This window comes from Gilbertella persicaria (genome assembly GCF_025201335.1).
Source record: "Gilbertella persicaria strain CBS 190.32 chromosome Unknown B0P05scaffold_42, whole genome shotgun sequence".
In the NCBI taxonomy this organism is placed as follows: domain Eukaryota; kingdom Fungi; phylum Mucoromycota; class Mucoromycetes; order Mucorales; family Choanephoraceae; genus Gilbertella; species Gilbertella persicaria.
Genome location: NW_026252003.1, coordinates 1 through 230,118, shown reverse-complemented (window position 1 = coordinate 230,118; position 230,118 = coordinate 1). Strand labels below are relative to the sequence as shown.

The following is a 230,118-nucleotide window of genomic DNA, read 5'->3' as shown; positions in this document are numbered from 1 at the left end:
CACCGTTGTAGATAGTACTTAGAAAGAAGCACACCAAAACACCAGAGCAAACAAACTTGGAAAAAAAAAAGGAAAAAAACAAGAGGCGTGTATACCCCCCTTCCATTTTATGCGCATATTACAATTTTCAGATTCAGACAAGTGACGAAACATGTACGATATTATCTCCGAATGAAATTTCTGGCAGGTGAAAGGTTGCGAAATAGTGTGTACTTAGTATACCTTTGAGTTGTCTCTGTCTTCCCTTTTCTTTTTTTGCTGTGTATCTGTTACACATATCCTTCAATTTTTTATATAATTATCATCTATCCTATCACTTTATTTTTTTCTTTGGATTTTGTCTCAAGCATTACTCGAGAATTAGAAAAAGTAAGATAACTCAATATTACATTATCAATTATATCATATACTTATATCAATAAAGCTTTTACTATATTACCAACAAAATATAACAAACTAGTTAAATTCTATCTCAAGTCCATTAATTTTATTTAAGACTGTTTTTGCCAATAACTAAAGATGAATAGACAATGCGCAAGCGCAAGATCTAGTCAACCACAAGCACTGACTGTAAAACAAGAAAAAGACAACTATTACTTACATTAAAGACACCAGACAAAACCTTCTTCAGTCCAAAAAAAGAAAAGAAAAACAAGAGAAACAAACACTAAGCTTGAGGAATGCCTGGAAATCAAACCAACATTGAGCATGACAGTAAGACAAAAAGAAAAAAAGCCCTAAGGCTTTGGCTAATCAACACCACAATGCTTGTAGAGTATACACAAGAGAGGGCTTTTTATAGCTTCTTTGGAAACGATAAAACACGAACTAAACGAACAGCATAAACGGAGAAAAACACCTAATCTATCTGTAAATACAACACAAAGACAACAAAAAAGAAAAGTACAAGTTAGAAGGAGAGGGGAGACACTAGTAAAAAAAAACACAGCACGAACATATTGTGGATTTGATTAGGATGATCAAGCCTAACTAAATCCTCTTCTTGCTTCAATAAGAGCTGATCAGACCCTTAAACAGACAAGGCTGAAAAAAGCAGACGGCATTGCGAAGATCTGTTGAGTCCTTCAATAGATACCTTGAAACGCTTGAAAGAACCAGAACCAAAGGGAGACAGTCTTGCACCAGTAACACACCATGATGACCAACCTTGGAGACACCTTAGACACCACCATAAGTAGAGTATACCTAGGGATCTTGAGCTTGCTAACCATAACAGGGTAGAACCAGGGAGAGAGTCAGTCTTGGACCAGTAACAGACCTTGATGACCAGCCTTGCAAACACCTAAACAAAAGGACTTTAGTGTATTATACTTTTAACACCATTGGAAGATACTTACTAGATATCCACTGAGCCATGAGAGCCATTCTTGATTGACCTTGAGACTTGCTGAGTAACCTTGGAGACACCTGAGAGAAAGCCTTGTCGATAGAGAAAGACCAGTTTCAGCCTAGAAAGTGACACCATGCCTTCTTTTTCCCCTTTGTGTATACAAGTACCCCGAAGTACAAGTATTTGCAGTAGTTTGAAGATAGCTCGTCTTCTATCTTTGTATGTATGAATGCTACTGCGCATTCTTTTTTTCCCTTTGTATGTACAAGTACCCCGAAGTACAAGTATTTGCAGTAGTTTGAACAAGCTGACCAGACTTGAACAAATAGATTTCTTTTTCTGAACAAGAGCTAATCACTCTCTTGAACAGAGTATCAGGCAACGCTAAACCCAATCTTGAGACAAAAGATGGCTAGTCTTCTGTCTTTGTATGCATGAATGCTACTATAGAAGGCGGACACTACGCATTCTTTTTTCCCTTTGTGTATACAAGTACCCCGGAGTACAAGTATCTATGTATTGAGAATCAGTAAACCCAAAAACCTGATCTCTGCAGCCAATTAGTACGTACGTGTATAAACAATCGCTATTGTCCCAGCTTTTGGTTACACAGGTCTTAGCACAACGTCATATCTAAACAGCGCCAAAAAAGCAAAACACTGAACAGATACAGCTACACGGCTGGAAGGTAGCACTCTTTTAGCTCCATAGGTTAGCTAGACAAGAGTTTGGTTACCCTGAGCAATATGGTCTTTATTTTGACAACAATGTAAAAATAAAAGACAAGGGTTTGAAAAAGAAAAAATTTTTTCTGCAAATAAAAATACCATATTCGAAGTTCGGTGGCTTAGCCAATCAATCTGTTGCCTTGGCCACTTTAAGAGATTGGCCACTTTAAGAGATGCATGAACAAATGGCCTTTGTGTTATTTTCTTATTAGATGCATTATAAAGTTGCTTGTTGTACACCAAATGATAGCAAGAAACTTAGGGTTATGCATGCATAGGTAAGCAGATTGAGCCTTCTAACAGGTATAAAGTTGCATATATGGATAGATAGAATCTATAAGAAAAATATAAAGGTGTTAAAAGTGATGAAAAAAAAAAAAGACTTGTCTTGTGAAGCTCTTCACCAAAGCTCAATCAATAAGGCCAATAGTTGCTTTGCTTTTAAACAGCAGTTTTTTTTGGCTGTAGATAAAAGAGGACAAGGGTTGCTTTGGAATTAATAGAGCGATTATTGATTCGTAGACAATGTTTTCTCACATCAGTGACGACCAAAAGACATGTTTACATGACTAGAAGAGAAAACCAATTCTAAACTATCATGTCTTATAAAAGGCTTGTAGTCTTAGCAGCAAAAGCCAAGATTTGCCTGTAGTTCCTCACACAAGCAATATATATATTCTAACAGCCCATAATAAGGAAATGCTTTTCTAGCATCAATAAATATACTACAAGAGAAAGTATAGTTTTGTTTATTTTATTTTATTTTACTTTAGATTCTCTCAGCTCTTTAACAATCTTCACTTTCAAAGGAAACATGCTTGATAGTAAACAATCGAATCAAAGCAAAGAAGTATGCATCTAACAGCTTTATGACAGGGCTATTTTATGATACTGCTTATCTTTGATATCGCACTATAGGACATATAGGCTTAAGGCTAAACACGCACATACACACACACACACACATACACACATACACACATACACACATACGCACATACGCACATACGCACATACACACATACACACACACGCTTCAGCTACTAGCAAGTATTTGGATAAAGGTTGTAACAGCCTCCACTCGAACACAAGACACACTTACCTATCCCTATACTAGCACTTGTGTATTCAGAGACCAAAGCTTAGAAACTCTCTGTAAACAATCAACAATCCTCACTCTACTGATATTCTGATTTCTGCTCGATAACCTCATCAGCTTGCTCAGATCCACTATATGGCTGTGTTGTGAATATCAAAGCTTCTTCTTTTTTTTTGGGTAGTGGCTCCTGATTTGCACCAATACAACCCTCTCGTTTTAGTCTCTGTATCTCTTGTTGTAAGCAGTAGTGGGCTTTCTTGCTTTACAATCAGGACTCATCTTTGATTAGATCTTGTCACGCTGTCTTTAACACACTATAACACCACGCTTCGAGTTTGTGTACTTGAAGTCTAGTGGCTAGAGTTTTCGTCTTCTTGTTCTTATTCTTATTCTTTCTACCAACTTGATCAGACAGTCATTACAAGTACTAATAAAGAGAAAAAAAAAAGCAATCTGCAGAGCAGAGAGCAACAATTTGTACGTAAGAAAAAGAAAAGAAGAGCGGGATTTAAAATACCTGATCTCCTTTTTACATGCCATTCATTGTTCATCGTGTCGTAAGCTGCCTTTTCGATCTCAAGACTACCAATTATCGTAGCATGCCTTTCTCTTCTATGCCATGCGTAACAAATGGCGCAAAAAAAAGAGCTCATTTGATATTTGATATATACTAAAATGAATCTCTTTTCAACCAATTACAGTGTGCAACAAACTTTGAATGCAGATCTGAAGACAGTGCTCAAATTAAGTCGACTTTCTTAGGTTAGTAAACTGGCTTTCTTTTCATCAAAAGTATCTATACATGGATTTATCTGATTCCGGTTGTATCAGACCTACATTGGGGTTATTCTAAGAAATTCTTGATCGAGTTTGTTTTTCATCTTCACGAACTTCCGTGGATCCCACATCGGTCAAAAAATGAAATTCACCCAAAAGCCAAACCAATGGTAACATTTGATTTCTGGGTTGTTTTGATGATCTGGTTGTCGAGCAATGATCCATCAAAGATTGACATGGTTAAGCTGTGTTTTGAGCGTTTTTGCTCTAAATATCATATAGAATGTGTTGGAGATGAACTTTCAAAAGACATCTTGAGCTATCTGAGTGCTATCAAAGCATATAAAAGTAAGAATATAGGTACTTTATAATATGAATGTGGGAGCAAGTGGACATAGGACATACAGGATGGTTATATGTGGAGATTGAAATAGAATGATTCCAGTTCTTCCTCCCACCGCATAAAGACGCAGCTTTATGGCTTTGGTGTAGTGACAAAAGCTGCAGAACTTTGTTTTTTGAGCCTTTCTGTATAAAGAACACGATAAACTTGCTGCTAAAGTAATGAGTAAACAGGCAAAAATGTTTATAGGGTTTTTTCATCTATATCTCCTCAACTCTATGGTATAGTTAGCAAACAAGTACATTCATTGCGAACTAGAGCCTTTGGCACACATTTTGAGTGTCTATGCTTGTTGGCAGCTTCATTTTTGTCTTGTAGCGTCAATAAGAAGCTCCAAGTAGCTGTCAGCTCGATAATCTTCGTGAGTAGTACCCTTTGGATCAGAGTGATTTTCGGCCATTTAAAGCATTTATATGAGCATAAACAGGCTCTATGCTACCTTTATATGTCTATGAAAAAAAACAGGATTTGTATGGATTGTTATCATTTATGTTGTTGAGGCATTTCTCGTCCTGGAGACTTTGTCAAGCAAGTAATCAAAGTGATATTGAATTATTTCTTTGAATAGAATATACTATGGAGAGCACACTTGATCCACCTATATCAAAGAAAGAGAATGTTTGCTTATAGAAAAATGTTAAAGTGCTAACGAATGAATTTGGCTCATAGTTTTATGGCTCGTTTTTTTCTCTCTCTTGTACATCGGCGTACATTTACTGCAGCCTTTGTTGCTTTTTTTTTTTTTTTTTTTTTTTTTTTTTTTTTTTTTTTGTATTCCGTTTCGTGTATAAGCAACAGCTGTTAGCTCCTAAGTAGATTGGCCTTGTTTTTATTTCATATTCTCAAAAAAAGAAAAAAAATCACTTTGACATTTCTTTATGCTCCAAGAAAAGACGTAATGATATTTCTGCATTATAACAGTTTGATCAGTTTACAACAACCAAGAAGCAAATGTATAAAAACAGCAGTTGGTCATTATTTCTTATGAATGATTGTGGATTCTTGATTTACAAATAAGCAAGCACTGTCTATCTTGTCTTCTTTGCGAATGTATTTATGCCTTTTTGTAGTCAATTGATCATTTTGCATAAAAAGTCTGTTTTTATATAAAGCTCTGTCTACTTAATTTACAGTGTCTATTGGTCTACACAAAATAATCTTATAGCAGGAGCATAAGTCTCTAGTCTAAGAATGTACTCAATCCAAATGAAAAAAAGTAGCTCATGAAATACGATTGATGCCCAAAAAAAAAAAAAAAATACTCTTTTGTCTCATGTATTGTAGCATTTGGATGTTTCTGACTGTATGTTATTATTATTCTTGCTATTATTATCGGAAAAAGTGATCACAAAAAAATAAGAAAGGCAACACTTGTTATGATATAAGACATAAATCGTGGACTAGTGCTAGCTTGATTCTTTCAAAAATGAATTTTATAGTCTTTTATCTCTAATTACGCCGGCAACGTATGGTGATGTCTTGAATTTATAGCAACTATTGATTATGTTGATTGAGATTTATTGAAAATGTTTACAAGACAATTATTTCTAGTACGCTGTGAACTGTGAAGAGGTTTATTAACTTGTTGCATTAAGAGACTTTGTTCAGTAAAGTAACAATAGTAGTTTTGTGGTATTAGTTATGCTTTTGATATCAAATATCAGTTGATATACAGTAGACAGTAGACAGTAGACAGTAGACAGTAGACAGTAAACAGTAAGCAGTAAAGAGAGCAAATTCGTATATAGCGCAAGCAACTTTGTGGTAGAATTCAGAGGATAAGCCTTATCGCTAAAGCTTAGTTCTGTTGGCTCTTTCCTCACAACAAACCTATCAGTGTTGACAAAGGGAAGCACAGGTAATGTTTGTGAACCCTTCTACCAATAATCCCTACAGGTCTACTATGTATCCTTCAAGACAATGCATAGTGCGTTTCCCTCTTTCGGTACTTTGCCTATCAGGAGTAGACGTTCGCGGAAGTTGGCCAACAACAGATACCCTTGTTTTACGCGATTCAATAAGCGGCATCAGTCTTCCTTCTACCAGCCAGTTACTCACAGAGATAAAATCAGAGAGAAGGTTCTTGTCAATAAGGATGTTCTTTTTTTTCTTTTTTTTCTTTTTTGCTTGTGTGTTCTTGTAGAGTACCCAGAAGACAGATAGACAAAAGAGAATCAGATGAATCAAGTATTGAAATGTATGCTAAATAGTCTCAGCCTTTTGATTTGTAAAGAAGAGACACCATAGTATTGCTTGGCTTGAAGAGAGGTGGAGACAGAGACTAACAATATTAGCTACATAAATTTAATGCTACATAATACCTTTTTTTTGTTTTGCATTTAAGTCTTGAGAATGAAAAATAAGATGAAAGAAAGACCAAAAAAAAAAAAGATTTTTTTCTAAACTCGCTTTTTATCATTTGCACTTGCTTTGTTCCCATGCTTTAGAGATGAGATCTTTTTGTTTATATTGGCTTCATTATGATGGCATAAACAACTTTGTTGATTTGGGTAACTTTCAAAGATCAATTTGCTCACAAGTATGTAAAAACTATACAAGTCTATATGCTTATTGACAATGTATTATGGCACACAGACAAGATAGAATCTATCATTTATCACTATCTGAAAATATCGTTCTAAAGAGAACATAACGGATACTTTGTTCTTACTTGTATCACAAAGTAAATCGTTTGTTTACATTATGTTGATTACTAAACTGATAGTCGAAAGTAACGCCTAGGACCAGTCTATGATCTGTTTACATCAATGAATACGAGCTTTGTTACAAAAGAAAGTTTTTAGGGAAAAGCTACTAATTGTCACACGGGTTCGATATGATTTTTCCATGCAATAAGCGCATGGATTTATGGTAATACTTTTCAAGCTCATGCTAAACGTAAAAGAGAGACGAAAAGAGATATTTAATCATCAAAAATCAATAATAATCAATTATGATTTGTGTGAGAAATAAGCCTCCTTTTTGTGCTCTTTTCATTGTTGGCGTTATTTTTATCTTCACATGAAAGAAAAAAGCGGAGAATGATTATAGTTTAAATTCCTCTGTCCCAGAATGAATTCTGTATCAATTGATATCATAGACGAGTTTTATTATTATTATTATTATTATTATTATTATTATTATCAAACATAAAGAGAGAAACATTTAGTTCAATCATAGATGATCAGCTCATGTTATAGAAGAGAAAGGAGAGAAAAAGGGATATTTTTACGTTTAAAAAACTGAAAAGTGCAGTGTCAATTTTTTTTTTTTGTAGTTGGATTTTATTTACAATATTATTGATTAGTCACACATCGCAGAGAGGTGGGACGTCAAAAAACAGGAGTAAAGAAAGATGAAGTAAAGATCATACAATGATCAGGGCTATTTTAGCAAGGAGTGATTTTTTGTAGCTAAGGCTACCTGGTAAATTGTATCTGAAATGATACAAGAATGTTCAAAAGCAACCTGGTTAAGAATCAGGTTCCAATAGGATTTCCAGATATTCCATTGAGCTATCGCAACGATGGATACAAGCTTGGAGCGGTTTGTAATGGCAGGCGGAAAGGCTTGAAGAGTGAGGACCTTGTGGAGGGAGGACGGAGTAAAGTATACCAGAGGGTAGTAGCAGTTCAGTATTTCCAACCAAATACTCCACTTGGTAGAGCAGTGGGCTATGAAATGATCATACGATTCCGGTTGTGATTTGCACAGCCGACAGACAGGAGTAGAGACAGTATCAATCTTGAAAAGTTCGGACGCAGTGGGCAGTTTCTTGTGAAGCACACGATACCACAGTGTTCTAGCCTGAGGGAGCATTGGAGTCCTCCAAAACAGAGAGAGCGAAGTACGAGAAGCCTTTATTCGGGATTTAGCTTTGACTTCATAAGGATGCAGGCAGAAATCCTTAGAAGTGAAAGAGCGCCACAATCTTGTGTCAGTTAATTGCTTGGTCAAAGCATCATAGACAGATACAGTAGATGGTGTCACATCTTGTGTAATATATTGCCACAGGAAAGATTGAAGTTTTACTGTTCGTCTGCGAAGAACGTCTATAAAGAGCTGATGGCACAATCCTGGTAATGTCCCATATTCATGGCGAACCTTCAGGCGTAACCGGTTACTCTGTTCGTCAAAGAGGAAGAAGAGAGATGCTGGTACTTTTGAATGTCGATGAAGCCAGTGGTTCTGAGGTACCTCTTGAAACATGTTAATTAGCGGAAAGTAAAGCAAGTTGGCTAGGGGCACATTATCAAGTTTGAAGTTGATACCAAAGTGATCAAAGGCAGCATAAATACCATTGACAACTGAAGTGGGATGACAAAGATCATGGCGGCGAAGAGTTCTAGAGAAAAAGGGTAGCAATGTATTGTCAGCATCCGGAGACATGATGCCAAAGTGTTCTGTCATAAGCACTCGGAGCTGAGTAGGTAGATTAGACGAACTAAACAGAGTAAAGACCCATCTCATCTGCAGCACCAAGTATTGTGTGATAGGGTTGAGAGCTCCTACACCACCTTGATCCTTAGGGAGACATAACTGGTCAAAAGAAATATAAGGAAACTTCTTTTGCCACACGTAGGCATAGATAATCGAACGAAGTTCATTCAGAAATCGCTTGGTAGGCGCAAACAGCCGAAAGCAGTACCAAATTTTGGATAAAATCAAAGTGTTGGCAACGGTAGCTCTTCCTTGAAGCGAGAGGTAACGCTGAGAGTAACCATGAACCCGTGTACGCACTTGTTCCAATAACGTATTCTGGACACGATTCCGTTGAGAATTTGTGTATGGCATATAAAAGCCAAGGTATCGAAAAGCAGAAGGGGAATAATGGTGGTAGTATGTTTCGATATCGTGACTCAAAAGCAAAGATTCCCAAGATTCTGACTTGACTCCACTCAGTGAGAAAGCTTCCGTCTTGTGCTTGTTAAATCTTGCATTTGATACAGCACTATACTTAGTCAAGTGATGTTGGAGACGCATAAAATCAGTGGCATCCTTCACAAACACACAGATATCATCAGCATATGCGATGCACTTGATCTGTTGAGATGTAGTGCTCATTGTCGGGACATAACCTTGATATGTAGGGTCTTGCTGGATTGAAAGGATCAGCGGTTCCAAAGCGATGTTGAACAATAAAGGGGACAAAGGATCGCCCTGCCTTAACCCACGTTGCTGATGTACTGGACCCGTAAAGGATCCGTTGACATTGATTGCTATTGAGTTATCAAAGAACAAATTATAGATACTTTGTATAAATAAGGTAGGGAAACCTAGGGACACAAGAGCTTGTTGAAGATATGTTGGTAATACTCAATCATAGGCTTTCTCCTGGTCGAGAAGCAAACCTACACCTTGATGATGTTCATATCTTGCTTGTTGTAGAACCAAGTGGACGTACATCCCATTTTCGCCAATAAAACGTCCTTGGATAAAGCCCTTTTGAAGCGGGTTGATAATTCGATTCATTATAGGAGCTAGACGTTGGGTAATGAGCCTTGTAAAAATTTTACCATCACAGTTGATCAATGAAATTGGTCTCCAATTTTTAATTCTGACAAATCACCTTTCTTGGGTAGCAAGCGCACTCTGATTTCCTTCCATGACTGAGGGAAAATTCCTTTTGTCATGGCATCATTGTATACCTGGAGTATCAGGGGCTTCAAACAAGGAAAACCAAACAAGAGTTGAAGGTATATATACCCTAGTCCATCACTACCTGGGCTACTTTGTTTTGGGCTACGCTTTGTCATTCTGACAATATCCTCCCAATCAAATTCCATTTGGAGCAGATTTGCTTCATCCTGATTAACTTTACTTGGAAAGTGAATATTACCTAAATACTCTTGTATTTGATTCATAGGTACTGCATCAATCGCATATAGGTCTTTATAAAACCGTTGTACAATATTCTGCATTGTCGATTTGGTGGTATGTACAATTGTTGGTGTTTCAGAATTGCTATCCTTGAAGCCAGACATATATTGTTGGACTGTTCGACTCTGATGTATTTTTTTCAAGTACCCAGCTGTTGTGAACATATAGAATCTATATGCATATGATGATCTGACATTAAATAAGTCTTCATTTACATACTAAAATACATCATAATCAATTTACATCAGAAATAGGCATAAAAGAACCTCTTGTACTAAATAAGACAATGTATCTTTTAATAGATCAAGACGTATAACCGAAATCCATAATTTACATTATTTAATTAATTTAAAGTAGTCTATGATAATAGAGACTCAGTCATTTGCATGAACTCTACTACTACTTACTCCGACATCTCTTCATATATAAATACCTAGAGAATGAAGAGCTAGAAAAAGGGATAGATATTTTTGGATAATAAACCTATACAAGTTCTAATCGACTTCTTTGTTTTTATCTTCTCTCTTACATCACAACACCAGCATTGCACTCACCATTCTCTTGCCAGCGAAGACCAGCCTTTAGAATAGCTATTTCAGCCAGCTCTTGTTGTAGTATCTGTAGCTCATTGTCAATAGGTGGAATTACCAAGCGCTGAACGTCTGGAGGAGGCTTTGTGCGTAGTAAACGATTGCGTTTCTTTTCTAAAGCACGAATTCTCTTAGTACGCCAATCAACGTAATCCACTGAATATCCTCTAATGATTGACTTGGCTTTGTGTTTTACTTCATCCCATTTTTCTTGGGGCGATATATTCTCATCAAATCCCTGAACCAAATGTTGTATATTCCTCTCTAATGTATTTTGTAGCTTAGGGTGGGAAGCATACACTGGATTGGCACGCCATAGTCCATGATCAAACTGGGATTGGCCCAAGAGTAAGGATGTGTGTAATATGGAATGGTCTGACCATTTCGCTCCTAATATGGTAATAGATGATTCTGATGCGCATTGGTACAAAATTTTACCCAAGTATATATAGTCTATGACAGTCATCACTAATTCACTTGAGACGGTGCGTTGAAAGGTGGGAACTTCGTGAAGGCCATTGATGGCCAAAGCATTTTGAAAATTTGCTTGCAAGAGAGCTAACCATTGCGTTGATGTTGAAGACGAATCATAATGGCGGCTGAGGACTGAGTAATTAAAATCTCCTGAAATAATCAGTCTGTCAAAAGAGATAACTGATCGAAAATCATGGAGCATTTGTGTTAGATTGCTAAAGAATGTTCGACGTTTTGTAGCAAGGCCTGCCGGTGCATAGACGTTCAGAACAAAGAAAGGTTCATAGAAATAATGTGGATGTTCAACCATGCATAGTTGAAATCGATCGGATGTAAAGGATGAGGAAGTGTCGATGATAGAGATGTTGTAATCGGTAGAGAAGGAGAGTATGCCCACATGACTGGTCCAATGGGACTGTGTAGGTTGAAAGAGGATGTTGAGGTTATCTATAGTTGAAGGAGTGGAAGCATGAGTTTCTTGAAAGCACAATATAGAGAAATTCTGCATTCGAAGGTATCGTATACAGTGGTTACATTAAGTGTCCCATAAAACTCATTTATAAGCATAAATTAATATATTTTCGTCGTATTGACCTTGTGTTAGTATCAGAAAAAGCGCATTTTTTTGCTGGCTACTTCAATTTCTCTATTTAGTAAGAGATACCACTTTTGGACAACTTAGGTAAAAAAATGACGTAGCGTTTTCAAGAAAATTTCCTGCAAAACTTGAATACCTTATTTTCTTCGGCGAATAAGCATTCTCAATCGTGCGTTTTCCACATTCTTCGGCAAATCCTAGCACAACCTACCCAACTACATATAGATACGGCAAGCTTCTCAGAAAAAAATTCTCTTTTCTTCATTCTATATACATACCTTTTCTCCTTATTATCATGCCTTACAGCCTCCCATACGATAAACGAAACAATGTCAAATCTGCACTTTTATCTGGCAAATCGATTCGTCAGGTCTCAAAACTAACAGTTGTTGCCAAATCAACAGTTTCTCGTATTAGAAAAGAGTTGCCAGAAATGAAAACTTGCACTGGTACCGGTAGACCATCAAGAGTAGGTCATCTTACGGCTTGTTTGCTACGAATAAAAATCCGAACTGGAGCATTGAAGAATGTCAAAGAAGTCCAAACTTGATTGTCTGGACAGGGTATTGCTTTGACGTATAGTGGAACAGTCTCTCTGATGAAAAGGGTAGGATTATACTCAAAGCTTAAGTAGAAGAAATTTTTTTTGAGAGTTTCTTAGCTTTCGAAGAGATACAAATGGGCCTTAACATATCGTAACTGGTCCGCAAATGAGTGGAAGAGTGTCGTTTTTACCGACGAGACGAAGATCAATCTTTGGGGATCAGATGGTGCAACATACACTTGGTTACAGCAAGGGTTTAAAGCGAGGCCCCATAACTACAAGCTATTGCTCAAGCATGGAGGTGGCTCTCTGATGATGTGGGGGTGCATGACATCTTCCGGAGTAGGATATGCCTCTCGAGTGCTTCAAAAGACAATGGATACCGATTGCTATTTGGAGATTCTAGGGTCGTCATACCTAGATACATTGGAGTATTATAGTATGGATCCACAAAAAACTATCTTTCAACAAGACAACGACCCAAAACACAAAGCAAAGGCTACCATTTCTTGGCTTAAAGCCCACAAAGCCCACTTTATTGCTGACTGGCCACCTAACAGGCCCGACTTGAACCCAATAGAACATCTTTGGAAACAGTTAAAGTGCAGGCTAGCCGGATATGATACAAAACCAAAAAATCTGGACGAATTGTGGTCAAGGGTCGAAAAAGAATGGTACAAATTTCGCAAGTGACATGGAGGTATACTATAGCAGCATGCCTCAACGTATAGAAGCAGTCATCAAAGCAAAGGGCGGTTATACAAAATTTTGAGCATTTCAAATAAAGAATAAATTTTGGTGAAACACAAATTTTCTCTCTTTTGAAATTGAAGCACTGTTATTGGATGCATTTAGGAGTAATTAGCAGTGCGATTATTATTGTCAATGTCTAGTTAATCTATGTGCCAAGTTTCAGAAGGATCAACGGAGTTTTTGTAGAGAAGGGTAAAAAAACAGGTTTTATGGGACACTTAATGTAACCACTGTATACTAGCCGTATCCCTTCTCTTCTGATTGGTTCTAAAGCGTACCTTAGTAGCTTTGAAAAAATCCTGGGAGCTGTATTTAGACCGAAATTTAAAGCTCAATAAGTGTACGTTGTTCCTTGGTTTTGAAATGCCAGATAAGGTCTGGAGGTTGGATGAATGGGAACTACTGTGTATGCATCCTTTAAGTCGAGTTTTACGATGAAATCTCCTTTTTCGATTAACTCTCTCAGCGCTTGTACCCCTTCCATCTTGAAGTGCTGAACCTGAATGAATTGACTTAATTTCTTGCAATCGAGAATTGGACATCTCTTTGTTGGTTCTTGAATTGTGAAGAACTTTGACAGGAATTGGTTTGAAAATGCTGGATTCTTGCATTTCTCTATAATTCCTGCTGTCAAATTTTTTTCCACTGCTAGTTTCGTCTCCTGTTGCTCCACTTGGTTGACTGGATGTTGCACTGTTCTCCATGGAACTGGGTTGGTGATAAACTGAATTTTGTATCCTTCTTCTACTATGTGTAAGGGCCAAGGATGAGAAGTAATCTTTTTCCAATTTTTCAAGAAATTTGTAATACGGCCACCTGGTAAGAAACCATCCTCTGGTATCGTATAGTTTACCTGTGTCGTGTTGACTAACTGGGGTGTTGGCGTCAGAGGTACTTGTGTTGGTACTAAATGTGTTGAAGTTGTTGTTTGGGATAAGGTGGTTTCCGGTGTTGTTAGTGATGATATTGTTAGTGGTGTGGTAGCTGGTGATGTTGGTGTAGTGAATGATGGTTCGGCTCTCTGATTGGTTAAGTCCATGTGATTCAACAGTGTTACTTTTATTGCTGGCTTGTTGTATTGTCGGTATAGTTGTTTGTGGAAGGCTGATTGGTTGTTGAGGTTCCGAATGTTCCACGACCTCGTCCTCTGGGCTGAAAATTTCCATGTTGGTATCTGTTAAAAGGTCTCGATCCTCTTCCATAGCCTCTGTTACTGTATCCTCTTCCTCTGTTATTGTAGGTGTTGTTGTTTGCAGCGCTTGAAAGTACTCTTTGTGCAAATCGTGCTTCATGGAGTTCTTTGACAAATTCAGTGTCAAAGATGTTGGATTTTCTAGCATCCTCTTCTTGTTCCAAATGTCTAAGACTTGCAGGTAGTCTAAGCGCTTTGGCACTAAGCTCTTTTGCTTCGTGATCCAAGTCTCTTGCATGGGAAAATCCAAAGACTGCTGCACGTTCTGCTTGGGACATAGCATCCATGAAGATTTGCTTTGTTCCTTCGTCAGCAAAGATATATTTCTCTTTGATAGACTCCAAAAGTTCATAGATCTCAGTCGATGTTCTTGCTTGGACTCGTGCTTCATCTGCATGTCTACTGGTTGCTGTGACGACTTGGTGGGAGTCGACTTTCCACCTCTTGAGGTCGTTGGTGAACTCCTTGTTGATTTGTGGAGTACTGGTCCATTCGCCGTGATTATACTTAGGGATGCATCTCTTAAAACGTTTGATATCGTCTTTGAGATCAGAGGTTGGTGTCTCGTCCAAAATCTCTCTGATCCTTTCTGGGAGGTCTTTTCCTCTGTAACTGTTTTCCCTTTGTTCATCTTTTTGTTTTTCAAATTCTTTGATAATATTAGCAACGTCTTCCCTTGTCAAGAGGGGTGTGGTTTCTCGTTCCATGTTGTTGAATTCATCATTATTGATATCACTCATAGTTTGTTCCACGACGCGCGGCTTTGAAAGATATAGGGAAGAAAGGGATTTTATTGGTTATTATTATATTTATAAAAAATAAAGCGTGGCTATGAGAGCATTTATCACATTAGGAGCTGAAGCGGAGGAAACTGAGATTATTGTAGGTACGACCAATAATAAAATTTTTTATTTGAGCAAATAGAAATTTTTATTGAGCAATAGATATTTTTTTTAACAATAATGGGTAAGCAAATGGGTAAGCTTGGTAAGCAGAATGGGTAAGCAAATGGGTAAGCTGGGTAAGCAAAATGGGTAAGCTGGGTAAGCTGGGAAAGTGATGATGGTTACACTACTTTTTTTTTGGTGTTTTTTGGTGTTTTTTTTTTTGATTGAGTTTTGTGGTATATTCTATATACTAACTATAAATCGAGCAAAAATAATTTTAAATCCTTAGGCTGCAATACTTAACCAGCACTGTCAGCAAGATATTCATATATTTCAGACAGGCTGTTAATTTGACCTTAGCAGTCATAGTAAAAAAAATCTCTCTTAATGAATTCAGACTCCACGAAAAGTATTAATTACTTGATTCGTGATAGAATAGTGGACTCCTTCTTCTGTTTTGAATACTCAATAAAGAACCTAACGTTGTCTCATCGACTTGCAAGTTTTTATTGTTATTATTATTCACTAACCTATAGTCCACAAGTTTTTCCCTATTTCTTTCTTTTTTAATTGATTTAGTTGTAATTCGTCTTCAATTCTATTTCATTTCATTTCATTTCATTCTGCGTTCCATGTCAATGTCGTTGGAAACACAAAATTCAATGCCCCAACTGGTTGCTATAATCGACACATGTTTTGTTTGCTCAGAAACCCACAGCACTGTACAAAAATTACAGGATCATCTTTTGAACCACCAAATCAAAGCGAAAAAACGACCAAAAAATGTTAAACGACCAAAGGATAGCAGTGTTTGCATTGTACAGAGCGACGATGATCATCAGCAGATTGAAAAACACTTTGGCGGCTCTTCATGCTTTGAACATTTCAAGGAGTTGAAACAATTAGAGAATCATTTTCGTAAACATCATTCTGAATGCATGCCTCAACTACCAACGCAACAAACAAATGAAACTGAAGAGTCACAGCCAGAAGTAGATAGTGATGACGAATCTCAAGCATACGGAAAACGAAGTGCGTCGGAAAGTTTAAGCTTGGATTCGAAAGCAGAATTAATGAACCCATCATGTCTCTCTTTTGTTCTTCCATCCGCCGATGATCGTCTCGTTATTGATTGTTTTGATGTCTCAGCTGCATTTTATAACTTTCAGCAGTCAATTTTGACTCACAAATGGAAACTCTCTCTTGAGGATCATATTCATTGTGCCATGGCTTCAACTTCAATCTTACTCTTAGCACCCAATCGATACCCAGCTGACTTATTACCATTTTTTGACGAGCAACAAATTAACTCAACAATTGGTCATATTGAATTAAAGTATGATTTGAAGAAGCCAACAATGGACGTTGATTTGGTAACGAAAGCGGTAAAGATATTGCAAGATGTGATCTCGAGAACGATATCAAGGGAAACAGCTGAGATTAACTTGTTGACATTAGAAGCTGGTGAAAAAGAGCACAAATTTCTCAAAGCGATTGCGGCGTTGGTGAAGAAATTGCCTAGAGTATCAATTCAAGAAGAAGTAAAGGAATTGGAGCTTTGTTCCCGTTTTGTTGATCCCTTTTTATGCGAGTTATTCGACGATCCAGATGCTGGAACTTTTTTCAGGTGGACAAATGAATTGACAGTTGAATCAAAAAAGAACCAAAGTTCGTTAAACTGGAGACCAGACATCGCCATAACAAGACTACAGGGTTTTAGGTGGAGGTACAATCTTGGTTTTGGTGAGGCGAAGCCAGCTCAGCCAGATTCCAACCACTTTGCGATTTGTAAAGATCTTTTACGTGTGGGTGTTTTCTGTAAAAACTCAATTGATTCACAGAACATGGATGGTGTGATGGGGTTACAAATTGTTGGAAGAACCATAACATAAAACGTTATGGTTTTACCTGCCACTGGCATCTACGGAATGTATGAATTAGGGGAAATTCAAGTACCCAGTTCCGTAGCCGATATCCCAAAGCTCTTAATGGATATGGCTACGGTTTCATACATTCTTGATGTCTTTGGCAGGGTATGCGTTCCTGCAGTCACTCCCATCACTACAAAACAAACGCCAGCAACCATTAGTGATGAGATTTTGACCCAAATTTTCTCAAGTACTCAAAGTAGAAAACGCCCCTGTCACTTGAAACATCACTATAATTAGTATAGAAATAAATATGTACGATACCATTTTTTTTCTATAAATAGTCTTTTGTATTTTTTAAAGTGTCATTAAGTAAAAACTTACCACTTTTGGTAGTTCTTCATCATCAAAGAAAAATTAATTGCTGAATGGATCAATGGAAAAAAATTATTAGCAGTAGAAAAAAAAACCAAAGGAGTTTTTTATTTATTTATTATCTTATTTATAACCTTTCCATGTTGCGACATTTTGGAAATTGTCTTTGGGAATGTCGAATCCAACATCTACAGTTTTTTGCTGTAACTGTTTTTGCTGCTTCTTCAATTCTATCAGCAATCATTTCGTTCTTTCCAAGTGGAGTTTTGCGAACTACTAACTTGATTTTTGCCCAGCATTCTTCAATAGGATTCAGCATTGGTGAATAGGGGGGTAAAAGTAAAGCATAATGTCCACTATCCCTTATTGCTTTTAGGACTTCTGGTGTTCTGTGAATGGAGGCGTTGTCCATCACTATGTACATATTCTTTAATCCAATCTTGTTCAAAACAGAAATGATCTCTTCTACAAACAACACAAAGTGTGACGAATTAGTTCCATGAGGCAAGGCTCTTTTTGTACCAAGGGGAGTTTTTTGTTTCTTTCTACTTGATTTTGGAACTTGTTGCGAAAGAGCAATCAAGCCATAGGCTGACATTCAACCCAGGATACTCAGATTAGTTCCTTCTGCTTCTACATCCACTTCTGCAGGCTCACCTTTCTTAGACCACGCCACAGGACGTACCATGTTTTTCTTGAACCCATTTTCATTCACGAAAATGCATCTTTTTTTGTAAAAGTTCTCTTCATTCATTACATCGATATCTGTCGTAACGAAAAGAAGATTCAAGCCAACTCCAAAACCAAGGCGGTCACGTGACATCTCGAAGGTACAAGAAGGTTCTGGAAAGTAAAATGCTAGAAGGTTCTAGACAGCAAGTCACTTGATTACTAATCTCCGATTAGTAATCATGGTTCCGGAACTTTCCACAACTTTCTTATTTTCTTTATAGAATTATCCATAGTACTTAGTAGAAAAGTATAAATATAAGTTATCATCGTTATTCAATAAAGGAATCAATTAATTATCTCTTTACTCTTAATTAGTATTACTTAATACTATTAGTTGTTATAATATCAAGACGACATATCTTCAATAAATTGTCTACGTTGTTCAAGCGTATCATCAGAATTTCTATTTACAGACCTTGCTTGTGTACGAGTCAAAGTAAACTCAAGCTTTTCAGTAATGTGACGATATACAGTGGACTCGTTAATTGTTAAGCCTTGAAAAGTCTCACAAAGGGATTCTGTAGCATCTTTCACAATACATGTTGGATGCTTTTCAATAAATGCATGTAAATATTGTGAATGTTCCTCTGTCAATTTCACGGTATTTCCTTTACGTTTAACTTCAGAGGCTGGTTTGTAACCAGGTAAGATTGTTCCACCATTTTTTTTCCATTGATCTTTGAACTTATAAGCAGCTTTTAATCCAATGCCAGCTGTTGTGAACATATAGAATCTATATGCATATGATGATCTGACACTAAATAAGTCTTCATTTACATACTAAAATATATCATAATCAATTTACATCAGAAATAGACATAAAAGAACCTCTTGTACTAAATAAGACAATGTATCTTTTAATAGATCAAGACGTATAACCGAAGTCCATAATTTACATTATTTAATTAATTTAAAGTAGTCTATGATAATAGAGACTCAGTCATTTGCATGAACTCTACTACTACTTACTCCGACATCTCTTCATATATAAATACCTAGAGAATGAAGAGCTAGATATAGAAGATATATATTTTTGGATAATAAACCTATACAAGTTCTAATCGACTTCTTTGTTTTTATCTTCTCTCTTACATCACAACATTTTTTTCGATTAATTGCTTGGTTGTTTATCATGGTCAATACTCCTATAAACTCAAATAACTCAACTGGTTCTTCTGGTCAATCCTTCATGGATGGGTCTTCTCCTTTATCCGCTCCTAGCTTGGTCAACAATCAAGATAGTCAGATGGATGAGCAGCTAGAGTTTGATCTCGATAATCTGGTCACGTCTGGCATAGACGGTACTTCTGCTGTGCAAGAGCGTGGAATGATTGAAGATAACTTGACGTTGCTACGTAGTCAAATGGTGGAGGCTCTGCGTGCTTTTGGTGTTGCAAGATCTGCGGGTGATACTGAAGGCACTGACAAGGCTCTCAAGAACATAGAACAAATCAAGTCAAGCATCAAATGCATTGATGAGTACAGATCTATGTTGGGAAACATTGAAGGCACACCTTGGGTCAATCACTCTGATGTCAAGGTAAATGCTACCTCAAGATTGACAGGCGGACTATCACTAAGCCGAAGAGACCTACCCAAGTACCAGTTACTATCAAACTCGCACAAACCTTTCCCAGGAGAAGAAGCCTTTGAATCTGATGAGCATTTTCTGCGAACTTTTGAAAATGTAGTCTATTCATCATCACAAGACATAGAAACGGTCTGGAAGCGATATATCCTGCTCTGCTTACCATATGGCGACGATGCGTGGGCGCAAACCAACCTCAAGAATTGTAACTCATGGTCTGAAGCTCGGCAAGCATTCAAGAAACACTTTGGGTCCAAGTTCAAGGCCAGGGAATACAATACACAGGTGTTCACTATGACTATGCGTACCAATGAATCCATTGGAGGTTATACTAATAGGTTTATGCAAACAGTGTATAATGCTGGTATCCCCAAGGATGATCCTCGTGTGGCAGACAGATTTTTGGCTTCTCTTACAGCACCGGTACAGGCTCTCACTCGTCTTGCATGTATGAATGTACTGGGCAAGCAAGAGGAGGAAAATAACTCGTGGACGGTGGAAAACATTGCTGATATTGCTCGGGATATACTAGGTGATGATGTGGTCAACTATGGCTCCACTACTGCTATGTTCTCTGGTGGTGCTGGCTCTTCTCTGTCTTCGTCTACTAGTGGCTCAAGGGATAGTGAAAGAAGAAGTCGTCTTCAGAAGAAGAAGCAAATAGAAAGAAGCACACCGTACAGCAAGACTAATAAGACCTACTTTTGCAAGATGCACGGCTCCAATCCCACCCATGGCACTGAGAATTGTTATACCATTAACAAAAACAAGAACAAGGGAAAAGAGAAGGCGCAAGAAATCTTCGGAAAATCCAAGGATAATCCCTGTCGGTCTTGTGGTGAACAGTGGAGACCGGGTCACCGTTGCACAAGAAATCATATCCTTGCCCTGGCGTCGAGTTCAATGAGCGAACGCACAGAGGACAAGCAAAAAGAAAAGACGGATGATGACATCGAAGAGATGATCACAGACGATTGCTTTGACTGTAAGTACACAAACGAGATCAAAGCGAAAGATGCTTTACATAAAGACACTTTTGACTTATTGACACCTATCATTATAGAAAACCACAAGATGATGGCAAAGGTTGATACCGGAAGCACACATACTTTTATAAAGTTAGACTCGCTTAGAGCTAAATTAAATATAAGCAAAATAAACAAAAATATTAGTGGTTTCTTTAATTGCTTGTCTAAAGACAATAAAATTTCTCGTATTGGTATTACAGATCCTTTGACTATAAAATATACAAATGGAATTTCATTCAGACACCAATTGGAAGTCATAGATTTTAATGATAGCTTTGACTTTGACATTCTTCTTGGTACGGACATTATGGGTAAATTGGGTATTGCACTTACAGGTGTTGCATACAATTTAGAAAATGATAGTGCTGATCCAAATGATAAAGACTCTATCTTTTCTAATGCAAACATCGTAACAACTGATACACCTGAACCTGATAATTCACCTGCTGGATCTACTGAGGAGGTTGCACAGTTTATGGCTTCCATCCAAGATGCTATTGATGAAAATCAAAAGATACCAGTAGAGTCATTTTGTCCTATTCCAGAATCCATTATCAAGTTGCCCACACCTGAAGGAGCAACCGCTTATCGTCGTCAGTACAGCATCCCGCATACATTGAGGCCTGTCCTAGATGAACAGATAAATGAATGGCTTAGAACAAAAACAATAGAGAAGTGTGGTGTCAATACTTCTTTTAATAGCCCGGTGTTACTTGTACCTAAAAAGAACAAACAGGGTGAAATTGTCAGCCATCGAGCTTGTTTGGATGTTAGACTTTTAAATAAGATCTTACCACCAACATATAACTTTGAAGTGCCACTGGTGAGAAACATTTTTGAAAACTTAAGAGGCAAGAAGATTTTCTCAACTCTTGATCTCTCTAATGCATATCATCGCTTTAAAATCCATCCTCCAGATGCGCATAAATTAACATTTTCTCATAAGGACAGCAATACTGCTTCATCAAGGGATGCTTTGGACTAAAGAGCCTAACTTCTCAATTCTGTAAGGTTATGGCCATTTTGTTTGAGGGTATGGATTGCGTTCAATCTTTTGTTGATGATTGTATCGTGGCCAGTGAAACACCCGAGCAACATGCCAAAGATGTCAAAATGGTGATAGACAGATTGATACAAGCCAAATTGATTTTGAATCCAAAGAAATGTGTTTGGTTTCAGCAGTCAGTTAGGATGCTTGGATTTGTGGTCAATGCAGATGGGATTATGGTTGATAAAGCCAAACTCACTAACGTTGAATCATGGCCAGTACCAAAGACAGCGAAACACATTCAACAGTTCATGGGGTTAATCAATTATTTTAGAGAATTTGTACCGATGATCTCTACTGTTGCTGAGCCTTTGACTAGATTGAGCCATGCAAAGAACGTAGAAGAGCTGTGGTCTGATGAGCAAACTAAGAGCTTTAATGCCTTGAAAGCCATCTTACACTCAAATATGCTTTTGCATTATCCTGATTTCACCAAAGAATTCTTTGTTGCCTCTGATGCTTCTCAGTATGGTATATCCGCTGTATTATTTCAGAGAGATGATAAGGGTAGAGACAAATATATTAGTTTTGTGTCCAATGCTCTATCACCCTCACAACGCAGATGGAGTGCTACTCATCGTGAGTTATATGGTGTTCTGATGGCTTTTCGTCGCTTCCATCAATATATTTGGGGACGCAGATTTACATTGCACACAGATCACAAAGCATTGATTTATATGCATACTCAACGAGATTGCAACAATATGATGTTGAATTGGTAGAAGAAATTCTGACTTATGACTTTGACGCTGTGCATATTCCTGGTATCCTTCTTAAACTGCCAGATTTGTTGAGTCGTTTGTATTCCCCTCTCGATAATTTCGATGGTAATCACAAACTGGTGGAGGGTAGCACTGACAGTCAAAAACGAAATGAACAAGCTGCCAGAATAAAACGAGTGACTATTCGTAGGAAGAAATATAGCAGAGACAAAAACCTGCATGTTCTTACCACACAACTTGTTGAGCAGACTAAGAAATCATTAGATTACTTCACACCGCCTGAGACTGAAAGAGAAAAGCTCTTGCGTGATGTGCACACTTTTGGACACTTTGGCAGTCATGCTATTGTTCGTGAACTGCACTCTCAAGGACTTCATTGGACAAATATGTATCAAGAAGCCAAGGAATTAGTAAGCTCATGTACTGAGTGCCAGAAGCATAACATTTCTAAAAGAGGTTACCATCCTTTGACAAGCATTGTTGCATTGCGACCATTTGATCATGTATCTGTTGACTCGTTAGGTCCTCTACCTGTCACTGGAACTGGAAATACTGAAATCTTGGTCTTGACTGACATCTGTTCGAAATACATCGTCGTCAGAGCGCTCAAGAATCAACAATCAGATACCATTGCCAATACACTTATGCAGATCTTTGGAGACTATGGATTTCCTCGTATTCTACAATCCGACAATGGCAGAGCATACCATAACTTGTTACTTGAAACTATTTCAAAAAAGCTCGGCATTGATCGCAGATACTCCACTCCCTATCATCCTAGAGGAAATGGAAGTGCTGAAGCTAGTGTAAAAATTGTTGAAAACACACTGAGAAAGATGTGTCAATCGAATAGTAAAGACTGGGATTATTACTTACCAGTAGTCCAGCTTTCTATCAACAACGCTATCAAGAATAAGACGTTGAGTTCACCCTTCTCATTGATGTTTGCACGCAAAGTTGGCTTACCTAAAAACTATGAAGAAAAGAACAAATATCCACTTCCTAGAGATATGATGACGCGCGATGATCTTGAGCAGCGCATTGATCACATGGAGAAGATTGTCTTTCCCGCTATCTTTGAAAGAACTCAAAAGATAAATGAGGAGCACACAAAGAGGTTTGATACGAAGAATATGCTTGTCGATATTGAACCCGGAACATATGTTATGGTAAGACTGCAAAAGAGACCGAGTAAACTGTCTCCATTATATGAAGGCCCCTATACTGTTGTAAGAAGAAACAAAGGTGGCTCATATGAATTAAAAGACGAGCAAAATGAATTATTGCATCGCAACTACGCACCTTCGGAGTTGAAAATCGTGACAATCGATGAATCAGCTATTGAGGACGAATACTTTGTAGTAGAAGATATTCGTGATCACAGAGGTCCACCAGGTAACAGACAGTTCTTTGTTAAATGGGCTGGATTCGGAGAGAAGGCCAACACTTGGGAACCTGCCTCCAGTTTCACTGACCCAACCATTATTGATCGTTACTGGACTAAAATTGAAAAGATCAAACAACTAGAGCAAGAAAGAACAAATGCCAAAATTAAGGACATATCTGCATCTATAAAAAATAATAAGAGTGTAAATAAGAAGACAGAAATAAGCAAGAGGGCTCTTCCTACCAGACAAAGTAGAGAAGAAGCATCTGTTGTAACAAGAGCTAGTAAAAGACTAAGAAAATAACTTGTGAAATGATAAGAGAAGAAAGATAAAATTTCCTTACGATTAGAAAACATATCACGCTAGACTCTGTACACAATTGCATTACATATGTTACAGTCAACTTGTAAATGCTGACATAAATGATAATTATGCGCATGAATTGATATGTTCACCTTTTAAAGAGCCGACTACAACTATCAAAGATAGATTGACTCTGGTGGAGGGTAATGTTGTGAACATATAGAATCTATATGCATATGATGATCTGACACTAAATAAGTCTTCATTTACATACTAAAATATATCATAATCAATTTACATCAGAAATAGACATAAAAGAACCTCTTGTACTAAATAAGACAATGTATCTTTTAATAGATCAAGACGTATAACCGAAGTCCATAATTTACATTATTTAATTAATTTAAAGTAGTCTATGATAATAGAGACTCAGTCATTTGCATGAACTCTACTACTACTTACTCCGACATCTCTTCATATATAAATACCTAGAGAATGAAGAGCTAGATATAGGAAGAGATATATTTTTGGATAATAAACCTATACAAGTTCTAATCGACTTTTTTGTTTTTATCTTCTCTCTTACATCACAACACCAGCTTCCTTTGCAGCTTTGGAAACCTTTAAATTTTTGTTTTGCAACAGAGAAATAAATTGAGCAACATCTTTTGGTTTATACTTAGTTGGTGTCCAAATCATACTAGGTAGAGGCGTTGCCTCTAAATCAATTTCTTCCATACCCACTGCTGTATTAAAATGACTATCATCTTCATCCTCGGACGAAGACTCATCCTCTGGAATACCTTCCATCTGGTACAACGACTTAATAGCCGCTCCATCTTGTTTTGGCTGGTATTCAGGTTCTTCGTCACAAGCGAACTCGCCAGAGGGTAGATAATGGTAGAATCTGGTTGTGGTGTACATTGCAAGTAATAATAAATAGGTTAATTTTATAAAAAGTATAAGAATGTGCAGAGTATTTATATCATTAAGAAAACACCTCAGCCAAAATGCCAAGACTCGTTACACCAGATTTGGAAAAGCTCTCAGGAAATGTATGCGACTCTAACTCTTGAGATATTTATTTCTGTATTAACCCACTGGTTTACAGTAATTCTACTGTTGGTTTTTTTTTCTACTGCTAATAATTTTTTTCTATTGATCTCAAGAAACTCTATTGTTAAAAAAAAATATCTATTGCACAGTAAAAATTTCTATTGCACAGTAAAAATTTCTATTGCTCAAATAAAATTTTCTATTGGTTAAGAAAAATTTCTCTATTTTTATTTTCCAAAAATTCTATTTTCAAACGCAATTCACTGTATCGAGACATCTATCCCAATAAGTTTCAACATGTCGTACCCATCCCTTACAGTCTTCTGTAGTGACTGTAGCGATGGCCTCAGCGATACGTGAAGTAAGAGTATCTGCTTTATCAAGAGGATTTCTACGTATATGTTTTTTGATTTTGTGCTTTTTTTATTGACACAAGCTCCATTTCTTCAGTGAGATCATTCACAGCTTCCTCCATTTCCACCTCTTGAGCTTGCTTCATTCCATCATAATCGAGAATCATTTCTATTGCACCATACTCCATGGCAACTATTTCTAATTCTATGTCATCGTCACTATCTTCAGACATATAATTATCGGCAGTAGGTTAGTAATGTATGAAATCCATGGTTTATGACGAGATTAATGAACTTTCAGTGAAACTAATCTAACTCAGGAACTAATTACGTCTAAAATAAAAAATGAGTAGGTCCGAAAGTGAAGTGGGTTAGTCTGAAATTGGAAGTGTAAAATGTCTGAAATTTAATTTGATTTCGTCCAATAAAAATTTGAGAACGTCCTAAATTTATTTGAAAAGGTCCGAAAACCAAGTAAAAATACTGTAGCCTCTGCTCTTATAATTCCTAGACTCATGGTTCTTCCCGATAACGATACGTTACACTCCAGGGCGGAGTCCACTAACCAGCCAAATCCAACCACCAAACCAACCTTTGCTGCTATTGCTAAGCGAGCCATACCTTTGTCTCGTCGACCGACTACCCAGCACTCTCTTATGAATCCAGTAGCCACTGTAGCAACCGCAGTATCCACCAATAAACCGACTGAAATTCAAACAAGAATTTGGCGCCATTCCTTGGCACCTAATGCTTACTTTTTGGACATCTCAAAGATTTCTCATCTCACCGATGCTCAACATTTTGACCAGATACTTAAAACGTCCTTTAGTCCCGACGATTTTTATGGAATCAAAGCGCTCGGCAGCCGTAATAACGGTCGTTATATTGAAATTAATCCTGTTCCTGAGATCGAGAAACAATTTTGTCAGAACGGCATTGTTTACGAAGAAGCCAATATTAGGCTCTTACCATGTAAGGCATTGGAAGGTGAGGGCAAAGTGATACAATTAAATTTGTCCGACATTCCCTTTTTGCCCAAAGACGATATACTCAGCGGACTCACCCAAACTTTACAACATTACGGCACGGTTCTAGACGTCGGTCTTAAATATGATGCAACATGGCGAGTGTTCATGGGTGCCGGATATGCATTGATTCAACAGACTCCTGAAAAGAGTTACCCACAGTTATCTCATACTTTAACATGGGAAGAGGGAGGCTATTTTTGCCATGCTACGTTCCCCGACATGCCCACTTGGTGCAGATACTGTCATGCTGAAGGACACACGAAATATGCTTGTCCTAAAGCTCTCGCTAGTATTACGTGTTACTCTTGCGATTGTGATGTTTGGGTTGTGAATGAAGATATAATAGAAGATAGAAAGAAAACAAAGAAATACAGTGAGACTGTTCAGTACTTCTTTATTACAAAAATAAATTGATTGTTGTCTAAAATGTATCTTTTCCAGGTTGTCTTTTATACTACCTGATTTATTGACTAATTATGATTACTGATTATTGATTACTTAACACCTTGACAGCGTGTGCCTGGGAATTGATTATGTAAATTTTCCTTTAATTCTCCTTGTTACCTAAAAGGTATAATCATGGTTTCCTTATTTGTAAATATACATATTATCCCAGTTATCGTTATTTACTGTCATTATACAATGCTTACCTTATATTTATGATGTATAGTGCTATAAGTGATTATTCATTTATATGATGAAAGATTATTTATTATATTTTGTATTGAAAGTGCTCAGATCACCACAATTGCTTTTGCCAGTTGTTGTTGGAACTTTGGATTATTGGCGTAGCCCGGATTCCCCCTGAAGAGTCCAGGTCCCATTTTAGACGGCCCGAAATTGAAGCTACTACTAATTAAAGCGTGGTCAGAGTATGCTGAATCCAGGTAAGAGACGTCGGATTCGGTCACTAGTGTTGTATACACAGCATTATTCATCCCTTCTTACACTAGTTATGCCTTAAAAGAGCAAGTATTAATATCATGTATAAATATATCTTTCAATCACAGTTTTATCCGCAGCTTCGATGGATGTCTTCCATCTTAGTTTAAACATGTTAAAGATCAGACCATCACATAATCACAAATTGACATCTGCATCAATACCAATGGTAGACGAGGTCTGTGCCCTGATCATGTACCCAGTTCTTGTGTACCTTAATCCATTCAACCGATTAGCTAGTGTATACACACTCAGTCCCAAATCAAGGATAATCAATTATCATACAAACAGTATAAATACAATACAAAATATAACCTTTAATAAAGCAGACTTCTTTTGGCCGTTTTGGTTCTAATCGACTTATTGATTTGACCATTTTATTAGTGATTATATCACACGAAATCAAATTAAATTTCAGACATTTTACACTTCCAATTTCAGACTAACCCACTTCACTTTCGGACCTACTCATTTTTTATTTTAGACGTAATTAGTTCCTGAGTTAGATTAGTTTCACTGAAAGTTCATTAATCTCGTCATAAACCATGGATTTCATACATTACTAACCTACTGCCGATAATTATATGTCTGAAGATAGTGACGATGACATAGAATTAGAAATAGTTGCCATGGAGTATGGTGCAATAGAAATGATTCTCGATTATGATGGAATGAAGCAAGCTCAAGAGGTGGAAATGGAGGAAGCTGTGAATGATCTCACTGAAGAAATGGAGCTTGTGTCAATAAAAAAAGCACAAAATCAAAAAACATATACGTAGAAATCCTCTTGATAAAGCAGATACTCTTACTTCACGTATCGCTGAGGCCATCGCTACAGTCACTACAGAAGACTGTAAGGGATGGGTACGACATGTTGAAACTTATTGGGATAGATGTCTCGATACAGTGAATTGCGTTTGAAAATAGAATTTTTGGAAAATAAAAATAGAGAAATTTTTCTTAACCAATAGAAAATTTTATTTGAGCAATAGAAATTTTTACTGTGCAATAGAAATTTTTACTGTGCAATAGATATTTTTTTTTAACAATAGAGTTTCTTGAGATCAATAGAAAAAAATTATTAGCAGTAGAAAAAAAAACCAACAGTAGAATTACTGTAAACCAGTGGGTTAATACAGAAATAAATATCTCAAGAGTTAGAGTCGCATACATTTCCTGAGAGCTTTTCCAAATCTGGTGTAACGAGTCTTGGCATTTTGGCTGAGGTGTTTTCTTAATGATATAAATACTCTGCACATTCTTATACTTTTTATAAAATTAACCTATTTATTATTACTTGCAATGTACACCACAACCAGATTCTACCATTATCTACCCTCTGGCGAGTTCGCTTGTGACGAAGAACCTGAATACCAGCCAAAACAAGATGGAGCGGCTATTAAGTCGTTGTACCAGATGGAAGGTATTCCAGAGGATGAGTCTTCGTCCGAGGATGAAGATGATAGTCATTTTAATACAGCAGTGGGTATGGAAGAAATTGATTTAGAGGCAACGCCTCTACCTAGTATGATTTGGACACCAACTAAGTATAAACCAAAAGATGTTGCTCAATTTATTTCTCTGTTGCAAAACAAAAATTTAAAGGTTTCCAAAGCTGCAAAGGAAGCTGGCATTGGATTAAAAGCTGCTTATAAGTTCAAAGATCAATGGAAAAAAAATGGTGGAACAATCTTACCTGGTTACAAACCAGCCTCTGAAGTTAAACGTAAAGGAAATACCGTGAAATTGACAGAGGAACATTCACAATATTTACATGCATTTATTGAAAAGCATCCAACATGTATTGTGAAAGATGCTACAGAATCCCTTTGTGAGACTTTTCAAGGCTTAACAATTAACGAGTCCACTGTATATCGTCACATTACTGAAAAGCTTGAGTTTACTTTGACTCGTACACAAGCAAGGTCTGTAAATAGAAATTCTGATGATACGCTTGAACAACGTAGACAATTTATTGAAGATATGTCGTCTTGATATTATAACAACTAATAGTATTAAGTAATACTAATTAAGAGTAAAGAGATAATTAATTGATTCCTTTATTGAATAACGATGATAACTTATATTTATACTTTTCTACTAAGTACTATGGATAATTCTATAAAGAAAATAAGAAAGTTGTGGAAAGTTCCGGAACCATGATTACTAATCGGAGATTAGTAATCAAGTGACTTGCTGTCTAGAACCTTCTAGCATTTTACTTTCCAGAACCTTCTTGTACCTTCGAGATGTCACGTGACCGCCTTGGTTTTGGAGTTGGCTTGAATCTTCTTTTCGTTACGACAGATATCGATGTAATGAATGAAGAGAACTTTTACAAAAAAAGATGCATTTTCGTGAATGAAAATGGGTTCAAGAAAAACATGGTACGTCCTGTGGCGTGGTCTAAGAAAGGTGAGCCTGCAGAAGTGGATGTAGAAGCAGAAGGAACTAATCTGAGTATCCTGGGTTGAATGTCAGCCTATGGCTTGATTGCTCTTTCGCAACAAGTTCCAAAATCAAGTAGAAAGAAACAAAAAACTCCCCTTGGTACAAAAAGAGCCTTGCCTCATGGAACTAATTCGTCACACTTTGTGTTGTTTGTAGAAGAGATCATTTCTGTTTTGAACAAGATTGGATTAAAGAATATGTACATAGTGATGGACAACGCCTCCATTCACAGAACACCAGAAGTCCTAAAAGCAATAAGGGATAGTGGACATTATGCTTTACTTTTACCCCCCTATTCACCAATGCTGAATCCTATTGAAGAATGCTGGGCAAAAATCAAGTTAGTAGTTCGCAAAACTCCACTTGGAAAGAACGAAATGATTGCTGATAGAATTGAAGAAGCAGCAAAAACAGTTACAGCAAAAAACTGTAGATGTTGGATTCGACATTCCCAAAGACAATTTCCAAAATGTCGCAACATGGAAAGGTTATAAATAAGATAATAAATAAATAAAAAACTCCTTTGGTTTTTTTTTCTACTGCTAATAATTTTTTTCCATTGATCCATTCAGCAATTAATTTTTCTTTGATGATGAAGAACTACCAAAAGTGGTAAGTTTTTACTTAATGACACTTTAAAAAATACAAAAGACTATTTATAGAAAAAAAATGGTATCGTACATATTTATTTCTATACTAATTATAGTGATGTTTCAAGTGACAGGGGCGTTTTCTACTTTGAGTACTTGAGAAAATTTGGGTCAAAATCTCATCACTAATGGTTGCTGGCGTTTGTTTTGTAGTGATGGGAGTGACTGCAGGAACGCATACCCTGCCAAAGACATCAAGAATGTATGAAACCGTAGCCATATCCATTAAGAGCTTTGGGATATCGGCTACGGAACTGGGTACTTGAATTTCCCCTAATTCATACATTCCGTAGATGCCAGTGGCAGGTAAAACCATAACGTTTTATGTTATGGTTCTTCCAACAATTTGTAACCCCATCACACCATCCATGTTCTGTGAATCAATTGAGTTTTTACAGAAAACACCCACACGTAAAAGATCTTTACAAATCGCAAAGTGGTTGGAATCTGGCTGAGCTGGCTTCGCCTCACCAAAACCAAGATTGTACCTCCACCTAAAACCCTGTAGTCTTGTTATGGCGATGTCTGGTCTCCAGTTTAACGAACTTTGGTTCTTTTTTGATTCAACTGTCAATTCATTTGTCCACCTGAAAAAAGTTCCAGCATCTGGATCGTCGAATAACTCGCATAAAAAGGGATCAACAAAACGGGAACAAAGCTCCAATTCCTTTACTTCTTCTTGAATTGATACTCTAGGCAATTTCTTCACCAACGCCGCAATCGCTTTGAGAAATTTGTGCTCTTTTTCACCAGCTTCTAATGTCAACAAGTTAATCTCAGCTGTTTCCCTTGATATCGTTCTCGAGATCACATCTTGCAATATCTTTACCGCTTTCGTTACCAAATCAACGTCCATTGTTGGCTTCTTCAAATCATACTTTAATTCAATATGACCAATTGTTGAGTTAATTTGTTGCTCGTCAAAAAATGGTAATAAGTCAGCTGGGTATCGATTGGGTGCTAAGAGTAAGATTGAAGTTGAAGCCATGGCACAATGAATATGATCCTCAAGAGAGAGTTTCCATTTGTGAGTCAAAATTGACTGCTGAAAGTTATAAAATGCAGCTGAGACATCAAAACAATCAATAACGAGACGATCATCGGCGGATGGAAGAACAAAAGAGAGACATGATGGGTTCATTAATTCTGCTTTCGAATCCAAGCTTAAACTTTCCGACGCACTTCGTTTTCCGTATGCTTGAGATTCGTCATCACTATCTACTTCTGGCTGTGACTCTTCAGTTTCATTTGTTTGTTGCGTTGGTAGTTGAGGCATGCATTCAGAATGATGTTTACGAAAATGATTCTCTAATTGTTTCAACTCCTTGAAATGTTCAAAGCATGAAGAGCCGCCAAAGTGTTTTTCAATCTGCTGATGATCATCGTCGCTCTGTACAATGCAAACACTGCTATCCTTTGGTCGTTTAACATTTTTTGGTCGTTTTTTCGCTTTGATTTGGTGGTTCAAAAGATGATCCTGTAATTTTTGTACAGTGCTGTGGGTTTCTGAGCAAACAAAACATGTGTCGATTATAGCAACCAGTTGGGGCATTGAATTTTGTGTTTCCAACGACATTGACATGGAACGCAGAATGAAATGAAATGAAATGAAATAGAATTGAAGACGAATTACAACTAAATCAATTAAAAAAGAAAGAAATAGGGAAAAACTTGTGGACTATAGGTTAGTGAATAATAATAACAATAAAAACTTGCAAGTCGATGAGACAACGTTAGGTTCTTTATTGAGTATTCAAAACAGAAGAAGGAGTCCACTATTCTATCACGAATCAAGTAATTAATACTTTTCGTGGAGTCTGAATTCATTAAGAGAGATTTTTTTTACTATGACTGCTAAGGTCAAATTAACAGCCTGTCTGAAATATATGAATATCTTGCTGACAGTGCTGGTTAAGTATTGCAGCCTAAGGATTTAAAATTATTTTTGCTCGATTTATAGTTAGTATATAGAATATACCACAAAACTCAATCAAAAAAAAAAACACCAAAAAACACCAAAAAAAAAGTAGTGTAACCATCATCACTTTCCCAGCTTACCCAGCTTACCCATTTTGCTTACCCAGCTTACCCATTTGCTTACCCATTCTGCTTACCAAGCTTACCCATTTGCTTACCCAGCTTACCCATTTGCTTACCCATTTTGCTTACCCAGCTGTGATATTTTGATAATAGAGCTATATAATAAGATGATAGAGAGACAAAGGTAGATACTTTGAGACTGTTCTATACAATTTTATTGTTGTTCTTTTTGATTATAAATTATTCTAGCATATTTATACATGAAGAGATGTCGGAGTAAGTAGTAGTAGAGTTCATGCAAATGACTGAGTCTCTATTATCATAGACTACTTTAAATTAATTAAATAATATAAATTATGGATTTCGGTTATAAGTCTTGATCTATTAAAAGATACATTGTCTTATTCAGTACAAGAGGTTCTTTTATGTCTATTTCTGGTGTAAATTGATTATGATATATTTTAGTATGTAATTGAAGACTTATTTAATGTCAGATCATCACAAAGGTCCTTGGGATTCCTCGTGGGATCAGCCCTTCCATGCTATGAACATTCGCACTTTTCATCATCAAGGTTCGCTCCAACCCTTCCGGTATCTTGGATTCTATTTGCCTTATAACACTAAACAACGGAAGGTAGTCGAGGATAACCTACTGCTCAAAGTTCAACAGCAATGTATTATATACTCACAACGACAGCTCTCTATTCTTAGCCGCGTCACGATACTGAATATCCTTATACTATCCAAAGTATGGTACACTCTACGGCTTTTGCGACCTACTGCACGATTCTTCTCTGAACTTAAAAAGATAATGTATCAGTTCATCTGGCAAAAGAAGTCTCCCAAGTTGAAACGCGACATCATGTTCCTGCCACATACCTTTGGCGGCCTCAAAGTCCTTGATCCAAGACTCCAACATCGAATACTTCAGAAACGCTGGTTGAACTATATCATTGACCCTATTAGCTACCGCTCTTTCGTTCTACCGTATATGTTTCAACACCTCTCTTTGTTTCAAAATTCCTCAGAATACCCGCTGCTACCACTACTTACTCCATACTACCGTAAGAGCCGGGTTTACGACAAAAATTTGTCCATTTGGAAGGTCATTTTCGCTACAATGGATTATTTTATGATTGACTCCAGTGAACCCCTCCATAGCCCGATACCTTTGGCCACTTTTTTTTTTTTAATGATTTTATTTGCCGCACGTATTAGTGGTCTCGAGAGGGACCCACTAAAAGAGGTGCTCGACAATTATTTATTATAAGAGGATTAAAAGAAACAAAAAGGGTACTACAATTTCAAAAAACAAAGAAATCAAGAAAAAAAAAGAGCAGCTACTGCGAGAAAAGACCTCTCAAGATGAAAGGTCATTTTCAGCAGCTATACGCTTAATTTGATAGCGAGCGCTGTGAAGAACAGAGAGATAATGGAATGGTTGGTTCTGCATGGTATGGGCCCAATGGGCCTTCCAGATCTCAGAGAGACCGATCAAGGTTACCATGGCTACTGAAAGAGGACAGTTGGTTTGAGACCGAATCCGAGAAAAATTGAAGGATGCAAGTGCATCAGAGACTAGATCCAGAGAGGTGCCTGGCCATAGAAATTCCCTGATCAAGGCATCCCAGAACGGAAATTTTTGGGGGCAGCGAAAGAAGAAATGGTACACAGTCTCCTGATCACCACACAAAATGCAGGCAGCAGTAGGGAAGCGAGCAGGAAAAATCTTGGATAGAAATAAGCGAGTGGGAATCTTGCGAGTCAGAAATTGATACATCACATTTCTCTGCAATGTTGTGATAGGTATACACCAAAAGTACTTCCAAGCAGCAGAAGAAACTTCTTGCCGGGCAATGATATCAGACAAGTCAGCTTGCGTGATGACCTTACGGAAAGTATAGCCACCATTCTTGAGGGCAATGAAGTTTTCATTGTCAAAAGGCAGTTTCAACATACGCACAAAAGAAAAGAAACCAAGAGACCGCTGGATTGCAGGAATATGCACAGGATTGTATAAGTCTAATGAAGTACGAATAAGGCATTGACCAAAGAATGGCTCCAGTTGACAATGAATTTGATTCACTGCTTGAATATATTTTCTGACACTACGACGGATATCCAGGGGAAAGGAAGAAACTGGTATTGGTGCCAAATAGTGACCCTGTGGATGGTACTCATATAGATAGGAAACTGCTACTGTGCGTAGCTTGAGAGGCAAATCAAAGGTGTCAGATGGCAAAACAATCGAGCGTAATGGCAGTAGAAGGCATTCGATAGGGTTTGGCATGTATGAGTATTGTTTCCTAGGAATAGCATCCATTGTCTGGCAGCACATTGTGACAGTGTTACTTGCCAATTGCCTGAGTTGGCCTGGGCGAGAACGAGGAAAGAGCAGACCCAAGAGCAGATGTTCAGTCTGAAGCAAAGCACGGGTATGTGCTGCTAGAAAGTCTTGTATTAGAGAACGTTCAGCTTGAGGACACAAAAAAGGATGAAGCCAATGGTAATACAGTAATTTCTGCTGAGAAAACAAGTCAAGAATGCCAAGGCCACCATGCCACTTTGGTGCAGTCATCGTTTGCCAACTAATGCGAGGAAAGATTTGCCGGTTGACAAAAGAAGTAATGACAGTTCGAATGGTATTAAGGATTGCTTGAGTGGTAGGGATTACCCGCAAAATATACCAGCATTTAGACAATAAAAGCGAACTGACAACTGTAGCTCTACCAACAACAGAAAGATTGCGTGAGGCATGAATATCCGCCAGTTGAGTCAATGATCGAGTGAGGGACGAAAAAAAGTGAGCGCGCTGGTCCAAGGATTGGATAAGGGGAAAACCTAAATAGATAATGGGTTCAGCATCTGTACGGCACCATATCTTGGGAATGTCAATGGCTTGTAGAGTAGTCAGCCATTTATCATCTAGATTGTGGCCAGAGAGAGAGATTGCTCGCACTTTATGGTAGTTAATCTTGGCATTGGATGCTTTACTGTAGGCCTGCAAGTGAAACTGCATTCTGCGAAGGTCACGGATATTATGAAGAAAAACTAAAGTGTCATCAGCATAACTAAGCAATTTGATAGCAGGTAAGGTGATAGCTTGACTAAAATCATTATGCTTGAAGCGATAGCCAGAAAATTGAGTGTCATTCAATATCGACTGGAGAAGTGGCTCTAAGGCAAAATTGTATAAAATACAAGAGAGTGGGTCACCTTGTTTGAGGCCTCGGCGCTTTGGAACCAACTGCTTAGAGAGCCAACCATTGATGTTGATACAAATGGAATTATCTCTAAACAAGGTAATAGTGCTGGCAACCAGGGTCTTTGGAAAACCAAAGTGTAACAACACTTGCTTGAGATAGTCAAGGTTGACACGATCATAGGCCTTTTCTTGGTCTAAAAGAATGCCAAGATCTTTGTCTGGTCGGCGATAGTTTGTTGCTGCATTTTCCATGATCATTTGGGTGAGCAATCCATGTTCAGCAATATACAGTGGTTACATTAAGTGTCCCATAAAACCTGTTTTTTTACCCTTCTCTACAAAAACTCCGTTGATCCTTCTGAAACTTGGCACATAGATTAACTAGACATTGACAATAATAATCGCACTGCTAATTACTCCTAAATGCATCCAATAACAGTGCTTCAATTTCAAAAGAGAGAAAATTTGTGTTTCACCAAAATTTATTCTTTATTTGAAATGCTCAAAATTTTGTATAACCGCCCTTTGCTTTGATGACTGCTTCTATACGTTGAGGCATGCTGCTATAGTATACCTCCATGTCACTTGCGAAATTTGTACCATTCTTTTTCGACCCTTGACCACAATTCGTCCAGATTTTTTGGTTTTGTATCATATCCGGCTAGCCTGCACTTTAACTGTTTCCAAAGATGCTCTATTGGGTTCAAGTCGGGACTGTTAGGTGGCCAGTCAGCAGTAAAGTTGACTTTGTGGGCTTTGAGCCAAGAAATGGTAGCCTTTGCTTTGTGTTTTGGGTCGTTGTCTTGTTGAAAGATAGTTTTTTGTGGATCCATACTATAATACTCCAATGTATCTAGGTATGACGACCCTAGAATCTCCAAATAGCAATCGGTATCCATTGTCTTTTGAAGCACTCGAGAGGCATATCCTACTCCGGAAGATGTCATGCACCCCCACATCATCAGAGAGCCACCTCCATGCTTGAGCAATAGCTTGTAGTTATGGGGCCTCGCTTTAAACCCTTGCTGTAACCAAGTGTATGTTGCACCATCTGATCCCCAAAGATTGATCTTCGTCTCGTCGGTAAAAACGACACTCTTCCACTCATTTGCGGACCAGTTACGATATGTTAAGGCCCATTTGTATCTCTTCGAAAGCTAAGAAACTCTCAAAAAAATTTCTTCTACTTAAGCTTTGAGTATAATCCTACCCTTTTCATCAGAGAGACTGTTCCACTATACGTCAAAGCAATACCCTGTCCAGACAATCAAGTTTGGACTTCTTTGACATTCTTCAATGCTCCAGTTCGGATTTTTATTCGTAGCAAACAAGCCATAAGATGACCTACTCTTGATGGTCTACCGGTACCAGTGCAAGTTTTCATTTCTGGCAACTCTTTTCTAATACGAGAAACTGTTGATTTGGCAATACCTGTTAGTTTTGAGACCTGACAAATCGATTTGCCAGATAAAAGTGCAGATTTGACATTGTTTCGTTTATCGTATGGGAGGCTGTAAGGCATGATAATAAGGAGAAAAGGTATGTATATAGAATGAAGAAAAGAGAATTTTTTTCTGAGAAGCTTGCCGTATCTATATGTAGTTGGGTAGGTTGTGCTAGGATTTGCCGAAGAATGTGGAAAACGCACGATTGAGAATGCTTATTCGCCGAAGAAAATAAGGTATTCAGGTTTTGCAGGAAATTTTTTTGAAAACGCTACGTCATTTTTTACCTAAGTTGTCCAAAAATGGTATCTCTTACTAATTAGGGAAATTGAAGTAACCAGCAAAAAAATGTGCTTTTTCTGATACTAACACAAGGTCAATACGACGAAAATATATTAATTTATGCTTATAAATGAGTTTTATGGGACACTTAATGTAACCACTGTATCTGCCAGGCATAAAGCCTAGCTGATGTTTGTTGATAAGTGTAGCAGCTACTGTCATAATCCTGTGGTTGATTATCCGAGTGAAGATCTTGTTATCTGTATTAACCAACTGGATAGGACGATAGTTCTTTGCCCGCGTTAGATCACCTTTCTTAGGCAAAAGAGTCATAAGTGATAGCAGCCATGATCTTGGGAATAAAGAATGAGCTAAGGCATCATTGTATACTTGTAGAACTAGCTGCCTTAAACAAGGGACACGAAGTAGAATACCTAGAATTTCGTATGGCAAACCATCGCTACCAGGGCTACTATGACGAGGTGAACGTCTACTTGCTTTCGATATCTCCAGCCAAGTGATAGGACTTTCAAGGGTAGATGCTTGCTCTTTAGTAAGTCGTTGGCTGTTGGTACGTTGTAAAAGCGTGTTGACATCAGAGGATTGGATCTTGTCAGGACGATATAGCGCCTTATAGAAGGCAACCATCACCTTTGTTTTCCCTTCTGTATTAGTAACCAATCGTCTAGAATTGGGATCAAAGAGCTTTGGTATTGTTCGCTGTGTAGACCTATCTTGTGCAAGTTTTTTGAGAAGACCAGGAGATCGTTCACCTTTTTCTCGCCAAAATTTGCCTGCTTTGAGATGTTCTATTTCGGCAGATTCATCCTGCAAAATAGTAATCATTTTTTCAACCTTTGGCAAAAGAGATGATAAAATAGATGTATTTTTATGATCTCGTAAAATTCTGTTGCGTTTGGATTGAAGCTTTTTCAGAGATTTGGATCGCCAGTTGTTACGCTCGATCTGGAAGGATCGAGTAAAAACTTTGACTTGTTCTTTCAATTCATCCCAAATAGTTTGAACTGAAGGGCAATCAGGATCCAAACGGTTGATGTTATCCATGTATTGCTCAATATGTGTTGTCAAACCTTTTCTATATGCAGATAGTCGAGCAAGATTAGGATTACCTTTCCAAGGAACAGGTCCAGCTGGAGTGTGTACCAGTTGATAGTTGATAGAAAGCAAGGCATGGTCAGTCCAACTGTAGTTAACAAAATTTTGAGTCATAGAAATTACATTGTCAGCATGAGGTAGAGTGCAAAATATATAATCAATGTGTGTGCGACTACCAGTGGTACTGACAAATGTGGGAAGAGGATCACTTTGAAAACAATCTTGGAATGAAGTAAGAAGTAGATCATTCCAGCACGTATCAATGTTGGATTTACGGTAAATGTCATAGTTGAAATCGCCAGCAATAATAATAGGCAAAGACGTTGACCGTAAATGTGACATTAATGGTTGATTGGAAGATAACGTGCGAAAGAATGTGGATCGACTACTACGATAAGCAGGAGCATAAATATTGAGGATATACATAAAAGGAATGGAGGGTTCAGAGGCATGAGCGATAGACGCTAAGAGAAAGCGGCCATTGGTAGAATTGATGGTGGGATGTGCTGCGATTTTGTAGTGAGATTTTAAGAAAACAATGCCACAGTGTTCTGTCCAAAGACTGGATTTAGTCTGGAACTTGAGATTGAGCTGTTTCTGTATATTAAGTGTAGATGCGTGTGTTTCTTGTAAGCATAGAATGTCATATTTAGTTGAACGTAGAAAGCGGATGAATAAAGACTGTTTGTAAGGATCTGAAGTTTTCGTAAGGCCACGACAATTAAGGGTGGCAATTTGCATAGAGTCTTTAGGCATAGATTATCTTATTGAAAGTCAGGAGAGGTACCTGTTGATCCACCTGTATTATGATTAGGCACCACTCTATGTCTCTCACCGTCATGATTAAATTTGATCTTTTTACGCTCCTGGATAAACCTTTCTAAGTCCAAAGCCTCTTGGGTTGGATTATTGCTTGGAATATTTTGAAAATATTCATCATCATCCTCTCCATCAGAGCCAATGATTTCTACTTCACTATCTCCTTGCTCTTTCATTTCATGATCCATCAATTCATGCTCGACTACTGTAATATCGTTTGAAAGTGTTTGAATAGTCTCGGTTGCTATTTGACTAAGAGGAACGGTAGTCAATGCAGCAGGAGAGACAATTTGCTTAGGCTTCGCACTTTGTGCCAGTTGCTCATTGGGCAGGTTGGATCCTGATCTACTAGCTTTGTCTTTTGTGATCCCAATACGCTTATTAGGAGGGTGGCCTGATCCATGACTACGACGAGGACAATCACGGCTGATATGACCACGCTCATTGCAGTTATAACAACGACGAGTATTAATGAGTTCCATGCAATCTGCTCGACAATGGTCGGATTTTTGACAAAAACGACAAAATTGGGGCATTTCATCCCACGTAAGCAGAAGTTCACGATCAAATTCGGGCCAATCCACTACTCGACCAAGTTGCTCAGGCTCAGACTTGTGAGGATTGTTTAGGTCAAGAACGACGTAGCCCTGGCCGAAAAATACAGCACCGTCCATATGAAATCCCAGATCTAGGACTTCACCAAAATGGGAAAAACGTTTGATTATTTGCTCGCGGAGAGTTGAAGGATGAATCAAGGGGAGTCGTTCAACCTTAACTCGAGCAATTTTCGCATTCTGGGGCAAGCTGCGGTAACCTTTGATAATATTATTATCTTCCATCTGCAAACCGGTGTTGATCAACTTATTGTATACTTCTGAGTTGGTGTCCCAGCAAGTTTCAATAAAACGTCTCTGCAAATACTTGCGCTCAACAAGTAAAGTACCAAAGAAATAGTACTCTCCATGGGTATTAAGTGACCCAAGAAACTGCTTAAGGCCATTCACATCACGAATGTTGGTGATATCGATCAATACACTATCTTTCTCTAAACCGACAATATAAGGCGTAATAGTGCCTGAAGAAAGAGTGTTGGTACTAGCATACTTCGACTGGGAAGAACCAGAAGTGCGTGCAGATGAAGCTGTGGCAGCTAGTGATGACGACTGGTTAGCAGACACAATAGTTCTAGCCGCTACTTGCGACCAAGTTCTGGGTAAATTATCGTTGTTACGACGCCCTTTGGAGGATGTCATGTTGTGGGTTGGCTTGTTAGGCGAAAGAACCATGACCTTTGGCCACTTTAATGAACCTCCTACTATACATGGTTTTGAACGCAGCACCCGATTATTGGGCTCATCGTCACCCTAGGTTTCTGACCAACTCAATGTTCATTTTTGATCCCAATGCTAATCGATTACGCTTGAAGGTTTCTACTGAATACACACGATTTCCACGTCTCTGTCAACAGTTGTTCTCGGATATTTTAGATAATCGTTCGGTCTCTTTGAAAGCCTTTTTGTGGGATCACATCCTGCAGGCGCCTGCTGGTCAAGCCTCGGTAACACTCAGTGAACTGCCCATACCAACCCAGATTCGGATGTCTCCCCGTTGGTCTCGTTTCACTCCTCATGCATATCGTTTATTCTACCAAGATGTTACCATCGGTGCGCATCGCTTTCAGCAAGCGACCATTAGACACTTTTGGACTTGTAAGCTGTACCCTAACGCTTGAACGGTTTTTTATCGGACTCTCCATAAACGCATACCAACTCAGGTCTCTATTAACAAGTACAATCTCGGGCTGTCTCCTCGCTGTTCTCTATGTTGTGTGGCGGATGACACGTTCCGTCATTTCGTTATCGATTGCCCGAAAAAATGGGAAGTCTGGCAACAGACTTTATCTCACTTCTTCCCGCACAATACTCTGTCTTCTGAAATGGTGTTTAGTGCACTTTGCTATCTGCATGTCCTCCGCTTTATCACAAAACCAAAAATTTTCTTCACTATAATCGGAACTATACACTGGCAACTATGGAATTTGTATTGGCAGCATGGTAACTCTAACCCTCACGTCGCTTCACAGTTTATGTTATTATCGGTTCACACTCGGTCCATAAATTTAATCGAAACTCTCACTACTACCGTTTAACATTTCGCCACATTAGACTACATTTCCGACATTACGAACTGGCCCATGTCTTACTCTCAAACAAGATCAAGCAAGGAATAACAAAAAAATAATCATCCCCATTATTTTCATTTCAGACACGAATTTTAGGTCTCCGTTTCATCGAGTGTCACCGCTCATTACGACGTGCTAACTCAAAAAAAAAATAATTCCTAGACTAGTGGATTCTTCCGTACATGCTTCTTCTTGTGCTACAAAGACCACAGAAATAACGCATTACTACTACCAGTTTTTTTTTTTTTTTTTTTTTTTTTTTTTTGCCAAAGGCTCTTAGAGCTTTACTTATTTAAGTCTTGACTGATATTGAGAGATTGGTCAACCGACATCCGCTTTTACTTAGAGCACTCTACTGTTCATGCTTCGCTTGATTAACCCAGGTAGTGTTATGTCTTGCTACAAAATGATGATTGCAGTAAAGCTACATATATAACAGTAAACAGTGTCTTTGAAGAGAATCTCCATCATTGAACATTGCTTTTTTTTCATTTACTGAAACATGTCTATGACATTTATGTTGAAGCGCTTATAGCATATAAATAGTATTATTTTAGCATGTTTATAAGGTTTCTATACTGTTCAATTGGTTTATATTGTAAAGACAAATATGGTATTTATTGCATGATTTAGTAGCAATAATGGTCCAGAAAAGTAATCCTTAAGTTATATGGCTTTTGGACATGAATTAGAGAGTGATATCTTGTGTTTCTGTCAAACGATCAAACATTTGAAATAAACTACGCAGAACAATGACGAATCGAGCCAAAACGAGTAAGAGGGGGAGGGTACGTAATCGTGACTGACCTGTATATTTATGCTGGAAAGGTACATATCCCCTTTTTTAATTATTCATCAGAACATGAGCAACGAGTTACAATTGCTCGGTAAGAAAGAACGATTTCAACCCGATCTAACTTTTCTTAATAGAAAATGTCGAGTTGAAGCTTGCCATGTGCAATACAGATGCACAACTAGAAAAGACGATCCAGATCTTCTTGCCTCCTGTCTTGCTCAAATTGGCCAGCACAAATCCTGAAGCAAAGAAGAAAGTAATGGAAATTCTGTCTCATATCAACAAGAGAACAAAGACCAATCCAAGTATTAAGTTACCTTTTGATACTTTATTGAAGCAATTCACGGATCCTCTTGTGTCTACATTTGTCAAAAATTTTACTCTCATGTACTTGGAAATGGCAGCCCATAGACTCAATCCTGAAGAAATAGTACAGTATTTGCCTGAATTCTTAAGTGGTATTAGCACAAGACCAGCTCCACAACGCGTACCTTTACTTCATATTGTATTGCCTGTAAGTCTATTCATGATTTGTTACACAACTCAATTTGACATGCAGGTACTCAATAAATGGAAAATGGATCAAGGCAAACAATTGACAGCGAGAAAAGAAGTATTTAAATTCGACCAAACGCCTCAAGATGTTCCAGTAATTTTGGGGTTCTTTTTAGATGTGATGCTTTACCAGCCCTTGACAGCAAGAGAACTAGCAGATGAAGAAAACAAATTTAAATATCCAGGACTTAGCCAACGTGCTGTAGACGATGTGACAAACAAAGGAAAGATAGAATGGACTACTGCTCAATTAAAAGATGCCAAAGTAAGAAAACAATTCATTCATGCCTTTTTAATTTTCTTTTAGTTGGGCATCATGAACTTTATTTTGACACCTATCTTTACAGATAGTGAACGTCTGCCTTTGCTTGTAGCAGGTGTATGTGATCCTAATCACCAAGTCACTTCTGCTTGTGAAGACGGCATGAGAAGATGGACAGGAAATGTGGACTATGAAGACAAAGCAACAATTCAATCCCTCTACAAACTGTATTTGGGCTCGCCTAACGCGACTGGTCAAAGTGCTCGAACACCAGCACCTAATTCAGTCAAACTTCGCGTGTTGCAGTACTTGTCTAAATCTATCATGGCAACCAACATGGTGGCTTTTATGATTCAAGTCATTTTTGATGGTATTTATGGTGAAATCACTAACACAAAACTACAGAGATCCGCCATGTCATTCTTACAATGGTGTGCTCGCATGGTAAAGCTGTAGCTAATTTTCATGCGACTCTATTGACTTTCTAGTATAGAGTACAGAATCAAGTATTGGGCCTGTAGCTCCTGTGATTATCTCTGGCTTGTTGAAATACATCAATGAAAATGAGCATGTACAAGGTTTTGATGCTGAAAGTGTTAAAGGATACGCCTATGTAGCTTGTGGTTTGGTAGCAAAGAAAGGTATATATATATGCACTCAATAGACAAGAACTTACACTTACATGATAGTTCCCAAGGTTGGGTTATCAGATACACAAATACTTTCTTTGTTCTTTGATAATTTAGAAAAAGAACACAAGAACATAAGAACCTATGTTCAAGATGCATTATCTTCCATGATTGAAATCTATGTGGATCTTCCCACAGATTCACTCATTTATCAGGAACTTCAACACATTATACTAAAAGCTGTTCAAAAGGTAAAAGACATATTTTATGCAACTATGTATTCATTGAGCGTAGAATGATCCTTATTCTCGCTACATGGCTCTGAAATATGCTAATGCTATCTATCCATTCTCTTGTGTGTTTGCTCGTTATGTCTGTCTCTTGGGTAGTTCTTCTTCTGTTGTCAAATTGGACGTTAAGGAGGAAGCACGTCGAGGTCTGATTCCATTTGTTCGTAACAAATATGGCCTTGTAGAGAATGTGGATGTGATCTCACCTTCTGAATTGCCCAAGTTTGAAGACCTTGTGGACTATATTCATACACACAAACCTGATGAAACATATTCTCTTATGTCAAAGACACCTGTCATCAAGGGCTATCCAGTGGAAGTCTATGCAGAAATTCTTCATTTCTTACGTATCATTTGGATTCTACAAGTCAATTCAGACCATATCTTGATTGATCAATATGTCATTGATAAAGTTCAGAACAGCATGTCAGAAGATCCTATTACTATGTTGAATTTTAAGACAAGCTTGACTCACATGTGGCATAGTGATTCCAAGGACAAAGAGATCATTGAGCGTTGGTTGGCATTTGTTGAACTGGGCCTAAGTCCTGAATTAAAAGGTAATGCATATAAGATAAAGTGATGGAACTGACGGTATATTTTAGATCCTATTTTGCTAGCCACTTCTGCTCAGTGCCTTCTAGAAGTGATTTCTCTTGGTCCTAGTTCTATATCCACAGCATTCAAAGATCGTCTCAGTTTCTTCAAATCGCTCTCATTTTCAGAAAAGATAGATGCGCGCACCTTAATGTCTCATATCTTTGGTATCATTGCAAGTAATCAAAGTGTGCCTGATGCTGATATCGAAGCTATCCTTATTGAATTTTGTGGTGTACTCGAGGCACAAGAGAGCAAAAATCAGCAGCAGCTGGATCATCGTCATGGTGCTACTTTAGCCATGGGTTGTCTCATCAGTCGCTGTTACTATCGCAAACGTACCTTATCCAAAGAACTTGTGAAGCGGTGTGTTGCACTTTTGGTGGATTTATTAGAAGGCGCACCCAGTACTACATTTTATATGATGGCTGGTGCAGCATGTCAATCCATAGCTGATATTGGTCATTGTCAATTACTGCCTTTCCCTATAACTGAAGAAAAAGATAGCATTGCATTACATACAATTGTTGAAAAACTATCTCGTTTAGCAAACACATGTAAAGAAGCCAAAGTACAAGAAAAAGCGACTTTAGCTTTAGGTCATTTAGCTATTCCTCTTGTCTCCAACAAGGAAACTTTGGACCTTGTCAAGCCTATCATTGATGGCTTATATGCTTTAGCAGACACAAAACAAGTTGAGTTAGCCTTTGCTGCAGGTGAAGCTTTCTCTGTCATTGCATTCGGCTGGGATTCTCAAGCCATGCAGAAACACAAAGATATTTCAGAAATGCCCTTGTTAGACAATTTGGCATCGCCTATATACGATGTTCAACAAGACATAGAAAAAATTATTCGTACCTATGTCACCAGCAATCGTTCATGGTACCGTAAAGCAGCCTGTATTTGGCTACTCTCTATCCTCAAGTTTGGTAAAGGACGTCCCTTGGTGCAAACCAATCTGAGCAATATGCATGCTTCCTTTTCTCGTCTTTTGGCTGATCGTGATGATTTTACACAAGAATGTGCTTCTAAAGGTCTCGGTCTTGTATACGAATACGGTGATGCTAGAATCAAAGAAGACATGCTGTATTCACTCGTAGGCACATTTACTGAGGGTCGTCAAATTCAAGCACAATCTGTAACAGACAACACGGTTCTGTTTGAAGAAGGCGCTTTAGGTGAAACACCCGACGGTAACTCCATCACTACCTACAGGGAACTCTGTTCTTTAGCTTCTGAATTGAACCAGCCTGACTTGATTTACAAGTTCATGAACTTGGCTAATCATAATGCCATGTGGACTTCACGTCGAGGTGCTGCCTTTGGTTTTCAAAACCTAATGGCTGTGGCTGAAAAGGAAATGGAGCCTTATCTTCCTCGTTTGATCCCTAAACTCTACCGTTACCAGTTCGACCCTAACCCTCGAGTGAACCAGACCATGAAGTCCATTTGGCGATCGCTTGTCAAGGATAATCAAAAAACAGTCGATACCTATTTTGATCAAATCATGGAGGATATTCTGGCTGGCCTAGGCAATCGTCAATGGCGTATTCGTGAAGCCAGTTGTGCTGCTGTGACAGACCTCGTGATGGGACGTTCTTTAGCTCAAATTGAACCTTATCTGGAAAAGCTATGGCAAATGTGTTTCCGTGCATTAGATGATATTAAGGACTCAGTGCGTCAAGCAGCCATTCAAACATGTCGTTCCTTGACCAAGTTGACAGTGCATTATTGTGACCCTACTATGGTTGCTATGGCAGATGGTTATAAAGTAATGGATATTGTAATGCCTTTCTTGTTACAGAAGGGCGTTGTGTCTGATGCAGAGGACGTTCAGAAGTTTAGTTTGGATGCAGTCTTGAAAGTGTGTAAGACAGGCGCTACTTTATTAAAAAAGTATGTACCTGAGCTCATTGACACTTTACTTCAATCCTTATCATGTAAGTACTTTGCGTATTATATAGATTTACCCACATTTGAATATATAGCACTTGAACCTCAATCGATGAACTATCTCAGTTTTCATGTGGACAAGTATAATATTTCTCAAGAACAATTAGATAATGCCCGTCTTGCTGGTGCAAAAAACTCACCCATGATGGAGGGCATTGAACATTGTATTCATCAAATTGATGATAATGTCATGCAAGAGCTCACACCTCGCATTCTTCATATTGTCAGAAAAGGCACAGGTCTTCCTACAAAGGTAATTCTGACATAGTATATATAGATAGCTCACCACCACCATCCTAGGCTGGTTGCGCACGTTTTATTGTGACGCTTGTGATGAGCAAGAGGGCTGTCTTTACACCCTTTGCAGATACGTATTTAAAAGCCCTAAGTGGTACGATTCGCTCCAAGAATCCAGTCATTCGTAAATCCTATGCTACTGCTATTGGCTATGTTTGTCAACTTGCTAGTTATGATCGACTAATTTCACTTGTCAAACACTTGAAGAAACTGTACATTGAAGACGAAGGTTTGTTTCTTGTCCATCTTGCTTTTTTTTTTTTGGTATATTTACATGTAGAATAGATGAAGATGCAAAAGCAGGCAGTACTATCGCAGCTGTCGAATTTACGCGATTTGCTACAGACAGAGCTAATTCTATTGTTACGGTGCTTGTGCCACTTGTGTTCTTTGGTGAGCATGATCCTGACCAAGACTTGAACAAGCTATGGAAAGCAGCTTGGGAAAACTTGACTTCAGGCACACGTAGTCTTGTCGTCATGCACTCGGATGAGATTCTCGAATTTGTACAACCCTTGTTAAGTTCGTCTTCATGGAAAGTCAAGCAAACAGCTGCTTTGACAGTTGCAGATATGTGCAAGATGTTGGGCGAAGGTATTCAAGTCCATGCCAATGAACTCTTGCCTGTTTTAGTATCCACCTTGGCTACACGATCATGGTCTGGCAAAGAACATGTCTTGGATGCCTTTGTTCAACTGTGTGTGTCTATTAAACACTCGTTTGAAGGTCGAGCACCTTCTTTGTCAGAGGCTACGAAGATTATGATTCGTGAAGCCAAACGCAAGAACCGTGAATACCAACGCCATGCTTTGGCTTCCTTGATCTGTTTCTCCGACGCCTTTGCTGAAACCATAGACTTGTTGGGCGATGTGATGCCCTTTTTGACCGAGTTATGTGAGATGGATGAAGCGTCTGTCATGGAAGAAGAAGATGAAAATGAGCATGCTAAGCCTCTTTTATTGATGATCAAGGCCAATGCTTTCAAGGCGCTTGTGTCTGCCTTTAGACCTTGCGTATTTGAAAATCAAAAAGAAGAGACGCATCGTTTATTGGGACTGATTACTCGCTCATTTCAAGGCAATGTGTGGAATGTGCAGTTGGCTATTTTACAAAGTCTAGAGACATTTGTGAAGCACGCAGCACCTCATAGCCTAGACGAAAAAGAAAACATGGACATGTTGTTAAAATCTTGTTTTGACTGTTTGGAAGATTTAAAGTATTCAGCTATTCGATCTGCTGCTATGGATGTGTTGGAACAAGTGGTAGCCAAATGTTCAGGTATGTCTACATTTTCTTACAAAAAAAAAGAGAATTCACCATTATGTATTATTAGTCGAAGGTAACACAAAAGAAGAGTTTGTCAAAGGCGTCAATAGATGTATACAGAATGAGCCTGTTGCTTTAATTCGAGATAGATTACAAAAATTACTTTTGAGTAAATTCTAAAAATTATAATCCATTTCCCCTTCTGAACTCTATTATTAAGGATTAGTTTTTTTTTTTAAAAAAAAAATAAAAAGATGGTAAGCAACATTACGTCTTCATCAGGACTATAAAGAAAGATGAGTCATGTGTAGGAACTGAATAAACTTACTCTTCACCCAACATAAGTTGAAGTTCCCTCATTTTTTCTTTTAATGCTGTCTTTGATTCCACCAACTGCCTTAAATATTCAACCGCTAAAAAATAAATAAATAAGAATGTTTAACCATACTCATAAATTATCTTGTTACATTTCTGTAAAATGAGTGCCTCACTCTTATGACCATTACTTAAAGTAGGCACAATATTAATCAGTTTTTCAAATCCAATACGTATGTTTGCTCTTCTCTTTTGTTCTGATGCAATATGGTTTGCTCTCTTTTGTTCTTCGGTTAATAATTCTTGTGTCTTTTTCAGAGACATTTTTTTCCTTTCATGGTGTCTATGACATGGTCGCTTTGCAATGTGCTTTTTATGTTGATCTGAAATAAGAATGGTGTTGATTTGAATCATATTCTGATTCACTTTTGTATTTTGACTCGATTGAAATGATGTTGTGTTGTCTATAAAGTCAGGGCTGAGATGTATTTTCTTTGTCTGACCATGGCTGTCTTTTTCCAATTCATTCAAAAAGACATGTAAATGGTTTTGTTCAGATTCTGTAAATAATGAATGATGATCTACCAAATCAAAATATACAAAAATGTCAATTTTGTTTATTACTTACTTGAAGAACTCATAGAGAAAGAAAGAAGATGTGAGGAAATGTATATGCATCTTTATATAAAACAAGGGGTGGGAGGGACACAATGATGGTATCACCAACATAAGTTTATATATATATTTATATATATTTATATGTCTCAGCAATCGTATCACCCTACTCACTCACACGATAATTTGTATGTGTAATATCTTGACAATCAATTCGTCTAAATAGACATGTAGCTCATAGAGGTCACATTTTTCTCTTTTTGATATATATATATATATATCTATATCTATATTTACAATGTTTACAAAATAAAGAAGATATATCGTGTAACTTGATAAGGTTCATGTTGAACAAGTAAATGGACAAAGCTGTTTTTTTTATTATTGTTACAAATTAAGAAGATGCACTGGATGTACTATGACTTGTTTTATCCAATGCCAATGGAGGTGATTCTATTATACTATAAACTTTTTTCGTATTCGCTTGACTGTCTTCTGTTGGATTATCTTGCCAGACAGGTGTATTTTCAGCATGCTCTTTACGACGCTTAAACAACTGTTTAATACCAAGTCCATGCCCCTCTATTGATTCTTGAGACGATTCTCTGGTTTGACGTGCTATCCAGCCCTTTAGACTTGTCTCATTGCGATCCATATTGGAACGCGGATTCACAGGTTCAAGAAATCGAATCGCTTGCTGTGGATCAAGCGAGAAATCACTCGTGGGTCTACTTGAGTCTGTTTTGAGCCCTATTTGATGCACTGTTTCTGAAGAATCATCAGGCAAGAAATCTTCTTCTGCTAATTCTGAATCTGAGTCCTGATGTAGTGGTACAAGTGGAGGCAACTCTATTTTCATATGATCATGCTGAAGTGCGTTGTAAAGTGTGTTGCGTTGAAGTTGTGTCATGCCATGCGATTCAGAACTAAAAGGGCTCTCGTCTGTCTTTTTAGACAGCTGTTGTCCAAATTGTAGTTTCGGAAGTCGCAAGACTTGGTTACTGCTGATGCTTGTGATGGATAATGTTCGAGTTCGAATACGTTTGCCTAGCTTAAATAAAGGAATCGTTGTACCATGCACAATCACAGAACAAAACACAATAAACAGGACAACAGGACTGATGACTTGAATAGACACAGGCGTAGGCTTGCCTTCATAGGCCACCTCCAATTCTTCTTTGGCAATGATCGATAAAAAGACAGCACCGACACCCATGGGTCCAAACCAGCCACTAAAGATGGCTTCACGATATGTTTTCATCGCAGGCATGACTGGTTTTAGTAAAACAACAATAGGCAATCGTCTAAAGAACAAGACCAAGACAGCAATCACAACTAACCGCCAAGTAGATAGACCCAAGGCTTCATTACTAAATTCAGACCATGGCTATTCCGATCATTAAAAAGAGTACTTATTTTTCTGATCCTTACGATAATAGCACCAATATAAACAAAAATAGCTAAATTCAACATCATATCGATCACTTCTTGAAAATGAGCTTCTTCTGTCTCATGGCGAAACCAATCATCCCAAGAGAATGCATTGCCAGCAGCAAAACAAGCCAAGAGATCATCACTGCCAGAGAAACCAGTCATGCTCATCAAAAATAACTTTTTGTTGGTTTGAATTAAAATAACGATTTCAAGGAGAACTTACAGACAGTGCAATGGCAAATGCAAGAAAAGACGGTTTATCGATCAAATGACTAAAAAAAAGAGAGCTTATGAATCGTCTGTTCAACATGGATTGACTTACTTTCTCTCAGACCATTGGAGTACTTTTCTAGCCACATAACCTACAATCACACCAATCACACAAGAAAGAGCAATTTGAAATAAACAAGTGATATAGATCCATTTACCAATCGCTGTGCCTACACTATCTTCTGCAATCAAGAAAATGGCTAAAAATAAAAAGGGAAACCCCATGCCATCATTGGCCCCACTTTATTATTTTAAGTCAATGCCATGTACAGAAAATCATCCTGCTCCCTTTACCTTTCTGCAGACAATGCATTTCGAATATGGGTTGGTACATGTTTTTCTGCAAACCTTCCTTTGACAACTGAGTTTGCTAGAATCTAATGTTTGCCTGTGTCAATTGGAAAATGATCGACATCAGAATATGACTTACAGGATCTGTGGGACAGATACAAGCTGAAATAACAAGTGCTTCCAACTAATAGAGATATTAGATCCATGGTCTATACTAAGAGTAACCCATACATAGTTGATAGGAGGAATGAGTCCCCAAATAAACAGACCGCTAATGAGCCACATAAACATCATGACAGGTATTAATAGCATAGCCATTGTTAACCATTCTTTCTTTAAATAATGCCTACCAAGAGTCACAATTCAATCATAAGAGTATATTCTACTTTACTTTGGTAATTCAATTCCAACAGCCATAACCTTTATATCTCATAGAAAAAATTAAATTAATAAATAAAAATAAGATGAGATGAAATAAGCCAAGTTTGTTACCTGAATAGCAATAATACATCGAGTCAGTTGTTTTGTGATTTCATCATGGTATTCCCAACTATAAGGGTTAAATCCATTAGTCACTAAGGGACCTGCTATTATTCCGACGATTACTGCCACCACTTGGGGGGTCGAATAGATGAGTACAATGTATGTGTGTATCTATAAAATAGTTACATGCTTCGGAGAGAAACAGCCTTTCTTTAAGAAACATGGAAATATAGCCAAAGAATAAAATAAACCCGCTCAAGATAGCAATGGCTATAGTAAATGTAGATATTTCTCCCGGAATAACATGGATAGACATAGTTAAAGTAAAGAAAAAGGAAAAGAAAAAGAAGGGAATGTATTATAGATTTTAATATGCATATATATATATATAAATAAGAAGGGGAAGATGATCATTTCTTGACTCCTATTTCTGCAGAAATTCTTTACAGTCAATGACGACACAGCTTAAGAGAATGTCTTTATTCATCAAATCAACTGAACTGACAGGTGTAGGAGTGAGCTTAATATGACTCCCGTAGAGATATAAAAAGTGAGTGTTGTATAGAAATACGATAATCAGGGACTCAATAAACAAGGAGACACTTTATTTTATACAACAAAAAGGGAGTTGTATTTCTTTATTCTTTCTCTTTTCTTTCAACATGAAATCATTACACTGTGTCTATAGTAAAAAGAGATTTGCCGACCAATATACGTTGGATTTAGAAGGATTTGTAAGGCTCTGAATAGTAACTCAAGTTTAACTGTGTCAAAATAGATGAGTCCTCATGAATTCTCTGCTACCATCAACACATTTAATACAGCAGCCTATCATTACCCACCTCCAACAGCCTTGAATGGGTCTATAGGCTATTTCTTTATCTTGATATTGATGATCTTGATAGCCATGACTGTATTTTGTATTCAATATACACATCAATTGGGTGTTGTCTTGGCTCTTCCATTTGGGTTTTTGTTTTGTAGTATGTTGGTTATCTATTATCGGCGTAGACAAAAGCATCGATTTGAGCGTGCTATCATTCATTTGTGCAAGTGCATGAATGCAACTGAAAATGTACGCGGTATTAACTTCAGATTGAGCTATTTGAATACAGAACAACAAGTGTCTTCTCATCCTACCTATACCTATGTAAGTGACTTTAGTCTCTTTCTGTCTAATGGTTTATGATAGGCTATTACTATTGAATTTGATGATCGCTATAATTTGCTGCATCATTTCTCTAGTCATCAAAACAGTAGCAGTCCTATTCCACCTGCTTATACCAGTATTACTCTATCTTCTTCTCCTCCTCCAATGTATGACCTGACAAAACCGTCCAATACATATCAACCAAATGAAAAACAATAAAGCAAAAACTACCCTTTTTATTTAATTCCCCGCAGTGAATGATTTGTGCCGGTGATACAATTTTTTTTTATTTTTTATTTTTTCTCTTTTTCTCCTTAACATCATGAGAGAACCCAATCTATGTTTCCCTTCACAAAACAGAGCTGCTGTATCTATTAGCTCTTCTCTTTATGACAGAAGAGCATTGGACTGTACAGCTACTTTGCCACTCGTAAACTCACTGACTCATTTAGCCTATCTGACTTCCACTTCACCTCGTATAAGAGAAATCTTGTGTCTAGATGGAGGACTGGAAAGACTTGTTCGTATACTCCATCAGACATCCAACAAAACTGACCGACTTACTTTATGGAAATATACATTATCATTTCAAATTATAGTTAATGTGGGTGTCAGAGGCACTGAGCAGATACGAACCAAAGTAGTAGATGCTGGAGTTATTCCTCTCGTATTGACTATCTTGGGCAACTTTGCTAAATCTTATGAAACTATACATGGTACTAAAAAAGAAAAAAAAGGTAAGCTATTGTCAACAAAAAGAGACTTGGGATTGACTTTAGTGTATAGATACACCTATTCCTTTCATTCAAGGTTTGTCATTCAATGCAACGTATAGATAGATGTCTATAGATGTGTTCGATTAACCATTCAATCTAGAGACAACACAAACACAAAAACAACCATTGCGTCGTTCTACTTTCCCTTATGTCAAGATAAATCGATCTCAACGTCGTTCTATGCGTAGCCAAAAAGACAAGACAGAAATGGAACAAGTCCTTGGTCGTGAAGAAGATGTCTTGCTCTGTCTTCAATTGCTCGCCTATCTCTCCAAATACCCTCATATTCGTAATACCTTTTATGCATCTCAAGTGTTTAGTGTCGTTGAAAAGTTTTGTCATCGCATTCATCCAGGCCCTATTCAATATTGGGCTGGTGTGATTATGCGCAATGCATGTCGTAAAGATGAAGGAAGAGGTGGTATCCGAAAATGTGCCAATATGACTTGTGGAAAATGGGAAACACAGCCGAGAGAGTTTGCTAAATGTAGACGATGTCGTAAAGCCAAATATTGCAGCAAAGCATGTCAATCCAAAGCTTGGTCTGATGGACATCGATGGTGGTGTGTTGAACGACAATCTTCTATTGTGCGAGAAACAACAACAGAAGAACAGACAAATAATACAGGTTCATCTGGTACAAATTCAACTATGCTTATGGGTGTTCATATGGAATTGTAAACCTTTTTTTTTTCTTTATGTAGCTATGCTTCTCTCTCTCTCTTTGTCTTTTTTCTTTTTCTCTCTCTCTCTTTTTCTTTTTACATTTTATGAAGATACCACATACTCTCTCCTTTCATTTCTTTTTTTCTAAAAAAAAAAAAAATCTTTCCTTAGATCTATGCACACTTTAAATAAAAACCCTTACATTCATATTCCGATGCTGGCGAGCATAGTGGCTTATCTATACAAATATTTTTTTTTCTTTCTTTCTTTTTCCATCTACTTTTCATTATGGGTAAAAACAAGGATAGATCAAGTAAAAAAAAAGCATCCAAAGTGAAATCTGAACACACTGAACAACCTGTTCATGACACATTGGCTGATATCAAGCTCGAAACGATTGAACCCGAGACTGACATCAAACTCGAAACAATCAAAGAGCCTAAAGAAGAGGCTGTTGAAGTACAGATTATTGAAAGACAAGATCCTTCTCAAGAGTATAAAAGACCTGAATTATGTAAGTTGCCTCTTTTTCTCTTTTTATTGTGATATGCATACTCATCTTATTCTATAGTAGAACAAGCTATCAAAGGTACATACAACACAATGGACTTATAACTTACATTGAAAATAGAAATTGAAGCTGAAGTAGCTGCTAAACAAGCAGAGGATGCTTCTTCTTCTTCAGAAAGTGAATCAGACGATGATGAAGATGAAGATGCTCGACTATTGACACCTGCTGTTGATTCTGACATCTTTCGTACCATTGCTGCCATTCGTGCTAAAGATCCTCGTGTCTATGAAGAATCACACAAGTTTTTCCAAGATAAACCAGTCAAGACTGCATCTGTCAAGAAAGAAAAGAAAGTCACTTTAAAGGATTATGAAAGAGATATGCTTCTAAAGCACGGTGGATTTGTCGATGAAGAACAAGAAAACAAAGTTGGATTGACTCATCAAGAAGAACAGGAACAATTGAAGAATGCATTCAAGACTGCTGCTGATGATGATGGTCACTCAGAGGATGAAGACGAAGGCTTTTTAACACAGAAACAAAAGAGTGCTGAAGAATTAGAAGCAGAAGAAAAAGATTACAGTAAATTCTTATTGGAGCAAATGAAGGCTGACGAACATTCAAAACAAGCTTTTGAGGAATGGAGTAATTTCAAGAACAACCCTAATATCAATGAAGAAGATGCTTTCTTGATGGATTATGTTCTGAACCGTGGTTGGGTTGAAAAAGACAATCAACCTGTGCCTTTGGATGATGCAGAAGATAAAGAGAAAGATGAAGAATTCCTAGATAATGTAGATCGATTTGAGACAAAGTACAACTACCGCTTTGAAGAAGAAGGCGCTTATCAGATCTTGACTTATGCACGTGATGTAGAAGGATCTGTGCGTCGTAAACAAAGCAAGCGTGCCAGAAAAAGAGAACGCGAAAAGCTTAAGAAGGCAGCCATGAAGGAACAAAAGATGGAAGAAATCAAGCATCAAAAGAATGTCAAGATGAAGGAGATTCGTGATAAACTGAAGGAAATCAGTGACATTACTGGTGTAAAGGCACTTGGATTAGAAGACATCAATTTGGATAATGATGATGACTTTGATCCTTCTACTTTTGATGCTCAAATGAATAACATGTATGATGATGAATTCTACCAAGCACAAGAAGGAGAAGAAAATGTTAAGCCTGAATGGAATGATGATATTGATGCTGGATTTGATATGGATGCAGACTATATTTCATTAGATGATACTGAAAAGAAACAACGCGTCAAGGAGAACAAAGAAAAGATCAATGCTCTGATGGATGAATACTACAAACTGAATTATGAAGATGTGATTGGTGGAGATGTATTCACTCGATTCAAGTACGCAAAGACTGAAAAAGAAGATTATGGCTTAACACCTGAAGAAATCTTGTTGGCAGATGATGCTGAACTCAACAAATACATTGGGTTAAAGGCATTAGCACCGTAAGTTCAGTATGACTGTTTATACATCATTAACACAGTTTTGTTAGTTATCGCCCTGAAAATAAACACAAGAATGAACAGCGTATCTTTAGAAAGAATAAGGAAAAGAAGTTGGAACTGTTCCATAAGCATCTCAAGAAGGCTTATAAAAAAGTAGAGAAAGAAAAAGCACATATTGAACAATTAAACAAGAAACGCAAGGGATACAGCAAACAAGGTGGTACAAGTAAAAGAGTAAAATTTGCTCATGACGTTAAAGAGGATTAATTCATTATACACACACACACACACACACACACACACACACACACTTTCATGTCTACATTTACATTTTATATATCATTAAAACACACATGTACAAATACAATGTCATTTAGCTGATGTCTTGTTGAAAGGAGACCATTTAGGCTATACATTTCAGTGGAATAACTTCAGGTTCAAAAGATCAAGTGCTTTCTTCATAACACATTCGCCAGTTTATTTAGTTTCTCTGAATTACTTGACATAGCCTATATCTGTTTTAGGTAAACTAATTTCAGCACGAAGCAGGTCAGCTTGAGTAATTAGATCTTTGATAGATTAAAATAGCTCAGGAGGTGGGGCATAGGCTCAACAGAAATATCCGTATATCATTTGTTTGCGCAATCAAGTAGGTTCTAGAAGGATATTGGGCCAGTTAGTTGACAAATAAATCAAATAAAACTCTTTATTATGTGTATCTGATAGTCAATAAATAGACAAAAAGCAGATCAAGTTGTAATGTTGCGCATGTACACTTTCTGATTCCTTAATGAAGGATTTGTGTTCTAAAGAAAAGTAGCTCGAAAATTGTTTCTTTTTTGTTTAATACAACAGAGTCAGAGAGGGCTTTATTGACCGATAGTCTTTATTTTTATCTTCTTCTTTTTCGCACTTTGATCTCATTACTGATGACTCATACTTGAAATTAGTTGCATTACGAGCTACTGTCTGCTAGATGTATTTATGGTGCTGTTCCTTTGAGCACTTGTGCATAAAACCAAGAGACCGTTGACCTATACTTCTTTATATATATATAATACATGGTATTTTTAAGGTTGAAAATAGCAACTTTGGATAGGTCAAATGGAGGAATGTTATGCAAACTAAAGCTTTTAAAAATCCCACCCCCAAGGAAATTCAAAAGTCGATAAAATCATTTCCAAATTTGGCATAAGTCACATGACTGTAATACTCTTAATATATTTAACCAAAAATTTTTGTTCCAAATTAGGAATATACGTATGATTTTGGTAACGCACTTGTTACCTTCTTGTGACAGGTGGTGAAATCGAAATTCTTAATGATGATATTTCAATATTAAACTCCATATCCAAAAGCATGATGGCGGTTAAAATAGACTACAACGGTATCTGATGAATTTCATTTTTGTTTTTCTTTGAATGTAACAATGGGTTCTTATTAGATTAAGCGAGTGCATTCTTGATGAAACAACAAAGAAAGAAAGATATGTTTTCCTAAACACTGCCATCTTGTCACTTTCAAATTACAAGCTAAAAAAAAAAAGTTTTTAGTGTCTGCGTATCAAATTCATTATGTAATCCTTTCTTTTCTCTCTTTCTACAATGTCTGTCTACGATGCTGACAATAATGACTACGAATGGGATGACATTACACCTAGTTTACAAGATCAAATATTTGATGAGCTAGACAGTCAAGTCGATTTCTTTAGAGAAGAGGTAAATAGAGAAATATTGCTCAACAACATCTCATTTTATCAATACTGATAGACAAATGATATAAACGTACCCTTGGACTTGACAGACAGCAAATCAGCCTTTGACGTTTTTCTCGATCAACTCTTACAAATTCCTTTTAAAAACAAACCAGCAGCTAAAAAGAAAAAAATACCTCTTGGCGAGATCTCTGTCAATCAAATGACAAACACGAAGCCAGTAGACGACAAAGTAAAAGAAAAAGTACATGATTCACAAGAAGAAGCCATATGGGGAGATATTGACGCCGATTTGTTGTCCAATATGGACATGATAATATCCAACGAAAAAAAGACAGAACCCTTTAAGGGCTTTTCAACAGCTTCTGGAAAGGCATTAAAACCACCTTCAAAAGAAGCAATGCAGAAAGCTATTCAGAGTCTCAAAGAAGATCACGAATTGCCTCATATGCCACACGAACAAGTACCCACAATGAAAGGATTCCAGACAGCAAGTGGAAAATCATTGAAGCCTGTATCAGAAGAATCCAAAAAGAAGGCATTATCGATATTTCAAGAATTAGAAGAAAGCAAGCCTGTTCAGCCCACTAGTTTTATGACAGCATCTAAAAAGCCAATCAAAGAACCCAGCATTCAAAGTAAACAGAATGCTAAGAAGCTGTTTGAGGATTTACAGGAATTCAAAGAGACGAAACGACCTTTGGATCAGCCACTTTCTGCGGACAATCGATATGAAAGTGTCTTGAAGCAGTTTGGTGGATTTAAAAGAGGATACAGTGAAGAATCTATTACAGTATCAGATCAAGCAAAACGAAGGGCTGTCAGTCTGTTTGAAAAAGATTCAACAGTACCTTCAGATGATGTCTCACTGAAATCAGTATCCACTGTACCAGAAATGCCAGTGAATGTATCACTCAAACCAACACCCAAGACACCTTTAGTCAAACGCAATAAACGTATACCAGCCATTCAAAAACAAAACAAACCATTCAAATCACCCATTATCCGCTCTAATATCGAATTGACCAAGGCAGCTGTCAGCAACAATAGAAACGCAATCAAGGCTAGAGGAAATTCAGTGTTTGACTTGACAGTGCCGAACAACCGATATACCCTTTCTTCTTTAGGCTTACCTTTACAATATACCAAAGAGCAACTCTTATCTAAGCAAATGTAAGTACTGTTGTGTATGATGAACATGTATTCATGCTTTTCTAGTCCTATCTCTGTCATCTACATGACTGTACAGAGTGCAAAAAAGTATGTGTTTGATGATGATTGGGGACCCAAGAAAGCAGAACAAGACATGATCCAAAAGGGTTGTTTGCCACACTGTTTGAGTTTTGCTTGGGTAGAAAACCATTATACATTGATTGTATGGAAAATGGCCTGTTTAATTCGATCTTATCCTGACCAGTTTAGAGACTGTTGGGACAAACAAAGAGTGCTTGACCAGCTCCTTTATCGATATGAGCGTGAAATCAATATGGGCATCGTCCTGTAATAAAGAAGATTTTAGAGCAAGATGATATCTCTGTTAAGCATATGATTTTGTTTATTTCAGACATTATTGATATCAAGACACCCGTTCATTACAATACATGTAAGTAAACTGGTCTTCTTTGAATGCTGTTAACAATCTATATAGCTTCTAAATATTTACTTCAATTGTCGGATGGTTGGTATCAAGTACCAGCATGCATTGATATTCGTATGGAGCATGCTATCACCAAAAAGAAGTTGCGCATAGGCCATAAGCTATCCATTTGTGGGGCTCAAGTTGCAGGCGATAGAGCAGCTCAGTCACCTTTGACTATTCACAACAGTAGTACATTTCTGTCTATCACAACCAACAGTAGTTTACCTGCTCGCTGGGATGCCAAACTAGGCTATCATAAACGCAAGCTTATGATTCGTTCTCTTCCGACTATTTTTGAGGATGGCGGTACAGTGACAGCATTAGATATAGTAGTGTGCCGTAAATTCCCTATGCTCTATACAGAGAATCTGCCTAATGGGACCACTATTACACGTACAGCCAGAGAAGAAGAAGAGATGCGACGCATGGTTCAGTACAGTACTGGTCAAGGAGAAGCTATTGATGTGCCTCATTTTCGAGCTTATCAAAGAACAACCATGTCTCGTAACTTAAAAGAAACCAAGCCCTTACAAGAGCGCCGTGTATCCAGTTATTTTAAGATGCGTATATGTGATACGCGTTCTTCTACCAGCCAACCATGGGCTACTTTAGTGCTTTCTAATGCAAACGAACTTCACCATATGGATATTATTGAAGGCAATCGATACAGAGTGTTTTTTGTTATACCCTATCGTCCCAAGAACAAAAAATATCCAGGACTGGACCTCAAGACAACTCGATCTACTCGCTGGGAGCCTGTCTCTCTTGGCAATATGAAGCCAGATGGTTATGTGCCACGGTCTATCACTTGCTGTAAAGATATTTGTCAACAAAATACAACATCAGACTTTGATTTGGTTGTCTTTATCTTACGTAAGTTTCTTTTTGATACATTCATATAACTCACACATACTAGATACAGGAACAGCTACTGTTGAAGATTTAAATGGGCGTAAATTATGGCATCAAACACTGCTTGTGAGTGACCAAAGTCAACATATCTGTAAAATCAATTTCAGACTACCATTCAACCCTTTTCCTGATATCAAAAACCAAGTGATGGGATTAACAAATATGCGGTATATTATGCATGATAGTGCGTTTGATATCACTTGTTTAAAAGCAACAGATGAATCAGAAATCATCAGTAAATTGTCTTCTACACCAGACTATCTGCAGAAAGGCATAACTGGTTTACGGGCCTGGACAAGTTCACACCAGGATCAAATTGAGTCTCTATTTGATCGTGTACGTAAAATCACAGAATAAAGTTGTTTTTCTCACCCTCTCTATATACATAAATGTGTGTGAATGAATGCGGGATTCTAACTCGCTTTGTCATAATGGCCAATGGAACAATTATACTCGGTGGCTATATTTCTATAATGATTCCCAATCAAATCTAAAGATTGTTTGCTTAATCAGCCTTTGTACAACGTACAAGTATGAAATTGTGCTTACTATTTCATTTTGTTTCTTTTCTTCTTTAACCCCTCCCTTCTCTCTTCTTGTATTTATTATGTCCAAGAATATCTTGACTACTTCAAACGGTAACCCTGTCGAAAACAATCAAACATCTCAAACTGCTGGCCAATGGGGTCCTGTGTAAAATATGAAAGATAGATCTATAAATTTATGCTCATTATTTGTATAGTCTTTTGCAAGATTTCCACTTGATTGACAAGCTCTGTAAGTTGTAGTGTGTGCTTATTGATTGAATCTAATACAGTCTCATAGCTCACTTTGACAGAGAACGTATTCCTGAACGTGTTGTTCATGCCAAGGGTGCTGGTGCTCATGGTGTCTTTGGTAAATGATTCCCATATATGCATTGAAAAGATGGCTTACTTGTGCATCCATAGAGGTTACTCATGATATCACACATCTTACCAAGGCTAAATTTTTGAGCAATATTGGTAAAAAGACACCTACTTTTCTTCGTTTCTCCACTGTAGGTGGTGAAAAGGGCAGCGCTGATACTGCTCGCGATCCTCGTGGTTTTGCTCTCAAGTTCTATACTGAAGAAGGTATAGATTTTTTCAGAAAAAAAAAAAGACGCACTAAACTTATCCATTGAATAGGCAATTGGGATATGGTCGGCAACAACACACCTGTATTCTTCATTCGTGACCCTTCTAAATTCCCAGGTAAAAAAAAAAAAAAAAAAAAAAAAAAAAAAGCATAAAAGACAGTGTTACTCATCTCTTTATAGACTTCATTCACACTCAAAAGAGAAACCCTCAAACAAATATTCCTGATCCTGATGCTTTCTGGGATTTCTTGTCACTTGTGCCCGAATCCATTCATCAAGTCACTATTCTGTTTTCGAACCGTGGTACACCTGACGGTTATCGTCATCTTAACGGTTACTCTTCCCATACTTTGAAATTAGTTGACGACAAGGGCAATTTCAAGTATGTCAAGTGGCATTTCAAGACAGACCAAGGCATCAAAAACTTGAAGGCTGACAAGGCAGCTCAACTCGCTGGTACTGATCCTGATTATGCCACACGTGATCTCTTCAATGCCATTGAACGCGGTGAATATCCTTCTTGGACTGTTTACATTCAAGTCATGAACCCAGAAGATGCCAAGAAGTATCGCTTCAACCCATTTGATGTTACTAAAGTTTGGTCACAAAAGGTAAGGGAAAATTTATGCAATGATGTTGTAACACCAGTTTTAGGACTATCCTCTTCAGCCTGTTGGTAAATTAACTTTGAATCGTAACCCCGAAAACTATTTCGCAGAAACTGAACAAGCTGCCTTTTCTCCTTCTCATACTGTACCTGGTATTGATGTTTCTCCTGATCGTATGTTACAGGGCCGTCTTTTCTCATACCCTGATACGCATCGCCATCGTCTTGGTGTGAATTATGCTCAAATTCCTATTAACCAACCCCATTCACGTGTCTCTAACCATCAACGTGACGGTTTGATGTCTGTCTTGGGTAACGGAGGATCTGCTCCCAACTATGAACCCAATTCATTTAGTGGACCTTACCAAACAAATGTGGCTGCTACTACATTTACTGCTGAAGAAGTTCAGGGTCTCACAGGTCGTTATTCTTTTGAATTGACAGATGTTGATTTCGTTCAAGCAGGTGATTTGTATCGTTTGTTGTCTGCTGAAGAAAAGACAGACTTGGTCAACAATATTGCAGGTCATTTGAAGAATGCAAAGAAGCATATTCAAGAACGCCAAATCGGTCACTTTAAGCGTGCTGATCCTGAATATGGTCAACGTATTGAAGAAGCAATTTTGGCTCTTGGTGCTAAGGCTTAAATAATAATAATATAATAACAATAATAATAAAAAAGAATGTTTTTATTGAAGGGTATAGTCTAATTCTTTTGAAAGAACTGATACATGATTTTACGAACAAAAGCAGATAACACATCTGCTTCTTCTTGATAAAAGGACATGATGATACCCATAGCAAAGCTTGTCATCATAACTTCAAAGTGTTTGATCTTGAAGATCCAATGATGAGAATAAGCAATATGGTAAAAGCTTTGAATGGCTTTAGGCAAGACATACAAGGCTAATTCGCTGCGTCTCTTTTTATCTTCCAGGAAGATAGAAGGATAAGCACAGAAAAAGCCTGCTAAATAATAAATGTATTTTGAGTTCCAAGAGCCAATCAAGCCTGTCTTAAGCAACTGGCGATGCATACAGATTTGGTATTGATACAATGTAACGAATGAAGCCAAGAATGCGCCTGATTTCAAAGTAGCCAAGGTAGTTTTCGAAAGCATCGACATAGGACTATGTTGTATGAGAGAGAGAGCGTTCAAACAAACAACAACACTTACTCTCTTTTAAAATGCTGTGTACGAAGCAAGAACATAGGCACGAAATGAAGTGTACCATAAACTGGCAAAAGACTTTTGAATACTTTGGCAAATCTTTCCACCGCAGTCATTTGACACCCATTAATCCAAGGATGCAGCATTTCACTAATCATATATAGATGAGCAAATCATTGTGCTGTCATGTTTAGTTTACCAAGGAATAGCAGGTAAATTAGCAGGCAATTGACTCACGACTTCTACAGCGTGTTTTGTAGGACGCAATTTGCGAATCATGTCCAATGCTTCAGTTGTAGCGATAGGAATGCCTCTTACGTTTTTCTCATTCAACAATAACGCACCTTTCGGGCATCTAGCCGTTTTAACCATAAATGCATAAAAATCAGGAGGCAACGTTTCGGGTCTCATTGTGTATGCGTACAAGACTTGTGCACAAGTAACGGCAAATAGTAACGCATCGCCATTTTCAAAATAGAATATATCTCTTGCTTTGCCGGCATTATAGATGGCTTGTAAAGCTCTGTATATATGTGATTAGTCATGTGTGATTCTTGTGTCACTTTTACCTGACGAGTAATTGTTGTGCAATATCAACTCGACGTTCTTTCTTTTCAAACAAGATACTCAGGCCGGCCACAGCGCCACCCACAAGCCCATTGAGTCTATCATCTTTGCCACGATAGACTCGCATACCATTATTAATTGATTTCCATAAGAAAGCAAATGAGCCAAACATGGCACCAAATCGAATTGAGTCCAAATTAGCAAATGAAGCTTCAAATATATGAGCCCATGGTGCTCTAAAAAAATTCATGCATTAATGTCAAATTGGCTTATTGTTTTAAGCTTGCCTTTTTCTCAAGACGCGAATGAGATAAAGACAGAAATTGACAGATGCTCTTACACCATAAGCTAATAAGAAGGCCCCTATCATTCAAAGTTATAGGTTACATTGTCATTTAAATTGTATTTACTTGAAGCTCCTTTAATTGCATGTTGTATCACCTCTTTAGGCGTATCTGGCTTTGGCCAATCTTTTGGATCGATACGTTCAGAAGGATTCCTTTTTAGTTTTGCGACCAATCTTTGATAAGAAGTTGATCTTTTAGGTTTATCTGCCATTAAAACAGGACTGAAAAGAAAAAAGATAAAAAAAAAAAAGAGAGAGAGAGAGAGAGAGAGAGAGAGAGAGAGAGAGAGAGAGAGAGAGAGAGAGAGAGAGAGAGAGAGAAGAAAACAAAAAAGGGTACACTTGTTCTTCAGAGTCTTGTTGGGGGAGCTTTGTGACGTTGGTTTACCCCACTTCACGTGAAGTCCAGGTTTACAGGAACATGAAATCAAACCACTTTTTTGAAATAGAAAGAGGTGACAAATTTTATTTTCATGGTGTCGTTGAATTCTATGTTTATTATGACGATATGGAGAGAATAAATAAATAGAGAAGAAAAAGGGAACCAGTCTCCTTTGTGTTGATTATGCAGCGATAGTGGATAATGGTAAGCTTAATTCTGTAATTTGTAGGGTATAGAGTAATGGTGCAGGTGCCATGGATTTGATTGGCTGCACAATTTCTTTTTTAATTTCTTGTTTGCCACACAGGGCTTGATCATTTGTGTTGACAGATGATGATGGGAGTCTTGTAAGTGCTGCATGAACTTGACATGCTTCGTTCTTGATATTCAGTTCAAGCGTTTTTCCTTCTTGCATGCCTTTTTCGACTGTAATAATAAAACCCTTTTCATTGAATGATTGGAATTTTGTTGTCTTGTTCTTTTTCAGTAATGAACAGTGGACTGATCTACGATGGTCAAACATGGTCTTGATCTTCACTGGATCCATAAGAATAGAATAATATGTCTTTTTTGTTTTGGGATCAAACCGAAGAGGTTTTGCACTAACTTGACCAAGATGAATCTAATTGCATATATAAGTATAAGGTTGCATTATTTCATGAGCCACCTACCAGAATGCCCCATTCGTCTTTACCGGATTTGATAATGCGATTTTCAATTTCATTCAATGTGAACGCTTGAAATAATCTGCTTGTACGTTCAAGTTTTGTCAAGTCCTTAATGGACATGTAGCTTAGAATATTGGAAATGATTTCTGTGGGGAATAATAAATCCATAGTGGTAGTAGTAATAAAAAGTTGCAGAGTAAAGGGAAAGGGTTTTAAAAAGTCAGTCCTTTATATACCAACTCTGATAGATAAAGATCAATGAAACTCCGTCATGATTAAACCCAGCAGCATAGTTTTTGACTTTAGCCTAATCGAGAATTATTGTAAAAAGTGGGTCCACCAGTATATAAAAGGTATTTATCGATAACAACCAGATTCCGCTCTATAACAAGTAGAAAGTTAATTTCTTACTTCTTAGTGATAGGTCACTCTTAATATCTTTATTTTTGTGTATGTGTTTTTTTTTTCTTTGCTCATCACTAAAACAAAAACAAAAGGAATACAAAAAAGCCTAAGGAGCATAGACTTGTTTGCTATGTTTTGTACTGACTATTTTTTTTTTAGCATGGGGTTCCGATCCTCGTTAGTTATATCGGGGTTTGACCCACTAATTATGTAAAAATAAAGGGCATTCCACCCATTCTGAATAAAGTTTCCCTTTATACAGCATGAATAAACAGTTTCATTATCTGTACAACCTTATCTACGTCAGATAGTCAGGAACAGTATATTAAGTAGGCCCTTTAAATAATGACGAAGCTATGCATGTTGTACGAAATGTATTTACAATTTTATTTAACAAGAATAAGGCAATGCCTTTCTAAGCATTCTCTTTTGTGTATTGTCAACAAAGACCGTTCTTGAAAGTCTATTGGTTCTTTCGGGAGAAAGACCAGAGTTCAAGTGACGAAGACCGACTTGCCAACGCTTATAGTTGCCATTGGATGTAGGGAAAAATCTATACATGTTATTTAACGGCAAATATCATAATTTGGCCTACCTCTTCTTGGCCCCTGAGTGAGATTTTAACTTGGTAGCCATACCTCTTGAGGCTTGTCCAAAGGGAGATAGAGATTTGCTGATAAAGTTGGTTGTAGTTTGAGCTATACAAAATAAGGTCGTCAGTTTTTCTTGCTCTATTCAGCCTCGTTCTTTCTTTCTTGTCTACCTAAAGTACTCAACATATTATATGTATATTTATACAAAAGAGAAAAAAAGAGAACAAGAAAAAAAAAGTAAAAAAAAAAAAAACTTTCAAATGTCAGCCACCCCCGCAAAACTCAAGAAAAAGAAAACCTCAATTCCTTTTTGTTTCTCTTTTTATTTCAACTTCAAGGCTTACTTGATCTCAAATAACTGGTTGTTTCTGTTTATTTTCTTCATGCTACATATATTTTCTAAGTAGCATATCATTTGCATTTAAGGGTCAAGTTTTTGACCGGGGGAAAAAGAGTCACGAAAGACAAACAAAGGACGTGCATTCATTCCTAAACTTTCTGTTTCTCATAAATAAGGTAGAAAACAGTTGAGAGATATTCTACAGAAAAAAAAACTATTCTAACGCAAAAGAACATGTTGATCTTACTCAAGCAGTGCTTCTTTTTCTCTTTTGATTCAATGAACGCATACAAACATCCTTGAGCCTATATCATTCAAGGCAAGTTTTTTTTTAAATATTACAATGAATGCTTTAATGAAAGACGTGTTTACTAAAACATAAACACTGTCGCGATTTTGTTTTTTTTTGTTCTTTTTGGCATTTCGCTTGGCTCATTTCAACGAGAAATTTTAAAAGAGCGAAAAAAAAACATTTTTCGTTTTCTTTAGCATAAAGATCTTGACAATGAATACCGATGACTCGATGGATCCCAACTTGACAAAAGCGCAACTAGAAGCACTAGAACAAATAAGGTCTATTTCTGAGCAGCTGAAACCTTGATCCTAATATTCATGTACTTTAGACAAAAGACACAAGCACTACTTGACTGTAAAGCAACTTTTATGTCAAAGTCCGAGATCTTGAGTCAAAAAAAGAGTCTTTTAGAAGAAGTCAATTCAGAAAAGCAACGCTTACAAAGAGAGAAAAAGCTATTGAGAGAAATGTTGCACAACATCAACCAAGACTTGAATTCGGTAAAAAAAAAAACTTGACATGTATAAAGAAAATATTAACAAGAAACCAGATACTTGAAGCTGAACAAGCGTTGACAAAAGAAAGTGAAGATCTCGAGTCATCGTTGACTAAATTGAGAAATGAAAAATATGAGCCTTTGCATGGTAAACATTGTTAGATAGACAGTATAATTGGCTTAGTCAATTTTAGATCAAGTCAATGAAATGCGCACACGAAACGGTATGTCAAAACTACCTCATATTCAACAAGAATTAGAAGCAAAGATGGCAAGGTAACAAATTGAACTAGAGAAAAGGAACTCACATTGTCTTAAGAATATTAGAAGAAAGAAGAGTTCAATGGCAAGAAGAAGTAGAAGCTTCACCGAGAAAAAAAGCAAAGTCAAGACGATCTTAAATTCCCGCATAATAATAAAAAAGAAAAAAGAAAAAAAGAAACGTTCTATTTCTTTATCTTCTCTTCTCTTTTCTCCCTTTTCGTCTTCACTTGTAATGGGTGCTGTACATTCAGATCAAAAAGAAAAGCGACTTGTAACCAAGATTAAGCATATACGACGCTTATCTAAAAGTAGCACATCCTCAAGGTTACTCGGGAGGAAAAAGCCCCCTAATGACAAATCCGACATATCAATCGCATCTATGACGCCAGCACACAGCTCCTTTGAGAATAGTGAAGATGAGAATCCCATGACAATTGCAGCTACAAAACTATCTACACAGCTAGAGAGAGAGCAGCAGAATGCAATTGCATCTAAAATATCGAATCCTCCGTGCATTTTAACTCAGCATCGTGAACTGCGTACTGCCATGGAATCAGGTGATACCATCGTCTATCCTGCATCACCGCCTTCTTCTATCCTTCATAAAGAAGATAAATGCCTTACAAGTCAACAGCTTGTCATGAATCTCTATCTCAGGCCAAGTAATCAAGCAGACCGCCGAAAAGAAAAAGATAGACAGCAAAGGCTGGTAATATGAGGGTGAGAAATTCATAAGGAAGAATGTTAATATATATATTTAGCATTATTTACTTAAACTGATTTGGAAAGGTATCTATCGTCCTAACCTAAAGGATCCTTCCGTCATCGTCAACTGGTGTTGCGGAGTCGGTTTGTGGAATATGGAGATGGCGACACTGTTCCCAAACACCAGAGTCATAGGGGTTGATTTTAAAGAAGCGACCTTGTTGAATTCACACTATGGTTTGCCAAACTTGGAGTTTAAATATGTTGTGATCCATGATAGAATAACAGGTTTAGAGTCATTTGAGCCAAATTCGGTTGATTACTTTATGATGAGAGATTGTTGGTTGATGAATGCACCCGTATACAAATGGGACAATGTTCTAAAGGAAGCATATCGTATACTTAAGCCCGGTGGATTTATACAAATAGAAGAGCATTGTAGGTAGTTTTATTCTTTTTTTTATATACATACTGACATATATATAGCTTTATATCTCATGTCAAAATCAAGTGGTATCCGATTACTCAACACTTATTTTGAAAACTTCTTTGCTGAACTTCAAGTAGACAGAAGAATTTCTACCAAACTAGAAAACCATTTACTGACAGCTGGTTTTATAGATGTAGATCGAAGGAGTATAGCCATACCCTTGGGAGAATGGGGTTCTACTGAATGTAAGGCTGACTTTGAGTCATTCACCAATAGATTACTCACTCAATTACTATAGGTTTAAGGGAGACAGGATACCTTGCTCGCGATCTTATAGAGAGACGTATTCGAGGTCTAAGGAGATGGGTGTGTGATACAAATGGGATCTCAGAAGAAAAGTTTGATGCTGTCACTACACAAGTCATGGAAATTGAATTAAACAATCAGCCATCCTACATTGATTGGAATTCTTATATTGCTCAAAAACCCGGTACGAATATCCATGTTACCCGGCCATCTACTATTTTAGCTGCAGGTCAGTTTTAAGTTTAATTTATTGCATTAATTGTGGCCTCTGCATCTCTTCTTCATTGTCTTGTTCCATATCCATACTCTTCATTTGTTCTGCAATCTACACTATATCAATAAACCTAATAAACAGAACAGAATACAATTACCTCTTCCAATTCTTGTAAATCCCATCCTAATTCATTCTTGACTATCTTGAGATGATGAAGTTCATGGGCTAATGTTCTCAATACATGGTCACTGTGAAGAGAGTGAATAGACTGTGCCTAACAAAAAAAAAAGGGGGACTTACTTTGCATGTTGAATCCATACACAATAATCATCCAAAAATATTTTACTGTAGATATAATATACATCATGATGGTCAAAAAGATATTTCATTTCCAACAGTGCCTTTAGAATAGCTCGTTTTCCAAGTTTAAACAGAATATATACATCTTGAAGTACTTTTTCGCATAAAACCAAATTTCTGTATAGGGGGTATGTCAATGCACGTCGATAACAAGAAATCAATGTATCTTTGAGTACAGAAAATTGCTACACATAAATAAGTAAAAAAAAAAAGGCGCCAACAAAATTCAGCAACAAACCTCTAAGGATGATAATGTAGGACTAATTTTACCAGTGCACCAGACAGATTCCACATTATTATCTCCTTCTGTCACTCGAAGATTATAACTATAAGCAAACAAGAGATCCACAAGACCGAGATAAGTGCTTTTTTCGGAGGACAAAAGATATTCTTTGTTAGGCAGATCACGCATCATGCTCTCTTCTTTACTCGTGAATTTCAATAAAGATTCTTTTCTATCGCTATCGTTAGGTGTTATTTCTTGAACTAAAGGTTCTGTATTTGATTAATATACATTGTACTTTGTTATAATATTGCTTACTATTCTTTTGAATACGCTTGAGTTCTTTAGAGTATATTGTTTTGTACTTTATCAATTCTTTGATTTCTTCATCGTTCACATAGTCCATGCAGTAGTGATCTTCATTAAAACAAGCATTTTCGATTTCAATGCGTTCTTTACGTCGACTTTCTGCCGTTGATTTTTCAGGTTCATGAATCTCATTGATTTCGTTTAATGTCTCTTGTACATGCTTAAAATATCCATTGTATTGATTGTTGAACCCGTAATGTGCATTCAGATTCAACTCACTGTCTGCTGAAGGAAGTTCTTGTGGCAATTCCCAATTAAAATCGATGGCATCTTGAATTTCTGTATCTTCCAAAGGCGCTTGTTGTTCTTCATTGCTGCTACTGACTACTTCAATCAATGGTTTTTTTGGCTCTTTAGTCTTAGCGGATGATTCGCCTGTTCTGGCTAATAGCTTTGTTAGTAAATCAAGGTCTGCAAAGTGTTGGCCTTTGGTTTCCTTAGTAACGCGAATAGTAAATTGACCAGCGGAAGGGTCGTAGGATGCTTTTGAATCGTCGTCCTCAACAATATTGGCGGGGAAATGAAGTCTAAGAGCAAAATGGTTAGGCAGGATTGGATTATGAACGACTTGCCTTAAGAAATAAGGACGAAGATAGAAGCGAAACTCTGTTCTTTCAACATAAAGATCAACGTCTTGAGCCTATTGCGATCTTGTTATTCAGCTGCTTTCTCCCATAAAAGGACAACTTACTCGAACATAAGGTGTGTCAATGACAATAATAACTGAATTCTCGTCTTGATCTACTTTGAATGTAGGTGTGATCATTGAAAGCTATAAAACTACAAAAATGCCTTTTTTTTTTTCTTTTTTTTTGACCTTTCATCTTGAGGACTGCTTTTTGATGTTACACTATCTAACCGATATGGATACAAATGAATGCTTGTCAATCGTTCTTGCATTATAGGCAAAAGAGAGCCAATCAAGATAACATTGTAAATTTGAGGAAATTTAAGTTATCTGATCATCAGACAACGACCATAATGTCATTATTTTGACTAAAGAAAAAAAAAGAATTGTTGCATATGAAGAAGCATAGTGATTCGATTGCGTCTATGCAAAGCAAAAAAAAAAAAAAAGACTTATCAAACAAGACGTGGTAAGCAAAGAGACAAAGAATGGCCTCCCTTTTTTTCAGGCACCTTTTTTATTCTTTGTTTATCAGTGTTCTGTATTTACTTGATACGAAATTTACCATATGCTTTTTTTTTTTGTTCTTGCATATGTAGATGAGTTGTTGCCTCCAATACATAACCGAGTAATTGTACTCGAGTTAAACTTGAATTTATCCACATTGACCACTAAACCATGGTCATTACAAATTGTGGGGGGAACATGTAATTCAATAAAAAAAATGAATGGGGTAAAAAGATGAAAAAAAAAATGGGCCAAGCAATCAAAAATAAACGATGCTTTTTCTCGCCTCATTTTCGGCCATATTCTGCCTTACAAGTCATTCGAGTGATCTATTTATTCTATATAATATCTTTGGTCAGAAAGGAAACCATAATAGACCTGTCTTTTCATATGTCAAACTAGAATATCAATCCTGAGTAAAAAAAAAAAAAAAAAAACAAGCAAGCATGTGAAAGAAAAGTTGTGATCCATAAAACAAACAACTTGTGTTTTGTTCTTTCTTTTTCCTTCTCTTTATTTTACTTACTTTTTCTATTCATGAATTATACAATTACAGCAACAACAACGAATAAACGATCTGATACGAACACAGTCAAGTTATCAGAATCGTATACACCTTCTACATGGCAGCAAATTGTCGTTGGGGCAGGATCAGCAGCAGGATCAACGGCTGCTGTTGTGAGTGAAGAGTCCATGAAATGTCTTAAATATTGCTCGAATTGGCTACACTATGCCATTCAACAACTAGCTCATCAAATGAGTCTTGCTCGGGATTTTCTGGTTTCTTTGGCTACACGCCAAAAACAAGAACAACCCATGCTTTTGTCTAGCATTAAAAAAAATATGGTCACTACATTACGAAAAGTGATTGATATTATTACGTGCTATGCAGGTAATGCTTTACCTTATCAAGCAAAAGCGAGCATTCGGGGAGCTATTCTCAGTTTACCTAATCGATGGGTAAAAGATAAACAAAAAAAAGGCTTCTCATTCTTAATCTCTTTGTTCTTTAGGCCTCGATGTATGATGGTGAGACAAATAACGATGTGATACAACAACAAACAAAGCATGACACCTATAAGCAAGAAGATGTTGCCTTAAGATTACTAGCATTTGGTAAAGAATCAACCGACATGCTGCGTTCAATACAATCCGTCTTTGAAGACACGATTCAACGAGCAGAAGGCTGGCTAGAGAGATTGCGAATGATGAATCCTATTTCCCCAAGCATAAACAATAATGTCCAATTACCTTCATTGACGCCCAAGCACTTTGAAGATCTAAACAATTCCTGTACAATGCAAGACGAAAAAGATGATTTCTGTAATGTCTTGTTACCACCTATTCGTAACCTTCATATTTCTCGAACCAGTTCTTCCACATCATAAATTGGGGAAAATCGTTCATTGTATTCTAATCTTTTCATTGTTCCTAATCTGTGCCTTACATTTAAAGGTCACTTTCAAATAAATGTGCATAATTTGGCTATTTGTACATGATGCGCGCAGATAAGAAACCTACCACAGTAACATGTAACCCTACCCTGCTTTATGTGTGCAATGTATCAAAAGATGATTTTCATTAATTTTGTGCTGTTGTACAGAGAGAGAGAGAGAGAAAGAGAGAGATGTGCCTTGCTCAACGATTAATAAATTTTCTATATAGAAATGAATTGTTCATTCTGAACTTTAAACAAGCAACTGTCATATTTAGACTTTGTAGTGCCCTTGTCTCTATCAAGATAGTTTCTTTTTTACATGTCAAAACAGAACGCTTTTGTATAAATTAATGCCATTCGTATTTTAGATAAGAAAAGAATGAGAGGGTAGATAGAGAGAGTTTGTTGATAATAAAGACAACATACATTGAGCTCATGGCTGCTTTAAAATAAACATTACTTTCTTCCATCTTCTTTTTTTCTACCATTGTGTTGCCGACAAGGAAAGAAAGCAAGCAAAAAAGAAAAAGTAAGGTAAGCCATGTTCTAAAGACCTTTGGTTAGTTTTATGGAGCAAACTCATTCAACCAGATATGAAAATGTTACTCTCTAGCTTCAACTCTCCGAGTTTCTCAAGGCGACATTACAATTTCTTGGCCAAGATGGCTGCAAGTTCCTTCTTTGGCTGTGAATTTCAGTTACATATGATAACATGATTCCTGCTAATTGCTTGATTTAAAATACTGATTTGTGATGACCTGAATATTGAACTTTTGCAATATGCACCTTTATTTTGAGATTCGTTATTTTGTCATTATATAAATTTACGTGCAACCAAGAGTGTAATTCTTAATTACAACTCTTTCATTCACTTTCATTTCTCCCCATTTCTCTCTAAAACTTCTAAAAAACACACATACAACCTCAAGACTACTTTTATAATTATCGCTTTTATTACCAGCATCACTTGGTTAGTTTTAATTATAATTTGCAATCATTAGTTACAAACTTATTAACAAACAAACAAAGTTGGTATTATTCTTTTAGTTAAAACAACAGTCCACAAATTAATACTGTATTTCTCTTTTTCTTTACAAGTCATCAAACTGAAAAAGAAAGCATGTAGGAATAAAATTTACGTAATCTCTTTTTTTTCTTCACATGAAATTCCATTGGCGCATATAAGAAACCGCCTTAATAATGCTGAAAAGGTTTCCCCACAGCCTTTTTTTTTTTTTTTATTTTTTTTAACAAAATGGATGTACAGACTCTCTATGAAAAAGCACTTCGTTCTTATTTACTTCGAAAATACACACCAGCTGCCACTACTTGTTTAAGGGCCATCGCAGCTTCTGAACCACACGATCAGTCAAGCTTGTTAAAAGTGAATATCTGGACACTTTACTTGAATATCGCCTCTACTTTACTCGAACATACACCCTTTTTAGGTATCAATATCAAATCACTCGGTATTGATCATGCTCCTTCTGAACAAGAATTATGCCGTGCTATTTGGAACAAAGTGACACATGAAGGATTTGGTAGTGTCAGTGATACAGATGCAAGAATTGTATCTTCTTGGTAAGGTTATACATGATGGCTGTCAAGTATTGATCATACTTAGTTTAGTGATGTATTTGAAATTGGATCAACTTGGCGTGGCAAGAGATGCTGCTGAAGCATGGTTTGCTGCCTTATCTGATGAATTTCTAGATCATATTGCAGCAAACCAAGACCAGGATCAAATAGCCTTGGGTTACATCTCAGTAGTGGATCTATATATCACACGTATCTTACCTGGCATGGAAGATTTTGAATCAGCAAAGACATTTGTTCAATACAATTCTGTTCTAAATGAGGCCAAGAAAAAGGTAAGAGAAAAAAAGAAAGAGAGAGAGAGAAAGAGGTCATCCCAAACAGCCTTTTTATTCAAATGATGATGTAGGGACTATTGGCAAACCTTCAAGATCAACAGACATTGGTTGAGAATGAACGCCAACAAAAAAAGAAGCTTGAAGAGGCTGCCAAATTAGCAGCAGAAGAGAAACAAAAAGAAATAGAGAGAAGACAACTAGAAGAAGCTGCTTATTTGAAACAAGAGCAAGAAAAAACATCCAAAGAACAAGAAGAGCAACAGGAAGAGGTTGTATTAGAACAAGAGCCAGAACAAGAAAGACAACCATTGCCAGCAGTGTCGTCTTCACGTTCGATGATAAGCACAACCAAAAAAATACAAGATTGGATCCATCAGATCACAACAAAAGGTATGACAACTTCAGGTGTTGTGTTGGTCTTGCTCTTTGCCTTATTTGCCTTATTGCGTGGACAACGAGGACGATTCTCTGCTGCCTTACAAGCCTTTTTAAACAAGTTATGGCAGACTGTCAAAATGGGAACTAAAGTAACTTATATGTAGACTTTCCATCAAATAAAACGCAATACTTTTTTTTAATAATAATAATAGTAATAAGAGAAGGGTATCCACAAAAAATTAACCAACACATAGTATTGTCATCAAATGGAATTTAATAAGCCTGTATACTCGTCTGGTTCATTGGCAGGCTTTTTATAAATGAGCTTCATACGTGTCCACCAGGACATACCTGCCTCTTCGTCCAGCGAAGATGACTTGAGGAACAATGGCTGTGAATAAGTTGAGGAAGTCGAACAAAAGGACTGATCTGTATCGTCTGAAAGCATAATAGGTGCAGGTTGTTGTTGTAAAGAAATCACCAAGACACCACATATCAGACTAATAATCCCGATCAACACAACAAGTAATTGCCACCAATACAGTCGATTCACTTGGTTATAGTAAACAAGCCCATTAAACAGACAAGATACGTTAAAAGAACAGAAATTAAGCGGTACCAAAATGATAGTATCACATAATTGAACACCACGGTTTAAATAATAGAGCTATATAAACCAAGTTAATGCACAGTTACCAACATGTTTTTCTTACTTGTAGAATAGCCGTAAACACTAAAGCAAACACAATGGCCCAAGTCAGAGGATACACAAACTGATTTTCGTGTTGAAAAATACTCAACATCAATAATTCTAATCCACTTTTAGCAAACAACATAGCTTGACTACTGATGTTTGCACCAAGAATACCATAACTAAACATGACATGTCAGTCATTTCTTTCTATTCATATAGAAGCATACCTAATGCCCAAATACATTTTCAGATCAGGGATAGCACCAAGCCAATCATAAGGTCTGATTTTCATTAGATGTTCAACGATATGTGTTGCAGATAAACCAATAAAAATGAAAGCCTCAACCAACGAAAAATAAATAATAAAAGAAGGTCTTTTGTAAAGCTTGATCAAGTCCTCTAAAGTATGATTTGGCTCAGGCACAGTACCAAACCCTGCAATCAATCCTGCGCCTATCACAATCAATGCAGTGCCTATCTACTATTTAGTCTATGTGTATATATTATGATTATTTTACCGAAAATAGTGCGTTTAGTAAATGGATCACCCAATATCCATTTAGCAAAGACGGCATTAAACACAAGTCCAATAGCGCCTACGGGGGCTAATATGACGATAGGCAAATAACCTATTGTACAAGTCGATCCAACGAGATTCGAAAGAGTGTAAATCAAGAAGCCAGAAACCCATAAAGGTCTTTTATAAAGTGGCACAGTAGAATCTTGTTGAACGAGATGGGACTTTCTTTGAAGTGAAATACCAAAAGCCTGTGTCATACTGGCTATGAGTGCAACTAGAAGAGGACTCCAAATCTCGTTGGTATTCATAGTGAATATTAAGAAAGAAAGAAAGATTCAAATTAAATTTGAAGCCCAAAATAATTTATATTTCATTTATGCCTTTGAATTAAATGTAGCTGGATCATAAATAAAACATAAACGAACGGGCTTTGAGGGACAGGCTATTCGATATTGGGCTTAAAATATATATGTTCTCTTGATAGCATCAAATGATTGGTAACTCTTTAGGATAAATTACCGCACAAGGGGATGTCCGACTTGTCCGGCATTGAATGGAAAGGTACCTTTGAAAAAAAAAAAGACTTGAATTAGAATTCACGGTGTAGTGTTGAAACCTTTCTTTTTTTTCTTTTTCATTTCTCTCCTTTTTTTTATTTTATTTTCTTATGCCAACAACGACTATCACTACTGCCACTACTTCCACTACCAAAGCCAGTAGTACGAGTACGAGTACTACTATCAGTACCACGGCTACCATGGTAACCATGTTACCAGTTTCTAAACCAATTACTATCCCAGGACAAACAGATACAGAGTTGTCTTATCGAGAAATCATAAAGCAACTAGCAGCACAGACAACGACAAAGCCATATGGTGATATTCCTCCTATGCTGAGCAAAAGGAAAAAAAGAGAATAAAAAAAGAGAAGCAGGGCATTACTGCTGAAAGTAGAAGCAAGCCTATGAGAAGAATGTCCCACGTAGAAGATTGGATTCAAGTAGATAGTAAGGAATCATTACCTGATGAAGAAGAATTGGTAAGTACACACTAATAAGATATGAACAAAATAATAAACTCATCTTCATACTTAGGTACAATCGCCTTTTAGAAACTTTCTATCTGCAGATTTCTTTACAGAAGTGCTGCCATTACATATGCCACCACCTTCTCTGAGTGAGAAATACATAGAAGAACAAGTTCAGGTACAACAACTGGATGACATGATGGATGATTCTGATGAAGAAGAAGAAGACGATGATGAAGACGAAGAAGACGACGAAGAAGAAGATAGCTATTTAAAGAAAAAGACCAATTCTAGCAAGTTTTTGCACCATAAAGATTTGTTACGTCGACATTCCGTATCATCATTTACACAAAAATCATCACCCGTATCTTCTACTACGACGGCTTCTTATGCAATATCCTCTTCTCCACCTCATTTATCAAATACAGATCATGAATTATGGAAAGCGACATTAGCAAAGTTGAAACAATCATTACTTTTAGTCTCCCCTTCTTCTTCACCACCACCACCTGTTCAGAAAAAGCAGGAAACAGATGCACTTGTCAAAACAAAGAAACGCATCAATAAATTGATTCCTATGCCTATACCACCCAGACGTCCTTTATCACAAAAGAGAAGATCTGAAGCCACGACACAACCAAGATTTAACCCAGATACCAATACATATACAAGAGATACAAGATCAAACCCTGATCATCTGCGTATGATTTCCGCTGAACTCAATATGATGAGAGGTAGAAAGCTTCTAAGTCCTTTAAAACCAAGAGGCTTTTTACCTAGAAGAAAAGACCCTTTTATTCGTGGTGGACATAGAAAGCCATCTCATTTAATGCAAGAAATTATCTTTTAATAATATATGAATAAAATACAGTTATTATCTTTTTTGCCATTCACGGAAACTTAGACCAGCTGCTTCCCAAGGAGGAATATCACTTTTGATTTGTTTGTAACTATTTGTTGTTGTTGTTCTTTTAGGTGTTGTATCTTGATAGAAATATAGCAAAGTAAAAGCAGCTAATCCCAAACCAGCAAAGTAACTTCTCCTTGTCCAAAGCAAAGTATTGATTGGACTCCTTCTAGGCTCAGAATAGTGTTGTTGTTGTGTCTTATTTGATAGCCATTCATATGCTGCGGTGATTTCTCTAAAGTCAATCGTCTTTGTCTTTGCAATATCTGGATGATGCAGTTTACAGAGTGTCAAGTATTTTTTGCGTATCTCTTTTTGTGAAGTAAAAGAGTCAACGCCTAATATTTGATAGGCAGTCTTGTTATTCATCAAAATGGGGTGAAAGGGAAAATTTGCGCATTTGTGGTTCAGCCAACAACGTGGAAGAAAAAAATATCGTCTGATGGGGGGGGGGGGGAGATGTCCACGTGGGGTCCCCATTTGTACTCTCGGATGTTTAAATAGACATTTAATAAAAAAAAAAATTAGGTTCTGAGGAAACTAAAAGACTATGCTTGACCATACTTTATTAGATAATTAAGGAAGAAGAAAGTGTAAGAAGCAGATAAAGAAAGTACATATATATAGAAGAGTCAGCAGAGAGAGAGAGAGAAGGTGCTTTTCGTTGACTAATTAGCCATTCAAGAAATAACTTGAGCTGTAGGCAAATTCTTTTGACAACCTTTTTTCGGAGCCAATCTCCCTAGAAAAAAAAAAGAATCTAGGCTTGTGTATTCGTAAGATCTAACAACAAACAAATCATACTTACACTAAAATGCACAATCATTTAATGTTCTTTAAGAAATAAACATTTTCGATCTACTAAACCTACTAGCCATAAACGCATTGGTTGAATACTCTAACGACAAATAGCTGTCCAGACCCATGAGACAAGGGAATATAAATGCAACAATAGACCTTTCATTCATACTGAAAATATGGTACCTCAAAAGAACATCACAAGCTCGTTTTCAACGCTTACTGAATCTGTTGAAAGAGGGGGAGAGACTCAGGCTTACAGCTGTCCATTGTAATTGTTTTTAATTAAAGATATTCACTTGCTGAAAAAGCGATCATGATTGACAATTGGTTGTTTATGCGGAGAAACAAAACTCAAAATGCATTTGTATAAGAGTCACATCTCTTTTGTTTACTTTTCTTTTTTTTCTTGTTTCTGAACCATGAGTACTGAATATCGTATTGAAACTGATTCTTTTGGCGACCTTCAAGTCCCTGCCAATGTCTATTGGGGTGCACAAACACAAAGGTATAAAATACGCGTTCCTGAATCATATCCTAATTTTGAATACATAGATCTCTGGAAAACTTTAAAATTGGTGGCGTTACTGAACGTATGCCTCCTGCTTTAATCAAAGCATTTGGTATTCTTAAGAAATGTGCTGCTAAAGTGAACATGGAATATGGGATGGATCCCAAGATCTCAGAAGCCATTCAGCAAGCTGCTACTGAAGTAAGCTTAATTTTATGCAAACATCATGTATTTATTATTTTTAAGGTGATGGAAGGAAAGCACAATGATCAATTTCCTTTGGTTGTCTGGCAAACAGGATCTGGTACTCAAACACAGTAAGTCATCTACTGTATATTATTATGATATATGCTCATGGTTATTATTGTTTAGCATGAATGTCAATGAGGTAAGTCCAATAGATCTGCATTTATCCATCGCATTGAGCTTGTACACAGGTTATTTCCAACCGAGCTATTGAGATTTTAGGTGGCAAGTTAGGCAGCAAAACACCTGTCCATCCCAATGATCATGTTAATATGTCTCAGTCATCAAACGATACGTGAGTAATCAAATACGCATTCACATCATGATCAGGCATAAACTCATTCAGAACACTAGTTTCCCTACTGCAATGCATATCGCTGCGGTGGTTGAAATCAACCAAGATCTGATTCCAGCATTAAAAGAACTTCGTGATGCATTACAAGCCAAATCAGAAGAATTCCAAGACATTATCAAAATTGGTCGTACTCATCTCCAAGACGCTACTCCTTTAACACTTGGTCAGGAATTCAGTGGTTATGTTCAACAATTGTCTTATGGTATTGAGCGTATTCAGTCCACCTTACCTCGTTTATCTCGTTTGGCCCAAGGTGGTACTGCTGTGGGTACTGGCTTAAATACACAAAAGGGCTTTGATTGCAAGATTGCACAAGCTGTTTCTGAAACCACAGGCTATGCATTTGAAACAGCCCCCAATAAAGTAAGTTTCATCAGAATAAACAAACAAATAACTGTCTGGCTTAGTTTGAAGCATTGGCTAGTAATGATGCGATGGTGGAATGCTCTGGTGCCTTAAACACGATTGCTGTCTCACTGATGAAGATTGGTAATGATATTCGTTTCCTCGGATCAGGCCCTCGTTGTGGTCTTGGTGAATTGAGTTTGCCTGAGAACGAACCTGGGTCCTCAATCATGCCTGGCAAAGTAAACCCTACGCAATGTGAAGCCTTGACTATGGTGTGTGCTCAGGTCATGGGCAATCATACTACAGTTACTGTTTCTGGCAGTTTTGGCCAATTTGAGGTACAGTATAAGAAGTTTTGTTCCTTTTTTTTTTTTAATCGTGTATTAGTTGAATGTCTTTAAGCCTGTGATTATCAAAAATGTAATTCAATCCATTCAGCTTTTAAGTGACGTTTGTCGATCTTTCAAGGATAACTGTGTTGTTGGCATTGTTGCTAATCGTGAACATATCAAGGAAATTATGAACAGAGTAAGTGAAATGATACCAAAAATAAGATTTGTATTCATGAAATGTAGTCTCTCATGTTGGTCACTTCATTGAACCCTCATATCGGCTATGATAAGGCTGCTCAATGTGCTAAAAAGGCACATAAAGAAGGCACCACGCTCAAAGAAGCTGTGCTTGCCCTGAACTATTTAAACTCTGAAGACTATGATCGTTTTGTTCGACCTGAACATATGATCAACCCTAAATAAAGTTTTTTTATTTATTTAAAATGCACCAGCAATTGTTCTTTTGCATCCAAGCACAATATCTGTGCTTTTTGGTGTCGATTCGCCTCATTCAATAAGGGCAGACGTTGACATTTCAACCGAATATCCAGTAACCAATTGATATATTCTCTTTCAATCAGCTGAGCATCGACACGATTGAGCGCTTGAAATAAAAGCAATATATCGTGTCGTAAAACACCTAATTTCTCTCGACTACTGTACAGATCCACAGCAAGTCGATAATGGTCTAGATCATGCCAGTAGCGACTTGTGATATAATCTTCATCAAAAGAAATATTGGATTTGAGATCCATGAATACTTGGAAGCTTCTTGTTTGAGCGTAAGGAGGTTGCATGTTGTTTGAAAGTAGGCCATTGTGAATATCACGAAGGTAAACGGAACGTGATTTGGAGAGAGCAACGGGCAGTAGAGGACACCCGAATTTATCCCGAGAGATTTGTTTCACGATGGTACTTGATTGCGAATAAGAGTACAAGGTAAATAAAGAGAGTATCAAAAGAACACTAAAAAGACACATGTCTTTTACAGGCCAGTGACAAGATGAAAACCTATGTGTTGTCTTTAATGTTGTTTGTGTAGGCTTTTCATGTTGAATCTCTTTGGATGATATTGGTTTTTGCAAACTAGCTTGTTTAGCTGTGTTCGCTGCTACAAGCGAGACAGAAGGTGAAGGTGTCGTTTTTTCTGTTGGATTTAAATGTGTGATTGAAGGAATAGATTTGATCCTATTGGGCTGAGGCGTAGATACGGGTTCAGGGGCTATCTTTTCTTCTGTTAAGGAACTCATACTTGGCTTGTTACCAGCTTCATGTTGGTTGGCAAAAAGACTGTTGTTATGTTCAAGACCTTGTTGATGCTCTTGATCAACAGCTGCTTTGATCTTTTCAGAAGCTTCTTCTAAGATAGGCATAAACACCTGAACACTGTCAGACATGCCTTTTAGTGCTGCCCTTGTTACAATAGCTACACGAGAATTAAATTAACGCATCTTATTTATACACTGCCTACCTCGAACAAGAACACTTTTGACCCAATGCACACCTAAATAACATGTAAGCTGACACTCAGATTTGTTGACCCAAGTGATACAGTAACGAACAGAAGGAATGAATGCATCTGCATAGGGAAGAGCTGCTGTCTTGGTAGAAATCTGAACGGTATAACGACTGTTTTCAGTTAGTAAGGCACAAGAAGTAAAAATCAATTGCTCACATGTAATCTTCTTTGTTGATAAGTACTTGAGTTTCTACTACTTCAGCTTCTTTCATGCGTACTAGAGGCATTCAGGAGAGTGATATATACATATATGCGTTATTGCTATGACTTACCAATAGGGTTTGATACAGGCATCCAATACTTTAACACACGTTGCAATTCACCATTTGTCTTTGACCAAGGTGTAACAGAAAGATCTAAAGCATTTTTTCGATAAACACATGCATCATTTCAGTCAACTTACCATGTCCTTCAATAGCTGCTGTTTTGCTTTCCCAAACACCACCATTTGTGGGAGGCGCAGTCTGTTCATCAGAAAACAAGAGTTCAAAACATCGTTTAGCTGAAATAGGTAAATTGAGTTGTACATCCTGTCTATCTAAATGATCTTCACAATTGCACTGTACAGGTCCCTCAGGGCACTGGATATCAGCAGGCGGCATATCAGCTATTCATAGATCAGTACAATTTTGTTATAAGACACAATGACACTTACGATCAGGCTTGGGTAATTCTATTGACATCTCTGGTGGTATGACTTGAGGTAATGGCTCAGAGTCTCCACGTTGACGTGCGCTTTTTAGGATTTCGGATGCATTCACCTGAGATTCAGGACCTACAGTAGCTGCATGTGTTCTTGTCAAATGGTTTTCTTTGATTTGCGAAATAGCACTGCTGAATGTTACTGGGACATTGAGTACAATACTCTTGTGTGAAGCCAAGTGGAGTGACAGCTGTTGCATCTTACTAAAAAGATCTTTGATTGGTAAAGGCTAAGAATACGTCAATATCATGCTTGTTGTCATATGGAGTAAGTTACCTTGTTGCTCTTTGCGTTTTCAACGGCTAAGGTAAGATTGGATGCAATCACTTCAATATCGTCCATCAAGAACCCAAATATCAAAGGTTCTTTCATGCCACATTGTGCATTGGATACTAAACTGACAGAGATCACCATGTCCGTCTTCATAGCAATGGTTGTATCATGCATAGGTCTATGAATAGATGGGTCTTTAATGACCTTGATCTCTTCAATGTCTTTGAGTCGAATAGCAACCTATTAAAAGAAGAAGAAGAAAAAAATGAATATAGCTTTCGCTCTTTTATACATACAGAGTTGATACAAGTCATTAAGATACAGCTATAGAACCAAAATGTATCCTGAGTGATAAACCCACGCCCTGTGTAGGCATAACCATAACTTGAAAGAGGACTCAAGTTGTCTAATTGAACTAATTGATGTACCAGCTCATTTTCATATAAATCGGCTGAAGGTGAATTGAGTGTTGATTTTGATTGCTGAATGTCTTTGATATGGTCTCGTCTCAAAGTTTTGGGTTTCTTCCTTAAGCAGCATACAAATACTATAGAGAGTTGTGAGAGTATATACACAGATGGTATACATACCATCCAACACAACTTCGTCTGTTCCTACACCACTAAATAGATGGCGTAGCTCCCTGTTTAATCCGTTCATTTTGTCTGTATAGCCATTCATATCAACATGAGGTACCTCGACAGAAGCTGTTTTTGCGGGCCAAACCACTTGAGGCAGATTTACTTGTTTCTCTACAATATTATCTTCTGTCAGATTAACCATTGTAGGCACAAGTGACCAAGGAATACCCCAAGAACCTGAAGGCAACTGCTGAATAGAACAAGAGCCACCTCGAGCAGCCTCCCAGACCAACAAGGGTGTCAATGAGGACGAGTTTGCTAAAGTAGCTTTGATGTCAGGTGTGGTAGACACCATAGCCATCGATGCGTCCTGTAACAAAGTGACATCTTGAACATGATGTTGTTGAACTGAGGGTGTTTGTTCTATGGATTGCTTATTTTGATGAAACACTTGAATCCAACGCTGCATGCTTTCTTCTGTCTCTGCCTGCAAGATAAAAGAAGGTTGGTTGGTTGCCTTGACTTCAAAACAGAATCTTCTGTCAAGGTCTACACTAGCCTGGACCTTGCAGTCCGTCAAGCGAACACGTATTTCACTGATAATTGTTTTCTTGTCTGCCTGACATGATCCAAAATAGCCGCCATGAACATAAAACCATTTACGAGTCCATGAATGACGAGAGGTCTTGATAAATAAGTATCCCCATGTAGAATAAGTGAGACGATCACCCTTTTTTTCAGTAGTCATAGGTACATATTTCTCAATATCACGATCTGGTATGGTGAGCTGAATAAACTCATCTTCAAGTCGTTTACGAGCCAATTGTTGTTCGTAGAGTTGATAAGAGCAAGTGAGTTTGTCCTTGTAAAGAATAAGTATCTTATATATTTACACACATACATTGACCTACGTCAACAAGCCATTGCTTCCAGTAAGATAAAGCAGCGTCTAAATTAGTCCATACTTGAATTTCATCATAAAAGCGTTTCTGAGCCATGGTCGCTCTTGAAAAACGTTCAATCAAGAGACGCTCAAGCATAGAACGAAAGTTGAGGATACGTAACACATGTTGTCCTGACATGCGAACATATTCCTTTCTCGCTTCATGTAATCGAAAGGCTGCTTCTCGTATAGAAGAAGGATCTTTGGTTTTGTTGATTGAACTGTATTTTGCTAACTGAGTGTCGTATTTCTCGAGTACTTTTTCATATTGCTTTCTAAATCCCTAGATGTATACACACACACATGAGACTGCATGTTCCTCTCTTTCAATGAATCACTCTACCTTGAAATCTTTTAAATGCGTCTTGACAAACTGTTGTAGAGGTGAAATCAAACTTTCTTCAAGATGAAGTACCTATTGAGCTGTATGAGAAACATATTTCTGCATGCATAAATATGTACTAGTTTTGTCTTGAATGATAAACTTGTCTGTAATGCATCAGCAAAGCCTTTCATGACAGCACCCGAGAAATTTGGATCTATCATTGTTATTATGGAGAAATGGTTTTCCCGAATCAATGGTACCTATCAAAGTGTCATCGATTCCCTCAGGGATCGCCTTTTGACATAAAGTCATTGTCTCTACATTTAATTCTATATGCCATAATACATAAACACTCTAACTTCTTTATTCATTGTGTTCTTTACTGTTCAATTTGTCTGTATAGACTCTCAACTGACGAGAAAAGGAGTCAAGCCAGTGCTCCAACTGATCGAGTTGTTGATCGTAATGAGAAAGACTCGAGCGAAACACAGGTGAGTCAGTAATAGCATCATACAATGTAATGATGGGTTGAAAACTAGACTCCTCTACCATTGTTGAAGAAGAAGAAGAAGAAGAAGAAAAAAAACGAGATTCATTTCGTTCAGGCAAATAAGAAATAAGCGCTTTTTCAATTCAGACAAGAGATTCTTGTACATGATATATATATGTGTGTGTGTGTGTGTGTACGCATGATTTTTATTATTTTGATGGGCGGTCAACAACCACAATGGGAGACATTATTTCAAGCTCTTGTTTTTCGAGTTCAGTTGCTGGTTTCTTTTGTTCAATATAGTCTGCGAAATACATGCCTGCAGTAGCAAATACCATGCCAGCTAGTAGATAGAATAAATACCCTTTTTTTATATACTAAACTATGCCTTGTTTCTTACCGAGACCGAGGGTTATTCTTGTCTTGGGAGGTATAGCTTTATAAGATCCCCATAACGACTTACGTTGCATGTCAAGAAAATAGAAGAAAAAAAGAAAAAGAAAACATTCAGTCACACAACAAGATGATTCTCTTTTTCTTTTTTTCTTTTTTCAAAAGAGAATGAAAGCATTGTTAGTCTTATTACTTACTTTTATGTAAGTTGTCTTGTATCAATAAACATTGTATTTATACATAACATAAGTTCGGTATTTGCAGAACATGAATTATACCCAAGAACACCTCCTTTTGGTATTGTTGAGCCTAACAGTGCTTCAAGACACTTAGGAGACTACACTCATTCTCATGAGACAGTAGACAAATCAACCTATTCTTGTTTTGCCATAGGCGAATGCCAAGTGTGTTCACCTCTAGAAAAAGTAATGTTTCTATATACAGCACTTCTTTAGACTCATGGCTATTTAGAAAACACAACCCTATTGTTTAGAATACGGAAACAAAGAAGCAGTACGATGTGAATGGGATGACCCAGAATTAGCAGACAAGAAAAATCAGACTTCATTTTATGATGATAATGCTATCTCTCTGCCTTCTTTTCGAGCATGTCCTCGCGTGAAGAGTGTAGAAAGGATTCGCATCATTCAATTTGAAGTAAGCAATAGGTGTTTAGATTGTAATGTATTTATTTTATGGTTAGGGTTGGAATGCTGTTGTTGCTGTCGTTTCATTACTTGTGTTCTTTTGGAGACAACGTAAAATTGCTCATGAACAATATCAACAATTAGCACAGAGAATAGGTGTTACTGTAGTATAATAATAAATAAATAAATAAAGGGGGGGGAGGGTATATGGTCTATAGGAAACGTTGAATTGTATCCAAAATTTGATTTTGCCAGGAAGGATAGAATAAAAAGGAAGCATGGTCAAGTCCTTTCATGATAGTAGACTCAATGCCATGACGATTGAGATAGGTGTCGACACGCATAGAATCTATAATATTGTCTTTTTCAGATAAGAATATCTTGGTGTTCTCTGGCATCTTGACAGAAGTGGTATAAGAATGTTGATAGTGAGCTACATTGGGTTTCACAAAGAGAGCTGTTTGGAACCAATGAAAGTGTCGAGAGATGTAGTAAGAAATGTACAATTCAGTAGAAGCAAAATATTTCACTAAACTTTGTGCAGCTGTCTTGGGTGTGCGATAGACGAAATTAGTGCAACTATGTTTAATAACGGGTGAGTCCAGATTTTTTGCTTCTCAAAACTTACACATCTTTGTAATGAAGCATGAAGCAGATAGGGTCCAACAAGACGACACCTGCTACTTTTTTGTGCATGTACTTGACAACCCAAGAAGTGACAGCTGTACCTAAAGAATGCGCTACAAAGACAGCTCCTTGAAATTCATGACGGTGCAGCATATTCTGAAGGTCTTGTACTGTCTCCTGCATGGTAGGTACATCCTCGATGCAATGCATAGAGACATAAGGGAGTTCAATAAAAAAAATAGGGGCATCCAATGTCAACAGCTTGGCTATAAATGGTATATAGCACATTAAACCAGCCCCAATACCATGAATAAAGACAACTGGCTTCTTGGTACGATTACCATCACGGAACCAATAAGAGACACGTTCAGGGTGTTGGGGTGTTGTTACGACAGAATCATACGATTGTTGTGGTTCCATTAGACTCCAGATAGTTGATCGTGTCTCCGGCCCGAATTTTTTGAATCCCCAGACATGTTGACAGACGCAATGAAATAAGGTGGTGCAGAGCAAGATGAGGCTATAGAACCCAAGTGGACGGTGGTAGGCTTGCACAGGATCCAAATTGATACGGTAAGCAACTAAATCTTCATGATAGCCATGATCAAATTTAACATGGAATTCTTGTTCAAGACGGTCTATCATCGAATTCAATTCGTTTGTCAGGCTATCGTCTTGAAGAACATCTTCTAAAGGAAGTGCAAAAAATGCCCATGATAGCCTAAGGGTCATGTTAATCACTTTTTCTTAGACGCTATAATAGCTTACCATTCAGCTATATTATCTCTGCCAATATCTTCAAATTGAGGGTGTTGGGATGCATTGCCATGAATCATAAACCAGTCTGGTAACCATGTTTTGGGATCTTCAATATTTGCTAAACACAAGGCAAAAAGATCACTTCTTTCTTTTGCACTAGGTGCTACACTGGGCAAAATTCGTTGCATTCTATTTCTAGTAATTTCGAAAAACACATAAAACATCAATTCACAGCCCAGCCAGTAATGGACAAATGTGTCGACAGATGAGTGCACAGTAAACAATTTGTTTTCTGTCGTAATATAATAAACATAATAGAAAAATGCAAAGGGGGCCACTGCTGTCTGCACAACAGCCAAAGTATAAATCAATCCTCTTGTCAATAATGAATCGGGTATCATTCTATATTAGGAGTGGAAAAAGAACAACGAAATGATAAAGTGGAAAATAAGATACTTTATAGTCATTATCACATGCAGCAGTCAACCCCATTCAAAAATCGGAGTCAATACCGGCTTAGAATGAATGAGAAACAATGACAATCATCTTGCTTCGTTTATATATATATATATATATATATATATACTAGTAGCACTTTATTGAGATAAATATTATTTCGTCATAACATAAAGGTAAAAAAAAAAAAAAAGAGAGAGAAAAGCTATATAGTCTATTCTCTTTAATGGAAAAGGTTCATTCGCTCATTTAAAGTAAAGTTTTTCGTCACTTGTATGATGTGCTCATTCTTGAGTAATAACTATCGATTCAGGGTGGCTTGACTGCTCAAAAAGAAGAGTTAAGGCTTATATCTCTCATATCATTTCAGGTGAGAGACAGAGTTACTTTTACTATGATTGATAATGCAAAGCCTTGTTTGTCAAAATTAAGCTATCAGTTTGTGTATGTGTTACGTTTAGACCTAATATTGAAAGATGATAGTACGTTGTATTTCTGTAAAAAAAAAAAAAAAAGAAAAAAAAGCCTATGGCAGTGCAATCCTTGTTCCTTGATACCATGACATGCACGAAACCTAAAGTAATTATGTCTATTAGTGTACGTGGTACCTTTGGACTCAATTTACGTTTAAAAAAATATCATCGTAAAAATGGCGATTTTGATCAATTTCTCCTGAATCAGTGTCCATGAGTCGCTTTTAATCTCCGAACTTGGTGCTTCTTTCAAGCTTTATAAGCTGAAAAATGAACCCACTAGCGTCTTTAAATACTTGAATTGGCCGTTGAAAGCTAAAATTTCTATAGATTGTTTTGAATTAAACATTGAATTACTAAAAAGTCATTTGTGTGTCAAAAAACCCTTGAAGAGTAGCTGTATCCCTCTCTCTCTCTCTTTCTCTCTCAGAAATTTAATAGTGCATATTCTACATTCTCTACACCATTTGATGTGCAAAATAAATATCCGACACTTTTATTCATAAGCCAAAAAGAAAAAAGTTTATTTTGAACTTTTATAAAGAAAAAAAAAATGAGCTCCAAATTTGCTGAACAAAATTTTTTTTTACATAATTTGGTGGCTTCTATTTCAATCTCCACAGATGAATGTCTTGCAGTGCATGAGTCGCAAATGCTCTTTGTTTCTATCTATATCACTCCATGCTTTTGGTTCGATAGATTGAAATGCAGGAACAAGTCATTGAAACTTCTATCATGCTATTCGTCAAAAAATAAAACCTTGTGCCTGAAATTCAATTCAGGAACTGGCATCATCAATGCGAGGACAATAACATTAAAATCTAGGCTCATCCTGCAAGAGAAAATAGCTATATTGAGTCTAATAATCTTCTAGTTTGGATAAAGAAAATGAACTACACTTTTTTTTTATTATCAGAAAAACTCAGATATGACAGCTGCCATCACTTCACATTGGTTACACCACAAAAGGAAGTTCCATTTGAGCCCAGTGTTTCATGATTGAAAGCATAGTGCCGTGAGTCTTGGATGTATAGAAACTAGAAGTTATTACTGAGCAAATAACTGCGTCATACAGTTAATTGATCCAATCCTGTGTATACAACACACATACAAAACTATTTTATCCTAAATAAAGCATAAGTTTATTGTTATTTAACAAAGTTACATAGATAGAGGGAAATATTTATAAGTGAATTGCATATACACGTTGATATTCTCCACAAGAGAGTACTTGAATAAGGACTGATGTTTCTCTACACTCTTTTTTTTTTTTTAGGTGCCATGATATCATATAAATGTGCTTTGTGTAACTTGTCAATAAATACTGATGGTCTTCAAAGGCGGTGAACTGGTCCACCAGGTTTCAGCAGGCTGTGTGTATTTTTTCTTTTGATTGTTGTATGAAGGGTATAATAAGGCTGTAGAAGTCTCTTGAGACCAGCTCAAGTCTAGAAATAGTAGTTTAGTATTTCCTTTTTTTTTTTTTTCCTTTAGAGAGATTTCCTTACCTTCATTGTCTTTTTTGTTATGTTTTAATGAAACAGATCTTTTTAGATGTTCCAGTGTAAGACTCAAAGTGGATAACACAGGTGTACTTTTTCTTTTTCGCTTTATTTGATTTGTAATTGACATGATTGTGTATAAAGAAAAAGAAAGAAAAAAGTAAAATGAAAATTTTTATTTATAAAAAAAAAAAGGGTCTAGATGCCTTCTGTCATCATGAAAACATAGCACTAAATTCTGCTATGTCTGTGTAACATTTATTTAGACTCGCTTTTTGCTCAAATCAAATACTCTTTTAGGTGTACTTGTCATGATAATCTTACTCTCAAGGTCAGCAAACAGATGACTGTCTTTTTCTAGGGGTTCTGGTCTTGTAGGTGATTCTTTTTGTTTTCCTTTGATCTATAAAAGACAGAAAATTAGAGACAAGATGCATGATTAGGACAAGTACATTTGTTGGTTGCTCTTTTACTGCAGACACTTTTTCTTCAATATCATGCTAAAGATCATTAAAACCAGTATATATGTCCTTTAATACCTTAAAATTGGCATAGGATCCTTGACTATCAAAGCATAACCAAGAAGAGAATTCTTGAGATGACAACAAGGGTGAATCTGGCTTAGGTTCTGGTGAATGAGACCAACACAGTTCTTTTTCTGGCCCATCGAATAAGAATTTAGTCCCTACTGAATCCAATGCTTCTTTCACTTGTTGTTCTTGGTCCTTTTTCTTGTTGGTTGTGTATCGGACATGATTGACAGAGAGTGGATCACTTCGAATCACTGCAAATTCAGGTAAAGAACCCACAGAGTCTTGAGAGTGTAATCGAACAGGCAATTCATTTTCCTGAGCCTGTCTTCTGCCTTTCTCTACTTGCTTTTCACTTGCGCTCGAGAGAACAGAGAAAGGAAGATCGCTTTCTTGACTGCTATAGAAATTAAGAATCGAGGCAAATGAGTCCACTTGTTCGTTTTTCTCAGTATTGGCCATTGTCGTCACACGATGATTTTCATGCGCTCTTTCAACACACGCCTTGACCATCTCAATAAAAGAAGAACTATAGCTTGCATCCGAAGGTGGTCCTGCAATGGGCGGTAGAGTAGGTTCATTTTCATCTAGATTATCATCCTCTGCAAACGAATGAGGTGATGATCCATAAGAAATAGACGCTTCTTCACTCTGTTGATCCATCTTGTTTAGATTTCCTTTTTATTAACAAATAATACAAAAAGAGAGAGAGAGAAAAAATGGACGCATGTCTAAACTGTGTATACATATATATAAAAAAAAAAGAGAAAATGTTGTTTATCGTCTTGGTCTGGGTTTGACAACGAATTGATTAGGTGTCTTTCTGGTCTTACCACCCTTAGCCAATACACCCCAAGGTGATCTAGGGTCTTTGTTACCCTTTGATTTACCTCTACCACCACCGTGAGGGTGGTCACAGGCATTCATGGCCATACCACGCACAGTAGGACGAATACCAAGCCATCGAGAACGACCAGCCTTACCAAGCATTTCGTGTTGATGGTCAGGATTACTGACAGCACCAATAGTAGCACAAGCATCAACAGGAACAAGACGCACTTCACCACTCGATAAACGGACTTGTGCATATCCCTTCTCGCCTGTTTGGATCAACTGAGCATAAGCACCAGCAGATCGAGCCATCACAGCAGGACCCTGACGTTTTAATCCAATATTATGCAACACAGTACCGACAGGAATCATCTTAAGAGGCATGCAGTTGCCTACATCAATAGCTACTGTACGTGTGATATCACTTTCGGTTGTTTGTTCAGATCGATAAGAAGTGACTTTATCGCCTGTCTTGAGACCATGAGGAGCAACAATGTATGAAAGTTCGCCTGTCTTGTCATGCTTGAGTAATGCGATCCAAGCAGTACGTCCAGGGTCGTGTTCTAAGCGTTGAACAGTCTGAGTGCCTTCTGTTTGGCGGTACCAATCAATGATACGAATACGACGTTTATGTCCACCACCACGATGACGAATGGTGATGCGACCTGTGTTGTTACGACCACCTGTGCTGCGTTTGGCTACCGTCAAGCTACGAACAGCTTTACCCTTGTAGAGGTGATCACGAGGCACACGCTTCAACCAACGTTTACCAGGTGTAGTGGGCTTTTTGGTTTTAAACTGAGTGCTAGGGGTAGCTGAAGACTTGATGCTGGTCACAGCATTGCCTTGTGTGTTGAAACCTGTTAAAAAACTAGGACTTCCTGTGCTATAGGTACGTAATTGACTGAAACGAGTGGTGAGTTGGTTGACTGAAGTCTGAGGCTTGAAGACCAAAGCAGTAGCAGGTGATTTACTACTGATTTGTTGAAGGACTCTTCCTAAGCGAAACATGATCTCAAGAGTAAATACGAAAAAAAAAATAAGTTTTCTTTAGACAGGCCCTCCTACCTTCGGGGCTACTATTTTTTTTTATGGTGGTGACCCTAAATAGAAAACCGGTCACGGTCACCGCCACTGATGGAGTTTTTTTTTTTTTTTTTCAATAGAGAAATGATGGACTGAAAGGAAAGCTATCAAAAGAGTGTATTAGCAAAGCTGGTAGATATAAATACGGCGCATTGAATGATATAAAAAAGTAGCATGTTAAATAGCAAGATAGAGGGTTATCCTTCAGAAACCTGTTTTCTGTTTTTGAGCTGTAGCGTACATTTTTACAAATCTAACACTTTGAGTGTATTTTATAGACTTGGAAAAATAATTCGTACAAAGGCATGTTAAAATGAACTCTATCGACCACCAATCGCAAAACAATGAAAAATGAAAATTCCGTAAAAGGGATCATAAGGCCTTTCTCTGAACTGATGGTTAGACATTTACCCTATAGGGCCTAGTCTCCATAACCATATAAGCTTTTACCAAGGGGATTTTCTTTTCTTCAATCAGCTCTTGAGCCTATTGCGGACTGTCAATACACTTTTGGTACTATTACGCTCAACAATGAGTTGTTAGAAAAGTTATTATAATATACCAAGTGTGTCAGATGAGATAAAGGAAGGAGTTCTTTTCTATCAGTTATTCAAAATAAAATATGCCCACCAACTGAAACTCACATTCAAATATACACACACACACACACATATATATATATATAAAATGTTATATTACTATTTTCCATCGATTTAGATTTTCCGTGGATGAAACAAAAATCCATCACATGCATAAACTTTTTTTATTTTATTTTATTTAAAATAATCGGACCGAGAAATAGGCCAAGCAATGCACGTGCGTACAAGGGAAGAAACTGTTACACCTGCAAGCCCCGTGTTCCATTTGATATTAAAACAACAACAAATACTTATTTCACACAAAATGAAGGGGGTGTAGATATATATAAATAAATTAGGGTATATGTTTATCAACAGTATTATTATTATTCTGGTGTATAAGGTGGAACAGGTAAAGGAAGATCAAGTACTCCTGTTAATGTCTTTTTGAGGTCAAGAGGTGAAATAGGTTTGCTGATACAACCATTCTAAATAATAGAAAAATAAGTACAAGACATATATATATATATGTATTCCTTACCATGCCAATATCGGTATAAAGTTGACGCCATTTTGCTGAGTCATTTGTAGTTACAGCCACAATTGGTGTCTTGCGATTCTGTGGCAGGATATCAAATTCTGTAGATGATCGAATATGCTTTGTTGTTTCAATGCCATTCATGATAGGCATATCAATATCCATCAACACAAGATCAAAGGGTCTGCATTTCAGTATCTCTAGTGCTCTAATGCCACTCTTGACAAGTTCTAAATGTTCAATCACATCGTTTAAATGCATATTGAGTAATCGAGATAAGACTTGGAGATTGATACTGTTATCATCTACCAGTAGGATATGAAGACGTGGAGAATGAACTGTATGAGGTGGATTACTGAACCTTCGTTTGAGTTTGGTTGGCTGAGGAGGCAATGAGAGAGACATATATGGTATAACCGTATGTTGTTGAGGCGTGGTTGGTGGTGATGGTAAAGAACTAGACAAGAGAGACAAATGAAGTAGTTTATTGGTAGTTGCATCTACACTGTCATGGTGTTTGTGGTGTGTAGAACTCTCTGGCGCAAAAAATGAAGCAGAATAACGAATACATGTTGGCCTTGAAGGTGATTTACCAGTGTCATGAATAAACATAGTAGGTGTAGAAGGCATTGAATTACTGCTATAATCATTTGTTGTTGCCTGGAATTCATCTGGCAATGTAATTTCAACTGAAATTGACCTTCTTTTATTATATGCAAAATAATCCATAATAAAGAAAGAAAGAAAGAAAGAACAAGTTTAAAAATAATTGTCTTTTTAAGCTTAAATTCTGGGCGATACACCCATACAGCATAAATTTTTTTTTTTTTAAAAAAAAACGGAACACTCCCAATAAAGAACTGGGTCCCGTCTGACTAAAATAGGACTTTCTTTTTTTGTAAGAATGCAAAAAGAACCAACCAAACAGGCCTTCTTTCAAGGCCAATCAAATATCATCTTCTAGAGTATTCTAAGCTGATTAATAGAATACGCGTCTGTTTATTTTTGTCTCTTTTTTCTTTCTTTCTTTTCTTGTTCTTAAAGATGTCTACAGTTCAATGGAATTCACATTTTACAATTAAAGCAGCAAAAGAATTAGACCAAGGAGATAAGATTGTATTACCACCTTCTGCACTTGAACAGCTTCTACAACGAGACAGTTCCGAACTGCCTTCTCCTCTCACTTTCGAACTACGCCACCCTCATACAAGTGCCACCCTTCACTGTGGTGTCAAGGAATTCTCGTCTGAGGATCATACAGCACTTGTGCCCGACTGGATGCAAAAGACACTGGGCCTTGACAACGGCGATCGTGTCTTGATCCGTTTACAGGAACTACCCAAAGGCACTTGGGCACGTTTATTACCTATCTCGCATGATTATCGTGATATTACAGACTATCGAGCAGCCTTAGAAGCACATCTAAGATCGCATTATCAGACATTGACAAAAGGACAAATCTTGTCTTGTCCATATGGAGCACGTACTTATGAATTTCAAGTGACGGACTTGAAGCCACAAGAAGCTGTCTCGATTACAGACACAGATTTAGAAGTTGATATTGAACACACCCATACATCAGCAAATGAGCCCATTGGTTTAAACCAAGTTGTACAGACAGCCGTATCAAAGGGTGAATACAACTATTGGAAATTAGACATTGCCGAACCATGTCAGTCCGTTGTACTCCATATGCATATCAACCAAGGCAATGCAGGTAAGCACGATTGGTCGTGAGTGATGGCATACTGATGTGCATAGATATTGTGGCAAGTGATACAGAGAAAAGGCCTACTCTTGATAACCATACATGGTCTGAATTGAGCTCAAAAGAAGAAAAGCAACTACCACTCGACAATATATTAGCGCCTACTACACTCTATATAGGCATTCATGGATACAGCGAAACGACAAGTTTATCTTGGCAAGCCAGTCTACCAAAAGATCAATCTTGGATACCCAGACAAGAGGAAGACACCTCAGGTAAGGTACAATGCAAGAATTGTCATGCTTGGATTCCTCCTTCATCCCTGACACTGCACGAAACCTTTTGTTTACGCAACAATGTGCTCTGTCCTTGGGGATGCGGCCAAGTATTCAAAAAAGGCAGTCAAGAATTGCAAGAACACGGCCATTGTGATCAGTGCGAATTTATTTCGAATTCGCAGCAAGAACAAGAAAAGCATTTTGACTACTGTCATACGCTGAAAACATGTGTCTGTACTCAGTTTGCAACTCCTTCTTATGAAACACTAGCGGAGCATAGACGGACAATTTGTCCAGAAAAGCTAATTATGTGTCGGTATTGTCATGTAAGTGAAACGATTGAAAGGAGAGATGGTATATTGATAACAAACGGTAGATCCTTACAGCTCAAGGTGTACAATCATTAGATTCAAGAGATAGATTGCTTGGACTACATTCGCATGAGAGCTATTGTGGATCACGCACCATTGTCTGTCAGAAATGCAATAAACCTATACCCATCAAAGACGTTCAAGTCCATGCAAAGATTCATGAAATCAAGAGACAACAACAAACCTTACCCCCTTTTTGCGCTAATCGAAACTGTATTCGTCCACGAGCAACCAATAAGAATCGACTGGGTTTCTGCCAATATTGTTTCGGTCCGTTCTGGATCACGGAAGATGACCCAAAAAATACTAAATTAATACAGCGTATTGCTCGCAAATTACATTCCCAATTAACAGTCGGATGTGGTCATGATTGGTGTAGAAATAAGGTAACCTTCCTCTCCTCTCCTCCTCTTTTATGTGTAATACAAATCTAATTTATGATGAATAGTATTGTGCTTCTTGTAACAAAGAACCCAAGGACGCTACAACAGCTGCAAGTTTATTAATTCCAATGATTAAGCCATTGCCCCGTGAATTAAGCTTACCTCAACCCAATCCCGAACTGCATCTTTGTGTAGATGAGACCACCACTCGGAAAAAATTTCTAGCTGAATTTTTAATGGAAACAACACAGCATTATGAATTAGGCTGGTGTGTGAAAGCCATTGAGGCAGAACAAGAAGATTTAGATAGAGCTCAAGCTTGGTTAGATAGAAATGCACCCAGAAAATAAACGGTTATAAATGACAAGAATTCCTCATTTGTAAATCATCAAATGGTATATAGAGTTAATTGTGCCTGAAATGGTGCCATCATTATCCCTTGAAAGGCTAGTCACGATTTTTTAATTGGTAACTAAATGTGGTCCACGAAAGTCTAAGCGCAAAATGTGATCTTATGCAACTCAATGACTTGTCATACACACAGTTTAAATGCATGTCCTTTTGACACTTGAAGGTTGTCAGTGATTAGTATTTGCCATAATAAGTTTACTTTTCTTTTTCTTTTTGTATATAAAAAGAAGCATGAAAAGACATCTCTTTCTTTTTTTTTTTCATTAACAATTATATATTTTTCTCTCTAAAGCTGGTCTTTAAAACTCTATATATACAAACCCTTCACTAGATACATATACATATAAACATGAAGTTTGCATTCTACATTACTCTTTTTTCATTGATCTCTATCGCTCAGGCAGCATTTTCTTCTGGCAAGAAAGAGATTACCAGACACCATTCAAGCAAGAATGATCGAGCCAAGCATTCTCTTGCTACCAAACGATCACTCAAGAGCTGCTATTCTAAAGCCGCTTTAACAATGTACTGGATACCTAAAGAAGGCGAAAAGGATATGCTGAACGATGGCAAGGTTGTCACTTTGAATGGCAGTAAAACAAAGGCACTCAAGACAAGCTCTGGTTCTACCATTGCCAAAGTTTCCAAAACAACTTTTGAGGTAATTATCTAAATAACATCAAGAGTGGTACTCACACTTCATAGAAATTTCAAATGGAAGGCACTGGTTTGCTCAAGAATGGCATCATGGTCAATTTGGATTCAGGCAAAGATGAATTTATGAAAGTCAATCGTAAAGAAAGTCCTTATGGCCTTGGTAATGATGAAGACAACCATTTAGTACCCTGGGTGAGTGTTGCATCCAATGATCTTAAGAAAGGCACAAAACTGTATATAAAAGAACTGGATGGTCTCAAATTACCTGATGGCAAGACACACAATGGCTGTGTACGAGTCGATGATGAAGGGTGGAGTTTTGGTGGTTGTCAATTGGACTTTTTTGTGCTTCAATTCAGTGCTTATCAAAAGTTGGAAGATATGATTTCCGACAAGGTGACTGTCAAGGAAAAGAAAGATTGTAAAATCTTGGATTACGTTACTTCTTCTGTTAAAAAGTGGGCAGTGATTTAAATAAATAACAAACAAAGAACAAACAAATAACAAACATATAAACTTTATACAATCAGAATAGGGGAGGGGAATACTTGTTTTTTTTGAATAGCATATATACAAGAATAAGTTCATATTACATATTAAAACGCTGCAATTTCTTCTTCATCAAAAGTAGTAGAAATCTCAGACAAAGGTGAAGGTGGAATATAGCTTTGGTCGTCGAGTTCGTCTTGGATGGATTCTGTCAAAGGAGATGGCTTTTTTATGCTCTTCTTCTTGATCTTCTTCTTTCTTGACTTTTTTACATTATTTTTAGCCTTACGGTTTGGCCATTCTTGTCTAAAAATAGTGTAATGTCGTTCACAGCGAGGACAACGTTTTGGCTTCCAATCAGTAAATATAGCACTAGGTGTCCAAGTCCAGGTAGCTAACTCGTTTGTGACTGATACATCTGCACCCAATTGCTCTGAAATGTCTTGTCTTCTCAGTAGTCGTCCACAAGCAATACAAGTCAAATCTTCTTCCTGTGTCTTCTTTTTGCGTGAAGATTTCTCTGATTCAATGTCTTCGTCTTCTTCATCGGATGTCCAATTGGAAAGCTCTGTACTACTCACAGAAGACAGATCCGATACGTCGTCAAAGAAATCACTGAGTGCATCCATATCACTTTGATTGAAGAGTCCGTCATCCATCGCTCGTCGCCAGCAACGATCTTCTTCTTCCTTAACTGGGCGAGAAGGAGGTGATAAACTGACTGCTGAATCTGCCTTAGAGTCAATTGAAGAGGATGAGTCATGCTGGCGCTGTTGTTGCAACAAGACACGCTGAGTAGCATCTCGATGAATTTCAGGATTGACTACAACTACCGTCTTGGGTTTGTTGGAAGACAGGTATTCTGCATCCATTGCTGCATCCACAAGTAAATCCAACAAGGGACAATCGGATGTCCTTCTTTCGCTGATTGGTTCTTTTTTATCTGTATTGCACAAGAAGTCGATACTCATGACTTTTAACCTTGCTGTTGTGGCTGTTGTGGGTGAGACGGGCATAGGCGGTAGTTCTTCCTGTCTAATGATAGGTGATTCTACTTGACCAATTATTTCCTCAAGTGAGTCGGATGAATGTGTTTTTGTGTGTGGAGGTGGTTCTAAAGATGCTCGTTTAGGTTTCCTTTGCTCTAAAAGAAAGTTAGAGTGTGTGTGTGTGTACATCGTTTGATAATTTTTGTCCCACAATTACCTTCCTGTAAGACCGATTTTCTTTTCCGTGTACTACGCCTAGTACTCCCACTGCTACTACTACTACTACTAGTACTACTGCTACTACTACTATGATAACTGTTGTCTTCTTGTGAATGAGGCAAAAGCGATGCAAAGTAACCCATGTTTAACCTACAAATATAAAATAAATAAATATCTATATACAGCATACTATGTATACTTTACTTTTCGCAAGTGGAACATTTACATTCGCAGTTGTTTTCTCCAAAATAATGTTTACCGTAATACACTGTGATTTCTTCTCCTGATTGGATTTCTTTGATGGCTTTGACTGTAATGGAGTTCTGCCCTAATGAGATAAACTTGCAATTCGAGTCACAATCATGGTTTGCAAAGCGAGCAGGGCCAAGAAAGAGACAACTGCAGTTTTTGCGAGTAGACCACATGACACTAAAGTCGCGATTTCCCTTCTTGAGTTCTGCATCGTCCTTTGGATCTAGACAGGCAATCATGCCAGTCAACAATCGCATTTCATCGCCTACATGCCAGTCTTTGGTAGCTACTAAACATGCTTCTACACGACGTCCGTTACCACCGTACCGTCTTGTATCCCCAATCTCATAACCTGCATTAGGCATGTACCTGATAGTCACACGATGTGTTATTGCAAGTTTGTTATGGATTTACTTACATGTACAAGTAACGTTTCATGTGTTGAATAAACTCTTGTAATTGCTTTTGATTCTTGAGAGCAACATAATGTTTAAAATAATCTAAACTAAAAGAAAAAAATGATGATGATGATGTGAATATGATGTTATAAAGGGGATATATATATATATGTGTGTGTGTGTGTTTGTGAAACAAGATATAAAATACTTACGCTAATAACTCATTGACAGCGTCCAGTGGTTTTTTGTTCTCTAGAATATCTCTTTGAATAATGTCTAGTATTTTTGTATTAGGCACTCTTGGCCTACGGTGATCATGATTCATTTTGATGGTAGAGAACCAAAGATAGAGGTTATCCAAAAAGATATCAGTAAACAAATCATCGTATCTTGAAAGAACTTTAAAGTTCATGAGGTTGTCTTTGTTCATTGTTTGCATTTTAGTTAAGAAGTGTTCATTGAATCAATGCTTCTTTAAAAAAAAAAAAAAAAAAAGAAAAAAGAAAAAAAAAAACGAGAGAAAAAAAACACACAAAAAAAATGCAGTGACAATTCAAAACCCACTTTCCAATCATCATCTTTGTCCAACATGATTGGTTAATATGATGTCATTTCTATTTGTTGTGTATATATTCCATATAGATCAAGCAAGTATAAAGGCTCAAATAGGTCACGTTGTTTCATGATAGTATTTGTATAAGCTCCCCCTTTTTTTTTTCTCTCCCCTCTCTTTTCTCTTCTTTTAATTTATCAAATGTCAATCAATAGAGAGGACGCACCCAATGGTTCAATGCTTCAAGTGGATTCCCCTGAGCCTACTTTATTAAAAGTAGAAACACTTGATCCTAGGTAAGTAGTGTCCTTGAAGAAAAGGTACCAACCTATCATAGAGAGGATTATCGAACAAAAAACTGGAAAAATGGCCTTGGAAAGACATCTGAGATATGCATCTATCCTCCTGAGAAAGACTACCGAAAAGACTCTTTCTTCTGGCGCTTAAGCGAGCACGAAATTGATGCAGATTTTAATTTCCCTATTTCTTTGGGTTATGATTATACCTGTGTTATCCTTCCAAGTCACCATCAAAATAAAAAGAGTACTATTCATCTAAATCATCGTGGTGAAGAAGCTTCTACTACTATCAAACCTCTCTTTCCTTATACTTGGAATGGTGAATGGCAAGTACATTTACTTATCTATGCTTCTCACACATCCTTTTCAGGGCTACAAGCTGTAAAGTGTCCAATGCGCCTGTCTGTTGCTTACAGTTCTTGATCAAACGTGAATTGGGTACAGCGCAATTCTCGATTGATAAAATTGGTCAACCTATCTCAAACGAGAATGGTGAAACAGGCAGGAAATTGATCCTAAGCGCATTTGCTTTAGTGTATGTGGTTGAAGGCCATGTCTGTATTGGTTTGGATGAAAATAGCCCACAGGGCTACCATGGCGTCCTCTCAGCTGGCCAAACTCTATATGTTGAGCGCGATGAAGACGCTTCTCCTACGAGTATGGTCATTCAGGCATCCGATGCTTCGGGTGGTGTTGGTAATCGTGATCAAGGTAGGCGTTCTGTCATCATGAATCTATCTGATAAACATAGAAGATGCAACCATCATGATTGTTCAAATCACGGAGAGCAAGCCTAAAGGAGCTCCTTCCACGATTGGTACACTCTCTGATTATTTTGCTTTACAAACAAACAGTTACTCGGTTGGAAATACGCCTGCCGTTCCTACACCCGGTGCAACACAAGCTGCAGGCTTAGCGACCGCGGGTGCTAAGGAGGAAGATGTCCCTAGCCGTCGCAGAGAACCCCGTCGTAAAGGATCACTTGTTGTCTATGATGATCAGCCCTTCTGGAACTTGCCTCAAAATGTAGCTCAACGTATGGCTGCTCAAGAAGCAAGTGCATCTGCATCTGCTATTCCTGTTTCGTCCGATAATATCGGTGGTGAATTGACAACCACACTCAAAATGGAAGAATCACAAAACAAACGAGAAAGACGCAACAGTCTAGCCATGCTTCGAGGCCAATTAGAAGCCACACAGATCTATGAACCTCCTACATTCGCACTCTTGAATCAAGATACAGATGTTCCTCCTCCTGTGGTTCGCGACCGTCTTGTGGTAGAAGACTTTCCAAAACATACCATCAGTACAGCTTGGATCAAGATGGTCAAACAAGGTCTAAGTGAATGGCTTAGATTACCCGTGATTGTGTGTCGAGGTACAGAAGATGGACCTGTCGTAGGCATCACGGCTGCTGTTCATGGCAACGAATTAAATGGTGTACCTTGTATCCATCGTGTTATTTCTGAAATCGATGTCAACAAGTTACACGGCACAGTAGTTGCAGTGCCCTGTGTGAATGTGTCTGGTTATTTGAAGTTTACCAGAGAATTCGCAGATGGTCGAGATCTGAACCGTCTGTTTCCCGGTAGGGAAGATGGTTTTGCTTCGCAAGTGTATTGTTACCAGTTGATGAATAAGGTCATTTCTCAATTCAATTACCTAATTGATCTGCATACAGCAAGCTTTGGTCGGGTTAATTCGTATTATGTGCGTGCTGACATGAATGATCCTATTTCAGCTATTATGGCAAGATTACAGACACCTCAGGTTGTATTGCATAATTCAGGCCAAGACGGCACTTTACGATCTGCTGCTTCAGCAAGAGGTATTCGTGCTATCACAGTTGAAATTGGTAATCCTCAGTTATTCCAAAATCAATATGTTCAGGTAACATACCAGAAAAGAAAGAGACAATATTGATCATGTTTGTTTATAGTGGTCTTATATTGGCGTGATGCGTATTTTGGATCATTTGGATATGTATACACTAACATACCAACCTACTGCAGAAGATATGGCTGCTTTAGGTCCTCCAAACACAATTCTTTGTTCAAAAGGATTTTGGGTAAGTACATCTACATAATTTCAGTATCTCACCCATAAAAAGATATATACCAAAACAGGAGGTGTTTTAGAAGTCTATCCTGGTGTGAATACCATTATTAAGAAGGGTGACTTAATTGCTCGTATAAAGAACATCTTTGGTAATGTGGTTGATGAGTATTATGCTCCTTGTAGTGGCATAGTAAGTCTATTTAGAACGAAATAGAACAAAATTCACATATTTATATTAGGTCATTGGCCGTAGTTCAAATCCTGTTGCCATGTCAGGCGACCGTATTGTTCACTTGGGTGTGATTAAGAAAAAGAACGAAAGCTTACCAAAAGAAGCTAAGGAGAATTATTAACCAAAAATAAAAGAGAATTGGGTGGTTTTGTTTAATATAAAATGCAGAATAAATAATGATTTGATTAAATGCAGTGATAATAATAGGAATGAAGTAATTTACAATGGGTTTGCAGAAACACAGTGTGCATAAACATAAGAGTTTGCCATCTTTTGTTGTTGTTGTTGTTGTTGTTGTTGCTGTTGATTTAATGGTGAACGAATCTGAGTAAGTGTAGGATGTTCATGAAATGAAGAAGACGTAGATGAGACACTAGAGTCTGTATTATCCAGTGATGGCATGGGAGACAAATCAATATGTTGTTTTCTTGTCTTATTTCGTTCTTCAATCAATTGTTGTGCTTCTGCTTCATAATCCCGTGTTGGATCAATGGGCTCAGGTTCTTCTGTGAAATAGCCTAATTCTTCAAAGAACATATGGGTACCATCCACATTCTGGATATGGTTGTCTTTATCGACAACACATGCTTCAGGGATCAAAGGCAAGATAGTAGCAAGGTTCTCTTGGCATTCACAGTCATCTAACCAGCATACGTCTTGTTGTTCACAGTCATCATCGTATTGGTATTCATCTTCTTCAGGTGTAAGGCACATAATTTGAAAGCCAGGAATACAATCTTCAAAGTTGTTATTTGATTCCATTTTATATGATAGCTGTAGGGTATAAAATTCTCAATTGATAATATGGGGTAATAAACTCCTTTTTATATACTACCACACCTAGAAAAATTTTTGATCTGCTTTTAATCTCAGGTCTCGGGCATTCTAGGGAATCTTGGTCACTCACATCCAATCTTAGCCAATCATTTCAAACCTCGATATGTTTTTGATATAGACTTAAGCGTCCGCCACCTTCTGATTGTTGTTGTGGCTAATTAGGTAAAGTAGCGATGAGAGAACGATCCTAAAAAAAAAAAAAAGACCTCATTTTGATATCAAACTGGTATTTCTCGGGTGTGATTGTATAAACTGCGGGAGACACTTGTTAAATATGGTAATCTAACCAAGCCATGTACAAACATAAAATGGGGGAAATTGCCATTTTTTGCTTGTTCTCTTGTTGTTATTGGAGCATGTCTATATTTGACAAATCTATATATATATATATATACCCTTAAAGTATAATGCCACGCCAACTATAGCACGATCACCATTACTAGATAATTTCAGGAACTTTTCTGACTACGACGTCACTCTTAAAGATTACCTAATAAAAAGTTACACATACATATCATGAAGGATGATAATGAAATACACATTCTTTGCCTGCGGCATATTATCATCTCATTTTTTGTTTTGTTTTTTTTCGTAGTTATTTGTTTATGTACGTATAGATCAATAAAGTCGGAAAATCTCGGGAATCTGTCTTGTCTTGATTATTTCTTTACTATAATTCTCACCCCACCTTCTAACAATTAATTTTCATGATTGCAATCAGTAAACTCAGCAAACTAATTACGATATCTTTAATCGGATGCTTTTGTTCTTTACGTCAAGCTAATGAAGGGACTTGAAGAATTTCACATCGGGTTTTGACTAAATATAGAGCTGACCATGTCTCATCACAACGCTAGTTTAAAATCATGCAAAAAGGAGCTGTAAACCCCGATTCAGTGGTTATGTCTATTTCAGAAGAAAAAAGGGGTATACAACAATACAAGTTTTTTTATAGAAATGATAATACATGACATTTTAAGTTAATGTCTTCTAAGTTTGGATGCCCAATCAACCAGATTTGATTTACCGAAACGGTGGCGAATAGGTTGTTTGGAAGTAGATTGATCTCCAATCATATCTTCCAAAGTATCAGCCATGACACTGCTATCAATAGTGGAAGGAGGAGAAAGAGCAGAGTGACGAGTTTGCCGTGTAATGGAGCCTAGTCTTTCTGCTGTTGTTGTTGTTGTTGGCTTGGATGGTAATCTGGGTCTGCAAAGTAATTGTGTGTTTTGACATGCTGTTTCTGGCTGCATGCTAAATATGCTAAGAAGACGATCTTCCGCATCTGACCAATGAGCAGAGCAAAGTGTATATTGTAATGGGATTTGCACATCTGCTTTTTCTATCCATCGTCCACGTAGAACATAGGAATCAAAATAAGGTCCTCTGCATGACGTACAAAATTTTGCTGATTGAATATATTGGACTACATGACCAGGTAAAGTAGGATCGATCTTGACTTGCTTTCGTACAATTGTACGAGCACAAGTTTCAAAAAGGCTGACTGGGTTGTGTTGGAGTGGGTACACTAGCTCGGTGTCGAGTGGACAGTCTTCAAGTTTCATGCGGCGTAAAAATGGTAACTGGGAAACTTCAGCTGGCAAAATTCGGAGTGGATTCCGAGATAAATCAAGTGCAATAAGGTTCTTTAGACCACTTATTTCTGTCGGTAGTGAATCGAGCAAGTTGTGTGCGAGTGATAGTGACTTTAATTTCTCAAGGTAAATGATAAACGGCGTTAATTCTTGTATTTGATTGTAAGAAACATCGAGTTCAAATAAATTTGACAGGTATCCAATGGTATGAGGTAAATGTGTGATTCGATTTTTAGATACAGTCAAATGCTCTAGATTCTGCATGTATCCAATGGATTCAGGTAATTCAGTCAAGTGATTGTTAGACCTACGCACAAAGACGTCAGCCTTTCTTTGTCGCCACAGACACACTTATTATTCTCTCCTTTTCTCCTGCATGATAGCTGTTTTCATCGATGCAATCTGCTCACTCTCCTTATACAATCCTTTTATTTTTTTTTCTCCCTTCTCTTATACTTACAAATCTAGCTTTTTAATCATCGATAGCATGCCTATATTGGAACTTAAACTGTAGATGCTTCTACTCGACAGATATACTTCTCGAAGCATTTTATCTGGTGAGGTGAGCTTTGCATCGGCAAACGAGATATAGGCGCCATTGTCTTCTTTTGGTATGTTTGTTATGGTGTATTCTTTTACTGAAGATGTTGAGTTGGAGTCGTAATAAGTCTGGTCAATATAGGCCAAATCTTTTAATAATTGCAAGTTTCCATCAAGAGATGTGGATACAAATCCAGAATCTGGCCTTTCGCCTTCTATTCTCTTGATAGAGTGTATAGATGCACTTGGCTTTAATCCATAAAACTCTGGGTGTAGAACGATACAATCTTTCTTCATAGTGTCGCTTTTATCCACAAGTGGATTTGTCAAATATGCAAATACAGATGTTTCTTCATAACTGCTAGTTATTTGACCCATTTCTAATAATACAATAAAATACAAAAAGGAAAAAAGAAGTATACAAAAAAAAAAAAAAAAAAAAAAAAGAGAGAGAGGGAAAGTGAGAAAAAAAAAGAACTTTATTATTATTCATCTAAAATAAACAATTGTTTTCAGGGGAAAGATCCACAACAAATTACACTTTTCTTTTGTGAATGTTTTTCCAGAAAAATTAAAAAGAGTGCAAGCAATTGGTCTTTTTTTTAGCACACACACACACACACACACACACACACACACTATCTTTACCTTAAATGGCTTGTTTTGTATTGTACAAACAGGTTTATTATGTCACGAGTATCTCGTAGTTTTATCTGGCGTACTTTAAATGTCATTGCACATACGACGATGGAGCTATTTCAAGGAAATCGACAAACTTAAATGAAATCAACCCTCATTTTTTAAAGCTTTATTTAATCTCTTTTATACTATAGTTGACGTGTTCATCAGTCATGCCACGTGGCTAAATGTCATTCTCCTTATATATACAAATAAAGTTGGAATTAAGTGGACGTGCATTCTCTGTTGAATACAAGCAGCACAGAGAGCAACTTTGTCATTAAAGGGATTGACAATGCTTCTCCTTTAATTACGTATTGCAATTAATAAACCAAAAACGAAGCTTGTAGCGATTTAAGGAGACAAAATACTTGTTCTTTATGCTTGAATCAATTGACTGTCAAACATATTCAATACCCGCTCAAAAAAAAATGAAGTGCTACGTGACGGCACAACTATTTTTTTCTCTCTTTTGAACGCGACTTGGTTAATAGTAAGTACATTATTTAAGAGAAAGGGAAGGATGAACATATATATATATATATGATGAGTACGTAAAAGGTTCGAGTATATTTTAGCCAAGCTCTTGTGTTGGTGGTCTATTTCTTTCATTCTACTACAATGATAAATACAAATCCGATATCATATACTGTTCGAAATCTTGTTCGTTATCTTTAGTAGTGGATAATGCAGCGTAAGGCCGAACACAGAACAAAAAAGGGAGTAATGGATAATGTATTTGCTTGTTAAATGCATTTGATGTTATTTGCAGCCATTGTTAGACCAACTATGTCGCAGAATGCATACTGTTGGTAAAGGATGGCTCAACAACACGTATATATTTTCTTACTTTTGACCTGAACCCAAGTATTCGCTCGATATGAATCTTTTTGGGTGGATTAACAAAAGTGATAGTAAACGCCAAATCATTTAATGCAACTTGTAAGTAGTAATATACATGCTTTGCGAGGAGTTTGGCACACATAAACAGTAGTATCAGTGAATGGTAGACCAACAACCGAGAGCAATAGAATGACTAAAATAACCTGAGACAAACTTAATTGTTCTGATATAGTTTTTGTTCTTTCTTTACTTTCTTTTGTTGTTGAATATATATATATATATATATATATATTAATCATGTTTGTTTTATAGTGGAAGATTATAGAAGAAGTAAAAAAAACATTGCGCCAACAAATGAAAATGAAAAGCCTCCAGCTGACAACGAAGTGCGAATTAGTCATAGTAAGATAAATACCTATGTCGATGTTAGTTTAAAATTGCTTCAGGTAAATGCTACCATCATTCAAACTTTTGAAGAGATATTGATCCGTGTATGACAGGAAAAGCAAAAGAAACACATTGTGTTGATTGGTAAAGGGCAAAACGTAAACAAGACGGTGACTGTGGTAGAATTGGTCAAGAGAAAAATGCAAGGCACATTACATCAATATACACAATTGGGAAGCGTATCTGTTGTAGAGCAATGGGATGCAATTGAAGATAAAGAGTTAGATAGGTGAGATAATGAATATTGATTATTCTTGCTAAACATTATTTATTAGTGTTCAAGTGAATAAGAAGGTACCAGTAATTATTATATACCTGTCTTTAGAAGCAATACCTGAATTAGAGGCTACTTCGGGCTATCAAGCTCCAACTGGACCTGATTTCTTCCAGTAATTTTTTGTACAGCATTTTTTTTCATTAAAGCTTTTTGTATATACTTCATTACTTCGTAAAATAAACCGAATAATTAAACACGAATACTTGCAAAACAATATTAAATCTACTATTAGATTAGTTAAAAATTTTCGAAAAGTACAAAGCTATAATAGACACTGACAGGATACTTGACAGATAAAGAAGTCAAAGAACCCATAAAACAATTCTCATTGACAATAACGACATCACTGCTATTCTTTCCTAATGGGCTCTTAACAAGAGAAGGTAGCCGATCAGTAGAGGCCTCGCTAGGAAAAAACAAACATTTAGCTTGTTTGTTTTGCTCCGACCTTATTTGCCATTATTGGACAAGATACGTTCTCTTTCCTCTGTAAAATAGAATCCAGTCATTGAGCAAGACAATTAATTTTGTGTCTACTTAAGTACATGATCCTAAGCAGATTATGCCACAACTCAATATAATTGTTAGCGAGCATATTTCTATGTGTCTCAGCCATGTATGCTTAACTCCACCGACCTTTCAGCTCCTCAGTTTATGACCATCGGCTTCGAAAGTAGTCCGAAAAACTTGCTTGCCTATCTTCTTCCAACTTGTTTTCAATTTGAGCGATCAGCTCGTTAGAACTACCTCAGCTTCTCCATGAAGCTGAGTGGTTAGCTGTTTCAGCTGCTTTTTGTATGTACCCATTTCTTTTTGGGTGTGAGCACTAATTAGCTTGCGATCTAATGCATTTCTTGGAACTTTAAGGACATAAAATTTATGATAACAGACATAGGCTCCTTCCAATGCGTTGCGAATGGTAATGTGTTCTATCATACAGCAATTAATAGTGATTACCTCTGGAGCAAACGCACCGTGTTGCCTCAAAAATATAAGTCATCGATCTAGATAAACAACACTTTAACCATTGGTAATAAGAAAAGCAATTGTATATTCTCTTTAGGTCTGGAAATCCCGAGTATTGTGATGTAAGAGAGAAGATAAAAAACAAAGAAGTCGATTAGAACTTGTATAGGTTTATTATCCAAAAATATATATATTTTCTAGCTCTTCATTCTCTAGGTATTTATACATGTAATTTGTGGACTGTTGTTGTTGTGAGATGAAGAGAGAGTAGATATTCAATAAGAGAAAAGGTAAGAACACAGAGAAAGTCCGTTAGAACTTGTATAGGTTTTTATTTCTCCAAGAAAAATGTTGTCCTTCAATTGCTATAAAATGTCAAGGTATTTATACTTTTTCTTCTCGGTCAAAATATTGTTTTGGGTTAGCTTCTTGACTACGGATTGATTTGTTAGATCAGGAGTAATTAAGAGAAATGCCTTTAGAGGAAGTTGTTAGCTCAGCCAATAGTACATGATCTGACCTGAACTTGAATAAACTATTACATATTTGTCAAATGCCAATGCTAATGTATTTGTCAGCTCTAACTGTCACTTTATGAGGGCCATTAATAATAACAGAGTCACTAGGTTCATAATCTCTGACTATGAGGATGATGTAGTACTTCTAGTAGAATGAGTGAATGTCAGTGACTATAGATCCATTGCAATTGCCATAGATGTGATCTGGTCTTTTGCCATGATCATCATTTATTGATCTATGCATATGAGTTCATATATGTTCACAACATTACCCTCCTCCAGAGTCAACTCATCTTTGATAGTTGTAAACGGCTTCTTACAATGTGAACATCTAGGCTTGATATAACTTTACTTGACATAAAAATGGTTTAGAGTCTATGCAATTTGTGTTCTTCAAAAGGAAAATAGTCTTCTTCTCTTTCATGTCACTTAGCATTTAATTCTTTTGCTAGCTCTTCCATTTGTGGATAATTCCTCTCTACTTTGTCTAGTAGGATGGTTTCTTCTCTTTGTTCCTGTCTTGTGTAGTACACCATTCTTATTCTCTTTGTTAGATGCAGATCTATCGCTTGATTTTGATTCAATGCGTTCATGCTCTAATCTTTTTAGTTTTTCAACTTTATCCCAGTAGCGATTGATGATTGTAGGATCTTGGAAACTAGATGCAGGCTCCCAAGTGTTAGCTCTTTCACCAAAACCAGTCCATTTAACCAAGTACTCTCGTCTTCCTGGCTTGCCACGATGATCACGAATATCTTCTACTTCAAAGTATTCTTCTTCAATGGTTGATTCGTCAATGGTCACAATCTTCAGTTCTGATGGTGTATAATTACGATGCAATAATTCATTTTGCTCGTCTTTTAATTCATATGAGCCACCTTTGTTTCTTCTTACAACAGTATAGGGGCCTTCATATAATGGAGACAGTTTACTCGGTCTCTTTTGCAGTCTTACCATAACATGTGTTCCGGGTTCAATATCAACAAGTATGTTCTTTGTATTGAACCTCTTATTATATTCCTCATTTATCTTTTGAGTTCTTTCAAAGATAGCGGGAAAGACAATCTTCTCCATGTGATCAATGCGCTGCTCAAGATCATCACGCGTCATCATATCTCTAGGAAGTGGATATTTGTTCTTTTCTTCATAATTTTTAGGTAAGCCGACTCTGCGTGCAAACATCAATGAGAAGGGTGAACTCAACGTCTTATTCTTGATAGCGTTGTTGATAGAAAGCTGGACTACTGGTAAGTAGTAATCCCAGTCTTTGCTATTCGATTGACACATCTTTCTCAGTGTGTTTTCAACAATTTTTACACTGGATTCAGCACTTCCATTTCCTCTAGGATGGTAGGGAGTGGAGTACCTTCGATCAATGTCGAGCTTTTTCGAAATAGATTCAAGTAACAAGTTATGGTATGCTCTGCCATTGTCGGATTGTAGGATACGAGGAAATCCATAGTCTCCAAAGATCTGCATCAATGTATGAGCAATGGTATCTGATTGTTGGTTCTTAAGTGCTCTGACAATAATATATTTTGAACAAATATCAGTCAAGACCAAGATTTCAGTATTCCCATTTTCAGTTACAGGAAAAGGACCTGCAGAATCAACAGATACATGATCAAAGGGTCGCAATGCAATAATGCTTGTCAGTGGATGGTAACCTCTTTTTGCTATATTATGCTTTTGGCACTCAGGACATGAACTTACTAGTTCCTTGGCTTCTTGATACATATTTGTCCAATGAAGTCCTTGAGAGTGTAGTTCACGCACAATAGCATGGCTGCCAAAGTGTCCAAAAGTATGTGCATCACGCAAGAGCTTTTCTCTTTCAGTCTCAGGCGGTGTAAAATAATCAAGTGGTTCTTTAGTCTGCTCAACCAGCTGCGTGGTAAGAACATGCAGGTTTTTATCTCTGCTATATTTCTTCCTGCAAATAGCAACTCTTTTTATTTTGGCAGCTTGTACATTTCGCTTTCGATTGCCAGTGCTACCCCCTACCAGTTTGTGATCACCTTCGAATTGGTCGAGAGGGGAATACAAACGACTCAACAAATCTGGCAATTTAAGAAGGATACCAGGAATATGCACAGCATCAAAGTCATAAGTCAGAATTTCTTCGTACCAATTCAACATCATATTGTTGCAATCTCGTTGAGTATGCATATAAATCAATGCTTTGTGATCTGTGTGCAATGTAAATCTGCGTCCCCAAATATATTGATGGAAGCGACGAAAAGCCATCAGAACACATATAACTCACGACGAGTAGCACTCCATCTGCGTTGTGAGGGTGATAGAGCATTGGACACAAAACTAATATATTTGTCTCTACCCTTATCATCTCTCTGAAATAATACAGCGATATACCATACTGAGAAGCATCAGAGGCAACAAAGAATTCTTTGGTGAAATCAGGATAATGCAAAAGCATATTGAGTGCAAGATGGCTTTCAAGGCATTAAAGCTCTTAGTTTGCTCATCAGACCACAGCTCTTCTACGTTCTTTGCATGGCTTAATCTAGTCAAAGGCTCAGCAACAGTAGAGATCATCGGTACAAATTCTCTAAAATAATTGATTAACCCCATGAACTGTTGAATGTGTTTCGCTGTCTTTGGTACTGGCCATGATTCAACGTTAGTGAGTTTGGCTTTATCAACCATAATCCCATCTGCATTGACCACAAATCCAAGCATCCTAACTGACTGCTGAAACCAAACACATTTCTTTGGATTCAAAATCAATTTGGCTTGTATCAATCTGTCTATCACCATTTTGACATCTTTGGCATGTTGCTCGGGTGTTTCACTGGCCACGATACAATCATCAACAAAAGATTGAACGCAATCCATACCCTCAAACAAAATGGCCATAACCTTACAGAATTGAGAAGTTAGGCTCTTTAGTCCAAAGCATCCCTTGATGAAGCAGTATTGTTGTCCATTATGAGAAAATGTTAATTTATGCGCATCTGGAGGATGGATTTTAAAGCGATGATATGCATTAGAGAGATCAAGGTTGAGAAAATCTTCTTGCCTCTTAAGTTTTCAAAAATGTTTCTCACCAGTGGCACTTCAAAGTTATATGTTGGTGGTAAGATCTTATTTAAAAGTCTAACATCCAAACAAGCTCGATGGCTGACAATTTCACCCTGTTTGTTCTTTTTAGGTACAAGTAACACCGGGCTATTAAAAGAAGTATTGACACCACACTTCTCTATTGTTTTTGTTCTAAGCCATTCATTTATCTGTTCATCTAGGACAGGCCTCAATGTATGCGGGATGCTGTACTGACGACGATAAGCGGTTGCTCCTTCAGGTGTGGGCAACTTGATAATGGATTCTGGAATAGGACAAAATGACTCTACTGGTATCTTTTGATTTTCATCAATAGCATCTTGGATGGAAGCCATAAACTGTGCAACCTCCTCAGCAGATCCAGCAGGTGAATTATCAGGTTCAGGTGTATCAGTTGTTACGATGTTTGCATTAGAAAAAATAGAGTCTTTATCATTTGGATCAACACTATCATTTTCTAAATTGTATGCAACACCTGTAAGTGCAATACCCAGTTTACTCATAATGTCCGTACCAAGAAGAATGTCAAAGTCAAAGCTATCATTGAAATCTATGACTTCAAATTGGTGCTTAAAAATGATTCCATTTGTATATTTTACAGTCAAAGGATCTGTAATACCAATACGAGAAATTTTATTGTCTTTAGACAAGCAATTAAAGAAACCACTAATATTTTTGTTTATTTTGTTTATATTTAATTTAGCTCTAAGCGAGTCTAACTTTATAAAAGTATGTGTGCTTCCGGTATCAACCTTTGCCATCATCTTGTGGTTTTCTATAATAATAGGTGTCAATAAGTCAAAAGTGTCTTTATGTAAAGCATCTTTCGCTTTGATCTCGTTTGTGTACTTACAGTCAAAGCAATCATCCGTGATCATTTTAGTATCATCGTCTGTTTCTTTTCTGTCATTGTCATTGTCTTTATTTTTATCGTCATTGGTCTTTGCAGCTGTCAAAGCCAAGACATTTCTTCTTGTACAACTGTGACCGGGAATCCAAGGTTCATCGCAAAATCTGCAAGGATTGTCACGTTGTCGAGAGATAGTTGCCTTTTCCTTTTCTTTGTTTTTATTCTTGCTTATGGTATAGCACTTATCCGTGGTATGAGTGCTATTTTGCCCATGCATCTTGCAAAAGTATGATTTGCTGGTGCCAGGTTTATTGTAAGGTGCAGAGCGATCAACCTGCGTTCTTATCGTTCTAGCATGTCTCTTAGCATGACCCAAAGGGTTCACACCAACAGCATGACTCAGCCCTGCCACACCAGGCAACAAGGAAGTAGACGTAGTATATTTGGACGCATCATCACCCAACACATCTCTTGCGACATCGGCTATGTTTTCCACAGTCCAACTCGAAGAATCTTCTGTCTGTCTACCCAACGTATTCATACACGCCAGACGTGTCAAAGTCTGTACAGGAGCAGTCAGAGAAGCAAGAAAACGATCAGCTACTCGAGGATCATCCTTCGGTATGCCAGCATTGTAAACAGTTTGAAGAAAGCGATTGGTGTATGTGCCAATGGGTTCATCGTTCTTCATGGTCATAGTAAACACCTGAGTGTTATACTCCCTAGTCTTGAACTTCGAACCAAAGTGCTTTTTAAATGCTTCTCTTGCTTCAGTCCAGGATCCGCAGCGCTTCAAGTTAGTCTGGGCCCAGGCATCCGCTCCATACGGAAGACACAATGGAATGTATCTTTTCCACACGGCTTCAATATCCTGTGAGGAAGAGTATACCACATTCTCAAAGGTACGTAGAAAGTGCTCATCCGACTCAAAAGCCTCTTCGTTAGGAAAGGGTCTATGTGAGTTGGCTAGTAACTGATATTTGGGCAAATCCCGGCGACTCAAAGAAAGGCCACTCGAAACAGCTCCAACGCTAGCACTAGAGGAAACATTTTGCTTTTGGAAGCCGGTGGGCTCTGCAGCTCCATCAATCTTCAACACCATAGACTTATATTCGTCTAAGCTGCGGATGCTCGATTTAATGCGCTCCACTTCTTGGAGTGCTCTATCGGCTGCGGCACTATCATTTAGGCTCCTAGCAGTGCCAAAAGCTCTCAACGTAGATGCCATTTCGTTTCGCAGCATAGCGAGGTTTTCTTCTACCATTCTGTAGTCTTGGCCAGGACTTGCAGCCGAGCTAACAGTTGATGCTTCACTAAGTATTTGATCAATCGACTCATCCATCTGGGCATCAGTCAATGTTCCAGCAGAAGGTCCAATAGTCAAAGAGGAGACATCAAGGTTGGTAATGTTTTCAAAATTACCAGAGTTACCAGAGTTACCAGAGTTACCAGAGTTACCAGAGTTGTTCATCTTGTAGGATTTACCAAGCAATTAACGGAAAAAAATGTTGTGAGATGAAGAGAGAGTAGATATTCAATAAGAGAAAAGGTAAGAACACCGAGAAAGTCCGTTAGAACTTGTATAGGTTTTTATTTCTCCAAGAAAAATGTTGTCCTTCAATTGCTATAAAATGTCAAGGTATTTATACTTTTTCTTCTCGGTCAAAATATTGTTTTGGGTTAGCTTCTTGACTACGGATTGATTTGTTAGATCAGGAGTAATTAAGAGAAATGCCTTTAGAGGAAGTTGTTAGCTCAGCCAATAGTACATGATCTGACCTGAACTTGAATAAACTATTACATATTTGTCAAATGCCAATGCTAATGTATTTGTCAGCTCTAACTGTCACTTTATGAGGGCCATTAATAATAACAGAGTCACTAGGTTCATAATCTCTGACTATGAGGATGATGTAGTACTTCTAGTAGAATGAGTGAATGTCAGTGACTATAGATCCATTGCAATTGCCATAGATGTGATCTGGTCTTTTGCCATGATCATCATTTATTGATCTATGCATATGAGTTCATATATGTTCACAACAATGCTATTGTGCGTGAACTACACTCTCAAGGACTTCATTGGACAAATATGTATCAAGAAGCCAAGGAACTAGTAAGTTCATGTCCTGAGTGCCAAAAGCATAATATAGCAAAAAGAGGTTACCATCCACTGACAAGCATTATTGCATTGCGACCCTTTGATCATGTATCTGTTGATTCTGCAGGTCCTTTTCCTGTAACTGAAAATGGGAATACTGAAATCTTGGTCTTGACTGATATTTGTTCAAAATATATTATTGTCAGAGCACTTAAGAACCAACAATCAGATACCATTGCTCATACATTGATGCAGATCTTTGGAGACTATGGATTTCCTCGTATCCTACAATCCGACAATGGCAGAGCATACCATAACTTGTTACTTGAATCTATTTCGAAAAAGCTCGACATTGATCGAAGGTACTCCACTCCCTACCATCCTAGAGGAAATGGAAGTGCTGAATCCAGTGTAAAAATTGTTGAAAACACACTGAGAAAGATGTGTCAATCGAATAGCAAAGACTGGGATTACTACTTACCAGTAGTCCAGCTTTCTATCAACAACGCTATCAAGAATAAGACGTTGAGTTCACCCTTCTCATTGATGTTTGCACGCAGAGTCGGCTTACCTAAAAATTATGAAGAAAAGAACAAATATCCACTTCCTAGAGATATGATGACGCGTGATGATCTTGAGCAGCGCATTGATCACATGGAGAAGATTGTCTTTCCCGCTATCTTTGAAAGAACTCAAAAGATAAATGAGGAATATAATAAGAGGTTCAATACAAAGAACATACTTGTTGATATTGAACCCGGAACATATGTTATGGTAAGACTGCAAAAGAGACCGAGTAAACTGTCTCCATTATATGAAGGCCCCTATACTGTTGTAAGAAGAAACAAAGGTGGCTCATATGAATTAAAAGACGAGCAAAATGAATTATTGCATCGTAATTATACACCATCAGAACTGAAGATTGTGACCATTGATGAATCAACCATTGAAGAAGAATACTTTGAAGTAGAAGATATTCGTGATCATCGTGGCAAGCCAGGAAGACGAGAGTACTTGGTTAAATGGACTGGATTTGGTGAAAGAGCTAACACTTGGGAGCCTGCATCTAGTTTCCAAGATCCTACAATCATCAATCGCTACTGGGATAAAGTTGAAAAACTAAAAAGATTAGAGCATGAACGCATTGAATCAAAATCAAGCGATAAATCTGCATCTAACAAAGAGAATAAGAATGATGTGCTACACAAGACAGGAACAAAGAGAAGAAACCATCCTACTAGACAAAGTAGAGAGAAATTATCCACAAATGGAAGAGCTGGCAAAAGAATTAAATGCTAAGTGACATGAAAGAGAAGAAAAACTATTTTCCTTTTGAAGAACACAAATTGCATAGACTCTAAACCATTTTTATGTCAAGTAACGTTATATCAAGCCTAGATGTTCACATTGTAAGAAGCCGTTTACAACTATCAAAGATGAGTTGACTCTGGAGGAGGGTAATGTTGTGAACATATATGAATTCATATGCATAGATCAATACATGATGATCATGGCAAAAAACCAGATCACATCTATGGCAATTGCAATGGATCTATAGTCACTGACATTCACTCATTCTACTAGAAGTACTACATCATCCTCATAGACAGAGACTATAAACCTATTGACTCTGTTATTATTAATGGCCCTTATAAAGTGACAGTTAGAGCTGACAAATACATTAGCATTGGCATTTAACAAATATGTAATAGTTTATTCAAGTTCAGGTCAGATCATGTACTATTGGCTGAGATGACAACTTCCTCTAAAGGCATTTCTCTTAATTGCTCCTGATCTAACAAATCAATCCGTAGTCAAGAAGCTAACCCAAAACAATATTTTGACCGAGAAGAAAAAGTATAAATACCTTGACATTTTATAGCAATTGAACGATAACATTTTTCTTGGAGAAATAAAAACCTATACAAGTTCTAACGGACTTTCTCTGTGTTCTTACCTTTTCTCTTATTGAATATCTACTCTCTCTTCATCTCACAACAGTTCTATTTTATATCAAAGAGACATGTTGCTATAACAATAAAACTACTGATTAACTACACTATTATTATATTATACAAATCATGCTATTTTGTCTTTTTTTAATAATTAATAAATTATTAGCCATACGTCAAACATAGGTTTTTAAACAAGTATCTGTATTTATATCAATAATGTTATATAATATTATAATTTTGTTTTTAAAGATTTTTTATAACTCTTAACTTATATCATTTTTATAAAGGCTGCTAATTTCAATTTTACTCTTAATTACATATTTATTTTCAAGTTAAATATGTTAAATACTGTCTCAATTAGTGATAAAAGAAAATTAAATTATATTTTTATTAAGTTTGACACATTTCTCAAAGTTAAACATACTAGAAGGATATAACTTTGACATTCTTGTTGTCGTCTTGATATTATAACAACTTAATAGTATTTGAGTAATACTAATTAAGAGTAAAGAGATAATTAATTGATTCCTTTATTGAATAACGATGATAACTTATATTTATACTTTTCTACTAAGTACTATGGATAATTCTATAAAGAAAATAAGAAAGTTGTGGAAGGTTCCGGAACCATGATTACTAATGTCCGATTAGTAATCAAGTGACTTGCTGTCTAGAACCTTCTAGCATTTTACTTCCCAGAACCTTCTTGTACCTTCGAGATGTCACGTGACCGCATTGGTTTTGGAGTTGGCTTGAATCTTCTTTTTGTTACGACATCACTCCCCCCGAGACTGTTGGTCGCCTTTGACCAACTTCAGAAAAAAATTCCGCTTGATCTGGAATAAGAGAAGAAACCGGTTTATTCTTAGAGCCTAAACCCATAGTAGCACGCCATTCAGCACGAGAAACCGTAGGATTATACCAAGGAGTATCAATGGACTCAGCCTTGACTTCTTTCAACCTGTCAACATGTACCCAAGAAGGATAAGGTTCACCACCAACAGAGACCAACTTGTAAACGTTGCTATCTTGATTCTTGCCCACGATGATGAAGGGACCTAACCAGTTGTATTCCAAGCCGTACTTCTGTTCGTTTCTCACCAAGACATGATCACCTATTTCGAAGTCTGACTTCTCAATCGACGAATCCCATTTAAGCTTGTCTTGTGCTTGCACCACATTCATGCGTTGTTCCGCCGCAGCTCGTACTTGACCAAGATCTTCCGACTCCCGAGCAGTGTGTTCCGCTACAGTTCTAGGATCTTGAGAGACTGCTTTACCGAAAAAGGGACGAAGACAATCACCTGGAATACGAGGTTCACGACCATATACCAAGAAAAAGGGAGAGTAACCAGTAGACCTATGATGGCGGATTCTTGCTGCAAACAAAGTGTGTCGACAAACTGATCCCAAACGTGGATAGCACCGTTAACATACTTGCGTATCATAGCCTTGAGAATACCATTAAGTCTTTCACACTTGCCGTTAGTTCTAGGATGAAATGCCGAAGTGAACTTATGGTTGGTCTTGATTCTGTTCATGTATAGTTTGACTACTTGAGACATGAAGTTAGCACCACGATCCGTTAAGATTTCAGCCGGACAACCAAAACGCATAACTATCTCCTCATAGATGAAGTCAGCAACCGCTTCCGCTGTAGCTTCAGGAACCGCACGAGCAATAGGCCAGTTTGTTGCATAGTCAACCGCCGTCAACAGCCACCTGTTGCCTTTCACCGTAAGGGGTAGTTCACCAACAAAATCCAAGTGCCATCTACCAAAAGCTGGAGGAACATCTAAAGGAACCATTGGAGCACGATGCTTAGACTTGTTGTTGCCAGACGCTAGTTGGCATTCCTTACACCTGGACAGCCAATTAGAAACATCCTGAGTCATACCTGGCCACCACCATCGCTTCCTAAGTAAGCTAAGTACTGTAGCTTGACCAGCGTAACCATAGCCCTCGTGGAATCGATTGACTAAGTCAGCCCTCTATACAAAGCTGCAGAACCGTACCTCCGAGACTACACCATTGATCTTCACTCGTCGGTACACCTTACCGTCCTTCACCACGAACTTGTCACGATTTCGATCCAATACCGCTTTCATTGTATCGGGGATATCGCTAGGAGCTTTGGCATAGAATGAAGGCCAATCCGATTCGTGGACTTGCACCTGAGAAACATACAAGAACTTTGGTTCCATCTCTGTTGAGGAAATACCGCTAGCAGGACCACCAAGACGACTTAACAGATCAGGGGCCACGTTCTCACGACCAGGCTTATATAGCATTTTTGGATCATATGCCTCAATTTCCGAAAGCCATCCAACTAACCTGGGAGTAGGTTTGGTTTGTGATCTTAAGTACTGCAAGGGGTTGTGGTCCGTAAATACTACATAATCCGTACCATCAACGAAGCAACGCCAAGTCCTAAGACAATGAAGAACACCTAGTAACTCCCGCTCTTGCGCCGGGTAACTTCTTTCCGCTGCCGAGAACTTCTTGGATTCAAAATCCAGAGGATGCAACACGCCCTGTTCATCCTTTTGCAGTAGCACACCACCACACCCGAAGTCCAAACTATCCGTCTCGATAACAAAAGGTTTGGTCATATCAGGGGCCTGCAATACCGGGGCATTGGTCAACATAGCCTTCAGATTCTCGAATGCAACCTGACACTTGCTGGACCAAGTAATACTCCTACGCTTGGGTCCTGTACCCTTAGTTAGTTCAGTTAGTGGTGCGGATAAGAGCCAAACGGATAGTCTCCAAGTCGGTTTCAACGGCTAAGGTGTGTTCCTGCTGGGGCAAGTCAGGTGCTCCGTGTACAGAAAAATTGGTGCTTGCACTGCCAGTGTTTGAAGCACCGGAAACCATAATGCACTCGCCCAATGTGGGACTACCAACGTTGCTAATTGCACCTTTTCCTTGACTATTTTCTGTAAGCACTTGCTGATTAAGTTCCATGGCGGGTTGATCCAAGGATGGCGAAATTGATTCCATGCTAGGCTGAATGCGTCTGTTGTACAGACTTCGGGATCTGGTGACCATGATACAAACTTTTTTACGAGGGCTGTCGTTCTGTCCGCAAAGAGGTCGATGTCGTTTCTTCCCCATTGTTTTTGAACCTGGTTGTGCACTGGTCGTCGTATCATCCAATTGTTCTTGCTGTACTGTCTTCTTGATTGTTGATCCGCTACTTGATTCTGTTGACCCGGAATGTGCTTGGCTTCCACCATGATGTTGCGTTTCAGACACCACTTCCAAAGCTGAGTTGCAAGCTTCATCAACGATAGCGATTTTGTTTCCCCTTGCTTGTTGATATACGCCACTGATGTTGTGTTGTCCGTGCGTATCAAAATCTTTTTGTTGTGTAACTAAGGAAAGGTCTTGAGAGTGAGATACGCTGCCATGAGTTCTCGCCAATTTATTGACTGGTCAGCTTCGTCGCTTGTCCAGTGCCCATATGCAGTTAGGTCGCCATAATGGCAACCCCAACCTGTATTGCTTGCATCTACGTGAACTGTCTCGGTTGGTTCGTGGCCGATGAATGACTTGCCGTTCCATTTGCTGAGGTTCTTCAACCACCATTTGAGTTCTTGAACACACTCCTTTGGCAATGTCCTCTTCCTGTCCCAGTCTTGCTTGTTTCTCATTGCTTGATTCTTGAACCGCATCAGTTGATTGGTGTATAAGCGGATTGGTGTGATAGCAAAGGTTGCTGCTCTTATTTTCATTGTGAGGCTGTGTATTGATCTTGGTGTTTGCTGAGGTTGTTGAAGTGCTGCTCTGATAATCTGTCGAATTGATTTTATCTTCTTGTTGGATAGAGAAGCTGTCATGGAGTTGGTGTTCAGTGTAAAGCCTAGGTGTTCTATCTGCTGAGTTGGCTGAATAGTCGATTTGTTGAAGTTGATTATCCATCCCAATTGCTGTAATTTGTTGACTATCAAGTTGGTGTGGTGAATGGCTTGTTGTTTGTTGTTGGCTATGATAATCCAATCGTCTATGTATGCGCTGATTCTGATCCCTTGCTGTCTGGCCCAGTTTAAGATTGGTCTGCAAAATTTTGTGAATAACCAAGGGACCATTGCCAATCCAAAAGGTGTTGTGCAGTATTGAAATACCTATCCTTTGTACTGGAATCTGAGGTATTTTCTGAATGCTGGATGTACCGGTATGTGTAGAAAGGCATCCGCAAGATCTATAGAGGTCATATAATCGTTTGGTTTGATCAAAAGAGATACCTCCTTCAATGTCTCCATTTTGAAGTGCGGTGGTGAGACATATTGATTTAAGGCTTTGAGGTTGAAGACTGGCCTCAGGCTTTTGTCCTTCTTGGGTATTACAAAGATTGAGCTGTAGTAGCCTGGTGTTGCTGGGTTCACTAGTTCTATTACTGCTTTCTGTTGAAGTTCTTGAATTGTCTGATCTAGGAGTTGTTCTTGCTGAGGTGTTGACGGTTTTGTTGATTTTGGAATTGTAGTGAGTGGAGGAGGTGTGTGGAATAGTATTTTGTACCCGTTTTTTATTATGCTGTTGAGCTAGAAACTGTTTGAAAGCTGGGTCCACTCTAAATAGTACTGGCTTAGCCTGCCCCTACTGGTTGTTGTTGTTGTTCTTGTTGTGAGAGCGGCTGTTGCTGTACTGTTGTTTGTTGAATGATTTCTGAGGTGCTGTTGATTTTGTTGAATTGTGGTTGTTGTAGTTGCTGTAATTGGGCTTGTGTTGAACAGAGGCCGTTTGGCTGGGCTGAAGTTGGGAACGCCAAACCAACGACTGTGTTTCGACACGGTTGCCAGAAAAAAACTTCTTGTTGAACTTTTGAGCTGCTTGCAAGGCCTTTGCTGTACTAAATTGATTGTTTATCAAGTTATGAAACTCGTCTTGTGCCATAATATAGTCTGTATTGTTTGCAGCAGATAATCTAAAGTTTGGATTGATTGCCTTGAGTGCAATGTTTTTTTCTAGAGTCTGTCAAATCGTAATTAGCATGCAAAACTAAATGTCTAATATCATTGATGATTTGCAGATATCTGTGAACGTTTGGATTGTCAATTTCAGAGCTGATCTCATGTGCCGAGATATCCAAAGGCCTGAATATTACTGAAATAACATATTGATGGTGCTTGAGCATTTTGTCTTCCCTTTTTTGATCATAACTCATTCTGGTATATGCTTCCGGCATGGTAGCGGGTGGTTGATAATTGACTCCTTGGATGGCAGGATATCTTTCAATCAATTGTTTACGTTGATTGTCCGACATTCCTGGACCTGAAAATAAATTACATTCCAATATCAATAGTTGCGATAATTTTTGAAAAGGATTCCAATCATAATGAGGTCGTGTCTCAAAAGAATGTACTTGTTGTTGGGTGTTGAAAAATGGGTCTTCAGCTTCCATGTCTTGTTCCTGTTGATTTTATTGTTGCTGTTGTTGATTCTGGAGTTCTTGATTTTGCATGATTTGCTCAATGATTGCTTGTTGTGCAGCCATTTGCTGTTGTAAGGCTGTTAAAATTTCACTGTTTGGTACTGCCATTTGAATATGATTAATGATGTTTCGGAATTTACTATGAAAAGCGAGCGATAAAAAGAAGATCAAAGAGCAAATAATATCACTTTCACATATTTATACTTAATTTTAATTTGACCTCTATATTTTAATTATACATATTTATCGAATAAAACTAAGAAGATCACAGCAATTTATGTTTACTGTTCTATGTTCGAAGGTCTCAATACACTCTTGAGAGAAATTTATTTCGACCTTGAATAGACGTAAGTCTGATAGTTAGAAAATGATAACTCAGTTTTGAGATATAGTTTTGATATTAAAACAGCCCTTTAAATCGACTCTTTTACCTGTGCTTTATATATATTACTGAATTTAACCCCAATTTAGTACACAACAATCAATTCGATGACTATTTACGACAAGTTTATAATGCAGTAAAAGAGTTGCTCTTGTCCTTTTACCAGTACGATTTGACCTATACCATTAAAGATCACAAACGATATATTGAAAAACCCAAGGTTCATTTTCTTTCTCATATTGTTGAAGATATTCAACATTTTGGAGCTGCATTAAACTTTGAAGCAAAAAAAGGGAACAGTTTAACAAACATATCCGTGAACACATCTTTCACACCAACAAAAACCATATGTCGAAACAAATTGCAATCAAGTTTGGCAAACAAACAGTAATGCGAAATATTGTGGACGGTGGTTTTTGGATGGATGGCAGCAATAGACGAGTGAAAACCGGACCCGACGTTTTATTGTTGCCGAAGAGAACGCTAGCGACTTTTATCACAATCTTTTTGGTGGAACAAGGGAATTCCTAGAAAACAACGAGTGTAATCACCCTGTGCTTCAAAACAACACATTTGCTTGCTTTAGCAAAAAACTCTCTGACAACTCCTCTCTGCGCTTTGTAGGTCGTTTTGAGAATGGTCTGGTTACTCATTTTATTATATACCCAGCTTCAAGCGAAGGTTTATCAAGAAACATTCTGAGGGCAAAGATTGTTGTGAGATGAAGACAGAATAGATATAAAATAGGAGAAAAGGTTAGAACACAGAGAAAGTCCGTTAGAACTTGTATAGGCTTTTATTTCCCCCAAAAGAAATATGATCATTTTCAATTGCTATAAAATGTCGAGATATTTATACTTTTTCTTCTCGGTCAAAATATTGTTTTGGGGTTAGCTTCTTGACTACGTATTGATTTGTTAGGTCAGGAGCAATCATGAGAAATGCCTTTAGATGAAGTTGTCAGCTCAGCCAATAGTGCATGATCTGACCTGAACTTGAATAAACTATTACATATTTGTCAAATGCCAATGCTAATGTGTTTGTCAGCTCTAACTGTCACTTTATGAGGGCCATTGATACTAACAGAGTCACTAGGTTCATAATCTCTGACTATGAAGACGATGTAGTACTTCTAGTGGAATGAGTGAATGTCAGTGACTATAGATCCATTGCAATTGCCATAGATGTGATCTGGTCTTTTGTCAGGATTATCATTTATTGATCTATGCATACAAACTCATATATGTTCACGACAATTACAAGTAATTGCTATTTCTTGATATTTTGTTAGAAGTTCGCGTTTGTAAGGGATTCCTTAGGCTCAACCACATACAAGTCGAGTCTGAATTAAGCTGGTTTTAGACTTAACTTGACTTGCTTGATTGCGAACATTATATCTTATTAACTGTTAATTTTCTCCTACGATATATCTTTTTCTCTTCAATTCTACTGTCACACAAGCTATCATCAATTCAATACGAAACATTTGTATTAATTGGGGATTATTGTAAACTTGGTAAGTTCAATTGCGCCTATTTTAAGTGTTTATTTCCATTTAATTCTGTAGTCTACATTTATATCTTAAATGCACATCTTGGACACCAGCTTACTACATAGTATGTATTGTGAGCAAAGCAGTAGTTTTTAGATGCCATTTGAACTGCGTGGTACGATTGCTCTGAAGGCGTATTTTCATTGAAATGCTCTAGTAAATGAGGCGAAAGATCAGAAGATGGTGTGGGAGACGAAGCTGCGTCTAACAACAATGGTTCTTGTTTTATTAGTGTGGGTAGCATGAGAAAGAAAGATAAAGGTCTAGTAATTCTCCTATGAAATTATTTTTCCTAACTGATCAACAAGCAAAAGATTTCGGCCGTACAATACGAGTGATTCATCTCTTAAAGTCTGATTCTTCTGGAATAGAACATCCATTTGATGTTCTAATTCTCGCTCCTTCAGTTGCTGCGCTAGATATAGGCGTTGTACTTTTCTTTCATAATCTATCGTTGTCTGAAATTGAAAAAAGGCTAATTCATGCTTGTGAGTAAGTTTGAGTTGCTCAATCTCATCCTCAAGTTCACAGAGATAAGAGGCTAAATTCCTCATATCACGATGCATATTCAAAAGATCAATATCATGCTGCTTTCGTAACAATTTACACTGTTCTTGTTTCCATAGCCTTTGTTCCATTTCGATTTGATTAGCTTTCATCTGATAATCATTTGCTTGATTCGACTTGCTTTGCAGCACAAACTGTAACTGATTGATATCATAGAAAAGATGGCTAGTTACTGAAACTTGCTTTTCGAGTTGATAAATTCGTGTTCGCAACAATGAAGCATCTGCTTTGGATGCTCTTAACGCCATTTGCACTCCATCGCATGGCTCTTTGTTCTTTAATGCTAATTGTCCAATATGATGTTCGAGTTGAATCAATTGTTTGTTTTTTTCTAGCTTAAGAGTTTGATACTTTGCTTCAACGCTTTTGATTTCGTTGCGTAAACTAGAAAGTGCGAGTGATTGTCGCTTGCATTCTCGATCCAGATCTGCCGATTGTCTTTCTGCCTCATTATAAAGCAATCGCATAGCTTCTTTTTCTTCATCTTCTTCAAAACTAGTTCTCTTTTGAAGCGCTTCACGCATTCGAGTTACTTGAGTCTTGTAGCGCAGCCTCTGTTGTTTTGTGTCCTCCAGTTCATCTAGAATGGTTTCCATTTCCCTTCGCATCATGTCAAGTGTTGTCTCATACTCTACTTTTTCTTCCTGACAGTCGGCCCATTGTTTCTCAAGCTGGCTCGAACGCAGTTGAAGTTTATTTATGATGGTGAGGATATTTTGCTTGTTATGGGATGCGTTCGATAACTTGGCGGTAGTTGCTTTGTATTGTTTCATGAGTACCTTTGTATGTTTATCTAACATTCTGTTCCTGGCAAGACTAGAAGAAAGTGCTTTCACAAGCCGTGTGATACTTTCTTTGTCTTTCAGTCTTCCTTGTTGATGCTGGGATAGGCATGTGTCATAATATGTCTGGCATGACTCTAAAGCACTGTTCAGATCCATGCAAAACTCATGGATTGGCTTATCATTGGATTGTACAAAGTCTTGTACCATGGATATGAGTCGAGGTAGAAAGAACGCCTTAGGCTCATTGTCTGTCATCAGGACTGAACAGTCGTCTTCCAGTTGATCGAGTGTAAAAATGTCATTCAGGCCTCCACTGTCTTGATTTGATTCATCAAATAGGATGTTGTATGAGTCTTTCTTAACAAAGTCAGTTTGTTTTGACTGAAATACGAATTGGTGAATGTGTTTGTTTATACGGTCTAGTGCGTTTTTGGATTCTTTTTTTTTAGACTGTTGAAGAATAAACAATTGGCTTTCTAGCTCTGACTCACGTTGAACGTAAAGTGCAAGCTGAGTTTCTAATGCTTGAATTTTCTTCTCTAATGCATTTTGCAAGGTGATCCATTGTTTTGAACTAAAAGTGTCATTACAAGGTGTATCCATATCAAGATGTGTATAAGCAAGAACAAGAGCAAGGTGGTATAATTGCATATCATTTTATTTAGAATAAAAAAAAAGGAGGAAGAAAAAGAAGAAGGGAACACTTTGATTAAACTTTGATATCTCCCTCTTATAATTTGGGAGCCAAACGATGGAAAGGTACACTCAAGAGGTTGACAATATCTCTATACATCTTTTAAATAGGTATGAATATATATATATATATATCCATTTTCAATAGTAAATTTACCTCATCTTTTAATTGCTTATAAACAATACCAGATCTAGCTTTAGGTGCCCATGTGAGAGCAAGTGCTTTGGCTTTGTCTAATACCTGGTCTTGAGGTACAATCATGTCGACTAACTCATTTTCTAAGGCTTCCTTGGCAGTAAATCGATGTCCTTGTAATACCATGTCACGGAATGTCTTGGGACCCATTTTGCCACGTAAAAGACCAGCCATACCAGGTGCAAGAGGAGAAGGAAGATCGACTTCATTCATGCACATAAATCCACGATCAGAACGCATGACACGGTAATCTAGAGAGACACTCAGTCTACATAATCATGTTAATCAAGGGAGCATACCATGAGCAAGGGCAAGCATACAACCACCAGCAAAAGCATGACTATACAAGAGTGAGTCATGAAACGATTCAACGCCTTTCTTATTTACCCATTGATAGCAGCTACAGTAGGTACACAGAATGTAACAAGGCGTTTCAACATGCTGAGATAGACATCCATAAAAGGCAAATAAGTCACTGCATGCATTAAATCTAACCCATTACTATAAATCTTATCATTGCCCAGTGTTACAAGGGCCATGTCAACAGGTCCTTCACTGGCCATGAATTGATCTTCAACAACCTGGAGTGCTTTCAGAATAGCTTGACAAAACTCAGTAGTAAACCGATTATCTTTTTCATGCAAATGAAGAATGAAAAGAGGACCTTCTCTTGAGAGAGTCATCCAATGGGATTCTTTGTTAGGAAGGACCAAAGGGAAATCAGTCATGTTCAAGAAGAAGAAAAAAGAGAAAGAAGAGGGGGGGGGATTCATTTAATTTATAAAATTCATATGAATCTGCTTACAAATAGGAAACCCAGCTTTATTTATTTATTTTTTTCTCACAAAGCTATTTTTTATGTCAACAAAACCTTGACATTAGGTTGATAGAGTCTTTGGTTCTCTGGTTCACCATAACGTTCCAAGAAATCACTATATTGCATGGACTTAACGCCTTTCTGATTGCCTGGTTTAGTTCCGCGACAGATCAAGAGATACATGTCTCGTAGCTGTTCAAAATTAGTAGGGAAGATAGGATACCAGCCTGGACTCAACAAGTACGTATTGGAAGGTAATATGCTGCCATGATAATCTGTCTGAACAAGTGGTGCATTCATGCCTCCAATAGTATTGGATAAAGAAGCATAATCTGTCAAAATCAAGCGATGACCTGGAAACCATGTATTCAGGATATCCATCAATTCCAGCAGGCGTGTGGGTATAAACTCGATTGAATGGCACTGCCTAAACCATCGGCTATACCAATTTTGCTTATTGTATTTACTACCAAGTTTCTTTTGTAATGATAAATAGCGTTCAATAGTAGCATCTTGAGCGGGTTCGAATATCTCTGTCAAGGAGTGTTTGTTGTCCATACAGACTAAACCTTGATATGGTACTTGATTTTCATCATAACGTATCACATCATGAGCAAAGTGATTCTATCAACAAAATAGATCAATAAACATAGACCTATGGATGCTACTCACAATCACTTTGACGCCTAAAAAGAAACACTGGTCTGTTACAAGTGTATTCCAGTCAAAGATGTTCTGATCCAAGACTTGTACAATGCCATGATGTTGTTTCTGTTGAAGAAAAGAGGGTGACACCTGTCTGTCTGATAGTTCAATCATTCTATACTGTGTACGTTGATACACAGAGGGTTCATAACGTTCAATATAGTCCAGAATATGCGTCATCAATCGACCATGTCGACCTCCAATTTCATATATAATCAAATCTTTATGAGGATATAGCTTCAATTTGTATTCAGAGACCATATATTTAGCAATAGCACTTGCATACCAAGGCTTTAACAAGAGAGTCAATCAGTTGTATACAATAATCATAAGACATACCTTAAATAATTCGGTATTCGAGTATCGAGATGAGCGAATAGGATCATTCGAGGTATAGAATCCATAATGAGGGTTATAAAGTGAATCATCAATAAAGTCGCGTACGAGCATCTTGATATCTGTAGGCGGTGTTATGCATGATTGTGTCTGTTTATAGGTCTTTTGAGGTAGTGCTTTAAGATTCTCGATATTTTTTTCATAACGCACAAATGAAGTAAAGAAGCCAGGTCGATGATGACTGTGTAAAAAGCGTTTAAGTTGAAAACAAGGTCTTGAATACATTATAAAAAAAAAAAAAAAAATAGCTAAATAACTCTATGTAGAGTGTTTATTGACCAATCAAAATTTCCTTATCCATAGGTGGTATATTTCTTTATAAAACTGAAAAAGGGTATATTTTTTTTTCCTTTCTTTTTTTTTTGTTCTCCAAGATAAAACTATGGTAAAGTAGTCAACATATACTTGTCTATTCCAAACTGACATTTTCAATAGAGCATTCAAATAGGTGATATTGTATGTGTTCAATACGATATGCATATGTATTTACCTGATGGATTAGATTCCAGACGCAACACTTCAATATGTTCCTTATGATCCTCAACAAGATCTTAAAGCATGTCCTCAGTAAGAACAGTCTAAAAAAAGGGGCTATCTCGTTACTTATAAATTAACCCTATTCCCTTTAAAATCCATGACGAACTTAAGGATAAAAAAGCAATCATCTTTGCTATTCCCGGTCCTTTTACTCCTGCTTGTTCAGAAACCCATGTACCTGGATTCTTAAATGCCCATGCTGCTCTAAAGTCAAAGGGAGTTGATAAGATCATTTGCATTTCAGTCACCGATGGATTTGTCATGAATGCATTTGCAAAGACATTCCATACGAGTGATGTCATTATGGCTGGAGATGGAAGTGCTTTTTTCTCTTCAGCATTAGGTTTAACTCAAGACTTGACCAAGATGGGCATGGGCATTCGCTCTAAGCGATTTGCTATTGTGGTTGATAATTTAGTCGTCAAATATATTGGTGTTGAAAAGCAGCCTGGTGTAACTAGTTCAGGAGCAGATGCTGTATTGGCCAAACTATAACAGTAATAATAATCATTTTAATTAAATAAGAATAAGAATAATAAAAATTTAAGAAAAGAAGCCAGTTCTATCAAAGCGGATTAGACACTACACATAACCCATTTATATATATATATATTACCTATTTCTTGCCATGAAGGTTTTGGTTAATAGCTGTAGTGTTTTAGCAACATTGAGCTTGATATATTCCAAATCCAATGTCTGTACATTGTCTTGTTGCTGTAGGATGTGAGCATAGACAAAAAAAAAAAAAAAAAAAAAAAAAAAAAAACTTACCTTCTCAAGTAAATCATCCAGTTTAAGATCAATTTCTAATACAGGCTTATCTCTGCCTTTATAGTGCAATGATATAATGAACGTGCCAGGCACTGGACTCGAAATAGTCAAGTAAATCTGATTTCTTCGGTGATCAGGCACTTCTGTCTCGCTAATGATCCCTTCCTTTTCCAACTGTTGATGTGTGAACTTATGGACAACTTGCTTGGGTTTCTTCGATTTAGGATCTTCCAACAAGCCTTTGCTATTCGTACTTTGCATACGCACATTCTGTAGATAAGCCTTGTAGCTTTCCAATTGACTCTTGAGATAATTATTGTGGTCAATGATGGTCTTGTAGACACTTTCCAACGATTGTAGTTCTTGCATCACCTTGACTTTCAAATCACCCAAATGAGCCAATTCATGAGTGATTTCTTCCACTAATAGCTGGTGATTCTGTCGATCAATCACACCTGCTTCTTCTAATTCACGCAACATTTCTTTGACTTTAATGCCTTTATGGACTAACTGAGCATCTTTGGCTGTGCCTGCTGTTTCTGCAATCAAGTGTAGTTTCAATGGGGGACGAGACAGATAAGGCAAAGAACGAATGATTTGTACAAAAATTGATTTGGCTTCCATGTACAAAATATCGTTTTGTGTAATATTGTTCTCAGACATGAGTGACATGGTCAAGTCTTGAATTGGCATTTCCCATCGACTGAATAAGGGCAGTTCAATTGCTTTGTTCTCTTTACGAGGTACTTGAGAGGGCGCTTGCCCTACTTCATTCAACAAGATCCTTAAATGGTCTGTTTCTTTCGGTGCCAAAATGTCCATATGTTGTTGTAAAAGAGAGAGCGTATTGTAGATTTCATTGGGTGTAATGTTGATCATGATATCCTTTTTAGACAAAGCCATGTACTGGTCCATTTCTAGTTGTTCATAAAAGTCAACTACTTCACAAAGGTCTGTCAGGAATTGATTTGTGCGTTGTTTGTTGAGTTCGACAAAGGGATTGGTAGGAATCATGTAGGCTTCTTTAGCATAAGAAGGTTTGTTTGCTAAATTCTGCAACATCTTTGCCAACTGGGTTTTTATACATTCGTTTAAGTAGATAGATAAATAAATGGTTGCTTACCAAAGTGAGCGTGGTACGGGCATGTGGGCCAGGAATACCATCCACCAACATATAAGCTTGAGGAGTCACAATAGCGGGATTCACAAATCGTAAAAAGAAAAACCCACCAATCAAAGAAGAGATGGCATTATCAGATGCATCAGGATATTTACGCTTGGTCAAAGATCGAATTTGTTTACAGATCCAGCGAATACCATAAGGCACTTGATCTAAAGAACTAATAATGGTAGATAAAAAAGAATTAGCAATCTCCATCAGTTTAGCTAAGCGAGGGCGAATCATGTTCTGAACAGTAGGGTTAGAAGAAGCCATTTCAGCCGTGACACTACGAGGAAATCCTTCAGGTAATACACCTCCATTGTCTTGTTCTGTGATTTGGACTAGTTCATCATATACCTTGAGTGGATTGATCTGAAGATTCAGGTCTTGATGCTCCAACAAATGATTGATCTTATCAGACAAGACAGACTTGAGATAAGATTGACCGGGACCACGACGAGTGTAGGTGGTCATCATACGTGAGACAGGTGTATTTGCACGCAACAAAGAAGTGAATTCAGTCGTTGTTTCGAATTGAGCTGCCAATACATTCTAATGTCGTGTAAACCATCAGTTGCCTTATTTGTCATCAACCTACCTGAAACATGGTCAGTAATAAATGCTCTTCGCGGCTTTCATATTGGTTACCGTACAAGGTAAACATGACAGTTTGAAGTAAGGTATCGATCTCAGCTAAGCTGACGAGGCGACACAAGATAGCAATATGGCGTGGCTCACTTTGGAGTAAATAGAACAAGTTGCCGTATTGCTGCATACGTCGCTCATCTGGGTAATGGTCTTCATCATCATCATCATGGTCCTCTAGACGAGAAGCGACTTCATGTTGCTACACATAGATATGAATATGTCTATATCATTCTATAGATACGTTACTTCATCCAAGGCCATTCGGTTCTGAATTAACAATCCAATCCGAGCATCCAAGAAACGCACATCGCGTTCACGCATAAAGTTCTTTTTGGATTGAGTGGAAATCTTTGTTTTTAATTCTCGTAATCTTTTTTGAGCTAATCAAGATCAGTAAAAAGAGTACCAAGGTTTAATCTACCTTTAGCAAGCTCATCTTCTACTTCAATGTCTTGTTCTGCTGCCATCGAATAAAACACAGAGACAGAATATCGCTTTGATCCTCTGCCTCTGTTACGACTCGAATGATGATTATTAGCAGCAGCAGCAGCTACTGCTCTACTGACAATAGTACTGTTTTGTGGATAGCCAAAGGATTGCACCATACCACTTCTTCTATCTGTCATAATAATAAGAACAATAACAACAATAAAAGGAAAGGAAAGGGGCAAAATGTAGATATATATGTGTGTGTGTGTGTGTGTGTGTGCATTTTTATATATATATATATTTAAATCAGTTACACAGGAATATTACACAAAAACTTGTTTTAAAGAGCCTAAATACGGACATTGTATTCATATTCCTATAGGACAAAGATCAGTTATGTTTGTTTTTGCAGATACACTTACCTCTCTTGTGTTTTGAGCTACCCACAATACAATGGTACTATTGTTGTTCTATTAACAAAGGGAATCATAAAGAGAAACTTACCTTAACATAATTAACCCATTTTGTGCTACTCCTGCAATGCCATAATTGATATAAGGTTGAGCAGAATCCAAATGAACAATGTATTTGATAATCAATACACACTACATTTCTATAAGTAAAATACAACTTGAAGACATGTACTTACACAGGCACCAGCAAATCCTCCTGCAATCAAAGCAAATCCAAGAAATAAAAACAATCTTGCTTTCCATACTAGCCCTGAACCTGCATACATGGCAGATTCACCTTGTAAACGATTCTTGTCAATCAAATTAATACTATCCACTCTTGTGAGTTCATTGTATATGGTACTGGCCGTTATACATACACCACCATACCAAATGTGGTCAGAATACCAGAGAACCAGTCTTCAAAACCCATAGATGTCGCTCCATTATACTTGGCAGAGTTGATGACTGCATCAATAAATATCCACCATCCCACAGCAAGCTAATCTTTTGTTAATTCTCCTTTTTTTTTTTGGTATACTTCATTACCAATCCTCCAGAAGTATAGGCACCTATTTGTCTTCCTTTTCTTGACAAGAAACGCAAGGGGTTCTTAAAGACAAATATAGACTGTGGTTCATCATCATACATACTATGCATATTTTAAAAAATTAAAAAAAATAAAAAGAAAATACAGTGACGTACGTGTTTCTTTTATTTTCATTATGTCTTTAGATTATAAATATTATGATTATGTGGATAAAATAAGTGTCAATCACCCAAGTATAAGCAGAGATTCCATCTCATTATCTTCTGTTTATTCTCCTGTTCATTCTACTCAGTCAGAGAGTAAGTTATGAATAGTATCTATCATATTCATAAAGGCATAGATGTACCAAGACATAATGAGAAAGTCTATCGATCCGTATGCTCAGAACCCAACAAGACTTTGTTGACAGAACAAGAACTAGCAAGACATAACCAGTCTACACCTTATATACCCCAATTATACTATGAAGAACAAGAAGATGAGTTTCAAAAGATGGATCAACAATGTAATCAAATGAAGCAAGCATTTGAACAAAAAATCAAGGTACATGACTACATCAGACAACTTGTTTATACTGCATGATAGGATTTAGAAGCACAATTAGAAAAGGCAGAACAAGATATCAGTCAGTCTCGTTGTGATATTGAACAATTAGTCTATACAGATCAACAAGTTCAAACTGATCTATGCAATCAAGATATAACTCAACTTCAGGATACTGAGGTACAACACTCTATTGATGCATTCTACTCACATAACCATAGAATAAGATGATGCAGCTATCACTTGAACTCAAAGAAGAAGCCACTACTTGGAAGAATAAACTAGACCATATCATGGATCAAACACGTCAACTTGTCTGGGACACACCTCATATACCCTACAATCAAATCTGTCGACAATTGCCTACACCTCCTGATGACAATGATATCTGTGATTATCACCGCAAAAGATACGAAACAGCCACAAGAGTATTTGAAAAAGAAAAAGCACTGTATCAACATGATCATCAAGCTACTCTGAATCGACTGCATCAATTGCTTTAATTTATTTCTCATTTTTTACAGCACAACATAATAAACATGCTACCACACTTTAATTTGCTATCAGTCTATGCGTGTCATTAAAAAAGAAAAAAGGAGGACTTACCATCCAAGCCAATAAGAATCATTCTTTGTATGTTCTTTTTCATGAACCATTTTGACAGTATTGGGTGAAGGTGGAGGAGTCATGATGGTTTCCTGTTGATGAATATGTGTCATGCTAAAGAATCTAGTTTATTTTAATATAAATTCAAAAGTAGTTTATTTTTACCGTCTAGTATGCACTATACAAGATTCTTTTGCTTTTATTAATGTATTTGACATAAAAGAAAGAAGAAAGAAGAAAAAGAGGAGGGAAACATACAAAGTTTATCAGCCACTGAATCTCCTTGAACACACATAAAGGAGAATCCATTCCTTAAAGAATTGATCTTTATTAGAGTCGTGCTTTTAAAGGCTCTAACCGAAATTTGATTTCCTTTAGTTTAGCTGTGGTGGGATACCAATGTTCAAACAAGTATTGGAGTTGCTCTAGTTCTTTACTCAGTATCGCATGTTGAATGATACGAGGATCATCCCAAATACCTCGCATGGCCCAAGGTAAATGATATGGGTTAAGTCGAGTAGTCGCATGAAATGGATCCATACTGGCCTCGACTTGGTGAATGGCCCGTTGCTTTTGTGTCTCTGTCCTGGCTTTGACATGGACTTGCTTTGTTTCAAACACATAATGTAATGGCAACAAGAACACATCTAATGCTTCATAGATAGTAGAATGACCTCCTTCTAATGCATACACATTCCCTGCCAATACTTCACTGATATAAATCAGAAAACCATGGTCAGATAATCCCATATTCAACAGTCGAATACAAAACACAATCAATCTGACCAAGAAGTCATCTTCAAGATGGGAATCGATATAGACAGCACGCAAGATATTCGGATGGGACATGCCAGACATGATAGCAGAATACAAGGGCACTACTTGATCTTGCATAGACCCCACCAACACTACCTTAACATGGTGCTGTAGATTGTAAGCCATGGCTTCTCGATAAGTGACTGAGATGGGTGAATCTGAATGCATAAATTCAAATAATTCACGGGCAGCATCTGCTTCAAAATACTAGTCATTGTCAAGCATGTTGTTATGTATCCTAACTTACTTTAACAAGTAAACTACCTTTTAATGAAGGAAATGGACCATGAGAAATACCTGCCATAGCCAACATACAGACAGGTTGAGTCACTAGTCTGTCCTGGATCATTCTCTGAAGCAAGATAGTAGACACAGGCGTACCTTGAGAATGAGTGGCCCATAATATTAAATCAGCTGATTGAATGGTCTCTCTCCATTCTAATACTTGGCTAAACAATTTCTCTACACGCTCTAGTACTTTGCCTTCCCATACTAAAGGTATACTAGTGATATGGGCATCTATAATATTATGCATATCAAAATATTTTTCAAGGGCAGCTGTCATTTGTTCACAAAACTTAGTAGATGTGCCTGTGGGCTCACCAATCATGCTACGAACAAGTTTCATAGGAAACCAGCCATGAACACCTATAATCACTATATTTTTGTTCTTTTTGTGTAGTAGTGCATCAGGCGTAGTGGATAAGAATGAATGAATAGCTTGAACTGCTTTGGATAAAAAGGAAGGTGGCTGTTGTTCTTCTTGTTGTTCAAATGTAGGCAAGACGACGTTCTGTTTCATCTTTGATTTTTCTTCTATAGAGTCAGGTTCATTCTTGCTTGTTGAATTACTAAATAAGTAGTTCCAATAAAATGGTTTCTTCACTGATATATCTTCTGGTGTCTCTTCCAGTGTATCTTCTGGTATTTCTTCTATTGTCTCTTTCGGTGTTTGCTTATCTGGTTCAGCTGTATTAGAATAACCTAGCCATGACCAAACACTGTTTGTATTATCTTGTTCTTTATTGTCTCCTGAAGTGGTCTGTAAAGAATAAGTGAATGGGTATAGCCAAGAAGATGGATTTGTCATAAGAAAGTAGAAGAAAAAGAAAAAAGAAATTCTCATGTGATTGTTTAGTATGTGTAACAACCATGACTTTATTAAACGCGGCTATTTCTGTACAAAGATTCTTGAGTGACTTGAATTTCATCCAATTCAGGTGCAAGATCAGATAAAAGTTCTTGTGCTTCTTTAAAGTATTGTAATTGAGCCTGAACCAAGTCAGCCAAATTTCTAAAGGGCTCTGGCTAAAAGATAGATTAGCAACAACCAACATTCACTCTTTTCACTTACGTTCTCAAGAGCAGCCTTCATGAGATTGGTGGCTTCTTCAACAGCAGCAACAAACTGATCTTCGGCTTGTTCGACTTCTAATCGAGCAGCTTCTGATTTTTCGGGACGAGCAGATCGATATCTTGCTTTACAGGCGTCTAAACTAAGACGAATAGATTGAACATTACGACGTGCTTTAAGGGCTTGTTCAATCGATGAGTTCAGTGTTGTCTGGACAGGCTTGTTGAATTTGTCAACAATGGTCTTGTCCATCTTGACACGTGCATCAGCGACTTTTTCAGTGATAGTAGCGTATTTGAAGAGAGCAGTACCTAAGGGTTCTTGGACACCAATAGCTTCCGATCCTTGAGCTGCAATACGAGAAAGGCCATGAAGCAACGTCTTAGGTTCTTCTGCTTCAACAGTGGCTGAACGGTCAGCAGCAGAGTTAGTCAAATGTTGGATTTCTCGCGTCATGGTGTTGGTCATTCCAATCAAGGATTGTTGGATTTGAACAGGATAATCATATGATGAGTTGTTGTAAGTACGAGATACTTTGAGCATGTTGGCTTGTACATTACGAAGAGCATCCAAACGCTAATGATGAATCAGGTTTATTGTTCAGACAATCACGTCTTACCTTTTCTAAGTCCTTGTATTCTTGAGGAAGCTCAGTAACATTTTCAGCAGTACCCAGCTTTTCTTGAGCATACTATATATGTATGTATGTATGTATATATATATATATTAGCATTACTTGCTTTTTTTTTTTCTCATAAATAGGACTTACCTGTCTCACTTGGCCAAGACCTTTGTTTAACTTTTGAGCAAAAGGATTAATACGAGAACTCAAATTAGCAAAACCATCTAATGTGTTGTTCAACAAAGCATTGGCATTCATAGATGAAGCTTGAGTAGGTGCTGCTGGTTCAGCATCTACTACTTTGATACCATCGTTAGGTTGAGTCATTATCGAGATAAATAAATAAAAAAAAGAGGGAAAAATAGTAATTGAAAGCTTATTTTAGAATGACGTCTTTATTGTTCAAGTCAATTTCATTTTGTGCTTTTGCGCTGGTTGAATTATGTGCATAGCAACCATGGTAAATACAGCGTAAATATCGATATTATATCGTTTGATCCATGGTATACTACACTTTATTGAAAAAAAGAATCGCGCTGAAAAATCAAATTCTAAAAATTAAGCATAGTATGGGATGCATGAATAATATTTATATTGTTACTTACATTAGATTATAAGAAAGAGCAGAGAATACAAGGGAGATAAAAGAGAAGTAAATCAGTAATAGGTATGAACCGACATATGCAAAATATTTACACAGATACGAGGAGGTAGTGGAATACCTCCTCTACTATCCTCCCATTACATTCATACTATTACACAATATGACCAACCAATACCAAGCTGTGGTTGATACCAAAGGCTGTACCACCAAGCACTGACTTCTTTCTGTTTATATTATCTTAAAACAAACATCTCGACAAATCATCCACAAAGAACTGAGCGCGTTTAAGTATCATCTTGGCATATGGAAGGGCTCTTGGATCATGATATCTTTGTTGTTGAGTTCAAAGGACAAAAAGAAAACTTGGCAAACTCTTATTTCTGGTTAGTGTATAAGCTACACTTTTACGATAGGCAATTAAGCCGTCTTTGTTATTGGCAAACAGAGTTTCTTCCATCAAATCAGATCCTCGTATTATAGCATGTTGGAACGGACTTGAACATAACATTTGTATCGGTCTACATTGGTCTGTATTGCGTTGTTTGGATCTGTAGCCAACTGAGAGAGTTGATTATAGAACTGATGATAGTCATGCTTGTCAAAATTCAAGTTGAAGGTGTTAAAGTAAGGGCCTAGTCCTGTACGAGCAATGGAGCGTGCATTGATAGGCTAGTCACCAAAAAAGAGATATACAAACAAACGCATAACTTTATAGATCCAATCCCGCCATATGTCACAAAGAAGAGTATAGTAGGATGCTGTAGAAGAGTAAACTGAGGTGACCATGAAGCCAGATAGATCTCTTTATCTTGCAATACACTTTCACGAAGTTTATACGTACTATTGACTTCATCAATAATAGTTTGAGATTCTAATCAACCCTATAAGATACCATCAATGATTTTTTCTTGCTTGAGCTAAAGTAGACTAGGCATCATGATCTGAGTATTTTGTGCTGTACTGGTGACATATTATCCAAATGCAATATAGGCAACATGCTGATAGCTGTCTAGAAAGCAGCTGTCGCTTGATTCAGTGCAGGATAGGTGCTTTGCATAACAGGTTCCTCCATATGAAATAAAGGACTAAGGGAACACGCAAGTTTGGCCCCATACAGACTACTGGCTAGTTTGGGAACAGCATTGTAACGAGATGAAGAGGTATCATAGACATACGACAAATCCAATTTGCGCTGTAAGTCAAATGCAGGCTTTGCTTTCTTAGATAACTTGCGGATCTCTTTAAGCAGTTTGTAATAGCCACGGTATATACGGAATCATAGACTGTCTGTTTCAATTGTGGGCTCAACTGCCGCATAGACAAAGGAGAAAATTTTATACTTATGATAAGTTAAAAGTCTATGCATGTACGTTTATACCTGCATACAAGCTCATGGTAGAAGTAATCATTACAGGTAATTCAGAAACAGCGGCAGCACCAATACAATTAATGGCAAACGAATCACAAATAACCAAGCCAATCTGTTTTTGTTCAAACAAGACCTGATATTCATAGAAATCTATACTTAAACATGAATATGTATGTTGTATACAAGACCAAGTCACTTAATGTATGATTTATCATGCTTGCTTGTACTGCAAACATGCCCAATTCAATTTGATCCGGGTGAGAATTGATCAAAATGTCAATATTTGAATGCTTGATAAAATCAAATGCTCCGTCCACCTGCTTTGTTCTTATTATAGGATATGCATCAGCAAATCGAAGTTGATCTCCGTATTAAAAAAATGAGTACATATCATCAGTCGATGCAAGGTATTTTACTCTGGAATAAAGAGCGGCTTGATGTCCACGATGATGCATTTCTTTCAAGATCTCAAGAACCCATACATGATGACTGCTACCTCCTCCTGCTGAAGAAAATGTTATGTTCTTGGTGCTACGAAAATCAGGTCTAGGTGGGACTGTTTCTAGGACTATAGTGGAAATCACTAATGCCGAAGCATAAATAAGTAATGAATGATATGGCATAAAGTTAAGGTAAAAGAAATGAGAAAAAGATATGAAAGAAACAACAAGGAATTTATACATGTCCATTCTTTCTTTATTTCTTTACCTACTTGAGCCCATATCAATATGTTCCTTTATTCATTATGAATCGAATGAGTAGATATGCAAACAAACTGATGAATAAAAGGGAAGCTTGTTTAAATGCATTTATAAGAATGACAAAGCAATTCAAAAATAGACAATAAACATTCAGTGTAACCCGTAGTTTCAGATATGCAACTGTTTTAAGATCAGACACTTTTATGGTTTTGTATAGTTGAAAAAGGAATCTACTTTGTCCCTTTTTTTTATATATAATTAACCACAGCCTAAACAACTTCTTTTTCCCTTAAAAATAAATAAACACTTGAAATTCTTCTAGGACAATCAATTTTGTTTACAAACTGTACTAGACAATTTTTTTGTTCGAAACATAGTGTAATGTTGGACAATAAATATTACAGTGTAAATCAAGCGCTACATGTGTTGAATAATTCTATTGAAATTATTGACATTTTCGCCCATGGAAGCCACTAAATTAATCGTGTGTCTGTTTTTTTCTATTTCTTTCTTTTTCTTTTCCTTATGGTATTTTTCTCAAAGAAAAAACGCTGTGAATCAGTTCAATCTTCTTCTTATTCCATTGCTTCCAGTCGGACTCTATCCCGATCAAGTTCATTCTTGGATGAAAAACCATTCAAGGTATTACTTGTTGGCCAAATCTATCAAGATACAATATTAAAGGTTGATGCTTATCCGCAAGAAGACAGTAAATCACAATCAGTGCAACAAATGCGATGTGGCGGAAACTGTGTTAATACTGCTGAAGTCTTGGTTCAGTTTTCCAGAACATGTCCGTATGTTATGTCAGCTGTAGGGCCTAAAGAAACTACAGCCATGCTGCTTACACAACTTGAATCCAAAGGCATCAAGACATCCACTTGTTATCATCGTAAGCAACCCACACCTTCGTGTTACATTATTTCGACACAACAAACGGGATCTCGGACTATCATTTCCTGTAACACGTAAATAACAAAACTAATTAAACATCAACTCACCTATTTTTGTAGTATCCAGGGCATTACCAAAGATGAGTTTGCTCGGCGTTTAGAAATGAACAAGATTTCAAAAACCATGAGCCTTGATTTTGATCCTCGGCAACCGACATTTCATTGGGCTCATTTTGAGGGCAGAAATGTCAGTGATACCTTGTTGCAGATAGACTGGATTGAAACTAAAGCAAAAAGAGAAGGCTGGCGAGACAAGATCACTATCTCAGTTGAAATTGAACATCCTGATAGACCCCTAATAGATGATTTGGTAGACAAGGTAATTAAGATATGTAAACCCTAATAGTGCACTCATACTCTCTTTAGGGTGATGTTGTGTTTTTCTCTAAATTGTATGCAGAGAAACGAGGCTACACAAACTCTGAAGATTTTATACGATATGCTCAAATGAGATGTAAGCCTGGGTAAATTTAAGCTTTCTTTCTTCGTAAAACTAAACCTTGTCTTAGTGCCATTTTATTTTGTACTTGGGGCGCACAAGGCGCTACATGTTCTAGTAAAATAGGCGATATTCTTCATGCACCCGCAGTACCATGTCAAGTGGTTGATTGTATAGGTGCTGGTGACACATTTATTGCAGCTGTCATTCATGGATTAGGAAGAGGTTATTCATTATGGTCCACATTAACGTTTGCTTGTGAACTAGCCAGTAGAAAAGTGTCTCAGTTTGGATTTAATCAATTATTAATGGATGAAGACGAACTTATAAACTAGAATACCCATACTCTTCTTTTGTTATTTTTATTGATCATGATAGTTCATCAAATGATAAATTAGACCTTCACGAGTAGCATATGCTTTTGTACGTTTGCATTCTTTAACAATACATTGATAAGGTTCTTGGCCTTGATGAGCTTCCACCAAGTGATGTATCACATGTGTCTTTTTCTTGAATTCGACATGACAGGCTGGGCATGTAGTAGGAGAATATGCATCATTTAATAGCTGTGTAAGTCGTGGTGATAGTTCAAGTCGTTTTAGTCGCTTTTGAGGTTTTTCTTTCTGTTCTTGTACTGGTATGTCACTAAAGAGGGGGATAAGATATATTAAGATGAATATGTACTGCCTACCTTTTGATTGGAGAGTGACGACTACTGACTTGATGAGCATGCTCCAAATGATATTTGAGCCCACCTTTTGATTTATAGTTATGTTGACATTGAGGTGCAAGGCATTGAAATAATTTCATGCCCTGATGCTTGGTCTTTAAATGATCTTCTGCCTCTAATTTGGCTCTGCTTACATGAATGCAATCGGGACAAATCAATGGCGGATAATACAAGTCAATCAGTTCCACCACCATCCTTTTGGGTGTTGTATCATCGTATATGGATGGTTTTGATTGTGCCTTGTTCTTGACTATGTTAAGGCGTGACTGAGGTTCGATAGGTTCAAGACCGTCAATAAGGAAAGGTATATGGTGTGTGTCAATAGCTTTTCTCTTTCCACTATGAAGGCTAATAATCGAAGTTAGTTTTGAAAACAAAAAATGGGATTGATGTGGTGTGTTGTACTTGCATAGGGTTATCGTGGGCAGTTGGACTCATAGTGTTGAAAAGAAAAGAAAAAAAAGAGGAAAATTTGTTCTTCATGATCTCTAGAGTGCTACAACTTTTTTTAGAGCAGTCACTGCGTTATGCATAGTGTTGAAGGTGAGGAAGAGCTTTTTTTTTTTAACTCGCATGAATTTCTTCAAATCATACATACAAAAAGATCTCAAAAAGACTGAGCATAGTTCTATGACTAAGTAGAGCTTATATGAATGTAGCAAGTATATATCTATAGCATGAGGCAGTAAATTGAATCTTTAACCATAAAAATGACAAAGACATAATGGATAAAAGTGATAGTCTGCACAGTCACAACACAATTTTTTTTTTTTTTTTGGAAACACAGCCTTTATTGATCCTAAAAAATTCGCGTTGTTCTGGTTATACTTTATTGAAGAAAAAAGTAGAAACTTTGAATTACAATTAACCAAAACAATAAAGCCAATAGAGACATCATCATTTTTGTGCTTGTTACACTAGTAACACAAGTAGTGTCTGATTTAAGTAATCATTACTGTGATAAATGCTCCGTCATTACAGGTACAGAAATTACCGGGAATAAAAAAAAGGGGGGGAAACGATATACTACAAGAATGCTCTTTTCCTCTTTTTTTGAAATGTAAACCGGAAGAATAGCAGTAATTCGGGGAAATTTATTCTTTGAACCAGGACATGCAATTATACATATAAAAAGGGTTTCTTTTTCTTTCCTTTTTTTTAATGAATAATTGTCTATTGTTGTATCATGAAAATACACTAAGAAAAAAGACGTCATGATGGGATATCATTGTTCTCCAATTTAGGTTTTTTGTTTAGTACTACAGCAATCTCCGCGCATAACTACTTTAGAATTTCTTTCGTTTTCCTTTTCTATTTCTCTCCTTCTCCCTCTTTTTTTCTCTTTTTCTTTTTATATCATTTTCTTAACTATCCAATGTCAACAACGATAGCAAATCCTGTCTTTATGAGCCATAAAGATCGCTCTAATTCTGATTCAGTATTGGATTCAAAGCTATTGACTTCACCCATACTCTCGGACAATAAAGTTATACGAAAGCCACCCCCTTTATTCATTGATACCAAAAGCACCCCTTTAATCAACACCATGAAGCTCATATCGCCTGCTTCTGCACGTATGGATCTAGGACACTTGAATAATGATGAGGAACAAGCACTTGAGCAAGACATTAAAATGAGACGACATATGCGACGACAACGACATACGTATGATGAAGAAGACGATGATGATGACAACAGTAGTCGTGTTGCTATAGGCACTCGAGTGGCAAAGGGGCATCGAAACTATCAGCTCATGTATGATATGTTGACAGGCATTCGAATTGCAGTAGGCCGTGTGTCTGCTAAACTCCCAAGACTATTGACAGAGGAAGATTTTACTGCTGCCCATAAACTTGTGTTTGATGTGTAAGTGAAGGCGTGATGATATCATTTGGCTTATTATTTTCTTAGAACTGGAAATGAATTAACACCTGGTGTCAAGTATGATTTTAAATTCAAAGATTATGCACCTTGGGTGTTTCGCTATTTGCGAGAAAAGTTTCATGTGGATGCTGCTGACTATATGATGTCTTTGACTAACAAGTATATCCTGAGTGAAATTGGATCTCCAGGGAAAAGCGGTAGTTTTTTTTACTACTCTAGAGACTATCGATTTATTATCAAAACGATCCATCACAGTGAACATAAATTTATGAGAAAAATTCTTAAAGATTATTATGAGGTAAGTAGAAAAAGAGGCAAATAACTATAGAGACTCATACAAAATAAGCATGTAGCCAAGAACCCAAATACCCTTTTGTGTCGATTCTATGGCCTTCATCGCATTAAACTACCTCGGGGTCGAAAGATCCACTTTGTTGTTATGGGGAACGTGCTGCCGTCCAATAAAGACATTCACCAGACATTTGATCTTAAGGGCTCCTTATTTGGACGACTCACATCAGATCAAGAAATCGAAAAAAATCCACATGCTGTAATGAAAGATCAAAACTGGGTTAAGACAAATCAACAACTGCAACTGGGTGGCGTGAAACGAGAATTGTTTTTGAAGCAATTGCAACGAGATGTTGACATTTTGAAACGATTGAATATTATGGATTATAGCTTGTTGATTGGTATTCATGATATTAGAAGGGGCAACACAGAGTGCATTCGAGATCAAAGTCTACAGATGGTCACACCAAGAACGGAAAAAATGTTGGCAGATGGACTCTTGAGAAGGCAGAGCAAGGCAGAGATTATGCGAAAAGCATTAAAACGAGCTAATCCTGTTCATATTCACCCTTCTGATTTACCTATCAGCCCTTCTGAAGAGTAAGTGGACAAACCGTAGTTAGCTTTTACTAAGCATATGTTTAGGCGTCGATGGTGTATCTTTTACGCAGATGATGGCGGATTTAGGTCGAGTGATGAAGAAAACAGGCCATTAGATAAACTCTATTATGTGGGTGTCATTGATATTCTGACACCTTACAATATCGCAAAACGTGCAGAAACTATATGGAAAAGCATCACGCAAGATAAAGAAACCATCTCCTCTGTACATCCTTTGACTTATGGTAAACGTTTTCTTGATTTTATGGTAAAAGCCGTTAGTGGAACGCCTTCTTCACCGCCTCCGTTACTTACTGAAAAGTAAAAGAAAAAAAACTAGTACACATTATATATAATCTTATTTATTCCTTTGTATATATTTCACTAAAATGTATATTATTATTCATTAAAACCATATCAACTTGTTTTTAAAATCCACAACAAAAGTACTTCTTTAGCTTGCTTTGCTTTGGCTTTTTAGTATTGGGTAGAGCGTTTGCAGAGCTAGCTGCATTTGCACCAGCTTCAGCACCTACTTTGGTAGGATCTTTTCCATCACTAGCTGCTGCTGCTGCTTTTACTACTGAGTCTGCTGATGATTGCTTAGTCTTGTCCTGATTGGCGATACCAGAAGAATCAGTAGGACCTGTAGCAGTTAAGCCTAAACCTGAAGTACTCTTCTGATTATTGCCCACATGAGTGCTTGCTCCTGTAGTGGTTGGGGTGTTTGTTTTGTTTGCGGTTTCAGGAGTGGCAAGATCCGTATCTGTGTTGACAGTAGTAGTATTAGGAGGAACAGAGGCAGAGGACGTATTGGGACCATCAATAGCATTTTTATCACTTGTAGATTTTATCATACTAGTATTGGCAGGAGCGTTAGGGACATTAGTATTATGTGTATTTGTAACGCCAGTAGTTCTGTCAATATCAGTAGTTTTATCAGCACTCGTATCACTTTTTGACCTAGAAGCAGCCAATGCACTTGCAGCACCTACTCCAGCACCTGCAACGCCAGCACCTGCAACTTTTCCAGCGTTTGAGTCTCCAACTCTAGTGGCACCTGATATCCTTTCACCTTGTTCGGCGGGTGCGTTTGTAGCACCAGCATCACTAGTACTAGTTCCACTAGCCTCTGTAGTAGGAGTATTACCAGTAGCATCATTGCTGCTTGTCTCACCAACAGCGGCAACCTTTTGATTGACATTATCACTTTTATATCGTCCTCTAACAAAACAGCCCACCACAGTTCCAAAATTCGCACCTTGCTGCTTTGCAATATCCAATTCAACCAAGCTAGGTTGTCTTGATCCATCACCATCTGACACTGTGCCTGCACCATATGCACTACCTCCTACAACCTGATCATCATTTTTATCGATAATGGAAGGATGAGCGTAACCAAAAGGTACAAAAAGCATACCGTGATGAGCAAAGTAAGTAACAGCTGTCAAGGCAGTTGTTTCTTGGCCACCGTGTTGAGATGCAGTACAAAAGAAAGTACCAGCAAATTTACCAGCAAGAGCACCTTTGGCCCAAAGAGCACCACTGGCGTCCAACAACGTCTTCATTTGAGCCGGCATGGTACCAAAGCGTGTGGGGAGACCAAAGAGAATACCGTCAGGTTCTGAAAGTTTTTCGACAGTCATAATGGGGATATCAGGTTTGGGTGGCGCTTCCATTTTAGCAAGTACTTCATCTGTTAATGTCTCAGCTACTTGAAATATTTGGGCATTGACGCCTTGCTCTTCTAATCCTATTTAAAAAAAAATGCAAAGTTGGAGTTGATCTGGCTTTGATTGCCCTTACCATGCTTTACAGATAAGGCAAGCTTGTACACATGTTGGTACAATGAATAAATAACTATGTAAACTACAGGCTTATTCATAAGGCAAACTGAGTCGATAAAAAGAAAGGAAAAGGACAAATATCTCTAGATATAAAATTTGAATGCTGTGTCTAATTTTCCATGATACTAACAAACATTGGAAGTAAAATAAAAACTGAGCGAGGTGGATATTTTTTCGTATTACAAGACAAAGCAAATAAAATAGAAATATAATTGACATGACATGATTCCTGCTTTTTTTTTTTCTTAAACATACAATATGCCTGCTACTGTCTATATTGTCATTTATACACTTTATCATCATATTTACAAGCTAGCTGTTGAAATTCAGCAAGGCCTTGAAGCATCCGGTGTCAATGCCAAGATCTTTCAAGGTAAAAAAAAAAGAAAAGAAAAAAGAAACGAACGTTGATGTTTATTATTTTTTATAGTACAGGAAACTTTGTCTGATGAAATTCTTCAAAAGATGCATGCACCAGCTAAACCTGACTTGCCCATCATCACGGTTGATCAATTAACAGAAGCAGATGGTCTTATTTTTGGTATCCCTACAAGATTCGGTACTATGCCTGCTCAAATGAAGGCGCTCTTAGATGCCACTGGCAAATTATGGGCAACAGGTGCTCTTGCTGGTAAATTTGCTGGTACTTTCTTTTGTACTGCATCTCAACACGGTGGCCAAGAAACAACCGCCTTAACGACAGTGACTTACTTTGCTCATCATGGTATGATTTATGTCCCTCTTGGGTTTGCTAGTGCACATTTATTTGATAATTCTGAAGTTGTTGGTGGCTCAGCCTATGGTGCAGGTACAGTAGCCAATGGTGATGGTAGTAGACAACCTACTCAAAAAGAGCTTGAAATTGCTCGTACTCAAGGAGAAAACTTTGGAAAAGTTGTTGCTACATATGTCAAGGGAAAGACAACTGCTTAAATATACTTCAATGCACACACACACACACACACATATATATATACATACACATAATAAAAAGTAATTTGGTAACCTATTTCTTGTAACACGGTTACAATACTAGGAAACAAATTCTGTTCCCTTATATTTTATTATATAGTTTTAGATAATAGTAGAAATCATTGAATCATTTCTTATGTTGATGCTTCATCATCATCTCTTTTTCTGCCTCTTGTTGCTCTCTAGCTCGAATAAAGTCTTGTTGAGCCCTTGAAATGGCTTGAATTTCTAATAATTGTGCCTGTGTCAGCTCCGAAGAGTACATGATGGGCTTATATTGTGCCATTCGATTACTACTATGATTAGATCGATAATAATAAGGATGGTAGTTTTTTTTAGATGGCGTATATGATTTTTTATAATAACTAGATGATGATGATGGCTTAGAAATTGAAGGATTTGATGTATAATAAGATGTGCTGGATGGATAAATGTGAGTGGGTAAGTGATAATATGGTGCTGCATCTTTATGTAGTATCATTTCTTGTTGTTTATTGCTTGTTTGGCGAAGTAATTCTCTTAGTAAATGTGCATTCATTGAGTCATCATAAAATCTGCTAAGTGATGATTTCTTTATAGGCTGTGTAAAGTAATTATGGTCATCCGTCTTTCTCCTTCTTCCTTGTTGCGATTGCGGATAAGGCGTAAAGTGCTGTGGTGTTTGCTTTTGTGCGATTTGTGTTTCGCAATTTTGATTCAAAGTACTTGTGATTAGGCTTTGGAACAAAGCATAATCTGTTTCACTGTTTTGAACCAATTCTACGAGATCACTATCAGGCTCTTTAATAAATATATCAAGACAAGAAAATGTGTTTGTGTCGTTTTTTGTTGTCTTAAAAGCAAGCTCCTCGATGCTTGACCATAAAAGTGAGTTATCTAGCTGAGGACTTGGAGGATTTACTGATTGACGAGAACTGGACGATATAGTTGATATAAGAGAAGGTGAAGTACAATTCGGAATAATATCGTTTGACATATCAAAATTCTTGTCAATGAACTCTGAAAAGTCAAAATCAAAAAATGCATGTGTCGGTGAAAGTATGTCTTCCATGTTAAAGCAAAGTAAAGAAAAAAGAATATCAAAAGATGTCATTTATTTCAATCTCTCGGTAAATTACTGAGCGTTGAAATTAGAATGACTATAGATTTTCTTTGATGACATGAAGTCTTTACGATTATCCTTTAGCATGTATTTGTTAAGCTTGTAGCTTAGTAATTCCCGAGATTGTAAATTTCCTTTGTAACAATAGAGTTAGTCGATCTCGATAGTGTAAATGATCTAATTGTGTTACAACAATTAACCTTCTTTTACATAATCAATTGATTCTGGATGGGAAAACGACGGAACCTAAAATGTAATCAGACCTCGGAATAAGATGATGGTGTATGACAATAGCTTACCTTTCTTCTTTCTTTTATTCTATGCGCTTGTAACAAAAAAGAAACATTCTTTTTTTTCTTTCGCCCCTCCTGTTTTTTAATACATCATGCTTGAAATTACACAAGACACTAATGATTTGGACTATTCGTTTGAATTGCAGGTAAAAAAAAAAAAAAAAAAAAAAAAAAAGCAGAAAGTTTTGATATTCATTTCATGTTCTAGTTTGAGCGTCATTTGAAGGCTGTTGAAACGAGCAATATGGAAGAAGCATTACAAAGCTTTGTATTATTGTAGTATATGGTTCCTCAAAGAATATACTCATTAAGAAACAATAGGCAAACCAACAGTGCTGATCATGAAGAGTTTGAAGCCTATATCATTGGCTTTTTAGATCATATTGATCCCTCAAAAAATACAAAAACAAGTTGTACGGTTATTAGGCAAAACTGCGTTTTTTGTTTTCATTTTCTTACATTTATACAATAGCTTTTTTTGCATCTCTGCCTGCGTTAATCCAATCAACTATTCTTGAAAAAATTGCCAGTAACGTATTATATAATCCATGCACACACAAATGTAACGTTCTATTTATAGCCTTACTTGAAGAAAAAGAGACATTGAAAGCTTATCAGATACTTTTTGATTACATTCAGTACAATTCCCGTCACACATACAAATATCTCGTAAGTCACTAGTTTCAAGAAAAGATTGATTGACTTTGACTAGGTGCGTATTATTTATCTATTAACGCTAGCTATCCAAAGTATGGACCAGCTAGAAAGCAGCAAATATACCAAGACGCTTGTGACTGACCTTTTTCCTCGCTTATGTAAGCAACGTATTGTGCTCACTGGACAAGATACGCAGCCCTCTGTCAAGACAGCCGATGGCAAACAGCACATTTCAATCCCCTACACCTTGTTTGATCAGTACATTCTGCTTGGACAGCGATATTATCTAGAGAATCATGCTTGGGAGGACTTGATTCAATTCACCAATACCATGCTGGATTGCTCAGGGTACACTAAATTAAGTCAAACAGAGTTTGTAACACACATACAAAAATTTCAGTATATACAACAAAAACGGGTTGAACAACAAAGTTTAGATGTTGTGTTTATGTCCGAGTATAAGGCAGTCGCAGCTCAGTTTGTGTGCTTTTCGTATCAATACTATAGAGCTGTGTGTATGTTGGATAGCAAGGAAGAAAAATCATGTCTAATACCTATTTGTGCTATCAAGCCAAATATGCTGCTAGCTGAGGATAACTTTTTGGACTCGTCCTCATCAACATTAACAACATCGTCCTTAGAAAGTTATAATGAAGATCATGAATGTCACAAAAAACGCACAAGAAAAGAGTCAACGTTGGTTTCTGAAAAAAGACCCAAGTTAACAAAAGACAATCGAGGGGAAGGATTAAATGCTTTTTGTATGAATGGAGTAGATCATGCTTTGCAAATACTCAGTAAGGCTGCTGATTGTATGCGGCATCTAGTCGATTTATGGGACTGGGCTTGCCAGACTACACCAGTGGGGATTCTAGAAGATGTTTATGATGGCTGGGAAGAAGGTATCATCTTCTATTTTATACAAGTAGTGTCTAACTTGATCTCTACTAGAACTTGTTCAAACGATTCAATCGTATGAACTCTCTTTTGATTTGGCAAATGCGGTATTATTGACAAGAAGTGATCTAGCGCTGTCTTTGGTAAGCAAACTGCTAATAAATCAAATTGTAACTGTTCTTTATAGCCATCTGTTTCAGGAAATTTATCAAAAGCACTTGAGCTTTCCCAGTCTATTTGTGATAGAATTGAAATCTATCGACAAAATCATAAGCAAGATGCAACAGAATCTGACATTCCTTTTCTGTTTGCATTCCGTGTACTCTATAACATCGGCGTGATCTATTTGCTTGTTGGTAGCCTGCCTGTAAGTACGGTGTCAATATTTGATCCCTTTTTTAAATACGTATTAGCAATCTATACTGGAAATTGCAATCATTTTGTCTGTTTTTCCAATACCTCAACATCTGAATAGCAGTGACTTTTTGGCTGACCAAATCGATTGTAAGACGGTGGCTGCTGTGTTTCAAGACCATGAATTTGGATTGATGCGTGTAACGCAAGAGGGTTTAGTTGCTCGCTGCATAAAGCACTTGATTGTAGGCCTTGATAATGCCGCAAACACAAAGAGCACTGGTATGGCGTCAATAGATAGGGCATTGAAATGGGATCGAAAAGCAGGGCAAATGATTGTGCTGATGCAGTATGGCTGGCACTATTGGAGTACAAAAACAGATTATTGGCACAAGATTATCACACGTATAAAAGAAAAAAAGTATTCCGTAACCGTTCTTTTCTTGAATACGTTTATGGTAACATTTACATACATACACTGCTTTACTTATATGAAACAACAGAGCCAGGAATTCTACAGGCATTTCAACATCTACACACTAACAATCAAGTGTTACTTGATATTATACCTCCTGAATTTGCTATTCGTACTGGATATCGCTACGTTAAGATGCATATGGATGAAGAAGACAATTTACCTTCTTTGAGTAGCATCACATCCGCTTTAAAATCATCAATTGTATACCAACCTACTTACTCTAATCCTATTTTGCCTAGTACGACGATGTCGCCTACATTTTATTCTGCTTCTACACAGAAAAATGCACATGTTGATTGGATGTCGCCTTCGTTTTACTATAGTCGGCCAGCGACATCTGTGATGCTACCTTCTACAACTACAGTGGAAGAGAAGCTAGGAATCATTGGTGGGCTAAATCAACATATTGTAATGCGATGCCTGGAGTATCGTGTACGCAAGCACTCTCCTAAAATGACGCCTCAACACTTGAGACAAGTAATCCAACAATTCCTCAAGAACATGTTGCTAAAAGCAAATGAAAAGAACTCATAAATATACTGTACATAATAAAATGCCACAAGAAGCGATTGCTGCATCAGATCAGCTAAAACTGCTATGGGCTTCTTCTCTTCTCTTTGTTTAATACTTTATTTTAACAGCCATTATGTCCGCTTTAACGCTCATCACAGAAAACAGTTGCTACTACACTTTATTGAAAAAAAGAATCGCGCTGAAAAATCAAATTCTAAAAATTAAGCATAGTATGGGATGCATGAATAATATTTATATTGTTACTTACATTAGATTATAAGAAAGAGCAGAGAATACAAGGGAGATAAAAGAGAAGTAAATCAGTAATAGGTATGAACCGGCATATGCAAAATATTTACACAGATACGAGGAGGTAGTGGAATACCTCCTCTACTATCCTCCCATTACATTCATACTATTACACAATATGACCAACCAATACCAAGCTGTGGTTGATACCAAAGGCTGTACCACCAAGCGCTGACTTCTTTCTGTTTATATTATCTTAAAACAAACATCTCGACAAATCATCCACAAAGAACTGAGCGCGTTTAAGTATCATCTTGGCATATGGAAGGGCTCTTGGATCATGATATCTTTGTTGTTGAGTTCAAAGGACAAAAAGAAAACTTGGCAAACTCTTATTTCTGGTCAGTGTATAATTGTCTTATGAACAGGTCTCTCATTGCTAATTTCTATACAAATAAGAACCTTAATTTATGATAATCACTAAAAAACTGTTGTAAACTGAAGTGGAAAAAATTGACATACTTCAAAGCTTACTGGGGTGATTATACTTCATTTTCTTTGTTATCAGCCATACTTTTATTTATGAGAAAGGTATTTTTTCCATATATGGGCCAAGCTTACGAAACATACTGACATTTTTAAACCTTAAATACTAATTTAGAAAATTTTTCTTGCGTGAAATAAATGTTATAAAAGAACAGCGATTTCTTTTCTTGTTTTCAGTCATTATCTTTCTTGACTTAATTATGTCCAACAAAATGCAGTATATTCGCTTTGGTAACACTGGTATGCATGTAAGTGTTTTTTAAGAGAAAGTCCAATTTTCTAATTTGTATTTTGACAGGTCTCCCGCTTAACATTGGGCTGCATGTCTTATGGTTCGCCTACTTGGCAAAGCTGGATTAAGGGTGAAGAAGAATCTCTTGAACTAATCAAAAAAGCGTATGATGCTGGAATTAACTTTTTTGATACTGCCAATGTCTACTCAAATGGTGAAAGTGAACGTATCCTTGGTAAAGCTATCAAGAAATTTAACATGCCTCGTTCTCGTATTGTGGTGGCTACTAAAGTGTTTTTCCCTCTGAATATTCTGACTAATCAACCAGGAGAAGAGCAAGTCAACAATGGCGGGTTGTCTCGTAAGCATATCTTTGATTCTGTTGAGGCTTCTTTAGAAAGATTGGGTTTGGACTATATTGATTTGTACCAGATCCATCGTGCTGATCGTGTAAGTACATTTGAATCAAAAGTACAAAAGCTCATTATTTCACAAAGAACACTCCTTTTGAAGAAACTATGGAAGCATTGAATGACCTGGTCCGTTCAGGCAAAGTCAGGTACATTGGTTGCAGCTCATGTTATACATGGGAGGTATGTTGAATTTTTTGTCTTGATTGACAACTGACCATGCAATTAGTTCCAAAAGATGAACAACATTGCTGAGAAGCGAGGCTGGGCTAAGTTTGTTTCCATGCAGAACTGCTATAACCTTATTTATCGTGAAGAAGAACGTGAAATGATTCCTTACTGTAAGGATGCAGGTATTGCTATTATTCCTTGGTCTCCTTTGGCTAGAGGCGTTCTGACTGGCAAGAACCGTAGAACTACTCGTACTGAAAGTGATCCTAACATCAACAGACTCTTTGCCAAGGAACAAGAAGTCAATGACATGATTGTTGATCGTGTAGTAGAAATTGCTGAGAAACTCGGTCATACTCCTTCACAGGTAGAGTATTTAGTTTTGGTTTCAAGTGCCTGATTTTTTGATAGGTTGCTCTGGCTTGGATGTTGACAAAACCTGAAATTGCTTCACCTATTGTTGGAATTGGTAAAGAAGAACACTTGTATGATCTTATCGGCGCTTTTGAAGTCAAATTGTCTAAAGAAGATGTCGAATACCTTGAAGAGAAATATACTCCTCGTGACCTTATTCCTATGTAAAGACATTGTAATGCAATAAATTCCCTAAATTAATCTTGCATGAAAACTGACCAAAATCGAATTTGTATACCCAAAACATTTATCAAAGATTATCAATATCTATAGCCTTCTGTCTTTAAAAAAAGGGCTGTTGTACTTGCGACATTTCAATCGCTTTATTTCTTGTCTTATAGAATTGATAGAGACTCATTGTATAAGATTAAAGTAAAGGCTGAGGTAATTTCTTTTAGTAATCTGAGCAAGAAATAGCTGATTACTTTTTTTAGCATTTGAATAAGCACTAATGAGTTATACGTTGTTTGTATATCGTTGAGGTATTTAAAGGTCTGAAAGCATGCAATATGTCATTGTTATATGCTGATATGAAAAAGGAGAATGATTTGTTTCTTACCAAATAATCCCCGGAAAGAACTATGACAGACGACTCCTTTCGATATTTACCTGTCAGTAAATTACTTGAAGGTTTGACAAGTGACATCACTTTAAAAATGTGCGAAACTTGAAAAAATACCTTGTTGACGCATGTTTAGGTTGTCATATGCTTACTGAGTAACGAAGAGTAAGCAATACAAAATTTGTGGGTTCTCGTTTTAGGATTTAAGTTTAATGAAACATATTGGATTTTGTTATCCTTAATGATTATGACAGTAAAAAATCATTTCCATTATATATCAAACAGGTCCTTTTTCGTACCTCCCTCGTAGCATGTCGTCCATTTTGTTTTGTCTTTGTTTTTTTTCCAAGAAACTCTTCCACAAAGAGGAGGTCTTTACTCTTAGCGGTTTCCATAGGAGTTACTGTAATAGACTCTTATCCAGTGCATCGTCGCTTAAAACTATTAGCGGAACTAATTCTATCTTGTATACATTTTATAATACAATTGATGAATTTTTGATATTGAGCCACTGTCTCATTGCAGAGTATCTGTTTTCTAGATCACCATAATTAAATGAGCTGAAGTTAAAAATATTGCTACCATCTGGTCCCTCTTGCACATCTTGTATTATCATTGACAACACAGCTTCATTGATGTTTTCAGCATCCAACTAGGGCTTTCTTTTAGTCCCATTCTACCGATATTGAGCGTCGTATGGTTAGTAATCAAGCTCAATGTTACTCATTAGGATGTATACTAATCTAGCAATACGTCTATTTCTTTACAAACATGTTTTCTTTAATTGGTTGTACCGGTCTTTAACAAAATTATTTGCCTTCGATTCAAGTAAATATAATTCATGTATCTTACAGGCTCTGTAAGATCATAGTGTCTTGTGCAGAAGATCCTCAGGCTCAGCATCGATATTTTTTTTATTCTTTCTCACATCAACACCTTCAGTTAAGCGATGATGCTTTTGTGAACTTGGTTGTTTTAGGCGGAGTTCTTAAGTTCAATCGAGAAGCTCGATTGGAATAATGACTTTTTCTGGATGACACTTGTTATTTCTTCTCTATGAAGTACATCACTATTAACGTTCTTGTGAGGGTAGATAATGCATGCTCGATAAAGTGATCAGTTTATTTTCTGAAAAAGTTAGTGCATTTTCTTCTAGAATATTATTTTCCAGTTGACTATACTCAATAGGCATTTGAAAAATAACATATTTCCTTTCTGGGTGATTTCTTGATTTAAATAAGCACCTCTTTGGCTTACTTTTTTACTTTTTCTTTACGGCGCATTTCTTTTAGTATGAATACCAATATTACAAGCATTGGCTATGCATCTTATCAACAGCAATCACTTTCCTCAACACATAATAACACTGTATCCATTGTTTTGTTCTTTTCCATCATTGCCATACTCGTCTTGTCATTTGTGATATATTTCTGGTATACGGAACGACATAAAATTCCCATTAATCAACGAGGCAACCAAGCAGTTGGGCAACAACAAGAAATTTACTTGTTAGTGGATAATATTCTGGCACAAGTAAAAACAATATTCAAGATACCCGTCGTTGCATTATCCATTGTCTTGTGGAAAAGAATTATACATAAAGATACTTCCATGCTAAAAGATCAACCACCCGTACAATCAGATACAGACATAGTACAACCCCTTGTCTCATATGAACATCAGCGTGTTTATAGTGCAAGCTTTTATCATATATGCTCACTTTTGTTCATTATCAGTTTTGTCATTTCACTTGCTATTTTGGTAGGTGCAGTCAGTAGTGCAACAGTCACGAGCTCGCCTATGTTGATCCAAGCAGCATTGTTTGTGTTTGTGCTCTCCATAAATCTTTACCTGATTGCAAGGCAACGATGTTACTATATGGAACGAAGAAAGTTATTTGGTGAGACAGATGAACATATCAATGCTGTCTATGAAACCAGATTTTCGGATTGGGACAAATCTATGTGGTCCAACTGGATTCAAATCACAATTCTAGTGATAGAGTTTTTTCAGTTAATGACATTTCCTTTAAGAGATCTGATTACGGTGACACATGCAAGTCAAGATCAAGCCCAGTCGTCTCAATTGGCCTCTTTTATACTAAATGTAGGTGGCCTTATGCCTGATATGCGCACGCCTACTTGGTACACATATTCACTATGGACGACTTTTGCAACAATCATGTTTAGTCTAGTTCTAGGTGTCACTGTTCATGCTATCAACTATAGATACCCATACAAGATCTCTACTCGATGGGTGAGATGGTGCATTCCTGTTGCTGTAAGTTTTCGTACATTGAAAATGAACACATTCTTATCTCCTTCTCTTTTTTTTCTATGGAAGAGTAGACTTTACTCTATATACCCATATTGGTAATATAAATTATGATGAATTATAAGAGCTGAAAACTTTTTGTAGACAAACTTTGTGAGTTCAGCAGCTTGTCAGTCACTAAATATACCATCCAACGATTTTAGCTCAACACTTCGCTGTAATTCATCCAACATTTCTCGACCTCTTTACTTCTGGCTCTCTCTTTTTGGCTACATTGTTGCTTATTTCCTACTGACAGTCTTCCTTACAAGTTATGAACGGGTACCCAACAAAAACGAAATTGCATTCAAGTCCATCAGTGTTGCATTCATCAAAAACATGGGTCTTTTATTGGCTATTGTGTTTTTACTAGTCGAGTCGACAACAAATATCAACCGCATGCGTGCTATATTGTCAATCACTATATTGCTAACGATGATTTGTTACAACATAAAGACACAGCCATGTTATGTAGGCAAGATCAATTTCTTTAGAACAGCTTCATTTACTTGTATATTATGGACATCAGCACTCGTGGCTGTCTTGAGTGATACTGATGCTGCTCAAAGTCTAGGTCCTTTTGCTGTTATATATATTATTATTGGCGGTTGGGCCTTCATTATTGTGTGCTTTGTTGTGGTCTATTTTATTTACTATATCCAACCACCAGACCATGTCATGATGGAAAACACGAAAAGTATAGATCAGCTCTATTTTCAACCTCATAACAGTGAAAAACAAACCCCAGGACCGAGCAACTTGGCAGAAGAACCATCTTGGCTTAATAAATGGCTTAAATGGTCATCAAACAATGAACACCATCATAACCAACTTTATTATTAGCATTGCTTTAACCAATAAATTCAATACAGTTGATTTTCTTGTTCCATGTGTCAGAAATACTAGGTCTTGACCAGTCTTCAGTAGTATAACCAGCTTCAGAACCACCACAATTAGGCTCACCAGAAGCTTTCTTCTTGGACCAAAGACGAACACCGCTATCAATAGCGCTAACAGAAATTTGGAAACTTTGGACCTTGTTGACGCAAGCAGCGGGTACGTTATGGTATTCATGGCCAGAGACCCAGCCACCAGAGACTTCACCACACTTATTCTTGTAGTTCTTGCTGGTGTACAATTTGACAGTCGTGCAGTTTACAGAAGAGAAGGCAGCCAAAGCAATCGCAAGACAAATAAGCTTCATGTTGAAGAGTTATATTGGTTATTCAACTGCGGAATGGCCTATATTTATACTCTTCTTGAACATGTAACATTCACACGAAAATTTGACAAAAAAGATGATTTGAGGTGTAACAAACGAAAATCACTTTTGTGTACGCAAATGGAATCATTAATTTTAGTGCTAAGCATTTATGTTTTAAGAGTTTACACAAGTAATTAAGTAAAGTTGATCTATCAAAAGTACACAAATATACTGCACAATTATCTTTGAAAACTTCTCTTTTCAAGTAGATAAAATCGACATGGTAATAAACTTTGATCTGATCAAAACCAGCGTTTGTAATACAAGCTCGTTTAATTTATGTATAGAACTGATGCCATTCACAGCGTAATCAAACAGTGGTGGTTCAGTATCTATCAATCTACAGTATTACTTGAATGCATAGTAATATGATTTGCTACCCCTTTTTCTTTCTCAAAAACAATAGAATGAGCAATTTTGTCTTTGACATATATTGTTCTCGCATATATCTGCGCAAGAAGTTCTAGAAGTTTATTTAGCATATGCTGTACACGCATTTGTACAACTAATCTAGTCAAATTAGATCTTTGAAATGATAGTTGAAGACTTACACTTTTTTTTTTTTTTTTTTTTTTTTTTTTTTTGGTTTAACGTATCATCATTTGCCTTCTAAGACTCTCTGAGGTTTTTTACTTGTTACCTTTAGAACCTAAAGGGAAACTGTCTCACACGAAACAGAATTGTTTATCAGATGTAGCTGATTTCTAAAGAGTCAAGATGTACAATATTGCTTTATTAAGTGACTGTAACGTATGAATGAGTAGAAAATGGTATAATAATGTTTTGGGAAGAGACCAATCGTTACTAACATATGACTGTTAGTAAATATGCTCAAGACATAAGAAAAAAAAACAGGACATCATAGAAATTCATGTTTTTTAATCCAATGTGTTTTCAGCTGTAGGAAAAGAATAAACAAAAAATCTTAACGATATAGCATTAGATACCTGCAGGAACAAAAGATCAAAGAAATAAAACAAAAGCAATATAAACTCCGATTATCGGAAAAATGAAAAAAGTAATGCGTCCTCGGGGAATCGAACCCCGGCCTTCACCTTGGAAGGGTGAAATTCTACCATTAAACTAAGAACGCGTTTCTTGAAAATTTTATTTTACAAAAAAATATATACCATTTAATAATTTGATAAGCCAATCATATGTATTACACGTGACTTTATGTAATGGCCCAACATTGGATTTCGCCTTTGCACAGGATTAAAATGACCCTTACTACAAGCAATACAAGACGATTGTTACCTGATTTCAAATGCCTATCATCTAGTCTTAATGAACATTATACTTGAGTTGTATCAGGAACTAAGCATGGATAAAGCAATATCAACAGTAATTAAGAGTAGCCCTAAATCACTAGGAAAACTTATTTATTCAGCACTTGGAATGTCTTAAACAATTCACAGTCATCTAGAGGAATAACAAAGAGGAAGCACGATTTTGGAGAGGCAGACATTATTTATGAGACGATCCATAAAACAAAATAGAGTATTGGTTCTGCATAGAATAAGATTTTTGCACACACAAAAGTACTATAATTCATGCACCGAGTCTTTTTTTTTTTTCTATTTATTACTACGGATTTTTTTTTCTTCGCAATATGGATTCTGGAGGAGGTTATTTGTATGAGCCTGATCATGACATGGCTACTCTTTTAAAACAAGAGCAAAAGGAATCACGACATGCTGAAAAGCTCGATGAAGCATATATACAAGTGATGCGCAAATTTCGTAAAAGGTAAGCATAAATACACATATGATTTCATTGACAATATCATTAGAGTAGAACAGATTGGCGGTTATGAACATATGTCAGAACTATGGCAAGATTTAGCTCCTATTATTCTTCAAACCATTCACTTGAAATCACCAGTTCAGCGGCTGTTGACTTACACGAGTGATTTTCATGAATTTTGTCAAGGATTTCACGAAGACACAAGTTCTTACAAGACATATTTTGATGCCATGGATTTTGCATGGTGCTGCGTGTTAGATACACAGACTACTGAAACTGAAAAAGTTCGTATTGTGAATGTCTTGAGTGATGGGCAAGACATAGCCAACAAACTGGGTTTACACGATGTCTATCCTCATGCTTTAGAAAAAGCAGATGATGAACTATAAAGATATTTATATATAAAACAGCCTTCTTTTTCTTTTATAAAACTCTTCTAGACTTTATTTCAATGTAAGGCAGACAATTTCTTTCAAGCTATTCATTGAAGAATTTAAATAGGTTGTTCCTAAAAAACTGACAAACATTAGCCAAAGGAGCAAGTTTAACTTGCTTCTATAGATACCAAGACGTTTCCTTCAGACCATTGACTTCTAAAAATTACTTGATGTATAAAGCAGGGAATATCTGTAATATTTCTTTACAGATAAAACACACTAAATATATTTCTCTACTCAAAGCTTCAGAGTCTTTGCCAAGATTAGTTTCACAAAAGCGTGATTGTTTTCGCATGTCTATTTTCTTAAGATCTGCAGCAAGTGAAGCACTGTACTACCTAACTTGACACAGAGTTGGCATTGCTTCAATTACTTGTTATTCTCACTACAATCGCCATATGTAACAACTAGTTATTGTTATTCAGTTTAATATGGCAACTCATTTTAATTATATGCAACGTTGCCTTGATTTTCTCTTTGTTTTTGTTTGAGCTATTTTCTAAACACTATAGATGACGTATCAATAGGGAGACGGAGTAGTCATACGTGAGTTTCATGATATAATCTAAGTCTGGTTAGCTCTATGTCAAACGTTATCTTAGATTGACCAGGGATATCAGGACTAACTGCAACAACAGTGTATGAACAAGAATATGGGCTTATGTGACTCACATTAATTTATTGCTTTTACCAAATATACCTCTGTTCTAGAATCTTTTGTGTACTGGTCAAGGCTAGAATGAATAGACTTTCACACTCATATTTGCCCTGTTTAGTCGATCACTATATATACTCTCTACTGTCTCTTCGGAGTAAATGTTTTTAGCTGAGCCGTTGAACATGATTTAGGTAGGTTTGTCACAACAAATGACTTCCTATTTCGTTCAGAAAATAGTGAACCTTTATGTTTGGCATTTGCTTTTTGTTCCAATCAGATGCTTTTTTATTAGTCTCTTCGCCATCTATTTGTTTGTCTTGTTTTACTTTATGAAGTTAAAAACAGCAATCAAGAGTCTGAGTTGAATAGTGTGTAACCATTGTTTTCATTATTATTACTTTTTTTTTTGTAGTATCTGCTTTCCTTTTCTCTCTCCTTTTTTTTCTTTATTTTTCTTTTTCTCTCTTTCCGTTCACTTTAATACAATGAAGCTTTCTATTGCTGCTCTTTCTGCACTCCTTTTATCTTCTGCAGTTTCTTTCACTGCTGCTGATTCATACTCTGACGCTATCAAATCATGGTGTCAAGGTACTCAATACAAATAACAACATGTTGTATTGATTTTTAATAGGTCTCGATGTCACTGCTCCTTCCTCTTCTACTGTTGCTGTTGCTGGTCAAAAGGCAAAGATTACAGTCAGTAAGTAAACATTTATATATCACAACTTTGACTAAACTATATATTTTTAAAGCTAGAAAAGCTGATCAACGTACAAAAACCATTACTGGCTTGGATGTAATGTCGTACATAACTAAATATAAATAGCTTATTTATTCTTTTTCAAATAGTTATACTCTGTCTCTAGTGCTGGTAAAGCTACTTATGTTCAAAATGTCTGGAAGGGTAACTACGCTCTCAAGACATCTGCTAGTATTCAAAACGCTCTTCCCTCTAATTTGAAGGCCGGTCTTTACTACTACCGGTAAGTCATGTATATATTTAGAAAATTTTAAATTAAATATATATTTAAAAATAGTGTTTGGGTTACCAATTTGGTGAATGGTCAACATGGCCCTGATTGTATTGAAACCTCTCATACATTCAAGGTCACTACTGGATCTCATACAAATGCTGTTGGTGAAATTGAATATGCTGAATCACTTCATGACAATGCCATCTATTCCCCTGAACATTATGATGGTTGTTTCGGTCTCAGTGTCGACTATCCTGCTGAAGGTAGTGTCTTCAAGCCCAATGACCACGTCCATATCCAAGCCAACCGTGACGATTCTTCCCAGACAGATGAGGTGACCATGATTCAATTGTACAAGGGCCAACAGTTGATTGCTACTGCCTGGAGGGGTGCTGAAGCTATTCAGAAATCATTTGCTTTGAAGGATCATTTGATCTTGCCTAATGTTGATACCACCGCTGATTACCATTACAAGGTCTATGCTACTTCCAAGAAAGCTAACAAGACTTGTGTATTCGAGTCCAAGAACTTTAAGGTTCAAAACGAATAAAAAAAAAAAGTTGTTTTATTTTCTTTTTTGTGTGTGGCCTAAACCTAAGCGAGTTGTAGATTGGCCAATAGCTAAAATAGGTTCCATAATACCATCTTGGTTTTTACCAAGGCGAGTACCTTTTTGCCAGCCTAGTTTTTGCAACATTTTGTTGCCAATACCACTTACAGGTGTATGGACAGTAGTAGTCGTCGTCGTCGTCGTCGTCATATGAGTACGAGAGGGGGTATATTCAGGTTTATCAGCCATAAACTTTTCTGGTAGTGTTGTCTTTCTTCGTATGTGTGCACGGTCAATATAGTTTGTTGTAGGAAGTGGGTCTAAATACATCTTTTTTGCTTGCTTAATCCATTCTTTTCGACTTGTTTCTAAATCTTCTGATTTTAAAGATGTATTAGGCTTTTTCTTTTTACCATGTGTTGTATCAATCAATGTTGTGGCAATACATGTTTGACAGGGCCAGCCTGTTGTGTGTGCATGTGCTTGCAATACAGTCGATCCAATACGCACCTTGTCCAAGTGCCTTAATTCATGAGGTAAACTGCTCTGTTTGGGTTCTGATAAACGATCGTCATTCAAAAAAGTGCCATGTTGGGATCCATGATCAATAATGTAGAATGTATCTTTTTCATAAAAGATCTTGGCGTGGTATTTACTGACCATCATCTCGGGTAGTCGAAGTCGATTGTCCCATGCACGATCACGCCCTATACTGAGTCCGTTCTCATCTAACAAAGCAACTTGGCCTGATTTAAAAAACGGTGAGGATTCGATGACCAGGCGTAGAGAATGGTTGCTATGTGGTTGACCTGACCAATAAGCATCCGTGAGTGGTATATACGATTGTGTAGATTCGTCATAGACTGAATATTCGTTCGTGACAGTGTCTAACCAGGCTTGTATAGTGGCGTCAAACACATAACGGGATGCATACACTGTATCATAGTCACCACAGATCCATTGATCTTGATGTTGGTACATGACAAGTCGTTTTGAATGCATCACATAGACACCTTTCTCTTCATCCAGTGTCCAATCTTGATCAGGTTGTGTTGTCTTTATGTAATCGTCTAATTCTCTTGTCAAATCTTGTTTTGTCATAAAAAAAAAAAAGACAAAGAAACAAACGGAATGTTCTTTGGTTGGTCATTTAAACTCAGACCTAAACTACTTAAATCTACCTCTCAATTTTACTGTATTTAAAGAAAGCTTACTTTAGCCTACCTCCTAATATTGCTGTATCATATATAAATTAGAAACATCAAGTATGCTCACATTTACTAGACATGAACATGAATAGTTGAAATGGTTTGTATTTTAAAATAATATCTTTAAAAAGGCTACATGAAGGGTTGACTAAATGTTACCCATAGGGACCCTGAATGATTTTTAAACACAGCGAAATTGGGAGGTAGATCAAGCAATTCGCTGTTTTGCTATGCAATATCAGGTACAAGAAACAAATCTATCTTGATGACTCATACTAGAGAAAGGAATGTTAGTGTCGGTCTTTGTATTCCGTTTTTCTTCTTTTTTTTTCTCTTATAGTGATGCCTGAACAAAAAGAAGTACGGGTAGGCGTAGGTTGCTTTGTTACTTATATCTCAAGCAAGGATAGCAAAAGACGTATCTTGATTGGTAAAAGAGCGGGTTCGCATGGTGCAGGTACTTGGCAATTACCTGGTGGTCATTTAGAGATGTTTGAGGATTTCGAGACATGTGCACAACGAGAGATCTTGGAAGAAACTAACCTCCATCTCGATCGATCGAGTATCAGCATGGTGACTGCAACCAACAACATCATGTTGCCAGAAAAGAAGCATTATGTAACCATTTTTATGTGGTCCAACATTGATGAATCCAGCCTAGATCAAGTCAAAGTCATGGAACCTCATAAGCTAGAAGGTGAATGGGAATGGGTTACTTTAAATGAACTCAGGCAACGAAAACCCTTGTTTAGTCCCTTGGAAAAATTATTAACAGAACATCAAATACCATTTGATTAATGATTTTTGGAATTGGAATTTAAAATATACTTCAAGTTTTAACGCGCTCTCGACAAATGCACTTTTGTTAACTATTTTAGAAATTCACTCAATAAAAGTTACAAACTTGGTCGACATGACTTAAAGTAGACGTGCATGAAAAATGTGATGTCAGCTTTAAATTTTTTTTTTTTTTAGCTTCTTTTTATTTTTTTATTTTTCTGTTTTCTTCTCTTTCCAAGACTTTATGAGAACAACATTGTTTGTAGCAGGATTTGGTTCAAGAACACGCGCCAGAGATCTTGCTTATGAATTTGAAAGGTATCTATCTATTGCACCTTGACATGTCACTTATAAGTTAGATATGGTAGACTAGTGCGTTGTGATATTCCAGCACCCAAATCTTATACAGCCAAAGTGTAAGCTAGTGCATGATAGACCTATAGATGATTGATATCAAGATAGATATGCCTTTGTCGAGTTTGAAGATCCTCATGATGCCGAGGATGCATTTAATGAAATGCACGGAAGACGTATTGATGGATATACCATTAGTGTTCAAGTAAGTAGACATAATATAATGGAAGTCTGACTAACTTTATTTAGTGGGCTCGGAATGCACCTAGTGCTACTTGGCGATTAGGTGGACCATCACAACCTGCGCCACGACCATCATTACCACCACCACCACCACCATTACATTATCGATATCCTTCTTATCGTTATAGTCCATATCATCGTCGCAGTACAAGTCGATCTAGAAAAAGATCCATGTCTCCACCTCGAGGCAGATCCCCTCCTCGTTACTATCATTCAAGGTCTCGTTCACCTATTCCCACTTTGCATACACCTATTCCCACTTATACCGAAAAACGATCCCCTTCACCCTAAATAATAATAAAAAAAAAGCCTTTTTTATATATATATACATATATATTTTATTTCTGAATAGCTTTCAAAACACGTTGAACAAAAGGTCGAGTTCTTGCAATTTCACCTACAGGTGTCTTGAGTAACACAGTAATCAGTCGCATTAATCCTTCCAATGCTTGTTGTTGAATTGGCGTATGTTGATCAACATGATATAACAGAATTTCACACGCTTGTTTAAGTTCATGCACACAAGGCCTGAAATAACAATCCATGTTGACCATCCAAAGATCAAACAGCTCCACAAGTGCAAAGGCAGCTGTTGTACATCGTTGAACAGACATGGGTGTAGGCAAATAACTCTGATGGATCAAGATCCAATGACCATGATGTCGAATCCATTGTTTAAACAGACACCGACGATGCCATAGACTCATGTCGGTGTCTAACGTAGGCAGCTGTTTCTGAAATGCTAATAAACGCGTCTCGATACGCTCAATGGCTTCATAGGATGTCTGAGGTTCTTCAGGGTGAGTAAAGATCGTACGTCGAATGTCTCGGGTGATTTGACAGGTATGGAACTCCAAGAACTGGAAAAACGATTGCTCATCAGTTGTTTCGTCTGTTGGCTTAAAGAATGTGGTTGTACTGACATGGTCATCTAGATGGATCTCATAGGGCTTATTGTGGTAGTGGGATGAGGCTGTGTCTAGGAAATACATGAACCAGAGTAAGGATCGTGCATATTGTTTCATGGTGGCTTGAGTGGGTCGATAGGCTTCTGGAAACATAGTGGCTTCATGTTGAGCAATGGCATCCAGTGCATCTTCTCGGTACAGTTGAAGTGACAAGGCCATACGAACAGCCATGCCCGAGTAAATATAGATCACAGACGTACTTCCATTCTCAATATGATACAGAACCAAGTTACAAATGGCATGGCAAGTGGTCAAACTGGGCACATCAAAATAGATAGAAGACAGTAATCGTTTAGCCCATTTGTAGTATTGAACCGACAATTGAACACAGGTTGCTTCATCCATACTCTCAAAGATCTCTGGATGCCAATAATAAGCATGGGGCAGCATATGGCACATAATAGAGGCATACAAGAGTTGGAATGCAGGTGTCCATGCCTGTTGATCCATCAAGGCCTCTTTAAACAGTGTATCAAAAGGTTGTACTGCACCATACAATAAACAGTCTTTATAGAGCCCCAATAGTTTCTCGACCAAAATAGGTGATAATGGTTCAGGCATCAACACTTGTTCATCTTCTGTGTCTTCAATGGTTGGGTTTTTGATATACAAGGTAGGATCTTCACTGTCTGAATCTTCACCATCATGCATATTAGGTCGTAAACTGGTGAAATGACTAAGACGTACGTTAGGGAAAATGGTATGATTTCGAACCAGCCAGACAGGTTTCTTTTGTTCATCAGGTTGAGGGTATAGAGTCAATGCGGTGGTGTTGTCCTTGGCAAACTGGATCAAGGTAGAATAAATATCAGTGACATGAAACATGTGTGTATCAATGGAGAGTCCTGCTGTTCCTAATTGATGTATTTTCCAATGTTTAAGTGAATGGGTCTGTATGGTGTTGTCTTCTGTTGTTGTTGTTGTTGTTGTTGTTGTTGTTGGGGATGAGGGTGCTGTGGTTCGAACCAGTTGTTCAATATGACTGAATTCATCCATCAGTGAATGGATTTGATTCTCTAGACCTGCAAAACGATCACGTAAGGCAGTGCTCTCTAAATCACCAGGTACTTCAAGATAAGTGCAAGCGACACCTGCTATTGTACACTGTTCACAAGCAGGTCTAGAACGAGAACACTTGGAACGATGTTTGCGACATCTATACTTGTTACTCTCTATTGAATAGAAATTGGCTTACCTTTGACAAGAAAGCGCCATACGTGCTCTTCTCTTAACAGGTCTTTGATCCTCATTACCAGAAGAAGAAGGAACTAATTCATGGTCCATCATGGTCAATGTAAACAGAGAAAAAAAAAAAAGAAATGTCTTGCGGTGCTTTAAATGGATAGACAGACACCTATATAAAGCAAAAGCAAGTGAATGGTTTCATTTTTCTTTATTTCTTATATATATATATACCATGTTGAAACACGCCACTACAAGACAAATGGTAAGTGTTTGATTTATTCAGTCCATAACTTACTAGCTGAACAAGTTACCTATGAGTGATGAAGCTGTTGAAAAATACATTACACTCTTGTTTGAGCGATCACCGGCATCAAAGCGTGCTACAGCACCTCTTCTTGACTGGTATTCACTTTTAACCAAGTTCAATGAACAACAAAACTATTATATTCTGACTCAGAAAGAAATGGATGAATTCAAATGTTATGGTGATATGAATCCAGACTTGGAAATGACACCTGAAGAGATTATTCGCCTTGTTTATGTACTGAGAGATGGGACAGAATCTTTATCGCTTGTCACTAGTTCATTCTATCAAGATCATGAAAGCACCAATCATCCCAATACTGATGTAAGTGTTCAGGATGCTCGACTTGTGTTGATATCTTGATTAGACCAATCCACAACAAAGAAAACTAAAAATACAGCATAATGAATATGAGGTAAACAAGATAAATGCTTAATAAGTCATACTCATTCATTATAGATCAAGAAATTGATTCAAGAAAGAGACAAAGCCAAACATCAACTTCATGAATATGAAGCCAGATTAACTCATTTTACAAAGGATACTTCAGAACGTATGTCTCTGTTAGAATCCAGATTAGAAGCCATGAAGATAGAAGCAGATCAACAAAGAGCCATTGTGACCGACTATAAAAACAGGGAGAAAGAAAGGCTAGAAAAGATTGCACGACAGACCATGGAGAATCAACAGCTAAAAGAACAACTTGTCACACTTGAATCCAATGCACAAGCAGAAAGAGAAGAACTACAACAAGAGAATGCTAAATTGATTGAATTGATTGATAAACAAAAATTTGATTTAGATGAAGCCAGAAGTCATGCTTATGTCGATATAGACCAACAGGCATGGACAGACAGAATCAATACTCTGACTGAAGAAAGAGATCAATACCAACAAGCACATCAACATACACTGGAAGAGTTAGTCCAAGGCAAGTACATACATACATATATATATTATTATTGTTATTAAATCCAGATATCTATAGTACAACAAGAACTCAATGATGTTCAAGACAAGGCTCAATTATTATCAAGTAAATTTGATCATCAACATCAACTGATTATGCTTATTCAAGATGCTTTATCCAATGACAATCGCTCTTTTTCTTCTTTCTTGTTTATCATGTCTATCTTACCATGGTTGTTTCTAGGCTATCATCTTTTAATACGTCTCATTCAAACAAAATACGGTATTCATGATCCTCTATTATTTTTACAATATGTGGATGAAAAGCTTTATGATTTTTATTCTACTTGATGATGATAATAATAATAATAATAATAACAAAAAAAAAAAAAGAGATTATCGTTTTTCATGTGATAGATCTGTGCTGGAAGGCATTTCATGCATAGGATCACTCATGACTACAGTGGGACTGTTGGGTTCAGTGGCTTCATGATGGTTTTGTTCAAATTCATATTCATCATCTTGGTGCCAATCAAAGGGTTGTCCACGCATCTTGGCTATCAGATAACGTATCCAGATAGGCACAAATGAACGGCTCATGACAGCTGTCCACCAATTCTCTCTTGAGGAATAGTCAGGATGAACACGACCTCTTGAGATACGATCGACCAAGAAGACAACCCCATTGATGATGATATAAGACAGAATACCACCAATCACACCATAAGCAATGGAGTAGGTGAATGGCATGACAGCCATGGTAATAAAGGAAGGAATGGCATCACCAGGATAGTCCCAGTTGATATTACGCACACTAGAAGTCATCATTGAACCCACAATGATCAAGGCAGGACCTGTAGACCATGGAGGGAAACTGGCAAAGATAGGCGAAAAGAAGATGGAGATAAAGAAACCAAAAGCAACAGTGATGGCTGTGATACCCGTACGGCCACCTTCAGCAATACCTGCACCTGATTCAACAAAGGCAGTACAGCTGGAACTACCGAAGCATGAGCCGATCGTGATACAACAAGCATCAGCTAAAAAGGCCTTGGTCGAATGTTCAAAATCACCTGTCTTGTCTGTGAATCCACCATAGCGAGCCATGGAATACATGGTGCCTGTAGTATCCAAGATATCGACATACAAGAACGTAACCAAGGCAATCCAAATCTGTCGGTTGTTGAAACTAAAGTCGAATTCACCCAACACATGTTGCAAGTTGTGGACTGTCACAACTTTCTTAAAGTAGTTGAACATACTATCGCCTTGGGCCGTGTAAGGGAAATAAGTAATCGGACTATTACGAGGCCAGGATGTGATGGCAATAGCAATGATAGCAATCAAAATAGCACCACGAACACGGTACATGAGGAGGATGGCCATGATCATCAGTCCCAAAAGACCCATATACAAGGTAGGGGATGTCATGTGACCATATTGACAGACACCATGTTCATCCAGAGCATCGGTAGGACAACCCCCAAGGTAACCAAGGTTGAGTAATCCAGTCGGACCAGACCGATACCAGCAGAAGACTGGAGACCAATAAAACAAAGGTAGAGACCAATACCGCAACCCATAGCTACCTTGATACTCATCGGAATCACACGAGCCAACCATTGACGAATACCAAAGATACTCAAGACAAAAAAGATGATACCTTCAAGAAAGACAGCAGCAACGGCAGTTTGATAAGAAGCATTGCCTGAGCCATGATAGCCCACCACGGTATAAGTAAAATAGGCATTTAAACCCATACCGGGTGCCATACCCAGAGGCAAATTAGCAAACACACCAATCAAAATGCTCGAAATCATGGCAATAATAGAAGTAGCCATGATCATGTCCAATTTGACTTGATAGACACAGTCCATATAAGCAGTATCATTGTCACAGGTAGGGTCTGTTGTTGTACCAGCACAGACACACGTACCACCACTTTCAGAGATCACAGAAGCATTTACCGAGATAATATAAGCCTAAAAGTGTCATTCAGCTGAATTTCTATCTTACAACTTACCATAGCAAAAAAGATAGTCAGACCAGCACGAAGTTCAGTTGAGAACTTGGTTCCTTTTCTTTCTCTTCTATGGCCCGAATGTTCTAGTTGAAAATACCTTCCAAACCTTGAACGAGCCACTGTATCATTTAGTTTATCAATCCAACTCATTTTTTTTTTTGAAAGAAAGAGAGAAAAAAAAAAAACTTTTTCTGTAGTACAAATTTGTATTTATTTTTTTACTTGACAGCTTATGAACTAGATTGAACAAATGAAAATGAAGCGGATCCTTGACTGAGTTTATCAAGAAGAAGGGTATTTTGTGTTACGAGTTGTCTTCAGGGTTTGTCCTGGGAAAACAAGCATGTCCTTTTTGAGATTGAAACAGTTTAGGAGACACTGTATTCTTCTCTGTTGCAGTCTGGTACCCAAACTATTCTATCTGAACATGTTGGTTTGGATGCAGAAGAGACTAAATAACTAGCAAAGACACAGGTCATTGATATCATGACTAATAAACCAAACAAGAGAAATCGCCTATGCGAAGGTCTTGTTTGTATCCTTATTGATTCATGTTCCATTGATAAAGAGAAAGAAAAAAGAAAAAAAAAAATTAATAGTGTCTGTGTAGTTTATATACTGAGTTTGAATTGAAGCTTCTTTCATTTTTGCATAAACTAGACGTGATAACACAATGCCAATAAAATATCAATAATTAAAGTCATTGCGTTATGAGAGTGAAACAGTCTCAAAAAAGAGAGAGAGAGAGAGAGAGAGAGAGAGAGAAAGAGAGATAAAACATATATACACACATTTTCTTTTTTTTTTTTCCTCTTTCTCTTTTTTTTTTTTTTTTTTTTTTTTTTTTTCATTATCATACAATGGCATCAAATGAAGAAAACCGAAGAGGCTCATTAGCCATTTCTGCTTTATTAAATGATGAACCATCTGATAAGAGTCAATCTACTTCACCTGTTCTGTCCAGTCAACCACCTTCAAAAGCAAAAAGAAAAAGAATATCCACTGCTCAATATGAACGATTAATGCAAGTCTTTGATCAAACTGATACCCCATCTTCTGAAATTAGAGAAAACTTGGCTGTGGAACTAGACATGACAAAGAGAGAAGTACAGGTAACGAAAGATGAAATCATGCGTTTTATTCACCATGACAGGTCTGGTTTCAAAATCGTAGGGCCAAAGTCAATAGGACAAAGAATACAGCCAATAAAAGGAACTCTTCTTATTCGATTGCACCCATGCCACCTTATCATCCTTATCGAAAACCCAATGCTATTGATTTATTAGCCAAAGCAGCAGAATATGTTCGAGCAGATGAACATATCAATCAGACTAAATCCCCCTTGTAAAATAAATAATAAAAGTAGTACAAGTCTCTCCTTCATTGTTCAACTTGTAAACTTGAATTCATTTTTTTTTTTTTTTTTAGTGGATTCAATCTCATCCAATCAAAATCGTGTATTTATTTTATTTTTTTTTCTTTTTTCGAGATTATATATATTTTTATTTTTATCTTGGTTTGATACACGATGGATGAAGATCAAGGTAATCTCTATCTTTATCTATGATATCTGAACTTGCTTGATAGAGATTTGTAGGGTATGTAGGAGTGAATCAACACCTGATCATCCACTTTATCACCCTTGTAAATGCTCTGGTAGTATTCGATTTGTACATGAAGATTGGTAAATAAGCTCCAATGCACTTTCATCAAACTTATTGTCTTTTTTTAAGTTTAATAGAGTGGTTATCTCACAGTAGAAAAAAGTAAATATCAACATCATGGAGGGGGAGAGAGTATTTTCTCTCCTATAAACAGGAGGAGAAAGTGCAACTCACACTTTTATTTGTGTAGGTATTGTGAATTATGTGAACACCCTTTTACTTTTTCACCTATTTACCGTGATGATATGCCAGAAAGAGTACCTTTGCATGTCATCTTGTCTGGTTTAATACGTCGATTGGCTTCATTGATCAAGACATGTTGTCGAGGATTAGCTGTGGCACTTGTCTGGTTAGTGGTATTGCCTAGTTTCACACTCTGGACTTGGCGTTTTTATTTCTGGAGTGGTGAAAACATTGGATTTAGAGTACAGGCCAAACCAGCCACAGAATCAGATACATCATCATTCTGGACAACTACAACAAAGTAAGTCTTTGTCTTTAGAATGAGATGTATTCATAACAATCATTATTAGAACCTTTTTGTCTGATTGTTTAGAAGGACAGATGATCACAGCCTTTGTGATTGTGATATTTGTTGCTGCTTATCTGTTTCGAGAATGGGTGATGCAAAACTTACCTGCAGTAGAACAACAGCAACAACAACAACAACAACAACAACAACAACAACAGCAACCTGTTCAAGATATACGGGATGTGAATAATCAACAATTACTTCAGGAACAAATGGCCATTGATACTTTGTTGAATGCAATGCAGGTCATGAATCCACCTCAAGCAGCTCGAGAACAAGGCGTAGAACGTATTGGAAATCCATTAGATCATTTAAGAGATGAATTAGAAGAGGATCGATGGCCTACAGATGATGATGATGATGAGGAGGAGGAGGAAGAAGAAGAGGAAGAACAGATGCCTCCTTTAATAGATCAACAAAGACTAAATGAAGCTGCTATTCAACGATTACTTCAGAATAACAACAACAATGATATTCTGGCTGCTTTTGAACGTGAACTACTGCAAAACAGACAAGCAGAAAATATCAACAATAGGCAGGAAGAAGACGAAGAACCTTTAGATGTAGGGGATGATATGAATGGTGTCCTTGAAGCCATTGGTCTTCGAGGTAATCCTTGGATGCTTGTACAGAATTCTGTCTTGATGTCTTTGATGATCAGTTTATGTCTTGGTGTTGCTGTCTGGATTCCTTATGTGGTTGGTCGATTGGTGATCATGATTCGCCCAATTACATTTGTAGAAACACCCATTTATCTGATGCGATTGATAACAGATCCATTGGTTGATTTTGTATTGGATTTAGTGATGCCTTTTATATGGACACAAGTCAAACCCTTGGTGCCTCAACAGATTCAGTCTGCTTTAGAAGGTATTCAGACACCCATTCAGATAACCAATGGCACCACCGAAGAAGGTGTGTCTGTCATTCAAGAGAGATTAGAAGCCATGGGCACAGTTGCCTTGACACGATGGCATGGATTTGCAACAGGTCAAACTGGGTTAGACCGTAGCATATGTATCTTGGTAGGCTACCTTGTGCTGATCTCACTCGGTTCTTGGTATTTACACGGTCATCGTCGTCATCGTCGAAGCAGTGGGAGAAACAACACAGAGACATTGAGTGATATGATTCGACAACAAGGTATTTTCCTCAAGGTGCTTTTCTTTATCTTGATTGAGCTGATCGTGTTTCCTACTGTCTGTGGTTTCTTGCTTGATTTGGCTACATTGCCCTTGTTCAATGGCTCGATTGAATCCCGTTATGGATTTCATCTCAAGAGTCCTTATTCTTCTTACTTTTTGCATTGGTTTTTGGGAACAGGCGTCTTGTTCTATTTTGCGATTTTCATTACCGTCTGTCGTGAGATCATTCGTCCTGGTGTGATGTGGTTCATTCGAGACCCTAATGATCCTCAATTCCATCCTGTTCAAGAAATGGTCGAACGTCCATTCCCTAATCTGTTGCACAAGATCAGTCAGTCTGCTTTGATCTATTCTGTGATGCTTGTTTTTGGCGTGGGTACTGTAACCTACAGTTTGGGTTATACAGGCATGGTGTTTCCACTTCGATTGCCTTTCAATACGCCTCTGTCTACATTAGCCATTGATCTGTTGATGATCCAGTTCTTGATGCCACCTTTGATGCGACTGATCAAACCCCGTGATTACTCTAAAAAGGTACTCGATCTATGGTGGCATATGGCCTGTCGACAATTACGTTTGACATCGTTTATGTTTAATGAACGCAAACCCGATGAAGAAGGCCGATTTGTCTATAGAACATGGAAGGCTTGGTTGACAAGACAAGTGCCTCAGTTACCAGAGGATGATGTGGCTATTCAAGAAGGGGATGTCATCTTTCAACCTGATGGTATGTTTTTGCGTGTACCTAAATATGATAGCGTACCTGTGGATCCTAAACGTCGCATGTTGGTGCCTGTGGATCCTGTGAGTTTAGAAGCATTGGATGAACAAGAGCGAGGTCGATTGCATCCTGCTGCTGCTGATACGATGGATGAATCTCAAAGTACTGTAGTTGTCTATGCTCCTCCTCGGTTCAAGCAAAGAGTAAGTGAAATATATCTTGACCTGATCTAACAAGAGTACAGCTGATTGTTTTCTTGCTCTATATGTGGTTCTCTATCTCTTTATTGACTTGTTCAGTGACTGTTGTGCCTTGTAAGTAGTATTCGATCGTCTTTGGTAGTTAACCGTGTATTGTAGTGCTTGTAGGCCGTGGCTTATTTTACTATTGGCTTGCACCTGGATCCCCTGTCAATGATTTGTATTCTTTTGGGCTTGGTATCTATGTCATGGTGGGTATAGCCATCTTGATTCGTTGGATCCATGATGCTTACCTCACTCCCAACATGATGACGTATATCAAAGACAAGTTGACTAAGGTAAGTAGAACAACAGAATAAAAGATGTACTCATGAATACAAGTTGGCCAAGTTTTGTTACTTGAGTGTCACTTTGGGTATGTGGATACCTTTTCTTTTAGGTGTTGCTGTGGATCTTTTTGTTTTTATGCCGATCCGTAGTTCAAATACAGACACTGGTTTAGTGATTCATGTATCTCAGGTAAGTTACTTTGCTCTTTACTCGACATTGAACTCACGGGAACAATGTTGTGTTACTTAGAATTGGTCTTTTGGTGTTGCCTATATGAGTATTATACATCATGTGATTCATGTGCTTCCCGCCAATAATAGAATTCGTCAATATTATACTGAATTCATGGGGGATGGAATGATGCAGGCTCACTTGTGGAATATCACACGTTCAGTGATTGTTCCTGTGACAATGTGTGCACTACTTGCTATTAGTCTGCCTGCTATCGTGTCTTGGGGCATGGTACACATGTTGGGTAAGACATAACATAGATGCTTAGTACATAAACAGCTTATATTCTATTAGATACTCCTTCACTGTTGATGATGACAAGATATACTTATCCCATCATGTTTGGTATCATCATGAGCCTATTATTGGGTTGGTTAGGCAAAAGACTGATGTCTCTATGGTTACAGTCTGTTCGAGATGATACTTATCTAATAGGCAAACGATTGCACAACTTGTAATATATATATATATATATATATATATATATATATATATATACATTTTCCCACTCTTGGGTCCCTTGTGATAATATCTGCTGAATCACTTGAATCAGTGTTTAACTTTAATGTGTAACTTATTCCCGTGATTCATCAAGAGAGTCTATATATACATATACAATTATTTTTTTTTCTCTCTTTTTCTGTTTCTGTCTTTTTTTTTAAAAAAAAAAAATATTATTATTATAACCAATAGAATGAGTGCAGGTCCACAGTTAATGTCCCCTATGATGTATCATCACCGTATACCCACTCATCAGTTTGAACAACTATCCCCAAAACGATCTTGGAACTTCACTTGGCTTGTCTTTATGAATGAAAAATGGGTGCCATTTGATACCATCAATCAAACAAGACTAGAACAAACATTGACAGTGGGAGGTACATTTGTGGATATTCGAGACAGTCATTTCCCAGATGTAAAGCGAGTCCGTGTGTTTCCAAAGAATAACTATCTGAGTTATTTGGGTGTAAAGTATCGGTTGTCTCGGATCATGCAACCGGATGCTTACTTGGATCATGTGAGTGTTGCTGAAAAGAAATCCAAAGAAACAACACAATTAGAATAATAAAGATGGATCCGACTAGATCCGACATTACGAATGATCTTCAAGAACCATTTGCCTTATTGTCTATCTCTTTGATGAACCCCACAAAAGGGGAAATGAGCTGAGATTCAATATTTAATCTATTTTAATTAATAACATGCTATTTTTGAAATCATGCTTATGTAAAGAAAAGAAACAATTAGATTTAGGGGCGCACATACATCACGCTAGAAAAAAAAAAAAATAGAGAAAAAAACGTGGAAGTGTGCGTGCGTTCTGTTACAAAATAATAATAAAAAAACGTGGCATGAAGCACAATATTCGTTTGAATAGTCATTGCGTCATGCTTTTTCTTCTGAAAGAATAAGCTCATGGTGATTTACCTTGAAACTATGCACCATGTGAGAGAATAAATTATAAATATCTAAATTTCTAAATATATATAAAAAACCAAATCAAATCTATTTCTTTTTTTTTCTTCTTCTTCTTCTTCTTTCAGCTCTTTATTATCTAACAAATGCAATTTAACCCTTCTATTCCCAATACTTGGACTGCCAACTTCGATACTGCAGTAGAACAAAAAAAAGCTGTGCCTGCTACAAAACCAGTACCTGAAAAGACGAAACGTAAACAAGTCAAAAATGCTTGTGGTAAGAAAAACATTTAGTGTAAATACATGCTAAATTTAAATTCAAGTCAACTGTCAAAAAGCTTGCAAAAAATGTGATGATGGTAGACCTTGTAAACGTTGCATTAAACTTGGTTTGACGGCTACCTGCAGAGATTCTGACCGTAAAGAACGTAAAAAAGGTGTTAAGCGTGGTCCCTACAAGAAGCGTCAAGCTTATATTAAAGACAAGCCAGGTAAATACAGATTTGTTTACTTTTATATGCATAGAGACTGACATTTTTACCTTAGTTTATCCTAAATTGACAGAAGAACAATCATCTTGGAAAACACCCATTTATGAAAATGTACCTCAAGTCTTGAGTCATGCCAAGATGCCTAGTCATCCTCTTACGATTTCAACCATGGTCAGTCCTGTTTATACACCACCTTTCTTTGATGAAGAAGTTCCTTGTGTGCCTAGCCAAGGTTCTGGTTTGCAGTTATTATCTTCCTTGTCACCTACCAGTGCCAGTAGTTTTGATGAATTATCGGATGAAACGTTGCACTATGCATATGGTGGATACACAAACAATATGCTAGACCATCACCACCAGACCATATCGGGCAATGTTACGCCTCTTCAAGACGAATTTTATTCGTGGGATGATATCAGCACACTTGCCTCACCAATCGGCTCTACCCCGATTTCCTCTTTTAACCAATTTCCTATGAATTACCAAAAGGAAATGACGACTCATTTGTTCGATTTTAATATGCCTGCTGCCACTTGGGTTGACAATGACTTCTCTATAGAATATCAACAACAACAACAACAAACTTATTTAGACTATATACCATCTCATCCTATTCCATCTCAATCACAACAATTATACCAACCATGGTCATTTTAAACAACAACAACAACAAAAGCATTAGACTCATTTTTTTTAAAAAAAAAAAAAAATTACAAGAAAAAAAAAAAGCACCATATAGACAACACATAGTATGCTAATTTCTTATGCCATTTCCTTTATGCCTCCCGTTTTTTTCTTCGTTTTACTTCATCATTTTACATCCATTCATACATATTTCTCCATTCACACATACTACAAGCATCTTTAGAATGTATATATACACTCACATATCATGTCCATATGTCATTTTATAAGCATATTAAACAAAGACAAAAAAATAAAATAAAAAGACTGTACTTTATCACCTTATTTTAGATTTCTTTTTGTTGTGTTACACCATAGCAATAAAATAAAAATAACTCTCTACATGATTTATTATTACAAATTTAGGCCTTGTTGTAACCTCGGTTAAAGCACCAAACACGCTTCCAATAAAGAACATAGCTCACAAGGGCTATCACAAACACCACACAAATCACAATAACAGCAATAAGCCAGTGAGGAATACCACTTGAACGAGACACACTAGGTCTATCGGCCGTAATGGTCACATAAGGAGGATCAGCAGCGTTGGTACTGATTTGATAAGCAACCAAACCCTGAAAGGGTGCATTGTAGTCCAAGGCAACTTCTGTTTGTGAGTAATCATCACGGATATCATAGAATTTATCTTGCTTATCGGGACCACCGATAATGGCGCCATATAAGATATGGGTTTCTTCAGCAGGAGAACCATTGATGTTGCCTATATCCGTACCGCCTGAAGCACCTGCATGGTGAGGATTACGAGGCGAATTCTTGTGAATACCACAGACATAAGGTGTGTTCATGTAATTGTTGCCGAGCAAATAGTTGATTTGGTTCAAGGCAAATTGAGTGTAGCTATCGGATTTCGAGCTATCGAGTCGACTGTAGAGCAGAGCCAACAAGGCCATGTCTTGAGCAGGAATCAAGGAATTCTCGGTACTGTAGCCATCACACCACAACAAGCCACCATTGGTAAATGTGCATGGGGAACCTGAGCCACTGGTCGTGATTGCATCCAAGACTTTCTTGGCAGCTGTAGCGTATTTAGGATTGGTGGCATCGACTTCGGCACCCAGCACAAACACAGCATTGGTCTGATCAGACCAGTCCATGACGGTAATTTGACTATGATCGAGCTTAAAAGCGTCAAAATAGTCAGAGGCCATGGTACGATAGGTCACGTTGTTCGTGGCTTTATACATCCAAAGAGCGGCATACGTTAATTGGCTGGTATAATTGTTGGTGTTGTAAAATTCGGCAATGGCGGGGATAGCATTGGTATAGACGTTGCGAGGCTGAGCGGTATCGGCCAAGTTGAAAAGAGAGGTAGCAGAAGTCAAGAGCGTGTTGGCATAGTCTGTATCGTTGATATAGTTTCTAAATAAGTATGAGGCTGATGCAAGTGCTGCAGCAGAAATGGCAACGGCATCTGTTCCTACGGCAGTTCGATTGACTTGATAAGAAGGACGAGGTGTTGGGATGCCAGTGTCGGGTCCTAAAGAACAACATATAAGAATCATACATAACACACTTCCTATTTACCCCAATAATTGTTGTCGATATCACCATCACCTACTTGAACATAGAAGGTGTCATTGTTTGGGTGTGCCTGAATGAGCCAATCGGTACCCCATTTGATTGTGTCTCGTAAATAGCCTACTTGATTGGCTTTTTGATAACCATCAAACCAAGTACTGGCACCCCAAGCAAGACTTGACAATGAATAAGCCAGTGGTAAAGAGAACTTGAGATAGTCACTAAAGAGATACGTCATGCAATGAGTAAAGGGCTGAGTTGTGCAATAGATAAACAAATACTATTACTACTACTTTACCCAGCATCATAATAGCCACCCGTCAAGTTAACATTGTTATCGCTTCCATCTTGCAGACCAGAATTAGAACGCCTAATAAAACGAGAATAAGTATAGAGCATCAACTGAAGATTCAATTTACCATGGCACACGGTTATTGGCAGGCAAATAACCACTTCGTTGTGCTTCATAAAACCACATAGAGACATTTAATAAATTAGCATAGTGAACATTGCCAGTCACTCCAGGTGGGTTTGATAAACCATCTGTTGTGGGTTGTTCAACAGCAAATACGCATTGAACTAAAGAAAGAGCAATGCTAGAAAGTATAAAGGGACGCATTTGAATAAAAGAAAAGAAAAAAGAAAAGAAAAAAGAAAAGAAAAAGAGGGAATATGGCTATATTCATTTAAGACTGAGTTTTATCGAAGCAATACCTTATTTGTACCATTGCGTTTATTTTAGATGTGGTAATTTTTAAATGTCCATTGGAAAAAACACCTATTTTAAAAAAATAATAATAATAATAATGCATGCAGTTCTCTTTTGTTGTCTATGAGCAAAATAAATAAACGATAGTTATTTATACTTGGCCTCTTGATTATTTTTAAACCCTTTTTATGTCTGACTTTAACAATTCAAAACTAAATGCATTAAGCTTCATTGTTCCCTTTTTTTTTTTTTTTTTTTTTTTTTTTTTTTGGTATCATGGCTTGGCATTCAGCCATTCTCTCCTTTTGAGTCCCAATCATTGTCATCAATAGAAACACGAGGGGGAAAAGGAAATGGCAATTCCAAGTAAATTTTGACTCAGTCTTGCAAGCAATAGGAACCAAATTTGTCCAAAGTTATTTTAAGCTGTCATCATTGTAACAGGAAATGACATTTATTATGTGACACCAACAACGGTGTTCATTTTAGTAGAAAGACACAATACCTTTGCTCATTTTGAAAATATCTTACAAAATGTTAATGCTAGTTATCAAATGGCTTTTATCTTTTTTTTTTTTTTTTTTTTTTTTTTTTTTTTTAAGCATCCAATAAGAAGAAAAGTTGACTATAGCATTACATTTATTTTTATTGTTTCTTCTTTTGTCCTTGTTTCAATTGATCCAATCTGCGATCATCTACACGCTGAAGAAAAGCGACTTTTTCCATGTATCCGTCCTTGTTTTTATACTTGAGTTCATCTCGAATACCTTCTTTGTCTACAAAGCCTTGCCAGTCTAATTTACTCTTTTCAAGCGTATTCATTTTAGGTTCTTTGATATTGTATTTACTGACAAGCGATGATAGATTCGATTTAGGTCTTTTGGGCGTTGATTTCTTTGGTTTCTCTAGTACTTTTTCTTCTTCTTCTTGTTGCTTGGATTCCTTTTTTTTTCTTTTTCTTTTTTCTCCTTGTTTGTTGCTGTAGAAGGTGCCGCGTTCATTTCTTTCCAGATAGCGTCAATTCTTGTCTTTTTTACAGACTCATCCCTATAAGAAATAAAGAACATATAAGACAAGCAATTAGATGAGTATCACTTTACTTGGTTTGAGGTAGTTTTCTCTTTTTGTTGATTCATGATCACTTTCTTCTTCAATGTGATGATCATCTTCTTCACTATCATCTAATCAGTGTGTTAATGAAATTCTTTTTTAATTTAATCTACCTTCTGGTACAAAGTCTTGATCATCTTCTTCATCTTCGTCTTCTTCTAATTCAGGATCATTGTACAAATCTTTTAAAAGTGACATGATGCTTAAAAAAATAATTGAGAAAAAAAAAAAAAGAGAAATGTTTATTAAAAAAAGAAAAAAAAGAAAAGTGTGTTTCTATGTAACTGTGATGATAAATTAGATTAAGAACTGATATGTAGTGATTTATTATAAGTCCAAGCGCCATTGTCCAAGTGATGCTTAGAATCCATATGCTTCTTGATTTCAGCATTCTTTTGATGATACACATCATCTGTCTCTGTGTCCTTTTGGAACACAAACAAAGAAGGACTCCAGACTTCACTCTTTTCTTCACGCTCTTTACGCACTTTACGTTGCCAATCTTCAATCTTGGTCTTTTCAGCATTGGCTGCCTTAAAGTTCTTTTCTTCTAATGCCTTTGTCACAGGACCCCATACGCGATGTGTCTCATACGCATCTTGTTGTTCTACAGGCGCAGTAACACGCTCTGCCATGGGTTCAGCCTTTGCATCAAACAACAATTCTTTTTGATCCGAATGAGGCTTGGCATAAAACGACTGATGACTCCAACGGCCCGAGAGTACGTAAGCGAGTTTGTTATCGATATACAATGAGCCCTTGATATGGTTATATTCACCACCGAACCATGGTTTAGGAACAAATTCAATCACAGCCTTTGTGTTGTTTGAACCTGCAATGGTACAAGTACCACTCAGTTCAATGAAGCAACCGCCTGTCAATACACCTCGAATCATCAAGTCAGGAAAATCAATCATGTATTGTTCATCGAATTGCTTCAGATACAACACAGCTCTGCCTACTTGTTCTACCTTGATTGAAGTACCCTTAAATTTGGATTTTTGACCACCTTTTTTTTTTTTTTTTTTGTTTTTGTTGATGTTATTGTTAGTATAATAAACATATGAGCAAACACCATATACTTACTGTGACCATTCAAGGAAACACCTGCTTTTTCATCTTCAAGGTAAAAAGCAGAGATGGGTGGATGATGACACACTTGTTCACAAACACAAGTAGCATCACCCATCTTACAAAAGAACTTTTCACCCAAAATAGGGTTGTAAGGCTTCTTTTCATATTTTCCATCTGTACAACGAGAAGCATAACTACCATAAAGTGTTGACATGAACCAACGAGAAATAGCCAACAATCGTTCTTAAAATACATGAGTTATGAACACCATTCTATCTTACTTACCTTCTGGTGTAGGTGCTTGACTAATGGCTGTAAAAGCAGCAGGATGATCACCCCAATAAGTACTTGTGGTAGACGTCAGTATTGAAATTCATCATGGATTGGGACTTACCCATATTCCAATAGAGAAAGGCCGTTTAAAAAGAAAGCAGGGCAAGTTAAAGAAGAGAGATCACCTGTAAAGCTAATGACAGTCTTGATAAACTCTTTGAATTCTTTGAATTGACCCTTCTCATTAGCATCAAAGTTGTTCATAGAGAGTTGATCCACATCACTGGTGGTGGGTGTTTCTTCTTCATTGGCTTGTTTCTTTTTGCTGCCAAAACCTAATGCCATAGTGTAATATAATAAGGAAAAAATAACAAAAAGAAAGAAAGAGAATAACAAATACGCTCATGGTTTTATTGCATCTTGACGGAGTTTTAATTGGTCAGTGATAGAGCATCCTTCTTTCTGTCTTTAAGATCAAGCGTTATGTTGACGTCAGTCTTACTATTCATCAACAAAAAAAAAAACAAAAAAAGGAAATCAATAACCAAAATGCAGCTATCTCACCCTTACTTTTTATTGATCGGATGAACTCACAGACATGCTAGTCAGCGTCATGATACAATTCAAAGTCAGACAAGTGACCATTCAATTGGATAAGTTTATGCTATCAGGGCATTCTAAAAGGGTATATTATTTATTCCAACATATGAGGAGGCATTGTATACTGCAAACTCTCTTTTTCTTTCTCTGAGTAGTGTTCCATCCAATCAGGCAAATAAGCCTCACCAACATGATCCATTGTCCACCAAGATGCTTGTTTAAATGGAGTCAATGAAAGTTCCAATAAAATATCCAATTCACTCTTTTTGTTCATCAGGCGTATAAGGCGAGTATCATTTCGAATAGCCACTCTTGAGAACCCTTTTCGCCGCATACGCTCAATGTATTGGCTTGTGGTTGAATCCAGTGGAAGCCATTGGTGTTGCCATTCTATTTCATACACTGGTTGAAATGGGTTTGGAATACGTCGACATCGAAATGATACTTTATTTATCATAGGCACATCATGATTATCTTTACTAAACAGTTTCTTGACCTTTTTCAATGTATTCATCACACAACAAAAGAGAGAGAGAGAGAGAGAGAGAGAGAGAGAAAAGAAAGAAAAAGCCTTCCCCTTTATTTTGTATCATACAAGGTAGTACAAAACCATTGTTATTGTTCATTGTTTACATACTCTTTTTTTGTCTATCATGTTTATTTATTGATATTTCATTTCAGACTCCCAGAAGCCAACAGTAGGAAAAGTAGAGGCAAAATCAGCAATTTCTTTTTTCAATGTCTGAATTGACTCAATAGCTAAACCATCTCCAATATGGTGCTTGAAATCCACTAGTTTCTTACCAGTCACCTTAGCCTTTTCTTCTTGTGTGATCTTGACAGCACGGTCAATAAAATCAGCAATTTTGATAAAATCATGTTCCTTAAAGCCACGACTGGTCATGGCTGGTGTACCAATACGAATACCACCAGGAATCAAGGCACTCTTATCACCAGGTACTGTGTTCTTGTTAGCAGCAATATTGACGAGCTCAAGCACACGCTCAACACGGGCACCATCCACACCCTTTGACTTGAGATCGACAAGCAGCAGATGGTTGTCTGTACCACCACTCACTAGATTGTATTTGAGTTGATTGAAACGATCAGCAAAGGCAGTATTGTTCTTGAGGACTTGTTCTTGATATTCCTTGAATAAAGGAGATTTGACTTGTTTCAAAGCGACGGATAAAGCAGTGATGGTGTGGTTGTGAGGACCTCCTTGGTGACCGGGAAAGACAGATTGGTTGATAGGGTTTTCGAGATCATAATGGATTTCTGGAGGGGAGGGGGGGGGAATAGTGTTAATAAATCCTGCCTGACTTGACTGTTTATTACCTCTGCCCTTTTTATCTACACTACGAAGACCTTTACGGAAGAAGATCATGGCACCACGAGGACCACGAAGTGATTTGTGTGTGGTGGTGGTGACAACATCAGCATATTCAAATGGACCAGGCAAGACACCTGCCGCAATCAAGCCTGAAATATGAGCAATGTCTGCCATAAGATAAGCACCACATTGATCAGCAATCTACAGTATATCAGTACTCACAAACCATCCATGTCTCTTTACCTGTCGCATTCTAGCATAGTCAATATTACGAGCATAAGCACTGGCACCAGCCACAATGATTTTAGGACGATAAAGCATAGCATTTTTTTCTAAAGTGTCATAATCAATACGACCTGTAGTTTCATCTAAACGATAAGGCAATGTTTCGAAATAAGCAGATACTTGAGAAATCTTTTTGTTTGGGATTTGATAGCCGTGGGACAAACTGATTTTTTTTTTAGGGAGGTTAAGCTAAAGTGTATACTTACTGTCCACCATGAGGAAGATCAAGACCCATAATACGTTCATGAGGTTTTAAGAGAGCACCATATACATACAAGTTAGCAGGAGCACCAGAAAGAGGCTGGACATTGACACCCCATTTTTGATGATCGAGTTCAAAGGCTTCCAGAGCTCTTTGACGACACAAGTTTTCAGACATGTCAATGAATTCATTACCACCATAATATCTGTGACTATTAGCCCATCTTTCTAGTTTGGTCTATTTTACCTGGCACCTGGATAACCTTCAGAATACTTGTTTTGCATCACACTACCAAGTGCATCCATGACAGCTCGAGAAGTAAAGTTCTTGGTTGATGGTGAATAAGTCAGTCATCAAATCATAGACTTACTTCAGAAGGAATAAGATCAATACTTTCTTGTTGTCTCTTCTTTTCTCTTTCGATAATATCAAACATTTCTGGATCCATTTTCTCCAGTCTTTGATTGAGGAATTCTTGTTGACCAGCAGGAAACACATAACCACGCTATTATGCTAAGTCAAACATGTCTTTATACAATGCACTTACAGTCAATGTGGGACGAAGAAGACGTAAAGAAGTAGCTCTGATATTAGTGAATGAACGAAGCATGATAAAGAAAAATAAACAAAGACAAAACAAAAGAAAGAGAATTGCTTTAAATACAGCTGTTTTTTTTTAAGGACAGACACGCTATAAAAGGGAATTTTCTTCCACCGAGTCAATCCACCGCGTCAAAAAAAATCACTTTAAAAGGTATGTAATTTTTTTTTTTAAGAAAATGATGTAGATCTACATCTATCATCTTTTTGTTTTGTTTTGTTTTTGTCTTGTATCTCCAACAAAAAAAATATATATATATAAAGTATGTACATTGATTTATTGTGCTAAATAACCTCTGTTGTTGGCATCAGAATAATACTTGATATCTTCTTTTCGTAATGGTGCAGCCAACTTGGGCATCTGTGCAAACTTTTCAGGGTGTACAAGTGATCTTAAACCAAGAGCATTATAGTAACGAGTAACAATCTTTCCACCTGCTTTTTCAATGGCTTCAATGGCCTTTTGTGATGCTCTTGAGACTTCAATAGTGATGGGTGTAGAGAATGTTTCAGCACCCTATCATGATTAGCCTAAAACAGGAAGACTTGTTACTTACAACACTCAGTAATTTGACACCATCTTCAATCTTGTGTATGCAACGACTGTCCAACAAATGCTTCATGGTAATAGGTTGAGAAGCATCAAGACGATCTGTATGGATCCAGTGCTCAAGACGATCTAAATTCAATTCTTGATAATCCTTTCCATGACTATAAAATGTCAGTAAACAACTACATATTCAGTCCTTATTTACATGTTGTAGAAACCACGCTTAGGTAAACGTCTCACAAGAGGGGTTTGACCACCTTCAAACCAAGGCACAGGTTGTCCATTGCCTGAACGAGCCTTTTGACCTTTATGACCACGACCAGCAGTCTTGCCCTTACCATAGCCAGGACCACGACCTACACGGGTACGCTGTATACCATAAGTTCTATGATGCATCCATGTGTCTCATTTACCTCAGAAACAGCCCCCACATTATCAGAAAGATGACCAAGATTGACAGGGGTCTTGGGTGGTTGGACAGCGGTTGAAAGAGCTCTCACACATAAAGTGGTAGATTGATTCAATAATCGAGTAGAACGAAGCATTCTTTCGAATAATAACAAGACAAAAAAAAAAAAAAAGAAAAAAATAGTCAAGGGTCGAGAATGGCAACCCACTGATTTCAGCCATAGGAAATGTGACTGCTATTTCTACCTTTTTTTATTCTCTATACTAAATGCTTCTTTTTCTTGCTTTCGAGTATAGATATCCACATAGTCATATACCTTGTTACCCATAAGAGTATGTAAAACGGTAGTAGCATCCATTGGACTAGCGTAGGATGGGTCTGTTGATCTAGTCGACCATCCACTTCACGTACTTTTGTATCCATCATGGCCAATTGTTCTTGTACCGAGGATTGTCGTCTCTCTGCTCTTTTCAATGCCTTTGCCAGATCTGCACTCTCTTCCAGTTGCCTTTTGACTGTCTGTTGATGTAACAAATGCACTTGTTTCTCAAGTTGATCTACTTTGGCCTCTAGTAATTCAACTTGACTTGCCTTGACCATGGATTCTGAATGCAAGAATAAAGTACGTTCATGTAACATTGTTATGATATGACTGAGTGGTCGAATTGAAGCAGCCAAGACAAACACAGTGATATTGAATGAACTCACATAATGATCCACATTCGAAAGTAAATATTGGCTATAGCGTAATGTATAGCCTGCCATTGCAGGTGATACCAGTACCCATATTAGGCCAATCAGTTCATGGCAACGAAGTTCTTTCTGAAGCTTGACTTGTTTTTCTTGTTCTGATCTGTTCGTGGGTTGATATAATATACGTCGAGATTTAGCGCTTTCATAATAAGACCAAGGCACTACTGTTTGTCAATAAAGATCATTATTCTATATTTACCTGTCATCCATTGATGGACATAATACAGAATCAATAAAAGCATAATAAAATCGCTCCAGATATCCGCACTACCAGCCACAAATGCACCTAAGGCAGGAATGGCAGCCAAAACAATAGGCCATGAAATAGAGAATGAATTACTTGACATGACAAAAAAGCAAAAAAAAAAAAAGAAGATCATTGTCAAGGTTGCATCATTTTATGCTGCTGTCATGAAACCATGCCTATAAATGTTGATTTCATGTATCACAAAGCCTATAAAATCACACACAATAACAAATTACTAAAATACTCGCAAAATTCAAGTTTATGCCCTCTTTTAAAACGAACCAACTTTTTCTCTCTTTTGCTTTCTCTCTCTCTCTCTCTTCCTAGGGCTTTTTTTTTCTTCTTTTTATTTCTTTGATGATGGAAGGCGAGATTGCTATACCAAAAATAAATATTCTACGCCATCTCGATCAAACAGACGGTATTCGTAGTAGTAGTTCATTGCTCTATAGTAGTTCACCTTCATCCGATGAAGCACCTACTGAGACTGATATGTCGGACGTGTTTGACTATCCTATTCGAAAACAACTTTCTACATCCATACTGCATTCACCTGGTCATCGACTCGGTAATTCAGCATCTCATCCAGACTTGCGCCATAGGACACCTTCACCACCTACTATTTCACCAGGACTGGATATCACTGAAAAAGATGAAATGTTCATGTTGGAACCTTTGGATCTATGCCATCTTCAAAAATGGCTTGTTGGTTTCTGTGTAGTCAATTTTGATCTGGAGATTGGTCAAGGTAAGATCATATTTTGATTGTATATGCATCAAAAAACTAACCAGGATAGCCTTGGATTATGCTTATCCTCCTATTGATCTAACTAGTACAGAACAAAAAAACATGTAAGAAATCAAACAAAGGAAAGGGGTACTTGATCTTGTTGTATTTATCCTCTCTATTTCTTAGTTGTTTTGCAGCATTTCCAGATTCCAACGTGTTTGAAGTAGGAGACCAAGTCTTTAATATTAGAGTGAAAGCATCTTCCAAGTTTGCTGCTTCAGGTAAAAAATAAAAAAAAAAAAAAAAAAAAAAAATAGGAGGATTGATTTTAGGAGTTTAGGGCCTACTGCAGATGCAGGATTTTTATATGGTTATGTGTTCTTTAGACAAAAGAAAGATGCCAGTATTCGACGTGGCTATTTTCAGGTAAAATGAAGCTTATTAGTCATCTGACTGACATCTTATTAGAAATCGTTGGTATTGTTGTCTCAACATCCATTTGTAGGGCTATTTTCACGCATGGTATCCATACTTGGTCCTGCTTTTTTCGATACAGGTCAACCCATGCTCGAGGCTGCCTGCATGAACATTGCTCAATGGATGCCTCCTGAGCATCGTGTGCTTGATCTACCTTTTCTCGGTCGATTACTGCAAGTGGCTTTACCCACACCCTTAGAACCTCAATTGTTAGAGACATCACCGTTTGATATGAACAAATTCAAACCTGATCTTCAGATCATGGCTTCTTTACCCGTCAGAGGGCTGTATCATCATTTTAGAGATATTTTAAAAGAGGTTTGGTTGCTTTGGGAACTTATGCTGTTGGCTGAACCCATTGTGGTCATTGCACCCGACCCAAGTGTGTGTAGTGAAGCTGTTCTTTCCCTTGTCGATCTTATTCATCCTGTAAGTATTCTCTCTCACGTATCCATAGACTCAGGTTGTTTTTTAGATACATTATTGTGGAGATTATAGACCTTATTTCACTATTCAAGATTCGGATTTTAAGAGTTTTGTGACAAAGAATAAGGTAAAAAAAAAAAAAAAAAACATGGCAGGCAAGCAGATAAACTCATCATGACTTATTTTCTATAGCCATTATCAAGCCTTGTTTTGGGTGTTACCAATCCATTTTTTAATACAGCTGTTCAGCATTGGCCTAATATTGTTCGTGTAGGCAGACAACAACCAAGGTAATCACACATAGATTACAAATAAGTTGACTAAATCAAACAGAAAACCTGATGGTACCTTAATACCAACCCATATTCCACATCCACATACTTCAAGATCAAAGCCTGGTCTTGGTAATAAATCAAATGTGTTGTTTAATTTTGTTCAAGGTGTCACTTCAAAACGAAAATCAGTCATTGCCAGAGATCGTGAACTAGTCAAGATGCTGACAGAAGCATCTGTTCGAGGTTCACCTCCAGGTAAGAGCAAGGGATGCGTTCTGTTGAACTAACCAACACAATAGATTGGGTATTAAACAATATGCTTAAACGACATTTTGTGGATTTAACAGAGAAATTTCTTGTGCCTCTGAATCGTTATTTCAGTACGCTCATACCCGTCAATCTATCGCATGGTAATACTCGACTAAAACCCTTTCAAACAGATCAATTCATGAAATCACTCAAGGAACATGGTCCTCAATTACCCTTTAAATCAACATTCAAAACACGTACTTCAACATCAGATCCTACCAAGGAATTATATGCTCAGTTTCTTAAATGTGGTAATTTCGCTACTTGGCTTCAGCAGCGCACTATGCGTGCAGAACAAGAAATTCAAAAAAAAAGGGCGTGTACATAACACACTGGTGATTTTCCATGCTGGTACTTGGATTGTAAATAAATTACATTTTTTCTTTCATGTTGGGTAAACAAGTGAGAGACCAGTTCTTATTTGAACCTGACTATACACCACTGAACCATGGTTCTTATGGTGCATTGCCTAAACCACTTTTATCTACACTGTCTGAATTACGTCAAAAAGTAGAACAGAATCCAGATCGTTGGCTAAGAAGAGACATGTTTCCTGAACTTGATGCCAATAAGGCTTCCATAGCCAATCTGGTTCATGTCAACCCTCAAGAGCTTGTGTTTGTGTTTAATGCCATGACGGGTATTAATACAGTCGCTAGAAGTCTTGCTTTACAACCAAGTGATAAAATACTCTATGTAAACTATCCAATATTGCCTATTCTACTTGACTCATTTTGTCTAGTTTAATACTGCTTATAATTCAGTTGAAAGTACACTCGAGTTTATTAAGGATGCTGAGAAGATCCATCTAGTCCGTATTGACCTTGCTTACCCCATGTGTGATCAAGACGTGTTGGATAAGATCAAGCGTACTATTGAGTATGAAAATAGCCTGCAGAATGGACCTATCAAGGTTTGCTTTATGGATGCAATCAGTTCTGTCCCTGCTGTCTTGTTTCCGTTTAAAGAAGCTATTCAGCTTGTCAAACAATACCATATCTTGAGTATGGTAGATGGTGCTCATGCGATAGGTAAATAAATGAGAAAAGCACTTCATGGTTTATTTATGGTTTTCCTAGGTCACATCCCCCTTGATCTCTCTGACTTGGATCCTGATTTCTTTATTACCAATTGTCATAAATGGCTCTATGCTCCTCGAGGATGTGCTGTTCTCTATGTTCCCTTTAGAAATCAACAGCTTATTCATCCTGCCATTATTAATTCTGCTTACAACAAGTCATTTCAATTAGAATTTGCATGGCCAGGTACAGCCGACTTCTCGAATTTCATGTGTATCAATGCAGGTAAGAAACTGGGGATAACATTTCCAGTTCTAACAATAGAAAGCACTTGCATTTAGAGAGTCAATAGGTGGAGAAGAAGCCATCATGGCTTATTGTCATGACTTGGCTGTTCGAGGAGGACATCTGGTGGCTGACATACTCGGCACTGACCTTTTTTATAGCCCAGGGCTTGCCATGGTCAATGTCAGATTACCATTGACCACCGACCTCCCTGAGCACGAAGTGATTCAGTTGTTTATCGACAAGTTGTTGTATGATCATCACTGTATGGCTCCTGTCTATCAACACAATCATACATGGTACGCTCGTCTTAGTGCACAAGTCTACAATGATCTGGATGATTTCAAGCGAGTTGCCAAAGCACTCCAGACAGTGTGTTTATTATTAATCTCGACGCATATACCAATCAATGGCTAATGAAAATAAAGCAAAACCACCTGCACCTAATGCCATGGCTTGAGGGCCTGCTTTAGCAGCCAATAAACCACCTGTGAATGCACCTGCTGCCACACTGTTTGCTAAATCATTTTTGGCACGATACTATACACAATGAGCTATGAGTTGTTGCTTTCAATGACTTACTGATTCAATACAACATTCTGATCCTGAATAGATCATGCCTACAAGACCAAAATTCTTGGCCATAGAATAAGATCGAGTACCCATATCTTTAAGTGCATGTTTCATTTGCTCTTTAGTTGTTTGTTTGACGAGATCTTCATTGGTCATTGGACCTGCATATTCAAAACTAGACATGAACAAACCAAATGCTGCACCCATACCAAAACCTACACAACGAATGAGACTCTATTTTTTTTTTTAAAAAAAAAGGGAAACTTACCTGCCACACCAGACATAGCTGTCTTTACAACACATGATTCAAAAGCACCCTGCATCATTTGAATCGTTTGTTGCTCTTGAAGAGACATGCCTTGATTTTGTCGAAATGGACTATTCATGGTATATAGATATATATAAAAAGAAACCAGGGGAGCTCTACCTTTTTTTTTTTTTTTTTTTTTTTACTTTTTGCTTGTTTTGATAACCAATGAAAATGAAGCATAATGCGGCTATTAAAATCAGACACATAAACGAATTCCTCTTTTTTTTTTTCCTCATGACATCACCTACCAATACTCAATACGCTCCTCATTACTTGAATAGATCACTAGGTATGTGTACATAGTAATGTAATGACGTGTTATTAAATATAAGTAGGCATAAACCTAGATGAAGTAGGAGAAAGATGAAACATCCATAAAGACTCACACTACAGAATAGGAAGTCAAATTATTCACCAATAATAAAGAAAGAGACAAGTATGATAATATGGCTGATTTGTATTCGATTATAGTACTGATGGAGCATTTGGAAAAAGCCTTTATTCGAGACTCTATTACAGCAGAAGAGTAAGTCATCATACATGATGCGAGTAGCTTATCTCTTTAGATATACACCTCAATGTGCTAATTTGATTGCCAAATACAAGACAACCATGAACTTTTTATCAGAATCTGTCGACAATTTAGAGACATTCATGAATGACTATAAAGTAAGTCCATAAACATTCCAAAATGACTTATTCAGTTAGTTGTCTTGTCCTGCTGCAGTGAATCGATTTAAGATTGGTGTGCCTGCTACTTATGAACATGCTATTGATGACAAACAAAAAGAAGTAGGCAAATCTGCTAAATATATTGCAGAGACTGTATTGGTAAGTAAAAAGATAATATATATAATGTACTTATAAGCAATAGCACTTTATTACGTTGATGGATACACTGAGGTTAAATCGATATGCAGTCGATGAATTACATCCAATTTTAGCTGATTTAATCCAATCACTCAACAAAGTACCTGGATTGACACCCGATTTTGAAGGCAAACAAAAAGTCAGACAATGGCTTATTACGCTTCATTCAATGAAAGCAAGTGATGAGATTACAGAAGAACAAGCAAGACAACTCTTATTTGAAATGGATCAATCTCATTCTGAATTTCATCGTTTACTCAGTGGGGATCATAAAGAAGTTGAATAATACTAATAAAAACATTACTGCGAAATTTCAGCCCTGGTCCCTGTATGACCTATAAAAAAGAAAATAAATCGACCCACCTTCCTTTTTTTTTTTTCTCTTCAGTTTTTCTTACAATGATCAGAACAGCACTTGGAAGATCCTTGCTTCGAGTAGGACATTTGACTCGTCCTTGTCAGCAACGATCCTTCATGACATTCAATAAGTCCTTGAATTCATCTTGGCATCGCATGTCAAGTTATAAACCAAGTTTGACACAACGATTTGCTAGTACAACAACAACAAAGGCTGTCACTAAACCTGCTGTTGCTTATTGGCTTTATTTTAATGCCGGTATGGTCTTTTCAATTGTGGTAGTGGGTGGTCTGACTCGCTTGACTGAAAGTGGTCTTTCTATTACTGAATGGAATGTCATTTCAGGCATGAAACCACCTCGCTCCGAACTAGAATGGCAGGAGGAATTTGAGAAATACAAGCAATTCCCTGAATATAAACTGTAAGTTGTATAGTTCTGATATGTCATGTCTCATGCTTCCTTAAGACTGAATCGCCATATGACATTGGATGAATTCAAGAATATCTTTTACTGGGAATGGTCTCATCGCATGATTGGTCGTTTCATTGGTATGAGTTTTATTTTGCCCGGTTTATACTTTGCTAAAAAGGGTTACATGTCAAAGCGAGTCATGAAACAAACCTTGGGTATTACTTGTCTACTTGGCTTCCAGGTAAAAACAAAATGATAGACTTGATAAGAATCTCATGCATTATTATTTTGTAGGGATTCATGGGTTGGTATATGGTAAAATCAGGCTTAAATGAAGCATTGATGAAAGAACCTGGTGCTGTACCTCGCGTAAGCCAATACCGTCTCACAGCTCATTTGGCTACAGCCATCGCTATTTATGGCAGCACTATCTTTGTGGCTGCTGACATTATCCGCCAAAACAAATTGGCCAATGGCACTTTCCCCTTAGAGACAGCCAAGATGCTCAACAACCCTGTCTTGAAGCGATTCCGTATCGCCACTCATAGCTTGGGTGCCTTGATGTTAGTGACGGTCTTGTCAGGTGGATTAGTGGCAGGTTTAGATGCAGGCTTGATCTACAATGAGTTCCCCTGGATGGGTGAAGGCATTGTACCACCCAAGGCTGAACTCTGGTCTGATCATTATGTCAAACCCACCGATAAGGGTAAATGGCGCAACTTACTCGAAAATCCTACCACTGTCCAATTTGACCACCGTACCTTGGCAGAGACCACAGCTACCTTGACAACAGCTTTGTGGCTCTGGTCAAGACGTTTACCCTTGCCCAAGAACGTACGTTTGGCAGTCAATACTATGATGGGTGCTGTTGTGGTTCAAGTCAGCTTAGGTATCTCTACTTTAGTCTATATGGTTCCTATTGAATTGGCTGCTGCTCATCAAGCAGGTGCACTTTCACTCTTGACATCGAATTTCTGGTTAATTCATGCTTTACGTCGTGTTCCTTTGTAATAAAAACATTTATTTCTTATAAAAAGCGTGCAAGTTCACTTGAGCCAATGTTGAGTTCAGGGGATTGAGAATTCAAGTGTCGAATCAGTTCAATCAAATGAGCGCGAGTGGCTTCTTTAAGCTGCTCTTGATCAGAAAGCACTTGTGTAAAGATATGAAGGAATTGAGATAAATGGCTAAAGACAAAGGAGTTATGAGCCTGGAAGAGTTGGAAGAGACAATCAAACACGGGTTGATTTTCTTCAAAATCAGCCTTTAAGGGTAAAGCATTGGTAAATGTAGGCAAAACTTGATCTAAGGGAACAGCATCAGGATGGGCTAAAATCAATCGAGCCACAGCACCAGCTGCATTGTCTACTGTGTTGGGAAAGGTTTGGTTACTAAATAAGGGAGACAAGGCAGTCAAAAGGACAGGATAATGAGGACTCAAGTCCATTTGTGTATACATGGTCAAACAACCCAAGGCAAAAGCAGCATTACTACGGACCAGTTCATCTTCATCAGAGCATGCTTTCACAAACACTTGGGTTAAGCGCTCTGTATGAGGTGTGATGGCTTCCTTGATGCCTACAATGCATTCACCTAAACAACCAATGGCCATGGAACGTTCAGCTTGTGTCTTGGTAGGTTTGTAGTATTTGATGATCAAGGGCAAATAGACTTCAAAGTATTTGTGGAAACTAGGACCTACTACTTCACATAAAGCAGCCACTAAATCACCAGCAGAAGTAATCAAGAGAGATTCAGACTCAATCTCGTCTTCTTCTTCTTCATAGTCGCCATCATCAAAGGCCATTTGACAAACAGACTTCTTTTGGAAGATTTCCAGCAAGTTCTGTGCTATGTCTTCAAGTACATCTGAAATCAAGACAGGACCCATTAAGCGAAGTGCACTGACAAATTCTTGACAGGTTTGTGTAACAGTAGAACGGTCATCTTCTTCTTTCCATAGCTCTAAGGTCATTGGGATCACTGTATTGATTAAACGCTGAACATTTTCATGGACGGCATAAGTAGCAGGGATACCCACAGTCCAGGGACCAGGATTAGACATGGTATAGAATGTCTTGAGGAAAATAAACAAGCTTTGAGTTGCTGATTTACGCACACCATCGTACAAATGGCTGGTGAGTTTCTGAAGTTCTAAAAGAGCAGCTTCGACATACGGCAAGAAATGAGACTTGGTGTTGGCAAACAATTCACCCAAGGCATCCACAGCAAACTCCTTTTCGTCAGCAATGGCCGAGTTGAAGTTGAAGTTTTCAAAGTCTTCTTCCAAATCATCGTCCATGCCACCTGTGGTCAAATCCACTTCTTCGTCTAACACATTTTCGTTCTTTTCTTCTGCCTTGCAAGAGTTCAAGATCTCAGGTACAATGGTAGGCAAATAAGGTGCGAATTCTTCACCAAACACACGAGCAAAGTTAGAAAACAGAGCATAAGAGCATTCACGCAAACGAGGAGAGTCCAGGTAGAGTTGTTCGACAGCCAAGCTCATCAGGTTTTGCACATAAGGTCTAAAGACATCAGCACCTACGGCTTCGGCCATGGAGCCAGCCGTGTCTGTAGCCACACCGCGCAACAATTGGTCATCAGTAGATTCCTTGAGTGACATGAATTGAACGATACGAGGCAAGACTTCGCCAAAATAAGGTTGGAAAGCATCTCTAGCAGCATGAGCAGCACTGCCAATAGCAGCAATCACAGTGGCTTTTGTCTCTGTTTCATGAGCATGGTCCAACAAGAACAAGAGTTTTTCCATCAACATTTGCAAGTATTGAATAATGTCAGCACCGAGACCTTCGAGGATGGCATCTAAGGCATTACAGGCATGTTTAGTGACTTTAGAATTGTTGTCGTTCATCAAGTTAAAGACGAGAGGCAAGAGCACCTGATGGTGCTCAGAAATATCAGAAGGCATTTCTTCAGCAAGACAACCAAGCGCCATACAAGCAGCACGACGTACCACAATCTCAGGATCCTGAAGACCAGTACAGACCAAGGGCAACAACTCATTTAACTTGTTGGCAATAATGTCTGTACAACCCTCAACAGTGACAGCAAAGGCCATCATGGATGCCTTACGATAATTGGCTTGAGGATGCTGAATATAGTTGAGTACAAAGGGCATCACAATAGGGAATACTTGCTGAGGTGGGATATTGGTGGCCAAGGCATTCAAGACCTTATAAGCAAGTCGAGAAGCAGAGTCTTCATCGGCATCTTCAGGATCTTCTTCTGTACCAATAGGCATCAAACGCTCCACCATGGGGCCAATCAACTTTAGATGTCTGATCTTGTTTTGTTTATAGACAGCAGCCCACATTAAGAATGAAAGAGCAAATACACGCAATGTGTCGTCTAGTTCAGCATTGCCACCAATGGTTAAGAAGAAATCAATCAATTGAGCCAAATGCTCGTTCAACAGAGGTGCATCCAACATCAACAAAGTATCGAAAACTTCAAAGATTTGAGCAGCATTCTCTTCATCACCATCCTTTACGCATTGTTCCAAGACACTGACCATATGAGGAATCATGGCTCTGAACATTTTCTAACAAGTATGAATAAAGAAAAGCTCTGCTTAAGCAGTACTTACAATCGTAGACTTGTCTTCACTATCTACAAATTCAGAGAGTTTACCAAGAACCAAGACAGTCGTAATCCTGACTGATTTACTTTCGGGATCCACAATCAGCTTGTTAAACAACTCAAACAATGAGACCGTATTGTTCATGAAGAAATCGGCAATCACTTCAAACAAAGTATATAAGCAATAAATACCGATTTCTCGGTGAGAAGCTGTAGGACTAGCACAGGATTCATGCAAGAAGTTGAGAAGTGTAGGCCATTTTTCATCAGGCATATCAATACTGGCAACAGAAGAAATCACACGAGCCACAGCATGACGTACTTGATCGCTGTAAAGATAGATCAGCAAACACATTCAGGTTATTCTGTACTTTACTTTTGTTCGTTCAAGGCAATAGTCAAGAGCTGAGTACGCAAATTGACCTTGACAGTTTCTTGGATTTGAGACCACCACTTAGAAATACGCTTTCTTAACTCGACCGCAGCTAATTGGCGTACTTGGAAATGGGGTGAACGAGCAATAATCTCGATAAGTGCAGGTACACAATCAGAAGAAGCATAGTATTGTGTATTGAGAGCAGAAGTGGCCTACGACAATGTCAAACACAGTTCAATTTTTTTTATATGCTTACAGTTCTGATAGTTTCAGAATCTTGAGCTTGTGCCAACTTGGTTAAGAGATCATCAAGACCTGCGAGAAATTGCTATGCAGAGAGTAAGTCATGCCTGTACACGGTATGCTTCTTGTTTACCTCCATTATGATAAACTTCTGAAAAAAAAAAAAGTTTACTAAAGTTTTTTTTTTTTTTTTTTTGCAGCCACGCTTTTTAAAACTCAGGTACTATTCTCCATCATGGATGATAAATGCTCTAATCAACAATCATGCATCTATCAGAACACTGTCAAAAAAGCTTTTCACTCTATTTATTGTCCCATATATGTTCTATATTTCAGTAACAGAATGGCAAGCCAATTCATTACTTCCGAGTACGTTCATACCATTACACCTTCCTACCCTAATGTCTTTTGTCAAGAAAAGCTTTGTGACTAAAGAAGATCTCGGAAAACGAATATAAAAGAAGTCTTTAAAGTACTTCGAATGGAGCGAGAAGGAGAACTGTAGCCTTTCAGACAGCTTTTTTCCTGATGAAATCCCTCCCCCTGCTCAGGCATTGCGTCTATTTCAAAAACAGTGTAATTATGCGATCATGCAAAAGACTGTTGCTGACTCAATTGATACTCAAAATGCTTCTTTAGTGGTATCTATTGTTGTCCACTTGCAAGTATTTTAAGCTTGACTATTGTAATATTTAAGAAGTGATAATCCAGATCTAAAGTAATCTTTGATTAAACGATAGACTAAATATGATAATAATCTAAATTAATTCAGTAAAGAGTGTATGTGTAAAGATGATATATAGAAATAATGATATGTCATCAAGACAGTCTTTATCATTTGATCTTACAGTACCGAGTCAAATCGTAATGACATTTGACAGCTATATTTTCTTTCTTTCTTTTTCATCAGTATTATCGCCTTTTTAGCCTTTTCACTTGATTTTCTATAGCAAAAGGTAATGCCGTAAAGAGATACATCTACGTTGAATAAGATTAACTCTGTAAGTATAGAATGTGTGGCTCAAAGAAGAAAAAACAAAAAAGCTTCTTTATGGAAGATAAACAAACACCGGTACCTATATGTCTGAATAAGCGAAAGTTCAATAAGGAATTATCACAATCAGACTTTTCAAAAAGAGCCAAGTGTGGACATAACATTGATCCCGCCTATTTGCATCCTTTGGCAAGTCAATGCATAACTAAATCTCTATTAAAATTTTGAAAAGGATAAAGAACAGCAAAAAACTTGACATTGACCTTCTGAAAGTCAAACATGAATATAAGACCTCTTAGACCTGCATCTTTTGTTTCAAACACCTAGAGCGCCCTTATTTTGTGGAAGTAAAGAATGGGAAGATTATCAAAAAATCAACAAAAGATAGCTTGATGTGTGTCAATCCTGAATGTGTTTCTGTAAAGCATGACCGGTCTACCAAATGTCTGGATATTCTCTCATCTTTTGCAATAGGTCTATCTGAACTGACCCTGTGTCTCCTCGGAGTACCTATCCCCCACTTCTCCCAAAATCAAATCAGTCAATACGGAACTGAAGAACTCAAAACTCAAACATCTATCTTTGTGCAAGAAGAGGAAAACAGCCAATTGCGATGCAATTAAGGAACAATTATATAAGATCTCTTTGTTAGAATCTCATCCAATCTCTCATTTTGTGAATCATTTTTTCTGTTGCATTTATCGTTATTCTTTCTCGAGCCGGAGCAAATTTATGGTTGATCTCATCCTATGGTTACCAATGACCAATCAAGAACGTAGTCGTCTCATCCGATGGCACTGAAATCTTTTAGAATTGTGGATTTCAATAATAATTTATATAGTTCAAAAAAAGATAATGTATAAGTCTAGTACTTTTTTTTTTGTAGTTTCTATATTAACTGACTCTTGTTAATTCAAAAAGGAGAGGACAGGAAAAGAAAAGAAAAAAAATATAAAGTAATAATTTGAATGGGTTTTTAAATTGGAGAAAGCAATATAACTATTCAAATGTATATAAATCAGTCGAGGTCTACGGGTTCTGAACTTATTTCAGCGCCTTGGTTGGTTGCCCCATGGCCACCCCTCTCCCTATCCTTTACATCCAAATCAAGCCTCTAATAGAACCCATGCTATCGACTGTTTTCAAATGCGCAACAAACTATGAAACCCCCCTTTCTTCCTTTTAAACAAGCTCCTAACTAAGAAACCTCACTCCTCGTCTCATTCTTCTTGTTGGCATATTCGATGGCCAGCCATATGTACAATCCTACACGGCATGGATTACCTAGCCCATTCGACTGTTCCTCCGCCTCCGCAAGATCCTGGTTCATTGTTGCTCAACTGGCTATTTCTTCCTTCTACTTCCCCATGATTATTTTGTTCTCTTCCTTTCCACTTTTACTTTTTTTATCTTTTGTCCTAAAGGGTTTTTAGTTTTTTTTTTGCCTTTTTTTTTTTCAACTGGCTAGAGCAATTCAGCTGGTAGATGAAAATCATTTTTTCTCGAGAAAAGAAACTAAAGTATAATTGCATGAGTTTGTTGAGGCTTTTAAGCTATTTCTCTTTTTATTAAATTTACATGTAACTTTAGATATATATAATAACAACATTTATGATATATGTGCTTTTTTACTAGGTGATCCAGGTTCTTTTATCTCACCATCTCCGTTTTCATTTCTTTCACGCTTGACACCTGTCTTGACATCAGACAAGTCCTCTTCTTCTTCTTCAGCAAACACAACAGGTGAATCCACTGTATCAGTCTTTTCAATCTCTTCCTCTGCTCCTTCTTCATGAACTTCAACAGGGACTTCTTTTTGAGTGGTATCTTCAGCTAATTCATCCACGACGTCTTCAGTTACTTCATTTTCAACCTCCATGGTCAATTCAGCCTCAACACTCTTGTTGGTCAAATCCTCAGGCTCAGCTAACTCAGGCTCTTCAGGGATAGGTGTGACTACCTTGTTTTCTTCTTCTTCTTGGTCTTGTGCCTTTTCTACTACAGATTTCTCTGGTACGGGAGTAGTAACAATGGCTTTTTCTGATACAGGAGAAGCAATCACGGTTTTTTCAGCTACAGGAGAGGCAACATTTTCTGTTACAGCAGGTGTCTTTTCTACAGGAGAAATAGTCTTCTCAGCAGAAGCAGCGGGTGTTGTGGGCTTTTCAGCAGAAATAACAGGTGTAACAGGTTTTTCTGCAGGCGTAGGCTTCTCTACAACAACATCAGGCACAGCAGGAGTGGGCTTTTCTACAACAGCAGGAGTAGCAGCTGGTTTACTTGCTGCAGACTTGTTGCTATCTTCAGAGCTAGCCTTCAAAGCATCCAATTCTTTCTGAAGACGATTGCATTTGTTTTGAGCCATGGAAGTCTGTGCCTTATATCGATTGATTTCAACAGTACTATCTGTCAATGATTTACGTGTGGTGGCCAATTCTGCTTCTAATTCAGTAATCTTTGCCTTAAGTACAGGAGTTTCTGAACTATCAGATGCCTTGAGTGTTTCGAGTTCCTTGGTAACTCTGTTCTTTTCGATTTGAACATGACGTGCCTTTTGTAACAAACTAGTGTATTTCTTTTCGAAATTAGCACTTTCTGCTTTGGCAGTGGTCAATTCAGCTTCCAATGCAGCCTTGGCTTCTTCAGCTGCCTTCTTTTGTTCTTCTAAAGCTTCTTTTTCCTTTTGAAGTTTTTCTACATCAACGTCTTGGTTATTGCCAGCATCAGATTCTGCGGCCTTCTTTTCGGCTTCAGCAAGCTTCTCCTTGAGTTCATTAATCGACTTTTCATTAGCTTCGTATCTTCGCTTAAAGTCCATGGCAATACGACCTCTTTCATTAGCCTTTTGAGCAATACTGGCTCTTTCTGTCTCCTTAGTCTTGATCGTCTCTTGTAGGCCTTCAATGGTGGACTCAAGTTGAGTCTTTTGAACTGTGAGTTTCTCTAACTCAGACTTGGTGGATGCTAATTCTGTACGAGTCTTTTGATGTTCTGCTTTGGTAGTTTCTAACTCTGCCTTGATATTCTCGGTTTCTGCAGGATCTGATTTGTTATATTTCTCCAAAAGCTTAGCAGAACGAGCACTCCAGTCTTTTTCACTCTTAGTTAACACTTCAAGATTTTGTCTTGTTTGTTCAAGCTGAGATTCCAAAATGCTAACCTTGACTATAATACGGTTAATCACCAATGCATAAAACAAGTTACTTACGCTTAAGAGGGCCTACTTCAGCTTCCAATTTGGATTTTTCAAGTAATGCAGCTTCTTTAGATTCCCGAATACTATTGTTCTCTACCATCAATTGTTGATTTTGTGTCTTGAAAGCATCGCGTTCCATCTGAATAGCAGAAGAAGCACCAAACTCCTTTTCGGAAAGAGTCTTGTTTTCTTGCCGTAATCGCGCAAGATCCGCTTGTAGGATAATGACTTGAGACTTGATGGACTCCATTTCGCTTTCAGCACGTCTGACCTTGAGTCGTTCATGTTGATAATTGTTTTCACTAGCATCCTTTTCGATACGAAGAGTGGCATTTGCTTCACGCAATTGTTGAATAATATCGTTGGCTGTTCTGTTAAATTCAGCACGCTCAGAACCACTTTCTTTATCATGAGCTGCAGACCATTGAGCATGTTTGGCAACTAATTCAGATACAGATTCGCTTAATTGCTCACGCATCTTTTCAACATCGGTCAACTTCTTCTTCCATTGTTCTTCAGAGACATTGCGTTCATGTATTTCACGCTCAAGTTCAGCACGAAGTGATGTTTCAGTACTAGAAGCAGCAGCGATGGTTGCCTTGTATTGAGAAATTTCAAAGGTAAGATTAGAGACATCAGCACGTAAACCGTTAATGGTCTGTCTCTGTTCTTCTGCAATCTTGGTTTCAGCAACAAGTTTGGCTTCGATTTGAGTATGAGCTGTTGTCTTTTCTTCTACTGTGGCTTCTAAACTCTGGATTTTTTCTCGTTGCTCTGTAGTTGTGGTCTCTAAAGCACCAAGCTTTTCTTCCAAAGCTTGTTTTTGGCTTGTTAGTTCTTCTTGAGCAGCCTTATTCTTTTCACTTAAGGCCTTGTATTCAGCAATAGCCATTTGTGCCTCGTTTTGAATGTTGGCAACAGTGGCTGTTCTATCTTCCAAGTCTTTGAGCAATTTATCAATGGTGGTTTGACATTGAGAAACAAAGTCTTTGTGCTTCTGCTCAAGTTCTTCTGTCTGTGTCTTGCGTTCCTCAATGATGACATGGTAGTTTTCAATATCTGCTTCTAAAGCACGAATACGATCTTGTGCTTCTACCAAAAGATGAGCATTCATGCTATTGCCTGTCTCAGTTGTGCCCTCTGTGTTGCTAGAGACTGTCTTGAGTTTCTCTTCAGCAGCCACCAACTTGGTCTGAGCAATGATTCTTTCTTGATTGACATCAGATACTTGTTGTTCAAGCTCAGTAATCTTTTGCTTAAGTAAACGAATTTCAACAGCCGCTTCTTTGTATTTGTCTTGAATCTCGGTTTGGTCCATGGTCTTGTAGCTTTCTAATTGCTTTTCAGCGAAGCTCAAGGCATCACGGGTGTGTTGTAGCTCACGCGTCAGCTTTTCTACTGTTTCAACAGACTGCTCTGCCTTTTCTTGGCCAAAGGTCATGAAATGATCCATGCGAGACTTGATGACTTCAAGCAAAGAAGTCAATTGAGCCTTTTCAGCTGCTTCTTTGGAGATGTTTTCCTTGACTTCTTTATACGCACTGGTGGTTGATTCAACGCGTGTGTTCAAGATAGTGTTCTCATGGCGAAGATGTTCAATTCGAGTCTTGTAGTCTTCCAGCTCAAGTCGAATCTGAGAAAGTTCATGGTCTCTAGCAGCAATGCGTTCATTCAATGTGCTGTTTTGACGACGTGTTGATTTGAGTTCTTCATTTAATTCTTGCGTGGCTGTGTTGAGTCGCTCAATCTTTTGCTCCAAATAACGTTTTTGAGAAGACACTTCAGATAACGATAAACGAGCGTCTCTATCTGAGTTACGACAAGTCTCAAGCTCCTGTTTTAACTTGTTGACTTCGGCTACAGTTTCCTTGCGGTACTGTTCTAGAGTGATATCCATCTCTTGACGTTGAAGAGCTTGGGTTTCTTGAATTTGAGCAAACTTGGCATTAGCATCCTCACTACCGTCACCAAACTGACTGATAATCTTTTGATAATTGTCACATTCTGTGTTCTTCTTTTCCAGCTTGGATTGTAATTCTTTGTTCTTTTGTTCCAATTCAATCAAGGCTCCCTTAGCTTCATCAACAGCAGCTTGATAGAAACCAATATCGCTCTTTTGAATAATTTCAGATTTACCGGCTTCATCTGATAACTTTTGAACTTGGTCATTCAATGCCTTGACTTGAATCACCAGTTCTTTGTTACGGTCTTGAAGTTCTGCTACATTTGTGTACACAAGTTGATGATGAGGAAGGTTGGGTGTGATTTCCACACCGCCAAGCAAGGTATGTGTGCTCTTGAGATTGGCAGGAATAGGCTGACTACGTCGTTCAATATCACTTAAAAGATATTGAAGTTGGTATGTGGTATCATTTAAAGAGGCTGTCAAATTGTCCTTTTCCTTTTTCAAGTCGTCCATGGTGTATGTAAGTTCTTTGTTGGAGGCTTCTGTTTGCTTTCTTTGTGTTTTTTCTTGTTGAATCTGTTGTTCCAATTCAAGGTTGGTTCGTTTAGCTGCATCCAATTCTTTATAGACTCTATCAAACAGTTTTGTGTTCTCATTCAACTTGCGAGTAAGGCTTTCGATACAGTCAGATTCATGTGCGTTTCTTTCAATGCATTGCTTGTATTTAGCACGAAGGTTGAAATAGTCTTGAAAGATGTCCTCGGGATGTTTGCTGATCTGTTGATATTCTTGAATTAGTTTCAAAAGGTCGCTTGGTGGTTTATGACTATCTTCGTTTTTGTCATCATGAACCCCTGTGATCTGGTTGAAATGGACTTTTCGAAGTTCCCTTTCTTCAGACAGTTGCTCTTCAAGTTCTTTATTAACTGTCTGCAATTTTTCTTTCTCGCCAGCGATCAAAGTAACTTTACTTTCAAATGCAGAGATCTTTTTATGCGTATCAAGAACATGTTCTTCATGAATTCTTTGAAGTTCCTTGTATGCATGGCTGGTACTGCCCAAGCTTAATTCAAGTTGGTCATGAGTCATTTTGAGTTCATTTAACTTGTCTTCTGCTTGAATAACACGGTCTCTTGCATGGTTGAGCTCAGCACGTAATTGGTCTACTGTATCAGCATATTTATCTTTTTCTGCTTTTAGATCGTCTATTTTTTCAAGCAGTCGATTGCGTTCAGATCGCTATGATAGAATAAGGTCAATCTATAGTTTCTCTATCTTCTATATATATATATATACATACTGCATCTTCTCTGAGGTTATCACATTCTTTTTGAAGCACTCGAATTTGATTGTTTAATGAGTCAATACGAGCATTTGTTACGGATAACTGATATTCAGCGCTTTGTTTGGCAGTCTAAACAACTCAGTATACGCGTTATTTCTACACGAATTTACCTTGAGTTCATTGATTTGAATAGTGGCCCTTTCAATCTCAAGTGATTTTGTGATATCTCTTTGACGAAGAGTATTTAATTCTTCTTGTGCTTGACGGAGAGCATCTAGAGCAAGGACTGTCAGTCTACGCGTACATTTATATATCGGCTGTTACCTCTCTTTGCATTCAATGTTTCAAGTGTAGAATTCATATACTCTCTCGTTCTTTTCTCGCTGTCTGTAAGTCCAACTAGTTTTTGTTCAGCTTCCTTTTTTTCACTTTCAGAGGTCAACTTGGCTGACTGAAGCTTTTCTTTCTCTAGCCTTGTGTTCTCCAGTTCATTTTCTGTATTATGCATGAGTTGTCTGTTTTATCAAGGTATATAAACATACGTAAACTAATATTTCTTTCAGAGAGTTCTTTTATAGTAGCTTGAAGTTGGTGGTTTTTTTCTTGTAAATCATTTTCGGTCAAGGCTAAACAAAAAAAAAATAAGTGTAAAGCAGCAAAGAAATGAGGTTTTATTTACTTTGTCTTAAGCGAGCAGCTTCATCTTGAGATGCTGCCATCTTATCAAGTTTGACGCGAGAAACTAAGAAAGAAAAAGGAAAAAGGGAAAAAATATGAGAAGGAAAGGAGCTTTTTTTTTCTTGTTTGCAGTGCGTGACGATTGATTTCCGGTAGTGTTTATGATAAAATCACTATGATATATGGTCTAAATTATACACTTTATTGAAATAAAATATTAAGTACTAGAAATTAAGCAGAGTAAGGGATACATGAATAATATTCATATTATTACTTACATTAAATTTTAAGAAATAGCAGAGAATACAGATATGGACTAGTGTATGCAAAATATTTACATGAATATGAGGAAGTAGTTGAATATTCCTCAAATGCAACACAATATGGCCAACCAATACCAAGCTGTCACTGATATCACCAAGTACTGATTTCTTTCTGTTTATGTTATCTCAAAATAAGCATCTCGACAAATCATCCACAAAGAACTGAGTGCGTTCAAGTATCATTTTGGCATATTAAAGGGCTCTTGGGTCATGATACCTTTGATGTTGAGTTCGAATGACAAAAGAACTTGGCTAGCTCTTATTCCGGGCTATAGTATAAAGTTGGCGTATATTTCGGTGTTCTTGTTATGCGTGCAAATTGAAATGCAGCTCAAAAGACATGTTTGTTAAAGAAGCACAAAGAACACATACCAGTTCGTAGCATGACAGTAATAAATACTTGTTTCTCGTTTTTGACTATTATACAATCCACCAAGAGCTACTAGATAAGTAAAAGCATGTTGATATATTCTCTTTTTTATTCTTTATCAATCTCTTTAAGCTACATTGCTTGTCTTCTTTTGAGGATTATTGGAAGTAAGATTGAGATGAATTGTATAGAATCACAATGTCCAAGCATGTGCATTAAGGGACAACCAACTCTCATAAGATGTTCTATACTTGCTCAAAAATAATGCAGATTGTGGTCTGTCAAATCTCAATTGAATCAGAGAAACGCAGAGAAATTTTTTGACTGCTCTTTAGACAGGACTGCCTTCGGACCATTAAATCATTTTGTCTATAAATACAGCCTCTCCCTTGCATTCTCAAATTTTTTCTTTAGCTTGCAATTTTCTGAAAATTGAACGTTACCACTACAGGGCGTAGGAAGTGGCTCGTATGTTGCAAAAGTACTTATGGTATTAGTAGTGACAGGGATGGGTCATTTCATAATTATCTGCGTATATCCTTAGGCTAACTCAAGCTAGAACAGGTGATTGTCTGTACTATGGGCCAAGGCTATTCAATCCTTGAGTGAACATTTCGGTGGGATCTCGGTGCGAGTAGCTTTGGCTTTCAGACTTTCTGGATGACATATTCCTGAGCCTAAGGTAGACACTATGTGTCCATTACCGGCGGCAAAACCATGTCACTGCCATTTTTTGTAAATTTGCTTTAAAGAAAATGAAAAATACATCATTGTGGCTTATCAGCGAAAACTTTTTAATGGTCATTATAAATTACTTCGTCTGCCCAAAAGTTCTCTAACTCTTGGCCAATACACTCCCCCTTGTACAGAATGCTGCCATTCTCACATTCAATTCAGTATTGAAATAACTGACGCTTGTGGAGAAAGCATGTGTTTCATGGAAGAGCAAGATGGTTATGTTTGAGATGAATGGCGTAGGCAGTGTACCTTCCAAAAAAAAAAAAAGGACTGAGTTTGAATTAATATGCTCATGATAAAAGCTAAAATCAAAAAAAAATTGTAATTTTAGAGAAACGATGGACTAAAACTACCCAAAAACGAGGAGTCGTCAAAAAAGTCTACTAACAAAGTTAATAGATATAGACGTGGCGCATCGAACAGTGTAAAGAATGCCATATGTTTGCTACTAAAATATTGAGCAATCATTCAAAGACATGCTTTCTGTTTTGAGCTATAGCGCATACTTTTCATAGTATTTTTGCAAATCTAACAATTTGAGTGTGTTTTATAGACCTTAAGAAACATTTCGTACTAAGACATGATATGTCTACAATGTCTCTATCCTTCACAAATCGCAAAATAGTGAAAAATCAAGATTTCGTAAGGGTATCATAAGCGCAAAACAATGGCTTTTTGACTTTTTCAAAACTTGTTGTTTTCTTGCATGAAAATGTTCTTCGATCTATGCTCAAACATAAGAAACTCAAAAGAAGGGAAACACTCGCACCTGCAGCGGACTACCAATCTGTCGCTGGTGCTATCATGCTTGTCAGACTCATTCAAAAAATGATTTGTAAGGCAAGCTAGTTTATAAATTACAGTCCTATAATAAGCGTGACGCTCGGAAAAGATACCCATTAAGGATTAAAAGCATGTCAAATATACATAGTACGCATGACTGACTTTGCTGGTTGATTGATTATTTTATACTGCATTATGATATTTATTTTAATCCATGACGATACCTGATAACTACAGAATGAAGAGCCTAGGCGCATATAACATTATAAATAGCAGTTTATAAACTTTATAACTCGGATAATCTGTACCAATAAGCAATTTTATTGTTAACTACAGGACTGTTCATGCTGGTACAATATCTTCATTTAAAGGTCCTTCTGTATCTCCGTCATAACCAGAAGATGGCGTAGGTAGATCATCATTTTTAGTCGTGCTCGTTAACCGTGTTGAATGTGCCATTCTTAAAGAAGTCTTTAATTTTGTATTGGTCGCATTACTATCTGTACTGCTATTGCCACTACTCATTCTTCTTCGATGTACTTTATTCAATGCTTTGATATCTATTGATTTTTTTCTCGTTTCTTCTGTTTCTTCCGTTTCTTCTTCTGAAGCCATAGAGGAAGCAGAGGCTTCCATACCAGACTCATAATCATCTATCAATGAATTATTTCGAAGTGAAGAAAAAGTAGTAATATGGCTTGACGAGTTAAGTGATTTCTCCATAATTCAGAAAGAAAAGAGATGAAGCAGAAAAAAAAACAAGCACTTATATTACATGAGGTCATCATGGTAACAGTCACTTTAGTAGTTAATGCATGAAACTTATGGGAAATCAAGGTAAAGGTATGTTTCCGGTGGATTTAGAAGGAATAACCGATAGTCTTTTACGTCCGTGCGTAGTTTTTCCTTTGTTATCTTTGAGCACGATCGTTTCAGGAACACCTAATTCAACAGCATGTTGAACAGCAAGGTTCAAACACTGAACAAAATGAGTACTATGCTTCATATATTTCTCCTACTTACAGTAGCTAATCTGAATTCAAAATCAAATCCAGAAAGAGTCAATGCATGTTCCCAAAGAGCTCTTGCCCTCTTAAATTCCTCGGTGATCCAAAGTACATTACCAGATTCCCTTTTTTATGCATTAGCTCTGTGCTTATACATATTTACACTTACCAATAAGCATAAGGAACAATCCAATTTGAGTGCTTAAATTTGTCTTTGTTGTCAATGATCCAATTCAAATGAACAATGCCTTCACTTGACCGATTCAATGCGTTCAAAACGGATGCCTTGATCAACAAGAGTGTACCGCGTTGATCATAATAATCAGGCATTGCACTTGTAGGTGCTAATTCAACCTTACGTATATCGTATTCCAATTTTTCGCGTTCATAAATCAAACCAAGTGTACGATCTACTAACTCAACACACTTATCTAACGCTTCAGCAGTCATACAAGGAAAAGCATTCCACAACAACAAAATCTCCAATGCAGGTAACGTGAATTCCAGATCTTGATAACCACTGATTTCAAAAAATGCAACTCGGTGAGCGACAAATTGTTCTGGCTGTGAATTACGTCGAGTGTCTATCAGTCGAGGAGCTTCTGCAAAGGCTAAAATGGCTTCTGTTCGATTGCCTACCATCTCCATACAGACACCATAAAAGTATTTTAGGAGCGCAGGTGTGTTGTAGACAGGGAACAAGGCAGTGGCCTTAGCAGCAGCAGTGGTCCAATCAAGTGCCATGGCAGCATTCAGCGCAATTTCAAATGTGGCCAAGTTGCCAATCGTTGTTTCTGCCCAAGTTCCCTGACTGACTTCAGATGTATAAACAAAGGATTGTGTCGAAATTGGCAGGTCGCGAGCCAAGCGAGAGACACGACCAGCAAAGTACAAAAAGAAAGCAGAATTGGGATATCTTTGCTGTGCGTCTAATAGACATTCCAAAGCAGGCTGAAGTAGTTCGCCCGAAAGTACTTGAGGGGCATACGATGTCAGAGTCACATAATAAGAGAGTAGCCTACAGGATTGAGTACGCCTAACTATCTTCATACAAACTGCTTACATGAGTGAAGAAAGTGGAGAACGTATTCTTTTGCCTTCTAAACATAGTTTTAGTAAAGCGAGTCCAAGATGCTTATCAGCAGTCCAGCCAAATGCTGATACGATCTTTAAAATCTTGGGAGGCAACGATGAAAGCAACAAATTAACAGACCCAATACTATCGTGAATTGATTAGTTATAGTCTACTTTCTTTCTCGCATTTACCCAAATTGAATACCAGAGACTGTATCTTGATCAATGTATTTCATGAAATGCTGTCCCATTAACTTGTAATCTTGCCATACAAGACTGTAGCTGTTATAAGCTACATAAATTGTGAATCATCTGTTTATAAACGTCTCTTTACCTCGACGAAGATTAAGTCCTGCTTTAAGGTAGCCTACATTTGTCTCCAGAGAAAGATACAGAATAGCCATTAATAAAGCACTTTCTGCTCGGACAACGTGCGCACGAAGGGCGCCATTTGCGTTGAATGTCTTTTTCTGCATTTCATACTTGTCTAAAGCACGAGTTTTAGTAGGAAGACGAGTGGTATTGGTGCCCATCAAATTTGTAAAATAATGAGAGACTGTATCGGCAATTGGTTTTTTGGCAAAGGCAACACCAACTTGTGCATCAGCAAAATTGTATGTTTCTGTTAATCGACTTAGTGCAGAATCAATATCTTTTGCATTATAAGACTTGTTTGATTGTTAATTTGATTGTCCCAACAAATCTATACCTTACCGTGATAGCTAAAGAAGCGATCAATAACCCCATTTTCTTATTTGCTTTACTTTTTTCTTTTTTTTTTTTTTTTTTACCTTTTACAAATGCCATGGAGCTAAGCCCAAGAGAATACAAAGGATCCCTTATCCAGGAGTTAGTTTCGAGTGTCTGTAGGACAAATACATTACTGTTTTGCTTTTTTTTCAAAGACTGCTTTTGCTTCTGCAAATTTGTTGTTAAAGAAAAAGTCTACACCTTTCATCATTTCAGTATCTGGACAAAGAATAAGTTTTATGCCGCCTCATTTTAATTTTTTTTACCATATTTTTCCTGTGCTCTAGGATTTAAATAGTTTGCTCTTACGGAACTTAGATCAACATTCAATGGACCAATATAGTTAGGATCTACAGGTTTTTCTTGTTTTTTTGCTGGTGTAGTAGTAGTGGTAGTAGTAGTAGTAGTAGTTTCGGTATTAACGTTGGTATTCGCTGTTTCATTCTTATTAGTAGTATTAGTAGTGGTAGCATTTTCATTGTTAGCATCGATTTGAACAGTCTCATTAATAGCAGTGGTCTCGACATCATTTCCAATCGCTGTACTCTCAGAATTGGCTTCTTTTTCAACAACAGCACTGTCGCTTGCTTCCTGTGTAGGATTTGTTTCTTGATCTTCCATATCAACTGCAAGTATAGAAGAAGGTGCAATACCTGGTGTAGGAAGTGTAATGAATTCTGCCGTATTTTGACCTGCAGGCACATCAATCTTGAGATCTGTTGGACGAGGTGAGCTGGGTTCACTTGCAGCTGTGATGTCTTGTTTAATTAAGCTGGATTCTAAATCCTTATCAATGATACCAGAGTCTTGTAAGGCATGTAACACTTTGGCCAAGTCGTTTGAAGTAGTATCGACCGCATCCGAGAATTCTTCTTCTTGCTCGACGGTCAAAGTAGCGGTCTGATCCAAATCTTGCTTTAGTGTACCTGATGACACGGGATCTTGGTTATTTTTGTCTTTTGTCATGATATATAATATAAAAATGGGAAAAAAAAAGAAATAGAGTATGCTGGGAAAGCAATAAAAAAAATCGAACCTTACGGACTTGGAAAATGGTCTTGAGCAAAAAAAAAAAAAAAAAAAAAAAAAAATAGATGGAAAAAGCCGGATTAAGAATTCATGCATTCTAGGTCTAAAGGATATTCGTAAGGACTCCTTGAGACTATCAGAGCAAAATAGAGAATGCTATTCTTTAACTCTATTTTGGGTGAACTCAGAGATATGAAAATAACCGAAGTTGAATTGTATAATATTAATCTTCTTTTTCGTTCGGTAATTACCAGCTATCAAAACAACCTAAAATTATTTTACTATATCGTCAGTTAAAGAACAATTCCAATTTTTCAATTCCTTCCGCACTCAAACAAACAGAATGAGCAAAAATAGGAGCAGCCCTGGTCACTTTGTTTCTGATAGGTACAAGTTTCTTGTTTTTGTCTTTCCATTTGTTCAAGCGTCACAAACTCTTGCTCCAATGCAACGAGATATTCTAATATGTGCTCAAATGCCGGTATTAAGTCTAAGCGACTACTCATCCCTTTCTTCAACCCGCTATGGCCACCTTCGGCTCTTTGGGTGCTTAAGCAATTGAATTCAGCAAACCTTTTCGTTCTATGTGCTGCCCACTTTTCTGCAATAGGCGTCTAATTTTCTTGCATATAATTGTATGCTTTTTTGACATCAGAAACAAGTTCATCGTCTTCAGATTGGATTTCGTGAAAATCAGACACGATTTCCGGGTTATAAGCCAGTTGATAGTATATCAAAATGTGCTCTTCAGACTGATCTTTAGCATTCTTATGTACCATCTTTTCTACAAGACTCAAACATTTATGTCTGATCTTTTTGTTTTTGAAGTACTCCTTCTTGGTGAGCTCTTTTCTGAAATTGTTCATCATGTGCCATATAAATAAGCTTACTGATTCAGGAAAGACAATATTGATTGCTTCTATCAATACAAAGCACTTATCAGTAATAAATAATGGTTTTAAATCAGTCAAAGGTAACATCGCATTCTTTAACTGTTCGAGAAACCATTCATAGGTTGTCTTCTTTTCATTGCAAATGTCACAGGAAAAGTCTTTAGCTATTCAGCGCCCAAGTTGTGTACACCATAAACGCATACAAAAGACATAGCAGGATTATTCGTCTTTCAGGTGGCGTCAATTACAAGAACTTGACCCAGCTTTTTAGTATTTTGAATCATTTTTTGATGGGCAAAAAAAAATCTTGAAGTTGATGGGAGAGCCGTCATTAGTATTGAATAGTTGATACTTAACAAGATATTCAGCATCAGTCATTCTATCGATTAAAACCTTAGCTTTTTCAATCTTGCCGTTAGAAACAGTACTGCCTTTTATTTCAATAGCATATCTGCCAAAGTCTTAATATTTCAAGATAGAAACGCCATCCAACTCGCTTTTATTCAAAAATATTTGTACCATTGTTGGCCATTTTTGCAATTGTGGCGATATCGGAAGCAGCTGCGAATCTTCCTTTGCCTTCTGGAGTAATACGGCTATAAGTCTTAATACACAGACGACTATGCGTATGTTTATCAGCAGAAACAAGTGTGTTGATGAACCAATCTTTCTCTTTGCTTCTGTAAGTAATTGTGACAGGCGCTTTTAAAGGTGCTTTTTTGTCTCTTGACTTCCAAGTTGGGGGTTCCCTTGTTGGGACAATTACTATATTTGCAAGTTAGGAATAGTCGAATATGCTCTTCAAATTTTGGCCAAATTAAGATCATATTTTGTTTAGCCCAGGAATAAGAATATTGGTAACTGATTCAATATCTCTAATCTTCATATTCTTTGTAATGGATAAGCGCACCTAACTATTTAATGATGCGGTGCTCTTATCAGATTATTTCAAGACATATGTGGCGCTGATTGTATTCCTCGAAGGCATGCTAATTGGTATCTGAAAATCCTCGTCTTTGGCTATAAAAAATTTTTTCTTTGTCAAGAGTTAAAAAAAAAAGGCAGGCTTAACCTGGAAAGGGTGATGGGCCAAGAAAATCGGTTTTTTTACCACAGATATTTTAAAAATGATACAGAAGGGGGGGGGGTGATATGTAATGATCTTTTTCAATAAAGTATAAATACACTGTTTTTTTTTTGTATGGTATTATTTATTCTAAAAAAAAGCATGTTTGTACAAGAAAGTATTCAAAAGGAAAAAGAGTCTATTTATCAATTAGTTTTTGTTAAACTAGTCGCTTCTGAATAGATTTGAAGCGCTCTCAAGATATGCATTGGATCTAATTCGATGGCTTCACCCAACTTTTCTAATACACCTGCAAAATTGCCCATTTTTTGTAAATACAATGTAGATGCCGCATTCTATTACACATAAGTACGGTAGGCTTTGTAAATAGCAACTTACCTCAATTCGAGTAATAAAATTCTCAATCAACATCAGAATTTCTTCGTCAGAAGCGACTTCTCTCATTCGTCTGTTAAATGCTTCTGAATAATTGGTATTGTTGATAATACCACTACTGCCATTATTTGAAGTCAAACCGACCAAGCCAGAAGGCATGCTCATTCGAGCATACAATTCGCGTTCTCCAGCACTCTTTTTAGCGACAGCACCTGTCGTAATCGACTCAAGACGAACAGCTATATTATTCAACGCAAGCACAAACGCTGGATCAATTTGTCGATTGATACGAGATATGGGCATTTTTGGTACTTCTTCTTCCGTCAACGTACTACAATAACTATCATTGCGTGTGGTGCGTGCATAACTATCATACTGCTGTTGTTGTTGTTGTTGTTGGTTAGGACTATGTTCAACCATAGAAGAAGGCATTGTCAACACATCTTCTTTGTCGAATTCCATACGGCCTGCTAATTGCTTAGGATACACAAGGCTGAGCATCTCAGGTGTTTCTAGACCCTTTAAACGCCTTTCGCCCATCTCGACCACATGAAATCCAAGTCGTTTGATCTGTTGAATATCTCGACTCAATGTGAAATTCTTCATCCCATCTGCACCTATCACAGCAGTTGCACTTGGATCGTCGTCACTAAACATACCAGGCATTTCTCTGAGAGCTGTAATCACGTCTGAAGATACACAGATCTGTCCACCATCAGCTGCATTACAGATACGACTCGCCTTATTGACCACAGGGCCAAAATAATCCATACGTTTCGTGATCGGATTACGTTCATAGACAGGTCTACCTAAATGGATACCCATACGAACAGACAGACCACGATAGATAACTTGCTTATCTTTTTGAATCTCGCGTCCTTCTTCTGTCTCGAGAATGCCTGCAGGCCAATCAGCTTCAAGCAACTGAAGTTGTACAGTAAAGCACCATAATAAAGCAGCAATTGTATCTTGAAAGCAAACCATAAAAGCATCACCTTCTGTCTTCACTTCATAGCCACCAATACTGCGAAGTGTACGACGCATGACAGCATCATGGATCTTGATGGCCGAACGCATATCTTCGGGCTGAGTGTCCCATAAAAGTGTTGAACTCTTAATATCTGTGAACACAAGTGCAACTTGATTGGTAGGTGGAGGTACTTCACGATCCAATCGAGCCAGTGTGGAATCACTGGGAGATTCATCCTTGATGCGTCGCTTATTCTTAGCCATGATACCTGGTGTGCCAATCGGCTCATCCATCAATGGATCCGTTACTGCGCGACTGGTGCCAATATTCATCCCACGTATATTACGGAAACGACGGTCTCGTTTATCAAACAAGTCTCCAACACCAATGACCATGACCATAATATTATCATCAGCGCCATAAGTCAAGGCAAAATCACGCAGTTTTTGTGCTGCAATCATCAAATCGTCTTTTTCTGTGCGTGCAATATCTACAGCTGTTTGATAGGAGACACAGTCCCAAAGACCTCGAGAAGCCATGATTACAAACTCGTCATTTTCAGATAGGTTGATGGTCGAAATAAAGGGGTTTGCATTGACCACAGGAATCAAATGATAATAACCAAAGCTACGCGACACAGCTAGTTCGTCATTCAACAAACCTGCGTTAGATACATAGCCACCAGCAGCACGAATACGCGATGCCTCGCTAGGATTTAAGGGAATATGTTTCTGCGTGATTTCAAATGCTTGTCCATGATTGCGGCACAAGACAGCTAATGCATCACCTACATTGGCCACATGCAATCGTGTACCTGAAATATAACACAATAAAGCAGAAGCACCCATCTCCTTATCATCTTCTGTGTCCATCGATCCAAACTCTTTTTCCAAGGCTAAGAATGTACGTCGTAAAGCAGACACAATAGTATCATCATTCTTGGTCTTTTCCAATTCGTTGGATAGATGATAAGTCAGGTTGTCATTCAAGAAACGCGTAAGACGACAACCTGTTTTGGCATGCTTTCGACCATCAAACAAACCAAACACACATTCGTTATCACGGTTTCTGAAGCGAGGCATGACTAAATCCCAAGTGGCTAAATGATCACTGGGACCTAACCAGTCAGCAACACCATAGGCCATATCGTTTACCTCAGAGGGAGAAGTTCGGACACGACGATCATGAAATTCTTCTGGTGTAGAGACACCTAAAATGGTCACATCCATCAAGCCAAGCATGCGTAATCGAACTAGGGCACTGAAATCAGACAGGTTTTTCTCTTTGGGATTTTGAACTTCGGGATGTGTGGTCTTGATTTCGAGTCGCTTATTGCCTGACAAGTTTAGATATTTCAACCCTAAATTCCAGTTCCTGATCGTTTGTGAGTATGTGTGCATATGTGTCATGTATATATGTATATGTATATGTATATATATATTACCAGTTCCAATCATAGGGCCAATTCGAAATATTGTATTTCAGGACATTGTTGCCTACGTCCAACACCAACAATTTACGTAATTTACCAATTTCAGCAGGCAATGTTTGAAGTTTGTTTCCATTCACAGCCAAGACACGCAAATAACTGAGTTTTTCAATATCATCAGCAGGCAAAGAAGCCAAATGATTACCAGAGAGATAAAGTTCATATAAATGCTGATGGCATAAACCTTCAGGTGGGATTTCATACAGGTCATTGAAACACAAGTTAAGTGTACGTAATTCAAGAAACAGAGATAAAGGCGACCAGACATCATCTGTAAATCGATTGTCGCCCAAGAATAGGTTACGCAAAGAGAGCGAGAGTGGAGGTGGATGGTTGCGTGGGCTAGCAAAGAAACTAGGGGGATTGAAATTAGGTGGAGGGTTGAATCCACTGGATAATAAACTAGGAGGGATATTGGTATCTTCTGTCTCTGTTGCTGGCGGTTGTGTTGGTGCTGGATTAGCAGAACCATTTACAGCTGTGGTTGTGTCATGTACATGTGTATAAGGTTCAGGGAAAGCTTCCAATAGGTTTGAGGAACAATTCAGGGTTTGCAATGACATGCAGAGCCATATTTCTTTAGGCAATGACTTCAAGTTATTCTTTTGCGCATCCAATACCTTAAGTTCTGTTAATTTGGAGATTTCAGGGGGTAAGAGTTCTAGGTTATTGCCTTGTACTGATAGCCTTAGTAACCTGATGAGGGAACCAATACTGCTCGGCAACACACTAAGCGTATTATTATCCAGAATCAAATGTTCAAGTGAGACAGCACTGGCAAACAGATCATCTGGCAGAGAGGATAGTTTACAATTGGCCAAATTAAGATCAGTCAGTAAGCAACGGTTGTTCTTGAGTGTACCATCCGGATGATACAAGTGAGAATGAGCAACGGTAAATTGGGTCAAATGGTTCTTGGACATTTTGAGCTGCCTCAAGTTGGTAAAGTCATAGCTGACAACACTGATAGCATTGTAGTCAATGGAAATGACTTCTAGTTTAGGCAGCATAGATAGTTCATCAAGATCTGTTATCTGATTCTGCCTTAAATCTAATTCTTGTAGTTTTTCTAGTTTTGAGAAACTGGATGGCAATCGTCCTGTCAATCGATTAGCAGTGGCAAATAAGCCTACAAGTTGCTTTAGTTGACAGATTTCGTCGGGGAAACTAGTGATCTTGTTAAAACTGATATCAAGGTAAGCGAGAGTAACAATATCACAAATCACAAGAGGGAATTTGGTAAACTGGTTGTTGGATATAAACAAAATGGTCAAGTTTTTGAATGTAGCAAATGAATCAGGCAGTCTTTCGAGTCGGTTGTTATATGCTCTGAGTGCACGTAATGTCTTGAGTTCGTCTAGACCAGCCGATGTTAAATCTTGGATATGATTTCCAGAGATATTCAGATGTTCAAGGTTGGGAATAGACCGAATCGATGTAGGCAATGTATAATAGTCATTGTTGGTAAGCCATAATTGTTTTAGATTTTTGCATGTTTGTAAGAAATCAGCAGGGATTTCTATCATAAGATTCTTGGATAGATCCAGTGTTCCTATACGAGTAGGATTTTTGTACAAAAAAGGGGGTATTCTAGACAGGTTTTTGCCTTGAAGGTCCACACGACGATAAGCAATAAAATCTTCTTCTTCTTGCATTGTTTGAGTTACATCAGGACCAAATACAAATCGAAATAGATAGGAATTATCTTCTCTGCCTACATCTTCAATCTTGTCTTCTTCTGTATAACCTATTTGTTCCAACAGTGTCTTTTGTATCTGAATAGGGCGTTCGTGGTTTTCAAGTTTACGTTCTATCAATTGTATCAAAAACCAACAGTCTATTTTATATCTATGCTTACCAAGATTGTGCATCACCAAACTAAGCTTATATTTAGCAAGGTTGTGCAAAAAGAACTTGCCCGCCAGTTTTTGGATCAAATCATGAGTCGTTGCATTCAAGGGGGCAATCAATGTACCAAATGTACCATCAGGACGAAATATTCGGATACAAAACTACACAGTATCAGACCAAAGCACACTTATAACTGATCGTCTGTTTACATTCTTACTAGGTACATTCCAACCTTCATTTTCTACAACTGGGAAATAGTCAGAAGGCTCTGCCTTTGAAGAAATTGAAGGTGTATGGAAATCCTCTGCGTATTCATCTGCTGGTTGTACTGCCCAACTGTCTGGAGGGGCCCAATGCTCTGAATCTGCACCTTGCTAATAGTATGTCGCTTTCTTTAATATTTTGACAAGAATAGTGACTTTTTTTTACCTGTGAAAGAGAGACTCTTGTTTGTTCGCTCCTTCTGTATTCTGGATTAATAATGCCTTCCATTGAATTGAAATCCTGATCTACTATGTATGCAATAAGAATTCCTATATGTATACTATTTGCTTACACTCAATGCTCTATTACAACTGCTTAGTCATAACATTCAAAATATGACGAACGCATTACCTTTTCATGGGGAAAATAAACACTTCCTTCGGATATCTCTCTATCTTTGCCTTTAGAATTACTACTTGAGCTGCCGGATTTTTTTCTTTCATTCAAACCCACTCTCAATGATTCGTCACCCAATGTATCGTATATACTGTTCTCATAATCTTTTGATTTCTTACGTGCTGTCAAGATGGAAGAAGAATCATTGGGTATGACATTGACTGTTGACGAATTAAAGGCTGGATTGGTGATGTCAGAACGACCTAAGATGATGAATAACGCCATTGCTCTATGATTTCCTTACTTTTTTTGCGCCCAAACCGAAATAAATGTCGCTTCTTGTCTTTTTGCATGGGTATCTGAAAAGGATGCACGGTTTCTATTTCATGTTGAGTTGGTCACATTACTTCATAATTCATGTTTACCATTTGCTATTGCCTCTGTTTGTCCCTGTGTGGGCTCATGCTTTGCTTGCTTATGTGTAGGCATAGTAACTTGAGAAGAGGAAGAAAGAGAAACGAAAAATGTGTGAAATTAAAGCGGAGGCATGAAAGTAGGCTTTATTATTTGTGTCATGCCATGACGTTTTTTTTATGTAGGGAGTTGACAGTGTCAAAGTAGTACAGATCAAGAATTATCATTGAAGGATAAAGACGCATTGACCAAGTTGACAGATGTTCGGGTAATTTGTTACTGAAAGATCTTGATACAATTGATTTAATTGAACTTTTTCTAAGCATGAAAAAAAAGCATAAAATAAAAAGCACTCTCAATTGATTATGCATTGAGGATTAAGCAAGTGTCTTTCTCAGTAGGAAGAGTATACTTACAGTCTATGATTAACAAGAGAGTAACCAGTAAAGCAGCATAAGTTGGAAGTGATGCTTCTTTTAGTTTACAGTGAATAAGATTAATTTGTATGGGAACACTTCAAGAAAAAAAAGTATACATTCATGCATAGACATAGAGTATTTAAACACACAGTAGTAGTAAGTGTTCTAGTAGGTTTTAATGCATGTTGACTCTCTCCCTCTTTATTCTGCAAGTAAATCATATCTTACACTTATTGGAATCACTTAGTCTTTCTCAAAAGATACACTTCTCAATAATTCGGCCCTTGTCTATATGGTTTATTGTAATACTTTGAAGACATTTCATTAAAACTCTTAACTTTATGTTTCTATTAATCCTATCCATGGCTAAAAAAAAATGACTTTTTAGCGTTGTCAAACTAATGATATCATTCAGTTCTTGGAACTAAAACAGCATGTTTAACCTTCAAGGCAGCCGTCTTAAAAGACTGATTTTCAAGCAAAGGCTCGTTAAAAATGGCTTGTTTAAGCCTGTTTTGAGTGCTTTTACCCAAAAATATCTATGAAGCTTGTGGCCTAGTGGCTCCTAGAATATATAAAATGCGTGTAAGAAGCCAAGTCGTTGAGCAGACAAATAGCCCACAACTACACCAACAAACCCATTCTTGTTGGTTCTGAAACTATCTAGCATTTGTATAAAGTATATAGCAAAATCTTATGGTTCCAACCCACCTATTACTGCTAGAAAAATGTAACACTTTTTTGTATTCCAGACACGTAGATAGCAGACGAACAAAGATATTTATCATCATTGAATTTACCTTGTATGTAGCATCTGTTACGATTGGACGTCCAAAGAAAGGAAGACAATAGTTTACAGTGCTTAGGGAGGAGAAAGAGATTGTGAAGCTCTTAGTTTCTGTAACTTGAACATATAAGATATCAATATGTTTAAATCAAGCATACTTTGTTACTACTAAATAATTTTTTGATTCCATTTGGCACATTATACACCTGATATGCTTCTGATCCTCAATTTGTGTCTTTTCGAGCATCAAACTTATTGTATAATCCTAAACGACAGCTTTTATTTTCTCATATTAGCCTCTAACATAAACTACCTTTCTAAGCATAATAATAACCCTAGCGGCAGATTGGTAGTCCGCTGCAGGTGCGAGTGTTTCGCATAACGAACCATGATTTCTGCCTTCTAATTCCCTTCTTTTGAGTTTCTTATGTTTGAGCATAGATCAAAAAACATTTTCATGCAAGAAAATAACAAGTTTTGAAAAAGTCAAAAAGCCATTGTTTTGCCCTTATGATATCCGGTAAAAGTTTATATTTATTTGAAAGGTTTTGAAGACTGGGCCCCATGGGGTGAATGTCTAACCATCAATTCAAAAAAAAAGAAAAGTACAGAAAGAACCATAGATTGATTGTTGTGAACATATATGAGTTCATATGCATAGATCAATAAATGATGATCATGGCAAAAGACCAGATCACATCTATGGCAATTGCAATGGATCTATAGTCACTGACATTCACTCATTCTACTAGAAGTACTACATCATCCTCATAGTCAGAGATTATGAACCTAGTGGCTCTGCTATTATTAATGGCCCTCATAAAGTGACAGTTAGAGCTGACAAATACATTAGCATTGGCATTTGACAAATATGTAATAGTTTATTCAAGTTCAGGTCAGATCATGCACTATTGGCTGAGCTGACAACTTCATCTAAAGGCATTTCTCTTAATTGCTCCTGATCTAACAAATCAATCTGTACTCAAGAAGCTAACCCCAAAACAATATTTTGACCGAGAAGAAAAAGTATAAATACCTCGACATTTTATAGCAATTGAAAGATAACATTTCTTGGAGAAATAAAAACCTATACAAGTTCTAACGGACTTTCTCTGTGTTCTTACCTTTTCTCTTATTGAATACCTACTCTCTCTTCATCTCACAACACCTGGAGACTTCTCGCCTTTTTCACGCCAACGCTTTCCCGCTCTCAGAGCGTCTATTTCAGCAGCTTTCTCTTGCAAAGCTCCCAATTGTTTCTCTACTATGGGTAGTCTCTAATCCACTATACCACGATGTTTCTGATGCCGAAGGATTTTGTTACGTTTACGTTGTAACCGTTTAGTCTGTTTGTTTCTCCAATTGACTGTCTCCAATTGAAATGATTTGGTAAACAGTTTGACTTCAGTTTTAATCCAGTCCCAATTTTCTGGGCAGTGTAATGTTTTTGTGATGTTTGGGTTGTGAAATGAAAATAGAATAGAAGATAGAAAGAAAACAAAGAAATACAGTGAGACTGTTCATTACTTCTTTATTACAAAATAAATTGATTGTTTTCTAAAATATATCTTTTCCAGGTTGTCTTTTATACTACCTGACTTATTGACTGATTATGATTACTGATTATTGATTACTTAACACCTTGACAGCGTGTGCCTGGGAATTGATTATATAAATTCTCCTTTAATTCTCCTTGTTACCTAAAAGGTACAATTATGGTTTCCTTATTTGTAAATATCCATATTATCCCAGCTACCGTTATTTACTGTCATTATACAATGCTTACTTTATATTTATGCTGTATAGTGCTATAAGTGATTATTCATTTATATGATGAAAGACTATTTATTATATTTTGTACTAAAAAGTGCTCAGATTACCACCACGATCTCTACCGTTGCCCAGTGACTCCGCGTAAAAAGCCCGTGTACCAAGCATTTATCAAAATCAGACGTTATTCCTCACTGTCGCAAAAATACATGAGTAAAGAATTGTACAGTAGAACGGCGGCTAGAAAAAAAAATCCGGCCTACCAGATTCGAACTAGTGACCTAAAGATGACAGTCTACACTACAGTCTTCCGCTCTACCAACTGAGCTAAGGCCGGTTCCTGCCATAAACCATAGGTACAACATCCTTCTCACCAAATTTGCTTTGCGTGTACAATACCTCCCTAATGACTGCTTGATAGTGCTTTTGCGTGATCAACTACGGTACCCTCGCCTGGTCAAGCTTCTTCAACAGAATGTCTTGTACCGTTCACTACCGGACCCACAGCCTGTCTCTAATGCTGAACTTCGCACTCACTTTAGACGACAATGGCAGAGCCAATTTGACCGCCAAATGGTGCGACATGCGGCTCGTGGTCGTTCCGTCCTTCTCCGTGCTTGTCGTCCTTGTACGTCTAAGCCGGATCCAATCTTATACCTGCCCATGCTTCGTACTTCTCGTAGTCGCTTGGTGCGTTGGCGTCTTGGTCGCTTTGCGAATATGCGTGAAGAATGTCCTTGTCTCTCTGGTGCTTTTGTCTCCCGTGAACACTTTTTGTCATGTCAGGCGCTTGACCCAGCATTGTGGGATGCACTACCTATTGCTCCTGCTGGTGTTCATCGTCTTGATTATGCTCTAAATCAACTGCCAACTAAGGCTTCCTCTGGTCCTCCCCCTTTTGGTCGGCGCTGCTACAACTGCTTTATGCAATTGATGTACTTGTGCATCCTCTTGCAACAATTCGCCCTGATCAAGATCCTGGTGATCGTTGGCTCCCTCCTCTGGTCTCGTCGTAGACGAACTATTTTTGCCATGTCTTTCCTCTGCGCTGCCACGGTGGTAAGTGATTATCAAAGTTCCCAACCGTTGGTCATGCCTTTGGAATCATGCATCAATACAATACTCTTTCTGTCTCTGCTTCTTTTCTCTTTTACTTTTTTTTTTCCTGTTGTCTGTTTTCTGTCAGGTTTTTTCGCTCTCTCCTTTTTCTCCTTTTTTTGAAAACTGTTCATACAATTTGGCATTATGCTCCATAGAGTAGCCCATATAATTGTTTATTAATAAAAATATAATCTTTAACCTGAGCTAAGGCCGGGACCTTTCTTTATCAATTTAATATTTCTTTAAGGTTTGTATCCAATAATACAGGTCAGGTGACGATAGAATATTTTCTAGCCAATGGTATTACTGGGAAAATATTCTAGAAGGCAGTGACGTCTGTGTTTTGATATTATAAGTCTTTGATCTTTCTTTTTATTTCTTTGTTATATGTTACCTGTGTTTTGATATTATAAGTCTTTGATAAATAACTTATAATCATCAACAACACGGTATTTATACTTTTCTATTCCATGCTAAAGTATCTATTCTATCACTAATAAAGCAGGAAGTAATTATATTCTTCAACTTGATTGATTACTTCTTTTTCGACGAATGCCACGCGAGCTTGGCGTCTCCTAAAGGCAACTTCCTTAAGCGTAATAGATTCAGTCTAACCTTCTTTCTTTTCTTGTTTGATCTATACATATAGGGAAGGTTATATTCAACCTCGATTGGCTGTTGGCGGTCGGAAGTACTAATATCTGCGACATCTTTTGACGTGTGTCTGATTTATTTGTTGTTGCTTTTGGGTACTCTATTTTGTTGAATAGCTCTTGATCTGTATATGTAACTTGTCTTTTTGAAGGTGTTGGTCTATCAAGGAATGAAGTAGCTGTCGTTTGGTATAACTTTGGTAAGAATCGGGTCAGAACTGGTAGAGTTATGGCGGTTACAAGTTTGAGCCAATCGAAGTGCTTTAGTGATTCGACCAATCACAAGTATTGTAAGTTTCGCGAGACGTTCTGGGGAAATTCAAGAAAAGTTGCTCTGGGTATGAAATTTGATTGACAGATTGTATTTTCGCTCTTGACAAGTATTCTTTGATTACTTTAATTGTTTTTATTATCCCTTCATTTGATTCTTTCTTTATTTTTTTTGCTTGTTTTATTTATTTTCTTTCCTTCTTTTACTTTATTTTATTTTATTCGTTTGTTTATTTATGTATTCTATCTTTGGTGTTCTTGGTGATTACTATTTCAAATTGTTTATCTTTGGTGTCACGATTGCTCTGTTGTTAATGGCTTTATAGTCTATTGTTCTGTTGTCAAACCTGTGTTCCCTCAAGAAAAGTTTATTTGGAAAGGCGATTAACTCAAGAAAGGCCGTACTTTGATATTCTTACGAATTGATAAGTTATCAAGGTTGAATTAGTTGATTGTTCACATTGTGTCACTCTCATAGTCCGTATAGTTAGATGTAGATCTAAATTCTTGTTGAAATCACTATTGTTATTTATATCATTGGTGTTTGTTGAAAGTTAAAAAGGGTACTTGATTACTCAAAATAAAAAAAAGAGAGTTTTTCTTTCTGATTAATTACAAAAATCTTGTTGCTCATTACTTCCTTCAAATTCTGTCTTTGAAGCTTACTAGTGCCTATACATTATATTTTTAAATTATATTTTTCTAGTGTGTCATTGATAGTTTTTACAGTCTGCTATCTTCCTTTGTTTTAATTTTAATTGTTCTATTTTATATCAAAGGTAAACATACTAGAAGGATATAACTTTGACAAGTGGTCCGGCCAACCAGATAAAGATTGTGTTAACATGTTCTCTCCATATCAAAGATATTTCATGCCTGAAGATATTGGTCAAGTGAACAAGCGTGCTGGTGCTGCTGCCCGATTCATCAATGAACCCAGGGATTTTGCTGGAAATGGTGATGATGCAGTGTTTTGGTTGAAGCGTATGGAGCGACTCAAGGGTTCTGCTAAACTTGGGGATGAAGAAATGCTGTTTGTTGCTGGTGATCATCTCGTAGGAAAAGCCGAGACTTGGTTTAATGTCGTTGGGTCAAAAGCTAAAACTTGGAATGATTTTGTGGTTGCTTTCCGTGGTCATTATCTTCAAGATCAGGAAGATAAATGGTGGTATCAGCTCCAAAATATTAAGCAAGGTCCTGATTATCCCTCGGTTGAAGACTTGGCTTTGAAAATGCAAGAACTGTTTTCTTTCTTGGATAACAAGTCTGAGAGTCTACAAGTTCGTATGTTCTTGACCGCTATTCACAAGGGCATTGCTTGTGAGATTGAGAAGGAAGGTACTCCAAAGACCTTTGAAGTAGCCAAAGAAAAGGCCAAGTTAGTTGAACGAAGTTTTGCCAAGTACTCAGTTAGTGGTGTTGGTGTACCCATGGTCTCTGAAGTTTCTCTTGGTGGGTCTGGTGCTTCTGGTGGATCTGTTGTTGGTGTGTCTGATGGTGCTTCTGTGTCTAGTATGCTCTCTTTAGTGGATAAATTGGAGAAACTCAGCATTAATTTGGTTAAACTGACCAGTGAAGTTCAGTCTGGTAGAAATAGTGCTGCCCCAATTCGTCGTGGTCTTGTTTGCTTCTTTTGTAACCAAGAAGGACATAGGAAAACGGAGTGTCCCGATTTCTTAGAGAAACAAAAAAATCCTGCTACTGGTAGTAACTCGGTACAACTTGGTTCTCGTGGCGATAGTACTGAGTCGGGAAAAGCCAGGGAGTATCAGTAAAAGAGGCGACTGATACTCCCGTTAACAAGCCTCTGAACTCTGCCACAAATGGTGTTAACTTGGTGGATACTCTCACTGACGCTGAAGTCAAGGAAATTTATGGTGTCAAGCGCACTAGAGATACAAATTCTACTACTGGTGCTGAAGCCAATAAAAGGGTGGTTACTGAAGGGTTGGTGCTGGAGTTACTGCACCAGTTGTTGGTTCTGGTTTTCCTGTGGTTGGTGGTGGTCCTTCTGTGCCGGTTGTTCGCCCTGTTATTTCAGTGGATAGTGCTGGTACTGGTGTGGTTGAAGAACAGGTGCAGGTGCCAAGGTGGTGGCTAAGAAGAAACGCAAAAGAAACAAGGTGCGTCGGTTGCCGGTAAAAACTGGTGTGGTCAATGTCTGGGAGATTTTACGTCGTCAAAATTCTGGTCTATCTATGCTTGACTGGATTGCGATTGACAAGGATGCTGCTAGGGATTTGGTAGATGGGTTGAGAGACCTTAGGTTACAACGACCTAAACGAACTCGACGCCATCTATTGTCACAACCAGGTGTTCGTGGTGTTGTTTCAGGTGTTGGTCTGCTGTTGGTCCTGTTGTTGGTTCAAGTGTTGGTCCTACTACCGGTGTGTCTAGAATAGGTGTCAATGTGGTTGATCAAGCAGATACTGAGTCTGATGGTTATGATACTGATGTTTCTTCAGGAGAATATGATTCTGAAAGCGTGGATCTTGGTTCAGTATATTCAGAGAATGAATCTGATGATTTGGAATTGAGTGAAGTAGAATCAGTTTATAGATATCCTTATAATTTGAATAGGATGAAAATTAGTTCTCCTCTTAGAGGTGTTATCAGTATTAATGGGCAAGCAGTTGAAGCTATTTTTGATACCGGTGCAAGCGTATCAGTTATTTCCAAGACTTTAGTAGACTCGTTGGGTTTGACTCCAAATGGTGATAGTCTTCACTTGATTGGTTTTAACAACAAGAAGTCAAGTACTAAAAGTGAAGTGGTCATGGATGTGCCTATTTGTGTTGCCGGTAAATTGCGTCCTGATCATATGTGTGTCTCGGATAACGGACAAGATGACAAGTTGTGTCTCTTGGGTGTACCATGGATTCAGGCTATGGTGTAGAGATTAATTTGTCGGATTCGTCTATTAGAGTTCCTTCTACTAGTGGTTCTGTTCGTCTTCAGTGTTATACGACACACCTACCTGCTGTTTCGGAAGTGGATAAAAAGGTCTATCATGTGGCTATTTCCCAAAAATACACTGAGTCTTTGGATGAAGGTCTGGCTGGTGAGGGTGATCTACCTTTGGAGAAGCCTAAGGATTTTACGGCAGCAAATATTACTGAAGGTCTACCTAAATTGTTAGTGCCAGTTGTGGACAAATACAAGGTCTGTTTCTCGGAGGTGTCTGGCTTGTCTAGGATAAAGGGTTATCAGATGGATATATATCTGAAGGAAGGTGCGGTGCCAATCAAGTCCAAGGCGTTTAGGTTGAGTTGGGAAGATCAAGAAATCATGGATCAATACGTCGATGAGATGCTTGAACTCGATTTGATAGAAGAAGCTACCGGTATTTTCTCTTCACCGTCATTCTTGGTAGATAAGCGTGATAACACTAAGCGTTGTGTGATCGATTATCGTAAGCTTAATAAGATGATCCTATGTACCAGTTTTCCTACTCCTACCGTGGCTGAATTAACCGAGGCCGTTGCTGGCGCTACAGTATTCTCTTCGTGTGATTGTACTTCTGGATATCATCAGTTGTCACTTAATCCAGAACATGCCGAGTACACGGCATTTGTCACAAAACGTGGGGTTTTTCGTTACAAGGTTCTACCAATGGGTATTACTTCTGGGGTATCTGAATTCCAACGAGTGGTGTCTGATATATTTAAAGCTTATATTGGTAAATCTGTTTTGGTTTTTCTTGATGACTTGTTGATTTATAGCAAGAATATGGAAGAACATGCAAAGCATCTGGAATTGGTATTTGAAGCCTGTCAAGCGACAAATTTGAAGTTGAAACGGAAGAAGTGTTTCTTCGGGCAAGAATCTACAGAATATTTGGGCCATGTCTTATCTGCTAGAGGTGCTATGCCAGGTCCTAGAAATTTGGACAAGATCAAGTCCTTTGAGCGTCCTACGAACCCGTCCATGTTGCGCAGTTTCTTGGGTCTCTGCAACTACTTTCGTAAATATGTGGAAGGCTTCGCTTCTATTGCATCTAGTCTGACAAGGTTGACAAGGACGAATGTTAAATACGTTTGGGGTCCTGAGCAAGAAGAGGCTTTTGAAAGGCTTAAAGAGGCATTATGTTGTCTGCTGTTTGTTTGGCGTATCCCGATAGGGATCGTGCTTTTGTTCTATACGTTGATGCCAGTCTCAAGGGGTTAGGTGCTGTCTTGACGCAAGTGGATGATCTAGAAACTTTGGTTAATCAAAAGGTGGTCTGTATGCTTCTCGTGGGTTGCGTGGTGCGGAAACTAGGTATCATATCCATCATCTGGAAGCCATGAGC

The 230,118-nt window shown here is 37.4% G+C and overlaps 103 protein-coding genes and 2 non-coding genes across 105 annotated transcripts; 51 read left to right on the top strand and 54 right to left on the bottom strand.

Annotated features, from left to right (window-relative positions):
• Positions 1–13,342: 13,342 nt before the first annotated feature.
• On the bottom strand, positions 13,343–15,129 carry B0P05DRAFT_476690 (uncharacterized protein; the record flags this gene model as incomplete). The annotated part of the gene is made up of 3 exons (XM_051574921.1): positions 13,343–13,503; positions 13,631–14,465; positions 14,503–15,129. 3 exons carry the CDS (start codon positions 15,127–15,129, stop codon positions 13,343–13,345), a joined length of 1,623 nt encoding a protein of 540 aa, XP_051431757.1.
• Positions 15,130–16,360: 1,231 nt separating this feature from the next.
• Positions 16,361–17,444, top strand: B0P05DRAFT_581076 (uncharacterized protein; the record flags this gene model as incomplete). The annotated part of the gene is made up of 3 exons (XM_051582068.1): positions 16,361–16,373; positions 16,426–17,127; positions 17,218–17,444. The coding sequence occupies 3 exons, from the start codon at positions 16,361–16,363 to the stop codon at positions 17,442–17,444; spliced, it is 942 nt and encodes a 313-aa protein (XP_051431756.1).
• Positions 17,445–17,646: 202 nt separating this feature from the next.
• Positions 17,647–17,838, bottom strand: B0P05DRAFT_476660 (uncharacterized protein; the record flags this gene model as incomplete). The annotated part of the gene is made up of 1 exon (XM_051574917.1): positions 17,647–17,838. The coding sequence occupies one exon, from the start codon at positions 17,836–17,838 to the stop codon at positions 17,647–17,649; it is 192 nt and encodes a 63-aa protein (XP_051431755.1).
• Positions 17,839–18,596: 758 nt separating this feature from the next.
• Positions 18,597–18,977, bottom strand: B0P05DRAFT_590272 (uncharacterized protein; the record flags this gene model as incomplete). Its single annotated transcript, XM_051582794.1, has 1 exon — positions 18,597–18,977. The coding sequence occupies one exon, from the start codon at positions 18,975–18,977 to the stop codon at positions 18,597–18,599; it is 381 nt and encodes a 126-aa protein (XP_051431754.1).
• A 5,813-nt stretch (positions 18,978–24,790) lies between these two features.
• Positions 24,791–25,274, bottom strand: B0P05DRAFT_555479 (uncharacterized protein). The gene is made up of 2 exons (XM_051579800.1): positions 24,915–25,274; positions 24,791–24,868 (listed from the first exon to the last, which is right to left on the bottom strand). The coding sequence occupies exons 1-2, from the start codon at positions 25,250–25,252 to the stop codon at positions 24,832–24,834; spliced, it is 375 nt and encodes a 124-aa protein (XP_051431753.1). The 5' UTR covers positions 25,253–25,274; the 3' UTR covers positions 24,791–24,831.
• A 359-nt stretch (positions 25,275–25,633) lies between these two features.
• Positions 25,634–25,798, bottom strand: B0P05DRAFT_476586 (uncharacterized protein; the record flags this gene model as incomplete). The annotated part of the gene is made up of 1 exon (XM_051574913.1): positions 25,634–25,798. A coding segment is annotated over one exon (165 nt), but the record flags the coding sequence as incomplete, so codon positions are not given.
• A 595-nt stretch (positions 25,799–26,393) lies between these two features.
• On the top strand, positions 26,394–26,675 carry B0P05DRAFT_476655 (uncharacterized protein; the record flags this gene model as incomplete). The annotated part of the gene is made up of 1 exon (XM_051574916.1): positions 26,394–26,675. A coding segment is annotated over one exon (282 nt), but the record flags the coding sequence as incomplete, so codon positions are not given.
• B0P05DRAFT_444901 (uncharacterized protein) lies at positions 26,664–27,074 on the top strand (the record flags this gene model as incomplete). The annotated part of the gene is made up of 1 exon (XM_051573790.1): positions 26,664–27,074. A coding segment is annotated over one exon (411 nt), but the record flags the coding sequence as incomplete, so codon positions are not given.
• Positions 27,075–28,291: 1,217 nt separating this feature from the next.
• B0P05DRAFT_590266 (uncharacterized protein) lies at positions 28,292–28,617 on the top strand (the record flags this gene model as incomplete). Its single annotated transcript, XM_051582793.1, has 3 exons — positions 28,292–28,446; positions 28,487–28,560; positions 28,601–28,617. The coding sequence occupies 3 exons, from the start codon at positions 28,292–28,294 to the stop codon at positions 28,615–28,617; spliced, it is 246 nt and encodes an 81-aa protein (XP_051431749.1).
• A 392-nt stretch (positions 28,618–29,009) lies between these two features.
• B0P05DRAFT_476649 (uncharacterized protein) lies at positions 29,010–29,702 on the top strand (the record flags this gene model as incomplete). Its single annotated transcript, XM_051574915.1, has 1 exon — positions 29,010–29,702. The coding sequence occupies one exon, from the start codon at positions 29,010–29,012 to the stop codon at positions 29,700–29,702; it is 693 nt and encodes a 230-aa protein (XP_051431748.1).
• Positions 29,703–30,460: 758 nt separating this feature from the next.
• B0P05DRAFT_476530 (uncharacterized protein) lies at positions 30,461–30,652 on the top strand (the record flags this gene model as incomplete). Its single annotated transcript, XM_051574908.1, has 1 exon — positions 30,461–30,652. The coding sequence occupies one exon, from the start codon at positions 30,461–30,463 to the stop codon at positions 30,650–30,652; it is 192 nt and encodes a 63-aa protein (XP_051431747.1).
• Positions 30,653–30,854: 202 nt separating this feature from the next.
• On the bottom strand, positions 30,855–32,084 carry B0P05DRAFT_581074 (uncharacterized protein; the record flags this gene model as incomplete). The annotated part of the gene is made up of 2 exons (XM_051582067.1): positions 30,855–31,081; positions 31,172–32,084. The coding sequence occupies 2 exons, from the start codon at positions 32,082–32,084 to the stop codon at positions 30,855–30,857; spliced, it is 1,140 nt and encodes a 379-aa protein (XP_051431746.1).
• An 8,844-nt stretch (positions 32,085–40,928) lies between these two features.
• Positions 40,929–42,130, top strand: B0P05DRAFT_605584 (uncharacterized protein). The gene is made up of 5 exons (XM_051583346.1): positions 40,929–41,175; positions 41,203–41,273; positions 41,307–41,369; positions 41,490–41,641; positions 41,663–42,130. The coding sequence occupies exons 1-5, from the start codon at positions 41,019–41,021 to the stop codon at positions 41,862–41,864; spliced, it is 645 nt and encodes a 214-aa protein (XP_051431745.1). The 5' UTR covers positions 40,929–41,018; the 3' UTR covers positions 41,865–42,130.
• Positions 42,131–42,759: 629 nt separating this feature from the next.
• On the top strand, positions 42,760–48,722 carry B0P05DRAFT_590258 (proteasome stabiliser-domain-containing protein; the record flags this gene model as incomplete). The annotated part of the gene is made up of 12 exons (XM_051582792.1): positions 42,760–42,784; positions 42,828–43,207; positions 43,253–43,513; positions 43,556–43,954; positions 44,004–44,151; positions 44,200–44,390; positions 44,434–44,989; positions 45,035–46,966; positions 47,015–47,232; positions 47,280–47,505; positions 47,562–48,554; positions 48,610–48,722. The coding sequence occupies 12 exons, from the start codon at positions 42,760–42,762 to the stop codon at positions 48,720–48,722; spliced, it is 5,442 nt and encodes a 1,813-aa protein (XP_051431744.1).
• A 144-nt stretch (positions 48,723–48,866) lies between these two features.
• Positions 48,867–49,181, bottom strand: B0P05DRAFT_476668 (Myc-type, basic helix-loop-helix domain-containing protein; the record flags this gene model as incomplete). Its single annotated transcript, XM_051574918.1, has 2 exons — positions 48,867–48,955; positions 49,010–49,181. 2 exons carry the CDS (start codon positions 49,179–49,181, stop codon positions 48,867–48,869), a joined length of 261 nt encoding a protein of 86 aa, XP_051431743.1.
• Positions 49,182–50,460: 1,279 nt separating this feature from the next.
• B0P05DRAFT_448898 (Cation/H+ exchanger) lies at positions 50,461–52,173 on the bottom strand (the record flags this gene model as incomplete). The annotated part of the gene is made up of 10 exons (XM_051573858.1): positions 50,461–50,859; positions 50,904–51,083; positions 51,130–51,178; positions 51,229–51,417; positions 51,471–51,553; positions 51,607–51,644; positions 51,737–51,813; positions 51,859–51,887; positions 51,960–52,081; positions 52,137–52,173. Coding segments are annotated over 10 exons (1,203 nt in total), but the record flags the coding sequence as incomplete, so codon positions are not given.
• A 359-nt stretch (positions 52,174–52,532) lies between these two features.
• B0P05DRAFT_555427 (uncharacterized protein) lies at positions 52,533–53,353 on the top strand. The gene is made up of 3 exons (XM_051579799.1): positions 52,533–52,747; positions 52,793–53,096; positions 53,151–53,353. Exons 1-3 carry the CDS (start codon positions 52,729–52,731, stop codon positions 53,317–53,319), a joined length of 492 nt encoding a protein of 163 aa, XP_051431741.1. The 5' UTR covers positions 52,533–52,728; the 3' UTR covers positions 53,320–53,353.
• A 43-nt stretch (positions 53,354–53,396) lies between these two features.
• Positions 53,397–54,775, top strand: B0P05DRAFT_555419 (uncharacterized protein). The gene is made up of 3 exons (XM_051579798.1): positions 53,397–53,837; positions 53,887–53,910; positions 53,977–54,775. Exons 1-3 carry the CDS (start codon positions 53,423–53,425, stop codon positions 54,555–54,557), a joined length of 1,020 nt encoding a protein of 339 aa, XP_051431740.1. The 5' UTR covers positions 53,397–53,422; the 3' UTR covers positions 54,558–54,775.
• Positions 54,776–54,816: 41 nt separating this feature from the next.
• Positions 54,817–56,872, top strand: B0P05DRAFT_555416 (KRI1-like family C-terminal-domain-containing protein). Its single transcript, XM_051579797.1, has 4 exons — positions 54,817–55,056; positions 55,114–55,131; positions 55,174–56,518; positions 56,566–56,872. The coding sequence occupies exons 1-4, from the start codon at positions 54,831–54,833 to the stop codon at positions 56,783–56,785; spliced, it is 1,809 nt and encodes a 602-aa protein (XP_051431739.1). The 5' UTR covers positions 54,817–54,830; the 3' UTR covers positions 56,786–56,872.
• Positions 56,873–58,018: 1,146 nt separating this feature from the next.
• On the top strand, positions 58,019–60,137 carry B0P05DRAFT_237095 (uncharacterized protein). The gene is made up of 4 exons (XM_051573300.1): positions 58,019–58,236; positions 58,288–59,405; positions 59,451–59,835; positions 59,881–60,137. The coding sequence occupies exons 1-3, from the start codon at positions 58,123–58,125 to the stop codon at positions 59,734–59,736; spliced, it is 1,518 nt and encodes a 505-aa protein (XP_051431738.1). The 5' UTR covers positions 58,019–58,122; the 3' UTR covers positions 59,737–59,835; positions 59,881–60,137.
• Positions 59,757–60,917, top strand: B0P05DRAFT_623328 (BRCA2, oligonucleotide/oligosaccharide-binding, domain 1-domain-containing protein). The gene is made up of 2 exons (XM_051583451.1): positions 59,757–59,835; positions 59,881–60,917. The coding sequence occupies exons 1-2, from the start codon at positions 59,778–59,780 to the stop codon at positions 60,771–60,773; spliced, it is 951 nt and encodes a 316-aa protein (XP_051431737.1). The 5' UTR covers positions 59,757–59,777; the 3' UTR covers positions 60,774–60,917.
• Positions 60,918–61,390: 473 nt separating this feature from the next.
• Positions 61,391–63,157, top strand: B0P05DRAFT_476700 (catalase; the record flags this gene model as incomplete). The annotated part of the gene is made up of 7 exons (XM_051574923.1): positions 61,391–61,476; positions 61,526–61,560; positions 61,609–61,680; positions 61,734–61,898; positions 61,953–62,018; positions 62,084–62,514; positions 62,558–63,157. 7 exons carry the CDS (start codon positions 61,391–61,393, stop codon positions 63,155–63,157), a joined length of 1,455 nt encoding a protein of 484 aa, XP_051431736.1.
• A 23-nt stretch (positions 63,158–63,180) lies between these two features.
• Positions 63,181–64,868, bottom strand: B0P05DRAFT_555409 (uncharacterized protein). Its single transcript, XM_051579796.1, has 6 exons — positions 64,659–64,868; positions 64,536–64,611; positions 64,251–64,484; positions 63,881–64,204; positions 63,688–63,831; positions 63,181–63,640 (listed from the first exon to the last, which is right to left on the bottom strand). The coding sequence occupies exons 1-6, from the start codon at positions 64,804–64,806 to the stop codon at positions 63,217–63,219; spliced, it is 1,350 nt and encodes a 449-aa protein (XP_051431735.1). The 5' UTR covers positions 64,807–64,868; the 3' UTR covers positions 63,181–63,216.
• A 2-nt stretch (positions 64,869–64,870) lies between these two features.
• On the bottom strand, positions 64,871–65,906 carry B0P05DRAFT_555400 (uncharacterized protein). Its single transcript, XM_051579795.1, has 2 exons — positions 65,648–65,906; positions 64,871–65,598 (listed from the first exon to the last, which is right to left on the bottom strand). Exons 1-2 carry the CDS (start codon positions 65,810–65,812, stop codon positions 65,158–65,160), a joined length of 606 nt encoding a protein of 201 aa, XP_051431734.1. The 5' UTR covers positions 65,813–65,906; the 3' UTR covers positions 64,871–65,157.
• Positions 65,907–66,341: 435 nt separating this feature from the next.
• Positions 66,342–66,894, bottom strand: B0P05DRAFT_555396 (50S ribosomal protein L35). The gene is made up of 2 exons (XM_051579794.1): positions 66,645–66,894; positions 66,342–66,602 (listed from the first exon to the last, which is right to left on the bottom strand). The coding sequence occupies exons 1-2, from the start codon at positions 66,683–66,685 to the stop codon at positions 66,440–66,442; spliced, it is 204 nt and encodes a 67-aa protein (XP_051431733.1). The 5' UTR covers positions 66,686–66,894; the 3' UTR covers positions 66,342–66,439.
• Positions 66,895–67,162: 268 nt separating this feature from the next.
• On the top strand, positions 67,163–68,254 carry B0P05DRAFT_555389 (uncharacterized protein). Its single transcript, XM_051579793.1, has 4 exons — positions 67,163–67,777; positions 67,828–67,921; positions 67,968–68,049; positions 68,093–68,254. Exons 1-4 carry the CDS (start codon positions 67,595–67,597, stop codon positions 68,172–68,174), a joined length of 441 nt encoding a protein of 146 aa, XP_051431732.1. The 5' UTR covers positions 67,163–67,594; the 3' UTR covers positions 68,175–68,254.
• A 162-nt stretch (positions 68,255–68,416) lies between these two features.
• Positions 68,417–69,718, top strand: B0P05DRAFT_590246 (uncharacterized protein; the record flags this gene model as incomplete). The annotated part of the gene is made up of 4 exons (XM_051582791.1): positions 68,417–68,746; positions 68,799–69,180; positions 69,229–69,417; positions 69,471–69,718. The coding sequence occupies 4 exons, from the start codon at positions 68,417–68,419 to the stop codon at positions 69,716–69,718; spliced, it is 1,149 nt and encodes a 382-aa protein (XP_051431731.1).
• Positions 69,719–70,278: 560 nt separating this feature from the next.
• B0P05DRAFT_581067 (SHQ1 protein-domain-containing protein) lies at positions 70,279–71,410 on the bottom strand (the record flags this gene model as incomplete). Its single annotated transcript, XM_051582066.1, has 4 exons — positions 70,279–70,502; positions 70,594–71,171; positions 71,217–71,284; positions 71,336–71,410. The coding sequence occupies 4 exons, from the start codon at positions 71,408–71,410 to the stop codon at positions 70,279–70,281; spliced, it is 945 nt and encodes a 314-aa protein (XP_051431730.1).
• An 870-nt stretch (positions 71,411–72,280) lies between these two features.
• On the top strand, positions 72,281–73,390 carry B0P05DRAFT_555385 (transcription factor Opi1-domain-containing protein). Its single transcript, XM_051579792.1, has 2 exons — positions 72,281–72,739; positions 72,793–73,390. The coding sequence occupies exons 1-2, from the start codon at positions 72,317–72,319 to the stop codon at positions 73,165–73,167; spliced, it is 798 nt and encodes a 265-aa protein (XP_051431729.1). The 5' UTR covers positions 72,281–72,316; the 3' UTR covers positions 73,168–73,390.
• A 1,058-nt stretch (positions 73,391–74,448) lies between these two features.
• Positions 74,449–75,675, top strand: B0P05DRAFT_555383 (uncharacterized protein). The gene is made up of 3 exons (XM_051579791.1): positions 74,449–74,798; positions 74,842–75,088; positions 75,163–75,675. The coding sequence occupies exons 1-3, from the start codon at positions 74,473–74,475 to the stop codon at positions 75,631–75,633; spliced, it is 1,044 nt and encodes a 347-aa protein (XP_051431728.1). The 5' UTR covers positions 74,449–74,472; the 3' UTR covers positions 75,634–75,675.
• On the bottom strand, positions 75,647–77,081 carry B0P05DRAFT_555380 (magnesium transporter NIPA-domain-containing protein). Its single transcript, XM_051579790.1, has 4 exons — positions 76,682–77,081; positions 76,391–76,637; positions 76,183–76,342; positions 75,647–76,136 (listed from the first exon to the last, which is right to left on the bottom strand). Exons 1-4 carry the CDS (start codon positions 76,989–76,991, stop codon positions 75,732–75,734), a joined length of 1,122 nt encoding a protein of 373 aa, XP_051431727.1. The 5' UTR covers positions 76,992–77,081; the 3' UTR covers positions 75,647–75,731.
• Positions 77,082–77,304: 223 nt separating this feature from the next.
• On the top strand, positions 77,305–78,577 carry B0P05DRAFT_555378 (uncharacterized protein). The gene is made up of 3 exons (XM_051579789.1): positions 77,305–77,558; positions 77,609–77,721; positions 77,777–78,577. Exons 1-3 carry the CDS (start codon positions 77,351–77,353, stop codon positions 78,557–78,559), a joined length of 1,104 nt encoding a protein of 367 aa, XP_051431726.1. The 5' UTR covers positions 77,305–77,350; the 3' UTR covers positions 78,560–78,577.
• On the bottom strand, positions 78,578–79,061 carry B0P05DRAFT_555376 (uncharacterized protein). Its single transcript, XM_051579788.1, has one exon. The coding sequence runs from the start codon at positions 78,983–78,985 to the stop codon at positions 78,584–78,586; it is 402 nt and encodes a 133-aa protein (XP_051431725.1). The 5' UTR covers positions 78,986–79,061; the 3' UTR covers positions 78,578–78,583.
• Positions 79,062–79,825: 764 nt separating this feature from the next.
• Positions 79,826–81,638, top strand: B0P05DRAFT_640204 (fumarate hydratase). Its single transcript, XM_051583740.1, has 9 exons — positions 79,826–79,922; positions 79,970–80,126; positions 80,172–80,242; positions 80,298–80,313; positions 80,363–80,466; positions 80,526–80,889; positions 80,934–81,212; positions 81,262–81,402; positions 81,450–81,638. The coding sequence occupies exons 1-9, from the start codon at positions 79,837–79,839 to the stop codon at positions 81,627–81,629; spliced, it is 1,398 nt and encodes a 465-aa protein (XP_051431724.1). The 5' UTR covers positions 79,826–79,836; the 3' UTR covers positions 81,630–81,638.
• Positions 81,639–81,640: 2 nt separating this feature from the next.
• B0P05DRAFT_599228 (uncharacterized protein) lies at positions 81,641–86,104 on the bottom strand (the record flags this gene model as incomplete). The annotated part of the gene is made up of 14 exons (XM_051583197.1): positions 81,641–82,632; positions 82,678–82,835; positions 82,882–82,942; positions 82,998–83,081; positions 83,129–83,332; positions 83,381–83,657; positions 83,705–83,941; positions 83,998–84,248; positions 84,292–85,144; positions 85,194–85,508; positions 85,569–85,640; positions 85,688–85,764; positions 85,811–85,879; positions 85,934–86,104. Coding segments are annotated over 14 exons (3,821 nt in total), but the record flags the coding sequence as incomplete, so codon positions are not given.
• A 122-nt stretch (positions 86,105–86,226) lies between these two features.
• On the bottom strand, positions 86,227–86,540 carry B0P05DRAFT_555359 (uncharacterized protein). Its single transcript, XM_051579787.1, has 2 exons — positions 86,441–86,540; positions 86,227–86,383 (listed from the first exon to the last, which is right to left on the bottom strand). Exons 1-2 carry the CDS (start codon positions 86,508–86,510, stop codon positions 86,250–86,252), a joined length of 204 nt encoding a protein of 67 aa, XP_051431722.1. The 5' UTR covers positions 86,511–86,540; the 3' UTR covers positions 86,227–86,249.
• Positions 86,541–86,601: 61 nt separating this feature from the next.
• B0P05DRAFT_574262 (uncharacterized protein) lies at positions 86,602–87,253 on the top strand (the record flags this gene model as incomplete). The annotated part of the gene is made up of 4 exons (XM_051581553.1): positions 86,602–86,636; positions 86,684–86,837; positions 86,905–87,090; positions 87,137–87,253. The coding sequence occupies 4 exons, from the start codon at positions 86,602–86,604 to the stop codon at positions 87,251–87,253; spliced, it is 492 nt and encodes a 163-aa protein (XP_051431721.1).
• A 39-nt stretch (positions 87,254–87,292) lies between these two features.
• On the bottom strand, positions 87,293–88,867 carry B0P05DRAFT_590235 (Alpha/Beta hydrolase protein; the record flags this gene model as incomplete). Its single annotated transcript, XM_051582790.1, has 3 exons — positions 87,293–87,659; positions 87,709–88,428; positions 88,476–88,867. The coding sequence occupies 3 exons, from the start codon at positions 88,865–88,867 to the stop codon at positions 87,293–87,295; spliced, it is 1,479 nt and encodes a 492-aa protein (XP_051431720.1).
• A 3,337-nt stretch (positions 88,868–92,204) lies between these two features.
• B0P05DRAFT_476550 (translation protein SH3-like domain-containing protein) lies at positions 92,205–93,269 on the bottom strand (the record flags this gene model as incomplete). The annotated part of the gene is made up of 1 exon (XM_051574910.1): positions 92,205–93,269. One exon carries the CDS (start codon positions 93,267–93,269, stop codon positions 92,205–92,207), a length of 1,065 nt encoding a protein of 354 aa, XP_051431719.1.
• A 758-nt stretch (positions 93,270–94,027) lies between these two features.
• B0P05DRAFT_555351 (CheY-like superfamily) lies at positions 94,028–95,190 on the bottom strand (the record flags this gene model as incomplete). Its single annotated transcript, XM_051579786.1, has 2 exons — positions 94,028–94,410; positions 94,464–95,190. Coding segments are annotated over 2 exons (829 nt in total), but the record flags the coding sequence as incomplete, so codon positions are not given.
• Positions 95,191–95,486: 296 nt separating this feature from the next.
• B0P05DRAFT_555348 (ubiquitin fusion degradation protein UFD1-domain-containing protein) lies at positions 95,487–97,648 on the top strand. Its single transcript, XM_051579785.1, has 4 exons — positions 95,487–96,177; positions 96,222–96,772; positions 96,823–97,203; positions 97,266–97,648. The coding sequence occupies exons 1-4, from the start codon at positions 95,505–95,507 to the stop codon at positions 97,548–97,550; spliced, it is 1,890 nt and encodes a 629-aa protein (XP_051431717.1). The 5' UTR covers positions 95,487–95,504; the 3' UTR covers positions 97,551–97,648.
• A 245-nt stretch (positions 97,649–97,893) lies between these two features.
• Positions 97,894–98,778, top strand: B0P05DRAFT_640194 (uncharacterized protein). Its single transcript, XM_051583739.1, has 2 exons — positions 97,894–98,272; positions 98,317–98,778. The coding sequence occupies exons 1-2, from the start codon at positions 97,961–97,963 to the stop codon at positions 98,740–98,742; spliced, it is 738 nt and encodes a 245-aa protein (XP_051431716.1). The 5' UTR covers positions 97,894–97,960; the 3' UTR covers positions 98,743–98,778.
• Positions 98,779–98,786: 8 nt separating this feature from the next.
• Positions 98,787–100,532, bottom strand: B0P05DRAFT_236621 (uncharacterized protein). Its single transcript, XM_051573299.1, has 3 exons — positions 100,192–100,532; positions 99,964–100,115; positions 98,787–99,901 (listed from the first exon to the last, which is right to left on the bottom strand). Coding segments are annotated over exons 1-3 (1,191 nt in total). The 5' UTR covers positions 100,194–100,532; the 3' UTR covers positions 98,787–98,864.
• B0P05DRAFT_623275 (uncharacterized protein) lies at positions 100,166–101,128 on the bottom strand (the record flags this gene model as incomplete). The annotated part of the gene is made up of 3 exons (XM_051583450.1): positions 100,828–101,128; positions 100,636–100,722; positions 100,166–100,586 (listed from the first exon to the last, which is right to left on the bottom strand). Exons 1-3 carry the CDS (start codon positions 101,052–101,054, stop codon positions 100,166–100,168), a joined length of 735 nt encoding a protein of 244 aa, XP_051431714.1. The 5' UTR covers positions 101,055–101,128.
• A 161-nt stretch (positions 101,129–101,289) lies between these two features.
• B0P05DRAFT_555340 (uncharacterized protein) lies at positions 101,290–104,005 on the top strand. Its single transcript, XM_051579784.1, has 7 exons — positions 101,290–101,464; positions 101,506–101,793; positions 101,838–102,178; positions 102,219–103,357; positions 103,407–103,535; positions 103,578–103,715; positions 103,765–104,005. Exons 1-7 carry the CDS (start codon positions 101,370–101,372, stop codon positions 103,876–103,878), a joined length of 2,244 nt encoding a protein of 747 aa, XP_051431713.1. The 5' UTR covers positions 101,290–101,369; the 3' UTR covers positions 103,879–104,005.
• B0P05DRAFT_599219 (uncharacterized protein) lies at positions 103,977–104,558 on the bottom strand (the record flags this gene model as incomplete). The annotated part of the gene is made up of 1 exon (XM_051583196.1): positions 103,977–104,558. Exon 1 carries the CDS (start codon positions 104,517–104,519, stop codon positions 103,977–103,979), a length of 543 nt encoding a protein of 180 aa, XP_051431712.1. The 5' UTR covers positions 104,520–104,558.
• A 547-nt stretch (positions 104,559–105,105) lies between these two features.
• B0P05DRAFT_555333 (uncharacterized protein) lies at positions 105,106–107,163 on the bottom strand. Its single transcript, XM_051579783.1, has 2 exons — positions 106,653–107,163; positions 105,106–106,499 (listed from the first exon to the last, which is right to left on the bottom strand). The coding sequence occupies exons 1-2, from the start codon at positions 107,108–107,110 to the stop codon at positions 105,575–105,577; spliced, it is 1,383 nt and encodes a 460-aa protein (XP_051431711.1). The 5' UTR covers positions 107,111–107,163; the 3' UTR covers positions 105,106–105,574.
• A 712-nt stretch (positions 107,164–107,875) lies between these two features.
• On the top strand, positions 107,876–109,290 carry B0P05DRAFT_640189 (uncharacterized protein). The gene is made up of 5 exons (XM_051583738.1): positions 107,876–108,222; positions 108,566–108,699; positions 108,754–108,929; positions 108,976–109,199; positions 109,257–109,290. The coding sequence occupies exons 1-4, from the start codon at positions 108,210–108,212 to the stop codon at positions 109,091–109,093; spliced, it is 441 nt and encodes a 146-aa protein (XP_051431710.1). The 5' UTR covers positions 107,876–108,209; the 3' UTR covers positions 109,094–109,199; positions 109,257–109,290.
• A 13,757-nt stretch (positions 109,291–123,047) lies between these two features.
• B0P05DRAFT_555296 (uncharacterized protein) lies at positions 123,048–124,001 on the bottom strand (the record flags this gene model as incomplete). The annotated part of the gene is made up of 2 exons (XM_051579782.1): positions 123,661–124,001; positions 123,048–123,422 (listed from the first exon to the last, which is right to left on the bottom strand). Exons 1-2 carry the CDS (start codon positions 123,850–123,852, stop codon positions 123,048–123,050), a joined length of 567 nt encoding a protein of 188 aa, XP_051431709.1. The 5' UTR covers positions 123,853–124,001.
• A 2,099-nt stretch (positions 124,002–126,100) lies between these two features.
• On the bottom strand, positions 126,101–127,711 carry B0P05DRAFT_456469 (uncharacterized protein; the record flags this gene model as incomplete). The annotated part of the gene is made up of 2 exons (XM_051573950.1): positions 126,101–127,058; positions 127,302–127,711. Coding segments are annotated over 2 exons (1,368 nt in total), but the record flags the coding sequence as incomplete, so codon positions are not given.
• A 253-nt stretch (positions 127,712–127,964) lies between these two features.
• B0P05DRAFT_476697 (ClpP/crotonase-like domain-containing protein) lies at positions 127,965–128,785 on the bottom strand (the record flags this gene model as incomplete). Its single annotated transcript, XM_051574922.1, has 3 exons — positions 127,965–128,308; positions 128,357–128,397; positions 128,445–128,785. 3 exons carry the CDS (start codon positions 128,783–128,785, stop codon positions 127,965–127,967), a joined length of 726 nt encoding a protein of 241 aa, XP_051431707.1.
• Positions 128,786–128,913: 128 nt separating this feature from the next.
• Positions 128,914–130,029, bottom strand: B0P05DRAFT_581056 (S-adenosyl-L-methionine-dependent methyltransferase; the record flags this gene model as incomplete). Its single annotated transcript, XM_051582065.1, has 5 exons — positions 128,914–129,011; positions 129,042–129,498; positions 129,547–129,645; positions 129,670–129,870; positions 129,919–130,029. 5 exons carry the CDS (start codon positions 130,027–130,029, stop codon positions 128,914–128,916), a joined length of 966 nt encoding a protein of 321 aa, XP_051431706.1.
• A 381-nt stretch (positions 130,030–130,410) lies between these two features.
• On the top strand, positions 130,411–131,074 carry B0P05DRAFT_236267 (Redoxin; the record flags this gene model as incomplete). The annotated part of the gene is made up of 3 exons (XM_051573298.1): positions 130,411–130,431; positions 130,478–130,542; positions 130,596–131,074. Coding segments are annotated over 3 exons (498 nt in total), but the record flags the coding sequence as incomplete, so codon positions are not given.
• On the bottom strand, positions 131,056–133,560 carry B0P05DRAFT_581055 (Rho GTPase activation protein; the record flags this gene model as incomplete). Its single annotated transcript, XM_051582064.1, has 7 exons — positions 131,056–131,074; positions 131,129–131,226; positions 131,284–132,354; positions 132,407–132,997; positions 133,044–133,292; positions 133,340–133,473; positions 133,515–133,560. The coding sequence occupies 7 exons, from the start codon at positions 133,558–133,560 to the stop codon at positions 131,056–131,058; spliced, it is 2,208 nt and encodes a 735-aa protein (XP_051431704.1).
• Positions 133,561–133,779: 219 nt separating this feature from the next.
• On the bottom strand, positions 133,780–134,655 carry B0P05DRAFT_555267 (uncharacterized protein). The gene is made up of 6 exons (XM_051579781.1): positions 134,524–134,655; positions 134,355–134,476; positions 134,172–134,304; positions 134,027–134,127; positions 133,945–133,981; positions 133,780–133,898 (listed from the first exon to the last, which is right to left on the bottom strand). Exons 1-6 carry the CDS (start codon positions 134,632–134,634, stop codon positions 133,872–133,874), a joined length of 531 nt encoding a protein of 176 aa, XP_051431703.1. The 5' UTR covers positions 134,635–134,655; the 3' UTR covers positions 133,780–133,871.
• Positions 134,632–135,786, top strand: B0P05DRAFT_555260 (uncharacterized protein). Its single transcript, XM_051579780.1, has 3 exons — positions 134,632–135,067; positions 135,110–135,247; positions 135,289–135,786. Exons 1-3 carry the CDS (start codon positions 134,831–134,833, stop codon positions 135,568–135,570), a joined length of 657 nt encoding a protein of 218 aa, XP_051431702.1. The 5' UTR covers positions 134,632–134,830; the 3' UTR covers positions 135,571–135,786.
• Positions 135,787–135,838: 52 nt separating this feature from the next.
• B0P05DRAFT_555252 (uncharacterized protein) lies at positions 135,839–137,604 on the bottom strand. The gene is made up of 2 exons (XM_051579779.1): positions 136,737–137,604; positions 135,839–136,696 (listed from the first exon to the last, which is right to left on the bottom strand). Exons 1-2 carry the CDS (start codon positions 137,577–137,579, stop codon positions 136,004–136,006), a joined length of 1,536 nt encoding a protein of 511 aa, XP_051431701.1. The 5' UTR covers positions 137,580–137,604; the 3' UTR covers positions 135,839–136,003.
• B0P05DRAFT_555250 (uncharacterized protein) lies at positions 137,605–138,814 on the bottom strand. Its single transcript, XM_051579778.1, has 4 exons — positions 138,613–138,814; positions 138,463–138,534; positions 137,844–138,419; positions 137,605–137,797 (listed from the first exon to the last, which is right to left on the bottom strand). Exons 1-4 carry the CDS (start codon positions 138,790–138,792, stop codon positions 137,651–137,653), a joined length of 975 nt encoding a protein of 324 aa, XP_051431700.1. The 5' UTR covers positions 138,793–138,814; the 3' UTR covers positions 137,605–137,650.
• An 887-nt stretch (positions 138,815–139,701) lies between these two features.
• B0P05DRAFT_476575 (uncharacterized protein) lies at positions 139,702–139,875 on the bottom strand (the record flags this gene model as incomplete). The annotated part of the gene is made up of 1 exon (XM_051574911.1): positions 139,702–139,875. A coding segment is annotated over one exon (174 nt), but the record flags the coding sequence as incomplete, so codon positions are not given.
• A 203-nt stretch (positions 139,876–140,078) lies between these two features.
• On the bottom strand, positions 140,079–141,061 carry B0P05DRAFT_590211 (uncharacterized protein; the record flags this gene model as incomplete). Its single annotated transcript, XM_051582788.1, has 4 exons — positions 140,079–140,308; positions 140,448–140,588; positions 140,635–140,765; positions 140,826–141,061. The coding sequence occupies 4 exons, from the start codon at positions 141,059–141,061 to the stop codon at positions 140,079–140,081; spliced, it is 738 nt and encodes a 245-aa protein (XP_051431698.1).
• Positions 141,062–141,631: 570 nt separating this feature from the next.
• B0P05DRAFT_496728 (Ribokinase-like protein) lies at positions 141,632–142,875 on the top strand. Its single transcript, XM_051575394.1, has 4 exons — positions 141,632–142,107; positions 142,153–142,411; positions 142,459–142,556; positions 142,602–142,875. Exons 1-4 carry the CDS (start codon positions 141,665–141,667, stop codon positions 142,864–142,866), a joined length of 1,065 nt encoding a protein of 354 aa, XP_051431697.1. The 5' UTR covers positions 141,632–141,664; the 3' UTR covers positions 142,867–142,875.
• On the bottom strand, positions 142,876–143,716 carry B0P05DRAFT_555241 (uncharacterized protein). Its single transcript, XM_051579777.1, has 2 exons — positions 143,223–143,716; positions 142,876–143,176 (listed from the first exon to the last, which is right to left on the bottom strand). Exons 1-2 carry the CDS (start codon positions 143,453–143,455, stop codon positions 142,894–142,896), a joined length of 516 nt encoding a protein of 171 aa, XP_051431696.1. The 5' UTR covers positions 143,456–143,716; the 3' UTR covers positions 142,876–142,893.
• Positions 143,717–144,906: 1,190 nt separating this feature from the next.
• B0P05DRAFT_476644 (uncharacterized protein) lies at positions 144,907–146,361 on the top strand (the record flags this gene model as incomplete). Its single annotated transcript, XM_051574914.1, has 4 exons — positions 144,907–145,127; positions 145,173–145,443; positions 145,492–146,036; positions 146,082–146,361. 4 exons carry the CDS (start codon positions 144,907–144,909, stop codon positions 146,359–146,361), a joined length of 1,317 nt encoding a protein of 438 aa, XP_051431695.1.
• Positions 146,362–146,383: 22 nt separating this feature from the next.
• Positions 146,384–147,942, bottom strand: B0P05DRAFT_555235 (flavoprotein-like protein). Its single transcript, XM_051579776.1, has 2 exons — positions 147,843–147,942; positions 146,384–147,789 (listed from the first exon to the last, which is right to left on the bottom strand). Exons 1-2 carry the CDS (start codon positions 147,919–147,921, stop codon positions 146,465–146,467), a joined length of 1,404 nt encoding a protein of 467 aa, XP_051431694.1. The 5' UTR covers positions 147,922–147,942; the 3' UTR covers positions 146,384–146,464.
• Positions 147,943–148,118: 176 nt separating this feature from the next.
• On the top strand, positions 148,119–148,885 carry B0P05DRAFT_605560 (NAD(P)H:quinone oxidoreductase, type IV). Its single transcript, XM_051583345.1, has 2 exons — positions 148,119–148,256; positions 148,314–148,885. The coding sequence occupies exons 1-2, from the start codon at positions 148,142–148,144 to the stop codon at positions 148,814–148,816; spliced, it is 618 nt and encodes a 205-aa protein (XP_051431693.1). The 5' UTR covers positions 148,119–148,141; the 3' UTR covers positions 148,817–148,885.
• Positions 148,870–149,905, bottom strand: B0P05DRAFT_555232 (uncharacterized protein). Its single transcript, XM_051579775.1, has one exon. The coding sequence runs from the start codon at positions 149,829–149,831 to the stop codon at positions 148,983–148,985; it is 849 nt and encodes a 282-aa protein (XP_051431692.1). The 5' UTR covers positions 149,832–149,905; the 3' UTR covers positions 148,870–148,982.
• Positions 149,906–150,075: 170 nt separating this feature from the next.
• On the top strand, positions 150,076–153,261 carry B0P05DRAFT_555229 (uncharacterized protein). The gene is made up of 12 exons (XM_051579774.1): positions 150,076–150,095; positions 150,162–150,201; positions 150,255–150,396; positions 150,459–150,663; positions 150,723–150,779; positions 150,831–150,919; positions 150,963–151,809; positions 151,859–151,947; positions 151,992–152,171; positions 152,218–152,527; positions 152,581–152,616; positions 152,662–153,261. The coding sequence occupies exons 4-12, from the start codon at positions 150,534–150,536 to the stop codon at positions 153,168–153,170; spliced, it is 2,247 nt and encodes a 748-aa protein (XP_051431691.1). The 5' UTR covers positions 150,076–150,095; positions 150,162–150,201; positions 150,255–150,396; positions 150,459–150,533; the 3' UTR covers positions 153,171–153,261.
• An 819-nt stretch (positions 153,262–154,080) lies between these two features.
• B0P05DRAFT_555225 (NADP-dependent oxidoreductase domain-containing protein) lies at positions 154,081–155,390 on the top strand. Its single transcript, XM_051579773.1, has 5 exons — positions 154,081–154,192; positions 154,243–154,626; positions 154,674–154,769; positions 154,816–155,124; positions 155,169–155,390. Exons 1-5 carry the CDS (start codon positions 154,145–154,147, stop codon positions 155,337–155,339), a joined length of 1,008 nt encoding a protein of 335 aa, XP_051431690.1. The 5' UTR covers positions 154,081–154,144; the 3' UTR covers positions 155,340–155,390.
• A 1,873-nt stretch (positions 155,391–157,263) lies between these two features.
• On the top strand, positions 157,264–158,391 carry B0P05DRAFT_457572 (uncharacterized protein; the record flags this gene model as incomplete). The annotated part of the gene is made up of 4 exons (XM_051573959.1): positions 157,264–157,365; positions 157,417–158,013; positions 158,082–158,105; positions 158,152–158,391. Coding segments are annotated over 4 exons (963 nt in total), but the record flags the coding sequence as incomplete, so codon positions are not given.
• A 505-nt stretch (positions 158,392–158,896) lies between these two features.
• On the bottom strand, positions 158,897–159,250 carry B0P05DRAFT_590201 (uncharacterized protein; the record flags this gene model as incomplete). The annotated part of the gene is made up of 1 exon (XM_051582787.1): positions 158,897–159,250. The coding sequence occupies one exon, from the start codon at positions 159,248–159,250 to the stop codon at positions 158,897–158,899; it is 354 nt and encodes a 117-aa protein (XP_051431688.1).
• A 1,082-nt stretch (positions 159,251–160,332) lies between these two features.
• B0P05DRAFT_t87 lies at positions 160,333–160,403 on the bottom strand. Its single transcript has one exon. It is a non-coding gene; the product is annotated as a tRNA-Gly (tRNA).
• Positions 160,404–160,922: 519 nt separating this feature from the next.
• Positions 160,923–161,445, top strand: B0P05DRAFT_574234 (uncharacterized protein; the record flags this gene model as incomplete). The annotated part of the gene is made up of 2 exons (XM_051581552.1): positions 160,923–161,059; positions 161,103–161,445. 2 exons carry the CDS (start codon positions 160,923–160,925, stop codon positions 161,443–161,445), a joined length of 480 nt encoding a protein of 159 aa, XP_051431687.1.
• An 881-nt stretch (positions 161,446–162,326) lies between these two features.
• Positions 162,327–162,611, top strand: B0P05DRAFT_555215 (uncharacterized protein; the record flags this gene model as incomplete). Its single annotated transcript, XM_051579772.1, has 1 exon — positions 162,327–162,611. A coding segment is annotated over exon 1 (151 nt), but the record flags the coding sequence as incomplete, so codon positions are not given.
• On the top strand, positions 162,520–163,698 carry B0P05DRAFT_555213 (uncharacterized protein). The gene is made up of 5 exons (XM_051579771.1): positions 162,520–162,739; positions 162,783–162,851; positions 162,904–162,947; positions 163,001–163,134; positions 163,189–163,698. Exons 1-5 carry the CDS (start codon positions 162,637–162,639, stop codon positions 163,673–163,675), a joined length of 837 nt encoding a protein of 278 aa, XP_051431685.1. The 5' UTR covers positions 162,520–162,636; the 3' UTR covers positions 163,676–163,698.
• B0P05DRAFT_555211 (SMAD/FHA domain-containing protein) lies at positions 163,685–164,819 on the bottom strand. Its single transcript, XM_051579770.1, has one exon. It carries the CDS (start codon positions 164,774–164,776, stop codon positions 163,691–163,693), a length of 1,086 nt encoding a protein of 361 aa, XP_051431684.1. The 5' UTR covers positions 164,777–164,819; the 3' UTR covers positions 163,685–163,690.
• A 195-nt stretch (positions 164,820–165,014) lies between these two features.
• On the top strand, positions 165,015–165,830 carry B0P05DRAFT_515684 (NUDIX hydrolase domain-like protein). The gene has a single exon (XM_051575690.1). The coding sequence runs from the start codon at positions 165,226–165,228 to the stop codon at positions 165,679–165,681; it is 456 nt and encodes a 151-aa protein (XP_051431683.1). The 5' UTR covers positions 165,015–165,225; the 3' UTR covers positions 165,682–165,830.
• Positions 165,831–165,876: 46 nt separating this feature from the next.
• On the top strand, positions 165,877–166,568 carry B0P05DRAFT_555208 (uncharacterized protein). The gene is made up of 4 exons (XM_051579769.1): positions 165,877–165,981; positions 166,023–166,079; positions 166,126–166,222; positions 166,267–166,568. The coding sequence occupies exons 1-4, from the start codon at positions 165,908–165,910 to the stop codon at positions 166,549–166,551; spliced, it is 513 nt and encodes a 170-aa protein (XP_051431682.1). The 5' UTR covers positions 165,877–165,907; the 3' UTR covers positions 166,552–166,568.
• Positions 166,569–166,580: 12 nt separating this feature from the next.
• B0P05DRAFT_496699 (uncharacterized protein) lies at positions 166,581–168,548 on the bottom strand. Its single transcript, XM_051575393.1, has 2 exons — positions 168,424–168,548; positions 166,581–168,384 (listed from the first exon to the last, which is right to left on the bottom strand). Exons 1-2 carry the CDS (start codon positions 168,513–168,515, stop codon positions 166,599–166,601), a joined length of 1,878 nt encoding a protein of 625 aa, XP_051431681.1. The 5' UTR covers positions 168,516–168,548; the 3' UTR covers positions 166,581–166,598.
• Positions 168,549–168,604: 56 nt separating this feature from the next.
• Positions 168,605–170,033, top strand: B0P05DRAFT_555199 (uncharacterized protein). The gene is made up of 4 exons (XM_051579768.1): positions 168,605–169,041; positions 169,085–169,132; positions 169,177–169,648; positions 169,706–170,033. Exons 1-4 carry the CDS (start codon positions 168,727–168,729, stop codon positions 169,975–169,977), a joined length of 1,107 nt encoding a protein of 368 aa, XP_051431680.1. The 5' UTR covers positions 168,605–168,726; the 3' UTR covers positions 169,978–170,033.
• Positions 170,023–171,809, bottom strand: B0P05DRAFT_640161 (permease family-domain-containing protein; the record flags this gene model as incomplete). Its single annotated transcript, XM_051583737.1, has 3 exons — positions 171,650–171,809; positions 171,200–171,608; positions 170,023–171,164 (listed from the first exon to the last, which is right to left on the bottom strand). The coding sequence occupies exons 1-3, from the start codon at positions 171,797–171,799 to the stop codon at positions 170,023–170,025; spliced, it is 1,701 nt and encodes a 566-aa protein (XP_051431679.1). The 5' UTR covers positions 171,800–171,809.
• A 679-nt stretch (positions 171,810–172,488) lies between these two features.
• B0P05DRAFT_555192 (Homeodomain-like protein) lies at positions 172,489–173,028 on the top strand. The gene is made up of 2 exons (XM_051579767.1): positions 172,489–172,761; positions 172,803–173,028. Exons 1-2 carry the CDS (start codon positions 172,510–172,512, stop codon positions 172,995–172,997), a joined length of 447 nt encoding a protein of 148 aa, XP_051431678.1. The 5' UTR covers positions 172,489–172,509; the 3' UTR covers positions 172,998–173,028.
• A 372-nt stretch (positions 173,029–173,400) lies between these two features.
• On the top strand, positions 173,401–173,991 carry B0P05DRAFT_555191 (uncharacterized protein). Its single transcript, XM_051579766.1, has one exon. The coding sequence runs from the start codon at positions 173,559–173,561 to the stop codon at positions 173,799–173,801; it is 243 nt and encodes an 80-aa protein (XP_051431677.1). The 5' UTR covers positions 173,401–173,558; the 3' UTR covers positions 173,802–173,991.
• On the top strand, positions 173,990–176,973 carry B0P05DRAFT_555187 (uncharacterized protein). The gene is made up of 6 exons (XM_051579765.1): positions 173,990–175,914; positions 175,956–176,025; positions 176,071–176,249; positions 176,293–176,430; positions 176,491–176,716; positions 176,767–176,973. Exons 1-6 carry the CDS (start codon positions 174,058–174,060, stop codon positions 176,928–176,930), a joined length of 2,634 nt encoding a protein of 877 aa, XP_051431676.1. The 5' UTR covers positions 173,990–174,057; the 3' UTR covers positions 176,931–176,973.
• Positions 176,947–177,630, top strand: B0P05DRAFT_235600 (uncharacterized protein). The gene has a single exon (XM_051573297.1). The coding sequence runs from the start codon at positions 177,167–177,169 to the stop codon at positions 177,536–177,538; it is 372 nt and encodes a 123-aa protein (XP_051431675.1). The 5' UTR covers positions 176,947–177,166; the 3' UTR covers positions 177,539–177,630.
• A 356-nt stretch (positions 177,631–177,986) lies between these two features.
• B0P05DRAFT_555182 (uncharacterized protein) lies at positions 177,987–179,316 on the top strand. Its single transcript, XM_051579764.1, has 4 exons — positions 177,987–178,167; positions 178,214–178,381; positions 178,437–178,934; positions 178,983–179,316. The coding sequence occupies exons 1-4, from the start codon at positions 178,035–178,037 to the stop codon at positions 179,036–179,038; spliced, it is 855 nt and encodes a 284-aa protein (XP_051431674.1). The 5' UTR covers positions 177,987–178,034; the 3' UTR covers positions 179,039–179,316.
• Positions 179,317–181,235, bottom strand: B0P05DRAFT_555179 (Six-hairpin glycosidase-like protein). The gene is made up of 4 exons (XM_051579763.1): positions 181,024–181,235; positions 180,903–180,974; positions 180,611–180,825; positions 179,317–180,563 (listed from the first exon to the last, which is right to left on the bottom strand). The coding sequence occupies exons 1-4, from the start codon at positions 181,221–181,223 to the stop codon at positions 179,428–179,430; spliced, it is 1,623 nt and encodes a 540-aa protein (XP_051431673.1). The 5' UTR covers positions 181,224–181,235; the 3' UTR covers positions 179,317–179,427.
• A 655-nt stretch (positions 181,236–181,890) lies between these two features.
• Positions 181,891–182,661, bottom strand: B0P05DRAFT_555178 (bucentaur or craniofacial development-domain-containing protein). Its single transcript, XM_051579762.1, has 3 exons — positions 182,539–182,661; positions 182,351–182,496; positions 181,891–182,255 (listed from the first exon to the last, which is right to left on the bottom strand). The coding sequence occupies exons 2-3, from the start codon at positions 182,378–182,380 to the stop codon at positions 181,959–181,961; spliced, it is 327 nt and encodes a 108-aa protein (XP_051431672.1). The 5' UTR covers positions 182,381–182,496; positions 182,539–182,661; the 3' UTR covers positions 181,891–181,958.
• B0P05DRAFT_555174 (uncharacterized protein) lies at positions 182,636–184,302 on the bottom strand. The gene is made up of 4 exons (XM_051579761.1): positions 183,892–184,302; positions 183,783–183,844; positions 183,510–183,740; positions 182,636–183,432 (listed from the first exon to the last, which is right to left on the bottom strand). Exons 1-4 carry the CDS (start codon positions 184,113–184,115, stop codon positions 182,726–182,728), a joined length of 1,224 nt encoding a protein of 407 aa, XP_051431671.1. The 5' UTR covers positions 184,116–184,302; the 3' UTR covers positions 182,636–182,725.
• Positions 184,209–184,899, bottom strand: B0P05DRAFT_555170 (uncharacterized protein). Its single transcript, XM_051579760.1, has one exon. The coding sequence runs from the start codon at positions 184,882–184,884 to the stop codon at positions 184,465–184,467; it is 420 nt and encodes a 139-aa protein (XP_051431670.1). The 5' UTR covers positions 184,885–184,899; the 3' UTR covers positions 184,209–184,464.
• A 7-nt stretch (positions 184,900–184,906) lies between these two features.
• B0P05DRAFT_555166 (serine hydroxymethyltransferase) lies at positions 184,907–186,807 on the bottom strand. The gene is made up of 7 exons (XM_051579759.1): positions 186,738–186,807; positions 186,561–186,695; positions 186,437–186,516; positions 186,195–186,395; positions 185,947–186,151; positions 185,709–185,904; positions 184,907–185,648 (listed from the first exon to the last, which is right to left on the bottom strand). The coding sequence occupies exons 1-7, from the start codon at positions 186,798–186,800 to the stop codon at positions 185,032–185,034; spliced, it is 1,497 nt and encodes a 498-aa protein (XP_051431669.1). The 5' UTR covers positions 186,801–186,807; the 3' UTR covers positions 184,907–185,031.
• A 145-nt stretch (positions 186,808–186,952) lies between these two features.
• On the bottom strand, positions 186,953–187,915 carry B0P05DRAFT_555163 (ribosomal protein L18e/L15P). Its single transcript, XM_051579758.1, has 4 exons — positions 187,754–187,915; positions 187,546–187,709; positions 187,348–187,501; positions 186,953–187,307 (listed from the first exon to the last, which is right to left on the bottom strand). The coding sequence occupies exons 1-4, from the start codon at positions 187,883–187,885 to the stop codon at positions 187,068–187,070; spliced, it is 690 nt and encodes a 229-aa protein (XP_051431668.1). The 5' UTR covers positions 187,886–187,915; the 3' UTR covers positions 186,953–187,067.
• Positions 187,916–188,007: 92 nt separating this feature from the next.
• On the bottom strand, positions 188,008–188,744 carry B0P05DRAFT_476717 (uncharacterized protein; the record flags this gene model as incomplete). The annotated part of the gene is made up of 2 exons (XM_051574925.1): positions 188,008–188,666; positions 188,702–188,744. 2 exons carry the CDS (start codon positions 188,742–188,744, stop codon positions 188,008–188,010), a joined length of 702 nt encoding a protein of 233 aa, XP_051431667.1.
• A 286-nt stretch (positions 188,745–189,030) lies between these two features.
• On the top strand, positions 189,031–191,343 carry B0P05DRAFT_555155 (uncharacterized protein). The gene is made up of 9 exons (XM_051579757.1): positions 189,031–189,497; positions 189,547–189,601; positions 189,666–189,760; positions 189,820–189,905; positions 189,948–190,385; positions 190,432–190,509; positions 190,575–190,672; positions 190,716–190,912; positions 190,957–191,343. The coding sequence occupies exons 1-9, from the start codon at positions 189,107–189,109 to the stop codon at positions 191,292–191,294; spliced, it is 1,776 nt and encodes a 591-aa protein (XP_051431666.1). The 5' UTR covers positions 189,031–189,106; the 3' UTR covers positions 191,295–191,343.
• Positions 191,344–191,353: 10 nt separating this feature from the next.
• Positions 191,354–192,687, top strand: B0P05DRAFT_476578 (pyridoxal phosphate-dependent transferase; the record flags this gene model as incomplete). Its single annotated transcript, XM_051574912.1, has 4 exons — positions 191,354–191,662; positions 191,709–191,997; positions 192,046–192,270; positions 192,314–192,687. The coding sequence occupies 4 exons, from the start codon at positions 191,354–191,356 to the stop codon at positions 192,685–192,687; spliced, it is 1,197 nt and encodes a 398-aa protein (XP_051431665.1).
• Positions 192,688–193,599: 912 nt separating this feature from the next.
• Positions 193,600–194,309, top strand: B0P05DRAFT_574215 (vacuolar protein sorting-associated; the record flags this gene model as incomplete). Its single annotated transcript, XM_051581551.1, has 4 exons — positions 193,600–193,679; positions 193,720–193,822; positions 193,862–193,984; positions 194,028–194,309. 4 exons carry the CDS (start codon positions 193,600–193,602, stop codon positions 194,307–194,309), a joined length of 588 nt encoding a protein of 195 aa, XP_051431664.1.
• A 227-nt stretch (positions 194,310–194,536) lies between these two features.
• On the top strand, positions 194,537–195,804 carry B0P05DRAFT_476682 (COX15/CtaA family; the record flags this gene model as incomplete). Its single annotated transcript, XM_051574919.1, has 3 exons — positions 194,537–194,802; positions 194,848–195,034; positions 195,088–195,804. The coding sequence occupies 3 exons, from the start codon at positions 194,537–194,539 to the stop codon at positions 195,802–195,804; spliced, it is 1,170 nt and encodes a 389-aa protein (XP_051431663.1).
• Positions 195,805–195,820: 16 nt separating this feature from the next.
• B0P05DRAFT_574213 (armadillo-type protein) lies at positions 195,821–199,154 on the bottom strand (the record flags this gene model as incomplete). The annotated part of the gene is made up of 5 exons (XM_051581550.1): positions 195,821–198,358; positions 198,404–198,725; positions 198,773–198,984; positions 199,029–199,100; positions 199,149–199,154. The coding sequence occupies 5 exons, from the start codon at positions 199,152–199,154 to the stop codon at positions 195,821–195,823; spliced, it is 3,150 nt and encodes a 1,049-aa protein (XP_051431662.1).
• Positions 199,155–200,308: 1,154 nt separating this feature from the next.
• Positions 200,309–200,632, top strand: B0P05DRAFT_476707 (uncharacterized protein; the record flags this gene model as incomplete). The annotated part of the gene is made up of 1 exon (XM_051574924.1): positions 200,309–200,632. A coding segment is annotated over one exon (324 nt), but the record flags the coding sequence as incomplete, so codon positions are not given.
• A 109-nt stretch (positions 200,633–200,741) lies between these two features.
• On the top strand, positions 200,742–201,173 carry B0P05DRAFT_476539 (uncharacterized protein; the record flags this gene model as incomplete). Its single annotated transcript, XM_051574909.1, has 2 exons — positions 200,742–200,790; positions 201,037–201,173. 2 exons carry the CDS (start codon positions 200,742–200,744, stop codon positions 201,171–201,173), a joined length of 186 nt encoding a protein of 61 aa, XP_051431660.1.
• A 12-nt stretch (positions 201,174–201,185) lies between these two features.
• On the top strand, positions 201,186–201,380 carry B0P05DRAFT_476523 (uncharacterized protein; the record flags this gene model as incomplete). The annotated part of the gene is made up of 1 exon (XM_051574907.1): positions 201,186–201,380. A coding segment is annotated over one exon (195 nt), but the record flags the coding sequence as incomplete, so codon positions are not given.
• An 8,667-nt stretch (positions 201,381–210,047) lies between these two features.
• Positions 210,048–213,150, bottom strand: B0P05DRAFT_555130 (uncharacterized protein). Its single transcript, XM_051579756.1, has 11 exons — positions 212,773–213,150; positions 212,474–212,745; positions 212,386–212,432; positions 212,254–212,338; positions 212,168–212,207; positions 211,704–212,037; positions 211,562–211,661; positions 211,359–211,514; positions 210,465–211,313; positions 210,312–210,420; positions 210,048–210,267 (listed from the first exon to the last, which is right to left on the bottom strand). The coding sequence occupies exons 1-11, from the start codon at positions 212,821–212,823 to the stop codon at positions 210,121–210,123; spliced, it is 2,190 nt and encodes a 729-aa protein (XP_051431658.1). The 5' UTR covers positions 212,824–213,150; the 3' UTR covers positions 210,048–210,120.
• A 1,442-nt stretch (positions 213,151–214,592) lies between these two features.
• On the bottom strand, positions 214,593–215,082 carry B0P05DRAFT_555129 (uncharacterized protein). Its single transcript, XM_051579755.1, has one exon. The coding sequence runs from the start codon at positions 214,866–214,868 to the stop codon at positions 214,677–214,679; it is 192 nt and encodes a 63-aa protein (XP_051431657.1). The 5' UTR covers positions 214,869–215,082; the 3' UTR covers positions 214,593–214,676.
• A 162-nt stretch (positions 215,083–215,244) lies between these two features.
• B0P05DRAFT_555124 (uncharacterized protein) lies at positions 215,245–220,933 on the bottom strand. Its single transcript, XM_051579754.1, has 10 exons — positions 220,839–220,933; positions 220,718–220,792; positions 220,429–220,676; positions 220,370–220,379; positions 220,243–220,325; positions 220,023–220,187; positions 219,821–219,974; positions 217,918–219,772; positions 215,507–217,847; positions 215,245–215,463 (listed from the first exon to the last, which is right to left on the bottom strand). The coding sequence occupies exons 1-10, from the start codon at positions 220,900–220,902 to the stop codon at positions 215,314–215,316; spliced, it is 5,145 nt and encodes a 1,714-aa protein (XP_051431656.1). The 5' UTR covers positions 220,903–220,933; the 3' UTR covers positions 215,245–215,313.
• B0P05DRAFT_555123 (uncharacterized protein) lies at positions 220,934–221,333 on the bottom strand. Its single transcript, XM_051579753.1, has one exon. It carries the CDS (start codon positions 221,196–221,198, stop codon positions 220,986–220,988), a length of 213 nt encoding a protein of 70 aa, XP_051431655.1. The 5' UTR covers positions 221,199–221,333; the 3' UTR covers positions 220,934–220,985.
• A 2,723-nt stretch (positions 221,334–224,056) lies between these two features.
• On the bottom strand, positions 224,057–224,140 carry B0P05DRAFT_t86. Its single transcript has one exon. It is a non-coding gene; the product is annotated as a tRNA-Tyr (tRNA).
• Between the last annotated feature and the right edge of the window lie 5,978 nt (positions 224,141–230,118).

Coding starts and splice junctions, on each gene's coding strand:
- B0P05DRAFT_555124 (XM_051579754.1), bottom strand. CDS start 220,902: ATGCCTACACATAAGCAAGCAAAGCATGAGCCCACACAGGGACAAACA. Junction 220,793..220,838: donor AACAGAGGCAATAGCAAATG/GTAAACATGAAT, acceptor AACATGAAATAG/AAACCGTGCATCCTTTTCAG. Junction 219,773..219,820: donor TTTGGTGATGCACAATCTTG/GTAAGCATAGAT, acceptor TACAATTGATAG/AACGTAAACTTGAAAACCAC.
- B0P05DRAFT_555192 (XM_051579767.1), top strand. CDS start 172,510: ATGGCATCAAATGAAGAAAACCGAAGAGGCTCATTAGCCATTTCTGCT. Junction 172,762..172,802: donor TGACAAAGAGAGAAGTACAG/GTAACGAAAGAT, acceptor TCACCATGACAG/GTCTGGTTTCAAAATCGTAG.
- B0P05DRAFT_555187 (XM_051579765.1), top strand. CDS start 174,058: ATGGCCATTGATACTTTGTTGAATGCAATGCAGGTCATGAATCCACCT. Junction 176,026..176,070: donor TTCAGTGACTGTTGTGCCTT/GTAAGTAGTATT, acceptor CGTGTATTGTAG/TGCTTGTAGGCCGTGGCTTA. Junction 176,250..176,292: donor TCAAAGACAAGTTGACTAAG/GTAAGTAGAACA, acceptor CATGAATACAAG/TTGGCCAAGTTTTGTTACTT.
- B0P05DRAFT_555380 (XM_051579790.1), bottom strand. CDS start 76,991: ATGAATACCAACGAGATTTGGAGTCCTCTTCTAGTTGCACTCATAGCC. Junction 76,343..76,390: donor AAAATGTATTTGGGCATTAG/GTATGCTTCTAT, acceptor TGTCATGTTTAG/TTATGGTATTCTTGGTGCAA. Junction 76,137..76,182: donor TGTTTACGGCTATTCTACAA/GTAAGAAAAACA, acceptor TGGTTTATATAG/CTCTATTATTTAAACCGTGG.
- B0P05DRAFT_555182 (XM_051579764.1), top strand. CDS start 178,035: ATGCAATTTAACCCTTCTATTCCCAATACTTGGACTGCCAACTTCGAT. Junction 178,382..178,436: donor TTATATTAAAGACAAGCCAG/GTAAATACAGAT, acceptor TTTTTACCTTAG/TTTATCCTAAATTGACAGAA. Junction 178,935..178,982: donor TTGGGTTGACAATGACTTCT/CTATAGAATATC, acceptor TAGACTATATAC/CATCTCATCCTATTCCATCT.
- B0P05DRAFT_555376 (XM_051579788.1), bottom strand. CDS start 78,985: ATGAATAACAAGACTGCCTATCAAATATTAGGCGTTGACTCTTTTACT.
- B0P05DRAFT_555389 (XM_051579793.1), top strand. CDS start 67,595: ATGTACTTTAGACAAAAGACACAAGCACTACTTGACTGTAAAGCAACT. Junction 67,778..67,827: donor TCAACCAAGACTTGAATTCG/GTAAAAAAAAAA, acceptor ACAAGAAACCAG/ATACTTGAAGCTGAACAAGC. Junction 67,922..67,967: donor AAAATATGAGCCTTTGCATG/GTAAACATTGTT, acceptor AGTCAATTTTAG/ATCAAGTCAATGAAATGCGC.
- B0P05DRAFT_237095 (XM_051573300.1), top strand. CDS start 58,123: ATGTCTGTCTACGATGCTGACAATAATGACTACGAATGGGATGACATT. Junction 58,237..58,287: donor TCGATTTCTTTAGAGAAGAG/GTAAATAGAGAA, acceptor CAATACTGATAG/ACAAATGATATAAACGTACC. Junction 59,406..59,450: donor CAACTCTTATCTAAGCAAAT/GTAAGTACTGTT, acceptor ATGCTTTTCTAG/TCCTATCTCTGTCATCTACA.
- B0P05DRAFT_555348 (XM_051579785.1), top strand. CDS start 95,505: ATGTCTACAGTTCAATGGAATTCACATTTTACAATTAAAGCAGCAAAA. Junction 96,178..96,221: donor TATCAACCAAGGCAATGCAG/GTAAGCACGATT, acceptor TGATGTGCATAG/ATATTGTGGCAAGTGATACA. Junction 97,204..97,265: donor ATGATTGGTGTAGAAATAAG/GTAACCTTCCTC, acceptor TATGATGAATAG/TATTGTGCTTCTTGTAACAA.
- B0P05DRAFT_555174 (XM_051579761.1), bottom strand. CDS start 184,115: ATGGCATTAGGTTTTGGCAGCAAAAAGAAACAAGCCAATGAAGAAGAA. Junction 183,845..183,891: donor CTTTCTCTATTGGAATATGG/GTAAGTCCCAAT, acceptor GTCTACCACAAG/TACTTATTGGGGTGATCATC. Junction 183,433..183,509: donor TGTTTCCTTGAATGGTCACA/GTAAGTATATGG, acceptor AAAAAAAAAAAG/GTGGTCAAAAATCCAAATTT.
- B0P05DRAFT_555130 (XM_051579756.1), bottom strand. CDS start 212,823: ATGTGCCTGCAGGTCAAAATACGGCAGAATTCATTACACTTCCTACAC. Junction 212,038..212,167: donor GGCTTAGCTCCATGGCATTT/GTAAAAGGTAAA, acceptor CAATCAAACAAG/TCTTATAATGCAAAAGATAT. Junction 211,662..211,703: donor AGGACTTAATCTTCGTCGAG/GTAAAGAGACGT, acceptor CAATTTATGTAG/CTTATAACAGCTACAGTCTT.
- B0P05DRAFT_235600 (XM_051573297.1), top strand. CDS start 177,167: ATGAGTGCAGGTCCACAGTTAATGTCCCCTATGATGTATCATCACCGT.
- B0P05DRAFT_555163 (XM_051579758.1), bottom strand. CDS start 187,885: ATGCTTCGTTCTACTCGATTATTGAATCAATCTACCACTTTATGTGTG. Junction 187,502..187,545: donor AAGCGTGGTTTCTACAACAT/GTAAATAAGGAC, acceptor GACATTTTATAG/TCATGGAAAGGATTATCAAG. Junction 187,308..187,347: donor GTGTCAAATTACTGAGTGTT/GTAAGTAACAAG, acceptor TAATCATGATAG/GGTGCTGAAACATTCTCTAC.
- B0P05DRAFT_623328 (XM_051583451.1), top strand. CDS start 59,778: ATGATTTTGTTTATTTCAGACATTATTGATATCAAGACACCCGTTCAT. Junction 59,836..59,880: donor ACCCGTTCATTACAATACAT/GTAAGTAAACTG, acceptor CAATCTATATAG/CTTCTAAATATTTACTTCAA.
- B0P05DRAFT_555260 (XM_051579780.1), top strand. CDS start 134,831: ATGAATAGTATCTATCATATTCATAAAGGCATAGATGTACCAAGACAT. Junction 135,068..135,109: donor CATTTGAACAAAAAATCAAG/GTACATGACTAC, acceptor ACTGCATGATAG/GATTTAGAAGCACAATTAGA. Junction 135,248..135,288: donor CTCAACTTCAGGATACTGAG/GTACAACACTCT, acceptor ACATAACCATAG/AATAAGATGATGCAGCTATC.
- B0P05DRAFT_555211 (XM_051579770.1), bottom strand. CDS start 164,776: ATGACAAAACAAGATTTGACAAGAGAATTAGACGATTACATAAAGACA.
- B0P05DRAFT_555359 (XM_051579787.1), bottom strand. CDS start 86,510: ATGCAACGTAAGTCGTTATGGGGATCTTATAAAGCTATACCTCCCAAG. Junction 86,384..86,440: donor AAGAATAACCCTCGGTCTCG/GTAAGAAACAAG, acceptor TCTATCTACTAG/CTGGCATGGTATTTGCTACT.
- B0P05DRAFT_555400 (XM_051579795.1), bottom strand. CDS start 65,812: ATGGATTTATTATTCCCCACAGAAATCATTTCCAATATTCTAAGCTAC. Junction 65,599..65,647: donor AAGACGAATGGGGCATTCTG/GTAGGTGGCTCA, acceptor ATATGCAATTAG/ATTCATCTTGGTCAAGTTAG.
- B0P05DRAFT_555383 (XM_051579791.1), top strand. CDS start 74,473: ATGGATGTACAGACTCTCTATGAAAAAGCACTTCGTTCTTATTTACTT. Junction 74,799..74,841: donor GCAAGAATTGTATCTTCTTG/GTAAGGTTATAC, acceptor GATCATACTTAG/TTTAGTGATGTATTTGAAAT. Junction 75,089..75,162: donor TAAATGAGGCCAAGAAAAAG/GTAAGAGAAAAA, acceptor ATGATGATGTAG/GGACTATTGGCAAACCTTCA.
- B0P05DRAFT_236621 (XM_051573299.1), bottom strand. Junction 99,902..99,963: donor AAAATCGGTCTTACAGGAAG/GTAATTGTGGGA, acceptor ACTTTCTTTTAG/AGCAAAGGAAACCTAAACGA.
- B0P05DRAFT_555170 (XM_051579760.1), bottom strand. CDS start 184,884: ATGAATACATTGAAAAAGGTCAAGAAACTGTTTAGTAAAGATAATCAT.
- B0P05DRAFT_555396 (XM_051579794.1), bottom strand. CDS start 66,685: ATGGCTACCAAGTTAAAATCTCACTCAGGGGCCAAGAAGAG. Junction 66,603..66,644: donor CACTCAGGGGCCAAGAAGAG/GTAGGCCAAATT, acceptor TAACATGTATAG/ATTTTTCCCTACATCCAATG.
- B0P05DRAFT_555208 (XM_051579769.1), top strand. CDS start 165,908: ATGAGAACAACATTGTTTGTAGCAGGATTTGGTTCAAGAACACGCGCC. Junction 166,080..166,125: donor AAATCTTATACAGCCAAAGT/GTAAGCTAGTGC, acceptor ATATCAAGATAG/ATATGCCTTTGTCGAGTTTG. Junction 166,223..166,266: donor GATATACCATTAGTGTTCAA/GTAAGTAGACAT, acceptor AACTTTATTTAG/TGGGCTCGGAATGCACCTAG.
- B0P05DRAFT_555241 (XM_051579777.1), bottom strand. CDS start 143,455: ATGGTGGTGGAACTGATTGACTTGTATTATCCGCCATTGATTTGTCCC. Junction 143,177..143,222: donor CGTCACTCTCCAATCAAAAG/GTAGGCAGTACA, acceptor CCCCCTCTTTAG/TGACATACCAGTACAAGAAC.
- B0P05DRAFT_555232 (XM_051579775.1), bottom strand. CDS start 149,831: ATGTCAAACGATATTATTCCGAATTGTACTTCACCTTCTCTTATATCA.
- B0P05DRAFT_515684 (XM_051575690.1), top strand. CDS start 165,226: ATGCCTGAACAAAAAGAAGTACGGGTAGGCGTAGGTTGCTTTGTTACT.
- B0P05DRAFT_555252 (XM_051579779.1), bottom strand. CDS start 137,579: ATGACAAATCCATCTTCTTGGCTATACCCATTCACTTATTCTTTACAG. Junction 136,697..136,736: donor AAGGTAGTTTACTTGTTAAA/GTAAGTTAGGAT, acceptor GACAATGACTAG/TATTTTGAAGCAGATGCTGC.
- B0P05DRAFT_555123 (XM_051579753.1), bottom strand. CDS start 221,198: ATGCATAATCAATTGAGAGTGCTTTTTATTTTATGCTTTTTTTTCATG.
- B0P05DRAFT_555419 (XM_051579798.1), top strand. CDS start 53,423: ATGAGAGAACCCAATCTATGTTTCCCTTCACAAAACAGAGCTGCTGTA. Junction 53,838..53,886: donor TACTAAAAAAGAAAAAAAAG/GTAAGCTATTGT, acceptor TTTAGTGTATAG/ATACACCTATTCCTTTCATT. Junction 53,911..53,976: donor ACCTATTCCTTTCATTCAAG/GTTTGTCATTCA, acceptor CATTCAATCTAG/AGACAACACAAACACAAAAA.
- B0P05DRAFT_555199 (XM_051579768.1), top strand. CDS start 168,727: ATGAGTGATGAAGCTGTTGAAAAATACATTACACTCTTGTTTGAGCGA. Junction 169,042..169,084: donor CCAATCATCCCAATACTGAT/GTAAGTGTTCAG, acceptor TATCTTGATTAG/ACCAATCCACAACAAAGAAA. Junction 169,133..169,176: donor TACAGCATAATGAATATGAG/GTAAACAAGATA, acceptor CATTCATTATAG/ATCAAGAAATTGATTCAAGA.
- B0P05DRAFT_605584 (XM_051583346.1), top strand. CDS start 41,019: ATGAACCTCCTACTATACATGGTTTTGAACGCAGCACCCGATTATTGG. Junction 41,176..41,202: donor CACACGATTTCCACGTCTCT/GTCAACAGTTGT, acceptor CGGATATTTTAG/ATAATCGTTCGGTCTCTTTG. Junction 41,370..41,489: donor ATCGTTTATTCTACCAAGAT/GTTACCATCGGT, acceptor ATACCAACTCAG/GTCTCTATTAACAAGTACAA.
- B0P05DRAFT_555191 (XM_051579766.1), top strand. CDS start 173,559: ATGCCAGAAAGAGTACCTTTGCATGTCATCTTGTCTGGTTTAATACGT.
- B0P05DRAFT_555340 (XM_051579784.1), top strand. CDS start 101,370: ATGTCAATCAATAGAGAGGACGCACCCAATGGTTCAATGCTTCAAGTG. Junction 103,358..103,406: donor TCCAAAATCAATATGTTCAG/GTAACATACCAG, acceptor GTTTGTTTATAG/TGGTCTTATATTGGCGTGAT. Junction 103,716..103,764: donor ATGCTCCTTGTAGTGGCATA/GTAAGTCTATTT, acceptor TATTTATATTAG/GTCATTGGCCGTAGTTCAAA.
- B0P05DRAFT_555235 (XM_051579776.1), bottom strand. CDS start 147,921: ATGAATAAGCCTGTAGTTTACATAGTTATTTATTCATTGTACCAACAT. Junction 147,790..147,842: donor TGCCTTATCTGTAAAGCATG/GTAAGGGCAATC, acceptor TTTTTTAAATAG/GATTAGAAGAGCAAGGCGTC.
- B0P05DRAFT_496728 (XM_051575394.1), top strand. CDS start 141,665: ATGGTATTTTTCTCAAAGAAAAAACGCTGTGAATCAGTTCAATCTTCT. Junction 142,412..142,458: donor TAGATGATTTGGTAGACAAG/GTAATTAAGATA, acceptor TACTCTCTTTAG/GGTGATGTTGTGTTTTTCTC. Junction 142,557..142,601: donor CAAATGAGATGTAAGCCTGG/GTAAATTTAAGC, acceptor ACCTTGTCTTAG/TGCCATTTTATTTTGTACTT.
- B0P05DRAFT_496699 (XM_051575393.1), bottom strand. CDS start 168,515: ATGATGGACCATGAATTAGTTCCTTCTTCTTCTGGTAATGAGGATCAA. Junction 168,385..168,423: donor ATGGCGCTTTCTTGTCAAAG/GTAAGCCAATTT, acceptor TAACAAGTATAG/ATGTCGCAAACATCGTTCCA.
- B0P05DRAFT_555250 (XM_051579778.1), bottom strand. CDS start 138,792: ATGACTCAACCTAACGATGGTATCAAAGTAGTAGATGCTGAACCAGCA. Junction 138,535..138,612: donor GTCTTGGCCAAGTGAGACAG/GTAAGTCCTATT, acceptor ATACATATATAG/TATGCTCAAGAAAAGCTGGG. Junction 138,420..138,462: donor AATACAAGGACTTAGAAAAG/GTAAGACGTGAT, acceptor ATTCATCATTAG/CGTTTGGATGCTCTTCGTAA.
- B0P05DRAFT_555225 (XM_051579773.1), top strand. CDS start 154,145: ATGTCCAACAAAATGCAGTATATTCGCTTTGGTAACACTGGTATGCAT. Junction 154,193..154,242: donor TTGGTAACACTGGTATGCAT/GTAAGTGTTTTT, acceptor GTATTTTGACAG/GTCTCCCGCTTAACATTGGG. Junction 155,125..155,168: donor TCGGTCATACTCCTTCACAG/GTAGAGTATTTA, acceptor ATTTTTTGATAG/GTTGCTCTGGCTTGGATGTT.
- B0P05DRAFT_555166 (XM_051579759.1), bottom strand. CDS start 186,800: ATGCTTCGTTCATTCACTAATATCAGAGCTACTTCTTTACGTCTTCTT. Junction 186,517..186,560: donor TTGATCTTATTCCTTCTGAA/GTAAGTCTATGA, acceptor CCATCAACCAAG/AACTTTACTTCTCGAGCTGT. Junction 185,649..185,708: donor TGTAGATAAAAAGGGCAGAG/GTAATAAACAGT, acceptor CCTCCCCTCCAG/AAATCCATTATGATCTCGAA.
- B0P05DRAFT_555333 (XM_051579783.1), bottom strand. CDS start 107,110: ATGGGTCAAATAACTAGCAGTTATGAAGAAACATCTGTATTTGCATAT. Junction 106,500..106,652: donor ATGATTAAAAAGCTAGATTT/GTAAGTATAAGA, acceptor CTTTGTGCGTAG/GTCTAACAATCACTTGACTG.
- B0P05DRAFT_555385 (XM_051579792.1), top strand. CDS start 72,317: ATGAATTATACAATTACAGCAACAACAACGAATAAACGATCTGATACG. Junction 72,740..72,792: donor TCAGTTTACCTAATCGATGG/GTAAAAGATAAA, acceptor TTTGTTCTTTAG/GCCTCGATGTATGATGGTGA.
- B0P05DRAFT_555213 (XM_051579771.1), top strand. CDS start 162,637: ATGAAGCTTTCTATTGCTGCTCTTTCTGCACTCCTTTTATCTTCTGCA. Junction 162,948..163,000: donor AAACCATTACTGGCTTGGAT/GTAATGTCGTAC, acceptor TTTTTCAAATAG/TTATACTCTGTCTCTAGTGC. Junction 163,135..163,188: donor GCCGGTCTTTACTACTACCG/GTAAGTCATGTA, acceptor ATTTAAAAATAG/TGTTTGGGTTACCAATTTGG.
- B0P05DRAFT_555416 (XM_051579797.1), top strand. CDS start 54,831: ATGGGTAAAAACAAGGATAGATCAAGTAAAAAAAAAGCATCCAAAGTG. Junction 56,519..56,565: donor GGGTTAAAGGCATTAGCACC/GTAAGTTCAGTA, acceptor CAGTTTTGTTAG/TTATCGCCCTGAAAATAAAC.
- B0P05DRAFT_555427 (XM_051579799.1), top strand. Junction 53,097..53,150: donor TCTTCTCATCCTACCTATAC/CTATGTAAGTGA, acceptor ATAGGCTATTAC/TATTGAATTTGATGATCGCT.
- B0P05DRAFT_555129 (XM_051579755.1), bottom strand. CDS start 214,868: ATGATCTTAATTTGGCCAAAATTTGAAGAGCATATTCGACTATTCCTA.
- B0P05DRAFT_555267 (XM_051579781.1), bottom strand. CDS start 134,634: ATGCATAGTATGTATGATGATGAACCACAGTCTATATTTGTCTTTAAG. Junction 134,477..134,523: donor CCTATACTTCTGGAGGATTG/GTAATGAAGTAT, acceptor ACAAAAGATTAG/CTTGCTGTGGGATGGTGGAT. Junction 134,128..134,171: donor GAGGATTTGCTGGTGCCTGT/GTAAGTACATGT, acceptor ATAGAAATGTAG/TGTGTATTGATTATCAAATA.
- B0P05DRAFT_555179 (XM_051579763.1), bottom strand. CDS start 181,223: ATGCGTCCCTTTATACTTTCTAGCATTGCTCTTTCTTTAGTTCAATGC. Junction 180,826..180,902: donor GGTGGCTATTATGATGCTGG/GTAAAGTAGTAG, acceptor GTATCTCTTTAG/TGACTATCTCAAGTTCTCTT. Junction 180,564..180,610: donor TATCGACAACAATTATTGGG/GTAAATAGGAAG, acceptor GTTGTTCTTTAG/GACCCGACACTGGCATCCCA.
- B0P05DRAFT_640189 (XM_051583738.1), top strand. Junction 108,700..108,753: donor TTAGTTTAAAATTGCTTCAG/GTAAATGCTACC, acceptor CGTGTATGACAG/GAAAAGCAAAAGAAACACAT. Junction 108,930..108,975: donor GAAGATAAAGAGTTAGATAG/GTGAGATAATGA, acceptor ATTATTTATTAG/TGTTCAAGTGAATAAGAAGG.
- B0P05DRAFT_555479 (XM_051579800.1), bottom strand. CDS start 25,252: ATGTACACCACAACCAGATTCTACCATTATCTACCCTCTGGCGAGTTC. Junction 24,869..24,914: donor AAGGAAGCTGGTGTTGTGAT/GTAAGAGAGAAG, acceptor GAACTTGTATAG/GTTTATTATCCAAAAATATA.
- B0P05DRAFT_640204 (XM_051583740.1), top strand. CDS start 79,837: ATGAGTACTGAATATCGTATTGAAACTGATTCTTTTGGCGACCTTCAA. Junction 79,923..79,969: donor TGGGGTGCACAAACACAAAG/GTATAAAATACG, acceptor TTGAATACATAG/ATCTCTGGAAAACTTTAAAA. Junction 81,213..81,261: donor GCAGTTTTGGCCAATTTGAG/GTACAGTATAAG, acceptor ATCGTGTATTAG/TTGAATGTCTTTAAGCCTGT.
- B0P05DRAFT_605560 (XM_051583345.1), top strand. CDS start 148,142: ATGCCTGCTACTGTCTATATTGTCATTTATACACTTTATCATCATATT. Junction 148,257..148,313: donor CAATGCCAAGATCTTTCAAG/GTAAAAAAAAAA, acceptor TATTTTTTATAG/TACAGGAAACTTTGTCTGAT.
- B0P05DRAFT_555155 (XM_051579757.1), top strand. CDS start 189,107: ATGATGGAAGGCGAGATTGCTATACCAAAAATAAATATTCTACGCCAT. Junction 189,498..189,546: donor TGATCTGGAGATTGGTCAAG/GTAAGATCATAT, acceptor TAACCAGGATAG/CCTTGGATTATGCTTATCCT. Junction 189,906..189,947: donor TTCGACGTGGCTATTTTCAG/GTAAAATGAAGC, acceptor ACATCTTATTAG/AAATCGTTGGTATTGTTGTC.
- B0P05DRAFT_555409 (XM_051579796.1), bottom strand. CDS start 64,806: ATGGCAGATAAACCTAAAAGATCAACTTCTTATCAAAGATTGGTCGCA. Junction 64,612..64,658: donor TGCAATTAAAGGAGCTTCAA/GTAAATACAATT, acceptor TTTGAATGATAG/GGGCCTTCTTATTAGCTTAT. Junction 64,205..64,250: donor GCACAACAATTACTCGTCAG/GTAAAAGTGACA, acceptor ACATATATACAG/AGCTTTACAAGCCATCTATA.
- B0P05DRAFT_640194 (XM_051583739.1), top strand. CDS start 97,961: ATGAAGTTTGCATTCTACATTACTCTTTTTTCATTGATCTCTATCGCT. Junction 98,273..98,316: donor TTTCCAAAACAACTTTTGAG/GTAATTATCTAA, acceptor CACACTTCATAG/AAATTTCAAATGGAAGGCAC.
- B0P05DRAFT_555229 (XM_051579774.1), top strand. CDS start 150,534: ATGGTTCCTCAAAGAATATACTCATTAAGAAACAATAGGCAAACCAAC. Junction 151,948..151,991: donor GTGATCTAGCGCTGTCTTTG/GTAAGCAAACTG, acceptor TGTTCTTTATAG/CCATCTGTTTCAGGAAATTT. Junction 152,172..152,217: donor TGCTTGTTGGTAGCCTGCCT/GTAAGTACGGTG, acceptor AATACGTATTAG/CAATCTATACTGGAAATTGC.
- B0P05DRAFT_555178 (XM_051579762.1), bottom strand. CDS start 182,380: ATGTTCTTTATTTCTTATAGGGATGAGTCT. Junction 182,256..182,350: donor TTTCTTATAGGGATGAGTCT/GTAAAAAAGACA, acceptor AGAAAAAAAAAG/GAATCCAAGCAACAAGAAGA.
- B0P05DRAFT_555378 (XM_051579789.1), top strand. CDS start 77,351: ATGCCAACAACGACTATCACTACTGCCACTACTTCCACTACCAAAGCC. Junction 77,559..77,608: donor GACAACGACAAAGCCATATG/GTGATATTCCTC, acceptor GAATAAAAAAAG/AGAAGCAGGGCATTACTGCT. Junction 77,722..77,776: donor TACCTGATGAAGAAGAATTG/GTAAGTACACAC, acceptor CTTCATACTTAG/GTACAATCGCCTTTTAGAAA.